The following is a 247502-nucleotide window of genomic DNA, read 5'->3' as shown; positions in this document are numbered from 1 at the left end:
GATAAATTAGTCAGGGAATGTTCTCTGCTTCTCCCGAGGACTTTCATACAGCCAGACTGGCTTTACCCAGGTAAAGCCCTTTTCAGACACCAGGTTCAATGATGCAGAGTCCTGGGAACAAACCAGCCAAATCCAACAGAGAAACGAAACAGTGTCTCTGAAAAAGAGAAAGGTGGCGGTAAGCATGCAATGGGCTTCTCTGTCATTTTCTGCCATCTCAGCTATTATCAGTAGGTTTTATTCTAAGATTGGTCCACACACAAAAGATGCGAAGTTTGAGGCAGCATCTCCGTCCCTACATATGCAAAGAAAAGCAAGGAATTTAGGAGAAATCACACAGCATATGGAGAATTCATTTCCCAAATGATTCTGAAATGCTCCGTTTTGTTCTTCACACCGACGTGCAGAAATGCACCCACGTTTCTACACAGCAGAAGGTACTTTACAATCAAAGATAAAGAAGGGAATTGGCACATTAGATCAGAGTCCACCTATAAGTTAAAAAAAAAAAAAGTGCAACCACTGCTTGTGCAGAGCACACAGATGCCTTACAGTTCAGTGCCAGGCAGGAGCTCACATCCATCCCTTGAGCTTACCCTCACACTTAAACCTTAGGTCAAATGGAACCACGAATTCAGATCTTGCTACCAACAGGGCGATAAGGCGGCAGATAAGCTTGGAATACAGTCTAGCTTCCCAGCTGATATCAGCTTATTGAAGAATAGGTTGTACACATACTGTATTTGAACAAGTTCTAATCAGCAGAACTAGGCCAATTTGATATTCTTCCCCTTTTACGTACTACTACTGTACCCTCGAGTATCTGAAATCACGTGGCTATTATTGTCACAGCAGCATTTTCAGTGGCTCTGCATTTCCAGCGTCAGTAGCAACAGCAGTTTCATTTGCAAGACCTGGATGTCTGCAGCACAACCTCTGCAACTTTGAGTCTCCTCAGAAAGGAGAGCAGAAATGAAGAAAACGAGGCCTCGAAGCACAACGGGCAAAAGAAAAAAAGAAGAGCTTTTGTTAGATCATTCATCAGTATCATCTTTTAATGCTCTTCTGCTCGCTGCCATCTGCTCTCAGACCCGGGTGCCATCAGTATATCTTGAGGCAGCAGTTCAGACACTTGCCTTCCTTCTCAAGAGGCGCCCCAAATGATGAGTCTGGCTTCTCCCTCCCCTCTCCAGGAGCTTGAGCTGTTCTTGCCCTGAATTTCTAGGGTGCAGTCCTGATCTGCTCACGCAGCTGGGAAGCAAAGAGACCCAACTGTTTTTGGCACTTGCAAGAAAACCCAGGAGCCTGTAGCCCACAGCTGATGGATGTAGCCCAGAACAACCCCTTCCAAACAAGTACAGCCTTTACTGTCCAAAAAGTGTGGAACAAGCAAGGAGAAAGAGTTAAAGTCCTGATTTTTATGTGAACCTTTCCCTTTCCTGAACACTTTTGCAGAGATTTCATGAGCCCTCCACTGCTGACCTGGGAGGTCACAGACTTAGCACTAATATCCTCCCAGCAGCTCTCTTCTATCCCAGTACCAACTATTTGAGAAGAAATAGGAAAGCATGAAAAGAGGGAACATACTGTTAATAAGGTCTTTAGGACCTCGTTATCATCTTGACTGCAGTCACAGTGGCACAGTATGGCTTCAAGTAAGAAAACTTGTGGCCTTCTGTTCTGGAGACAGCCACTGCTATCATCCCAAGACAGGACCAACAGGACATCTGCTGTGTTTCTGAAATTCCCAACAAAACTGCTGCAAACAAGACGGTTCAGCCAGTCCATCTCATCTTGACAAAAAACATTTAACCCCCTTGGATGAAGCCCCCACTGCAGGTGGTGTAAGTGCTCCTGCTGGGACATAGCAGCAGAGAATGACCCTGGGGAACGAGAGGCTCACAAGACGAAAACTTCTCTCTAATTTGGTGTGGCCAGACTGCGAGCCCTTTGCAGCAGCAACCACAAATGATGACTGGAACCCTAATGAGCTTAACAGGCTCCACTCATTTTCTGGGCGTTACAACACAAGCTAACAAGTCCTTCCCAGCAAAGTGCCATAGACACATTAAAATCCAGCTAGACCACAGGAGAAGCTTCATTCCAAGCAGCCTATTTCAAGCAGCTAGAGATGTTCTTCCTCAAAAGTAAGGGTGAGGCCAGCAAGAAACAGTTCCCCTTTGGTAACATTTCTCTTCTCTTACAGATCTTCTCTCTGAAGGCATCTAGAATTTTTCACTGCTTTATTTCCTGCTTAGATTTTCCTTCTCTTGTTGTACTCTGATTTAACTAAATGCAGTCAGAGAGGAGAGAATCAAGCACATCAGCTGAGGTATGTAACATATTCATTGAAACATTAAAAATCTTCCTCATTCTAACACAAAGCCTAAAGCAATATCCAGCCAGAAATACCTTCAAGTTGTCCCTCTCCAAAACCTGCTCAGTGAGGGAAAAGCAACGTTTTCCCCATACCACTCCTCTCGGGTGATGGAAACATAACCCTTGTGGCTGCCAGCTGTTGACCGATCCCTTAACAAAAATAATCTCTGGGCAGGACATGACATTTCTCATGGCCTTCTACAAGATAGCAAACTTTTGCTATTAAACTATCCCCACTATATGCAAAGTAAATTGTGTAACCGCAACTGTTCTAAATTACCAGAGTGGAAATACCCCACAGCTGGGCTACATTCCCACTGCCATTTGTGCAGGCATAAAATATTCAAAAAAAGAGACAAGAGGTAAAGTATGCTGATTTCCCCACCTGTCCCCTAATTAGCAAGCAGGAGGTTTAAAACAAACACATGGAAACACTTTTCACCTAGAGCAAAATTCAGCTGTGCACCTCATTGCCACAAGATACTGCAAAGACTCAGAAGTGCAGAATGGGTTTAAAAATGGATGAGGTGTTTGCAGAAGACAGGTCCACCAGCAACTACTGAACAAGATCACGTCCTAATCTGCTGGTCAAGGGTAGCAGAGGGACCCCAGGGGGGCACCACTGCATACAGCCCTGCTGCTGATGGGGTTTTTGCGTGGCACAAACTGCTTTGACCTCCCACTGAAGGTCTTTCAGGAACCTAAAGGAAATAACCCCCAACACAGATAACCAAGGAAAGGTAAAGATGTGTCTTTTCCTTGCTGACTCAGGAGTTAGTCCAAAGTCTCTTTCTGTTCTCTCTTGCAGCAAAGCCATAACCAAGCTCTACCACAGATGACCGCTCAAGAGGAAGGGCTGCGCGCACACAGGCAGTAGCCAGTGCCGGGCGACCCGTGCTCTGCCACCCCAGCCCTCAGGCTCTTTCAGGCCTCCCCATGTTGGTGACACTGATTTTACTCACTTCCTTAATACTTGCTTTAAAGAGCTTTGCTAAAACGATCAAGATGAGTGCAAAGCCCTGCAGAAGCACACAGCAGTAGAGCATCGCTACCGCCCGTAATTGAGCAGACGTACCTAAACCACTCTCAATCACACAGCTCTTATTTTTATTTTTTAAAGCAGCTTTCCCATTAGATTCGTTCATTAATTTGAAGTTACATACCAACTCTCAAAAAGGCAGGTTACTCATTTAAAGAGCTATGTGAAACAGTTGTGAGAAAGGCACAAAAACAGCCGAACGTGGCTCTGTGCTCCTGCACTCCATGCATTGCTCACCGACTCAGGTGACCAGCTGGAAGGCATGGGCATGGGTTTTTTCCTTTAGCCTCAGCACCTTTTGAAGTGCCAGACCCCCACGGTACTACTTGTACCACATGCCATAATCAGTACATCTCACGTACTGGATGTGATACTAAAGTTGTGCCTCACTAGAACAGTTACACTGCGCAATACTCTTGATGCCAGAGCTCAGTCAAAATAGTAAAAATACAGCAAAAAACGGGTCATAACAAGGGTCCAGCATTCATCCTTCTTACAACTCAGTTTGTACATTTAGCCCCAAAATCACTCAATCATAGAATGATAGAATCATAGAATGGTTTAGGTTGGAAGGGACCTTGAAGATCACCTCGTTCCAACCCCCTGCCACAGGCAGGGACACCTCCCACCAGCCCAGGTTGCTCAAAGCCCCATCCAGCCTGGCCTTGAACACCTCCAGGGATGAAGCTTCTGCAACTTCTCTGGGCAACCTGTTAATCTAGCCCCAAAATCACTAAAATCTAGTCCTAACGCAATCTCCATCCCGATTCAGAAGTCTAGAGACTACTATGAGCTGCCTTCTGATTTGGGGTTGTTTTCTTTAAAGGTATGGTACTATCTAAAGCTTAGGTTTTCTTCAGCTTAGACATTGAAAGCAGATCCACACAAACCCCTTCAGACCAACGACAGAGGCCATGTGGAAGCTGCACCTACCACACAGTGGTTGATCCCCAAAACCCAGTGCAAACTTACCCGCGCAGTTCCTCACGTCTCCCTTGTCTGCTTCCCCCCTCTCCATGACCCCACAGTGATACACAGCCAGCTGAGCTGCAAAAGCCACCCAAGGTTCCCCCAAAGCACCCTGCACCCACAGCAGACATGCCAAAAAGCACTTTTCTGACTGCAGCGTTGTGCCACAGCGCTTTTGTAGCACGTGCATCCCAGCAACCAGGCAAGACACAGTCATGCAACAAGATTTCCTCAAGCTCAAGTCTGAGCATCCAGCCCAGCAGGGATCACAGCTTACTTCTGGTGTCTTGCAGCCAGGCTGGGGGCTCCCTGCATGACGCCAGCTCCTGGGGAACTTAAAAGCAACCTCAGCATCAGGTCTCCATCCTCCATCAGGGTTCTGCTGAGGCCAGGCTGCCATTCACCACCAAATCCACACCGCCTTCCTGCCCCCTTCTCACTGACCTGGAATATATCTCAGGTTTGTAAAACCATCTGCTGTTACGACTTTTCTGGTGTAATTTGGGAGATAGATCCCACCCGACATTGTATTAACAAGAAAATAAATTCATTGAGATTCCCTTGTCAAAGTGCATCCTTTCGCACACATCTCCATGACATATATTCAACCAGTAGATTGCCCTTTAATGTTTCACTGCAATTTGAATAATTTTATGCAGTACTAAGGATTTTCATATTTTCCAAGTATATTTTTTTCCTAGACAATAGCAAAATGCTTGTAGCACCACGATAACAGTTGCTCACATTTATCTGCATCCTTCAAAGACAATATTTCAATTATCTGCACTGGAAACTCTCAGCCACATCTGCTGACCAAAATGCCACGTTTGGCAACCGCTTAGCAACAAGGACTGGAATGGGAAACTGTCCCCAGAGCTATGTGCCAACATTAAACCAGCTCCTGCCTCCATCAAATAACATTGCTATCACTGAATACGTATATATTTTGTTTTGCCTGGGACACACAAGGCACCAGAAATAACAAGCTCCTTTGGGAGAAGGGAAACCTGGAAAGAAGTCGCCTTCTTCAGCAATCCCTCCCTGGGCTCCAGAGGGAACGTCTCCCCAGCGTGTGCAACGCGTGTTAATCCTGCAGAGCAAGAGGAGGACACACCACTTGGACATCAGCACAAAACTACAGTGCTCGCTGTGAAACACAGCTCTTTTTGCCAAAAAAAAAAAAAAAAAAAAAAAAAAAAAGGATATAACGAAGTGACTGTCGCTCCACACCATCCACAAAAGCAACAGACATCTGATTCTTTGACCAGGCCAGCAAAGGGCTGTTTCAACCCCACAAAAAACAAAAACCAGTCCTTCCTTCATGTCACCCAACCTGCACCATCCTCACCCCTCTTCTTCCTAAATCTCCACGCCATTGCAGTCATTGATACAGGGAATTTGGGCAGCAGTGCACCTGAGCACATCCCACCTTGAATGCTTGAAGGTGCAGGCAAGGAAGAAAGGACAGGGGAAAAGGAAAGGGGAAGGTCTGGACCCTGGTGAGACCACCTCTGCTTCTCCTCTTCCTCCGCTCCTCACCATTCTCAGATCCTTTTTCCTAACGATCTCCCTGATTTACTGGAGAGAGTCATATGACTCCCTGACTTATGGGGAGAGAGATATTGGGCCAAACGCAGGTGAGCTGGTCAAAGGTGTGCGATAAATTGCACTTAGTACACAGTTATCAACTCCACAAAACACACACATTCAGAGCAGCCAGCAAATCCAAATGCCACTAAAAAGCACCTAAGTCGAAACACCCAAGTCCCAACGAGTGAAAATTGGAAGTTCTGCTACAGCTGTCTGACCCTTTTGCAACCAAACCTCCAAACCATAAGAACTGCTGCCAGCTTCGAGTTCAAGCAGCAGTTTCGTTTCCTCCCCGCGCTGTGCCTGCGCAGCACTCACACTGCCCTCTATGCAAAGAGCGATTGCCGAAGCCCAAGCCACGAACAACTTCCTTTACTCAAACTGCTCCTGAAGCAACACTTTTGCAACGCCCGGAGGAGTGAACTTATTCCAACCTGGGGAGAAATGAGAAACCCCAATTTGCTGTCATGCTATTTTATATGCATTTTGACATCATCAGGCCTGTCTGCACCACTGGAACCTTGTGAAAGCAGCTTTATTTTAGCACTAAGCAAATAAAAAACGTTTTAAAAGACTTTTTTTAATTATTATTGGTTTAAATACTTTGGTTTTAGGAGCTGAAAAACGTGAGCAACCTTTTTCTCATGATGAATGGGCATTTCCAAAAGCAAGCACTGCACTTTCATAATAAAGCCTGAGACAGCAGTAACGTGCCTGGGTCAAAGGAGCCCTCATGGGCAGGTATGTGACGCGCAGAGCTAACGAACTCATGGGTTTCGTTTTGAGTTTTGTCCCATCTTCACCAGGTACAACAAGTACCCCAAACTGAAAATTAAAATTAATAGAACGGGGGTGGCAAAGTCATGGGACTCAAAATTGATGCCTACGGAAAAAACGTTCTACTGGTGAACTGTATCTATTTAGAGGACTCCAGGAAAGGCAACAGCCAGCAGAAATTTGAATAAGCGCTCGTCTGTTAAGTGTTCTGTGTCAGACACAGACACATATAGAACACAGCGGCTGCTCCGTCTTCTTCAAAATCAGACCCAGAAATTAGTGCTGTTCTGGTGGCTGCCAGCACAATATGTTAACAGCAATTATTTTCTCAATATTTCTACTGATTACTTAACACACTGGCATATTTTCTCAGTGTCACTACATGTTGCAACACACACGGCCATCCACTAACTTGTCTGCGTTCCCTTGGTCACTTTTCACAACTATCAGATGCGAAACGCAACCAGAATGATAATGGGTTTGAGAAACTGCGAGGAAAATGTGTCACTTCAATGCGAGGCTTCACAGCTGCATTTATGACATCTGAAAATTCAATATCATCACTGCTAAAACCTGAGTGCTGAAAAGAATAGGAAGAACTCTGTAAGCAGCAAAAGGAAGATGCCGAGGGCTCTCCAACTGCAAATGGTCTGCAGAGCTCAGACTTGCAAATATTCTGCCATAAGCTATATGCTACACTTAAACATTCTAATTTGGATCTAAGTTTCCAGCAGAGCATCTATAGATTACATAAACACAAAATAAGCAGCGCTCTACCTATTAGCAAGCAATTCAGCTATACCGTATCCAGTCCACCAGGAACTGAAAATTTACAGAAAGTCACTGGTGGCAAAACAAAGAACAAACTGAGCTAGTGGCAAGAGTATAATCAGCAACAGTGATTTATAAAAAGGGGTGGTAATGTCATTTCTATTAGATATGCAAAATGCAAAAGCCTCAAAGTCTTGACCTAGTATGAGAGTGAAAGAACCACTCAGCCTCCCAACCACAGCCTGCTTTCTATTTTTCAGTTACACTCCAGAGCATTTCACCATTTCTAGCTCTGTTATCAACAAGAGGCATGTTCTCTCATTCTACTGAAGTTGTTAGGTATCCAAAAAACTCAAACCACAAACAGTCAAATAGTTCTCCGTTTAGGTTTTTTTCCTGCCATGAGCATACATGTATGAGGAGGTGCATCACCAGGAACACCAGGTGAATTCTATGCAATTCTGTGACTGTAAAAACTGACACTGGGCTTGTTACCTCTTACTGCTTCCTATATCGAACACATTTAGCTGGTCAAGCCCTCTACTCTGCTAACCACCAGCCCTGTGAGCACTCCAAGAATCAAACAGGAGCCATATACAAAAAGTCAAAAGTGAAATACAACTTAGCTAACATGAACACACTTCTCTACTTCGTATAAATTTTTGTAGGAGCAGCAGGTTGTCATGTGATAAATGAATCAGAGGTACAAGGAAGCAGTCCCTGCCCGTGGTCTTCCAGTACCAGCTCTGAAAAAAAAAAAAAAAAAAAGGTAATATAACAATACCCTGCATTTCCACTGCTTCAGGAGCCAGGACGTCCTTACCTCAGCCAGGTTATATGGGAACTGACCCTTATCCCTGAGCATCCCTGGGAGGATGTAGGGTTGCAGTCCTGCCCCAGCACCCTTCCTCCTCTGGACACAGAGGCTAAACAGATCTCAGCTCTCAAAAGGGCGCAATGTAGTGTCATATTTAAATCACCTTTTGAGGGATTTGTGTGCTGCCTTTCTTTTCTGAACAAGCTTAAACTCCACAAGATCCCCTGAAGTCCCAGTAGCTTCTCGCTGCCGCTGTGCCTGGGTCAGGAAGGGCAGAACTGAACCCACAGTTTAAGCAGCTTGCTCTCATTTTAATTTCACAGGTTTAGCATGGCTGGCGTAATTCACATGTAAAACCACAGCAGTCATCCAAATCTTTGCTGCCTGGGCATTGGCTGGCTGCATTTCTGGAAATTCATGGTCATAACATATACCTATTTTTTGAGTTTCCATTAGGAACCGGTTCTGTCAGGCATGATTGCATTCGCAAGAGCTCAGGAGGCAGGAAAATTTGAAAAAGTGTTTATGAGACTGGGCATAAATCACAGTTCTCAGTTTTTTCTCCCTTCTTCAATTAAAAAAGTACATTCAGAGCAACCATTCCACACATCTACTCCCCCCATCTCCCTCCAGAAATGATGAATCCCACTCTAGCTGTAAATTGGATCCCAGGTGTACCCATATATATTATACATACATAACAGCTACTTATGGGCATAAGGGCTCTTGCACAGTTACTGTGGAAACCAAGGTATCAAATTTCCTGGCTCTTAAGACTCTACCTTCTCAACCTTAATGTGCATTTACCTTGAATAAATCACTTCTGCACTCTCCAGCCCAGAAACACCCCATAGAAGAGTGCATTCAGGTTCATCTTTAGGAGGCTCCATCTAACCCTCTGTCAGCATCCCAGGAACACGCACTGCCTCTGACCCTGCACAGCCCGCGGATGGGAGCAAGGTACAGGAGGAGAGAGCACCTTCTGCAGAGACCGACTCACTCCGGCACAGCACAGCTCCAAGGGGCATCAACCGCTCCTGGGGCAACTGCTGCAGGTACTGCTGGCAGAGAAACCCCTTGCAGCTCCTTCTCGCTGCCTGGACAGCGTCGGGGCACTGCTTTCTCTCACAGGCGCTGGTGACAACTGAAGGTTGAACTTGGTTCTGTAGGAAAGGAGAATCATTCACCAGCTACTGAAATACAGCCCAGTCTGGATGGGGATGCAGCAGCGGGGAGCGGCACAAGACACGATGCAGTGTCTTGAGGAGGATGTCATCACATCCTGCTAAGGCTCCAGAGGGACAATGTGACACTTCAACATAAATTTCTTCCAGTTCTGGCTGTGACCACACAAGAACCCGAAGATACTTCAATGCAAAGTGCAAATTCAGCCCAGATGTAACCTCAGGGACTTCAACAGAGCTCACTGTAGGGCTGAGCCTGACCCACCTCATCTATGACTAAGCACAGCTCAGAAACTCTCCCTGGGTAACCGCAAGAGGATCCGCTGCATATGCACAGCTTGTCACAGGGATGTCGATGCTGTCCTGTAAGAGGCACCTCAGCATCCAGCACGGCATTAAAAACATTCAGACCAGCCGAGTGAGATGCTGGCTGAGGGGTGATGGCGAAGCAGTGGCTTTCGGGGTCTCTAGGGCTGCTGGGCACTGTGCAACTTCCAATTTGCTCCCCAAACCGTTTGCTAAAATTCACAGTAAGCAGCAGGAGAACTGCTCTCGCCTAATTCACGTTTCAGGATCTTTATTTTTATGATAATCTTTGACACTTTTAAGGCACCCCTCCCACCACAGTAAATAGCTGCTTAGTCAAACTACCAGAAGACAGGAGTCTGTTGCTCCCTCAACCAAAAAGTACTTTGGTACTTACAAATGTGGAAAAATACCATTGTTGATCATATGATCTTCCTATTACACACTGGCTATGCACAAAAACTAATAATGTTCGTAAGCTGAAACATGGAAGGCATCATCAATATATAACAAAGTGACTTGTTATAACCCTGTCACCCTCCCCAGCACACACAGCCATGGCCTCTTCCTGTAACAAGCCAAGCAAAAACAGACCTGGCTCAAATGGGATGTCAAAACATCAAACTGTACTTACTTAACCTTTGCACTTCTGAAACAGCAAAGATCCTGTGAAAAAGAAATTATTACAATGCTTTCCTTGTTATCTGTCAGGAACGTTGGAAGGAAAGTTTGCATATTGCTACCCTCAAAAAATTTCCTAAAATACCAATGCAGCTCAGCTGGTTTCTTTCCTTGCCATCTTCTAGTTTCTTGAAAAAGCCCTCCCTGCCTTGTCTTCCTGGCTGGCAGGTTGTGCTGTTTTTCCTCTTACCTCGTACTGCCCACATCCCGCTCTGTTCCACCTTTCCACGCTCGTCCCTCAGCTAAACTCAGCAGGACTTTCTCTGCAGACCATAATCACTGCTCTGAGATTAGTCGGAGTTAGGTGTTGCAGAGAGATGCGCAGCCCTTCCTCTCCTACACCCAAACTCCCTGCCAAGCTCTGGCTTGGGAGTACCATACCGGATCTTGAAATCAAACTCCAGGGTCTTGCATGATAAATCAGAGCAATTGCTGGGGCTTGGCTGTACCTCCTTTACTTAGGGCAAGTCTGAGGTGGTTAACTTGCCTGACGATTTGACAGCGCTTCACCTATAGAACAAATGTTACCGTATTAGCAACCGTTGAAAAAAAACGTGCTTGTTTTGATGGGAAACAGGAGTAGGTCCTTGAAAAGCACCTACTGTCTCAGGAAAAAATTCCCTGCAACTTGACTGGCACCCTTATGAATCCTGAAGTTTTCCCAGCTACAGCACCCGCCCAGAGAGAGCGGGCCTGGGGCTGCTCCGACCCTTGAAGAGCCAAATACGAAGTAAACAACAAGTTCAAACTCTCTGCCCTTTATTGCTTCCTTATGATACTTAATGAGCCCTCCCCACACTAATCTATCATTTCTGCTCTGCTCCCCACACCACACAGTCACTAAAATATTCGGGTCTGCCTTCCCTCTGTTTTGCTGGAGGATTCTCTGAAGGACTGAAAGTTGAATAGTGGTATCACAATAGGCCGAAGCCGGAGGTTCAGCTTTCCAGCCCTCAGACAGACTCAATGCCCCTCTCTAACTCAGTTGGAAAGCTGCAGCTCAAATTTCAGCCTATGTTAAGTCACTGTTCAGCTCCGCTCCTTCAGCAAAAGAGAGGGAAGCCAGGAGAGCCTTTTTCTAAAGCAAAAAACTTGGGGGGGGAGGAGGGCGGGGGAAGGAAGCAAAAACACATGGAGATGGTTTTTTGTGCATCAGAAGGAGCAATGAAAGGCGCAGGCAACTTTTCAAACATGCCAGAATAGCTTGTGATTTGTAACCAAGAGCAGGGTTGAATAAACAGCTCCAACAACAAATATCAAACTTTTTTTTGGAGGGGGGAGAGACAATTAAGGCAGCAATGACCTGCATGGAGACCCCGCTACCACCTTTCTGACTTCTGCAGAGGATGGAGGCATTTATATCATTTTGTACCACAGAACTACTGATGTGAACTTCTGACACCAGCATCTCATTAAGGGGAGACAAAGACTTAACATGGGCTTCAACGTCAGCACGCCACTGCCCCATATCACAACCTACAAATATCACATCCCAGCTAGTCCCCCAACGCTGATCTCGGCTACAGAAAGTGCCTGACCCCACATACCACGCTGGCATTCATCCATCTTTCTAAACATGCTCAGAATTGGCTGCAACTCCCTTGCACAAGTCAGGACAGCAGATACAAGCCCAGAATGGCAAGGAGATGAGGGAAGCCTTCCTCATTTTTTTAGACAAACTAAGAGTATCCCCCTCTTAAGCCTGCCAGACTGAGCTCAAAGAATCAAAACTCCATTCCTAATTAATACATCATCAGGTCCCACCGGCCAGGGACTTGCCTCCCAAGAGGGGAGCCTGGGCCAGCCTAGATGATGAATGAGACCTCAAGCAGCTGAATTGTTTCAAAGGCTAAACTGGCAACTGCAAGGACACGCAGGTCGAGAAAGGCGTATAGAGAAAAACAAAATATCCAGTACAGTTACATTTTTTTTTCCTATTTAGCAATGAGACCCGCACTATGTTACTGCTGCAGAGCTCTTCCTCCAGTTAAGCACTCTGCAAAGCCTACACCTACAGGAGCAGCTCCCCCTCTCCTGAAATGCAGCCACTTCTCAGGTGAAAACCTCACAACTGCAGACCACTGTAGAGAAATTCATTCTCCCAACTTAACCCCAGCAAACTTTCAAGAGTAAATTAAATTGATCTACCACACTCAGGACATTTACACAAGACCAGCCCTCTTGGATGGTTGAGGTCCCCTTACTGCAGAGTTCCTGCACACCAGGGACAGCAGTTTCATTTGCTTGCATGACTATTATAAACACTGAGGAGAAAGGGTCCGGCATTTGCCAAGATCTGTATTTTGACCGTTCCTTGACAGCAGAATAGGACCAACACGTCCACTGCAGCGATACTCACATTTGTTGCAACAGACCTCCCAAACAGACATGCCATGCAACGTAATTTCTCTGTCTGCTGGCACCATTCCACACTGTTAAGCTCTCACTGTCCCTTCAGCCACAAATGCCCCAGCAGAGGCAGCGAGCTCCACTCTATTATTGGAAGACTCAGTGGAGCACATCCCCCACAAGCCAACTACCTCCCCCTTTCAACTGAGCAAAGCAAGTATTAAAACCCAGCAACTGTCTCCCGTTCAAACCAGATGGCATAAATAGCTGGAGAGCTATCAAACAAAGTATACATTCAATACTTCGGCGTAACATGAAAGCCCCGTTAAGCAAGTGTGTGCACACATACACACCCACGCTCAGGGACCAAAGCAATGGCAGAAAGTGCTCGATTAACTCTTCTGGTGGCTTAAGTGTCTGTCGACACTCAGGACATTCACACAGCATGAACACTGGCCAAACTTCCGTGGCTTGTGCAGTCCTTGAGCTCTCCTGAAGCTATAAATTGCAGCAGGCTGCTATTATAAACAAGGAAAGCTAGAGACTGGCAAGTTGATTAAGACCATCACTTTGTGTCACACCTAGCTCATTTCCAGCTGCCTTGAGTAAAAGAAAAAGCCACCATAAACCCTACGCTCTAACAACACTAAAAGAAAAGAGCGACTGCCTGCCCTGTCCAGCTCTGGGGATTCGCATGGACCTTCCATAACTCAGTTCCAGCTCACTTACCTCGTCCATTTTTTCTGACGTTGGAGTCTGGTCACCAGGCACCATTTCTTTAGCCTCTGAGGTCTCAATTTTGGAGGTCCTGCTCAGCTGATCGATGGGAGTCATGCTGGCCTCCGACGTCCCCCGGGAATTCTGACTCAGAGCAGCCGTCCCAGGGATGGGCTCGTCATCGTCAGAGTCAGGTAATGGCGTTGGGCTAATGTCCTCCAAGCCTGTGCTGGAAGGGCGCGAGGAAGGGGTCTGACCTCTGTAACCGGGCTGAGAGTTCGAACCGTACATTGGGATGGGAGAGAGCTGGGAAGAGGAAGAGGAAATGGGGCTACCTTCCATTCGGATCTCGTTATCCGAGTCATGCTCATTAAGAAAGGGTAACTTTGTTCTCTGCTCTTTTAAGAGCATCTCAATCCTTGAGTCTAAACTGTTATGCTGCATTTCTGACTCCATGGTGGGGGTGCCAGGGGTCTCACTTCTCTCTGGAGTCTGAGAGAAGGATGCTGTGCTCGGTTCGGGAACAGAGTTCGAATCTGGCAAGGGCGGAGGCTCCTCCTGTTTCTCCTTCACCGGGACAAAATCGATGTTAGAGGCAGCACTGCTTTCCACAACCATCTCAGCGGGAGGTGGCGCAGGTCTTCGGTACTCTGTTTCCCTGGAAGTTTGGGGAAACTGCTGCTCATCGGATTGGGGAAATACAGCTGGTGCTTGGTAGGGAGAGAAGGCAGATTTGTAGCTCGAAGAACTAGAGTGGCTCAGGGGAGGAGTGTGAGAGAACTGAACTGGCTCCTGCTGATGGGATTTGAACGTACTAAACTGATGCTCCGTCCCTCGGTATACACCTGCCGAGTTATGAACATAGTGATGTCCCGGTCGACGGTTGTAGGCATCTGTAAATTTTGTTTCGTGTCTCCTGGGTTTGTACCCACTGTCCTGCCCAAAATGGTACACGGGCGTTGTCTGACGACTGGAATAGGTGGAATCCTGGGAAAACGGCGTCCCTAACCGTGGGGTGTGAGGTGTTCCTTGGGACTGTGGGGTAAATTGGCTGTATGAGTTTGGGGTGTCTTGCCGACAGCTGGAATAGGCTGTGTCATGGGAAAACGGCGTGCTACTGTTTGGGGTAACAGATGATCCCGCAGAGGAAAGGTTACTGTCTTTCAGGCGCTTCAGGGAATCCGTCAACTATAAAAACAGAAGAGAGAAAAGCACCTAAACGCACACTTTTTAAAAGGTATTTGTCTAATCTGTTTGGTTTTCAGAGTTGAATACCCAGGAGTTTGCACTGATTTCCATGGCAAAAAAAAATAAGGTTACAGCATCCCTGAAAACACAGCCCATTATCCATTATTAACAGTTCCCTTTGATTTAAAAAAAAAAAGGCAAGCAAAGAGGAACTTGTCTGTAAGAGGAGGAAGAAGAAAGCAGATATAGCAGTACTTATAAACTACACTCAAGAGCATCAGGTGAACAAGAGACTTGCACAATACTTTTAGCTAAAAGTGTTTCAATTTCTATCAACTACGTAAGGCTTGTCTAAATTGCTAACAGGAAAGATAATTAAGAAAATTCTGAGAAATCAAATTATGAATTTATCTTTTTTTTTTTTGTGAGCAAATCAAAACATGCAAATCAGCAAACTGCCAGCCTGCAACCAAACCTATGCAGCAGGGCTTTGTGTTGCTCCAACTGAGGGAGCTGACCCACCACCCACTCATCTGTAACAAGAAGGGAAAAGGCTACAGGTATAAAAGGCACAAAAAGTTCTCAACTGCTAAAAACACATTTTAAACCCCTTCCCAAAGACAAATGCTCAGCACTACTGATTACGGCATTTGCAACTGAAACCCCACAAGCCTACAGAGCAGCCAAGTAATTGCTCTGCAACTCACTTCACAGGCACATTCAAGGGGTTTCTAGGAGCAGCCCTGCTCCAACTCAGACTCTGCTGAGTCATAACAGTGCCACACTAATCATCAGCGCCAGAATCAATTTTCCATAATGCAAAACAAGAACTTGGTGAGAATCCTCCTGGTAGCACAAGAGGCAGGACTGAGCTCAAGCTCCCCAAAAGCACACCAGGATAGCAAAGTGGTGAGACTACAGGCTGGCTGCTCCTCTGCCAAGCACAGGTAGGTAGAGGGACCCCTAAAATGACCTGCTTGTAACATGCCAGCATCATCAAACTCTAGCTGAGCTCTCACCTGCCCGCTATGCTCACACACATCTCACACACTCAATGGTATGGACTTGTTCCCGGTGTGACCCCTAGAGACCATGACCACGTGGACATCAGGAAAGTTTCTTCCTCAACTGTTCTAAAACCCACAGAAGGGGTCAGGAGCCAAGCCACGTGCTTCCTGCTAAAATCCACATCTCTACACCTTTGGAGTCGATATGGATGTGGATTGTTTTTCAGTGGGGGTTAGATATGGCCTGGAGGAAGGGACTGTAGCTCGCAGAACTGTCAGGTCTTCGCTGTTCTGCATGAGGGGGAAAGCAAACGTCAGGAGCATTTTACTAAATTACAACAGCAAACAAGCTTGTTGGCAGATTCTAGTGACAAGAATACAATCCAAACAGTTGAAGTTACCCACAAAGCAACAATTTTAGTGGTAATTGGGAAAAAATCAGTTCAGGATAATAATATAATACATGAACACAGAATCTAGAGAAACAATCTTGGAAGATAATTACAGGAAGGACTACTTTGGGGGATACCATCAATTGAGTGTTTTGCTCTTAACCCTGAAAAGGAGTAAGAGCAAATCTGTCCATTTTTATTTGAGATGTGCTGTAACCAGCAGAAATGAAAAGCCAGGCTCTGCTCATAGCAGATTCCCAGCAAAATCATTACTTGCCTCCCTCCAGCCTTTGAAAACACCTTGCTGAGAGGCGAGGAAGAATCAGCCTCTTTATGATTTCGTTAAGAGGATACTGGGGTTTTGCCTTGTAGCTGTTGGGGTGGTTGGTGGGAGAAGAGGAAAATTGTGGTTTTTTACATCGATGGGATTTTCACATTCCATGTATAGCTCTCACCTGTCCTGAAAACATCTGATCACAGCATTAATGAAACTATGGCATTTTAAAAAGTTGTAAGAGTGCAGAGAAGTAGAGAGAAGAAAAAGAAAAAAAGTCTCAGACAAATCACTTTCAAATTTGATGCCCTAAAGTGGGTTCCTAAGCCACAATCAGGAGCCAAAGTACATTTAGACAAGCCAAGGGGGCTGACAACTTCATACAAACAGGCTTCACTTCCCTCTCCTCCCAGTGGGGTTTGCAGGGGAGTAGGTAACTGTACAAAGCCATTTAGAGAGTCAAACCCTAACTATCGAGGAACACCTGTAAGCCGTAAGGAATTCTGTCCACTGCTTTTATTAACAACTGATTCCGGTGACTAATTAAGATTCTGGAAAATTGATGCCACTATTCAAGATTTGACACCTTCCCCCTTTTAGCCTTTAAGCAAGTCTGAAGAATGTACGTGCTAAGGATTACATACTGCAGACGCTAGGCCAAATGTACCATTGTAAATCATTCCCCCTGACTTCAAGGGAATAATCTCATCTCAGGGACAGATCTGATCCAGTCCTCTTAACTGCAGGAATTTCTAATGTTAATAGGGCACATACTGTCGGTTCTGCAGGTATTTTTCATTCCAAAAGACAAAAAGCACTTACCACACTATGCAGACACCAGCATACAGATTAGCCACACGTACTGCATTTGCAGAAAGTTACATTTGCTGGGGCAATTATGAGCAAAGTTATATTTAAATATGAATTAGTAACATCCACTGAAACTATGGCAAGACCAAAAAAAGAAAGCTAAATTAGAAGTGTTAAAATGCTAATGTTAATGACACATTTGTTTGGAATTTTCTAAAACATTATTCTTAAAAAAAAAAAGCCAAACATACCTGGAGAGTTTCATTCACAGTTGGTGATACATCCTGTTCGGTGCCTACGGGAAGGGTCTGAGGAGTGTAAAGACCATTAACGAGCAGTTCATAGAATCGCATGCGGGTTTCACCTGCACAGACCACAATGGAAGAGTTGATAAAACAGAAGTAACAGCCTATGTAAAAATACATATTCTTGACACCCGCACGACCCTGCTACCACTCCCAGCCCACTGCATCTGTGCGATGGAGGAGCACGTACCACCTCTGAGGCTCGCAGGGATCATTTCTAAATAATCTGCTGGGCAAGTGAAGTCAGACAGTCCCTTCTCCAGCCAAGACAAGGAGGTTTCCTAAATCCTTTTTCCTCTTCTCAGCCTGCTTGGCAGCTCTGCTCTTTACTATGCTTTCTGGAGAGCAGCAGTTTCCCTCCTCTCCAAAGTGCCAAGCAAATAGCTTGCAGATTTGAGAAGTGAAACTCTCACCCAAGGGACAAGCCTCTGCCAACACCCAGAGCCACTTCAGAAAGCTCTCCCAGCACACCTTGCTAGTGGAAACTGGCTGTTATTAATGCAAACACGATGCATGGGAATGCAGAGGAAAATACCGTTAATGCTGCTTTTCCAAAAAGACACAGACAAATCCTTCCCTCCCTACCCTAGTTTAAGGTGTGCTCAGTGGCATCCTTCAAAGAATAAAAGCCAGAGAAGCAAACTGTCCCATGTATTGTTACTGAGCCTTTGCTTTATCATTCTTAAATTCTACAAAGAACCAGTTTCTTAATATTGGATTTTTCATTACTACAAAAACCCAATCCTATTTATTTTGCAGTCTGTAAGAAATCTGTTGTCAGCTTCAACGGCAACAGAATCAGACCTCCAAACTGCCTGAATTTTGCTCTGAAAGATAACGAATACACAGAAAAATGGACAGACACAGCACCTGAGCCCAGAAAATTAATTCAGGCGAGATGTCCCCTGAAACAGGACTACCTTTGTGAGGAAGTCCTGCCAGGATCAAACCCCCAAATCCTTGTGAATCACTCTACGCAATTTGAAAGCAAAGCACCCCTTAGCACGAATTTGCATGCTGGAAAAGACTCATTTGTCTTGGATGAATGCTGCAGATGAGGTTATTTGGGTATCAAATCTAATTTCACAAAGTCTTGAGCCACATCCTCAACTATGTAAACTGTTTTAGTTCAACTAAAGCCACGACAAAATAGATGTCTTCAAGACAGGAGCTCGAAGAGATGCTTGAAAAATTACACTTGAAATATTGCCACAACTGACTCCCTCCTAAGACTACAACGCCGTGGATATGGAAGTGTTAGGCTCACTTTAAAACTTGCTTTTAAATAAACACAAAGTAATTGTTAGAAAGTTTCATAACGCTTCCCAGATCTCCAATATAATGCAGTAAAAGCTACAATTTCATTTTCAAAGAGGTTTATGAATGTGAAGCTACTCCTATCTATTTCTCTGAAGACAGATAATTATTAACTGTGTCCATTCTGTAGAGGGATATACTGAGGCAGAGAAGTTGCTTTAAACTGGCCTGTCTTAGATGAGAAGACCGATTTATTAGTTCCAGACTCTAAGGCCTGTGCTCTGGCCAGACAGATAAAACGACACTTTTTGCTCCTGATGTTTATTTTGCTAATTATGAAAATCAAGTCAACCAACCTTTCATTCTCTTGAACAGCTGAATATTAGAAAGAAATGTTGAAAACTATTCATATATTTTGCAAGAATGTCCTAACCTGCTAATGCTATTTCAGGAATAACAGTTTTACTTGATTCTGACAGACTATAGCACACCGACAGTCTTACTCTTTTAGAATGAAAGAGATGCAACTGTGGAAAAAAAATACATTAGAAGCATATAGCTGGCAAACAAAACACAAATTCAATTTGAAATTAAGACATCAATGTTTTCTCCCAGGAAACAGAAGCATAAAACCCCCTCATTTCCCTGATGTGCAGCTAACTTTCTTGAACGGCTGTCTGTTCAAGACTTGTAGAGTAGTTTATAAACGGAGAACAAGGAGGAACGTAGTACAATCATCTTGTTTAGAATGCCTCTTATTAAGATGCCCACCACTTATGAGCCTGCTTTACCTTACATTATTAAATCTACAAATGGTTAATTTGTTCTTAAATGAAATTTTGACCTTCAAAGTAAGCAGGGGAAGGAGCCTGTCTGTAGAAGTTAACGATAGTAGAATTTCAAAGTATACATATGGAAGGTCAAGCTTAGCTCACAATAGAAAATATTATACTACTACTGTGATTTTTCTTGTAACGGTGACCAGCAATGTCAATAAACATCCTACTACACCCTTTTACCACATGTGGCATACCAACTGCTGTATAGGTTGTGCACTAAATTGTTGAAATCTTTTAATACAGAACAAAAATATCAGCATTTTTAAGAAAAGGGTGTTAACAATGTCTTCTTCCCAAGAAAGAGTGCAGTAAGTCAGTTTTAAACTAGAAATGCCATGTTTAGAATGAAGAAGTACAAGCGGCAACTGATCCATACCCCCTCAGCTTGAGATATTTTCTAAAATTTGGCCATATCTTAGCAAAACCCTTCACTAACACGCTTGGAGGGAAAAGAAAAGACAAAACAGTGAACTGCAATGCTTTATTGGGCTCCCCAGGGCTGGGCTGCGGGGCCGAGAGTCAGTTACCTCCAGGACTCGGAGCTGCTGTCGCTTTAAGAGACAGTCTCACACTTACACACTCGCACACACACCGATAAGTGCTGCGTGTGCACTCTTTTGCTGCCAGCCTCGAGTTTGCTGCTAAGTATCAATGAAATGCCAGGCACGCAGAGGACAGCACCCAGCCCCGCTGCCGCCACCGCCAGAACCCAGAGGTTTGGGTCCCAGGAAGCCGTAGGTTTGCCCCAAAACCCCAAGTTTTCAAAAGCCACGGGGTCCAGCAGCCCCACGGCGCCGGAGCGGAGCAGGGCCAGCCTGGGACACGGAGACGGGGGGCACGGGAGGCCTCCGAGGGCAGAGAGCAGGGGACGGGGCAGGGGACAGGAGGGGACGGGCAGGATGGCAGCATTTTGCAAATTACAGGGCTGTCTCCTAGCAACAGACAACACATTTGGCTCCACGTGACTTGCAAAGGCCCCAGAAACCAGACCCGCTCGCATGGGGGACAGGAGCACTCCCTTCGTATTTTTAATCGCCGGGTCCTTTTGCGGTCTGCAACAGCCTCTCGTTTCAGGAGGGGGACAGGCAGGGGCACCACAAACCACAGACACATGAGGCCGAACCGTGCCCCCTCACCTTTCGTATCCAGCTCCACGTGGATGATGTTGCCCATGACGGAGGTGTTGTGAAGGTGCTGGACAGCCTCCCGGGCCCCCCTGACAGTGGCAAAGATGACTTTGGCGATGCCCAGGTGCTTCTTGTTCTTGGGGTTGTAGAGAATCTCCACTTCTTCCACTTCGCCGTATTTCTTGCACATGTCGGTCAAAAAGTTTTCGCGGATGTTGTCATTCAGCTTGGCAAAGGTGACCTGCTTGGGAGGCACTGGCCCCACGTAAAATTCATCAATCTGGAAACGGGTACAAGGGGAGGGTGGTGATAAAAATAATCGTCATCGTTAACGAGCATGGGGGAGGTCATAAGGATGGCACGGGAGGGAGAGAGTTAAAGCATCCTGCAAACTTTGGGGAAAGAAAACTGCCTCCAAGGCTCTGGGATGAAGCCCAGAGCTGAGCAGAGCCTCTGCCGCTGCGGCCGTTCATTGAAACCGGCTCCTTTCTGGGCTACAAATATGTATTTTGAGCAGTGCTGTCAGCGGAGACCCCCCCTCCACTGCCCCCCCCCCGAGAAGCCCCCAAGACACAGCTCCAAAACCTTCAAGTGATCTCGTTAGACACATGCATTGATTTCTCGTTATCTTTATAGAAGAGGATTATTGTTAAACAGTTTGCCAAATAATAACGTTAATAGGAATATGACTGTCATTTAAACGGTCCATTAAACTATTTGGAACTGAAGCTTCACTCCCGGATAAACAAGAACACAGAGCTAAACCCAAAAGTCGGGGGCGGTACCTTGAATTTGGGGACAGACAGCTCCAACTCCTTAGTTTTGGTCCATATTCGCCCTATTCTGGGATCCCTGACACAATCCACAGGAGCGATTCCAGAGTTCTGGGAGGAGGAGGAGAAAAAGCAAAAAAACAGCAATAACAGGACTTGAAATTTAAGACACAAATGAAAAAAAAAAATAAACCCCAAGGAAGCACGGGCTGTCTCAAGGGAAGGGGAAAGCACACACACACACATACACACACGTGTCAAATTGCAATACTGCTGGGAAATGCACACAGATTGGAAACACAGAAATAAAGCCGCAGGTTTGGGCTCCTTCTCGGGCTCCTGACAGTTGAATACACAGTGTCAGGTGGCAGTAACTTTGGTGGCTGTGTGTCCCCCCAGACCCCCCTCCCACACACATGCGCTACGGCGGGGATTACCACGACCCGAAGGGACCCCCAGCCCCCAAAACGCCGGTAAGACGGAGGCGGGGGGGGGGGGGGGGGGGCACAACACAATGGGGGGGAAACCCGCGACCCCCCCCACCCACTCACCGGCATGCTGAAATGTTGCCCATCGTAACGGTAGAGTTTGTGCTGTCCTTTTTTCAGAGCCGGGTCAATAATCAACTTGTAACTTCTCCAATGGTGATTTCTTTTCTCGACAGAAGTGCTGGCTTGCGTGCTGTTCTCCATTCCGTTGATCCAACCTGGACGGAGGGGGGGAGGGGGGAGGGGGGGGGAAGAGAGGAAGGGGGAAGGGGAAAAGAGAAAAAAAAAAAAAAAAGAAAACCATAAAGTTAAAGAAAATATTCAACAAAGACTCCTTCTTTTTTTTTTTTAAACGAGCCGCCCGCTCTACACACCCAGGCAGGGAGGAAATCCACCGCGAAGCGAGCCCTAAAATGGGGGAATTGCCAGCCGGGTCCCCCCCTCCACCCCAGCCAGACAAGAGGCAGAGAGGGAGGAGGAGGAAGGAAAAAAAAAAAAAAAGACCAACAAAAAGACAAAAAAAAAAGAAAAAAGACCCAATCTCACTTGAACTCTGCTTTTTGCCATGATCTTCAGGGTGCTTGGCTTTTTCCCCCGCCTTGATCTCTCGGAAAGACATCGCGCTCGGCGGCCGATCGTCTCCGGGCGGCGAAAGGCGAGCTCCCGTCTCACATGGGGCCGGTTACCGGCGCGGGCTGGCCGCCAGGCTCCTGCCTCCCGTTTTCGCGAGCCACCACATATTGTGTGTGCTCGCTGCTGGCGGCGGCGGCCTCCCACAATACACCGCTGCGAGCGCCGCGAACGCCTAACCGCCCTCCGCCGCCTGCACATTCACGGCGGCCGCGCCGCGCAGCCCCCGGCCCGCGGCCGCCCGCCGCCGCCGCCCCGCCGCCGAGCGCCGCCGCATGGGCCGCCGCCGGCTTGGCTTTATTTTTTTTTTCTCCCCGCCCCGGGGTTAACGGCGTGCGGGGGGGCGAGTGGAATCTGCCCGCTGCATTTACCTTAGCGCAAACTGTTTCTAAACAAGATGGACCTATAGGTGGGACAAGTTGGTTAGGGGTTTTTTTTTTTTTCGCTTTTTTTTTTTTTTTTTTTTTAAGGGAAGACTTCGGCGAGCCCGGACCGGGCGGAGCGCGGAGCCCGCCGCCCTGCTGCGGGGGGGGGTGTGGGGTGGGGTGGCGGCGGGGGGGAGCGCCACCGTTCAGCGGCACACGACCGGGAGGGGGTGAGGAGGGGAAGCAGTTTTGCTTATTAAAGGTCCGGAGCCGGCGGCAGCCAATCAGCGGGGAGCTTCCATTTTGTTTTAGGTATTAAAGGCCGGTCGGCGCGGTTTCCCCCCTCCCTTCCCCCGCCGCTGTCGCCGCCACCGCCGCTCGCCGGGGCGCGGAGCCGGGCGGGAGCATGGCGCGGCTGCGCTGGGGCCGCGGCGGCGGCTCGGCCGCGGTCGGGCAATTGGCTGGTTAAAGGCAGCGGGGCGGCGGCAGCCAATGGGCGAGCAGCTTCCATGGGGCTTGAGTTATTAGACGGCGGGGTAAAACCATCCCTCAGCAGAGCGCTGAGGAGAGGCCGGCAGCGCAGGCAGCCATTTTTCTGCAGTGGAGCGAAATGGCCAACTGGGCTTTTTCCTTTGTTCCATAAAGGGGGGAATCCGCCATGTGAATCCGCACCGTCCGCTTGGCGGGGAAGCGCTCGGGCTGGTGTTAAATTGGCGGTGGCAGCAGGCTAGAGGACTCACTGAAGAAGGAAGATTTAAAAAAAAAAAAAAAAAACCAAACCAAAAAAAACCAAAAACCCAAACCAAACAAAAAAAAATGCGGATTTTTTTTTTCCCTTATGATTCGGGATCCATCTTTGTCTTGTGTAACTAGGTCATGGCACGCCCTATGTCAGCAGTTAACAGTTTCGAATGCCAAAAAAACAAGTAAATACATTTATTTTTATTTTTTTGTTGTTGTTTTGGGGGTTTTTAAGCTTTCTAGAACTCTCTGAACAATACATTTTAGAGAGTATTTCCTGTACTAAACACTCGATTCCTGGCCATTTTTATTAACTCCTTTGGTGCTTATAAGGTAATGTTTTAAATATAGGCGTAAGAATAGTGAATTCTGGCAAAAAAAAAAAGAGGCAATTTTACTATGATAAGCTTTTTTTTTCCTTTCTTTCCTCTTATGTTGTAAGTACCCGATCCATTCTGTCCTTGCTAAGTGTAGTTTTCATGTTAATGTTACTGAAGTGGTCCTTATTGCTAAGCCTTCATTTGCATGTCTTATGTTGTCTGTTTATCTCAACCAATTTATGCTTTTTGAACTATTTTACGTATAAAGCGAAATATCTAGCTAAGAGATGCTTAAAAGTTGTTTACAGACAGTAAATGTTAACCAGGTGTTCTCACACTAATGTGCAGCCGAAAGCTCTCGAGGAGAACGTTTTTAGCGTCTGCGTGCTCGGTGGAAAAACACTGAACGTCCTTTTTATGTACAGAGTAAATCTGCCACGGGAAGGTAGATTTAAGCCTCGAGTAGGAGTCCTCGCTGCGTACGGTCACTCAAAATAGCTGGACAACTTTTTCAATAGCTATTTTTCCCCCCCTTTTTCCCACCCTTTTTTTTTTTTTTTTTTGATGCTAGACCACTGCCATACAAAGATCCGTAACTTAACAAGATCCGATTTGACTTGCAAACTTACGAGAGAAGTGGTGATACAGATCATATGTACTTAGAGCCGTTATTTTAAAAAAGCGTAACAACTTCACCTTCAGAGCTGCATTCAACTATGGTGCGCGGGTAAGTAAACCCTTTTGCCCTTGCAGAGAAACATATAGACCAGGCCTGTGCGGCTCACGTTATGGTCCTGGGCGGAAAGATCCTAATGGTCGTCTCTAGGAGCCGTGGCGATCTCCTTCTCCTCAGATACATCTAACAGCGTCTCTGAAACGTCTATTTTTCAGGGAGGGATTTCTTTTTTTTTTTTTTTTTTCCTTGCACAAAGCGCTTGGTCGTCCACAGCCCTGTTGGGTTGGTTTTGTGGTGTGGCTTTTTTTTTTTTTTTTTTTTTGCGGAGAGACGCCGTGAATCCATTGCAGGCATTACGTGGCTGTTAAAATTGAACGCACAAAGAAAAGAAAAATATCTGCCTGTGAACAGTAAGATGTTACTGAGGTTGATTAAAAAAAAAAAAAAAAAAGCGAAAAGGCGGTGGTGGTGGTAGGGATCCCTTACATGTTTTATCCGTCTAATTACAGAAGCTCGACCAAAAAAAAAGGCAACAAAATGGGGGGTGGGGTGGGTGTTTTTCAAGACGGTCTTAATGGCGGATGTCTCACTAAAAAGCACTGTAAAATCCTTCATACCGAGAGGCAATGACTTGGAGAGTGGGGGGAAAAAGGAGGTCTGGAAGTAAATCCAAAATGAGGGAGTTTCCTTCCAAGTGAGGGACCCTTTGCAGCCTGAGTTTTACAGTTGGAGAGCCGTGACGCAGTTGATATTCACAGCAGTTGTGCTTTAGTGCAGCCACCCAGCCCACGAAATGGCCTCCCCGCCGAAGTCTGGTGGTTTTATTATGTGAAAGCCTGCCGAAGCACCGTGTCCCGGGCGCCGGGAGGGGCGGTTGGCGGCGGGCAAGGCGCTCCCGGTCGCGCTCCATCTTGTGTGAGGGTAGCCGCCATCATGGCTTCTCCTTCGGCGCCGCGTTCTCCTCAGGGTTGGGGCGGCGGCGAGGCGGGCTCTCCCCCACTGCCTGGCGGCGCTTCGCGTCCCGATCACTGAAGGGAAATGGCCTTTTTTTTTGTCTTTTCTTTTTTTTTTTCCTCCCCTTTCCCGCCCCCCCCCTTCCCCCACCGCTTTGTGAGGGGTTGTGGAAGGCGAAGCCGAAGAGGGAGCGGGGCGTTCTGGGCGGCTTTTTTCTCCCCGTGTACAAGATGGCCGCGCCGCGGAGCGCCCTACAGCAGCGGGAAGCAGCGCTGCGGGCGGCGGGGCTGGCGGCGCTCCAGCCCGGCCGGGGTGGAGGGTAGAGGCCCGGGGGGGGCGGGGGGGAGCCCGAGCGGGCGGGGAGGACAAAGGCAGCTCGCATAATGGAGGCGAAGCCCTGGGTGCCTATAAATAACGCCGCCCGCCCCTCAGCTTCTTCCCTTCCCCCTCCCGCTCGCTTGCTTCTATAATTACCGAAAGATGAAAGTATGCAGAGGGGGGAAAAAAAAATTAGAGGAACAAGCAGCCTTCCCCCCCTCGCCCGGCTTAAAAATAATAATAAAAAAACCCAGGCGGTTGTGGGGGATGGAAGGGGAAGCCAGGCAAATGAGCAGCGGCGCTGGCCGCGGGAGGAGCAGGGCGGCGTAGCCCGCCGTTCCCTGCCGCCCGTCACATGGCTCGCTGTTGTTTTTCTTCTCCTGCCCCTCCTGGGCTTCCCCCCCCCGCCCCGCACCCCTCACACACACTCCCCCCCCCCCGCCGTCCGCCATCGCCCCGCCGCTCCGCCGGGGCCGCCGCTGCCCTGCCTCCTCCCTCCCGCCCGCCGCCGGGGCCTGCAGCGCCCGGCTCCCCGGGCCCGCCGCCGGGGCTGCGCTGGCGCCGAGCCGGCTGCCGTGCTGCAGTGCGAGCCGCCATGGCCGGCTGAGGTGTTACATGTGCTTTTTTTTTTTTTCCTCCTCTTTTTTTTTTTTTTCTTTCTTTTTTTTTTTTTTTTTCTTTCCCCAAGCAGATTTTCCTGCAGCTCGCTTTGGGTGGAGGCGCGGGGGGTTATTTCGGAGCTTCACAAGCATTGCGCTCTGCGGGGAGTCGCACCTTTGTGCTCCCACCGCAGACCCCAGTTAGGGTGAGCTAGGAAAAACCCTGGCTTGAGCAACCACTGCAGAGGGCAGGACAGGGAGGAAAAGCCAAACACTTTTGTAGAGAGGTGGCCTCCCTGGTCAGGCTAGAGCAGGACCGTCCTGCGGACCCTGTGGGAGGGAGAAGGTAAGTGGCTGCTTTGGCAGAGGCTGCCCGCGGCAGCGGCATGTGCCGGGCAGGGTGCGCCCTGCCCGCCCGTTCCTGCGGCTCAGGACGAGCCGCTCCGTGGGTTTGTAAAACCTGTGCTGTGGTATGTGCCGAGGCTCAGGGGTGGTTTTTTTGTTTTTTGTGTTTTGTTTTTGGTTTTTTTTCCCTGCGAGAGAGCAAGGTGCTGCCGCGAAGAAGGCACCGCAGCCTTTTCGCAACGCCGAGAGGGCTCAGGCTCATCGTTCCTTGTGTGTGTGTCCCTCCCCTCCTCCACGCCGGGTCAGGCTCTGTCGAGAACAAGCGACAAACCGTCCGCACAAAACATAACACGTTTCCGTGGAGAGGGGGGGGGTGAGGGAAAGAGTCTCCGCATGCCAGGCTGGCTTTAAAACGCTGCCCTCTGGGCTCTGTGCCCCCCTCTGGGGGTGCAGCTCTGGGAGCCATGGCGGCCCCGCCGCCGGACCCTCCGCTCCGTCCCTGCGAGACGCCTCTTCTCCGGCCAGACCGTCCCGCTGCCAGCGCTGCAGCCGCCTCCCTGGCTTCACACTTGCTCCAAATCATAACCTGCGAGTAAACTCGGAAGAAACGGTGACCTTGTTGTTAGCTAACCGCCATTAAAGCGCTCCTCTTTGCTGTTTCTCAATAGAGGTTGAAAAACGTTTTAGCTTCCTGGAAATGGCCGAAACAGGCGACGTGTAGATCAAAGTACGGTATGGATCTGTTCGTGGGTTCGCAGGGGTTTTTTGAACTGTAACGAAAACGTTTCTGCAGCTTGCATCATAATGAGTTAAGTCTGCACGTAAAGCGATTAAAAAAAAAAAAAAAAAGAGCATATTTAAACAGCATCGGCTATTAACTTTCCCGGGATTTAAAATTTATGTTTAAATAGAGATTTGGATATTAGTAATATATGCATTTAAACCTTAACATTGGTCGGTTGCTGGAGCAAACGAGCTCTGCCTAAAACAGGCTTTGAAATGATTCAGCCAGACCATAATACTGTGGGAGCTCAGACAGCTTTGTCCGTACTTGCACCTCTCTGCGCATTTTTCCAGGACTGTGATCTTTGCCTGCAATTAATCATTATTCAGGACAGCCGTTCCCGACGGTAGAATCCATGGGCTGTTCCAGCTGGGAGAGGTCCTACAGCGTGTGCCTGGCGCCGGGTACCTGCAAACCAGGGCCAAAAATCGCTGGGGGAGCCGGTGTCGGTGGTACAGTGAGCCCGCCGTGCAGACCCAGCGAGTTGTGTGGGTCCTCAGCACTTCTGGAAATTGTTTTTTGTAAGTCTGAGCTGAAAATTTCTTTGCCTTTTTTAAAGAGTTTCTAAATGACTGTAATGTTCAACGTAGTTTAAAAGTCACCAAGGCAGTTGGGACCGGTTGTGCTCCCAGAGTGGGTGGTTTCATGGCTGAACCTCGTATCTGAAAAGCTAAATGTTCTGGTACGGCGTGTTTCAATCCCAGAAAGGTCAAACCAGACTTTCATACTTGAGTTAGATTGACCCTGCTTTACTGCGTGAGATTCTTTAGAGAAAGAAAGAGATCTTTCAGGGGAAAGGGAGGAAAAAAAAAAAAGATTTTTTTTCCTCTCTGACCGACTTGTGGTGACTCTATGCACATTCTTGAAGCAGAGGGGTTTGTTCTTGCCCATAGCGTCCCTCCCCTGCATTGTTGAGTGGAAAACTCTTATGCTAATTATTTCACTGTCTGTTATCAATAAGAAGTGATTTAATTTCTTTGGCAAAGTGTTGCAACAAGAGCAAATTAGATTGAGAGGCAAAATGAAATGAAAAATATGCAGCTGTTCTGCCAAACAATGATCGTGACTGTTTACAACATTTTGTTTCAGACTGGCTTGTACACAGAATCCCTTATATTGACGGTTTTCATGTCACAATCCACTGCTTGTGCAAGGAAACTAGATTAATAGATTATAAAGAACAAAAGAGACCTAGGTTCATCTGCTTTGACTTCCTGCGTTATGCGAGTCATAAGATTTTTGTGGATTTGTTGCTTTTTCTCATTTGAAAGACTTCAACTACAGCATACCTGCATCTTAGAAAAACAGCAGATTTTCATTTTTAAATGGGCTGTGAAAGAGAGTAAAATAAGAGTTAGTAAATTGCTTCCATCAAAACCTACCCAACAGACTAGAAATCAAAATACTTTGTTAAACTGGTCCAGTTTCTGCTTTCAGTTTCTGGATGTTGCTGTATCTCGGTCTGCTTGACAGAGGAATGCTCCATTACCAGATTTCCGTCCCCGTGTCGCTGCATACAGGCTGATCAACTGAGCGTTTAACACTCCCGTTGCAGACTGGCAGATCTCCCCCTCGGGTCCATCTTTACTAATCCGGTAATCGCTCTTGTTGCCGTTCCCTGTGAACACTCGTTTTTCACCATTTTGATCTGGGCAGAAGGGGACAGAGCAATTGGTGGTGATCATACCCGCGCCAGCAGCCCTCCTGGCTGAGATGTCTCTGTTAGGTATCCAGGGATGACACCAGCCCATGTGCAGCTGGTGTTCCAGCATGGCTCCTAAGATCTGCTCCTTCTTGGGGTGGCATCCCCGTCCTGTTGGTCTGCGCTCTTCATTCTGCATGTATGGCTCTATACTTGGCCCTCTTGAAAAGGACAAGTCCTTAGACAGCATTGTTGCTTGCAGTGGCCTTTTTTTTTTTTTTTTTTTTTTTTTAATACTCACTCCTACTGCTGTTGGGTGTAGCCTACAGATTTGTTTGGTAATGATTTTATATTTTCTTCCAGATAACTGCTTCTGTCTCCAGTGTAGGAGTTTCCTGGTTCCGGGTGTGCGTACACCTCAGCCGTGTCAATATTGTGTCAGGAGGAGGTCTGGATGTGCACCATCCTGTTGCCACACCCCAGTTTCATGGGAAGAAGGCCCAGTGTAGGACCTGGGAGCGAGCCAGGAGGCATACTGCAGTATTTGCCTGCCCTGGTGCCTAGAACGTAGCCATTAAACAGTGGCCCAAAACAGGTAGTTTCAGGATCCACGAAAGATGACAGCTCTAGGACACAGTGGTTACAACTGCATTTTGAGACCTTCCTGTTAGATGGATTTGAATCCATTTGATTATGCCTTCTTGCTCTTACATTCTCCTACTCATCATGTAAATGCTTTGCAGGGGTTGAAATATGGCACATCAGCGCTCTTGCAAAAATCTCCTACTAGTGCTATTACAATTTACCGCTAAACCTCACAATTTCTTAAAACAGTTTCTCTCTCGGCAGCTAAACTCGTGAAGCTTTGTCTCCCATGGATTTGTGTCCATAAATGCCCCCTGACAAATCTTCCAGCTCTTTCCCAGTCTTGCTTGCCCTGTCTGGCCAAGCAAGGGGTAATATGCTGGCTGGGAGCTCCACAGCGGCCCCCTCAAGCAGCAGCACTGCCCCTTGGTATGGGCGAGGGCTGAGTTCTGCCTGCCTTTCCCTGAGACCAAGGTGGTGCCTCTACTACATGCTCTACTCAGCTCTTTGTTCCAAACCTAAATACATCTGGGACTTCTTCCCTGCTGCCAAAGTTGATTGAGACTGGAGGAAGGAGAGGAAAAATGACATAAAGCAACACAGTCATGTTAGACTTTTATATTTAGCGAACCAGGCTAAGAATATCAAAGGAATATTGAGTAGGAATATGGACAGGGTATTTGTCTCTTCAGTTTTTTTGCCATGAAATTTTTCATTTCTTCCTAAGAAGAGCAGATGATCTGTCTAGGGAATTTCTCAGCCAAAATAAGCAACCTTCTGACAGATTTCACCTGTGTCCCGGCATGCTCCGAGGATGCATGGGATGTAAGCATTGAACAAGGACAGGGAGTCACTAGCCTGCTGTGTTGTTGGGCTGCCTGGGTGCAGAGAGATGTACGGTAATAGCCAGTAGTGGAACAAACATTTATTTTGCTTAAGAGCCATACAACTTCTGATGGACACGCTGGATATTTGCCAGGGCTGGGTTTTTTGGTTTCTTTTTAAACTGCATCTGTTCATTTTATTTCTGCTCCTATTATGACAAAGCCGCCTCTGTAAGATAGGTAGTGAGTGCTGTCAGAGATCTAATCATTCTTGAGCTATAAAGGAATAAAGAAGCTGTTTCAAACACCTGACTTGCAGAATGTTTTTGTGTTGCTTCTTGCCTATTGAAATGCAGCTGCTATTGAAACACTGTGACCCCATCAGAATGTACAACCGGTTATTTTTTAGAATACTTTCAAGCTTATAAAAAAAATTTAATAAATCAAGAAGGTTGGCAATTCTAATCAACGTTTAAAGCCATCCAATTACTAAACATTTCAGTTCAGTGCTTCATGGCCTAAACAGTACAGTTTTCCCCCCAAAAAAAAAAAAAAAAGAATGAAAAGAATGTACCATTTAAAGAATTTGGGCACTCACAGAGCTTGCATCAAAAGGAAATGAAGGTACAGATAAGTAATCTAAAAGGATATTTATGCATTAAAATACTTATATATCTGGGCACCTATCATTAAACAGTCTAGATGCGATAGTAGCTGAAGACCTGTGAGCCTTTTTAACAAATGCAGTGCATACAGGGAACATTCTGATTATAAGTGATGGAATATAAAATGTTGCAGCCAGAAAAGTGATGACAAAGATCAAATGGAATGAGTTTAGCCTACAAATCGGAGCGGTTTAACTAGTGTGATGCAAACAACGTACGACACAAGACCAGGACAGTTTTGCCCTTGACACTGTCACCATTGCTTTCAGACCTGCAGTTAAGCATCCCCATCTTGATTTATTTTTTGATAGGACAGTTGGGAGTGCCCCAGCTGGTCCACTAAGCCACGGTTTTCAGCCGAGTGGGCCAGAACGCACAGAATTGGTGAATGTTGTGCCATCCATTGCCTTTCTACGCTGCTGCATAACAGCAGCTCCCAGTTGCTAAGCAGCTGCAGAGCTGTCTTTGCCTTCTCTACCAATCAGCTGTACTATGGGAACAACATGGGTTCCCCTTGATCGGTGGAGAGGAGCCGGCAGCATGAAAACGGGAGCAGTGGCCATAGCAAAATTGTTCCTTTTCTGGCTGGCTGACGGGCCCCCTGGCAAAAACGCTGGAGTGAAGTGAAGGGACACTTGATGGCCCAGAAGCAGGGGGTGGCGGGGAGGGGAGAGGGAGAGCCAGCATATGTGCACAGCAGAGGTTACAAAGACAGCAGATCTTAGCAGAGCAGGGGGCACACACTGAGGAGAAAGAAATGGGAGAGAGGCCAAATGCACAGTTCGGAATAAAAAGAAGCCCAGGAGGAGAGTGCGGCATATGGAGAGGGGAAATAAAGCAGAACTTGCACAGCCTGCGAATAACTGAATAGAAAATACAGGAAGAGAGGAAAGGAGCTTGATTCATTACTGCACTTCACCTTGTGGAGACATACACCTGGGAAGAGGAGGTGTGGAATACAACAGCATCCTTCATGTTTTGCAGTGAACTGTAGGTTTTACATTTCATCCCCTGCCATTTGTGGTTTTCTCGCTGGATAGCCCCTGCCTTTTGTTTAGACTCCATTGCTGCAGGCTCTGTTCTTAGCCTCGTTTCTAATTTATTTTCATCCTCACTTTAGCTTTTTTTGTTGTTTGGTTGTTTTTTTTTTCAAGGTAAGTCTTAAATTAAAATACCTTTTCCAGATACTTTAATTGTTCTAACCTTCAAGAGTGCAGGGCATCACTAATTCCCAACTGAAATTATTTTCCACTAAATCGGCAAAGCCGTTGCTGCTTTTCTCCCCCTCTCTCTTTCCAGGAGCTGCTGATAGAGAACAGGGTTCCCTTTACTTCCCGACACCATCCCCTGCACGTTGTCTTTCCTTTTCCCCACGCGATGCCTGCCAGCAGTCCAGGACGACTCGCTGCTAGCAGCGCGCAGGAAGTGGTTCCTGTGGCAGTAAATTATCACAAACGCCCAAACGCTTGTTGTGTTGAATAAGGGGGGGGGAGGGGGGGAATTGTGACCAAAAGGGTTTCTAGCTCCAGCACTGCTCAGTTGCCCACATGAAAAAATACTTTACGGTCTCAGTGGTTAACATGCAATTGTGTGTGTAATAGGAAATGCCCGTAGAGCTGGCAGGGAAGGGGGGAGCTCTATGTTCCTCTCTATGGCTCCTCCAGACAGAGGATTGAGAGGGACATTTGCACAGGAGGGTGGGGAGAGGAATTAAAGCTCGTGCAGCTGTTGTCCTCCTCTGTGGCCAGCCCTGGCTTGCTTGGAGGCCTGTCGACTGAGAACACTTTTCCCTAGGTCCAAAATTGAGTCCTAAAAGGAAAACAGAGGTGCCCACCCAGATCTACAGTGGAATGGATTTGCTATGGGCTCTGTGTGCGTATGTGTTTCAAGCCAGTAAAAAAACTTGACAAATGCACAGTCAGATGTGTTTCGTAGCTGGAAGGTTTTTGTCTAAGATGTCTAATTTGGGGGGATGCTATATTTGCTTCCTTCTTCCATTTCTCTGGAGTCCTATATCTTTGAACAGGCACTGTCTATACTATTGTTAGACTTCTGAGACCAGTAAAGGTCTAACGGCACTGACATTTTACAAGTAGCTTCAGCTGCCTTTCAGACAGGGGCATTTTGAGCATTATGAGACATGTACGTTTAATTACAATGGTTTTAAACCAGGAAATCTCCCTGCCTTAAGAAATCAGAGCTACTGTGTTAATCCCAGTAAGCAACGGAACTTGATAGTGTGCCTGTTGTTACGATGAGAGTCAGGAAGGGTGAAATGTGTGTAGGAAGGGAGAAACGCACAGGAAACATGCCATCAAGGACAGCGTTGTCGAGCTCACGCAGGGCAGCACGCCAGTCCAAGTTTGCCAATGACCCGTGGGCCGGAGCAATGCTGGCAAGTTGCTGCCCTCTATGTGCCTTTGCACAGCAGACCAAGCCGCTGCCGCGATTGCTCAAACACCATCTTGACCCGCTCCAGTGGCTCGCAGCGAGGACCTCCAGCCAGGCCACTCTGCACCGCGAACCCGTCCAACTCCCACAAGTGCGGCACAGGCCAAAAATCACAGTTCTAAAGCAAACATGACACAATTACAACTGGGTTTATTTCCAGTCCCTCAAGTTATTAATTAGCCTGCTCTGAGTGTCGCTGTTTCTTTGCAGGGTTTGCTCTGGCTGGGTTAATGGCTACTCTCAGGTCTGAGATAAACTCAGTCTCGGCCTGTCCTTTGTCGAGGGATGCTCTGACAAGCCACGAACCTCTCTGGCTCCTGCCAACCTCCATCCCTATGTATGAGCTCCTTCCCAGCCAGAGAACAACCGAGCAAGTGCTTCCTGCATAGCTCTCCACGTCCATCTAGCACTCAACAAAAAACAGGCAGAAATTATGGTGTCTCCCATAGGGATATAAACAGGGGATTTTATCATCTCTTCAGTCTGCAGTTGCTGCCTTCCTGTAGGAAGTTTGCACAAATACCAGAGGGGAGGACACGAACTTCACACATTAACTGCCCTTTAATGTTGGTGCCATACGGTACTCAGCAAAAGCCTGCTCCTATTTCATCCACAGTTCTTTCTCTTACAGCCCACTTTGCCATCCTTTTTTCTCCTCTGAATATTTCCAGTTTCCCCCACATTCCTGTCCAAAAGGTTTGAGTGCTTCCTGCCTGTGCCAGATGCAAGAGTGATGGCTGTTGCACAGCCAATGAAGCAATGAAGTGCTGCTCAAAGCCTGACTCTTCTAATGGCTCCGAAAAACACATGCTTGTCCAGGTTGCATTGTAGCTCACATAGTGGAAAGTATATTTAGCAAGCCAAACCTGGGATCATTTAAACTTCAGTTTCTCAAAAGCCTCACAAAAAAGTACAACTCCACACATTTCAGGATTAGTGGAATCTACCAACCAATTTCTGGGGACCATAACCCGGATTTGTCCATCCACAGCAGACTCATCTACTCCATCCTTACCCCTGCTGTGTAAAGAAGCTGAATGCAACTCCTGCTCTAGTGCAGTGGTCATCCTAATTAACATACACTCCCTGTTGGTCTCTGTCCTCCCTTTTCTCTAAACCAGCAAGTACACTAAAAGAAAATCTCCCTCTACCAGCAATTACCTACTTTGGGAATGGGAGAAGAAGGGAAAAGTAATCTGAAGAAAGCAGATACTGCAGAAAGCACTCAGATTTTGAAAAAAATAACACCTTGGTGCTTGCTGGGTCAGATGGAGTGTTGGGTAATGAAAACACAGGAAGGCATAAGACAGAGGGATTTCAGGCATGTATACTAAAGAGAAGGGTTGGATATTGGGTAAAAATGCATTGTGTTGCAAGGAAAGCTATTTACAGCCCCTTTCCCTACGTTTCCCAAACTTACTTCCTGATGGAATTAGTCTCTGCTGCAGATCTGGATGCAGAAAAGCATCTGATGCTGATTAATTTCATGCAGATCTGTAGCAGAGCCTTGTGCTCTCACTCAGCCACAAGCAAGCCTGTGCATCACTCCTGAACTTCTGACTGCTTCTGACTGTTCCCATGGTAAAACCAGCCACAGCTACCAATGCAAACACAGCCTGCAGATCTCGCCTGAAACAAGGCATTTTGAATCCCTCTCTCTTTCTGGCGAATCTCCAGATTCACTTCTCAGCACAGAGGTAGAGGATGAGATCCAGTATCCCTGTGGTAGCTCTGCCAGCCTGTGTTGACAAATTCCTCCCCATCGCTCAGTGAAGCTGTGCCAGCACATCTGGAAGACACACATATCGCCCAGATCCGTGGGGGCAGAGTTATGGTGGTGTTGGCAGACGCTTGCTTGTTCATTTCATGCTTTTCAGAGATCTGTCATTGTGTTTGATGTTCCAGAAAAGCATATAGGATGATCTTAACCTTTTGTTACCCATTTTTTACAACAGAACTTGGCTTGAGAATTGACACTTCAGTGAGGAACAGAAACTTGAAACTGCCCCTAAGCACCTACTGTATGAGGCTGAGATGTTACCATGTTGATTTACATACTCTTCAAATTTGTAAAGTGGAGGTTCCCCCCCTCCCCAACTGCAAAGCCAAGAACTCAGTTTCTAATGCAAGGGGAGATTCAAAATACGGCACATTGGCCATGCATACATCAGGTAGGCCATTGTCCTGGTTTGGCCCACATCGTTGGCGCTCCTGATTTAAAGCATAGCAGAGAAAATAAACCAAGAAACTACATGTTCCCTATAAATAGCTGCTCTCTAGGTAGTAGTCAGTGTGCAGTTTACGAACAAAATCTGTCCAAACTACATCGAAGTATCTGAATATTCGCTGCCCAATTTTGCCGAGTTGTGTGCCTAATATGGCTAACACCTCCTCTTGCAGACCATTATCCTGTTTTCTTCCATACCCCTCTGAACTCTGTGGTAGCATTTGGACAGATTTTATGTAGAGTTTATTGAAAGATTTTTGCACTGATTTAGTGCATGGGCTACTTGAGCCAAGTGCAACAGGAACTATATTCCTAAGGCATGAAAAGGCAGAAAGGAAATTTTCTTATTGAAATATAATTTTTCCACATTACTTAATAGTCTAGAAAGTTAATACCTTTCTGGCAGCACTTCCCACTGGGAAAAAAAATATGGTTCCTACTCAGCCAAACAACAATGTAATAATGTTTTAGGTTGGGTTAAACGTCTTAGAAGCTGGCAGGTGTCACAGCCACCTTGCCTTCAGTGAAAAAGGCAATTGAGAGCCTTTATGAAACAAGGGATTTACATCAGTAGGGGCTACTACAATAAAAAACAGGCACATGGCAAGGTTTGAATAGATGGTGAATCATGTGGCCCAGGGGATTTTTCGGGGTGGGGGCATGTGTGTAAAATATCAGGCCATGAGGACCAGATGGTAGAGCCCTGCATGTGCAAGAGAACCAGCACGAAACACTACAAAAAATGGATACTGAGAAACAACTGAAAGTCAAGGAGACCAGGAGGTTTGATTTTGAAAAAAAGGTATTTCCAGGGTTGAGGGAGGGTCAGAAGAGTATTGGCGCTGTGAGCAAAAATGCAACTGAAAAAAATGATTTTGTGCAGTTGCTCTGTGAACAAACTGAATTACTTTGAGTATATATGTAGCCTTATTCTTCAGTAAGGGTCTGTGCACATGACAAGCAATTGTTGCCCTTGTGTAACATCTGAAATTTATCAGAAATTCACTCTACTTACATGGTAAGTCCCATTCTTTAGGGTCTGTCTTTCCTATTGTAAACTCTTCAGGGTGTTGTCTCTTGCTGCATATGTACATGCTGTGTAGTTCACTGGGAATTCATCGCTGAAAACACAAATAATTAATATCAGTGGTAATGTTCAAAAATAAATATTTAAAGCTCTGTCTTTTTATGCACATTCTTAACTAAGTTCATTAATATTTCCTTTGACATAAATGGGGCTACTTGTTCTTACTGTTAAGTTTATGTTTAAATCCTTGTGAAGTTGGGGTCTATATTAACAAGAAGAAAATTCTTTAGTGTATTTCAGAAACTTAGTTATAAAGGCATTTAAGAAGAAGAGGTCCCCATTCTTGTCAAGTTTGTATTACCATATAAACTAATAATACGAGTATACAGCAGATGGCGTGCGCTATTACTCCTCTCTGCAATTGTAGCTACAAGGAAGTACCAGTAGGCTGAGACCTTGCTGGTTAGCTAAAATAGTTGTATTTTCTATTAGAAATATTACTGCAAGCCATGCTTCTTAGCCTAAGGGCGTGCACTATGATAGAGCTTAATTGACTGGAAACTTAAAACTTTTACAGTATTCAGAGTTCCTCCTGACAGAAGAACGTAGCTAACCAGAATATTTTGTCAAATCTGTTAGCATATTTACTATTTAAAACACTATTTTGTGAGCAGAAAGATTTACAATTATGCTTCTTTTCCCTCACTTGACTCTCTATAGTCACAAAACTCACGGGCTTTTAATATTATTAAATCTCAGTTTCCTTGACTTCTTCAAGCACATCACAAGGGACAGAGAGAGGTAGCACAAGTGTGTTGCTGTTTTTTCTTTAGGAAGTCAGGCTAAAGATATGCCTTGAGGGTCCTCCATTGTAACAGAACTGTCCAGGAGGTTGCCAGCACTTTTCCCTGGGCTTGGTATTTTGAGAAATGGGAGTATCAACTTATTCCATCACCCTTTATTGTAAAAAAGTCATAGCTTCAATATTAAACCTAATCTGCGAGTCTTTTTTTGGGTGTCCTCATAACTAACCTGAATTACCCATCAATACTATTTGTCGTGGTTTAAGCCCAGCCAGCAATCAGGACCACGCTGCCGCTTGCTCACTCCCCACCCCCCCTACCCCCCAAGTAGGGCAGGGAGAAGAGGGAGAAAAGGAGGGGAAAGGAAAAAACCTCATGGGTTGAGATAAAGACAGTTTAATAGAACAGTAATGGAAGAGGAAAATAATAATAATGATGGTAAAAGGATATACAAAATGAAGTGATACAATACAAGTCGCACTCAGCACCCAGTGATCGGTTGCCCAGCCCATCCCAAGCAGTGATCACGGATCCTTGCCCCCCAGCCAACCGCCATTTATATACTGAGCATAATGTCTATGGTATGGAATATTCCTGTGGCCAGCTTGTCCTGTCTGTGCTCCCTCCCAGCTTCTATGGGAAGCTGAAAATGTCCTTGACTAATGTAAACATTACCTAGCAAAAACTAAAATAATATGTGTTATCAACATTCTTCAACATTCTAAACCCAAAACTAACCCCACAACACAGCAGCTACTAGAAAGAAAATTAACCTAGCTGAAACCAGGACACTATCTAAAGTGTTACAGCATCTTTTAAAAATCATAAACTTCCAGTAGTTTTCCTAGGCAGCACGCTAACTTTCCACTCCTTCCTATTATTTTCCTTGGCAATCATGAAGCGACCAATTGGTAACATGATTGGAACACAGATATTTACCATACTCCATTAAAGTCCTGATTTTGGTACGCTCACTGTAAATCTCTACATGCATATTGACTCTTGAGCTGCAGATGCGCAAACTTTTGGTGAAACAGAACTTGGGCCACAATCAATATACAGGCCAAAACAGCAGTAGCAGAAGGACACTTGCAATTAATAATGATTAGGTTTGAATTTTACTAATAGAGGGTTGAATCTTCTTCCATTTAAATCAGTGGCAGAATTCCATATTAGATTTTGCTTTTTCAGAGTCAGCAAAATAGGCTTAGCATAGGGCTTTATATTCCTAAAGCACTGCATACCTGTTAATTAAAAATAAGTAACTGAGACACTGAAATGCTATATTTCCTCAATACGAAGTTGACTCACTAGAAATAGAACATCCATTACTTAAAAACAGTCTTTGGAGTGTTTACAGTTGCTTTTATAATCTCCTCACTTTATATTGTTTTGTCCCAAATCTAAAGGTGCACAAATCTAAAAAGTTTTCTCAACTATAAAACGTAAAAGGAAACAAAGCTGTGAGAAATTTAAAAATTATTTTGTGAAACTTGAAAAAAAAAAAAAAAGACAAACAACCCAACCTAACAATAACCCACAGAATACTTTTATCCCCCCAAAAAACCTTTTATGGCAATAATCGACTTGGAAAAAAAACCTGAATTACACTACTCAATTACAGGAAGGCTACTAAGTCTACCTGCTGATAATATCATACATACTGTGATGCTGGTTTTGAACCAGGTCCAAATAAATCGTTTTGGGGTAAAACAATTCTTTCCTGCACCGTTCATTCCTGTGCCATACTGGAATGCCCTCGGCCATTAGTCGACAGGAGCTGACGGCTTTTACTGTGTTCCCACTAAGGTATATAAGATTGTGGTTCATAAAGCATCTTTTTGACAGCTTGTGTATGCTAAATGCTTGCATCAGCATTTTCCTCAGTAAAATGGTTAGCTTTAACTAGGTGTGAATTCAGCTGCTTTTTTGTTATTATTATTTGAATTATATGACACTTGGTTGGATATTTACGTGTCCCTCCTTCTCCCTATGGCCAAAATATCCTTTTCTTGCTTTTTGTTTGCCCTCTGCACAAAGCAGGGTTTTCCTTGAAAGAGATGGGGAGTGCAGCGGTGTTTGTGTTCGGTCTGGAAGGCCATCTAGTGACACAACCACGCAGCAGAAAATGCAAAACCCTGATTCAGTTGTGACTTCTTTTTTTTCCTAGTTGAATTAAATGATCTTGCTACACTCAAGCATGCCCTCGGGGGGTTGTTGCTATTCCCACAAGTGGTATTTCAAAAACTTTTAGAGTCAATTTTGATTTCTTAAGAACTAACAGGGTGTATTTTAGATGGAGCACGCTGTTAATCCCTGTGAAGAAAGAAAGACAGTATTTTTGTGCAGAATGGTGGCAGACTGGCACCCAAGCGGGTCTGTCACGAATGCATCGTGATGTGCATATCGTGGCCAAACGTCCCGGGCTGTTGTGATCCCCTGGGCCCACCACGGTACAAACCAACGCCAGGCGGGTGTCTGGGGCTATCCCATATCTACAGTTAAAATGTAAAATTCTGCTTTGTTTTCATCACAGCTCACCTTGGATGGGTGGCACTGGGTGAATAAGCAATGAGCGGAGCAGTCAGTTCGTACTCAAGCGGTAAATACAGTTGGAAACAAGCAGCAAGTCTCCGCCATTCCAAGTGCTAGCAACAAGATGCGTTTTGGGGGGCACTGCACGCTCTCCCCTCGACTGCTGGGACTGGGATACGCTGCTGCAGACATCGAGGTTGGACTGGAAGACATCTCCTCAGCCGCTGGCGACTTGAGGCAAACCAACATGGCGCTGGAGGCCCAAAGGGGTTCCCTGGGGGAATAAATGAGGACTTGGGGGGGGGGGCAGGACGCGGGCACCACAGTTGCTGGACGGGGATGAGTACCCAAGCGTGGGTAATGTGGCGGGAAGCGCAAAGAGGACAGGGCCCAACGGCCCCCGGCAGATGGAGGCCATGGCGGCTCACCAGGAGGACAGGGGTGTGCAGCCCCTGTGGGGTTTGGGGGGAGAAGGCCTGACGGGGTGATGAGGGGGCTCCTGCGGCGCCCACCGGGGCCGGGGTCCCGCGGGTGACCCTGGGCAGCCCGTGAGGAGCCGCTGCTACGGGCGCTGCGCGCCGCTGAGGGGGTTCGGCCCTCCCTGGCGGTCCCGCGGGCTGAGGCCGTGGCGCGGCCCCGGGCGGGGCCCGGAGACACCTGAGGCGGCGGCCCCCGCGGGGCGGCCAATCCCCGGCGGGGCGCGGGCGGCGCTTGTCCGCCCCGGGGCGCCCGGAGGCCGGTGGCGGTGTGGCGGGAGCCGCGTCCCGGCGGCGCTGCGCCCTGCCCCGGGCCCCGCTCCATGGAGGCGGCCAACGGGACCCTACCCGAGGGCGCGGCGGGGGGTTCCCGCGGCGGCGCGGCCGCCCCCTCGGGCAAGAAGGAGGTAAAAGTCGTGATCGTGGGGGACGGCGGCTGCGGGAAGACGTCGCTGCTGATGGTATACGCCAAGGGCGCCTTCCCTGAGGTGAGCGGGCTGTGCCGCCGCCGGGCCGGGGCAGCCAGAGGGGCTGAGGGGACCGCCCGGTGGGGGCGGCGGTGACGGGCTGCCCGTCCCCGGTACAACCGCTTCTCCTCCCTTTGCAGCAGTACGCGCCGTCCGTCTTCGAGAAGTATACGACCAGCGTTACGGTGGGCAAAAAGGAGGTCACCCTCAATTTGTACGATACCGCAGGTAAGTGTTTTTTTTTGGGGGGGGGGGGGGGGCGGTATTTTTGAGGTCGTGCTCTCCATGTCCCCAGGGCCGGCGGAGGCCGTCAGTGCGCGGCCTGGGACAGGGCCGCACTGGGGCACCGGCCTGGGACGGGGCCCAAACCCAGCCCCGAGGTTTTTCGTAATTTCAGGCAAATACGCAGAAACTTTCTTTACCGGTGTAAAGCGCTGCTCCTGTGAACGTGCCCGTATTTCCCTTCCAGCAGCTTTTGCTGTGTCAACTTAAACCAGGCTGATACTTGAAGCCTATAAGCTGGACATATTTTAAAACTGCTTTTCCGCTAGCATGCTTTTAGTGTGATACCGCAGTTAAGACTGCTAGAGATTAAAGTACAAGCAAAACAACAACCGCTACCTGTTCCATGCATAAATGTGCCCTCCAGAAAAAAAAAAAAGTGTCACTCATCTAATGGCAATTCCAGCTATGGACTCGTTCATTATCTTAACAACCCGGTTTATTAAGAAAAATCACATCAAATAGCAAACATATCTGAAGGTATTAAAACCCAGTTCCCAGATGCAGAGCATAATACAATCAACCAGGAAAATATTTTAATCTCCTGCCATGTGTGATTGAATAGTGAAGGAGAAAAAGGCTGGTTTGTGTTCAAAATAAAAAGGCTGTAGTAGTAAAAGCTGTTTGAAAATGCTGGTAGTTTGTTCGGGTTCATTTTGGGAACTTGTGAAATGGTTTGTGTTCATTCAAAGTTCCTAGACTCTGTTATCCAGCTGCATTCCCAAATGAACCCTAAAATTGACACATGCTCCGTTTCAGCTCAGTGTAAATCATCTGGTTCAGTTCAAGCCTGTGGAGTTGTTCCAAATTTACACCAAGACAAATAAGAACTGAATGCAGTTCATATTAATTTTTAATAGTAGTAAAACACACCACCTTGCATACCATGCACGATATCTGAATAGATGATTTTAAATGTTTTTAATCTAAAAGTGAATTTTATTGCTGATCTTTACTGCAGTATAGTAAGATAACTGAGCACCCAATTTGCCAATATATCATCTCGTGTCAATGTTACTGTTCTTGAATCCAGTGATTTAGATAACGTAGCTTCTACAGAATGACAAGGCTCTTGTGTTTAAGTTTTAAAGAAAGGGGCTGAAATCTAGTGTGAAAGAGGGATTTCCTTAATATAGTGTGTTGGCACACAGAACTTGCCACAGTGAACTTGTCGAGTTTTTATGTTTGTTCGCTGTCAACATGGAATTTTTGCCTGTCACACAGTTCTTGATACCTGGCTGGCTCATTTAAAATCAAGCTGCAGCTGCCAACATTTGCCTTTAGAGTCTCTTCCAGGCTTTAAGGAACATGGGCTGGATCCAGAAACAGCGGTAGGTAGGGCAAGTTCAGTATTGCAGCACTAAACTATCGCAAGCCTGACACAAGTGCCCAGCTCCTTGCATCGTGCAGGGAGTTCAGCTCTGTGCAAGACCTACAGCCACCAGCAGCCCGGAGAATGCTCAGTGAACCTGGTGCTGGTAGCTTGTCTTACCCCGTTTCCTTGTTCAGGCATGTAACTTTAGCAGAAAGTATCTACTCTTCCACATTTAGTTCACAGCTATAAATACTGCCTTGGACTGCCCCATTGAAGAACAGAGCGGGGCGTATTTTGTGTCTCATAAGACACTTTGGGGAGTGGAGATGCCATTGTTGCCGAGTTGTCAGAGCTGTTTGCCATGAAAATGCAATTGCTTTCCATCTCTCATCTGGAAACCTTGAAACCCAACATGTTTCATCTCCCACAACAGTGTGTGGTCACCGGGCTGCAAGTTGCTGGAGGATGCTGACGCTTGTCTCCTCCCTTCCTGTTAAATTTCTTTTGCTTTGCTTGAGACACATCAAGATTATCAGGTGCAAAGAAAGGGGGGACTTTGCCACCTTGGGTAAGGCATTTGCTGGAGAGGGGGAAAGACGAGTTTTGGTACTGTTTCAAAGCTGCTTACATAGTTTTATGTTATAGATCTGTGTCATACTCTGTAATTCAAGCAGCTTTTCATCCTCTTTCTAAAGCTGAAAGTTATGTTAGAGGAAGAACTCACTTGAGCACACATTTTAATCCCATCCTGTTTTTAATAATACGACAGTGATGTTGAGTTCCTTAAGGGTCAGACTGGCACCAAGACTTGTGTCCTGTCCTCTAAGTTCAAATAGTGCAGTAAGAGAAGAGCAAGGGGAGTGTCCAGTTCAGGAGGGAAGAGAGCTTCTGTCCCTCTGCCATGCCGATGCAGCAGGTGAGGTACAATTTTGGAATCGGTGTTTCACTATGTTAATTTGCTTCTGTTGTATCGTGCAGCAGCAGCTGATTAAATTCCTCTCTCCGCTGGGTGATGATGGTCTGGGGTGAGTGTACAACAGCAGTTGCAGCTTAAAGAGGAGTATAAACATACACCTTATTACTGGAAGTATACTGGTTTAACAGTGCAGCATATTAGCCGTATTTTATAAATCATCTTCTGACTTAATGAACTGCTTAAGTTGGTCTTGCTGTTCTCTAAAATCCTAAGACAGCTTTATGCTTGTCTTTTGCTTCTCAGTCTGAAACGCTCTCAAATCATGCAGATTATCATAAAATCATTTAAATGGGATCAAAAGGATGTAAAAACATTTCTGGGGTGAAGGACTTCAGATAAGTGCCCTGTAGCAGCGTAGGGAAGAAGGCAAAGCTGTTCTTCTAAAAAGTGCCACTGCATCTTCGTGATGCACCCGCTGTAGAAAGGACTTCAGCATTTTTAGGATCTTGCTAAGAGTAACACTAAAGAGCTGCATGTCATGGGAAGGTAAAGAACAGGTTCAGCTCTGTGGGCTGTTTAAAGTCAGAAGGATTCTTTGTATTGTCAAGTCCTGTGCAGCTTGAGACTTTGAGCTTGTTTTACTTATTGAAGGAGGACACAAAGTGCTTAAGAATCCGCCATTTCAAGCTACAAAAGGTATTTTTTTTTCTTGACAAGAATTTTGGTAACAAATGAGTTAATGAGTTAGTCTAAAATATGCTAGAATTACATTTTTTTTGGTGAGACTTTTGTACTCTGCTACTCTGTCTTCCGCATCAGAGACACCTCTTGCTGTTGCAGGAAGTTGGTGGTATACATACGCAATGCGTAAAGGCTTTGTAATATCGCTTGTCTTGTCTGCAAACAGGCTTTGCAGCTGCTTATTCAATTAAAAGTTTCCATTTCTTGCTGTGCTTGGTAGAGGAAAAGGCATTAAGAGGTAATTAATGTTTTACATACTCAGGGAGCGGTGTTGATGCTTTAGCTGCAGCTAAAGGTTCGATTTCTGTTGCTGTTGGGTGCAGGGCTTTCTCAGACCCAAGAAGAGAGCTGTGCTGAGCTGGGGAAGGCTGGGGAGGAAGCAATGCCTCATCATTGTGGGTGCTTGCTCTGACTGGCAGGAAGCACAGGCGAAGCCTCCAGTGGGGTTTTTCAGGTCTGAAATGACAGATGCACAGCAGTCAGGCCTTAAGAGAAATTTTAAAAGCTGGTATGTGCAAGGATAATTTTTCATAACTTGAAAGGGAGGGAGTGCCTGAGGAAGACAAAAACCTTACAACTTCTTAATTGAAGTGTGCTTCCCCCCCAAGTGTCCTCACCTACTGGTTTTATTGCTAACAAGAATGTCTGTTTCCTAATTTTTTTTAAACTGACTAGTGGCAAAAACATAGCTGGTAAGCTAATAACCATGGTATTCCCGTGGAACCCGCAGAGTAACAAATCAAAGAGAATTGGGTGCCTTTCTGTGTGCCTGTGAGGGTTCGCCATCGCAGGGTTCCATGTCGATCGTAAACCACGAGCGTGGAGTATTACAGGCAACACGTGGCCGTATGTAGGAAGTGGTTGACTGGTCTGGAACCAGTGGCAGGATATTACATTCTTCCTTATCCGCTGGCAGTTGGTGGTGATGAACAGCACTGCTGTACCTTAGGACAGCAAGTACCAGTAGACTCCTCGGCTGGCAAGTCTTGACTCTATCGTTTACCCTCTCCTGCCAATGGCAATGGATGCTGAACTCATTTACGGGCTGAGCAACAGTCAATCTTGCACATCTCTGGTGATGAATTGGTGAAGGGGTGAGGGAGAGCAGACAGAGGTGAACATGAGACCAAGACCTGTGGTTTCACTTCTTCCCCTGTTCACCCTCAACCATCACCTGAGGCCCCACCCCCTCGTAGGGCCTGTCTACAGAGACGTGGGTTGTGCAGCATGTCAGAGGGATGCAGGAGTGCGATCTTTGCAAAGAATTAGGAAATTTTAGGTGAATTCAGCTGGATGGAGTTTTTTCTTTAAAAACAACAAACAGGGTCTCTGATGCTACAATGAAGTGAGGAAGGCAGAGGAGAGTCACAGATATGCTCAAACATAGGCATATATTTGACCAATTCTTCCACAGCATGATTTTTGTTAATTGGGAAAGAAAACAGCTGTGCTTGAGGAACCACACTTGCAGGCTTCGCATATACATTCGGTTACTGCTTAGGTTCAGCCCTGTTCCTTCATTTTAAAACTCTTCTACTAGAAGACCTAAATCTGTGCCAAATTAGCTCTGACCACAGACTGAGCAGCTTTACAGAGAAAAAGTCTCCCAGGCCCTTTCTTGCATTTTCATCAGCAGCACTTAAGGACAGGGGGTGAAAGGGATTGTTTTCAGTGAGAGGGATATCAACATTTAGACACAGCTTGATCTGGGTCTGTTACATCCTCAGCAACTGAAGAACTGCATCTGAGCTCTTAAAGAATAGCTTCCTCTCCTTCCAAGTGAGAGCTGCAATCATCCGACCATAATACAAGTTAAGCAATTACCATCTAACCTTCCCCCTGTGGTCTCTGCATTATACCTTGTTCTGTGCTCTGTATTTGAAATTCCAAATACGTGTGGAACTGCATTTTACACAGCAGCATTTTCTCATGCATTTATTTTCTCGGTTTGCTTAAAAAAACCATAACTGCACAGCTGGTTTTGAAGGTGAAGGTGCAGTTCACTGGGATGAACAGTATCTATAGTTTTTGACTTGCAATACAGCATATTTGTGTCACATCATTGAAGACACCTCTTCTATTATTCCATCCAGGAGAGTATGGTTTTAGCTGTACGTTCTGATTTCAGGCAAACTAATGCGTTTCTTCCAAGGGCACAGTCCTGTCTGCCTCACAAATTGCCAGCAGTAACTTGGAGGACCTTTTGATTTTCACAAGCTACGTTAGTAGAGGCTCAGAGGCATGAACTTGAACAGGGAGAGTTACAGCACATAACATGAGAGAAAGTTAGAAGGGAAAAAAAAAATGTTTGGCACCAGATGTGGTTAATGCACTTAGGTGATTATCTCAACAACAAAATGGTAAATCGGTTGCAAACAAGTAGGTGGATTTGGGAGAATAAGAAGGGCTAAGCAGCACAGTCTTTGCTCTGAATGTTTATACAACATGCATAATTTTGTCAATGGTCTATTATTTCTGGATTAAACATTGAGGGATCAATCCTTCTTTGTTCTGCACCTCACCCACGGAGCATGCTGCTCTTGCAGGAGCTCAAATACAGTGGTCCAAACCTAAGAATCCCATTTTACAAACATCTCGGGCAAACCAAGTAATGGCTTATCCAGTAGGGATTGCCTCGTATTAACCTGTCTCTCAATCCATCATTTAAATTAAGGAGGGGGGTAAAGTACTGTAGAATTATTTGCCTTCTGGTATCTGCAGTTCTTCAGATTGCAGCCGGAGACAAGCACGTTGTCTAGAGTGATGTACCTGGGAACTGAGCCGGGTGCCAGGGCAGGTAGTTGGTATAAAGTTGGGGCACACCAAAATTTTCAGCATCTGATGTGTAGCTGCCCTGTAGGGCAGTTTCTGGGCTGTGTGTACGTTGCTAGATTGTGGGAAGTAGTGGCATTCCCAGTTCTTGTTTTGGAAATTTGGTGCATCACAGAGACATACCCGGTTCCAGGGGCAGCATTCAGGTAGCAAATAGATCTTCTACAGACTGCTAAAAATCACAGTTTTTTCCTTATAAAGTCTCAAAAAAATCTCAAAAAGATTGTTTTTTTTTTCCTAAGCTGCCAACTATGCCTGGCAATTACTGCTCTCTTGAACTTAATCTCTCAAAGCCAGACACCTTCAGACCCCAGCACGGTGATTACTGCTAAGTCGTACGTACAGCAAGGGGAAGAGAACAGGTCTGAAGCAAATTAGCTGCTTCTTGTCAGATCACATGCTAGAATATCCCTAATCAGAAGTATGGCAAAGCCCCTGCTTTTCCAGAATTCAGCAGCATCCCTAAGATCTGCTGTGTAGTCCTGCTTCAGAGACCAGTTAAGCCTGGCTCATGTTGCAGCGTGTCTTGTAAAATCACCTGCATGCTGGTATAGTCAGCAGCGGTGCTGGAGGCACAGCGTGCTAATCACTGCTTCCTCTCAGCTCACTGGGCTGGAAAAAAGCAAGTTTACCACTTAAGATTTTTACTTCAGCATTCACATCTAACAAATACAGCGCACAGAATCGCATGTGCAAATGTATTTGGGAGAATGGAGGCACTGCCAAATTGTAAATGTTTTAATCGATAACTATCAAATTTCTCTTGCTGATTTTGCTTGTAAGCAGCAACTTGGCAATCAGCGATTAGAACTGCTTCTAAGTACTTAGCAGTTGGACAAAGCAGGCTTTTTATTAAAACTTACCAAGGACATGTTTTATATTCTAAAGCATGAATTTTGACAGTGAAGAGGAATCTCCTGCATTTAAGGGAAGGAATTTTACAAGTATAGAAAACTTGCAGTCTATGCAATTATAGTACCGTTGCTCTTGATCTCAAGTATGTATCTTTACATATTCCCATCATACTGCTTGTTAAAGACAAAGATTTCTTTTACCAAAAGATTTTCTGTCTTTCAGGGCAGGAGGACTACGATCGGCTACGACCGCTTTCTTACCAGAACACAAACGTCGTGTTAATTTGTTACGATGTCATGAACCCCACGAGCTATGATAACGTAGCAGCTAAGGTAAGAGGCTTTTGTAATTGCTTCAACCTTTTAAATGAATTAGATATGCCTGATATGTGACAAGATGTCAGATTAAAAAAGCTGATGCTTTTAGTGTCCTGTACCCTGGGCATGTAGACGCGCAGATCACTCATCATGCACTGAGCTGCAGGTCACGGACCTTAGACCTGGAGCTCACCTCTCCACCACTCTGAAGTGCTCAGAACTGGGGTTGACTTCGCAGTGCACTAAAAACATCAAACACCAGTGATGAAATCACTGCTTTATCTGTAGCGATGTCACACAACCAGCATTGCACACAAGCATTTGGTCTACTTCCATCACATGCGTATTTAAACTACAGGGGAGAGAGGTAAACAACCCCTTGTCTGTACTAGGATTTCTGTAATGCTCGAAAGTAGAAGTTAGCATTCCTGTACCAGCAAAACAAAGCAAGACTCAGTCCAGATTCTGCTCTTAAATACAACTTTAGAGGAGCTCTTCTGAATTGAAACAGATGTTAAATAAGTGCTTTGGCATAGCAACAGATGCCACCTGTGTTTTTATGAAGCAACTGACTTTGGGTAGGGCTTTTAGATGTTTCTGTAATGTAAATAGTGCACGTTGGGCCCCTGCCGCTAGATTAACAGCTTTCAAAACTCAAATTGCAGCATATATTAAATGCTGGTTCTGATATGTGGCTTTATTGCTTCGATTTCAGAAGGGGGAAAAAAAAGCCAGATGTAAAAGTTTTGTTTTTCTACCATCAGTGGTATCCTGAAGTGAATCACTTCTGCCGAGGTGTCCCACTGGTACTGATCGGCTGCAAGACAGACCTTCGGAAAGACAAAGAACAGTTGCGCAAGCTCAGAGCTTCTAAGCAGGAACCCATTACTTACAACCAGGTAAATAGAAGTGCATTTAAAGTGCTATCCTCTTTGCAAGAGATAAAGCACACTTGCTTCAGTGGCATTGTTCCTCACAAGTACAATCACAGATACTCCAAAATTAGGTGATCGCAGCATCCAGATAAAGAAATTCTTGATGGTCAGCACTAACAGGGGTTTCTGTAAGTCCGTTTTGGAAGTGGCCAAATCATCACCCATTTTTAGTACCCAAATAAAGAGAAATTTGAAGAGCATTTTGCATATCTGAAAGGACACCACTAGCTACGCCTTCTAGGCTCATTACATCTCATTCTTGTTTCCTTTCACAGCTGGGTTATTCCTATTACAAATTTGTGAGCCTCGACAAGTTTGTTGGACTCCCTTCATAATTTTTATTAGGATACATTGCTTTCATCACAGGTACTTCGGTCAGGATTGTGAGAAAAACAGGAGATGCTAGGATGCACATTACAGAATTAAAAATACTGACTGTTCTGGAAAAAAAAATGGATTTTGCAAACCTTGTTTGAAAATAAATCCTTTCAAGGACAATAGCAAAAACATCTGCAAGGCTTCTCTAATGTAAGAGACTTTTCTTTGAAGTCTCTAAAGTAATCTAAAAAAACCCCCTACATATTATGAAATGTTTTCAATTTAAGTTATAAAAAGCAGTGAGACTTACAACTAGAGTTACAAGACTGGCATAGCTGTCCTAGGTACAGGGGAACCAGTCAGTGGTGGAACAGGTTGGCCCAAGTCACACCAGACCTTTCTGCTCCGGTCTCCCATATTTTTTTTAAACTACAGAGCCATCCTTCTCCTCTCATCTCAGAGCAAGAGCAGCAGCTTTCAAACTATTTGAGGCACAAATCCAGAGAACAAGTTTAAGTGCACTAAGACCTTGAACAAATCGCTTCTTTTACTAAACAGCATGGAAAAAAACCTGCAACTGCATCACCACTAAACCACGCTGGGGCTTTTAGCTTGTGCGCAAGATGAGATGCCCGACCTGTTGCTTTGTGAACAACTACACGTTGTCCCTCATTTGCATTAATATCTCCCTTCATCACCCTCACACATGAGGCTCAGGGCAAGAAACAGACACTTTCGGCAAGTCTGCTGAGGCTTCATGCAATTAAATTCCAGGGCCTACACGATGCACAAACTTCGTCTCCTATGTGGGCCTTCCCACTTGGTTTTTCTCCCCTTAAATATACACTACCTCAATCTTTTACAGCTGATGGCACCTCGAGTTTCGCAACACGATGCTTCTGATGCCAGGCACAGAGGAGCTGAACAATATCAGCCAGCACTGCAGCTTGCAGACAACTGAAAGGAGGCAAACTTAGCTTAAATATGCTGAAGAAAAATCCCCCTATAGAAGCCCGAGTGTTCAAATGACCCCACTCCCAGGGCTTTATAATGAATAAATGCAGAGTTTGTGAGCTGTGGGCTGCAGACCTGGAGTTCACACCCTAAGGCTCACAAGCATTCAAAACCGGGGGCTGACTCTGCAAAACCAATGAAAAGATCACAAGCAAAGTAAGAAATCACTGTTTTCTCTGTAGTGATTTCGCGCAACCAGGATTACATGCAAATGTTTTAGATTCCAGTCTGTTCCCATTGCATGTGTTTGGGTGAAGTTGGGAAACGCAGGCACCCATTTGTGTATATGAGGATTTTGGCAAAAGTCAGGGTTCCTGCGTGTGTACCAGCAAAACAAAGCAAGACATTGGTCCGGATGCTGCTCTTCCATGTGACATTTATTACTAAAGGTGACATCACATAATAGTTAAGGTCAGGCCTGAAAAAAATACTGCTGCGTAGGCATCTTATCCTCACTTAAGTATCTACCTCAGCATTTCTTCTAAACAAAATTAATATTGAAAATATTTTTACACTATCAGCAGTCTGCATCTTCAAGTCTCTAATGCACTGAACTGTTAGGCCGGGCTCTAGATCAACATAGGGGAAACAAAACTAGTTTATTTAACAGTGCCTCAGTTTATTACCAATGCTGCTTATACTCTAGGACTATACTTGAAGCCAGCTTTTCTTCCTGACCTCATGATATGAAGATGCACAAAATAATTCCCTTTCCCATCTCACTTTCCTTCTCTCCTACATCAGGTTTACATCTTTTCTTACCTTTTGTTCTTTCCAGGGTGAAGCAGCTTGTCAGCAGATTAATGCAGAAGTTTATCTGGAGTGCTCAGCAAAATGTCGTGAAAACATAGAAAATGTTTTTAAAGAAGCAACAACCATTGCACTAAATGCCATGAAAAAAGCCAAGCGCCAAAGGAAACGGACAGTGTGCTCAGTGTTATGATCTGGACTGCAAGAGAGCACCGACTGCACAAGAGCAAAGCGATTCAGATTTTAAAACCAGTTTAACTTTAAAGGCCCTTTTTTTTCATTACATGTTTGTATTCCTTGAACAATTTATATTTTAAAATTGTAATTATTTTTAGTATTTTTGCACTGTTGTTGCACTGCTGTCACTAAGTTTTCAAAGCTCTTTATTGATGTTAACCGATGCTGCATTACTTTGTCCATCTGGCTTTTGCTCCTCACTGCAAACAACCACCAGTCAGGTCTTGGACTCACTAAATTGCAATGAACGGTGACTGCTACTATATGACTTCATTAGTGGTTTTTTTTTTTTTCCTCTGCAGAATAATTGTGGCACGTTATAGCAACAATTTCATTTTCAAGGAGAAAAGCTGAAAAGCCACATCTTTTAGACAAAGAAATGTTAGAGCAGCTTATAAGGCACCCTTGAAGAGACAGAAGTGAAGTTCTGTCTTAACGTTTTCAAATTAACTTACTTGGTGGCAATGGTGTGAGTTAGCCTCAAGCTGCCCCCAGAGCATACAGACGGAGCATCCACTACTTCCCCTGTAGTACTGGGCCAGTTTGGCGGAGCTACACCTGTAGAGGCCTCTTTGCAAGACCTGCTGCTGTAATAGAAAGGGGTATTTGTCAATGGAAATGCATCGGGTGCTCCAATTCAGAAGTGGAATATCGTGGAAAATATTTACAGCGCTCAGAAGTACTCCAAGCAGCTACTGTGTGTAACAAAGTCAGTTTTACCATAAACTTCTACAGCTTATTTAATACATGACAGATGGAAATATTGTTGCACGCTAGGGGAAATACTAAACTCGTATTCATTAACTGATGAAACGGTCTCTACTGTTATAAATTAAAATTTTCCCTTTTGTCATGAAGGCTTAGTTGTCTGTTTAAGGAGGAGGGATGCTCCGGGACTGCACAACTTAGTACATGTCCCTCAAATCTCCTAACGCTTTTGCACACCCCATGCAGTGAGATCTCAGATTTCAGAAGCAATCACTAGTTTGTTGCCATCCTATAAACCAAACACTTGAGGGGGAAAAAGGTTTTTGCAGTACAGGTGTTCCTGAAAGCTTTCTGTATAAGGCAAACTACAGCCCATCCTAAAGGAGAATACATAGGACTTGTGTAACGGTAACAAGACACAACCTTTTGCCAAAAAGTTAAGGCGGTGCATGCCAATAGTCTGCTATTGGACAAATGCTTACACATAGAGCCTGATAACTATACATCATACAGAGTTCATGCAACTTTATCCTCTGCTAGTTACATGATCAGCTGGTAAAATACTGTTTTTGAGCGAGGCATCATTATTATTTTACATGCAGAGTAAAGAGATTTTGATCCTTGAAATCTTACTTTGTTTTTTTCTTCCCCCAAGTTTTGATTTCATTAAGGTTTGTGAATCCCTATAAGCTTAAAATAGAAATTTTTTTTAAAATTGCAAGCTTGTACACATCTTTGAGTATAGAAAAATCTCAAAGAATTGTGCAGCCCTTTCACCATGAGAAGCCACTTGTCAGTAAAAGACACACAACCACCCATCACCTCACCCACTATGAAACTGAAACAGCGACATGCAGGAAGTTACCACGTTTACCCTCAGCTCCACGGCAGGAATCTCTCTGGCTTTTTTTAATCAGAGTTTCTCATGCTGCAGAACTTGAGTTACTCACCGCACGCAGAGCTCCCCACCCCTGGAGAACCAGATCCACTGCTCAGATCCAGCAGGTTCTAGCATCGCTCTCAAAATAAAACAATTCACATTTGGAGAGTTCAAAGGATTAAAAAAAAAAAAAAAAACAAAACAAAACACAAAGAAACCCCAACTCACAGGGTATGCAAAAGTCAAAAGTTAACAAGATACAGCCCAGCTAGTGTGAAAGTTGTTCAAAATATGCAAATTGCAATTTATTTTCATACCCACAGGACAGTGACACTGTAAAGGTAATTTTGCTAACCTGGCGGCAACAGAAGAACTGATGAAACCGTTTCAAGTCTGTAGTGCATATATATTTCTTCATGATCATGCCTCCTGGGAGAAGGGCATCGTTTTCGGATCACGCTCTGCCAAAGCCATTTGCCCAATTTGGGCTCTGTGCTAGCTCAAAGGAAGCCTTCACCTTTGGGAAAGGCGCTGCCCGAAGCAGCTCACAATACTGCAGCTGGCTTAGGAGGTACAGATGGTAAAGCACCCAAAACAAGTTTATTCAAATGAATAAGTTTAAGTTCAAGCAGCACAAGAAGTTAAGCAGGATGGGAGTCAGTATTTGGCCTCCACGTTCCTTCTGAATGAGTGTTTACATTCTCTTAATTATTGGTACAAGCGCGGCATCTAAAGAAAAGTATTTAATATTTCTGCTGAGCCTGTCCTCCCCTTTCCAGAACGGCACTGGGAGCAAAAAAAAAAAACCCACTGAGAACAGAAACTGAAGTGCAACTGCACTTTTGCCACTGATCAAGGCCATTTTAAGGAAAAATGGTGACTTGAAAAAAACAACCCAAAGGGCAGCATATTTGTTACTGAAAAGGGATTGGAGCAGCTGCATACTGAATGGTTTATTTTAGGTCTTTTCCAGGCCTGGACAGATGAGCTGGTCTCCCTGGAGGAAGGCTAGCGGACTTCCCTGCCATTTAACAACTCTTTTTGCTTGCTTATTTTTGTTTTTAGAAGAGGATTTCTCCTCTTGAAATAGCTTTTTAAAAGTGTTTATAGCAGCAGTATGGTACAAAGACGGGCATCTTTTTTTTTTTCCACAGTAGACACAGGTTAGTGTTGCCGCTGAAAATACGCCTTAAACAAACGCCTTTAAAAACCAACATTCGGTCTGCATTACTGGTCCACCTGGAGTGTTCATAAACCTTTGCAAATCCAATACCCAGAATTTAAATAATAAAACTGGTAAGTGTTAAATACCATTCCAGAATTGGAATTACAGTAGATCCCACAGTCTCCCCAATGCTGGCGCTTCGCCAGGCGGGTGTATGTTGCTCTATATACGGGGGAGGGGGGGGGGGGGGGAACAAAAAAACAACACCAAAAGCAAACACATTCTGTATTAAATATACATAAATAGCAGGACCGCGGACTGGAGAGCCATGCTTGTGTAATACTGAGTCTGTGCTGGCAGAGTCTGTATCCTTCACCAAACGCGGGGACGGACGAGTCCTTCCGAGCCCCTCCATTGTGTAAGTTGGGGTTTAGCAGGATCCGTCCCAAACGCAGCACCTGCTGCAGGCAGAGGGGCGGCAGGCAGCACGCCGGGGAACGGGGCCGGTTCACAGCTTCTTCATTTTGTCTTTGTTTTTCTGGAGTTTAGTGTGCACCACTTTGAGAGTAGTGAGGAAGTTCCCGAGGAAGAGCAGCAGAAACGTGAAAGCCAACACGAAAACCTGAGAAGGAAGAGGAAAAAAGGGTGAGAGCGAGGGTAGCGTTTGGCCACGTTTAAGCGAGCTCTGATGGGGGTTGGTTGGTACGTCCAGGGATCCGTTAGCACACGAGGACAGAAGATCATAGCCAAATACACATTCACACATCCAGCTGTGGAGGTCAACAGGAAGTATATTTTTATCATGATCACTTAAGTAGCATTTACTACTTTTTAATATTACAACATGGATTATATTCAACATTGCTAAACCCTACCAGAGCAAAATCAAATCATTATTTAAATGAAGAGGGTCTATGAGGAAGACTTTTTACTAGGGCATGCAATTATAAGATGAGGGGTACTGGAAGGGGGAGATTTAGAATAGATATCAAGAAGAAATTCTTTCCTGTGCGGGTGGTGAGCCCCTGGCCCAGGTTGCCCAGAGAAGCTGTGGCTGCCCCATCCCTGGAGGTGTTCAAGGCCAGGTTGGATGGGACCTTGAGCAACCTGGGCTGGGGGGAGGTGGGGGGTTGGAACTATATGATCTTCAAGGTCCCTTCCAACCTAAACCATTCTATGATTCCAAGTCCAATCTAATGGATTAACCTTTACGCTAAAAGCACCTTCATCGAACAGGCGTCAGGGAATGACGTTTCTGCAGGAAGCTGCATTCCTCCTGTTACACCACTGAACAAAGCAAGCACATGAGCTACAGCAAGATCTGACCAAAATAAAGACCGTCATGTTATCTGCACATGTGATATGGTCCAATCTGGATCTACAGGAGCAATTGTATAGCTAGAAAATGGACAGACGTGTTTGATGGGTGACAGCAACTGAGAAAACAAGTCAAAGGATCCCTACAAGTGGGGCAACAAAGCGGATAATACGTTTTTGAAGTGATTCACTGCCATCATGTTTTTGTCATCATATTTTTGTACGTGTAACCCATGGATCAGCCATAAAGAATCAGTAGCAACTGGTTCTTGTATAGGTTCTTGTTCTCTTGTATAGGCTCTGTGCCACATCATCCCGATATATTTAGATGGGGTCAGATGCCCAAATACCTTTAAGGATGTGGTTAAACACCCCCTCTCCCCCTGCTCCATGCTGTTTCTGAGCAGAACCAACACCCACCTGCCATTCTTTGCACTCCTTATGCCTCGACAACCCAAAAAGCGTGATTGCATTATATAGCTGCCAGAACTACAAAGGGAGAAAAAAGAAAAAGGCAATTTCATTACTAGCAAAAAACCCAAAACCTTAGAAACATTTGCCACAGATGTGTGTGATCCAAAGCACCTTTTTACGGTGCTGCAGCCGCAGCGGCAGACCCTCCTGTGCCCTGTCCCGCAGAGGGAAGAATGGGATTACCCAACTTACGTGCCCAAAGAACAAGAAGGGAAGGAGAAACGTCAGCCCCCGCCACATCCAGGACTGAAATCCTTCTGGAAAAGGTTAACAGAAGAGACGGAGAGTGAGCACAGAAGAGCCCAGACCGGAGCTGCAGCCCTCCCCACCCAGACCACCCCATAAGGATTATTCCTGTCCTGCTCTGCAATAACCAACCAATTTAAAAAATACACTTGAAGGTTGTGGTAATGGGAGGAGGATGAAGACAGGGATGAGAAAAAAACCTTCCATCTTAACCCTCTCAAGAGCTGAGGGAGATCAGAGCCCTCTGGGCCCAACGCACAGGACCCAAAGGGGGGGGTAAAAGCCTCACTCTCCTCTCTGCCGCGGGACACAGCTCGGCAAAGCTCACTCTCGGAAGGCCACACCGCCGTCTCCCTGTCACCGCATCTAAAACCTGTGCAAACGGAGCATCGTGGAACACCTCACCTACTGTAAGGTCCAAGTGGTTTCTCTCCCCCAAAGCACGGAGTCTATAAAGGCAGCCCCTTTGATAATAATATTGTAGGAACTGAACGCAACCTGGAGGAGAGAAAACATCGCTGCATTGGCTATTCAGAAGTATGATAAACATATCAAACCATTTTAATAATGTTTAATCCAACAGAATTTAAGTATTGTTTATATTTGAACATTGTATTTTTGTATTCTATCTTTATATTTCTACAGTTTAATACTCCAGTATTTACCAAGCAGAAGCATTTTCTTCTAAGCACGTAAGATACAAAACTATTTTATCCCGTGAATTAGCGAGGTAAGATATACTCACTCTGAAATATTGAAAACGCTAAAAATTGACTGCGAAACATTTGATACATGAGTCCATCTGGCCTGAAAGCAAAATACAAAGGAGGTCTGTTTGTTTGATAAAAAGCGTACAATGCTGCGCGCATCCCCTCCTCAGCCAAACCGGATCCCATTAGCAAACCAAGCAGCTGGTACCCAGCCCGCTCCACCCCACCGGGAGCCCAGGCAGGGAGCTACAGCCGCACATCACAACTCCGGCGGGTGAGAAGCGCTCTCATCGATTAGGTTTCCCCTCCCCAACATGTATAAATGCTGCCCCCTCTTATTCATTTGCTTTATCGCAGCTTTCTCTGGGCGGCAAAGCCATTCGGGAGCATCTGCATCAAGAATCCAAGTGGGGGAGCAGGAGGTGGTTGTGCTCCTTCTCCTAAGGATAATTCACAACAGACAGAGGAGAGGGCACCTTCTGCTCCAGCCACGGCGTCATCCCCTTACAGACTCAGGAGCGGAAACATTTGCTGTCTTAAAACAATTTTTAACTAATCAGTTGATGCCAAAGTTGAGACAGGCTGCACTGGGGCCGTACACGGGATGCATCGCTGCGCTGTCTGACCAACACCACCCCCATAGGAAGGTAAGTGGCAGTTTTGGCTTTATACTCTGTAATTTGGGTTCAGTAAAGGCACCAAACAGAATTCATTTTGTGGTGTCCTCCCTCTAAAGCAAAGTGCTGCTTATTTGCTTAGTTTACACAGAGACAGAAATCAGGGCTTGCAGAGATTTTGGTACCATCAGCACAACATCAGCTTAGGGTTTGGGTTTGTTTCTTTTGGGTTTTCTTTTTTAGTCAGCAATGTAAATACAAACTTGGCAGTGTTGTATTTATCATTGAAAACATCTGTAACATCAGACAAATATTAAGTGTGATGCTTCGCCATGTGCCCACAGCTTCGTGGTCACGCTGGACTTAAATGCTCAGATGATGCAAACACCGTGAAACGGACTTTGAAGCACCTCGAGCAGGCGAGAGCGGACTCACCACGTTAACATCACCCCAGACAGGAACGTGGAAACGTAGTGATGAGACACCCACCAGCCTTTGATCCTGAACAGAAAAACCATGGCAGTTAGACGAGAAACACGGCTTTTAGCACCGTTAAGTCTGGCTGCACGGACAACAAATGATCCTGACTTGGGGGAGGAGGAAGGACAGGGAACAAAACAGACAGCCCAACTCAAGCAAGAGGGGTGCTGTGGAGCACTGTCCCGGTGATACAGCTTAGTTGGGAGCACGAGTCCACGACTGCTGGAGGGAGATTCAGGACCGGGGCACATCTTGCGTGCTTCCACGAGCTTTCCAGCACAGCGAGAAGCAGCAGTTCCCACAGAACGTGGTACCCTGGTGACTAATGGTGCACAAGTTTCAGCCCACGCACCCTTTTTATTTTTTCATGCCATGCAAATAAGTGACATTTCCAAGTCCTTCCTATGAGGTGGCTGTTTCTTTCAGACGTGAACACTGCAGCTCAGAAAATCACAGTAAAGCCAGCAAGGGCTACAGCGAGGCAGAATCAAGAAGTGAAGAGCTGCCCCAGGGCTGGAGCTGCTTTGTAAACTAAGCCAACAGGATGGGTTCATTTTGGGGCATTTCCAACCAAAAGTGCACGACCTCTAACACAAGACAGCGCCCGAATTGCTGTGACCAACCTCTGTGGCTACAGCAAGCGCAGGCTCAGAGGTTTCTCCGCTGGCCTTGGGCAAGTGACTTTACATCCCCATGCTTTTTTTCCCTCTTCATCTCCAGCCATACTGCGATCCCCCCCCTCTCCGGAAAGCACCCCAAAACAAGACATCGCACCTGCAGCAGCCCTGGGGACAGCTGTGCCCGCAGAAGAGACAGCTTCATCCCTGCTGCCCACGGTCAGCGCTGGGAGCTGTGTCCTCAAGCAGCTCCCAGAAATTGGCCCGTTTTTAAGATTTCGGCCCCGGGCAAAGCAGGGGGACACTGGTTTTCCCCACTGCACACACCACACCGGTGTCTGCCTCCAGGCACAAACCCCCTCTTGCATCGGGAGTGAGGACCACAAGCATCCCAACAGCAATGCCGACACAAGACTCCCAGAAACGCTCTCTCCCATCCCCCTTTTGAAGAGATCATGGAAGCAACTGGCTTCAGAGAGGGAAGTGACCGGCTGAAACAAGGAGCCAGAAGCTGCTCCCAGCTGATAGTTAGGCATTACCACTTAATTAGGACAACACTGACTCCTGCCACTAACGCAAGTGCTGGTCCGCTCCTGTACAAGCACCACTACAAGGGAGCGTACAAGTTCTCTGTGGAGCGTTCGGAGCAGGAATGAGTGCATGAAGCTGGGCTAACGCGATGCTAGCTGCTCAAAGGTGGCAAATGAAACACCTTAGAATCCCAATTAATTAATGCAACAGGGAGCTGCAAACGTCGCTGCTGCAGCAGCCATTCACCCAACGGCAAGCCAACACACAGACTCACGCTTGGGAAGAGACGTGGCGATGGCTGCGGTTTCCCCTCACCAGCCTGTCTGGATGATGAAAACCGGGGACGTGCAACCATCAGGTTATTGCTAAGAATCTAACGCCAGACTCCAGGTTAAGTTACACATGTGCAAATTCGAGCAACTTCTCGACCCAGACCTAACAGGGCTGCTCCAGGAGCGATTCACCAGCAGGACCTCACCACCCTGCCGTGGGATGCTACGGGTGCCACAAAGAAAGGAGGGCTTGGAGTAAGGATCATCGTTCAGTTAACTTCTCCCAGGGTTTTACTTGCGTTCCCAGCTCTTTCTACCATCATCTCCTAACCTCCAACTTTCCCTCGGCACGACTGTAATTGAGTCAAACACTTCAGGAGACGCAGCAGTGACCCGCGGGGCGGCCACGCTGACTGCAGGGCATAGAGCCAGTCCCTCTGGTTGGTCCTTTCACCAAAAACACACACACACTTATACTCCAGACCACACCTATAACTAACCCACAGCTACCAAGAACATCCAACGCTTTGGACAAATTGCTTATGGACTTCTAGGAACTGCGCATCTTCTCCTCTCTCCTCAAACCTCAGGTGACCACATCTGCCCTTGGAAGCAACCAGGGAGGGGGATGGAGACAACAGACCCCACAGAGAGGCATCAGCATCTCGGGTTTGCTGGGCTTCAGCACAAAGCTGAATCTGCTTTTGTGGCTTGTTTTTCTTTTAAGGACATTTGATGCTTTAAATAGTTTTTGCAGGTGGCACGGTACCTGGATCCATTGCTAATGAGAATGCTTTCCCGTATCGTCAGCGTGCAGTAATACCACACTAACAGAAAGTTAAACACTTCATCTGTCACCCTGTTAAAAAGAGAAATACGCAATAAAAAAAAAAAATCTTGTAAATTATAAAGACACGTTAAAAAAAAAAAAATAATCCCTCTTTTTCCTCCCTCCCCTTGGGCAAATAAAAAGCTGCCATGGACATGAAGCCTCAGTCTTGAACATCTCTAATCCACAGGCCTCCAGCATCGGCAGCACTGCCGGGCTCAGAGTCCTTTCCTCCGGGAAGTGCCCCATGATGTAACACTGCAGATCCTGAGCCGATAAGCAGGTATGCAGAGATGACATTAATTCCTTCTGAAGGAGAGAAAGCACCATGGAAGCAGCAGATGATCCAATTTAGAGAAGCATTTCCAGGCTAATTCAATGAGGAGATTCCATGAGATCTATATAAATCTAATCAACTAAAAGAGCAGAAGAGCATTACACTCCGGGGAGAAAAAAGGCCTTCATTTTGCCAATTTGCAAACCCCCAAAGCGAAGGGGATTCAGAGCAGCCTCTGCATTCGGCAGCACCTCTCTGGTATGATCCCGCATTCACCTCAGATCCAGAGAGACCTCAGTGGAAGTGTCCAGCGCCAACACTTTCCTGGTTTTTAAGCAAAACTGAATACTGGAAGCTCGTTGCTGCTCAGACACTTTATCGTAACCTAGAGGTAACGTTTCAGGTCTGACAATTTCATGCCAATCCTCTCTTGTTGCTTTTTGCAACCCCAGAGCTGCAGCGCGGTGCCGGTCCCTGCCTGGGACCACCCACGAGCAAAACCAACTGCTCGGGCTGAAGCACAGCACGATGGCAGAAAAACAACAGATCAGGAAACACGATGTTGGACTTCTCTCAGTTACAAGAGACTTCAAAAAAAGTTAAACAAGGAAAAGCAAGTAGCTAAAATACAGATTCTGCCCGTGTTGAAGAAGTGTAAAAGCTGTCCTGCTGTCCAACTGCTCAAAGCCTAAACATCGCCGGAGCCCATCTCACCATCCTTAACAGAAGAGAAGGCAGTTGAAATCCAGCACATTTTTATTCAAAACACCTGATTAAAAGTAAAAACGCAGGCTTACCTGTAGTGGAGAATAAACCTGCAGGTGACGGCCCCGAGTAACAAGATTATCGTCAGGTAAAGTTTGAACTTCTCGTATTCGTCCTTGTAGGCGAACCTGGAAGGGAACAGCCGCCGTTTACGGACACAAACGGGTGTTTTATCAGAACGCGGCTTCACTTTTTTCAAACCACGTACAAATCCACATGTCAAGCCCAGAGATAGAGTTTTTGCTTGAAACACTTAGAAAACCAGCAGACAGCAGTGAAAGGCAGTGTTCTGCCTGCCGGGTCCGTCTGGGCTGCACGGCCGTTACACTGCAAGACAATGGCTCAAGTCTGTAAGAGCTGGTTTCTCAGTTGGCACAGTAAAATAAAAAATAATAATCATCATCATCTCCATTTTCTGAAGCACTGTATGTCTAGAAGGCACAATACCATTTTTCATTGAAAAAAAAAAAAACGAAAACCCAAACCCTTACAATTAAGGCAACAAGCTGGGCTGGGCTTAAAAGCAAGTGATGGACAGAATCCATGAGAGCTACAAGAAGCCTCATGTCATGGTCCAACTTGCCCACCCTCGACAGGTCATCTTTTATCAGATCTAAGAGAAACCCATTCCTGTCTCTGGACTTCAGTCCATATCCACGGATGGCCCCCGAGAAACCCAAATTCACACACGCAGAAATACTCACTCACTTTGCCTGGTTACTCAGGAGAGTTACATTCACGTTTCCCAGCACCAGATTCAAGTACAAGCTGGAAGACAAAAACCAAGAGCAGACGCAGGTAAGTCATTTTATTTGAATGCCGCAAGATGACCCAGATCAGAGCTGAAAATACCGGTATGTCTGCCAAAGCCACGTTTGTTGTAGGTTTTCAATTAAGGCAAACTGGAGAGAGAGACTACAGAAGAGGATTTAAGCGTGAAAAGATTGGTCAGCATTTCCAAGAAGTTAGAGAAAAGGTTTCTTTTCCTGGTCCCTTTTCTGTGCTACAGTCTAAGGGCGAGATATGTAGTGTGCGCTGTCCAAAACCAAAAATAACGGGGAGAAACTGGAAGAAAATTTTCTGATAGAAACTTCTGAGGGGCTGCACAGCCCTTGACAACTGAACGAAATCTGTCCTAGCAATCCCACTTGAAGCAAAGTATAAATTTTAATTAGGTTGAAAAGACTATGAAAAAAAAAAAAAAAGAGAGAGAGAAAATTCTTTTTCTGATTTAGTCTTACAAAAATTAGCACAGGAAAACATCAGTGTGAAACAGTGAATTGCAGGATCTCTCGCCAATGCAGGGTTACTTTTATTTTAACAAGAAAAACCTGCACTGCCTACGCTGAGTACATTTACACTTCCAGCTAATGAATTCTGTATACGACTGACACAGCAGCTCAGCAAGAGATTTATGACTAAGCCAGTTTTACATGTATTTCTTCAACGTGCACGTTACCCCTTCGGGAACAACACCGCTGCGAACACTTTAAAAAAAAAAATCGCCCTTCCTGGAGCGCGTGCCTCCCCGACGAAGCACATACCCGTTCTTCTTCGGCAAGTAGGCTTCCATGTCGAAGAAGGCATTTTGCCTCTCCTTGATCTGGGCGCTGATCTCCTGAATGAGAGCAAACTCTTCAGGACTCGCTCTGGGCTTGCACCTGCAACAACACAGGAACGAGATATGCCCGTTCATGCTTTTACCTCCTTTTTATTGAAAGGAAAATAGCGTTGTCACAAAATCCACGCTGTTAAAAAGCTCACTGCGTGAGTTGATGCCATTGCGCACTTTGCACCTACGTTTCTGCAGCACCATTTGGCTTACTGTGATTTTATTTCACTGCCTGCTTTATGCCGGTGTAAGTTATTTCAACTGGGTGGGTTATAAATCAGCTTCTCTCTTCATTTCAGGTGAGTGACAGGATCCCGTGCCTCATCCCCAGCAGGGCACTTAGGCAACATCGTGCTTTTTTGCAGGAACTCCTTCCACTTTGGGAACTTTGTGCGTGGTTTCAGGCACTGCCCTTGCCGAGGCTGCAGCTCTTCCCGCATGAAATATTTCAGGATGTAATAACACAACGCACAGCTGATGATTTACTGACAAACTGTGGTTTTAGCAATTAATGTAAAACAGAGAGCAGCGCACAGCGGTGTTAGCAACTCGTGGTGTTGGAGGTGGTGTGTTCAGACCTGAACACAAGGAATTTAGCTCGTGGCTCTCGGCAATCAGCCAGAGAGAGTTCCCTCCTGGAAATCCACCCTGGAGAGAGTTACACCTTCAGGTTCAAGGACTGGTGCTGCTCTCCCAGCACGGCTTACGGAGCAAAGCTCTGCTCACCCAGCAAAACACGCAGACCAAAAGCTGTACGGTCCTGCGGCGTAAGGCACACACTACAAGGATGCAAACCTGTACAGGCTCCCTCAAAGATCTTCTTCATTTACAGGACTCCATCTCTCATGGGGTTACAAACATCTGACCTGGCTGTCATAGACGGAGGCAACTCAAGAATAAATATGGAGCAAATTTGCCACCGCAACACAGATTGCATATTAAAATGCTAAAAATCCAAACATTTCAGCCCTGTGGGAAGGAGAAACACCCCATCCCTGCCTCCTCCACCCTCCAGGTCTCCCATTACCGTTGCAGGCTGTGCTTCAGATCCCTTAGTGTCTTCTTCTGCCGGTGTATGGAGCTGCTGCAGGCCGTCTGCAAGCTGGTGACTTCCTCCAGTTTCTGCCTGTAAACTTTGTGCGTTTCCTGCAGGAGAAGAGGAGAGGGTTGGTAGGAAGAGCCCTTCAAGGTTACATATTGCTTTTGGTCCTCTCCTCTGAAGGAAGCGGGCAAAACCTTGTTTTTTGGGGAGCCAACCGGCACCCCTGCAAACAACCAAGGAGGGGGTGATGCCAAACCAGCGCGGATCCAACACAGCTTAAACGGACATTAATGAAGTTCCTGCAAAACAAAAAGCATCCTCTGCACTCATCATGTTTCCTCTTTCTAATGAGCTTTCCCACTCAGGAGCTCCTTGTTCCTCATCCCACCCTGTAACAAAGCCCTAAACCTCTGTTTGATCCCAATCTGTCCCCATCAAATGGGTGGCTAAATTGCACAGCAGGAACTCTGATTTCACTGACAGATTAAATCTGGGGGGTGGGGGAAAGAAAGATGAGGAGGCAGAGGGGGAAAAAAAAAAAAAAAAACACACACAAAACACAAAACCAGGCACAGACCCACCTCTGGGGGTTTAGACGCCTCCTATCCACCAGTGCCGCCTCTACCCCATGTATGTTCAAGCAACCTAACTGAGAACTTACCCATCCCCTCCCTGTGGCATCAGATGCTCTTCGAGAGAAACTTCTTAATCACAGCTCATTGACCCTCTGAAGCCCCCAATTAGTGTTTGACCGGCCATAACGAGGACGCGCTAACCAACTGCAAGCCCACTGAGAGGTGCCTCTGCTCTCACATCGCTCCCTCTGCTCGGGAATAAAGGCGCTCGGCTTTCCTGCCCTTTGCAGTGATTTCACCACCCTCCCAAGTGCAGGGAGACCTCAGGAAGAGCTAACCAGACACCGTGCAATGCCCTCTGGGCAAATTTTAAGATCTATAACAACTTGGAAACACAGAGTTTGTAGAGTTAGTGCCAAGAAAAGGCCTGGGTTGGATGGCTATTTGCACGGCTGCTTTATCTACTGGCACATCAATGACCACAGAAAATTACCACCAGTTTTCCCCGGAGCACAAACATGGTGCTAAAACCATACAAAACAAATCTTTGCTCTCCTCCTCATTAGTACCTGGCTGTTCGTTATTTACAGAAGCAATGCAAAACAAGCTCTGATATCCAATTTAAAAACCTTAATGACCAAACTAACCATGCCCAGGCACCGCAGCTCTCATAATTTCAGGATCGGTTTGGCTTTGCTTAGCACGGGCAGGACTTCGGGGCTCCCGGGAGTGCACAGTAACTCATTCTGCTTCTCTAGATGTCATGCAACGGTGTCTTTTAAAAGGCTGTTTCAAAGGGTGTAAGAAGCTCTTTGCCAAAAAAGCATTCAAGTATTTATTGGAAACACAAACAAGCAGAGTTGAGAGCTGGTAAGTTCTACCACTAGCCAAAAACATCGGGATAATGATTTCAAAATGACACTGATATTTAGAGGAACATAACATTTGCTAGTAGGGAAGTTATTTATTCATCAAGAGAGGCGACTGCTTACAAAGGCGACCCGCCGGCAGCGCCGCAGCTCAGTGCTGCCTTTACATTAACACATATAACCCACAGGCCACATACCTGCCCGGAGGGTCAGGTCTGGCCACCGCTCTCTCCCCGCGTAGGAAACAACACGTGCTGAAAAACAAAGGACCCGCGTCCCAGGGAGAGGAGTATTTTTTGCCCTGCTTTGAAGAGCTCCCGGGCATGAGAGTTGTCTCTGCACCCAAGTTTACAAATTTTACAGTGCCGGGGCAGCAACTGCCCAGTTTGCAAGTGGAAATTGCACTGCCCAGTTCACCCGCAGGCGAAGGGCAGGTAACAGTTCAGCACGGCGGCCCTATGCTGCAACTGCTCGATGCTTTCTGTAGGTACCCCGAGGTCTATTTTCCACTGCACTCGCAACAGCCCTGCTCGTGGACAGCACTTGTTCGTTTGCAGGACTCAAACCACATTCACGGGGAGCCCTCGCAGGGCTTTTTCCTAATCAAAATCTGGTTTACGTGTTCATACACAGGGTTTAAATTAACAAGCTGTTGCAGGGCAACTTGCATTTTTCCACGTCCCTGCCCCAAAACGGCAATGCGCCGCAGCCCCAACCTCTTCCTCGGGCTGCTGCTCCAGAGATGAGTCCCTGCCCTGGCAACCCAAACCATAAAAACCCACAGATGTGGCCGGTTAGAAGTGCTTTGCAAACCTGGATGTCCCCCCCAAACCCACCTCACGGCAGGTCCCCGCTCTCCAGAGCTGTTGCTCAGTGCTGCTGCACCGCAGCATCAGCCCCTTAAGTCAGAGCTCCCCAAATACAAGCGCAGCCCTGAGTGCCCCATGCCAGGCACTGGCCCAGCAGGGGCAGGAGCTACACCCACAGTCCAAGGTCATCCCATGCAGGAAAAGAAGACATAGAACTTACAATGCAATTATAAAATACGAGATGGGGCAGGAGTGCATTGAAACAGAGACTGTTTTCCCCCACTGCTCTCAACGCACAATAAAATCTGTGTCCCATCAACTCTTTCTCCCCACTGGCATTGTGCAAGAAACCCTTTTAGTGGAGGTGACCAAAGCACCTTGGAAAACGCCAACGAGGAGCTCCTTCCAAACACGAGCAGCACCTCCTGTGCAGCCCAAGACCAGCATTTCCAGCCCGAGACAAGAGCCAGGCCATCCAAAAAGTGCGCTGAAGGGGGGTGACGCAGATGCAGAGGGGGTCAGGCTACTGCTGGGAAAACCAGGCTACTCAAGAACAAGAGATGCCACGTGGAAGGGCAAACACGAACGGACACCCACATCAAAGTACTTTCTTACTAACGGGTTGGGAATTTGTATCCCAACACATCACAGTTTGATTTATATCCAGTTGGGGAGCACAGAGACTTCCTCCAAAGCGTCTCATGGAGCTGGAGCAGAGTCATGTCCTCTGGACAGTGCCGCGTTCCCCTCTTCTGCAACACCACCTCCAGATTATGACCCCTGAAGCTCTCAGATAATGGATGTTATCCCAACTTTTCACCTCTACCATACTAAACCCTGAGGAATTAGACCTTGTGCCACCAGCAGCTGTGACCCACCAAGAAGCATTTCTCCTTTCCTTTGATGGGAGGGGAAACCGAGGCAGGGAGAAGTCACTGACAATTTGCTGAGGTTTGGGTCAGACGCGAGCAGCGCGCTCTGCGAGAAGGTCGGTCGGTGCACCCGGGATTTACTGCAAACACACGATCAACAGAAACAGAACCACTCCAGCCGGCAATCCCCCCCTCAACGCCCAACCACCACCTTTTCTTCTGTTAACAAGCGTACAACCTGAACCGACTTCTAATGAAGACAACGAGCTAAATCTGGAAAAACGCCCCCCCCCCCCCCCCTTTTTTTTTTTTGTGGCGCACGTTCTGTTTAACAGCCTAAAAGAGGCGAACAGCCACGCAGGGCGAGAACAGCCGGTCGTGTTTTAAAACTAGCTTAAAGATTTAAAGCACGTGTACAGGCGCAGCGTTGATGACATTCGGGGAAGGGAATGTTTCTGGAGGTAAAAGCATTTCGCAGAAAGAACTCTCAGCCCCTGCCCCGAGGTCTTTCTGTGCCTCAGCGCACTCCTGCGAGGTGGAAAACCCACCGTATCCCACCAGAGGGAATTAAAGTCGGGCCAGGCGATGCTCGTGGCACAGGCGTCACCCGCGTCGCTCCTCGCGCCGTGCGAGGGGGTCCCCGAAAACGCGGGGTCGCCCTTCTCCGCCCTGGCTCTGGCAGCGGGAACCGCGTCCCCTCGGGCTCCTCGCCAGACCTACCGGGGGCACGGCCGCGGTTTGGGTCCGGGGTGTCCCGTAGCGCCCGCCGGGGGGTACCCGGGGCACAGGGCTGTTTCTGGGGGGGCTGCGGGAGGCCGCGCACCCCCGCGCTGTCTGCGCGCACCCCCGGGGCCTGCGGGCACGGCGTCGCGCACGGCCGCAGCGAGGAGGAGGGAGCACCTTCCCGCACCCCGGGGATGCTCCGTGCCGAGGCCGCCCCGAGCCCTCCCGGGGAAGGGGCGAACGGAGGGGAACCCTCGGGAGTGGCGCACCCCGCGCTGCCGGTCCCGCTCCCGCAGGGCCACCTCCCAGCCTGCGGCAGCGCGACCGGGCGGCTGTGGGGAGGGGAGGAAAGCCCTCCCCCCGCCTCTGCCCGGCGCAGCGATGGGGGAAGGCAGCGCAAGGCAGGGGCAGGGCGAGGGAAGCACCGGGCGAAGCACCGCACCGCACCGCACCGCACCGCACCGCACCGCCGCCCCTCACCTGGAGCTGCCGGAACTCCTCCTCCAGCTCCCGCCACTCGCCCCGGCACCGCTCCAGCTGCACCCTCATGGCGCGGCGGCGGCGCGGAGCTCTACCACCGGCGGCGGCGGCGGCAGCGCCAGCCCGCAGCCGGGCCCGCCGGCCACGTGCGTCCCTGACGTCATCGCGCGGGGCTGGGCGCGACGCCGCGGCGGCGCGCGCCACCCGCCGCCCCGCCCCGCCCCACCCCACCCCGCCCTCCGCCTGAGGCGAGGGCTCTCCTCAGCCGATGCCCGCGCGGCCCCGGTGAGGCGGTGGTGGGTCCCCTGCGCCTCTTCCCGGGGTTCTTCGTGCTGTGGCGGAGGCCGAAGCGCTCCGTGGGGCTGGAGGGGGTGGGGTGGGGAATATGAAACCCGAAAAGCGTCCGTGTGGCGATGGCGGAGGCGTCTCAGAGGGACGGTCCCCTCAGATGGACCCGCGGGCTGAGGTGACCGCACACCCCCGGGCTGAGGCGGCCCGGCCCAGCAGCCGCCAGGGACCGGGTCGCAGCGCGTCGTTAAGATCTGAAAGAAAAGATGACGAGGCGATTCCTGATCTTTTAAATTATTATAATAATAATAACCTGCGTGGCGGCAGGACTGGCAAACTGGGAGCAGGGCCTGGTGACCTCTGGGCTGTACAGGTGCCGCAGTGTACGGGCCTGCTGCAAGGGGCTCACGGTGAGAGCAATGCACAGGGCAGGGAGAGATGGACAGCAGCTATAGAGGCCGTGAATGTTGGTACGGTGCTTCTTGGAGGGTGGGTTTGTTGCAAAAGGGTGGAAATATGCTAAGTGGAAGAAAAAGAGGAAGGGAAAGGAAGCATTTAAAAAAAAAAAAAAAGTACAAGTGGGAGGGGAGGTGTGAAGCCAAAGTAAAAACTTGAGTGCAATCATGTCTTTTTGCAAAGGGTATCTGTAGGATCCTGTTTCCTTGGATTTGGCGCCAACAACCAAAAACATGTGGTGCAGAGTCCCTCCTCAGTGTGCACGCTGCCCCTGGTGCTTTTCTAGGTCTATATTAGTGCTGTTTGCTCGTTTTATGCCCTTTTCATATGTGTGTGGGTGGACACCGGAAATGCAGTCGATGACCTGCTGCCTGCCTCTGTGCTCAGTTTCCAAAGAAACCTGCTCAGAACCTGTGGTGGTTGGGGATTTCTGCTGATTTAACAACCACCAACCATAGGGACGTTGTGACCCTTCAGCTCCTCCAGTGAGGTCTGCGATTGTGCAGAGATCAAACACGTGTTGGGGCAGGCCTTGGTAATCTTGAAGTACAACAATAATGCGTAGTATAAATGTCACGGGAGTTTGTTATACATGTATTAGATTTTCCTAGGATTCTAGATTTGTCCACAATCCTGTGTAATGAGATCTTAATTTACAGGGAGCCTGCAGGATTCTGGATTACAGAAAAAGAATCGCATCTCAGATCCCAGTTTTAATTCTGCGCTGGATATATGCTGAAACTTTCCAGTTCACCACAAGGTTGGAGTATTCCCTACCAATAAAATTATTTTCCTTTCCTGCGTGAAAATAAGCCCTCTACCTTTGCAGTTACTCTGTCATCTCAGTTCAGTTTATCAGAGAGCCACCCCTAAGATGTAGCTGCATTTCTTTTGGGCTCTCTCTGCTCATTAAATCACACTCCGAACCAAGCGTGCTCTGAATTCTTACAGAATTCATCAGTACTCATAGAATACACCATAAATTGTAAATAACCCTTAAAACTATTAATTTCACTCCTGAGCTATAAGCCTCAAAAGAAAAGAAGAAAGCTATAAATATGACTGGTGGATATTTGCCCTGGGCCATAATTTTGCAGCCTGATGACATGTTTGTTAGGCCCGTGGTCCGTATTTCTATGGGCACTGCATGTACAAAGGCAGGAAGTGTGCATTTCCCACTCAGAGCCAGGCTGGCCCTGGCGCTCTCCCAGAATCGCCTTGCACTGAGGAATCACCAGACCTTTATTCAAAACTTTCCTACCTCTTCCCTACACCTCTTGACAAGGAACAATTCTTATGCATGTCGAGGCTGTGTACAGTTATAACCCCAAAAGATTTATTTCAAAGTCTTTTAGCTAAGATGTGCTAATTATTAATATGCATTCAAGAGATCTGTTTCTTTAAAACAGTAACACCAAAGGATTTCATTAAACACAAATAATGTGAGTGTAGCACAGCTGGCCATACAGCTGGTTCTAACAGTATTTAATGTTGCGCTGTTACAAAAGATTTCAGAATTACCTGTAATCTCTTTCCACCTCCTGGGAGATTATAGCTGTTTGTATAATCTCATTATTTCAATCACAACTTTGGGAATAAAACCAAAGCAAGGCAGGATAACAGCGGCGTTTTTTTAACTAGAACTTGAGAATTTGTTTATTATAGTGTATATAATTTTACTTCCTAAGAGTGGAAGCTGCAGATTTTAGTTAGATCTGTCAATTTTAAAAGAACTCTAATTTCTGAGTTAGGAGTCATTAAATAAAAAATCACATAATATATATATCATAGTCTATTGTCCTGAGTGACTTAAGTTTCCATATCCACATTCTCGGCATTTGTTTTATTTAACTATCAACTTCTCTTTTGGTTTTCAGGCTTTTTGCAATTTTTATTTCTACAACTAAAACGTGCTCCAAAACTAGATTTCTTGAAGGAAGAAACTCAAAAATCTTTATAAATGTTCATCCATTTAACTTTGCACTGAGTTTTCAAATTGGCATTCTCTGTAATATGGATCCTGCAAAAAGTAAGAGGATGTGCACTAATCTGGAAAGCTTTCCCAGCAATACCTGTGGAAAATTGCAGACCAAAGTCAAATCTTCCCACTCCCATGGCCGGGGACACGGGGAAGGGGCAGTGGAAGGGCAGCAGAGGTTGTGTCTGGTAGGGCTATGCTGGCCGGTGTCCCACTCTCCCTCCACGAGCGACTCCTACAGAAAAGACATTTTAAAAATCCAGTCTTTGTGCATTACGTTTCCTGTCTGGATTAAATGTTTATCTTGGGGGGAAGGGAGGGGGGAAATCTTATGGATAAAATTCCCTCATCATGAAAAGATATATAGGAGTAACATAGTTTGGGGTTCCATTTCTTTCTGACTGAAACATACCCCTAAATATCTGCACCCATTGCACCCAGTGGATAATCAAAGACCTTAATGGACTATTATAGGAGTGCAAATTCTTTTAGCAGCTGGATAAAGGATTTAGAGAGGGAATTTTAAGAGCTCAGAAGAGCCCTGGCAGCTTCCCGCCCCTTGGCCCTGGACAGGGAGAGGGGGTCTGAGCAGCCGGCGTTCCTGGCGTCCCACACCTCACCTGTCCTGCCCTGCACTAGGAGCAGCTCGTGCAGCTCAGCTGAAGCATGGGGTGAACTCCTCAGAGCACATACCCCGGGATGCGTTGTTTTCTGGAGCCTGGTTTATCTCAGGAGAGCTTCCTTTCTTTCTGCATATCTTTCCTCCCAGCCTGCTAAACAAACCACATATGCTCTTCAGTCAACAGCTAATTAACCCAGTCACGTACACATACTCAATTTCAAGAATGCCTCCCTACCCACCGGAGCAAACAAAACCTAGGCAGTTGCCCTGTTTGGCTACTTCCCCATCCCTCCCTCTGCTCCCACAGCTCGGATGAGACTTTGTTTCAGTTTATCATTTTACAGAGGCAAGAAATGCTGCTGTGCAGGTTTAAGCAGGCTGCTTAAAAGAGGGTTTGGGGCTTCCTTGAAATAGTCGCCTTAAACACAACTTACCCAAAAAGTTAAAATGTACAGAAGGACAGCAGTGCCTTCATGCAACAGCACCGCACTGTCTTACCTGCGTTACCTGCGCCAAGAGCGTTGCACAGGCTCGTCCTTCTTCATCTGCTTTTGAGCATAAAGTTCTCTGTCCTGCCCCGAGCAGAAGGCTGGCCTGGAGGAGGCTTGTGAGGCTCCTTCCCTGTTTCCCAGCATCATTGTATCACTCTGGATTTCTGGAGCAGACAGCTGCTCTAGATTTAAGGCTATAAAAGTATGCCTCACTTGTGTCAACACATGATGAATGGTGTCTTTCCTCTGAATTTGAATATTTTAAGAACATTTTTTTAGGTGTCTTGCAAATCTAACCTTCCAGCTTTTGAATGACTGGCTTTTGCTGCCAGAGATGATCTCAGGCCTTTGCACAGCAAATCTACAAATATGAAATCTATTTTGCCTTTACCTTAATTAATCCCAAACTTATCAACCATTCACTGCCAGAAAACATATCAAAGAAATTGAGTTAATAAATCAAGTTAAGGATCACAGCAACTGATTGTTCTTTTGCTGTTAAATTTTGTTTGAGTACATGTAGTTATATATGTACAGTCACACGTGAGCTCCTTTCCTTCACCTTCCAGACTATTTCTGAATGCAGATTCCATTCATTCTTTTCTCTTATGGTAATTGAGGCTGTTTCCTTAGATGCTTTCCCCCTGTCCTAGATATACCGATTCTTTCCAGTGCAGTGCAAACGGGAAAGGACAAAATATAAATGTGGATGAGTCCCTATTCTAACATCAGGTGACAATAAGCCATGATAAATAAAATACTTGGCACATGTTTCAACTGGAAATTGGTGCTGCTGATTCATCTTGTGATCTGGATTAATTCCTCAGTTAAGGACTTGAAGTGAGGCATTAGTTTGAGTATGGCCAAATTTATCTGCCTCCGTCTTCCTACTGTGATCTGCCTGTTTTAAAACAATATCAAGGGTCCTGCAAAGCCCTCTGTCACAGTTATACCGTAAATAATTCTCAGGTTTTGGTAACTTCACTAATTAAAACAACCTTACATTTGAACAATCTCGTGGCAGGTAGTTAAGTAGAGAATTAGCTGTAAATCTGCGGCAAAACACAATCATAGGGAGAGGGTATTTCATAAGCATCAGCTTCACCAACTTCAACATTTCACTTTGCATGAATGTGTAAGTGCTTCGACATTTCAGATAACCTAGAGTTCTCACTTTAGGTTGTTTTGATGTAAAACCAACATGGTTTTTATCTTGAGAGAGATGCTCCCAGCAAAAAGGAGAGAAGAGTTTTAAAGAAAAGCTTTCCTGTAAGGCTGCCTCTTAAGCAAAAGTCAACCAGTGAAGTTTACATCTCAAATCTTTCACTTCAAATCCTCCTAAATCCTGTAATAATAATTCTTAAAAACAGAGCAGTGGGGAAGCTCCTTCAGCGCCGCACCCACTCTTGTGCTCATCCAGCTAAACCCAACACACGCTTGGTTGGAGTCCAAGACCCTCCCACCGCTTCCTCAGGCTTTTCTTTTGAATATGGCAGCAATAAAACACACATCTGAGCATCCTACTTCCACAGTATGTTGTTGTCACATTCTTCACCTTTAAAGAATTCCAACATATGTTTCTCTAAATGTTTTTTCTCTATTTATTCTACAAAGTTCCCAGAATAAACTTAAATTATTGATTCTGACAGTTTTCAGTTGATTCGGGCATTTCACTTGGGTGATTCCCCAAGCTTTGTGGGAGCAAACTCAGCTTGGAGCAGCTGTCTCCTTTCGTTGCGAAAATGATCGGTTTCAGATGTAGAATACTGAGGTCCTTTGGGTTCATTTAATTTTAAAAAAAACTTACTCTTTAAACTGAAAAAAAAATAAGATGCATCGTATGTCATGGTACCCTGCCCCACAAATGGTGTATTTCTGGGCATTTTCCCCACGCATCCTCCCATTGCTTGGTTTGCTCTTTGGTGTGTCCAAACTGGAAGAAATTGGAGAGCTAAAAGTCCATTGCAACAAATTGTATTGACAGTATAATGGGCTGAATTAAAGCACAACTTACCCTGACCTATTTAACAGCTTCTTTTCAGTCTTAATAAATGTAAGGTTTAATCAAATGCCAGACAACTGAAGCAACAACTGTCTGGAGAGCAATAGAACTGAAGCCCTGTCACGCCCCAGCGGAGGAAGCTTTGCTGGAGCTCCTCGGTGGCAGTGACCAACGTCTGTGAGAGTAAAATCAAAAAACAATTTAAAAAAAAAAAAAAGCCAAGAAGGAAATTTGGGGGCATATTTCAGCTAGAAAGGCCCAAACAAGGGGAATTGCATCAAGGGAAAACCAAATTCTCCTCTTGGACCATCCTAATCTGGATTAAGACCCTACTTTTCATAGTGGCCTCAATGTTGTGCCTTGAAACGACTGCTCTTGGGAGAGGAAGAGGATTTGATTGGGTCAGTTTAGGTTTATATGCTTCAGCTGAATTACATATTCTGCATATCCGATATCCTATGCAAAAATTTTCCATACTTCTTACTTATTAATAAAGTTCCTTCTCTAATAGTGGAATGACAGTTTTTAAATAAAATTTGAGTTCAGTGAGTCAAAAGAACTTCCTAATAAAGCTGCAAATACCATCAGTTTCTTTTCAAGATGGTCTAATTTTGCTTTTCTTGTGAGAAGAGTACACTTACAATTATCCGCTTTGTACCCTTGGAGTACAAAAAGGTACAGAATTATAATAATGAGTGACAAAATAATTAAGTATCATTCAGATGTTTGTACCTGGACTAAGAAAACTGTAGATGGGAATCACACATGGCCTCTTCCCAAATAAATGGCTCTGTGAAGCCTCCTTTGTGGGGCCGGGAGGGTCTGTGAGGGCAGAGGTGCTGATAACCCACTCTGGGACCACGGAGGTAAAATAACAAACACACAGACTGGGAGCAGAAGGATTTAAAATAAGCGACCCTGAAACGGAGGCAGCACCAAGTGTTTCCCTCCATCGCATCCAGATATAGAGGTTTTTGTAGAGGCAGTTTTCAGTCCCAATTTGTGAATTTTAATTTGTTAATTTTAATTTGTTGCTAAATTATTTTGATCCTTTTAAAGTCTTTATTGCATCTAAAATGGTTTCAAATGTATATTGAGTTTCAAATATATGTATATAACTTCCAGTTAGCAAAAGCTGGGGTTAGGTGATGCATAGTTTGGACTTGCAGTTCAAAAACTTTGGACAGCCTGTGCTGTTTAAAAATAAACAAGTGAAATTGTCTGAATTAGCTAATTATTTTAATTGACAAATTCTCAGATAAGTGCAGTGCAATATAGGGGCTGTAATATTCAAAATAATTAATCCTTTTCCAGAAGGGGCTATTTCTGGTTGTAATTTAAAGCTGTGCTTTTTGGGCTGGAGTAAGCATTTTTTCTTCTTCCTCGTGGGTTTCTCTCGTTTCCTCCACAACCCCCTGTCCCCCACTCCAGCCCTGTACAACTGGCCACAGTAACTAACACAAGAACGATTATCTTCAGTAATTCTTAGGCACTGCCCAAAACCAGAATGCGTTTACGTGAATGAGTGTGAATAAATCCTTCCTGAACATCTTAATCTCATTTTTAATAACAAGAAATATTTTCTCTTCTATAAGTATTTCCTAACTTGGTCAACTTCCATAGTTTTCTGTCTGGTTTTCCTGCTTAAAGAAGTCTAGAAGTTCCACATCTCCTATCTCTCTGGATTTAGGGAGATGCAGACCCACCTGGCTGTGTCAGCACATTCCCTGCAGCCAGGGAGGAGATGCTGGGACCTGCTTGCTGATGGCTGCCATCTTCCCAATTCATCTAATTCAGCACTAGAAATTCCATGTTTGTATTATCCCATGGTACAGGTGTCCCTCCACCATTTCCACACCAGCTTGCATGTTGGATGTAGAGAACTTCTTCCTGCCCTGCAGCTCATTTTACTTCTCCACCTGATTTCCCAAGGAGTGTCGTTAAGTCCTCCTGCTCCATGACCCTCACAAGTGTTGTGGGAAATGGAATGTTCACCTTCAGTCACACTCATGCTTGGAATAAGTCCAAGGAGGGTTTTTTCCCCTCCTGCCCATACTGACCACAGCAGAGACAGTCCTGGGTGAAACAGCCTTACAGTTTCATTATTTTCTGTATTCCCTGTTACTCAATGTTACTCACCATCAAACCTGAAAGATCCTTCCCTGCTTCCAGTCAAAAATTGCACATTCCACGGTGGTCACCATCCCTTCATGAGCACCCTCTGTCCTACCAGAGCACGGACACAGCATTTAAGCCACTTTCAATGCTACAAACATTGAAGATGGCAGATGAACACCCACAGGGAAGACGGAGTTGTATCTTACCTCCGTGGAGGCAGGTGCTTTTTTTTGACCCGATTCCCCACCTACCTCAACATTTTTACCATCTAGCCTGCAGTGTTGTGCAGACAAAATGTGGTAAAAGGATGAGAATAAACAAATGTGTTTGGCTCAAGGGAGTGAGACGAGAACTTCAGTTTTATACTTGAACCATGGTCAGCTAAGTACCTGTTAGGTAAGATTATCACAGACACCCATGAGGCCACAACGGCAATCCCTGCTCACCGTGGCTGGGGAAGAAATGCAATGGCTGAGGGAATTACAGGGGAGAAGTGTCAGGTTTATTCAGGTTTCTGTTCTGCAACCTGTGATGTGCATTTTCAGAGGAGGTTTCTCCTTCTTAGAACTGATTTTTTTGTTACCTACCAGTACTGTAATTAGTGCTTTCATTTCCAGGCTTCTGCTGCTGCACATATAAGAAAACCAACCAGAGATGAAGCACTCATTGCTTATCAGCATTTTATATTCTGCTGGATAATCCTTAACTCAAAGACACATAGCTCTGGAGAACAGCATGCGCTTGGTGGCTCCGTGGAGGAGCCCAGCTCTGACTGCATCCCTCGTTCTCACCATGGGGCATATGGGATGAGCCCCCATCCCACCAGCATCCATGTCTGCCCACAGCCGCTCAGTCCTCCAGCTCTCCGGCAGCTCTCCCGGCCGTGTTCCCATGACTCTTTGCACAGGAGTTTGGCAGAGTTGCTATGACGACCCTGCCAATGCAGCCGGCAGCACCCAGCCAGCACCAAGCACAGGTTGGTGTCCACGGGGTGTTTCTCGGAGTTGGGGGGTGGCAGAAGAGCATGGGCCAAACTCGAGGGTGCTTTGCAAACCGAGCACGTGGGCTTTCCCCATCAATCCACTCCCGTTGCTGCTCTGGCATGGTGGTCTCACTGAGAAGGAGCAGAAAAGGTGCTCTGAGTATCCTGCTTGCAGCCATTGCCACGGTGGCAAGGAGGGACTGGGAATGGCTCGGCTGCCCCGGAGTATGCTGGCAAAGGGACCCTGGCACAGGGCAGTGTGTGGTGCAGGGGTCAATGCAAGGGGTGACGGGGTCCTCAGGGCTGGGTGACGGTCAGGCAGGGTGCTCCTGTGCAGGTAGAGCTGGTGCAGAGGTCACACAATGGGATACGGTGCAGTGGCAGGCAGGGTGCTGCCAGGTGCAGTCAGTGGCCCCTTCTCTGCAGCCAGTTGAATTTTCCACCTTGCTCTTCATTAAGTTAATATGTACAGCTGGAAAAAAAGTGTAGTTGTAGCTAAATTCCATTGCTCTGAAGTCCTGTGAAGAGCCAGGGGGGAAAACTAGGCTTCCTGTAGAGCTGTGCAAACTAAAGCTGCATTTTACCAGAGACCTGACAAAGCTCCAAGGTGAGAGCATAAACCAGACTCTGGGACTCTCTAATATCCTCATCCCCAAGGGCAGCAGTGGCGGCAGAGACACACGGGAGCAGCAGCCTCTAGCCGTCAGCGCTGAAAGCTGCAGCCGCTGTTAGGAGGCTGCAGCTGGAGCAGTTCTGCACCCACCTGCCTTTTGCTGCTAGCCTCCCTGTGCCCTTGTAGTAGGTGGTTAAAAACATCCAGGGCAGCGAATACCAACTGCCTTATCACTTACGCAAACCTGGCATCACCATCATAAATTTGGAAGAGGATTCAGCAAAAAAGGTGGCTCTGGATGGCCTGCATTACCCCGGGTCCTCCGAACAGGCTGTGCCTCTGCAGGCACAGTGAGCAGACAGTGAGGTGCTGGGGCTGCCCCCACAGCTGGGAATCCTCCCTGGGGTTTTTAAATCCTAAGCTTTGAGCTAAAGAAGTGGTGAGATGTGGTGGAGGGACAGTGATGATCCCATCTGTGGGGGCAGCGGGGAGACATCCCTTCACAGCCGCAAGATGCTCGGAGGTCATGGCTGGTGTCAGGGTGGGTGCGCATAGCTGTAGGTCAGCTCTTCTTCTCCCACAGCAAGGGGAGGACAGATGTGAGCTGGCAACTCCCCAGCCCTTGACAAATATTGGCGAGACCCCCCCTCTCTGGGGGATGCAGCCCCCAAAGGCAAGGGAGGAACTTAGCAGCTGTGGTGTATCCTGTGTTTGCATTGCAGAGAAATCATCCTCTGCAGCGGGCTGTGACTCCGTCATACCAAGGGAGAGATCCTGCCCTCGGTGTCCTCAAAGCAAGGTGCTCCCAGGTAGGTAGTATGGCCAGGGCACTCCAGCTGCCAAATCCTTCTCTGTCCTCACAGACAACCCCATTCCCAAAACATCTGCTTCTAAATCTGGCAACGTGGTGGTCTTCGTCTTCCCCCCTGTCCTTGAGGTCGGTGGAGGAGGTACCTGCGTTTGACAGATGAAGGGGAAGCAACCAGCCAGGAACCCGCTCTCCAGCCCCTCTCTTCCCACAGCAGCCTGGCAGGAACCTTTATTGCTTCCCAGGTCTGAGCTCACAATGCAGTGCCTGGGCAGGTCCCCCAGCCCTGCCTGCACTCCCCCGGCCCTGCCCACGCCCCCCACAGCCCCACGGTAAGGAGCTACATGTGATGCACACGACACAACACAGCTGCATTTTGGGGAGAAGGCTCATCATGGACACAGAAGTACTTTTCTTTAGCAGTGATATCCCCCCCAAATAGCTGTTGAATGACCCATTTCCCACAGCTATACAGAGAGCTGAGGATGAACGCTAACTGTATTTTCTTAGTTACAATTTCCAGTTTTTATTCCCTAGCAAGGACCCAAAGTACCTTCCATTCCCCTCTCCTTGCAAGCTCTATGCTTTCCCTCTACACTGGGCTCCCCAGCACCCACAGCACAGCAGGAGTTGGAGCTCTGCTCTGCAGGGAAGGGAGAGGTGCAGCAAAATCACTAGATACGGTTCAGTCCAGCGGATCAGGACAGAAGGGGGAGCCCAGGAGACAAAATTGGAGAGCATCCCACCCCGCAGGCTCCAGCCAAGCTCTGAGTGTTGAACGCATTCATAGAAATTTGCTTTTTCTTTCTCCAGCCACCTTTTGTCATTTATTTATGGTTTATAGGAGACTAGTCTAACTTCCAAGTCCATGCTAGCGTTCCCACTGAGCTGAGCAGTGAGCCATTCCACCAGCAATGCCCAGAAATCACCAGCGTGCCATACTCTGCTGTTGTCCTCTCTATATTGATGGGCCAAAACATCTCCTTCCTCCTCTTCCCCTATGCTGATCCTTTCCCTCGAGACTTCTGACACCCGAATCACCTCCCCAATGTGCCCATCGTCCTCTGCCTTGTCTTAGTGCTATATCACTTCAGAAGCCACCTCCTTTGCAGCTTGCTTGGCTTACAAGTGCTTGTCCTGCCCTGGGCCAGTCTGCAGCCTCCTGGTGGGCAGAAATGTTGTGGTTTCGACCCCTTTTAACAAGACACATACAGGATCGATATTTTTAGCAGTAAAGGAGCCTGAGCTACATTACTGCTGGATGTATGAAGTGTCCCAGCTCCTGGTGCACCCCAGGGACACCAGCCAACTCTCTGACCTGCTCCATCTTGTGAATGTTTTCCAGTGTCCTGAGATATTTCCTAGCAAACAGATAATTTTCTGATTTGCTTAAACGACTGCTCCAGCCTCACACAGAGACAGCAGAGGAGCGGCCGTGAGAAAGAGCCTGGCAGGGTTTTGGCTGTATGGAGAAGGGGCCTCTTTTCCCTGTGTTCCCCAAGACCTCTGGCAGGTGCCAAAACTGATGCCCACCACCAACCTGGCCTGCTAAGACTTATTTAACATTTTGTAACAGGCCAGGCTATTCTGCGAGTCTATTTTCAGATGGTGATGGTTTGTACTTCAGTATTTTTAGATACCTTCTGTTTGTTATATCTCTATTTTCCTCCTCCAAAGCTGGAAGTCAATTACTGACTCAGGTACCTATGAAAACATAGCTGACAAATAGACTGTTCTGCTTGTACCTGTCTCTCTAATTTATTGGTGACAATCATTTGTTTTCCTCTCCAGCTGTGAAAAATATGCCCATCGTAAAATATCCCAGGGCTACAGAGCCTCTCTGGCACGAATGGGACAGAAAAGCACAGAAACGTGGATTAAGACACACGGTCTATGCTGTAAATGGGGATCAGTATACTGGAGAATGGCTGGACAACTTGAAACACGGTAAGATAGACCATTTTGAGAAAAAGTACCAATTTAAATGTATTTATAAAAGTTCTAGGGGCAGGGAGCGGTCAGTGGTTGTATATGCTCCTGGAAGACCATTCATTCACGTATGACTATATGTATATAAATACGTCTTTGATATGTGTCATGCAAAAACATACTCAGAAATATTTCTAATAGGTATCTTGAAGAGCTTTTGCATGCACTCAGGGGCAATTACCTGAAATATCTGGATAATAGATGTTTAAAAATCCTCTGCAAGAACAGCATACTGCAGTCAGCTCCACACGCCAGGATGTGCCCTGGCTGCGTGGTCCCTGGAGCTCTCTCGGCTCCTGACTTGGCTTCAGGAATATTAATTTATCCTCAAGTCGTGACGGGTGCTGCAGGAGACAGAGGAGGGGAAGGAGACCCTGACTGAGCCCTGAGGAGCCAGAGCAGGACAGGCTTGTTTACAAGCAGTAAACCAAGGTTTGGAAAGATTTAGGTGCGTTCAGCAAAGGCCACACAGGAAGCCCCTGATCAAGATTAATGACGCATCCAATTTGGGAAGCTAAACTGAATCGCAGACATAAACCTGCCTTGGTACAGGGAATGCCGCCTTGCCTGGGATGGAGCTGTAGGAAGGCAGCCCCGTAAATCCTTCTCCTAACAACCATGATGGTCCCCCCATAATTCCTCTTGTTTGTTAAACAGGTAAAGGCATCCAGGTATGGAAACGCACCAGAGCTATTTATAGCGGTGACTGGAAGTTTGGGAAGCGGGATGGCTATGGCTCATACAGCACTCTTGACCCTGTAACTAAGGAATACAAGAAGGTGTATACAGGCTGGTGGAAAAACGACAAAAAATGTGTAAGTGAGATTTCCTGCACCTGCCAGCAGTGAGGCAGCATTCCCCAAAACGTGGGGAAGTGTTGGGTGCATATATGCAAAAAGATCGCTTAAAATATTTATTTTTCAAATACTGAGGCTGAATTGAAGGGTTTTGGAGAAACAAATATGTGGAACAAGAAAATGAAAGCAAGAGAAAAACTCTGGTGCTTAGGCTTTCTCCCCCAGCCCTCCCCCACTTTGCTGCTCCTGGTGTTACTTACCTCCCCACAACAGATGCTGCAGGAGCTGCACCATGTCCCACGGTTCACAATAAGGAAGCAGCAGCATGACTCCAGGCAGAAGCTATGGGAACAAACCTTCCTCCAGGCTTAGGCTCTCTTTAAGTCTTAATTTGAACCTGCAGAAAGCCCAGGAAGCTTCAAGAATAAAAATCCATCATTCATAAAAAGCCAAGCACAGCCAAGAGTGCCCCATCACCCACCATCTCCCCTCTGGAGAGGGACCCATCCCACCCATTGTCTGGTGATCAGGCTACAGCCCCAACCTCCCACCAGCTGCCACAGAGCAGCAATCACTGCCCTGACTCACCTGCAGCTCAGCCAAGCAGGATGAGAGGTTTCATATCGCGTGTCTTAATCCTTCCCACCCATCCCTTTCATTCCTCTCATCCTCGAAGCAGTCAGAGGAACTTGTATTATAAGCACTTTCTTCTGGGAGTTTTACAGCATATTAGCCAAATAACATGAGTTCTTTTGGAAATTAAGCCTGTCACATAAATCACTGGTTTTTCTAAAGGAAACATAATGAGGAAGTCATCTGGTAAAAATGACTGCAATCTTATGTGCAAAATCCTTGTAGGAACATTTTCTGATCTGCCAATGGAAACCTTGTGTTCGCCTTTGTGTCTGCTCTTAAATTAATAGCCTCTTAACGCTTCTCATTGGCTTGTGGTTCTATGGCTCCAGTCTCTTGGAGGGACCTTCCCCTCCCATTCTTTCAGGATATATTTTGAATGATTGAGCTTTGGTGAAAGATTTATAACGACATCCAAATATCACTAGGGTTGTTTTTTTCTCTACAAAATTCTCCCTTTTACATCCATGCAGTTTAATAAAATTAATGCTCAGAAAAATCAGTTATTTCCAGAACTGATTTTATTTTTTGTTCAGAGATAAATTAACACTTTATTCCTATGGGAAAACTCCTTAGGAATCTGTAAATATTTCTTACTGGTATCACTCCCTGGTATAGGGAGTACTTCTGGACTTCTCTTAATGGCAGACAAACATGTAATAGAAACACCTCCTTGGGGCCCCAAGCTTGTACACACCCAGTGGTCTTAATTCAGAAATTCACCAACCAAACCCACCAGTGGCATCGAGCCCGAGAAGAGAAAGCAAAGAGCGGAGACTGCTCAGCATCAGAGCTCACCTGCCCCACCGGGGTGACGCCTGCCGCCCTGGGAGACTGGCCCAGCGACCAGCTGCGGAGAGGCATGTGTGGCATTGCTGCCTGTGCCTGCCGCTCTCACCGCAGGTAGTCTTCAGGGCTGGCTTTAGTTTCTCGTGAAGGAGGAAGGAAGCAAGGCAAGGGGCAGCTTAGGACATTACCTCTTTTGGGGGTATGGATGGAGGAGAAGGCAAAAGCATTTGCATGGTCAGCATCACTTAAGAGACCTTCAGCTGGCTCAGGGGCAAGGGAAGGAGTTGCCCAGCCTGGGACACACTGTGCTGGAGGAAGCATCATCAGGGTTGAAAGGCATAAAATCCCCATGTTGAGAGACAGGTCTGTTTATGCTGCCTATCCTCAGGCAGCTTTATATACTATATACTATATATGCTTTTAGCTAAATATTAGCAATGATTATGGCAATAATAACATACTGGGACACAAACCTAATCGTTTACCAAAAAAAAAACCCATGCCATCACCTCTTGTTTCCTTCAACACATGAATAGTCACTGAGCTGGGCTGCTAGCAGCCAAGTGTAAAAATATTAAGCAAAGGAGTATCAAGAAAGTAATATCCCAAAATTGAACACTGATCCCTTTCAATTCAGAGGCTCCTAACCAGCCATCTCTGTGCTGCTCTCCAGGGCTACGGGGTGACGTTTTACCCTGGCGGGGAGCGCTACGAGGGTGAGTGGAGTGATGGGCTGCGGAATGGCTGGGGACGGATGTACTACTGGGACGGATCCATCTACGAGGGGCAGTGGCTGGAGGATCGGCCTGGCGGGCAGGGGATGCTGCGGCTGCGTAAGTACTGGCCACCCTCACCCAATGCATCTGCCTGCCCCCTTTAAGGTGTTTGGTGTCATGCTGCTCTCCGGATGCCTCTGCAATCCAGATTTCTGGATGCTACATCGCATCTCCTGATGCAGCCTTGCGTCAGGGTTGTGGTTGCTCCCCTGTGTCTTCCCTCCCCTCCTGGTTTGGGGCTGGAGGCAGCACAGGCTGTGCAAGGGCCGGTGTTGCGCTGCTCAAGCCCACACGCATGAAAGCTTATTTTTGCTGTGATTTACATTTAAATGACTGGGATAGTTAGGGTTAGAGATAATACACTGTTGGGTCAGAGAAGAGCAAATCTCTCTTTTCAAGCCAGGCATTTTGCCAGACATACTGTCTAACTGCTGCATACCAAAGAGGAGTCCAGTTTCCAGCACAGGAAAAAAAAAAAAAAAAAGAGACGTTTTCTTTTTGAGTTCACTCCATCCCCTCTCTTACTTCCGACACTGGCTCATGTTGAGTGAACACAGGGGTTTCATTAGTACATGATCCCTTCCCAGAAATAACACCGAGCACATCACAGATTGGGAATGTTGGGGGCAATCTCAGCATAAAAATAGAAATTTGGATTTTTTTCCCCTTATTTTGCTTGAAGTTTAACATATTTTTCCCCAAAGCCAAGAATCCCAGTCCTTTCCAGTACAAGGCACTGCATTCCAGCAACATTTGAAGAAATGCTATCTCCATATTAGTATTCATCTTTTTTTTGCTTGAAAGTGATCCCAAAGCTAGTAATTAGTTAAGCAAAGCAGCTGTGAGGAACAAGCATGACCTTCACTGCACATCACATACAGGAGTAATGTTTTTAAACTGAAAGAGAGTAGATTTAGTTTAGATCTTAGGAAGAAATTCTTTCCTGTGAGGGTGGTGAGGTACTGGCCCAGGTTGCCCAGAGAAGCTGTGGCTGCCCCATCCCTGGAGGTGTTCAAGGCCAGGTTGGACGGGGCTTTAAGCAGCTTCGTCTAGTGGCAGGTGTCCCTGCCCGTGGCAGGGGGGTGAAACTAGATGATCTTTAAGGTCCCTTCCAACCCAAACCATTCTATGATTCTATGACTGTGCTCTCTCTGATGACTGTAAAGTCACTTTGGAGTGATGGCTCATCCAGATGAAAGCAGCACCCGCTTCCAGGGGTAACTCCTTCCACTCATGTGCTTCACTCCTGTCAAAGTCACCCTCGGCATTATAAACTGACAACCTCTCGGGGCTGAGCTGTGGTTGATGCACCATTTCAGAGCCCAGTTGCCCCCAGCATAGTCTGTCACCAATTGCGAGCTGGATTCCTTTTGGTTAAAATTAGCCAGAGCGATTATTTCATACCCACAAGCTTAATGTATTCAGCTCAGCCACTGGAAGCATGCCCACGTGCTGGCAGCTTTGAAATGGTGAAAGAAAAAGAATTCTTCAGTGGAGGTCACGATGAGCTGCAGCTCAAGATTAAATTGCTTGTAGTGGCAGTGTGCCCGGCGAGGGCGAGCTTGGCTGGGAGCACTGCACTGATTCGCCGCCTCTGCTAAAGCCTGTTCCTGAACGACTTTTAAATCGGAGCATTGGACGTCTGCAGAGACCTTGGCTGTGAGCAATGCAGCCTCTGAATGCTCTGAGAGGAGAGTGGATGGGAGCAGCCGCGTGCTGCGGTGCAGCTGGGGTGTTCGATGGGCCCTCCATCACAGGCAGGTCTGTGACTTCAGTGGTTTCTGACTTGTCGGCAGCTGGAGAACAGAAGCTGAGCTGCTCCCACCTGTGGGCAGGGCAGGTCGGTGTTGCAGATAAGCACACCATCAGATGCAAGCTGAAGATAACCACCACCACAGCTCCAACCTGTAAACCAGACCCTGCCTGAAGAGCCCAGCAGCCACACTCTCCAGAAGCATTTTTGTTTTTTCCCTCTTACCTTATGGAGTTCTGGCAATCCCCAGCTACCTCTGTGGCACCATGCAGGGTGCCCTGGCATTTTGGTCATCTCTTGCCACAAAGAATGATGAAGTTCAGCTGAGACCCAGAGATATTTCCACTAAATAACTTGGTCAGAAATCCCTGTGGTTTTTGGCTTAGAAACACCATATGTAGGAAAAGGCGACAGCAGAGGACTCTCTTAGTGAGAGGTGGGTGGCTTGGATGTATCTCAGCCCCAACATCACTGTGGGTATGATGTCCCTTCTCAACCAGTGTCCCTGGACAAGGCTGCTCTGCTTTCCCTGTTTGTCATTCCTGGAGAGCAGCAGAACCCCAAAAAACCTCTCTTGACTTGCAGAAAACGCCAAGAGATGCAGTACAGCTGGAAAAACAGTCTGTAACTGATTGCCCAAACCGTTCAGACATTCACAGCAATCCTTGCTCTGTAATTCATTGAGGAAAAACATAACTAGAAGTATTATTTGAAATCAAGATTATTTTGACTGGACAACGATCAGACAGTGCTGCTGTTCCTTGCCCGGACCAGCAAACTTCTTCAAGCCAGAGATCCTGTGTGATTAGTTGCAGTGACAAATTCAGAACTTGTGTCCTATAATTTTTCATGTTGTGAAGAGTGACTCAGCTACTAGTCTTAACCCTGGGCTCACTTGCTCCGCGTATCAGCAAAAAATGAATATCACTGGGAGAAGAACAAAGCAGGTGAATGCTATTCTTGTTCCAAGTGGGCAAGCGTGGGCTTCTTCCGCAGCCTTTTCTCCCTCTGTAGCACAGCAAACAGAGCACTGTGAAAGCAAAATGACACACCATGCCACAGCCCCCTCAAAATTACTAGGAGAAACCAAACAGATTATTTTCTCTTCTGTCAGTTTGCTGTGTTCATTGGTTTTGTTTGTAGCCCCTTAATGAAACGGTGCGAATTTCACAGTCTGTTCATGTATTTAATTGCAGCAAATGAAAATCGGTATGAAGGAGGTTGGAAAGATGGAAAGAAGCATGGCCCAGGGAAATTTTTCTACTTGGATAAGGGACAGTTGTTTGAAGGTACCTGGGTGGCAGGCATTCCAAAATGTGGAATTCTGATTGACTTTGGCAGAGTCGAAGCTCCTGCCCCTACTCAGTATCCAATCCCAAAGGTAATTGCTTGGAAACGTTGGGTTTGCTAGTGATGTTTGCATTTATCAGCGCTCAGGGCAGCTCTCCAGGTAGCATTTCACTCTTCAGGCGATTACCCCCATGGGGTTCCCAGCTCACGGGGTGTGTGCTCAGTCTTTTGGCCGGCAGTGTCCTAAACAACCCCATAGGGACAAACGGCCCCTCCAGCTACTGCTGGAGCCTTCTAATTACCTACACCTGAAAAAATGCAGTTCTCATGCACCAAAACTGCTTAGAGACCTGGAGCAGCACAAAGGAAACGGGGACAATAGAGGCAGAGACAATAGTGGGATTTGCGTCAAAACCAAACGATTTCACCAAGCCAAACTGCTAAAGGTGACTAGACCTTGCCAAAACCCGAGCAGCTACAGTGCTAATATCAGCTATTTGCTTTACTGGGGCACCCCAAGCCAGGGGCTGGTCCACCCCCAGCAGGGTAGAAGGATGTGTGTAGCAGATGGGTGTCCAAGAGCCAACATGCTCTGCTCCCCTTTTCCCATACGGTTGACACAGGCTGCGGAGAAAGAGCCAGTCCCCGTCCCTCTCCCAAAGACTTGGTGAGATGCACAATGGGGCACACAGACACCCCAGGCCATCAGCCTGGCAGCTGCCGGGACGTTATACATGATTTCAGCACAGAAGCTGGAGGATGGGAGAGCCTGTCCCCTATTCTGTGCCCTGGGAGGAGGACAGGGAACGGGGATCACTAGGGAACAGACATGGCTCCAAGTGACACAGCCGGCCAAGAGTCTCAGCTTGAATCCCCCTTAGTCTGTGTGCTGCACATGTGGAACACAAAGGCATCACATTTCTAAGGCATGGTTCCTGCAGGATACGAGTGGGGAAGCTCCTCTTTGCTTAGGGCTGAGGAGAACCACACCGGACAACCACAGCACACTGCTTTATTCCAGTAACACTGGGAACAGCACGGCCCTGTGGCAGGTAAAGCTACCTGCCTTCTTCCTCTGCTCCAGGGACAAGGTTCTTGCAGAAGATATTGGCGCACAGCCTAACACAGCTCACAGCTGTTACATCTTTACTTCCCTTATTTTTCAAATCTGGTTTCTGTAGCAAGGGTCTTTTGAGCATAGACGTTTTTGACAGGCCACTTAATCCTGCTAATACTAGGCACACCCACAGCAGTGCAGAATAATAAACGCTAAACACTCACCAGGGAAAAACAATCTCAATTTTGCAAAAAGAGTGAAAGGGGCAGTACTTCTGTAGCTAAAAATATTTACCTTACAAGGTTTGTCAAAGGTCAGCAGAGAACAGCCTGGGATTCCAACAACCCAGCCCAGCAGCTGTGGGATGAATTACCTTTTCACTAAGGCAGGATGTTCAAGCCTGGCTGTTTATTTAACTCCCTGCAGACCAGATAATGACCCAGTTTTCTTCTGCTCTATGAGCAAAATGAAAGCATCAACTGTCACTGCTGTTATTGTGCTTTCCATCAGAAGAGATTTATTGATCTCAGAATATGAAGGAAGTAACAGATAAAAAGAGAAAAATCGACTTCAGATTTTCATAAACGTTTTGCCAAATTACTGTTGCAAGCAGCTGTTAGAATAAAGTAGATGTACGGTGAATGTTAGAAACTGCCAAAACCAGAGATGGACTAAATATTCAGCTTTCACCTGACAAGAGGTTAACAGTGAGGATCTGAACTTCTGCATGGGAGAAGCATTGCTGCATCTTCATTAGCAGGTAAAAGGGGCAAAGGGTGGGGATGCACAGGACAGAAAATGGCTGAAAACCAGAGAGCAATTCTCACAAGCTTTGAAGGAATCCAGTACATAGATGATGGGGATGCATCACGGCAGAATTTCAACATAACCGCAGAGGTGGGGAAAGACACAACATCGTAGACTTGAGATATTTGCTGTTCTAATTATTGAAGCCAAGGCTTCAGAAAGTGTAACAAAATAAATGAGAAAAAGACCGGATGTGTTCTGCCTGGGAGAACACCACACACACACGAACACCCCAGAAAGCATCAGGACATAAAGCAGGTCAGAGCGAGATGATTAGTTCCTGGCAGGGCTTTGGCGCTTCCCTCTCAAGAATCTGCACACAGGTGGCTCCAGACTCCTGCTTTCATGTGACCTTTAATGCTCACTTGGGTGACTGCAATTACTCACCTTTTGAAACAACAGGCGAGACCCAACAGGCTACAAATCAAAACCAGATTTGTCTAAGAATGCATTAAAGGAGAATCAGTTCACTCCACACAGAGCTATTTCGAGGAGATGAAGTGACATTCAACATACTGATAGCAATGTTTCAAAAACAGTAATTGAAAGGCTGCAATATAAACTAAAGTCCTGAAACACAGGAGATTCTGTTAATGCTTGAGTAATCAATATCTATAAAACCTTAAGTGTCTTCAATTACACTGCATAACTGATTTGTATTCTTTTTATTTAGATTGAACTGGCTGATCCAGATGGTGTTTTAGCAGAGGCCCAGGCGATGTTTGATGACAGCCAAAATTAATAACCGGATGCTGAAGAAAAAAAAAGATGTGAGATAAGAACACAATCCTGGGTTACTTATTGAGTTTAAAATCCACACTGGGGTGTATCATGTCATGGTCTGCCTCACTTTCCCTTCAAGGCTGCCCACGTATCTGCAGGTGGCTTTGCTCAGAGGCCTCCTCCCACCCCCCACTGTTTTGGAAAAGTAAGCAAAAAAGAGAAGAAAAAAAATAGCAAAAAGCACAAGCAGCAAAATGCTGGAAGACAGGCACAGTGACTCTTTGCCCAGCTCCTCTGGCTTATTTCTCCTGTAAAGAAATCGCACTCTGTTGGTTTCAAGGTCTTTCACATTGCCTTAGAGAAGGGTTCTATTACCTGCTATAAAAGCAAAGCCCTACAAAAGTAGTCAAATAATCATCCCCTCCCACCTCCCCCAAATTTAGCCCGATACGTACCTGTGACCCAAGATGGCTTTTGAAGTTCTAACAGATCATGTTTCAATTAATATTTTTATTAATGCAACTTGACTTGCTCTCTCTGTGCATAACACGATGCTGGTTCTCATCCCTAACCCCCGGCAACGCAGAGCACCAGATCTCACTCAGCTCTGCCCCCGGGCCAGCCCACGCACTGGACCCCCCGTCACTCAACGGGGCTGCGCTGGCATCTGTGAAGCACTGCTGAGCATCACCCACAAGCCCGAAGGAAGGTGCCACTGCAGCCGGTGAAAAACAAACTGTGGGAGAGTAGGTCATTAGTTCACCTCATTAATACCATGCTTCCGAACCACCTCTTGGTTTACAGTTCGTTTGGTCCCTTGACTCTTCGTGTTTTCTAGGCTGAAAGATAACCTACTTTTCTACTGAAGCACTCAGAGAGAGCAACAATACAACATGCTTAGTCCCAAGATTTAAGCAGTGCTGACAGGAGGCAAAGCATGTCAGCTACGATATATTCTTTATACCTGCTTGTTTGAACAGGAAATTTTATCTTTGTATTATGACTGAAATGAGTAACTGAATACATTTAAAAGACCCTTAGAAATACACAAGATTAGCACAATAGAGCTGAAGAGATAAGGGATATAGAGAAAATAAGCATATTTTATGCCTTTAGATAACAAATAATCAGCAACAATTGAGTATATTTTATTTCAGTAAGGTATTTTATATCTAAATAAGGGATATACAATAACCAGTGTTTAAAATGCTTGAGGTAAATGCGTAATACCGTTAGTATAAATAAGGGATAAAAACCAAATTTTAAGTGCACTCTTAATGTTCAGATCCGTGTGTTTGGGTCTGATTACTGCCTCTGTCGCACAGCTACAAGACTGTGCCCACAGCTGGAAAATGAGAAACATACTCGATATCATGGCTTAAAGTGCAGAAGATAGTCAGAAAAGCAGCTGTAATAACAGCGCCATTAGCTCAGAACCTACCAGCTTGAGAAAGTTAAAAATAAGGTTGTCCCACTAGCTTCTAATTCTGTAATTCTTAAACCAAAAAACCCCACACGTCTCTGTCACTTCGTAAAAGATCCACAAGGTAACGAGAAATTCAGCTACTTATTCTCCAGGACAGCAAGTAATTTTACAAAATAAACTTGGAAAATATATTTTTTGGACTTCCATTCAAGATAACATCATAACTTTAAATACACAATTTATGGACACAAGCATAACTTTTAAGCCTGACAGCATCCTTTCAACTGTTTGCTCTAGTGTGAATATTCGAGTCAGGTTTTCGTCCTTTACCAAGGGTTTTTAAGAGTCTTTTTTCCCCAAGACAGGAATAGTATTCCAGTAGAGGATGGGATTTTGTGCCTACTACTAAGATTTTGTGGTTTGGAATGCTGCTTCATTAATGCCTTTACTAACATAATCCTTCCAGTGCTCTATGAATGAACACCTGTGGTCACAATTCTCACCATCAGCAGACTTACATCAGTAATAGGATATACTTGAAGCATAATGTAATGGCAGAGCTAGAGAAAATCCAGTCTGACGTTTGTACGCCAGGACTTGTGAACACCCTTGCAAGAATGCCACCCAAAAAACAGCCCAGCACGTTTTTTTTGCGTGGTTATTTTTCTGAATACCAATACACCACAGGTAACCTTGTCAACGCTTTCCACAGTGGTGGTGCTGACATGAGAAATCAGTCCTGTTCGCTTCACAAGGCTGCTTCAGTAGTAAACACGCTCTGCCACCCTATTGCTGCAGGCACATCCTACAGTTTGTGAATACGTCGGGATAACCTGAGATGGAAGTTGGGTGTGAGCAAACATGTTCAGCTCAGGCTCAGTCAGACACAGCTCCACCGTACTGTCACGTTCACTCCTGTCTAATTTCAAACGCCCAGGTTTCTATTCCACAGTGTTAGCTACAATAGGGAGGTCAAGTTTTGTTCCATTAGACTTGAAACCTGTCTCAGTTTATGTTCAAAAAAACCCAGCTTTTACCCATTAAAGCTCAAAGCTGCTCCACAGAAGGACTGCATTCCAATAATTTCACTTCTGAACATAGCCAGAATGACTGAAGCAGCCCAGGATAACCGCTGCAATCTTTCTTGGACAAACGTCTCATCTAAGAGACCAAATGGAAGTTTTTGCTTAAAGAAGAAATAAAAAACAACGCAGTAGCCTCACTGTAACAGACACGTGTCTGAAAGTAAGCAGCAATATTAATTACAAATAACCTATTTTTCATAAATAAATCTACATAGAGGAAAGTAGTCTTCCAGATTCTCTGGAAGCAAACATGTACGACAAGTTATTAAATACAACACTTCAGCAAGGAGAAGACTTTTTCTAAACAAGGAAGACCGAGGCATAGCTAATTACTTGGGAATCCAATGCAGAGAAAGCACCTTTTGCTGCTTGTATCTGAGGATTTATTAAAAATATATTTTTAATATAAAAGTACAAAATAATTACTACTTTGGCTTGGAAAAAACCCAGCAGTGGTTCTGATTTTCAAGAAAAAAAATTATCCAGTGATAATTTCCATCTAGTTCCTTCTTTTTAAAAAAAGATTCCTAAATGGGAAACAGGCAAATCTATCTCTCCAGATAATATGTACCAGCTCATGAGAACTTTAAAACAGTTATTGCTTTTATTTTCTTCCAAGGAAGAGTAGAGTAGAGTCTCATTCCTACTCATGTGGCCATACCACATCGCAGTAAGACAGTCATGGGTGTTTAGCGAGTTATAAAATGTGTAACTGCCATGGGAAAAAGGCGCTGGAGAAATCAGTAAAGTAATAATTACTTGGCAGCAAAACATACTGGGGAAAGTGGTGGGAAAGCTTTCACTTCTACCATCTGTCAGGCTTTCTAGAGAGAACAGCACTAGCACTGAAACCAAGTGCTAATTGCTGCATATCCCAAGTAATTTGTATCATGCCATGCAATATGGATCGGACAAGCAGTATCTTCTAGTAAATGCCAACATCAAATAAAGAGAGGAAAAAAAAGCTTCTCTATCCATCCCTAACAAATACTCAAATTTGCAATGTTATTTCCATGTATTTATACAGCCACCATTCAGTATTAACAAGAAGCAATCTAGACAGTGCTCACAAGAGGAGGGATGCACGTGCAGTGCAAGCATACCCCATCATCCATTCCTTCGATGTCAGCCAAAATCTTATGAAAGGAACAACATTTTTTTCCTCTCTGAAGGGTTAGAACGACATTTATAATCTCTCTTTAAACAGCAATCGACAGTTCAACCAGTTCATCCACAGGGAAGTCAACATAACAAGGCAGAAGCAGAACAGTGGGTTTATTTTCTTTAAGTACAGGTTTATGCAAAATGGGTAACAGCTGAGGAGATGGTATCACCTCTGTGATCCAGCTGATCCTGGAGCCGTGCAAATTCAGCAAGTTCATTCAGTTCCTGAAATTGCCTGTCTGTTTTATGGCTCACCAGTGACCTGTAGAAGTGGACTGCAAACACAATGAAAATCAATCCAAAGGGAACCATAATAGACGTTGATGCAATGGCTGCTGCCTGTCCTGATGTAATGGTAGAACTGTTGCTCTGGAGTGGATTATCAGTTTTCTTCTTTAAAGGAAGAAACTTCACCCAACACAGTAACACCACCTCTGCAAGAAAGAGCAAAGTCCCAATGACAGTAGAAAATGCCCACGCAAGCTCAATGTGCCGATGCATACGCTCATGAGGAGATTCCTTTACAGAGTTGAGATTATGCACATTGCTAACAGCCTCTATATTTGGAAGAATGCAGGTACTTATCATGAGTGCAAAAAGGTGAACTGCAACAAGGACAGTAGTACAGGCACTGAAGGCTATCAAGAGACCTGGAGGGTAGTCATGTTCTGCGTCTAGCTGAACTTCTACCATAGCCACCTGAAAGGAAAGAAGAGAGAGATGTAATTACCTACATTATATATTATTTGACTATAGTCTATTTTAAGTTTAAATCCCGTTTCTGGAAGATCATCCGATCCAGACAAAATAATAGCACGCATTTTAATTTCTCTTCGTGTTAATCTGCACCCTTTTCATTAGGCCCAAATTTAGGTCTGAGCAAAAACCAACCAGTATGCACAAAAGCTCTTAACAGCACAACCACCTTGCCACCTCCAGCTCATCCCAACAACAGCTGAACTTTGTGATCAACATACTTGGACTCCTAAAGGAAAACATTTCTTCTTTCCTGTGCTATATTGCAGAGGCAGTTTTTGATCTTTTACTACAGATTATAAAGTTTGCTGGGTATTAGGAAATGTTTTGTGTCCCATACACATGTAGAATGAATATCATATGAAGTCTTTTGAAGTAGGTGTCTATAACAAGAAAGCGTGCAAAGGCAGCAGACTGGCCATCACAATTTTGATGGTCCTTTCTCCTTGGTTATTTGTTTTTGAAGTTCTGAAGAGCAGGAGCCTTTCATTAGAAAGATCACCTTTCCATGGGGCTCTTGGCTATATTCTTTCATTCAAAATAAGTATTTAAGCAGATTCTAGAACACAGATTCAAAACATGGAAGCCTCTACTATATCCATGGCAGCCAAACAGGCCTGTTAGAAGCTGGATGAAAGACAAAGAGTAGTCTCCCAGAAAAGATAATATAGAGTGCTCCCAGACATCACTAGCTACACTTACTCTGGAAGCTGTGTCTAGCCTCATCTCTGGGCCAGCAGTGCTATCTCATGAAGATGCTTCAAAGTCCAGACCTCCACTATCATATGCAGTCATACCTTTTTATAAACTTGGATCTCCAAGCATGCCTGTGCTTAAGGAGCAGAAATTAGCATGAAATAACAGGACAAGGAAACTCATAAACCCAGCTCAAACATTTTTGATAAACTAAAGGAACTAGAAAGCCTTTTAACAGTTTTTAAAACTGTCAGGTTGTTTTAAGCATGTGAAATTGATGAGTGACATTAATCCCAGCAGCTCTCTTGAAAAATAATCTGTCCTGATAAGTTTGCCTTTCAGACAAAGCACAGTCCTAAAGAGGGAATAATTCAACAATGTCTCTATGTTTAGTGCTCTTTCTCAAAGGAACTCACTAAATAGACAAAATATGTTTAAAACGCAGAGAAAAAAATTAACAGCAATCTTAAATACTAACAAGTATCAGGAAGACACGGGCTGCCACTCAGCATAGTTCAGACTGATCCACGCCAGTCCCTTCTGTGCCTTGGCTGCCCATTCTTGATCCTTCATTGAAATGACTCGACTTGCTAGCCCAGCAAAAGCTAACCTGGTTAAGAAGTAGTAATCTTCTGCTAGCTTAGCAGAGGTCAGCCATTTCTGCAATGCCTCTGATGAACAAGGAAGCTGGCACAGGCCCGTGTAACTGAGGAGGAAGCAGTTGTACCAGGACCTCAGACTCTTGGCAGCACTAAGCTATGAACCGAGCTCTTCTGTAATGTACCAGTTTGCCCTCAAAAGACCATGAAATCGTTCATACAATCCAGTGCCTAAAACATATCAGCTCTTTTGAGTTCCATTGATACAGGTTTAGCCCGTTACCACATGCCATTCTTAATGGTTTGGACAGTAATCACTCAGCCTATAGCATACATTTCCAACACCTCAACTCTCATCAAGCTGATATGAAGGAAATTTCATAAAGTATGGATGCAGGGAGACACAGAAACTAGGACCCGAAGACAGTTGCAAAAACAGTAAGAAGATTCAAACCTCACTGTTTTGCAAGACCTGAGCCAAGCTACACCTAATCTGGGATCCCATCTTCTTACGCTCCCAGAACCAGCATGTTCCAGGACACCGGAACTCTTACCGCTAACACATCAAATATATTAAGCCCACCAATGCTTTTGCTCAGACATGTTTCAACAGGCATTCGAGGCCATTTGCCAATATTTTAATTCCTTTATTGAAAGCTTTTATTGTCATAAGCCTCACTACGCAGCCTACTAGCAAACAGTTTCCAAGTGTTACAAGAAACTCAACAAGAAATTATACTGATGCATATACAATTCTTGTTCAAAGATTTAAAAATAGCGTTTCTCAACCATGGGAAGCTTCACATTTGAGAGGATAAAGATTTGGTCATTGGTCTCTCTTCTGCAGTGTTGCTTTTTAAGTCCCAATGCACTCGTGGGATGTTCAGCTTCCTGTGTTTTTCACAGAACAACTGCAATCCTTCACCACTGAGGAGTCCTCTTCATACTTATCAATGTTTTTTCTTGTAAATTTTATGGTGCATGCCTGGACTCAAAAGCATCCAGCACTGCAAGACATTTTAATCCTTTATCCCAGTACTTACTATGTTAACATAACCATGACACTGAAGATTTAATTTTATTTTAAGAATTGATGTATTTAATTCACCAAATACTGAATACATTTTATATTTCCATTAATCAACGTCTCCATATAATAAAGATATAAAGCATCTGATTTTGAAGTTCGACCAGAACTCTCTTAATTCCAACGTACCAGCTGTCTTGCAGCTACTGTTCTCTTTCCATTTCAACAGAGCATCAAGAAGAATCTTTTCTTCCTCTTCTTAGCCTAGCCTGAGCTAAAAAGAAATACTAAATAATTACATTTAATCTAAATGTACCTATTACTGATTTAGCTATAATTATATACATGATCAAAACAAAATATTGCAAGAAACTAGCTTAATTTAAGTAGCATTCAGATACTCGGACTGCTCTGTGCTTAGATAAGCACTGACAAAATCACAGGGACAACTTGCTATTAAAAGGAAAGGTCCAGACCAGGAATCCAAGTTTTACCGGGTTAAAAAGACTTCATTTTAACATTGCTGGGTGTTTCCCTAAAAGAGTGACACTTTTAGGGAAGTACCCACAACCATTATACACCAATGGGGTAGCTGAAACTCAAGTTTGAGCGACACAACCAAGGCTTTGGTTTACATGGCTGACAAATACATTAGCACAGACCTGCCTTGCACAGGAAGCTTGTGTGTAGGTAGGCCCCAAATCACCTCTCAGAAGAAGAGTTTTCTGAAATCCAGCAAGACTGTAAGCTGTTACTTAACACTTGTCACTATTTACCCCACGAGCAGGAAGAGCGTAACTTCCTGCAGCTCAAACCACACCATACAATTACTGTAATTCCAAGTGTACTCCCTCTATAAGAATAATTGTGAGTAGCATCAACATCGCTTGACAGGTAGCCTAAGTACTAGTCTTCTAACGTGCAAAATAAGCTGGCAGCTGAGTAGCCATACACACTGCCAATTATTCCCAGTTTGGGATGCTAACAAGCTGTGAATAAGGCAGAAGCAGGAACATCAGCCACCCCAACCTTGGAGCCTTGCACACACCTCCACACGGCTGAAAGCTGCTGGAGGGAGGCCATATACCATAAAGCACCCCAAGGAGGGCAAGCTCCCAAAGGAGGCTCCTAGAAAAGACCAGGACATCCCACAGGGGGTGCACATCTGGGCCAGTTTCAGCATCTTCTCCTAACTCAGTCCCTCCCACAGTAGTTGGGCCAGCACAGCCCTGATGCTAAACACCAAGGGAGCCTGGCATCAGGAATGACACTTAAAGTTGTGATACTTGGCTATCCTGCCAACAAGCAACATGACCTCCTGTCCACGGCTGGAACCAAAGGGAAGAGCGCTAGGTGCATCAACTGCTGGGCCAGGAAAGATCCTACACCAAAATGAATAACAGAAATGCTAAGAGAGACAATATCCAGCTGCTTTGAGAGACTTATATCTGCTTGGGAGACTACAGCGGCTAGAAAAATCCTTCTATTGACACTGAAAAGATGACAGCTTTAGAGGCTCAGCCCTCCAAAGGATGAGTGCAAGAGACCCCCACTTTGAACATTCAGGGTATACTTACAAGACAGACACATAAGGTGCAGCTCCAACAACACACTGACAACTCTTTGCAGACCACAAGTTCTCCAGAAAGGGAGTTCCAACGTTTTTCTTAAACCGACCAGTGACAAAATGTGATAGAAGCTCTAGGGTATGTGCATAAGAAAAAAGACACATGAGTTTTTAATGGGTTCACAAAGAGGACAGGAAAAAATTATGCTGAAGCTAACTAGCTGGACAGAAACACCCATAAGCAAAGAGAAAATGCACCAAGTTGCAGTTGTAACTGACACTGGCATAAGAAAAACCCTGAAAGCAGGAGTGGGGAAAGCAACCTTTCTCTTTTCCATTCATTCAGGACTAATAGATACTTCAGAACTCACTTCAAATTGAGACTTTTGGGGAGGTTGTAGGACGTAGAATACCAGAAGGATTTCCAAGTCTACTGAAGTTGATGGAAAGTCTCGTGAGGAAGCACAGCAAAGCTTCCTTGTGCTCATGCTTGGCAGAGTACGCCAGCTTGACCCATAAGTGAAAAATCAGTTCATGTTTTCTGTCTCCTCAAACTGACAAGGAAGCTAATTTGGGAACCCTTTCATTAAAAAATAGAAGAAAACCTGCCAACTCTCTTCAATTGCAAGTCTCTGTTCCCTACTTCCCGGGCCAAGCTTGAGCTAAGCTCCTAAAACAAAAAGCTCCATTTTTCATTATGAGGCTCCACGCCTGTTTTTAAACAGGGAAGCAAAGCATCAGAAGTTCTTCTCTCCTTTGCTCATGCTGCAATTTCAAAATGCACAGATCACGACTACTCTTATAAGTTAAAACTTGCAAAAACAGAGCCATGGTGATCTCATCTGATATGATCCAAATCCATGCAAAGCCTGAACTCATAGGTACACGTGGATGTTCCATGCGGGAGGATGTTTTCCTGTGTACTCTATTAGGTTTCTACGCTGGTTCAGAAGACAGGCCCCTCAGGGCAAGTCATTGATGTCTGCACAGTATCCAATACAACACGTTTCAGCACATTCTTCTTCACCACTTTCAAAGCTTCTTTGAACACTTGCCACGTGATTTCTACTGTACAGCTACCATGCTGCAAGCATCCTGCCTTGCTGCGTAATCATAGAATAACATAGGCTGGAAGACACCACAAGAAGTCATCTGGTCTAATCCCTGGCTCAAAGAAGAGCTAACTTTAACTTCAGATCATCCTCCAGATATGATTGAGAGATTTACTACAGCTCTTGACAAAATCAAAGGACTCTCATGACATTAGGATGTAGGACTGGAGTTCTCACAAGCCTAATGAAGGTGGGCATTCAGATGTTTTCAGATAACTGAATTTGGGCACACAACCACGTTAAGGCTTCTGACAGTCCTGCACTTCAGAGTCAAGGCAGCCTGAATGCTAGCATATTGGAAGAAATTTAACTTGCCCTCTAGAAGAATCTGCATTTCATTTTTATTTAAAGTTTAATATACTGAAATAAGTTAATTTCACTTACTTATAATGCTTCCATGTCTTATGACACCAGAGGGGCTTAAAGTTCCTGCTTTTAAATGAAAATCAAAATCCTGCATGCTCTGAAGGTTTCTGTCTCTACAAGAGCACTTAGGCACTGCCTCTAACAAATATTGACCCCATCACTTTGCAAGAAGGGAGCCATGATACACTAAAAAAAAAAAACAATTCTCACCAGCAATAACAATATAAAGAACCAGTCACATACGTAGCTGCAAATGAAGCTTATATTGCTACAAAAATGCAGGAAAAGTAACTCTCCTGGTTTTCCAGTTGTTTGTTTTTACCATAGCAGCAGAAGAGAAATTAATGATTTGCTTCAAATTTTAGCATTATTCCCCAGTTTTACAAGCTACTAAACAGTATGTTGGGTTTACTTAGGGTGGTTTTAACTCCAGCATAACACAAGCCTCAAATTTGATTCCTATTTTAAGATAGGGGGTTCTGAAATAAGAAGTATCCTGGGAAAATAAAACATGCCAGACAAGGATCAGAAGGAAAACAGAAGGAAGAACTGTACTAAGAGCCACCCATGTAGCAGGCTATATAGACACTTAAGACTTTCAACACAGGAAAAAAAGGTAACTGCTCTTTGTTATCTTGTGTAATAGCAACAGCAGTGAACAGACTATCTGAGAGCTTTCTGACTTAATCACAGGCTTGCATCTTTTCTCTACAGCAGTGGCTACTGATTCTGAAAAAGGAAATAAAATGCCCTATCTCAAGTAAATCTGTATTATCTATGAGCTATTTATAGATTACTTCCCCTGCTCCCCTTCCCCACAAAGATGACTCTGAGCTCTGATCGGCAGGAATACAACACGGGCTGGGAGCCAGCACTGTAACAGCCATACTATCTCTTGATCGAGTTCAGCATGCCACAGACAGACAGCTTCAACTGAACAGAGACACAGCTAATTCAAACTTCTTGCCACTTCTCCACCAGACACCTGATTTTAGCTAAATACATCCTGTAACCAGGGGGTTGCGGTCAACAACTACCGACAGCCCTGCAATAGGATGGTTGTCAATTTGTCTCCTGTACCTCACAAGATGCTACCTGACCAGCCTAGAACTCCATCATAAGTGCTCTCCTGTCCTTTGCATCTGAGAGATTCAGATGAGAATCACAGAGCAAGAAACCAAACTTATTAAAAGTTACTAGCTTTAACTATAGACAACCTCATAACAACACTGTTAATGGAATACTTTGAGAAATGCTGGCTCTCTGTATGGTCCCGTTCTTACTATGTCTACCGCTCATGCGGTTAGCTGCTTCGCAAATTGTAACGAGCAAAACCCCTTCAGAAAGGACAATGTCAGCTTCAAACATCAGTCTTACTAAAGACACCAACCACCTCTTAATGAACACAAGTCTAGAATTATCTGTATACCCTTGCAAGATTATTCTCACCTTCTCTTCCCTGGCCACAGCTACCATTTCTAAATAGGAAATTGATTAAGAAGAAAAGATAGTTTTTATACAGTTGAGCATATTGGGAACAGCTTAAAAGAAAGTTGTGTTGATCAAACATCATGGTTGCATTTTGTAAGGGTGCACCCATACAGTGAGAGGAGGATGTGGATCTTACCTGGAGAAATTTATCAGTGCAACACCACCTCCACCTCACAGGACCTACACACACCAAGGTAGAATTGCACAGTGATCACTAAATTATTTTAATCAACACCTACCTGCAAAAATATTTTCTTACCTTCGCTTGTTGCAGCTAGGACTAGACTTGACTACATCTAGTTATCCATACAGTTACATGTGCAAGTGACTATTCACAGCACACGCAATTCTTCTCTTGGCAGGAAAAAAACCCCATGCACATAGAAGAGGTTTCTCCAAGTCTTGAGGTTCACATTGCAAGGTTATTTCAATAACAAATTCCATCTTCTACCCCATTGCTTGTCTACGTGTGGGACCACAGAGCAAAGTTGAGAATGAGGCAGGCATCATGGCATCACTGGAAATTAGCACTCCTCTGGCTGTCTCCTCGGCTCACGAGTCAGTCAGTCGGTCTCTGTTTTCCTGACAGTACTATTCGGTCCCAGAGACAGAGGCACAGAGCCAGGCTCTCACAGAGTGTCTGCACCATTCATTAAGAGTTATAAACAACTCATAGGAAGACTGTACAAGCCAGAATCAGTCACCAGAAATTAAAAAAGGTAAGTCAAATTAATGATCTTATTACTGGTTTTATATAAAAAAGAAACTAAGCATTATTTATCCATTACAGCCGTAAGCACTCCAAGCTGCCTGCCTTGCTTGTCTATAACCTTGAGACAGGGATGCTCAAAGGAGCAACAAAACGTTGCTTTCATAACTGGAATAGAAGAAACCTTTTATATGGGGGAAGATTTTTCAGAGCAGAGTGCTAACCTGTAAGTGCAATAGGGATATAAAAGGTAAGTGGTGACAGAAGCCATGAAACTGGGCCCATAATGCTTTGCTGCAGGTTACAAAATGCAGCTGTTGCATGTTATTCTACCACACAATCCAGTTAAATACAGCTAAAACAACTTCTAGAGTATCTGTGCAGCATTGACAGCAGCTGGGCCGGGGTCCTACACCTAGCATGACTTCAACGTCAACTGTTATGGAAATCAGTTTCATAAATATTTATCAGTGCAGTCAGTCTGCTACAAAATATGACTGAGGCTGTCTTCAGAAGACTGTATCAGCTATATTCTAAAGGCAAGAGTTGACAGTTCTTTGACGATATTCAGTATTTGAAGCATATCAATTACTATCTAGACAACAGTCTAGCCAGCTTGAAACATCAGAAGTATTTACAAGAAAAGCGTGCTGTCTGGTAACTAATGTCCTCCAAATCCTAAATATAACTAAATCAATCACAGTGGCTGGATAATTTAGATCCCTAATTTAGGCTCAGGTATTTTCACAGAGCTGTTAAGTGATGGATGGTAGGCAATTTTGAGTTTTCCAGTTTGATGACTTGGGATCTAACAACTTTCCTATGATATTTGTGACTCTGGTATCATGACATTGTCATACTACTGCGTGATGCTTCACTGGTGACAAAACAATGCTAACAAGTCAGCTTAATTGTTCAAACACAAATAACCTGCCAGCAGCCTGTCTACACTGGAGCTCTTGATACCGCAACTGTAGGTGTGGATGAGCTAGTGCTTGCAATATTTGATACAACCTGCAAAATATTTCCAGCATTCAGATAAACTGGATTAAGAAATAAAAACAGATAAAGCCAGGCATGGAGGGGAAAAAAAAAAAAATCATACATCAGTATCTGGGATATAACACAGAAGTGAGAAATACTTGATGCCTCCACTAGCACGTGGAAGGAATCCTCCGTTCTTTCATGGACTACACATGCCCTACAATCTACGATTCCTTTCTTTACCTCTAACAATTTGGGAGGTTACTTGCTGGCCCCATAAATTGGAAAAGCGTACTAAATTCAAGATTATAAGCTTCATAGATTTCCTCTCAGACGCATGGCCCTGGATGATAGCATCCATGGAAACCTGCACAAAGTAAATGCTCAGGTTTACCTGTGGGAGCTTAGCTCTAACATCAGCTTGCAGTCACCAGCTCCTGCAAACTGTTTCTGAAGGTAACACACAGTGGCAAATCCTGATGTGCAGCTCTAAAACAAAACTAATTGTAAAACAGGATTTTAATCTATCTTCTCCATGGAAGCATAACACTTCTGAGTTTGAAACCTGGCTGAGCATTTCATACTCTACACATCACTGACCCGGGCAATCTCTTGACTTTGGCACGCATCGTTTAACTGGGGTATGTGTAATCAGTCTTGAGGAAATAAACTTTGCAAATGGCTGCAGTTATACACAAAATTAATCCAAAATAAAGGAACAGTTTAGCGGGAATAAACTTAGCTCTTACTAGAGGATGCAAGTAATGTTTAATTGAAGAGCAAGGATCAGCGGGATTGGCATGGAAACGAGAACATTCCACTCCTGACAATTCCCATCAACTTGCTGGGCAGTCCTGGATGTGTCATTTAGGCTCGCTCTTCCTTGTGTAGATAGGGAAAACAGAGGAACAATGACGCTTAATTGCTGTTGTAAGCTTTAGATCCAAGACGAGATTGTACTTAAGCAGCATTTTGTTCAAATATCAGGTGCCAAAGAATCTGCTGAATTTGGTCAAAAATGCATAGAAGTGAAAGCAGAAAGAAGGCCCTGCTTTTCAAGGGAGAAATACTGAAGGACAACTTTAAAAGATAAGCTAAGTTACGCAAAAGAAATCTAAAAATACTTGAAAGTTAAGTCAGCTCTTCTGAAAATAGATTAGGAAGTCTCAACTAAAGGACTATCTGTCATAGCAAAACCAATGAGGCTACAAATTGACTTCTAGCAAAAAAGTGTAATTTTTTGAGGGGTAACTTCCAGAAAATTAAAATACAATGAATGTTCACGTGTAACATTCCTGGCAACCAGAGATTTTGTTAATCAGAACAAAGTGGTTTTCTCCTGAAATACCTAAACAACATCAGTTCAAAAGCAGTTTTCAACTGCAGGACACTGAACTCCTAGAACTCTCCTAGAAAATCAAGAAAGAAGTAGAAGAAGCCTCACCTCATACACCCACGCGATTTTTATAGTGCACATAGGATATATTTAGAGAAACGCCAAAGGGATTTAAAAGATTAAGTAAGACTTTTAAATAATAGTATTTTTATTAACGGAGATGCAACCTCCCTTAGATGAAAATTTGTAAAAACCAACAAACTACAGGGTTTTTCCCATGTTCTTTCTCTCAATGTAAAAGCTTGAGTCGAGAAACCGCCCCGACAAACTGCTCTGACACAGGAGAACGGGTGTACAATAAGGAAAACTCATTAGCAGCAGCGGAGTATGAGCTACCGGCCTGATGCATGTTACCCAAAAGGAACCAACTCAAATATGCCGCTGCACTAACACAGTCTCCTGTCAGTCAAAACAAGTAGCAGTCCACCGCCACCCCTGAAGAGCTGTAGTCTGTTTTTAGCCATTGAAGGAGGACAGTGACATTTATTTGACCGTCAGAAGGCTGCTGCAGACCGGCTGCTATGCTGTCAAACAGCATCCTCTCGTTAGAACAATGGCTCTTAAGGGGAATATATCTTGCGGCTGACAATACTCACCTTGTTAAAAGCGGGGCAAAAATCAAAACGAAGCAAATCAGAGCTGTACAAGTCGGTATTTACAGCTCTGAAGCATTTTTAACACAGATGAATAAAGGGGGTTGAGGGCAGAGTTAGCGGTTCAGTACGTTACAGGACTGGACATGTGATCAAGCCTGTAAGTTACCGTATTTCAACCTACATCGAGCTGAGGTAATTCGGATTACTAGACTACATTTCCATAATCAAACGCGAAAGCAAAAACCATACGAACAAAAAAGACGTTTGTAAAGCAGGCACAAAACTCCAAACTAAGTAACACCCAAGATTTCATTAAAAAAAAATACAAAAAAAAACATAAACATCGCAACTGCAAACGACTAATGGTGGATGTAATGAGTCGGAGGGACACCGCCAACTTTAATCAGTTATTTTCCCCAGTTTACCTAAACACAGCTCCGGTGCATCACCTGCCGCCGCGCCCGCCGGCACACGGCGCGGGGAGGAGGGGGAGCGCTGGGTACCACCGCCCCGGAGCGGCTGCTCTGCTCTCCACGTCCAAGCCCTAAACGAAGCGAAACACCCACAAAATCCTTTTCTCCTCCACCTTTACAGCACCGTACGGCGCTTCCTACGAGAAGAGACGTCCCGCCAAGTGTGGTTTTCGGCACGCCGAGCATCCTCCGCAGGAAAAAATAAGCAACGAGCAAAAAAAAAAAAAAAACCCGCAGGAGGTATCGGAGCCACGCGGAGGAGATAAAAGCCGTGAGGCGGTTTAACTTGTGGCACGACAGCTCTCCATAGAACATCAGCTACCGAATGCGACCCCGTCGGGGCACCCTCAACGGCCCCGCTGCTCCCAGGGCGGCCCCGGCGCCTCCTCCACCCCGCCGGCCCGGCCGCCGCCCCCGGCTGCCCGGAGGGCTGGAGGCCGGGGCGGGCCGGTCGCTGTGGGGAAGAAGCGCCGGGGCCCGCCCCGCTTCCCGCCACCCCGGGCTGCCACACGCCGCCTCAGGGGCTACTGCGCTCGTCCCCGTCCCCCCGTGTTCCCCCCCCGTACCCCTCCGCCACAGCCTGAGGGGAGGCAGCGAGTTCCTCGCTCGGAAAAAGGAGAAGCGGCGACACCGCTCCCAGCACTCCGCTGCCGGGGAGGCCACGGGCCGTCCCGCCAGTGCCCTCCCCTGCCCGCCGGGCGAGACCGGCCCCTCACCATGGCGAAGCCGGAGAGCAGCGCGGAGGTGCGGCTGGAGGCTTTCAGCTTGGCGCGGCTCAGGTAGAGCTTCCGCCAGGACAGCGCCTGCATCGAGTGCTCGTTCAGGCTCATGGGCTCAGGGAGGCGGGCGGAGGAGCGGAGCAGAGCGAGAGGCACACGGCGGTAGCGGTGGCGGCGGCTCCTTCCGGCGGCAGAGCGAGGGCACCAGCTGCGCTAACACCCCATGGCGCCCGGCGGCGGCTCCTGCCGGTGCTGGGACCGCGCCTGCCGCCGCGGCGCTGGGAGCCTGCGCGCCGCCGACCGCCGGGCACCGCCCCGCCGCCGCCTCATTGGGCGGCCCAGCCCCCGGCCCCGCTTCCCGGCAGCCCCCGAGGGAGCCTGAGAGAGGGCGGGCGAGCGGGCGTCGTGCCCTCCCTCAGAGGCCGCTTCTCGCCGCTGTGTTGAGGCGGGAGCGCGGCCTCCTCGCGGCCGCTCGTCAGGAGGCGCGAGCGCGGCCCCGCCGCCCCCTCAGCCGGTCTGAGGGGGGAGAAGCCCTGCAGTGAGGCCCGGCTGGAGCCCGGAGCTGCGGCAGGGGCGGGTGAGCAGGCTGAGGTTGGAGCGCAGCTGACAGGAATCGGTAGTTTTTCAGTCAGTTTGGTGCATTTCCCCTGTCCGGCGGTGGGTGTCCCTCCGGGGTGGGGTGTCCCACTGCTCCTCGCTGCCTGCCCTCAAAAAAGGTATTTGTCAACTACTTCCTTCTTCAGCTTCCCCTCCTAAAAAGCTTAAACGTTTAATTTACACCCGTCCTGTGGATCTCAGCCGGTCTGATCATCCACCCTCGCTTCCAAGTAAAAGCGATGGATACGCGTGTGACGTAGTTAAAGGTTTTCGCAACCGTTTTGTGCGCACAGAGCTCCTGATAAACTCGTTTATCAGCAAGCATTTGATAGTTGATTAATCGGAACACTTCAACCGATATGTATGACAGCGTTGAAAGATTTGTTTTTTATTACTGCGCCCATGCAACCCCTTTGAACCACAATTTATGTTTTCCTGTGTTTTACAGAGGGAAAAGGGAGGCACAGAGCAGAACTCCATAGCAAATACGTGGCACAGTTACAAAGATCATTTCTGAAAAGGTGAGACGTGATACAGCGTTTGTGCCACAACAAACTCGTGGGTCTGGAGAATTAAGGGACGTGTAGGAAACAAACCTGTTGCTATCCATTTCTAGTAAGAAAAAATAGAATTTTAACAACAGAAATCATACTGGACAAGGATAGTTCTACAATTTACAGGTACGTGGATGGTCACATACGAGCTGAATCACCCATTAGAAAACCAAAAGCACTGGTGATTTTCTATTGCGTGTAAATTTTCCACCTTATTCACAAGTAGGAAAAATGCGGCACATTAACGTTTTTGCTTTGTTCTCTTCACACCTTTCTCTGATTTGCAAGGTCGTTCATTTACTTATGCATGGTAAAGGTGAAGACAATCTATACCAACATAGGTCACTTCATGCTTTTCATTTACATGACATTCTTTTAAAAAAGATGTAGTTGAAGCACCCAAGAGAAAAAATCTTCACGAGTTGAAGTCTTCAGAGGCATTCCCTGAAACTACCATTTTTTACCACATAAATTTGATCTCGTTCCCTTCTCAGGAAATCAACGGAGTCTTCTGCTTGATATAAACAACTTTTGGTTAGATTTTTATCTACAGGGGCATACAAACACCTCTGTAGAAGAATGAGTTTGACTTAGTCTTTCCAAAAAAGCCTTTGCTGTTGTATAAATGACTCCACGGAGTGTTTGCCACTTTCCTTCTCCTTTATGGGTGACAGTATTACTGTATGGGATCCATTTGAGTTAGAAGTCCAGCCTAAGTTAGCATTATAAAATACTACTCTTTGTTCAGTGTGCTTTAATTAGAAAAAAAAAAAAAACAACACACCAAAACCAGAAGACCTCATCACCACAATCAGCATTTCCTGCGTCTCCCACTGATGCCGTAGGCTAAGTCTGAGCACCACATTACAAAGCAATGAGTAACAACCATATTGTGATTTAATTACCACGTTTTACTTGGGAGATATGATAACTATCAAAAAAGAGTAATGTAAAATTTCCTCCACATCTCAAGCAAACATTTAAGTCTCTGTCACTGAGTTTCTGTGGAGTCTTTAAAAATATTTTGCATTGCTGCTCATAAGCTATGAAAAATGTTTATGTATCTGTACATGACCAAGATTGATTGTTCATGGTTTCTTCTCGTTTCTGTGCAAAATTACAGTTGAACTCCAACATCATGGGTGAGTACTACTGCACAAGTAATACCTAGGTCTTGACCTGTTCCCTAAAATCAGATTTCTCTGAAAAAAAAAAAAAACAAACCACAACATGCAAGAGACATACAGCTGAGGACTTCAAGTGTCTTTCTAAATAATTGTATTAAAATTGACTCTTTGAACTCACTGTCTTCTCAATCTGTTCTTCTGTCCATCACTCCTATTCCTGTTTATCAGGAAGGGCTTTGAAAGATACAACAATATTGCACACTGGTGCACACTTCATCCAAGGAAACAGTACGGAAAGGACCTACTGAATCAGTAAAGAAATCTCATCCCATCCACTTTTCCAGACCAAACCCATGTACAATTTTAAGCTTCCAAGCCCCAGCATTGTAGCTTTAAAATAAGCATTATTTCCTTTCCTATCAGAAATAATAATAAAAAAAAGGTTTGGTAAATAAGAAAACATAAACATTCTTCTGCAACTAAAATGTTAGGACTGTAGCAGCTTACCCGTTTTCCTTGTTATGTTCCGTTTTACAGCTCCATTCTGAGGTACAAACTAAACAGGATAAATTCTTTTATTTCCAACTCTAATTACTCATTATTACACACCTCTATACTGCCACTCTAGAGTTAGCTGAAACAAAGAGTCAGTCGTGCTTAATTAACTCTTAGAAATGCTTCAGGGAGTTCTGAAATCATGCTGGAGTTCAAAGCTGCGGTTTGATGTTACCTCTGATCAGTGCAATTGCGGAAGGCCACCAAAAGGGTGTAGTCCTGCACTCTTCCCTCATCTCACCCCACTGTCCTCTCCATCCTGTAGATTACACCGATCAAACGGCTACAGAGCTTCAGTGAATTGACCTAATTAAAAAAAAAAAACAAACCCAACTTTTTTTTTTTACTTAATGGGTGAGTTTTCTGCTGGATCAGGTCACAGAACTGATTTACCCTGTGGCTGCATGAAACTAGACCTAATGCAGGAGAAATGAGGGACATACATGCAAGAGAAAGGGAACTGGCTCTTTCAGCAGCAGGCTGTTATTACCCCTAATTAGAGGTAATGTCAACCCATTCCCTGGATCGTTTGTGCATGAACACAATCGGAGCAGGTGGCAGGAGTCCAAGTTTCTTCCAGAAAGCCCTGAGAAATGTCTACACTGCCACAAGGATACTCTTTTTTTTTTTTTCCTGCTAAAAATTTACTTCTGTATTTTCTGTAGAAGGGCTGAATAAGAATAGGTTTGCTGAGTACCGTATGATTAATGGGATACGGTACTGAGCATGCAATGGTGCTACCCTTTGCATAGCAGTTTTTCTTAAACATATTTCCAGCTTCACATGCAAATCATCACTTCCATTTGTTCCTGTTATTGTACCAAAACCAATTCAGATTACCACAAAATGGAAATTATGGTAGATCTGCATTAAAAACAACATGTTAGAAGCAGAAGTTACAAAAGGCTAATATGGGTTTCTCAGCAGTCCCAAGCAGCGAGGAGGTTAAGGCAAGCATCTCTGCAAATCTCTTCTAAAGTAAAGCTTAAAGTTCAGTTGATGGCATTTCTGCAGAGGAAAGATTTTGATTTGTCGCGTCTACAAAAATTGTGTAATTTTTAACTTACTTCATAAGCCACTGAAACAGTTTAGTATCTTGTCTTCTGTCTTAACCCAACCCAAGGTATTGTATAAGAACAGTAGCTCTTATGTGATGAAAGATATTTAAAAAAATGCTAAAAGATTATTTCAGTCCATTCTATCTAATGGGAAATAACTATGTATGAAAGCTCAGTAGGGGTGAAATTAACCAATTTCTTCAGACAGCCTTCCCACACACAGCACTATAGTTCTTATTTTAGCATGAGCCTCGCAGTGTCAGTTTAATTAAACAACAGCTACTTTCAAGCTAACAAGGTCAGGATCTATCACATTGTCATGATTAGATTTTAAATAATTTAAGTCACATTAACATCGCGCAAAAGTTTTCATGTTGGGTTTTTTTTAAGAGTTCAGGCTAGTCCCTTTCTCAATAATCACCACTCCCTTTTCACAGTAGTGATACACAAAGTGATTTTTCCCTGTATTTTTGACCATGAAGAAAGCCAGCCTTGCGGCGGCCCTGAGCTCTCCCCATACCAAGCACCGCCGAACAGGGCACTGCTGGAAACCTGCGGCATGACCTGCTCGGAGGGGAAATGAGCCCCAATGCTCATCTTCCAACACTGAACCTGCGTCCCGAAGCACAGGGGTTTAATATTGCTTTTAAATATTTTTATCCTATCTAATACAGCTGTGGATATTCTAATTATCCACATCCTACTGCCCTCCCCCCCTTTTTTTTCCAGTTCTTTTAAGTCTGGGACAGGTTTTTTGTTACTAAGACATATATTACAGTATTATTTCAACGGTAAAATGAATTGTAGTTTAATAGGAATCATTTCTGTCTTAAAACAAGGTTAAAAATGTGTTTTCTATTTTTGGAGGTCTATAGATTAAATTTGTGATATTTCTGAAACACATTTATTTCCATACTTCAATAATGAGCTCTGGTGTTTCTAGGTGTATGTGATTAATACAGTCCTTGGTGGGTTTGCTTGACAGCAGGTTGTTTGTGTCCAAAAAAAGAAAGATTTAGAAAAATGAGTTGATTTTCTTTTATGTTTCTGTTCTGTCTTTTTTGGTGGACTTTTGTAGAATGGATGGATTATGTGTTTTTTGTCTGATGATTCTCCGGTAACATCCATTTATCTTGTACAAGTACTCTGGCCTCAAACCTACAGATGTACACATGCGTTTAATTTTAAGATTGAGTAATCTTGGCTGAAAGGTTAACATATGCATACATCTTTTCAGGATTATGGATTAATAATGTACTTGCTGTAATAGACATCTGGAATCCACACTTCAATATATAGCCTATACAACACTTCTATATGATAATAAAGTTCAATCATCTGCAAATAGAGAGATGTTAGAGAAAGATTGCATGATTTTTCAAGATTCTGCAAACAGTTATTGGCAGATGCAGAAGCAGCTCACTGCCTTGAATCCTAAATTAGAACTCTTTCCTCTCCTGCCTTTATCCACGTGTCATGATTCATTAAAATGTGGATCTTTCCAAACAGATGACTGCAAAGTTGAATTTTAATGTGTTTTATCTTTTTCATAATATTCAATACATTCATATAGTACCTAGAAAGGACCTGGTTAGGTATGCAAAGGGTAACTGGATGCTATTATGAATATGTTTCTGCTGGTAGAAGCAGGCAAGAATAGTAAAGAAAAATGCCCTATTTAAAGAAGAGTTTCATTCTCTGTTTAACTGATCTGAGAATTAAAGCCACAGAAAGACATTTTGAAGTTTGCTTCCGAGATTTGTGCTGGGTTAGGTCAGAGCATTCTCGGGTTTTGCTGGCCCAGGAGAGACAACAGTGAAAAAACACCACACTGAAGGGAGAAACACATTTATTCTCAATGTCCATCTCAAAAAATTGCAAAAAGCAAACCAGAGGAGCACTGTCAAAGCCATCAGCCCCCAACTCTGGGTTTAGGTACTCTTTGATGTTCCCTTTCTCAGGAGCTTGTGGAGGGGAGGTAAAGGATGTCACTTCAGAGAGGAGCCACACTTTGGAACCTGGAGGCTGTTCAAAACCTGCAGTCTGACCCTGCGATTGCAATCAGATGGTCCCAATATTTGCTCAGCATCAATTTAGAGTAGATGTGAATTGGTGTTCTTGAAATGAGACCCTCCGATAGTCTTAGGAACTCGCCGCATCGCTATACTTACGATTTTGTTTGTATCAGTAGCTACTTTATGTAATTTTTACCTACTTTTCCATGCGATTTCTACCAACCTGTTGTACATGCGTTATTACAAAGGCAATTTTGCTTTATTTAACACGCAGTAACACATTATAGATGTTAGAACCAGCTCTCGCAAGACAAATAAGTGCAGATTTTGGAGCATTTTATGCAGCAGGCGGTGTTTGCCTTTGCAGGGCTCCGGGCTGCAGGGGGGACGGAGGAACCCAGCGAAGCCCAGCCACGGAGTGCTCAACTAGACACAGCGATTACCCGCAACTCCGTGCCTTGTAAGATAACTTTCCAGTGTTTACTACTTTAATTCCCCACTTTTTAGGGGAATCCTCCAAAATTGCGCCAGGGTTTAAAACGTGAGGCTGGCCAAGTCCCCCCCGCCCCCCGTGTAAGCAGAACTTTGAGGGGCGCCTCTGCAGCACCCAGGCAGGGGCCGCCCGCCCCTTTGTGGTCCCCCCTCGTGTCCTCTCCCGTCCCCGTCCCCCCCCGCCGCCGCTCAGCGCCTGCGTGACGCGCCCGCTGCGCACTCGTGACCCAGCACAGCGGCGGCCCAACGCCGGTACAGCGCCGCTGCCGCTGCCCCCCCCCCCCCCCATCCCCCGGTCACTGTTTACGTTCCGGGCACGGCGACGCCTGCGCCCCCGCGCCGCGCCTGCAAATGGTTCCGTAGGACTTTTGCTAAAGGCATCGCCGCCGCCGCCACCGCCCCCCTCCCCTTCCCTCCCCCTCCTCCCCCTCATCACCACCCCCCCCCCCCAAAAAAAAAAAAAGTGCTGGTGCAAAATTGCAAAACTTTAGAGAGACCTGGATGGCTTTTGTTTTTCTTCCTCCCCATTTGGGCCAAAAATGCAGGACAGGAACTGTTGACAATTAAATGATGAAACTCTCCAAAAAAATGGAGGCAGAGCAAGACTCTGGAAGAAGATTGGTGTGTAGCTGGCTTCTGTCTATTTCCTATTTGTGCCTTTTAATTGATGTTGCTTAATTGTTTGCAAAGGGAGAAATGCATGTAAAGACGTAGGCAGCAGAGCGACTTAGTTTGCAAGAGAGCGGCTTAGACACTGGGGACGGGGGGGTGGAATTTAACCGAGGGGAAGGCGAGGGTGGGACGATAACATATATATATATATATTTATTTTTTTCCCCTCTACTGTGGGTTCGTGCCGATCCACCGCGCGTGTGTGCAGGGCTGGCTGCGGGGCGGATTTGCAGGGAGAGGGGCAGAGCCGCCGGAGGCAGCTGGTGCATCGGGATCCCCCCCCCAACACCCCCACCTCCCCTCCCCTAAACCCTAACCCCGCACCGGGGGAACCTACCTCCGTGCGCGGCCGGCCGCCCCGGTACCGGGCAGCGCGGCGGAGACCCGCCGCCTCCAGCCCCGGCTCCGCGCCCGCCGCAACTTCACCGGGGGTGGGGGAAGAACGGCACCGGGCCTAGCCCGCCCCCCCCCCCCCCCCCTTTAACTCGTTCTTGCCCCTCGCCCTTGGACTCCCCCCCCACCCGGCTTCGGGCGCTGGAAAAGCGCGCAGGCTGCGGCGGGTGGGGGCTGCGCATCCATCGCGGCGTTACATAAAGAGAGCTGTTTTTTAAACCGCGGCTTCCGGTGTGGCTATGGAAACACTGGGATTATGTAAATACCCAAACCTGGATGCTGGGCAGCAGGTTAAACCATTCCCCCCCTTCCCCGCCCCCCCCCCCCCCCCCCGGGAATTCTCTTGTATTCATGTGCAGCAATAATAATAATAATAATAATAATAATAAAAATGATCCGGTTGCTAACGAGCATTGGCCGCCGTTCCCGTTTTTTTTTTTACGGGATTGCGAAGCGCATCGGTGCCGTAGCGTGTGCGTTTTCGGCGAGTTACGCCTGTCCCCTGCTCGCCTTCAAACGCCCGCTCCTGCCCGGCAGCCCAAGTTTGAGTTTTCCTGCAGCCAAACACCTGTTATTCCCGTCTCCTTCCGTGTCACGGGATGGAAAAGGTTGTGCATGCAGCTGTGTTGTAGCTTCTTTGGGTTCAGGTTTTTGTTCATTTTATCTCTTGCCATCTTCATGATTTCCCCCAGAATCTGTTTATCAAATCGTCCTGCACGATCCATGCGCTTTCCCCCCCCCCGACCCCGATTATTATTTTTTTCTCCCCACCCCCCACCCACCCCCCCCGGACAATATGGTGTGTTTTTTGTTGTTTTCTAGCGATCTGTTGGCAGAACGCGATACGATGAGAACGAGGACCTCTCGGACGTGGAGGAAATTGTCAGCATCAGGAGTTTCAATTTGGAAGAGAAATTAAAGAGTAAAATGTATCACGGGGATTTCGTGCATGCCATGGACGGGAAAGGTAACGGCCCGGGGGCGGTGGGGGTCGGGGTGAGGGGGGTGGGGGTGTCCGGCTGCCCCTCTCCGCCGCCGGAGCCTCCACGTGTAGCTCCGCGCCCCGGTTCGTATTTCGCGCCCGCGTCCCCCTGCCCGGGGATCCGGTGACGACGCCGGGGCCGACCAGCGGGGGAGGCGGAGGGGGACATGCACACACGCACACGACACACACACGGCTGCTGCCCCGGGCCCCTGCAGCCCGCACCGCCGTGGGTGGGCTGCCCCGTCCCCCCAACCCCCCCACCCGGAGGGCGGCTTTTGCCCCGACGGGGTGCTCGGGAGGCGGCGCGGTGACAAATGGCAGCCACCCCACCACCACCACCTCCACCGCACCACCGGGATGTACATGAATGAGGTGCTGGCAAAGGGGAGGCAGAAACCCCAGCCCCCACTTGGCCGGAGGTGATTCCTGCTCCCCCTCCGCCCCCTGTGGAATCCAGGACCCCTTTTGGCAAAAGGATGCGATTGATGAACCTCTTCGCCGGGGTCGCAGACTTTAAAGTCAATAACTTCTTTGTGTTTCTATCATATATTAAATTACAACGGTCCGCTCCCCGAAGTTATTTGGTTTGCTTAGGTGACTTAAATTACGAAGCGGTAAGCAAAGCCAGACTCTGCCACACGGCTGCCTGGCAGAAAGGAAAATGGGAGAGGTTTGCCCGGGAATCAAACGGACGGGCGGGGGGCAGGGGATGGTGCTTGCAAGTCACCTTTATTTACTGCAGCATTGTTTAAACGGATCCTGAATCCCAGATGGCTATCGCCAAAACTCGGCCTCAGTGAGGGCAGCCCGTCTAAGCCGGCTCTCTCGGGAAGGAGTAGTTTTGGCTGTAATCCTCCTGAAATGGCTATAACTATGGAGGCACTCATCTAGTTTAGAAAATTTCCTTTTCTCCCCTAGGCTTAGTTTTGCATGAGCATTTTAAGCTCCTTTTAGAAAAGTTAATGTGGTGGAGAAATTAAATACCTATCTTATTTAGGAAGGTATTTGTTTAGGAGATAAGCTCAACCCTGACCCCTCTTCCTCCGAACAAAACACAAACACCAATTTTTTTTAGCTGGAAAATGTTAATTAATTTTCCAGAAAATGATTGCACTCTACCCTCATCTTCCAAATACTCCAATGGTTGCCATTGCTACATACTAACTGTAGTACAATTCACAGCTTCCCGAGCTCAGCAGCTCTGAAATCTTTGGGTAGCTTTCTTCTTTCTAGGGAACTTGAAAATAAATGAGTGTCTTTTGTTATTTTGTTGTGGTCTGTCTGCTTTGTTCAGCCCCACAAGGGATTTAAATGCTTTGTTGGGACATTACTAAGAAAGGCTCTGCCTTGCTATTTGTTCTGATTTTATTTTTACTATTTTTTTTCTATAATTCCAACAATTGAATTGAAGTGAAGCAAAACAATGACAGTGGTTAGTAAGAATAAAAAAGTCAGTTTATATGATCGCATGGAATTGGTTGAGCGATATATTTATTTATTTTTATTTGCTGTGTCCTTGATTTTATTGTTAATCATAACTCTTCTTTGAGTGATTATTTTAATTTTTTTTTGGCTAGGAATGTGGGTTGGAGGTTTTCCTCGAGATGCTGTGAGGCAGTGGTGTGATTTTGGGCTTGAATGCAGTTTGTCATAGCTACTTGTTCTCTAGTCTGCAAGGCTATGTATCTGCCTCTGCTTCTCCCACCGATACTATTCTTGATGTTTGTTGACTTTCTGTCTTGGATGAGAGTGTCCTTAAAAACATCTCTGTGGTTTATTTATTTGCTTACGTAAAGCCAGAACAATTTTAACTGGAATACCGATGAGAAATTAAGATTTCTTCAGTACAGAAATATTTGTTTGGTAGCTTTAGTTAATGAGAGTATTCATTACACTTATTTTGACACTAGTAGCAATAAAGTTTCTGTAATTTTAATGTTTTTGTAAATGGGTAATTACTATGCTCTGATTTGGTAACTTTAAGTAGGAATATTATATCCCTACTTGTCATAATTACTAACTGAATACAGCAAGGAAAAAGTTGTAAAAATAGAGGGAAATACATCTGCAGGCATGGGCGCTTAGTCTCACTTCCCCCTATTTCTTGTGGTATGGGGTTTTATAGCAGAGAAGCAGCACCAATATAAGCTCAAGTCTGAGGTTCTCATGGTCTCCCAGGCAGCACATACAGTGCTGGCGGAATCTCAGAGAAGTTAACCTACTTGTCTGTACCTGAATATAATACATGCAGCGTATGGTGTATTTGGCAGCTTGTGGGGTATTTTGTAGTGCTGAAGAGTCGAACAATGTTTTCCAGTTTAAGGTAGCATATGGATGCTATACAAAATTGGCTTTTTCCTGTAAGAAAGGGGGAATAGCAGAACCATTGAAAGAGTACATGGCCACTGCAGGAATTCCTCTTCTCTCTGTGGCAGAAGGCTCCAAATGGAGTGTGGGGTTTTGTAGGCACGGCTCACCCAAATCGCTGCCTTGTAACTTTCTCTCTAATCCCCAAATCACTGCTATTGTATCAGACCATTGCATAAAGAAATCCCCAGGAAAGGCCAGTTCTGTGTAATCCTCAGAGAGCAGCAACAAGGCAATACTGGTCAGTGTTAACATAACAAACTCACGTTTAATTTTCCGTTTGCTTGTGTGTTTGCTTGTGACTCCCCCCAAAAAAACATTCATTTTTTTCCTGTCTTCCTAAGTGCCAGAAGCTGTATAAGATTTCTGTCTATCAGCTCCTGCACTTACGTTTCTGATTAATTAACATGTTGAAAGTAACAGAAACCCTCACATAAAAAGAAAATGATGTGTTCACAGAATCAGGGCTTTCAGCTATACTCGGATAATGCTCACAAGAAAACATGTTTTTTCCAAAGTAGAAATGTATAGATTAAAATGTATAAACTTAAACATACAATTTTACATTTGCCCCAAAAGTACTAGGCTAATTTGCAGTAATTTAGTTAGGATTATCTTTTAACTGTTAATTTGGTATTTCATTACAGCCTGGGTGTTTCAACCCAGACCTTAATTGACAAACTCTGACTGGATTCTATTTTACGTGCATCAGTGAACAGGAAAAATAGAGAGCAGCTGGGAGAGCATTGTCTGTCATTTGGTTTCCGGTTTGGACCTAAAATATGCATTCTCTTTATATTTTTCTTTAGGTGATAGTGGAGTTCTTTGGGGAAAGGGGAAATGGGGAGCGTTTTGAGAAAACTTAATGTGAGGTGCCAATGCCATTGTAATTGATAGTGGATTTTTTTTTTATTCATTGTTCAAACAGATTTTACTTTTGAGTATGTGCAAAGAGAAGCTCTCAGAGTTCCCCTTATCTTCAGAAATAAGGATGGACTGGGAATTAAGTAAGTTACAACCAAATCTTCATGATTAATAAATGCTTTTATAAAATAACCATTATGCTTTCCACTTGTATGTGATATTTCCTTTTAATGATCTCAAAATGTATTGCAATTAGTAAGACTGTCAGCACCCTTGAGAAGAAGAATGATTATTTTCCACTTATAAACAAGCAGATAATGAGGTCTATAAAAGTTAAGTGCATACTGCATGGTTTTACACAATCAAAAGTAAGATAGTGGTGAAAGTTAGGAATAAAATTAAAAGGTTCTGGCTTCCAATGCATGCTGTCTTGACAGAACAACCTCCTTTCAGTTTTTGACTTCTCAATTGTTTTGTGGGTTACAGGTGGAATGTCTAATGATGCCTGTCGTTTTCCATTATAATTGTATCTCTTCAGAATGTTATCGCTTTGTAAATATTTAATAATGTCTAGTTAAAACGTGCTATTATTACAGTCTTTTTGAGGTTGCATTTTGCTAATATCCAGTCATAAAGGATTTGGTATTTTAATAAGTGAATTCTTCAAGTTTCTTTGTAAAAGTGGCTCTGTCTAAAAGAGAAATATTAAAATTATATACTTTATCAGCCACATAATCCATAGTTTAGATAAATGTTCCGTGATACTTCTGGATATTAGGACTGTGTAACTGATTATATCTGAAAGATGGAAAATTAATTTTGTGAAAGCACAGTGCTCAATTTCAGCTGGAACACCTCAAAATTTAGGGAACTGAGGAGTCCCAATTATTTAATTAAAAAGAATCAAGCCACCCCAGTATAACTTAAGGAGAAAAAGAGAGAAAATAGTGTTTGGGGTATTCGACAAGCGTATGTCCTTTTACTATAAGAGCAAATAGGAGCTGCTGTGATACTTCTCGTGATAAAATAGTTTTATATGTTGAACTCTGAACAAGAAGGGCTTAACAGGTACTCAGTAGTAATCACAGTAATGTTTATTTTGTTGTACCATTATGTTGTACTGGAATATTTTTTTTTTTGGTTGTTAAGCCCAGCTATTTCTCTAGGCTGCACAGTCTAGTTTCCTGTTAAAAAGTAATGCAAACACTAAGATACCATCTTTTTGTTTGTTTGTTTGTGCAAAGCCTTTCCTAGATTGTATCCTAATTTTCTGAAGAAAACGTACATGTATTCTGTAATGTTCTAGAAGATAGGTAGAAAACCTAGCTATTAAGTGGGAAAGGCTGGTCACTTCTAAGAGTTTGTAAACAGTTTTATGCTTCTATTTGGTGTCATAGAAGAATAACCTAATTTTTCTGTTGTATTATTTGAGAGAAGGTGTAGTCAGGTGGAAAGCATTGGTCCTTAAAGTTTGTGCAGAAGAGGGGATACAAAAGCACCTGTTTTGATATTCCTGAAGTCTACAACCTTCCACGTAACATTCACATGAAAACCTGAGAGGCAGCCAGATCTTCCCTCCCATGCATGAGGAAGTTCAAAATTCCCCATAGTAAAAGAAGAAAGCTGAGGAAATCTATCAGCTCCAACTGTGCCAGTGGTACCTGTTCAGCTAGTGCACCACCGTCGGAGAAATGCAGAAGTGAGAGCTTCAGATCTTCATCCACAAATGATAGCGCATTATCAGAGATGAGTAATGAGTTCTGCAGCCTGGGACCAGTGTGTTTCCTCTGGCTACGTGTAGCAGACAGCGGTGTTTCCAGAACTCAGGCTGCTGATGTGCTGTAGATGTTGGACAAGATCCTTCACAAAGATACATTACTTCTTGGTGTCTGTAACCACAAGATGTAATATCTTTTTCTTTTTAATAGCTCATTATTCGAGATTCTGCAATGAGGCACTTTCACCTCAGACATTTCAACATTCAAACCTCAGCTTGCCTATCATCATTGGTTTCCTTATTGTTCCTGTGCCCAAAATCTGGAGAGCTGCCACCTGGCACTCCCCTCCACTTTTGCTTAGCTGTGTGCTTTCGCTGAAGCTTCCTAGCAGGATACTGCCACTTTGGAGAGTGGACTTTGGTCTTTGTTGATACAGGGCTTCAGAGATTCCTCAAGCTCATGGGATCATGTAAAGAGTGCAACCTGGTTTTTTGTGTCATGTGTTGGATAGTTTTTCTTCAAGATATGTTGGTTTTAGATGCATTTGCAGTCATCCTTCCTATTCCTCTTCCTGAAAGTCACCAGTAATTTTTTGTTAAGACCTTGAAGAAGGGAAGGCTTTGGCCGTGTACCTGTCCCTTCTGTGGTTATACGCCATGTGTACAGACAGGCCAAGTTCTAGATGTACTTCTGTATTTTCCCGACGCAAAAAAAAAGACCTGGCCTCAAATGCTTATGTGTATGCACACATACACAGCGTGAATCCACGTATAGATAACCATGCCTCAAAGAAGACCATTGAAAATAAAGTACTTTTCTTTATAAGCATTATCAAAGCAGTCAAATAAATAGCAATTTTTGAACATGCATCTGAAGTGAAGAAGTCACAGGACCAAATGCTGCATGCCTTCATTTTCAGTTGGAGTTCTGTGGTTCTGGCAGTTAGGATAATGCATCTTTTGAATTCTGGATTGGATTGCGAAGACGTGGAAGAGGCTTAGATGCTAATGCACAGCAAGAGTTTTGGAGTGACTTGTCTGACTCTCTGTCACACACTAATGCTTTGGATAGTGGAGGGGAAATGTGTTTCAGTTTGCTGTGGTGAGCTTAAAATAGTCTCGGCAGCCAGGCTGGACTAGCCAGCTCTTCAGTTTCCTACTGACTGCAGTATCATTCTAACACTGTTCTGATATCTTTCCTCATTTCTACTACTGTTTCCTTTTCTCCCTTTTGTGAACCATCCTCATGTTTTGTGCAACTTCTTCTTCTATTTATCTAGCTGGAATTCACTGCCAGAGAAAAAGAGGGTAAAAATAAGAGGGTAAAAATAGTGAAGCTTCTTTTTTTTTTTTTTAAGGATATTTTTGATGAATTAGTACGCTGACAAAAGTAAAAGCAAATTTAATCTGATATGTGAGTTTTGGATGGTTCCTGCATGGAATCAGTTGAATTCTGCATTTCACAGAGTGCATTGGTTTTATATTTCCATTCTCTTCTGAATTGTTGAATACTAGCTGCTCGGGGGGATTAAAATACTGGAATTTGTAGATCAGTAATCTCTTATAGGACATGCAACATTCTAATATTTTTTATTTAAATGAGCATGACTTATTAGTTTGAAATGATGTGGTAAAGAAATTGTACACACTTGAGCATAAATGTCACTAGAGTGAGAGAAGGTTGGAAACATGATTTATGTGTATTTTAAATGACAGAAGTGAAATGCATGAGCAAACTTTCCTATTTGGCACTCTGCAGGATAACATGATTTAATTTTATTTACATTTCCACTCCTTACATGTATCTATCAACAGTAGCTGGCATACAATATATGAGTTTTGTGGATGTGTAGACACATAAATGCTGTGCTTTGCATTCCAGCAAGATCAATGTAGCATTGACACCTGCCTAACCGATCTGAAATGTTCAGGACCTTTAGTCTCATCATCCTGACATTTACTGCTTGAAACAATGAGTATCATAGTCTGCTGTCTTCCATCACTAGAGCAAGACTGGACAGTTTGCCTTTGGATCCGAGTCATTTGCTGATGAAACTCGGGAACCTTACGTTCCATTTCAGGCTCTGGAGGAAATTATGCTTTACTGGGTCTGTTGTGGCACTACTGTCTTGTCCAGAGAAGGCAGTGTGTGTGATGATATGGTAGATTAGGTGATCTGCATATATGTAGGGTGACTTTTGAGATACAGTGGTCTATAAAATACATGATATAAGATGATTTTTAGACTTCTGACATTTTGAATAACTGATGATACATGCTTCTGGTTTTGTTTGCTATTAAGCAGTCAGCTTGCATGTCTGTGCCTGGCAGATGTACAGAGCGTAGCTGAACAGTTTGGTTACTGTGCTTGGAGGTACTCCGAAATGGCAAGGAATGAGATGAATGAGGAAAAATTATTGTAATGAAACTTTGAAAATTGCTTTTCTGTATATTTCTTACCATCGTGAGCTGCTACTTTTCTGTCTAGAAGCAGGAAAGTCCACCTGTGATCTCTTAGCAGAAGAGGAGTTGTTTTCTTTGGACAGTTGTTTGGCTGTTTCCAGGATTGTAACTTGGAGAGAGAATGCTGGTTGGAGAGATGTTGTCTCTTTTATCGGAACAGCGGTCATCTTGCATTGTATTGTGGTTGATCAGATACATATGCTAGCCAGAGCTCATCCTCCTCAGGACCTGAATTGGAGACTTCTCTAGCAAATCTTTAAACATTTACTAAAAGGCAAGTTTACACCAGTGCGCACTAAGGTGTTTGCATTTCTTTTGTTTGAGGCAACATGATCTGTATATAACAGAATGCTGAAAATCTCAAAAGTAGTCATATTTTGGTGTTAAGTCAAGTCACCCTGCTATACTATTATTCACCTATTTTTTATGAGATATGAAATCTTTGGAAGAATTCATAGTGTTCTGGATTCATAGCATTCTGGATTTATATGCAGAAAAACAAATGAAGCAACAGTTACTGATTAGTATAGGACTGGTGACATTCAAGAAAACTTTTTTTTTTGCCGTCATGATGCCGTAGCAAACCAGCCCTAATTGGTAAGAGTGAGTGTGGCAGTTATGATGTGTGGGGCTGGAGACGAAGAAGTACAGTCATTTACAGTGTCAGCAGCCAGTAGAGTGGATTTAAATTAAACCTGGACCTCCCAAAGCAACCCAGATACAAAATGGGTTCTTGTACTTGAAACTTGCTTTGTTCAAGCCTGAAATTCTTCCCTTGGTGTGCTCTTTCTCTAATGTATGATACGTCTTGAGATTGCAGTGATATGCCAGGTGTGCTCTCCAAAGAAATAAACAGGCAATTTTATTGTTATGGAGGATTGTATTCCTCCAGTTTGAATAATGTTTATCATCGGCAGCTGCTGGAGCTCTCAGAAAGACTGGAGTTGTTTGTATGCATCTGGGTTAGGGTTGTTACCTAGCTTGGTTGTTGATTTTTATTTTGATTTATACAAATGTGAAAAAAGATTGCCCATCTAATTGTTCTATGTGCCCGATAAAATACAGGCAAGCTGTGGCATTTGAAGACATGCCTTGCATCTTCTCATTGTCCACAAGTAGTTCCTCCTTCCCCTACTTCTGACTTTCTAGTGCTTGGATAAAAAGATGCGCTCTGAATGAACCCTGAAGGTCAGCAGATTCAGGGTGTTTCATTCCAGCGAGGGAGTGAATTCCAAAGCTGTGGGGCCCTCACAGCTAAATGCAAAGATGTGAGGGTTGGCAGAGAACTAACAAAAGATATTGTCCAGCCTCCACATCCCACCAGAGGAAGGTGATAAGGGTAAAAGAAAGTGGACAAATAGAATTTGGCAAATAGCTCTTAAGATATGTGCATGAGAGTAAATGCATTTTTTTCACGTTACCTTTCAGTGTTTTCTTAATAGTAAAAACTATTGCTCTAAAAGTTTGCCTATAGGCTGAATAGTTCTGATTTCAAACTGGATTATGTCCAAAGTTCTTTAAGACCAGAAGCATGTTGCTTATCTTCCACCCATGGCAACACAAGAGGGACAGAGCATCTAGCTGGCAGTTCCCACTGAGCTCTTTTTCATTACAATTCCTTAGTCAGTTTTTGTAGGATGTGAAGTGTGAAATACTGTCATTAAAATGAAGTCAATCAACTTAAAAACCCCACTATTGTTTTTGTTTTCTTTTTCCATCCAGTCTATATGTTGCAGAATTTTACTCTCCTGACATGTAAATCTCACTCACTTGATGTACTAGGCTATTGTCTAGTTACATTAAACCCTAAAACATTGCCTGTGTTAGAAGTGATCTTATAAATGTATTGCTATCGGTGAACCAATTATGCTGCTATTTAATTTAGCCCTGAATTAGCCTGAATCGAATTGATCAACAACTTCCCTACCCACCAAATACAGTCAGGTTGTCTTCTCCCAGACATGGAGGTTTGGAGGAATAGTCATTAAAACAAAACCACTTTAATTCATTATTTTTTTATATTTTATTTCCAAGCAGTGAATCCAACCTATGATGATGTGACTTTGAACAAATTGGCTTACTGCTCTATGCCTCCGTTTGTATCCACTGGCAAATGCGATAATGCTCACCTCGGGGAATATACGTGAGGCACCACCAGTTGCAAACCATTGTGGGTTGCTTAGCAGGACCAAGCTATAAAGGTTTAGGATTTTACCGAAATCACTCCCAACCCCTTCCCTTCGCTCCCACTCCAGTGCTAGAGAGTGCTTGAAAAGACACCTCTTCTCCTCTTTCATTACGAGTAGGGAAACTTTTGTACGCTTGCCAATGCAAAGATGTTATGTATGTCATTAAAACTCGCACTGTCCGCACTTAAAAGAGAGGCCTTGCTTGATTCCACCTACTGCATTACGGACAAAGAGCACTATACATTTTATTTCTTTTTTATTATGGTAACGAAAGTGTACCCATACTTATCTTGATGGTATTTAACGTTGCTTTCTTTGCTAATTATAGAATGCCTGACCCGGATTTCACCGTCAGAGATGTGAAGCTATTAGTGGGTAAGTTATTTTGAATGCACTGGATTAACTCTATACAGAACAGAATTGCTTTGAAATACTTGTTCAGTTGTGTTTGTAGACATTTGTGATAACTCTCAGAATCCGGGAGAAGGCACAGAGAAGCAATTTGTAAATTAAAAAGGCTGGGAGAACCCTAATTAGTAGTCGTGCTGACCAGACTCTGATCTCATGCTGGATAATTGGCCATTGGAAAGAGAGTGAATGCTTTTGCTCTTAACAGGTGTCCTATATACACTTTTGTGATCCTGGAAAGCAGCAGCTCTATTGCTCGAGTTCCTATTTTTTTTTCAATCTGTTGTAGTGCATCTGTTCGTAAAAGGTATGATTGGAGCCATATTACCTTTTGCCTGTGCTTTCCCCACAGTCTTTATCAGTGTCAGGCCAGGTCAGTGCTTTGAGGAAAGGTTGCTAAGAGAGACTGAGCACAAAGCTTTCCAAGCTGCCTGTCTTTTTGATAAGACACAAACCAGAGAATCGGTGGCTGTAATCATCAAATGTTTCCTAGCGATTTTTGCAAAAAAATTTTTTTTTCTTAACTCCAAGAAAAGCTACATTTTGAGTAGGAGATTATTCTGTACGTTTCTTTGAAATCTGCTTTTACTGAAGATGGATGTGTTATTTATCGTTTATCTGAAATTGTTACTGAATAGTGATACTGCACTCTATGAAGTCGTTGCTGTGGAGCTAGCAGAGCTTTGGATGTGTTAGCTGCAGTCCTTCACAGAGACGTTTAACTGCATTCTTGCTATTTAGTATTTACTGGGTTTATTTATCTGTGTTGTGGAAGGAGTTAATCTTTTAAATTAGCCCAATTGCTGTATGTTGAAAGAAGATTTTTTGAAAATTACTCTTGAGTTTAATAATCAATAAGAATATCAAGTCTGGAAAAGGTGTAGTTAAAAAAAAAAAAAAGGAGAGGAACTTGTGCCTCATTTCTGCACACTTGGGGTTATCTGTGAGAGAGGGGTTATCTCTGGTAACCTTCCTTCACAAACAAAACTTGGCAATGTTGCTTAATTTATGACCATTTATAAGTTCTGGGGGAAAAAAGCCCCAAATCAGTTTGACAGAAAATGTTAGTGAAGTGATGTGGGAAGTGGTATTTGGTAGCATTTCTGTTGGTCAATCTGCAGTCAAATTAGGAAATAATGTGAGGGTATTTGGAAGTCCTAAATTTTACAGATTTTTAAATACCGGCATGTGCACATTTGTAGCTATGAATACCTCTTTTCTTTCCTGCAGAGGACCCTCGTGCATAAACCATGTCATTATCTGGACCCTGTTTGCAATTTTCTGTGAATTTGTTCCATAGATGATAAACTGCTGTTTCTGTCTCTGAAACTACTGAAGTTAAGGGTCTGACTTTGAGATGTTTTGGAACAGCGTAGTGTTGCATAACAACATTGTTTTTCCTGTATAACAGTCAAAGTGTGGGAGTTGCATTTCCTCAAGATTGATGTCCCTTGAAGTATGAAGGGGGTGGAGATTCCTGTGTACATGGCCAGTAAAGCCGGAGGATATTTATAAATAAAATTAGATCTATAAAACAATGGAGCAGAAATAACAATCGTAATTAACTTTGAGATTAACTTTAATGTAAAAGTGTGTCGTTTCTCACAGCTGGTCCAGCAATCCGTGTATATGCTGTAGGCCAGATACTGCACGTCATGGGTCTTTTTTTATCGTGTTTGGACAAACTCCCTTTGGAGTCGTTGTACTGAACGTGTAATTTGGTAAAGAACATTGTCACCTGCTGTCTTTTTTTACTACAGTTGATGACTTCTGGCATCACAGGTGGAAACTTTGACTCAAAAGATCTAAAATATTTGGGAAATGGATTGTTAAGTTATACCTGAAAAATCATGGTTCTTATGGCAAATCGTTTCTGTCACTGTGGAATTTGTGCTGTATCTAACAGCCACATTGACACTGAGAGCACATGGGGGCAATTCCTGTCTCCATGCCAAATTTCTAATTTATCGACTAATGACTTCAGGAAGCACCGGTGAGCAATTTTCCTATTGCATGTCATCACTGATAATTTTTTCTAGTTTTAGCTTAATCTATATGTTACACTCACAGTCTAATGTTCAAAGAATGTAGATGAAAATTCTGGTTTTATTAGTATCTCCTGTGATTGTCACTGCATTCTTGAGCAGACTCCTCAGATCTTGTCTGACTCTCCAGGTATCTATCTGCCTTTCTGAAGCACAGTGTTTTCAAAACTTACTCAACGTCTTGCTGAACCTGGGAGGGGAATGATGTTTTGCGAATGTGAAATGGAATCATCATAACTCGCTGCATCTGAATGTGTGTGGGAGTTGATAGAGAGAGAACATAGCTTGAAAAATGTAGTGTTCTGTGTAAACTTGTTTTTTGTTTAAGTGCTCATCATTATAGTATGCTGGTGCTATTTAAACCTAGCATTTGTTCTCTTTTCTTCAAATCAGGGGAAACACATTTGTTATAGAACATTTTAAAGAGGTGGTGTTGTTTTTTTCCAAAGTATGTAAACTCCATAACATAAGTTACGGAGCCTTTGGTCTCAAATTATTCTGAAATCTTACTTTCTGTTTCTAACGTGATTGTTGTATCATTTTCATGTTTGGGTAACTATAAGTGACAAGGAAATAATGACAATTGGTAGCCTAGCTTTTTTAATTTCCCTTTGAAGACTGTAGTCTGTGGCAATAATAAGGAAGAAAAAAAAGGTGGGGTTTTTTGACTGTTGTTTGTGCTTACTTGGGCTTAGGTGTCTATTTTATTTTAGTATTTTGCCAGACTTCCAAAGAAACATTGCCTTTGCTTGTTGGATTTTTTGTTTTGTTTTCATTGTTTAAAAATGCAGATACCAGCTGTAATTTAGTTTGTTAATGTTTATGACCTGCACATGTCTGTGGATGAAACACTCTTCCCCATACAGTTGCTTTACTTTAGAGAACAAACACTTTAAACTGCACAGTTGGAAAATGGTTATAACGAGACTCCTACCTCCATACAAAAGATATCCTGGATAATTTTTAAACCCAAGACAGTAGATTAATTTCAGCAGTTGGAATTTGTCTGATCTCTGAAATGGCTGTGAGCCAAGAGTACAAATGAGAAGAGGAGAGGAATTACTGGCCTGCTTAGGAACTGGAGACAACTCTTGAAAGAAAAAAACCCCTCTGTTGTAATTTAATAACTAGTAAGTTTTGTAATTTCATTGTCTAAGGTAGATTTGATTGTTAATTCAGAAGGACACAATGTCACTGTCATCTCTTCGTAAGTTGATTTAAAATTTGATTTAGAGGGTCATTGGCCCTCTTAACGTCTTCTTAAACATCTGCCACATCTGCACTAAAAGTTTGACAAGTGTTATTTCTTCAGGCTCCTTATTTTTCACTCTTGGCATGCAATGCTGGTGTATTGGTGGTGTTAGTATATGAATATGGACTACTTAAAAACCAAGTGCATAGCAGTAGCTAGTAAGTATTGGGGCTAGGTTTTATTCCAAAACTTTTTGTCTTTAGATTTGCATGGTATCTTGGTTTACGACTTTTTTTCTTTCTTTAGTGTTCCCCTACTCCCTTTTTTTAAGGGCTCCCAGAAGTTCAGAGAACTTATCCCCATTGTCCATTTATTTTTCTCTCTAACTAGAGTCAGTCTTCCAGCCAGCAAATAGTGCATCGCAAGGATGCTCCCAGCCAGGGCTACTGGTGGGACTCTCAGACACTGTTCTTTTTCCCTGGCTGCTAGTCATGCAAATGTAAGTCACAAAGCTCTCTAGAAACTCTCTAGAAACTCTCCAGAAGTTTTATTTTTTACAAAAAAAAAGGGGAGGGGATAAAAAAAGGGTGAAGTTAGCTGGTGAACTGATTATGGGGAGTAACAGGTATGTGAAGTGGTAAGTGCTGGGACAGCACACTAGCTATTATGATTTTTTCCTCAGACCGTGTGCTTCTGAGTGACTTACTGCTCATGCCCAGAAGAGGCAGCTATACAGAATAATTATGTTTTCCAGGCTTCTTGTGTTGCCTTCTTCCACCAACAGTGCTTCTGGGCCACAGCGTGAACAGGTGTCTGTCATAGATGGGTGGAAAAGAAAAAGCGTGTTTTCCCATATATGTCTGATTGAATCTTCAAAAATACTTACCTGTGTGAATGCTTTATGCTAATTGCACTGAACAACAAATGAAATACACTTGCCAAGGTTAGCCTAGGACTGTGCAAGGAGAAAGGTGACTGCCTTGCTCAGCAAGCTGTTTGAAAGCCAGGGCTTCTGTGGTCATTATTGACCGTCTCTGCTGATGGTCAGTACTGACATTGCTACTCCTGAATACCTGAAAGGGGCCTACAGGAGAGCTGAGGAAGGACCTTTTACTAGGGCATGTAGTGATAGGACGAGGGGGAATGACTTTAATCTAGAAAAGGGCAGGTTTAGATTAAACGTCAGGAAGAAATTTTTCACTGTGAGGGTGGTGCGGCACTGGCACAGGCTGCCCAGAGAGGTTGTTGAGGCCCCATCCCTGGAGGTGTTCAAGGCCAGGCTGGACGTGGCCTTGGGCAACCTGGGCTCGTGGGAGGTGTCCCTGCCTATGGCAGGGGGGTTAGAACTCGATGATCTTCAAGGTCCTTTCCAACCTAAACCATTCTATGATTCTATGAATTCAAGGTCAGAATGCAATCTTTTGCTTTAGTCTTTGATCAGAAAGCCAAAGCATTCATTTTTTTCATTTGTTTGATTTTTGTCTTTATATTATTCTTCATGAACATCATACAGTCTGAAGAAGGGAGCACTGAGTAGTTTTGGAAGCTATGAACCACATTAAGGAGAGAGAAGGAGGAAGCATACGTGAATGTATGCATCGATCTGAGCTCCTTTCTCTTTCTTCGATTACTTTTTTTTTTTTTAAGTGGTTTGCTTGGGTCAGCACTGATTGAATTTAAAAGAGTATCTGCTTTTCTGTGGCATCTGCAGTGTCTCGCCCTTTGACTTGTAATTGATGTCTGCACTGCCTTTGTCTTCCTGGGTTGTCACAGGATGCTCAGAAACTCCCTGGGTAGGTGTAGAGTCCCTGGACAAGCATGGGGTCTGTATCTAAACAGTAACGGCTAGTCTGGATGTATTTGCTTTTATTTTTTATGTTTAGCTGACCTCTCTTCAGTTTGCTTGCCACAGGCTGGCGGTCTATCGCCGTTGAAGCCCAGCTTTTACACTTACACCTAAATAAACTAAATAAACCACTAAATAAACCTAAGCGGTGCTGCTGGGTCGGCAATGTACATCGCTTCCTCTCTCTACGAGCTGGTGTAGCTTTGTGTGCCAGGGTATGCATACACCCCCAAAGTCAGGCTTGCAATCCCAGCTAGTGGCAAAAGAGGCGATTTCAAAACATGCTGAGGATTGTAAGAAAGAAAAGAGACTTTCAGTTATTGTGATCCTTGGGCTGAAGAGGTTAAAGTTGTGACCACAGCGGTCACTTCTGTAGGATCAGCAGCATTGTTGTATGGAATTCACCGTGCCCAGCCGGGCATTGTATCAGTGGGAACAGGGCGAGTACAGGACTTATACTATTCATGGGGTGGTCCAACAACTGACATAAACTCACTGATTGATTTTATTTAACTAACTCACCAAGGGTTTATTTATAGAATTAAAAAAATAAGTGTAGGAGCAGTGAAGAATGTATCATCAGTCATGTATTTTGCTATTAAAATCTGATGCTGTAGACTGCACTGGGCCATAATGCTTACACGGACAGAAAATGTTTGGTTCCCTTCATTTATTTGCTGTGTTCATAAACTGTGTTGAAAGGCTTTGGTGTTTTCGTCTTGTATAATGAATCCAAGTAAAGTTAAAAGCAGCAAAGCTTTAAATTGTGATAAAATTGGTATGGCAGTAAAAAGCAAAGATGACAAAGCTCCAAAAACTGTTGCAGAGAGCAATCTTTACCTGGCCCTAGGAGATGATGCACAAGATGGGACCTAATAGATCATTTCATATTTGATTTCTGTGATTCTGTCAAGTCTTTAAAAACCTGGCAGCAGGCTTTGATCTCCAAGACAAAGAGTGAAAGGAAAACCAAGGCTCTACCTATCCTGTTGCTTTCTGTGCTGGGAGTAGCTGAAGAGATAACTGATTATTGCTGGGTTTTGCCTTCTCATTAGAAACACCAAAAGAACAGGAGCTCAGCCAAAAAATGCAGTTGCAAATTGAGTGTCTAAAGAAATATGTGTGAAGGTCTCTGCCTCAACTATGAGTTTATAATCATGGTGTCAGTGGAGAAAGAGAATAGAATAAATGACATCATTAAGCCCCAGATGTTTCCAAGGAAAAAGCCCTATAAACAGGGGGGTTTGGCCCTGCAAGTGCAGGTCAGCCTTCCCTTGTGCTGCTGACAAGTACCGGTTCTGGAGGAAATGCTGTGTGGCATCACACATCTGCTCGTGGTTTGTTCACTAAGCGGATAAGATGTTAAGGACTTCATCATACCACACTAAAGTGAGCAACCGAGCTTTCTTTAACACCGGTGGAAGAAATTAGACCTGCAGAGACGTATTTCACTGGCTGTTAAGTTGTTATTTTTTCACAGGGGAGAGACCTAAGCAAGTTTTCTAAGTTTGGCATCACGTTTTGCTCATTGTAGGAGTAGCTGCAATTCCGCAGTGGAATGGTGCACAGTAAATAGTGTGGCCACCTTCTCCCAGGTGGAAACTGGGCTGAAAGGTGAAATGATCTTCTCAGGTGCAGTGCTGGAAACAGAATTTGGGGAGTGTCAGTTTCTAGTTTTCTGTAAATGACGCACTGAATGTGGCGAGCCATGATCTCTTCTGTGCAGGGATGGAACAAGTTCCCTTACTAGTTAATGTAAGCAGGCTGATTTAAATAATTTAAATTCTGTTGGGACAGAAAGGATTACTGCCCGTTGAGCGTATGTAGCACCATAAGCTGTGTGAGGTTCTGTATCTTTCATCTAGCCATTTTTGTTATGTTAAATACATATGCTGCTGTAGTGCCCAGCAACTTCAACTAAAATGAGAATATATATGCCAGGTACTTCACAGAAAGACAAGAACCCCCCTAATCCATGCTTCTGGAAGTAGGTGATAATGAAAGGGGAATAGAAAGAGATGCAAATGATGTAGGTAATGGTTATTCTGGGTTTATAACATGTGATTTATGTATATATAAAAAACTGTACACAAATTTACAGATGTATACATATACACATGTATAAATTTCATTCGGTACTGAATCAAGAATCATAAGTGATGTGTCCACAGAAGAGAAAATTGTGGTGGTGGTCACTGCAGATCAGGTGGGTAAAGGCCAGAGGGAGGGCACAGACTGTGTGAAACATTTATTTTACATTAGCATACATTTCTTCTGGTGGGTTAGCACGATAGTTTCTGAGTTGGCTGTGCAAATGTGTTCAGCTTTTTGTTAGTAGCTACTCCAGAAAGCTGAAAGCAAACTAGTTAACTGTCTCTGAGTAAGTACTTCCTAGTGATTTTTTGGTTCACTCCTCCTGTGTGTTTGCTCCCCCTCTCAAATTGATCTTCTCTGAAAATTGTATCATGGTTGAATTCACATCAAACTACAAAGCCAGTCGAGAGGCTCATAGTGTGGTCTGCAGGCAAGTAGGGGAAATTTTGTCTTAATCAACGTACAGTTCTCCATCCTGTGAAAGAAAATTAGCCGTGCAGATACAAAAGAAGGACAAAGCAGCCACACACTGCAGTTCAGAAAACTTTCCATCATTTCTGCTGAATAGGGACCTAGTGTTGCTTTTTCTATAGAGCAACGCTCCATTTGTTTCAAGGAAGTTCTGAAATTGGAGACTGCGAAGAGTTAGGAGGGAGGCTCATTAGAGAAACTTTGTTGTTAAGGAGTGCTTCCCAAAATTAAACAGGCTGTTCAAAGGAAGTGCAAAAGTCTGCCCTCAGACTTGCATCTAAATCTTGATTAAGATGTATGGTTCTCCCCCTGTGCGGGGATTTGTCCTGTGAATGGGAGGGCCACATTTGGAAGAGCAGAAGAGCTGAGTCAGGAGTCATTAACTGCTGTATCTCCAGGAATCTTATGTGGAGGGATAAGAAGGAACCAGTGAGGTCTTTGCTCTGTTCCTAGTGTCCAAATAATGCATTTTTCGAAACATAGTGGACCAGGCTCTTCTAGGGGAGAGGAGTCAACACTGATCTCATGGGCAGGGAGGTACTCGTAGGAAATACTTCCATTCATTGCAAGATTTCTCCTCTTGTTGCTCATGGGGGTTTTGTGCCCCACGGTGTGATCTGTGCCTGGCTTGCTCCCTGGGTCCTGCTTTTTTCCTTGTCATGTAAGTGGGACTGTTGGAGTATTAACCAAAACTGAGTTAATGAAAGCATCCTCATTGTTCTCGTGGTTTGGAAGGGCAATGTCTGTGAAATTTTATAAAAAACAACTTGTGAACATGTTCTTCAGCCTGTGAGGATTCAGATTGAGGGTACATCAGTCTCTGGATCCTGCAAATCGCACCCTAAATTCATCAAGGGACTCATATCCATAAGACAGTACATCTCTTTGATAATTGAGAGGAGCGGGGGGATCCAAGAGCACTTTGAAGACAGGAGATAAGGATGGCTTCACAGAATCACAGAATTATCAGGGTTGGAAGGGACCTCTAGAGATCATCTAGTCCAACTCCCCTGCTAAAGCAGGATTGCCCAGAGCACATTACTCAGGACTGCATCCAGGCGGGTCTTGAAAATCTCCAGAGAAGGGGACTCCCCCCCCTCCCTGGGCAGCCTGTTCCAGTGCTCTGTCACCCTCACCGTAAAGAAGTTTTTCCGTGTATTTGAATGGAACTTCCTGTGTTCTAACTTGTGCCCATTGCCCCTCGTCCTGTTACTTGGAACCACTGAAAAGAGCCTGGCTCCATCCTCCTTCAACCCACCCTTTAGATACTTGTATGCCATAACAAGGTCTCCCCTCAGCCTTCTCTTCTCCAGGCTAAAGAGTCCCAGCTCTCTCAGCCTTTCCTCATAAGGGAGGTGCTCCAAGCCCTTAATCATCTTCTTGCAGGATGAGGCTGAGCTTGGATATTCTTCACAAATGGCTGTAAAGTAATTGCATGTCAGTGTTATTCCCACGGATCCCACGGATCTGAGGCTCCAAAACCGAACCCTGTGCTTCAAGGGAGCTGAGTTATGTACCTGACTACAAACTTTTCAAGGGGAAAAATGGAATATCAGAAAGCAGTGTGTGTCAAGGCCAGTGATTTGTCTCAGGTATCTGTTATAAGACTATTTGCAGTTGGATGGGGCTTTGAGCAACCTGGTCTAGTGGAAGGTGTCCCTGCCCACAGCAGGGGGGTTGAACTAGATGGTCTTTAAGGTCCCTTCCAACTCGAACCATTCTATGACTCTGTGATTACAGCAACATGTGTTTGAGATCCAGTCTTTATAAAAACAAACAGTTCTTCCATCATAGTGTTTTGTGGCCAAAACTTGTTTTAAAATCTCCCACTATTTTTTAAAAACACTTTGGTTTTGAAATAAAGTTCCAAATGTCCTCACAGGACTGCCAACATGCTTCATGCTCTGAAGTTTCTCTGTAATTGGGAAATCTGCTAAGTCAGACCTCAACTAAAATCAGCAAATAAATATTACCCCCGAAAACGATAACTTCCAAGTGCCTCTAAGCTATGATACAGTCAAACCAACGGTCTATCAACAAAGGGGTTTATAAGTACCATTGGTGTTAGCTGGCCAGACTCTAGCTGTTGCATTTCTTTTTAAATGTGAGAACAACAAAGAGGAAACATCTGGACAATAAAAAAAAAAAGTGGGTTGTGTTATTGAAGCAATTCATTCCAACTCTGTCGAGCAGGTTTCTCTTTTCCAAGTACAGCACTGAAGACTTATTGGCTCATCCTTTTGTCTTTTCTTCTTTCTTTTCCCTTGAGCGACCTCTCCTGTTTTCTTTGTATCCCTCTCGCTGGGATGTACTGTACTGTACAAAACTCATTTTACTCCCGAATCTCATAGTAGCTTGTGAGGAAGTACAGATAAATCCTTCCAGACTTGAGCAAGTGCTATTAGTATACTCTTACCAATCATGAGCCAATAATCAACATACTTTGCTGTAAGCAGGACCGGTAGGACTTGACAGGTGGGTTTTGGTTTGTTTATCATGGGATCTATTAGTTCTTTGTGGGACACCAGCAGTCCTGTATGTTGATCAAATAGCATAATGCGATTTCAGAACTGTTTCTCTCTCTGCTCCCTGTTTGCTCAGGTCTAAGAAGAATTACAAAGTTGTGGAGCTGCGCTGCATTTTCTCCTGGGCAGAATTAAAATTAGAAACTAGGCTTCAGAGTTTCTGAATGGATTTTTTTTTTTTTTCAAGTGAAGGTTACATTAGTGATTTTCCTGCAGTCTGAGAGCTCTACCTAATTTGTTGAAAATTGAAGTGGTTTGTAGCAGCTCTGAAGCAACCCTTTGGGACTTTGGCATCCACCAATATTAAGGTGGAGCAGTGCACATATAAAGTAGAAATCTCTCTATATGAAAGTGGCGTATTGCAGACTTTCAGAAAATGTTGCTTCATTTAACACACACTGGGTTTGTGCCTCTTAAATAGCTTATTGTTTAAGAAGAAAAGCTCCAGTCTGTAATATTGGGGGAGGACGCTGGGGCTATGGTTCAGTGTCAGTGTATGATTTCCCACAGCAGCCGCCAGCGCTGGTGCTCGGTGCACATCCCTTACCCTGATGTTTGTGGAACTGTGCTGTGAAGCAGGCAGGGAGCTGACCCCGCTTAAAAAAATTATTTAAGCCTCATCAGTTTCTTGAGTACTGGTGAACAGTTTGTATCATGAAACCAGGACCCGGGGCAGAGAGAGGTTAAAACTTACCCAGTGTTCCTGATAGACTGGAAATAGAAACTTGTCCCTCTAATTCCAGTACTGTGCTCTGGTGCCAGACCATCTTTTTGTCATCTAAACTGGCATCTTGTTTTCCGTATTGCTGCTTATTATGTGCCCTGGTATAGTGTCTCTATTCTTTGTGCTACCCACTGCATCTAACAACTTGGGGGTTTTGCCATACCAATTAAGCAAGTCTAAATTGGTGTCCTGCTCATTCTCCTCCTTCTCTCCCCACTTCTGGCATTGCTCTCCTATCCCCTTCCTGCATGCTGGCACAGGCTTTGCTCTTTCTCCCAGTGAGGTGGTTCAGAAAGTTGAACTGGCAGAAAACTCACACCGTCTTCCTCCTAGCAGAGAGGGGGAGGAATATATATATGTGTGTATTTTAATGGTGGTTTAACTCTCTGCACTAACCAATGCTGGGCTAAAACATGATGGATGTGGGCTTCTACCTCTGGCGTGAGTTTCCACTGGGGAGCTGGGCATCAGAAGAGTACCTGAGTGAGCGAGCCTTGATCCATTATTAGGGCTTCTGTGCAATAAAGTAAATAAAAAGAAGGTATTTGATGCTCCCTTTTTATGCCTTTTTTTTTTTGGCTCTTAGAAATAAAAATGAAATATTATAACACTCGCCTATGTTTAGCATGTCCGCTGACTTGCCATTTTGGAAGTAGAACCATTTCTATTTTTAGAGCTGAGCTTCCTGTTTGAGCCCTCTTTAAGTTTGTCCTTTGCCTAACACAGTCAAACTCTTTAAAAAAATCTTAGTTAAACTGGAACAGTTTTGCTAAAAACAGTCTTGTTCGTATCCAGATATAAACAGCAGTAAATCTGTTTTGAATGAACGTTATAATAAAAATTCAACCTCTGAAAAGAATGTATTTTCATGATGTCAAAACATGAAAGTGAAATTGAACCGATGTGTTGATGTGGTCAGGGTCATCTCAACGCCTCTGTCTACAAGTGGATTTAAAAATGAGTTGTCCATGTGGGAAAATTAACCAGAACAGCTATTTTAGAATAACTCCCCATAGTCACACTGTTCTTCTGAAATAAGCATCCTCTGCTTTAGCTCATCCAAACTAGAAAAAAAAAGCTGTCTTATTCTGGAGGAATAGGACCCAAAATCCTAAATATTTCATGGTACTTGTTGTGCTTTAGTGTCATAATTTACCTTAGTCCAAAATGACCTTCAAGTGTAGTTATGCCTTTACCTAAAAATACATGTTAACATCAGCGTGTTCTGGAGGTCTGATGTAATCACAGCTATATACCCCTTAAGATGTCCTCATTAAAGTGTGGATACTGGATGTGTGGTGGTGTTGCCAACCCTTTGACGGGGGACACCTTTAAATACCAGTCTAGACCAAAGGAGAGCTGCAGGATTGCTGATATAATTCACATGTTAATTGGTAACGTGAATGGTAGTTGAAGGTCTTCTTCGGCTTCCTAATTGCCAAGTATCGGGAAATCAAGGGTATAATGTTTCTCCTTATGGGCTGATGATGAGATTTCAGGAGGCAGAACAGGCAATCTAAGGGAAGAGGCAGTCTTTCCCTCCCAGTTCTGACTGTTCCACTCCTGTTTGTGCCACGCTGGCTCTTGATCTTGAGGTCCTTCTCCTGGTCCAGCTTTGGTGCATGTCTAACCCCTCAGCGAACTGATCCAGTTCACGCTATCAGCAGAAAACTAGAAAAACAGAAAAAGAAAAATATTTTCCTGGTGTCTTAGTAATCTCCATTCGCTTGCCCCAAAGTTGGAGGAGTGCCAGGGTCAAAGTGAGAGAAGGTCAGGGTTGCACAGCCAGGACAGGGAAGGCGAGACCTTCGAGAAGCAGGGAGCTTCTGAGGCATCTCAGCCATCTCTCCCCAAACCTCTCCCTGATGGAGAGGTGTGCTCCATCCCTCCGAGCTGGATGTCGAGTTGCAGGCTGGGCTCTAGCACGTTGCCAGATGCCCCGGGCGAAGCTACGCTCTTCTTCCCGCCGTCAATATTACTGATGGAGCACATCACAACAAAGTATAGCTTGGAATTTAAAATGTAAATAAGGCCATAAAAACCTAAATTGTCCTTTCCTTGTTGGGGTGTGGTTCTGCATCAGAGGCAGCTTTCCTAAAAATAAAAGGAGAATCGATTGCGGTGATCCAATCAATGCTCCTTTGTACTTGTCTTTTGGAAAATAAAGAACTCTGCTATTGCCAGATTAACATGTCACTTAACGAAATAGTTTCATTTTGTAGGACTCTTAGTATGCAAAGATGCTCTCTCAATAGTGTAGAATACACTATTAAATGCTATTAACATGAAATTATTTAATTTTTATAACATTTTCCCTGTATTTTATCTGTTACTGTTAAATATATTTTATGTTGAGACATTTTAGGATATGATCAATGGTCTTAAAATAGATTTGACAGATAAATAAAATGTAAGATTTTCAACAAAGTTATATCCCTTCCCACTTTCCTCAGAACTTGTATTATTTTTCTTTCTATAGTCCTTTGGGTGCTAACTCTGTCTTTTCAGCTACCTGGAGTGTGTTTGTCCTATAGGTTAATGCATTTGGATACTGTATAAAAATGAAAAGTAAGATGTTTCTTTGTATATGGATTTTTTTTTTTCCTGTGTGGTTTCCACTGGCTGAAGTTTCGAAGAATCACTGAAAATTACAGTTTATGTTTTGGGTACGTGTAAGGATACTAATTGATTCTATACAATGCCACTAAAACACGTTATTTGCCCTGAGCTGCCTCCTTTAGTCTTGCCCTGGAGCATTAAGGCTTAGGAGGTTTTGCTGGCTTAAGCTTTTCCTGTGGACATGCTCTAAATACCTTACCTTTTGTCGCGTGAAAAAAACTAATAACATGGTTTATTGCAATTTGGCAGTTTTATACCAAATGATAAAGCTGCAGGCACCGAAGAGGGGAAGGAGGGGAAATGTGTATGTCAGTTATCCTTAGCTTTGCATGTCCATAAGGAAATCATTTAACCCCACAGAAAAGGCTCCTGCTCTGCGGCCAGCATGGCTTGTGCTGGGGAGCTGGGGAGGCAGATACCTGGGCCAGGGGGTGCACAGAGGAAAGGCAGAGCCTGGCAAAGGGGGAGCTGGGTGGCTTGGGGACACTTATTTCATGGTGGACCAAGCTGTGCTGGGGAAAATGCTGGGTGAGAAAACTAACTGGGAGGAGTGTGGGAGAGATGCTTTCAAGTGTCCGAGCTGGACTCTTGATTTCCCTTTGTTCTTCTGTGCCCTCTGGTGGATCTGGGATCGATGGTATTGGTACGCGTCTCTCAACTTAAGTTGTTCGTACCCTGGGTCTGAAATGCAGAGAATGTCATGAATAGCTCCACTTGAGCAAGGATTTTCTGCTCCGATTCATGTCCCAGTTAGTATGGGATATCATAATAGTCTCCTGTGGGTAGCAGAAGAATATGTGCTTTCCAGCTCCGGAGGGATTAACCGGGATGCAAGTCAAAGCCTCACTCTTTAGGTACAATTAACTCGCTAGTGAAGCTAGCAGATTTCCTAAGGCTCTGCCAAAAATCCTGCTTTACAAACCAAGGATTTTTTTCCCAGTAAGAAGCATACAGATTAGACAATACCAGCAGGCTTGTCCCTCCACATTTGAGGTTGGTTTCTGGTTGCAGACACCATACTGTACCTTGGGTGCAGATCTTACTTTGGTCACAAAGAGTTAAAATAACTCCCCAAGCCAGCTTTATCATCTTAACGGGCAGGCTTGATAATCATTTTTACAGGATCCTCCTCTGCCGTGGGAGAGTTGCACCTTTTCCTGCCGGTGGTGCCCTGGGGAAGAGGCAGCAGCCTAGAAAACACGGGTGTAATTTTCACCTCTGATTCACACCTCCTGTGCATTTCTTGTATTCTACTGCGTGGTTCATGTTTGCTTTGCTTATGGACCACCTCTTGCTTCCACCGCTCCTAATTTCAATGCTAAATCCAGGGGAAAGGATGGGCTGTTTTGAAGACTGGAGTCTGGTAGCCTGGGTAATGCAAGTCTGAGGCTGTTTCCGGTCAGGTCAGGGGAAGGCAGTGCTTCACCTTTTTAGAAATGGGAAACGGTAACTGTTGGATCCCAGAGGAGATTATTATAGTCACAGAATTTCCCGTTCACTGTTCCCTGTCTGGCAAATCGTTACAATATTCTATATGCGAAGCAAAGTGTGGGTGCAAATTGTGCAGGGGAGATCAACGAGAGCTTTGCTGAATGACTTCGGAGCTGGAGCCTGTCACTCCTGAAGGCTCTCTGGGGTGGCCTTGGTAAAGCTGTGATTTGTGAAAGCGTTTGCTGATGCCTGTGTAACTTGCATTCCTGAAGTGCAGTTCTTCTTCTGACTAGAGGTCAAGGTTTGCCTCCCTGTTGCTCTTAAAATATTTTTGCCGAGAAGCCCAGAACAGAGAGGAGCAAATCTCTGTACCAAACTGGTACAGGGTGGGCAGTGGGAGGCAGGGACTCTGCACAAGTCATTTTTCTTCCAGGTGTTTGTTTTGATGTGCAAAAAATAACGATATTGCAGCATATAGCAGTGTTATAGGATTTAATCTGTTAAAACCTTTACAGCATCTTAGTTACTAGGCCTCTAAATAAAGGGAACAGATATTATATATGCTATTCCCCCCCTTAATTTCACTGTGGATTTTACTAATATGTGAGCTGGAGTAACTTGATTTTTTTTTAAGGTTACAGATGAAGCATAGTTCTAAAGTAGCTCTTCCTGATTGATATGATTTTCCAGCGTACATCTCTGCAACTGATTCTTCCCTCTCCTTCTTGCTTTTGTCTGTTCCTCTTGTCAAAGATGGCGCTAGCTTGTTTCTTAGTTACTGTCTTTGTGATCCTTTGGGGATTCACTTGTGCTTGATGAGTAAGCAGCAGTAGAGGAGGAAGACATTTCTTCTTTAGGCTGTAAAATCCCCTCCAGTGAATGTTAGCATCACCACTTTGCCTCTGAGTCACATCTGCTGCGGGAGAGGAAAAAAAGCCTCGTAATCCTGCACCGTCCAGGCGTTCTCCAGTCAAGAGTTATATTGGAAAAAAATCCTGGGAAGTGAAAGATGACATGATGCATGGTGCACTGGAGCTTCCCATGTCAGCAGCAAAGGATGCTCTCTGCCAGCTAGGGATCCAGGTATACGTTACTCCCCGTGCAGTGAGTGATGAGCTGAAAGCCAGGGATATGGCCTGTATGAGGGCAAGAGGCTGCTGGGGTCGCTGAGGTCCTGCTGGGATTCGGTGGGCTGCATCGGGCTTCGTTGAGTGGGTTCCCTCCCTAGAGGACAAGGGTGAGAGTGTGGCAAGAGGATATCTAGGGAACAGTTAACAGAAATGGTACATCAAGTAAAATGTGTGTCAGAAATGTCCAGAAATCCAGCCTGACCTGAGATCTCTCAGCCCACCACTGCTTTTTGGAGCCTCTGTATGCTTCTTTCCCTTGTGCTTTACCTGTACCCCCTTCTGGATGATGTTGTTTAACCTTCTACTAGGGGCAGGAAATAGAAGAAAGAGCTGAATCTTTTCAGGAAAGAAGAGATAAAGTTGGCAGTAAGCCAGAACCACTAGGAAGTGGGCAGTGAGCACAAGGCTGTTAACCTGTAATTATATGTCTCAAATTTTGTGAGCGGTACTCCAGGAATCAGTATGTATGAGCTTATTTGATAGTGCTGTGGTTTAAAAGAAAAACATCCCCTCAAATTACTCTTTTAACTTGGAAGTCAAGAGACTATCAATTCAAATCTTAGCACTTCTGCCCGTAATTGATAATCATGTACATTTAACAAACCTGCTATTGAACTGGGCCTCATATTTTTGATTCATCAGGTAACTGCTAGGTTTGTGGGTTTTTTTCAGAAAGGATAATTAAGAGCCCTTACGAGGTCGCTTCCAGCAAAGCTGAGATCAAACCTGGACTATAATATGGCAGATCCCAGACTCTGCCACTCAGTCCTTCAAATATAATTTTTCAGTATCTGTGTACTTAACTCCTCTGGGCTGTAGTCACTGACTGCTTTAATCCCCAGGCGCTGGAAACCAGAAATCAGGCTGGCTTTTATTCGGGGGCTGTTTAACAGGACTTCACCCCAGTTGCTAACCTATTGAGTTGAAAAAAGAGTTTTCCCCCTAGATAGTAAAGTTAACAGTTAAAAAAAACTACAAAACACCCCAACCCAAAACTAGATTTTTTGTATTTTGTTTCAAACATGCAAATACCAAATTTAAGGACTCTTGTGCTTTTCCACACATAACTAAACTTTCTCCCCATCCTGCCTCAAGGTGGCAACCCTTCGTACAGTCCCGAGCTCAGACTAAGGATGAAATCCTGTTCGCTGGCCTTGTAGTGAAGAGTTTGACTGACGGGCCAGTGGGACTATTCCAGATTTACACTGTATAAATTTTTCTTTTTGATTACAAAGCTTTATGGTCTTGAGTTCCTTTCCAGAATCATTATCACATCTGTCACTGTCACTGCTGTTCAGTGGTTAAGGATGTTTTTAATGGAGTGATGCAATCCAAACTATCATTCTTGCTGAAATACTGCTCCCAAGCACACAATAGGCCAGGTGCTGTAATTATTAATAATTCCCTCTGATGGCATATATCGGCCCTCCATTTTGTTTTAATGCAATTTATTTCGAGTTATTTCTTCGGCAGTGAAAATGGGTTTGGAGTGATTTTTTGGAAGCCTTGCGCGTTTGTTTGCTGGAATCCTTCTCTCCTGGAAATGAGGCATCTCTCTCATGGGCTCCTGTTCGTTCACACACAAATGAACTGCTAATTAGGATGATGAAATTGCTGGGAGAGGTGAAACCTTCCAGTTGGCCGAAGAGAAGATTGTGGATTAATCTGTGTAAAGCTGAAGGCTCAACTAAAACTGCTGTTCAACATTCTGGTGCTAATGAGACTTGTATGTCTGCCACTTGAGAAGCTGAAAGTATGTCCTGTAGTTTTTGTTGAGAGATCCAAAGTGGGGGCTCACTCTTCTACGGCATTTAGTGCTTTCATCTCCACCGACGATGACTGGAATTGAGAATGCTCAGCAATCTGTATAAGGTGTTCAGCAGTTTAGAACATCCGGTGATGCAAGGCAGTTTGCTCTTTATGGATAAATTTTGTACATGACTAAAAGCATCTTGAGAGGCATATGGATGTTTAGAAAATCATAGAGTATGATTTGGAGACCTATTTGTCTTGTATGCCCCCTGCTACCATATTGTATTGCATCTTCATAGTTTGTCATGTACTTCTGCTCACGCCAATTCATGTAAAGGAGGAAACTCTCCACCTTTTTGAAGCAGAGAGACACCGAGTGACTTGTTCAGTGTCATACTGGGCACAAACTCCACTTTCAAGATAGCTCCCTGCTCGCTCTTGAAGCTGCTCAGAACCCATGGACGGACTGGTGCTGGTCTCTCATTCTCTAATAACAGTTTCCCTGCAGTTGTTGATAATTTATACCTATATAAAAGTATATATAATAATATATATATAATTTATACATATATATATAACTAAAGCAAAGGTAAATGTTTTGAGAGTGTCTCTGTGTTTGCAGGAAGTCGACGGATAGTGGACGTAATGGATGTGAACACACAGAAAGGTGTTGAAATGAGCATGTCTCAATTTGTGAGATACTATGAAACACCAGAGGCCCAGCGTGAAAAACTCTACAATGTCATCAGCCTGGAGTTCAGTCACACGAAGCTGGAGAACATTGTCAAGCGTCCCAATGTGGTAAGGGATCCTGTGGTGATGGTGTTTATTTGCAGCTTCTTCCCAGTCACCAGTTGCTTTGTAAGAAATAAAACGCAGAGTTTAAACAAGGTGATGTGAAGCACCTACAACTCCTGTCCATTTAGCGTTAGGATCTCATTTCTACTGAGGTAAAAAGCTGGTGGCTCATTTTTACCTGGGTGGAAAATTCCTTGACAGTGGAACTTAATTTATAGGACTTAGGTACCTGATGAGCTCTTAATCATGCAATTTGCACAGATACCCAATTTGTTTCAAGGTATTTAGGGGAAATTCGATCCAAAATTAAATACCTGTCTATTGTTTTTCTCCTCTAAGGAGAAGGAAATATAAAGCTATTATCAGGAAGCTTAAATTCCTTATATATGAACCTTCCTATTAACTAAAAACTGTTCAGGGGGCTCCAAACCAAAAGGTTGAAAACACATGCATGAAATGTAGAAATTTGTACATAATTAAATCAGCATAATTATTGCTGTGTCAGAATTGGAAGTGTCAGAGGAAGGGGGTAGATATTTACACATTTTTTAAAGGTAGAGGGCTTTTGTGATTTTGTTTCCCAACAGAGTCACCAGCAGTGAAACCATGACCTTGTTAATAAAGATGATGTCATTTATCACTAAAATGTAGCCATGTGTGGGTGAGGATTAGCACATCAACTCAGTAATACACAGTGATGGAAGAAATGGCATTGGAGATTTCAGAGTATCTCCTCAGGACACTCGGCAGAGACTTTGGGCATTGGTCCTGGTGGACCAGGGAACAAAGGGGCTTCTCAAAGTAGAAAGCATGTGCTGCTTCTTCCCTCTGTATCTGCTGGTGGCACTGCTGGGTGTGAAACTATAGCTCTATGATATTTTGTTTTCAGACACTTTTCTCCTTCTCGATTCTAAATGCTATTCTAGTTATACCAGCATTTTTTTTCACTGGGGACATCTCTTGCCTATGCAGACAATATAAACACCACACTTCTGCCTGAACAGGTCAAAAGTAGATGGCAGCTCTAATTGCTGATTTGTAGAAGTAATTCTTAAGTAGGCTTTTGTGTTCTGTTATGCACATATCACAAATTGAATATTAATCATGTATTTAGGAGTTCGTGCAGGTTTTTTTCTGTCATTCAGACACTAGTGGGCAGTTTGGAAGTGCTTTGGGGAGTTTCTGGTGTTCAGTTGATCCCAGTTTTCCCAAGCCCATCATGTTCGATGAGCTTTTAAAACATCTGCGCAAATTTCCTGGGTGCTCAGGACTGAAAAATGCAATTAGGTACCTGTTACCACATGTAAATGAATACTTTGTATCTGTTTAATATGGCCTGAGTTCGTAAAATCAGGAATATTTAGATCTCACTGAAAGAGAGATTTCCATTCCCATGAGGTACTTGGGAATAGAAGAGAAGGTGCTGGGGACTCAGACAAAGTCCAGTACATGAAGTCAGTTACTGGTTGAATACTATATTTGTAAAAATGGATCCCTTGATTTCTGCACAGCTCTTTGAGCCCACATAAGGCAGAAATACTTGATTCATGTTCCTTGTTATGTAAAGACTGTAGGTTGCAGTGTCAGGATGTGGGAATTATTTCAGAATCAGGACAGTAACCATCAATTTTGTTTTCACGTACAACTGTGGTGATATTCATGGAATCAGTACTATTCTACTGGCAGCATTATTTCCCTTCGCCTCTTCTCAAAGAGTGTGTTATCAACAGTACCTGGTGCAGATGGAGAAATTGATAGGGGTCAGTCCCAGACTGCAAGAATTTCATGTGCTGATTGCCCTATTATCAAAAACCTTTGGGGATACAAACAGTTGAGTTGACTCATATGGATAACATTCTTGGGTGGGCCTTTAAAAAGGTTTGGCAGTCAAGAGGCTGAGTGGGGTGCTAACCATGACTGAATTGGCCTTCTCCATTCTTGCTGCACATGGTCAGCGGACAGCTTTGTCACCAAGGCCTAGGGTAGATCTTGGAGTCCTTATTGACCCATAAATGGAGTTTCATGATGATTTTTTGAGCTGGGTCGGGATGTACAGCCACACTGTGGTCAAACGCAGCACTACAGCCTGCCTTGTTGGACTTCCCAAGCTGGCTGGTGTTTTCCCTTGGTTTGAAACCTGGCACATGTGATCCACTTGCGTAACCAGAAGGGAGCGTTCAGGGTATCTAGCACAGTCTCCATCATAAAGCAGACCAAAAAATGAGTCACAGGCTTGTCCTTGCTGCGGCTGTGATGGACAGATTGCAGTTCATGCTCTGGCACCCAGTGCAGGAGCTGTGTTTCAATGTCCCTGAAAAATCTCCAGTTTCCATCTCTTCCTCACCTTGCTGGCAGCATGTTTCCAATTGCTCAGTTGTTGCTGTTTTCTCCTGCCCTAAAGGTTTGGCTTTTGGACAAGAACTTTGTTGAATTTATACCCAAGTAGAACAATAAAGGAAATGCACAGTAGGTGATAATGTAATTACTCAAATCAGAATTTGGCCAGAACAATGTTGTTAATGTTCCATGAAATGTAAGTTATTGGAATAGTATAAACTAGTTTTTGTTTGTATTTTAATGTTCATAAATGCAATTTTTAGGCTATTGGCTACAAAAATGCATTTGAAGACAGACAGCAGGTGATGTAGCAAGAGAAGGTGCTCACAGGAGCCCATAGGTCAGAATTTGCACCTGGTTAAATTGACTACAAAACTATCCTTGCTGTGGGTTGCAAAGTGCTGAGTTGCGGTGATGAAGTGCTGCACCTTACAAGTTGGGTCCATAGGACTTCTGCTGAACAGCAAGCTTCTTGCTGTCTGTGAGCATCTGCTGGTCTGCTGCTGTCATTGTTAGAGTTTTAGACAACAGGACTGTGTCCTACCATGTGTTCAGCAATTAACAGTTGATTTTGGTGGGGCTTTCAGGTGGACTTAGTCGACTGGGTGGATAATATGTGGCCCCAGCATTTGAAGGAGAGACAGACGGATGCTACCAATGCTATTTCAGAGATGAAATACCCCAAAGTGAAAAAGTAAGTTTGTTGAAGTCTTTAAAAAGCTCTACTCTTGACCTCCTTGATTAACTCCTTTTGAACTCCAAAGCTGGTCAAAGAGGAAATAATGATTTATTTATTTTTCAGTGAGCAGAAAGAGCGGGGGTGGTATGGATGATCTGCTTTAACTGTGTAATACCTACTGATGGACTGTACCAGATTTTAAGGAGAACAATTTTGTATTTGAGAACTTTATGGATACCTCATGTTCTTAAAGCCTGTGGTTATAGTCTTTAAGAGAGGAATATTCTGTTCTAAATATTAATATTTAGAGCTTCTCAACACATTTTATTCTAAATATTTTAAATAGAGAAATAACCTACAGTTTGCCGAATACAATCTTTAATCAAATCCCTTTGAAAAGTGCATTTTTATTTTTTAGTTTTCAGCAACTCTCTTTTGAAAATGGCAGACTGACCTTAAATAGTAAATTCTCCAAAAGTGCTACCCAAAGAAATCACTTCGCAGGACACAGATATGTCATACAGTACACACAGTATAGTCAAGGTACTTCTGTGGGCTGGGTTCAGACCCTTCCCAGGTTCTAAACTGCTAATGGATGGAAAGTTATTAGCTGAGAGATATTTTGATTCTAAGATGTCCCTGCTCGTTTCGAGGTTGGACTAGATGACCTTTAAAGGTCCCTTCCAACCCAAGCTATTCTATGATTCTGTTTTGTGAAATGAACTTGAAGTCCATTTTTATAGGTGTGTGTCTCCCCAAAAACTCTGTCACTCTCCTTCATGCCAGTTCACTTTTCTGTTGACTTTTTCAACAGCAAGATCAAGTATTGGACTGACTATATAGGCTGTGTTTCCTGTTTCAGAAGACCCTCTCAGGGCAGGTTTGAGACCGAACACAAGAGCAATTTGTCCTGCTTCTGCCTATTTCGGCTCTAGTTTTTGGACAAGTTGTGATAGTATAACCTCACCTCAACTGTGTTTTCTGTTTGAATAACTTCCTTGAAGCTGTTTCTATGTGATGATTGGAAAAAGAAACTACTTTGAGAGCCTGAAAATGTGCACTGTAAGTTTCATAGGAATTAGTACAACTGAAATAGGTGTTACTGTTAATGATATAATAGCTGTTACCTGTGTGGCTGATGAATATCACATAATCCTGGGAGCCCTTCACTGCTGTTTCTGTTTTAGAGGCATTTTCTATTGGCCATACCTAATGCTGGCAGCATCCCAGGCTCTGCTGATGAACTGACCTCTAGCGTTTTGCGAATCACTCAGAACTGTTTTGAAACTATGATGTCTAAAATAGATTGGTACTAATATATAGAAAGGAGTGTGCAGTCAGAAATTGATACGCAGCATTTACTCACATATTGTAAAAAATAAAAAATTCATAAGGTAAAGGTCTCCATAATAGAAGAGCCTCTGTGGCAGGCATCGTGGGGTAGCCTGGTCCTACAGTACGCTCAGCACCATTGATTTCAGTGGAAGCTAAAGATACTCTGTCCTTCTGAAAAGACTAAGCTGCTTGTCAGGGTAACTAGATATGGATAGGAGCACCAAATTTCACATATGCATTAGGAAATGTCCTAAGTGACTCACCTAAGGTTGCACAATAAGCCAGTGGTAGGGCAGAAAATAGAACCCAGGCAACTTGCTTCCCAAGTGGTTAGTCTATTAAATAACATGATGTGTAATAGACTAGAGCTAAGAAACTGAATCATGATTTAGGGCTTCAGGATTCATGGATTGTACGAGGTAAGAAGTAAAGAAAGCGGTCCCTTTCTCAGAGCAGGCACACTCCAGATGCTGCAAAAAAATGCAGCAAGTAAACAGCAAGGCAGAGATGGTTTAAAGGATAAGGTAGCAACATGACTAACAGAATTTAGTAGAAAAAGCAGAGTGTATTCTTGCAGTTCACTACTTGCTTCATGAAATGCCAGATGGTAGGTTTCAAAGAGGGATTTTAGAGAAGTAGCAATTCAACAGATTTTGACATGGAGCTTTTCCCATGTGTGGGGGATGGCCTGGTAGAAAGGAAGGAGATGCCTGATGAAGAAGCAGACACAGAGCCATTGAGGTTGCTGTCACTGGCAAATTGAAGGTGGAGGTTGACAGCTTGATAAACTAGTAGATGTGATAGGTAGAGGGAAGCTAAACAGTGAAAGACTGTAAGTGCTTGAAATGTGACAATAGAGTTTGATGTTGGGAAAAGGAGTTACCCTGTGTGAGAGAGAAAGGCAAGGGTGGTGCGGCTGGAGTGATGAGGGCGAGGATGTTGCTAGTGAGCATCATCTAGCATAAAGACTAAAGAAAGCTGATTTACAGCACTGTTGGCACAAAACCCTCATAAGTCTGAAGAAGCAACAAAAAGCAGTAACAAACATTGATAGTCTAGGAGCACGAGAGAAGTTGTACTGGATCGGGACAAAGATCTGTGGTGCTCAGTAACCTGTCTGCTGTTGGCTGCTGTCATAGGTGCCCTGGGAGGAGTGTAAGACCAGTGTGAGCATAAAATGATGCTGCCCCTTAAAATTATTTTCTGAACTTCCACTGCCTGCAGGTCACGCAGGGGCTATCCTGAGACAGAGGTGGCTTCTGTGTCCTTAGTGACTCTCAAGAGATTTCTCCTCCATGAACTTGTCCAGTTTAAATATGAACTCTTCAAGAGATTAGCTTTCTCCATCTTTGGAAATTCAGATGGACCCTTTCCCTTATAGATACTAGTCCCAGCTGTTGCTGTGAGTACCCAGAGGGTATGAGTCCTATTTAAAGAGATTGTGTTCAGTTGTGGAGCTAAATGTCAGTGCTGTCACTTGTTTCACGCTGCCCATTCTTTTATGCTAATCATCAATATGAATATGCTTTATTAATGACTGTGGTTGCTCAGAAATGGGATTGTTTCATTTCATTCTTGTTCTTAGCATTCCATAATACTAAGAGTTTGCAGTATGCGATACCCACCATTAACGTGTTCCCTACAAACAAAAAGCACTCCAGCAAAAGCGTTGCGGTTTTGCAGACACAGATGGCATTACCAGACACAAATGTCTGTCTTGGCTCCTGCACGTCAAGTTCCGTGCTGGGAGTGAAGTTAGAGAACGCTCCATCTGCTGCGCTGCTTTGGTTACCAGGAGCACTACGCACGCTGGAGACCGCTCTGGCTTTCACTTGGACTTGCACCATTAACTTTTTTAAAAAATTCTGGGTAATGAGGTTATTTTTCTGTCTATAAGTAAATGACTACTTACCTAATAGGAGCCTTAGAGGACTGAATTAAGTGGGGAAATGGCTTATGTCAAAAATATGTAGAACTTTCCAAGTACTGCCTCTTAAGCAGTAAGCCAATATGAGAAATTAAGGGGATGGCTAGCTGAGACTGGAGTGTGACAAACTTCAAACTGATATAAGTTGGCATTGCCCCTGAAAAAACAGTCCCATGCCCACACTGTCCCATCTTCATAGCTAGAACACACCGTTGTGCAGCTGCAGAGTGAACTGGACTGGGGACTGGTCTGGTTGAAAACTGATTCAGAAATAAAGAAGAAAAATTGGTTACTTTTCAGGCCATCCAGACCGCCACATGGCTGCATAAATGCTTGTGCCAACCGAAGGGCAGTGCAGAAGTTGTGTAAGGGAAAAAAAAGGCAGATCATCGACAAACCCCTTCTGCAGCTCACACAGGGTGCAGGGCCATGAGGCACCGGGCAAGCAGAGCAAGCAGCTCATTGCTGCTGAGGAAGCCTGCTCCTGCGGTCCCCTCTTACACATCCTGTGAAGGGCCTCACAAACACGGGAGCCCCATTGAGGGAGGGCAGAGTGCTGTGTAACCAGGAGCCAGGGCAAGAGGAAAAGGCAGGGCTGTTGTAACATCAGCTTTTAGAGGCACAAGCTTGTTGTATCGTCTCAGATGTCTGTGGTACTGCAAATCCAAAGGGTAGGGAACTGTGACAAAAGGAGACTGAACTGGGCTCAGAACTGCTTCTTTCACCATGGTGCATCATAACCATTTTCAGGTAGCTCAAAACAAGCTCAGATTTACTTCACTCTTTAAATTCAACCAGGACTGAAGCAATCTGGATACAGCTGAGCCTGAACCAAACCAAAAAGTGTACTAATTTGATTTCTTGTTTATCAAAACAGATAGCCCTGCTGAAATTATTATCCTCTCTGTTTACTAGGTTTTGTGTTTTTAGCCTTGCAAGACTTTTTGCAAAGCAGTGGCAGTGAAATAGCAAGTGTGCCAGGACATGATGGCTATAGAAATAGTAACAGGCGCTTCTAGCAACTTTATCAAGTTTGTGCTATGGAACAAATGAAAATGAAAGCTTCAGTCACTACAACACCCTTTTTCCCTTCAGAATTCTTCCTATTACTTAAAATAGCTATGCACTGCTATAATAGGTCTTTATATTGCTGTTATTCTTCAATTCTATGATTAAGGATGGGGTATCTTGTGTGAAACATCTACCTGTTCACAAAAGGATGCGGCTGTGTTACCATGTACTCAGTCAGCCCTATTTTCCCTCTCCTAGGCTGTTATTCAGCCATCCATTCCTTTCTATTCATTCCTTTACTAAGTAGGGATGGATTTAAACAGATGCTAAAATGCTCTGCTGAGCTGTGGTCTAATTAGAAGCTGAGGGTGTGCCTCTGGAGACAGAGATTGCCCTTTGAATTGAGGGATCTCACAGGTCCCTCAATGCAACCTGGTGCTGTTTTATGCACGTGAGATACTCGTATGCAGTTTGTATGTCATTTGTGAATTGCTTTTGATACAAAACTGCTCTATAAATATAATTAAGTACAAGAAAATTAGACCAATAAGAGCAAGTTGTCATTAAAACTTTCCAATCTAGTGAAGTAAATAAAATTTAATGTCTTCAAGGCAGTGTGTTGGTCTCAAATCCTCCTTTGTGTAGAGGAGGACTTGCAGTGTCACATGCGTAACTGGAATAAGCACCGGTGTTTGAACCCGTTTGTGGTGAGCCTGGAGCTGAGAAGCCATGTCACAAGGAGGGAGAGGCGAGTTGTGTTCTCACTGACACCAAAATGCTGTTCCAGAGGCAGACGGCCCAGGCTCGCTGTGAATTGGCAGCTCGGTTCATTTCCTTGCGGCAGCGGGTGCTGTCTCAGAAATTTAAGCTTCCAATTAAAAAAAAACACAAACCAAAACCAAGAGTCCTCTTCATCCTTAAAGTTCAAAGGTGACCTTCCCAGTGCTAGCAGAGCATAGGCCGCAGTGATGAGCTTTGCAGGCAGCCGGGGGGGGTATCTGGGTGCAGTTCTGCACATCCTCTGCCTGGGCTGTCCGTGCCAAAATCTTGAGGGCTGGCGGGTAAATGGCACTTTCCCTGTGGGGTTCCCCGCAGGTGGCAGCGGCAGGCTGGGGGGTGAGCCCACCCCCGCACACCGCAGCCTGGGGCCTACCCCAGGGACCCACAGGGGGAGGGTGCTGCCATTTGCCTTTGGTCCAGGCGTGATCTGCGAGTGTAACTTGTGGTCCCTTCACAACATCTCAGGAGCAGACTGAGGTCGAAGAAAATAGGCTTTTTCTTATCTCGGGTGTTGTTTGTGTCTCACTGACTCAGATCGTAACCCCCTCAGGGCAGGAACCGGGTCTTTCTTGTGCTCTTGAAGTGCCTGGTGCATGCGCCATATTTAATGATTAATTACTGTTCGGTCTTGCTAGGTGGTGGTTTGCTTTTACTTCAGCCTGGAAGCGCTGAACTGTCTTTTAACTGGAAGCACTGATTACCACAGCCCGGCTGCCCATCTCCTGAGGGGGAGGAATGGGGCCCGGTGCCTTTGTGCCCGTGGGGCTGGTGGCTGGCTGTCCCCTGGCCTGGGCTCCGCAGGGCCCCTCGATGGGGGCCGGAGGTGGGTGCCCTCCCTGAGGCAACCCTCCCTGAGGCGACCCTTCCCTGAGGGGGAAGCGGGGGCCCTCCCTGAGAAGAAGCCGGGGCTCTTCCCTGAGGCGGGAGCCAGGGCCCTTCCCTGAGGAGAAGCCGGGGCTCTCCCCCGCAGAGAAGAGGCCGGTTGCTCGCTGGGGGGGCCGGGCCGGCAGACGGGCCGGGCGGGCCGGCCCCGTGTCTCCCGGGTGACAATGGTTTCTTTTGTCTCGTCGGCGTAATTTGTGGCTTTCAGTTCCAGGGACCCAGTGTGGGAGTGTTGCTCGGTGCGGGTCGAGCCGTTAGCGTGAGGAGTCGCCCAAAGGTAGCTATTGTTTTCCTGCCGTCTCCCCTCCAGCTCCCGCTGGCAGATGCTGTGAGGCGAGGCCTGGGAGAAGGGGACCCCGGGATGCCGCAGGGGACGGCCGCAGCCTCCCTCGTCCGACGCCTGGGAGCACCTCTCCCGCCCGGGGGAAGAGGAGGGAGCGAGACAGCCAACGCACAGAGCGGGGCCTGCTCCTTTCCCCCGCTTTGGCACTTGCAGTTGGCTCATGGGTTTGTGGTATTCGGTTTCAGGCTTAGGGATTTCAACCAGCCGGCGCTGCTCCTGGGAGGAAGGAAGAGTGAGCTATACTTTTCTCATTGGCCCGAACAAAAAACAGAAGCCTCTGCTGGGGTTTGGGAGTGGTTTATGGGCTGAGCTCAGTGGCAGGGGAGCCCTCGCAATGCCAGAGGGAATAGAGCCGTATGGTGCGCTGTACCTATTGCGAGAGAAAAGGAGCTAAGCTGAGGGTAATGCTGCCTCTGCGTGTGCTCGCGCGTCTCCCCCGAGTTCATGTGCATGTAACGCTGCGCCTCTGCGTTCCCCTGCCTCGGTGTGTGTGCCTGCGCGTGTCTGCGTTTGCATCCCGGCGTGTCCGTCGCTGTCTTTGTTTCTCTGTTTGCTTGCGGGTTTGTAGCTATGCGTGGCGAGTGCATTGTGGGTTTGCCTGGGAGTATGGTATCTGCGCTGGCTTATGGAGTGGTGTCTCTGTGTTGTTTCTGTGTTCCCAGCTCCCTGTGTTTGCTTAGTGGTTTAGCTTCATTCGTATCATCTCCCTCTCTCTTTTTTTTGGGATCTCTGTGTGTGTTCTTCCCTCTGAGTTTGCAGGTTACTCCATATTTCTTCGCATCATTTCTCTAACAAATTTCCCCAGATTTTTGGGGGGAAAGTTCCCCTTTCCCTCACACTGCAAATCCTTCCTCCAAAATGACAATACATTAACTTGAACAATTTCAGGCTCGTGGAGACCATAAAACAAACTCTTCAGTGGGGAAGGGTAGCTCCCCCACAACAGATTACAAGCAGCTGCATGTCTTAAAACCCTAACTGAAGCTGTGCAGGGGGATAAAGTGGAGTATGCAGGGATTGGATGTGGTAGCAGTTGTGAAAGAAAATAAATTAAAGTTGGGGCATCTTTTGTGTCACCTGTATTTTCAGGGTGTAACTCTGGCCAGATTGTCTCCCCGTGCCCTACTTGGGATTGTGTTCCTGTAACCCACTTTACCTGCTCTGGCCCAGAGAGCTGAAGGCAGAGAGCTGCTACCAGAGCACGCAGTGAGATGTAGTTTCTAGATTTCTTCCAACATGGATGCTGTGTTATGGCTTTATTTTTGTTCTCTCTTTCTCTTTTTTTTTTTTTTTTTTTTTTTTTTTTTATAATGGAAAAACCTGAAAAGTTGAGTCGTTCCCCAAATTAGCAGCTGTTAGTGATGAGAAGCCGCTTGCTGAGGTTGGAGCGAAGCAGTGTATGAGATTAGCTGTGGCATGGAGCTGTGCTGGGACCATGTGACTGCAGTGTACATTGGAAGAGGAAGCTGTAGAGGTCAATGCAAAGGCATTGTGCCAGACTCTGGTAACAAGGGAGATTGCTATATGGCGGAAGATCTCTTTTTCAGGCTCCTGAGCCTTTCAGTAGCTGTTGGGGTTGGACAAAAGCAGCCCTGTAAGATTAACAGTAGAAATTAAATGGCATGGCTCATTTGTGGATGGAAAGAAAAACTGTTTTTTTTCCAAATGCTTTGTGGGTTTTTATTAATCACCATATGTGGCTCTTTCACTAAAACCACCTTTATAGGAATGGAAATTGTTGTGTTTAGAGGTGTTTCAAGAAAACAGAGGAAAAATGGGGAAAAACAAGCGGAAAAAAAAAAGAGTTGCGTGTTCATAGTTATATCTGCTTTGGTGTTTTCTCACAAAACTAAATTTTAAGCACTTTGATTTGACAAAGAATTCAATCCTGTTATTTCCTCTCTGAACAAAAACAGATCGACAGCTTCAAGTTTAGATTATTGATTACTGAGGAGTAAATAAAATCAGCAAATGCTTAAGCTGTTTATGCCCTTTCAGAATACCTTAATATGAATGGGCAATCATAGGTAGGCAGCACTGTCTTAGAAAAATTTTGCTACTGTGATGTATTTTACATCTGACCTTTTGGAAACTGAAAATAATTAATTCCATAAGGATTTGAATTTTTTACTTTAAACCAACATGAACCTCTAATAGTCAGCACTGCCCACAAACAGAATTTCCATGTTGTTTTTTTGTTTAATGAGCAGTTAGTCAATCTGTGACTTTTTGCAGTTTGCATGGAAGAAAGGCAACTTCCTTTCTGGGCTTCTTTTATTGTTTTTAAATTCTATCTGACTTGTAATCAACAACATCTTGGTAGAGAAAAACATAAAAGGAGAAATAAAAAAAAAAGTATTTGGGAGGGAAGGACTCATATTTTGAAATGGAGCATATTGAGAGTCTAGACAGCTTCTTGGCTAGCTGTGATTTTTGAAGCATCTGAAATACCCCAGGGGCAGAAAAAGCTCTCTTCCTGCTTCTGAAGGATTAAAAAAAAAAACCAATAAATTCCAGAGTGGGCAAGAGGAGAGACATGTAATTGCACAAGGAGAGGTTTTAATTGTGAGTTGAAGGCGCAGGACCTTTTTTGAAGCCCACAAATTGACTGTCTTCATGACAGCATTGCGTATCATTCTGTCAACTCGGGCTCGGGATGTGGTTGCTAGGCAGCGGGCTCTTATGTACCTATAGTCTCTCTGATTTGCCAGCCTTCTGCAGACACATGGTAAGGTCCTTTCCAGCCTATCATCTAGAGGGACTTTTGCACGCCGTCTGCATACTGCTGAGATTCTCTCTACCTGAATGTGATGAGAAAAAGACACAGTTAAATGAAACCTTTTTTCTTTTTTTTTACAAATCCCATTCTGGTACTGTTTCCATAATCCCCCCTCAAAAAAAAAAAAAAAAAAAAAGCCATGAAACGGAGACCGGAACAAGGAAAAGAGGTTAGTGGGTTAAGTGGTGTGTGTTTCCTGCGTTTGCAAAGGTGCCTATAGTGAGAAGGGCGGCTGTAATTCGGCCATTAGTTACAGATGGTGGCTGGAGGCTTGAGATTCATGCAGTGAGATGAGAGCTCTTGTATCTCTTTCCAGCGATGCTGACTTTAAACTGCTTTGGAAACCTGAATCAAGACAGCATAAAAATAGTGGATTTGATACTTAGTGATGCTGCCAGCTGGTTCCTTTATGTATTTTGGTGCAGAAATGCTTAGAAATGCAAACAGAAAGGAGTTAATTTGCCAAATGAGGCTTCTGTCCCCCAATCCTTGCAAAAATGACATTAGTGGCAAGTAGGTAAAGAACATTCAGGAGGATTTATAAGCAAATTAGATTTTTCAAAACTTTGCTCTTTGAAGCAATTTGTGTACAACTCTTGGTGAAGGTTATGTCTCTCAAGCGGTGAAGGAGAGCATTAAAAAGATCACCCTGGGGATTGGCAGTGGCATAAGAAATATTTCTGAACAACATAACTTTTAATGTTTTTCCATTCCTTAACTCTGAAGGCTTTCGTTCCAGTTGTATGAATAGCAAACTCAAACGTGGAGATACTAATTTTTCAGCAGAAACCTAGTTATAGTTACTTCATGAGACAAATCCCAGTACTGTAAATGCAGAAACTTAATTGGTGGAAGCAGTATCACACATGCAGTTAATCTCTGCAAATTAAGACGTGAAAAATACTGTTACAGACTGATTCATTTTTGTCCTTCACTCTGCTTACAGGTACTGTTTGATGAGTGTGAAAGGATGCTTCACCGATTTTCATATTGATTTTGGTGGTACTTCAGTGTGGTATCACGTTTTCCGTGGGGGGAAGGTAGGTGGACCTTGTTTGATACTTGTTTTTATTTCTCTGTGCCTCTTATGGAGAGGAGGATTTGCTTTCTTTTATTTTTCTTTTTTCCTCTTTTGGGGAGGGGGGAGCTAGTCAGTGACCAGTCTATTTCAGCTGGCTTTGTTGATGTACAGAGAGTTTGCTGAACTAGAAGGACACCATTCACCTTTATGAAACAAACGAGTGATTTCTTTGAAATATCAAATGTGTTACTCGCTGTTGGTGGTGCTTTTAGGCTTGTTACTGCTGCATGGTTTAGAAGTGTCTTGCAGTGAGTATGTGGCTGTGTGTACCCTTGTTGGGTCAGAGTGCCCTCACAAGTCTCCTTCTGTAGCTAGAGCTTCTGTTTCGTTTTAGAGATTCCATGTTCCTTTAGTGTGCACATGCATACTATGCCTGAACTGAAATATTACAGGATACAGAAGCGTGAAAATATACTGCATGTATGGCTACATTCACATCTTTACTGTTTTAGATTGCTCTTCCCAATTCTAGTATAGACAGCATATGTTGGGAACTGAAATAAGTACAGCAGATTGAACATCTCTGTGGTACAGATACTGTTCATCTATATAGTCCAATGAAGTTGTACTATACCAATGCACTGTTTTGAACTGCAAGTAAACTGTGCAGGCATCTTTTGAGTAAGATGTTTTATGGAAGAGAGATGACAACTGACAGTTATCTTGCCACTTCCAGCACATGGACTAATTGCTGCTGCTGTCTGCTGTGTGCCTCTGTGTACAACACCTGCAAAACGTGTTTTATGCAGAAAGCAGTCTTGGTGTTACGCATTCATTTGTCTAACACATGATAACCTTGTTGGAATTTCTCAGCTTTTTTTTTTTTGTTGACTGTTGGTAATAGTTAAATCTTTATTTTATTTTTAGATCTTCTGGTTGATTCCGCCTACTCTGCAGAATCTAGAACTTTATGAAGAATGGGTTCTCTCAGGAAAGCAAAGTGATATCTTTCTGGGAGACAGGGTGGAACGATGCCAAAGAATTGAGCTGAAACAAGGCTATACATTCTTCATTCCTTCAGGTATCGCTTGTTAACTAACTGGTTTTGGAATCACTGGAATTGTGTTTGACTACCAGTTCTCTGTAAAACAATTCTTCACATCTAAACCCCGTATTGACTTCTTCATTTGCTGTGGCAAAAGAAAGGCTGGGGTCTTAATTTTCCAGTAACTGACCCGTCCAGCCTGATGGAAAATGTACTGTGGGGTTGCGATCACTTGTGCTGTACTGGGGAAAAGGAGAGAGGACTTGGGTCTCTGGGGCTGTCAGTCCACCACTCCTCATCAGAATCATACTGACTTTTGCTATTATTAGCTTTCTTGGAAAAATATTTTTCTGCTTTGTGTGATCTCTTGTGGCAGGTTTCACCTGCAGTTCAGTAACCTACTCCTTTGCCACTGTCTGTAGCCAGAGATGGGTCTCAATTCCCTGATGGAGCTCATGAAGCTCCCAGTACATGGCAGAGCAGGTGCTGTGCTCTCTTAGGGGTGCTTCCTGGGGAAACAATTTTATTGTATTGTCATAACTCTTCAGAAGTTCTGGTGATGGAGATTGTGCTCAGTCTGGACATCTTCCAGTAGCCTGGCCACACTTAATTTTTATACTACTGCCCACCTCAGTAGCTGTGTTGCATGGTTCAGGCTTTTCTTGCAAAGCAACCAAATAGTTGCTGCTTTGAAGGCTGGTGGCTTCAGCCCTTTCTGTTCCTGCCTAAACTAGATTAAGGCTGGTGCAATTTGTAACACTCCTCATCTGAGATGATACCAGGCTTCGCTTTTTTTGACTGTTATGGGACTGTCAGTTTGTTTATAATGATATAATACATTGTCTCTGTCTAGTGGATCTTAGCAGGGAAATAAATACTGGTAGCTTTTATACATGACAGAAAGTCATACAGATAGTTCTTCAGCTCTAGAATCACTCTGTGGAGATAGGTTTATTATTTTTTAATCCTGGAGACAGAGAGAATGCAGATCATGCGAAGACAGCGATAATGTTCTTGCCAACTAGGGAGCATTGTTAGTATCAGTTGAAGGCCGCAAATTTGTAAGTATTTGGTAAGAATCAGTCTGGGAGGTGACAGGAAAAATGACTTTGAGGGTGGAGGAGTTAATCCATTAAAAGAATTAGGTCGTCCCTTGAAACAGGTCAGAATGTGCTGTAACTGTTTGAACTGTGTGTTGGAGTGTGCCTGTGCTGTTTGCTTAGATCCCGTTACTGCATCTTTGTATTTATCTTCATTCCCCTGTGAACAGCCTCCTACGAATAAGACTTTCTATATGTTAGTTTAGTCATGCTCAGCAGGTGGAATACAGCAAATTATGGGAGCTTGTACAGGACACAACTGTAACATAGTGGCTGAAGTGAAGTGATTCCAAATGTCTTTTTTGACTGTACTTTCTGTTTTCTTAGGAAAGCCCAAAGTACAGAAATACCAATACCTCAGACATTTTAGGCTCCATGCCATATTTTAAAGGCATATATGAATAGTTCCTCTGTAAGCACCTAATGGATTTAAGAGTTTTTGCTCTGCTGTATTTCGTTTGGAAAACTTATTTGCAAACCTCTTATTTATGTGAAAGGGCATTATTGCTATGTTCGTTTTAAGAAGATAGAAATGCCTAATTAAAGGCTTTTCCAGGTCAGTGAATCGAGCACAGATGTATAAAACAGGTCAGTTCCTACAACCTCTTTGCTGGTTTGTGTGAATATTACATTAGTTAATGTTTGAATGTGTTTTGTGTGTATAAGTGTTCATAGTGTTTAGGCTTTGATAACAGGTGCCTGTAAAACCAGTGTGTCCCATAATTTCAATTGAGCCTGATAAACTCGTGACCAGCCTTAACTTATCCATGAGGAAAATACCTTCTAATTACAGGTCTGCTCACAGAAGGCGTAGAGTGATATAGCTGGTGCCCAGCTGGACTGTGAATGGAGACCATTTCTGCAAAAGACCTTCTATCCCTCTTTGCTCCCGTTTTCAAGTCATTTTTGGGGGTGATCGTAGAAATGCTATTATACCATAGTAGTATAAGGATAAACTAGGTAGAGAAGACTGTGAAAAGACATGAGGGAGTGAGATCGTAGGCTTGCGGGAGATGGAAGGTTTCTCTGAGAATCTAGGATCAGCAGTAGATCCAGTAAATTCCTGAAACTACAAACCATTTGGACAAGAATGGGAATTATTCTTACAGAAGGTATAATTATAGTGCTCACCAGGGCCTCAGGGTATTTTCTTCTCCATCACTGCCATCATCCTTATGGGATTAAGTTTAAATCAGTTAATTTCTACCTGTGCTTCTAACCCTGCAAAGCACTGTGAGGCACAATCACAGCTGTGGTATCAAGGAGAAATTGAGCAAAGTATTGTCAGCATAGTGAGTCGTTATGGGCCAAGGTGCATCTTGCAGCATTTTAGGAGTCCCTCCTAAGTATGGGGTAGGGAGAAGTGAGCTGGGATTCTGATGGATACTGTGTCTGGGGTCTTGTGTAGGAGCCAAAATGTACTCCTGATGGCCCCATCGGACTTCTCCAAAGAAGTGATGCACTGTTACAAGTTCTCACCTCCCGCTTTACCGGTTCCCACTGATGAGTCAAGGATGATCAACTCTGGTAAAGTGTGGTAAAGTCATAAAATCAACTAGGAACCTGGCCTTTTCCTTTAGTTTAATTGTCTAAACTGATGTCAGCATAATTGTTGGTTGAGAAATATACCACGCTGTGCCATGCTGAGCTTTATGGCCAGATGTAGATTCAAGATGTTAAAACAGCTGAAGAGGGGAGGAAGCTATAGTCACTACCAGTGTCAACAAATTATTATTTTTTTCTGTAGAAGTCTGACTGTTGTTTTCCCAGGGTGGGAGAGAACTTGTCCTCATACAGGAAGGCATTAGTAAAGAATGCTACGGCCCTAGGGTGTTTGCACTGTGTATGTTACCATGAGCAATGTTTAATCTTTCACATGGTTAAGTGTTCAACACAGATGAAATTGGGTCAAGGTAACACATCTGGTATAGTGGACAGTGGATGCCGCGTATCTGACCCACCTGGCAATTAGAAGGGAAGTTCTTTTTATAGAGTGTGCTTCTCTTTTCAGGAATAAATTGTGATGATCTGGAAGAGGAAAAGCATAATCTCAGTGCTCAGCTATTGTCTCAGTAGGGAAACAACATTTTCTCAGGCACAATCAAATCTAGAAGTTGTCTAGTATTATTTGTGCTGTAGCTTTCTTCTGTACAGTGTGTGTGTCCAATGATGACTTGCAGAGAGGATGTGTGAAGTGTTTGGAGTCCATTGTGGTGGTATTACAGAGTAGTTTAGATATCTCTCATTACTGTGCCAGGTACATGCAGAACCAGTGTTTGGGCAGCATCCCTCCGATTTCTACAACTCAGGATTACTGTAGGCACATGTTTCTGGCTTGTATGCAGCCACTTGTTCCGCTACGTCCCGATTGCTCTCCTACAGCCTGTTTGAAATGCTGCTCACTAAGTTAATGCCAATGTGTTACCCAGTTTTTAAATATCTTTAGTGCTTCTCCTTTTACTTTAAGTATTTTTCTCCTTTTACATCACTGCATAACTTCACTGGAACCTTTTCTCTCCTCTTGCCTTTCACCTGCCACTCTAGTCTTTACGCTCTGTAAACCATCTTTTACTTCTATCCTTGCACTTGTTTTTTCAAGTGGTGCATTATGCATCAAATTCCCTTCCATCTCGATTCTCTGAACACCACATTGGTTTCTCATGTACTTCTAAACATCACTGTTGTTACCTAAGCCCAAGCTCAAAACTAAGCATACACAAAATGAAAAATTCATCCTTTTTTCAATCCACTTGCTCTTCTGAGTCTTTTAGTCTTGCTGAATATGTGATTTTGATTGTTGGTGGTGGAGCTGACATGGATATTGTCCTTCTCCTTCCCTGTTGTCCTTTACAAACAAGATCTTGCAGTAGTTTGAAATATGTTAAGCTTGTTTGCTTTTTTTCTCAATTTTCTGACAGACCTCTCTTTCAAAAAAAAACCAAACCAAAAAACAAACCCAGACCTTTTCTTTCATGCATATGTATATATGCTTGGTGTAGACACTTGCACTTGAAATTCAAGAGAGTTTGCACATGCAAAGTTGGGACATACAAAAGCAGGCCAACTATTAGTCTCTTGTGGAAAACTTGTGTTGCAGTTTTTTTGTCTGTTGTTAATATTGTTAAGTAAGAGTATAATTGTTATGTGTCTTGAAAAGGTGAACTTGAGCCAGTTCTGGATTGTTACTGATAATGTAGTCAGCCAGAATATGGATGAACTTGAATTTTGTTCTCTTTTTGTGAAGATCAATTTTGCTGACCTCCAAGGAAGTTGCCACACATACTGTGGATACAATTTGATTCCAGGGTTTGCAGTGTGATTGGTCTAAGAAAGTTTGCAAACATACTGGTTTGGGTTCCTTTGGGAGGAGATTATAGCAACCAAGGGTTACTGTAAGCAACCTCTGTTTCTTACAGTCTTTTTCTGAGCCTCTGCTGCTGGTTAGAGGCAGTAGACTCATCAGCAGGTATGCTTTTGGGTTGACTCTGCATGGGCGTTCTTACTGTAGGCTTTTCCAATATGTAGCTTTAATGTGAGTACATCGAAGAGATGGGATGATGAGATGTGTGTGAACTGGTAGTTTAGAGAGCTATGTTTCTGGGGGAGCACAAATCCTCAAGTACCTGTGCCATTTTGGGTGACTTCTCTCTATTCTTTAAATCTGACAGTAATGGTCACAGTAATAGACCACTACATGGTCCATAAAATAATGGTCCAAGAAGTCACTGTGCATTTTTTATTTCTGAAAATTGAATAATGGGCTGCCATTAGATATTGTAGAATACTTTTGCAGTGCTGATTTATTAGACATTCCTATGATCAAAATCCAGATGGGTAACTTATGTCAACTGGACATGGTGTTCCTTTCTGGTTCCTCTTCAAACTTCACACTAGTGTTGCTGCATGCTATTTTGTAAAAGTTGTGTTTCACCTCGGAGTTGGCAGTGTTCCACTGAGGAGTAAGCTGTTTGTTTTACTTTATTTTTCTTGTGTTCTTTATAATGCAGTTTGGGGCCTTTGACATGGAAACGTGCTATTATATTATTATTTTTTTACTTTTAAAATGTAAACATGATGTTTCCTTGATATTTTTGGTTGTGGGCACTATTATGATGCAATCATTCCTCTTTAGAGATGGGAGAAATAACGTCTCATTTGCTGGCAATGCCCACTGTAAGGTTATCTCCTAAGTCACTTTTTATTTTCTCTCTTAATTTCTTGAGATCTGAAGAATGAGCCACAGTGTTAACAAAATATTCTCGTTGGTCTGTGGTGATTATTATGGTAACATGAGAGTGCTCCAAAGTTCTTGTTTCCAGTCAAATGCAGAAATAATGACTTTTCTCAGATGAGTGTTTTTGGGAAGGAAAGTAGATGGAGAGGGATGTTCTGTGCTGGGCTCTAGGCAGGTTTTTGCAAGCATTTGAAGTGTTTTAAATACTGTATCAGTGGTTATCAATAGGATTCTGCCTATTACGAGTGTGTGGTCTTACATCACCTCACCTATGCCAGTCAGTATTTGATGAATTATTATGTAATGGGGCCAGAAGGTAGCATACAGCCTTTATATCAGGGAGAATGACAGGCTATTAAAATCTGACGTAAATTTTTTGCAGGGAGTTGTACTAGGGCTGCATAGCTGCCTGGCTATTTTTGGTTGCTGTTCGCTTTTCCCATTTTGGGAGCTTCCACTGACATTAATGGAAGCTCCTTGCCCAGAACCTTGAGGGACCTAGTGATGAAGATCAGTGGAGAGGATGAGAGAGGGAGTTTTGGCCTTGAGTGTCTGCTTTCAGCTCGAAGGTGACAGCATAGTGTTGGATTTTTAGTTCTCTTCCTCTGCAGTGCTCTACCTAATTCTTATCAAATGATGTAAGATTGAGAGTTGCTGTATTACTTGTACTACTGCGGTAAAATTATTATTTTTTTTACTTTTAAAATGTAAACATGATGTTTCCTTGATATTTTTGGTTGTGGGCACTATTATGATGCAATCATTCCTCTTTAGAGATGGGAGAAATAACGTCTCATTTGCTGGCAATGCCCACTGTAAGGTTATCTCCTAAGTCACTTTTTATTTTCGAGACATATATATTTTATCTTTTCCACCCCAAGTTGCTGTAGAATTGCAGGGAAATATGTATGCCTTCTATATCACAAAGCAAAATATATGTTCAGTTACTAATGGAAACAGATGCACCATGGTTTTGCTTTGGAGCTTGTAGTCTGTTTGGCCCATAGCTTTATAAGTTAATATTCTTTTTTATTATTCTCAGATGGATGATTGCATCCTTGAAGATACAGTAGGAATTTGCAGGCCCCTGAAATCTTCTAACAAGTTTGCAATGTTTAATAATACTTGCTTTATAAAATTAAAAAGATAATGAGATTGTATCTTTCTTTTAACTGTTCAGAAAAGCTTTTGTTACTGTTAATTTTACCTTCTTGATTTACTAGAGATGATAACATCTAAATATTCAAGTGTATCTTAGGAGTGGTGGAATAATTCGTAACTGTAAATTAGCTGAGAGTATTTCTGAGTCTCCAGAATAGAATTCCTGCACAACGTTGGCTTTGCTTCATAAACTAGGATTGTTTTGGGAAGAAAAAAATACTACATTAATCAACAAGAACTGAAATCAAAAAGATCAACTTCAGAAACATCGTAAGTGGACAGTCTTGCTGAGGCTTGAAATGAGGGTTGTGAACAATGACGATGCTGTGTCGGTACTCCCAAAGCTATCTATCCCTGTTTAGCTGGGCTCGTGGCTGGTGTGTGGTCTGAAGTACTCTGCTCACAGGGTTGGACTATGCAGTGGCCCTGCAGGAGCCACTGCGCCGCACTGAGAGCGTGCTCCAATCGCGAGCTGTCAGACCAGCCTGCGAGGGAAGGACAGGCTGGTTCCATGTTCACTCAGTCATTACCACTGTCAACACAGGCTGGTTTGAAACCGGTCACCCATGAGGAAGAGTTTTCTAATTCATGACTAATCCTTGAAGCCACACAGTGTATGTCTCTCATCTACAGGATTTAATTGTAGCCTTATATAATGTTTAGCAGGTGCCTTTTTTATGTGTGTCTTTCAGCCAAAAATGAACAATATCTTATTCCACTGACTTTTGACTTTTTCGGTCCTTAATCCATTTGTTCTGATATTACTGCAGTGCTTTTTTTAGCATTGAGGATAAAATTAAATTTGATGCATTTTGTTCTGTGTTGCTTTCCCTTTTTTTGAGAATGTTACAGTTTTTGAGAGCATTACCAGGGGAGAGATGTTATCTCCTGTCTTGCACTAACCCATGAAACATAGGGTTGTGTGGTAGTACCAGGGTTTATGTAAACAGTAGAAAGCAGTCACTGAGGAGAGAATCGATGCCACTCACTTCAGAGGTGTCTTATTGGAGGCTGTGTGGCAAGTTTTTGCTGAGAGCTGAAAGATGCAGACATACATGAGCAGACGTGGCAGGCTGTCCAGCACAGAGTAACGTGATCATATGTGTCAACAGACCTGTCAATTCATCTGGGAAAAAGTAACGGCATAGCTGAAGGTGAGGCCGGCAGGATGTATTGGTGTGGTTAATATTAAAGCAATCCCCTTGGCCTTTTTGCCTTATGCATACCTGCAGCTTGCTCCTATTCTGGAGGTCTGTCTTCCTCTTAACAAACCTTTGTAATTAGGAAACTTAGAAGATGGGTGTTCTTGTTTGCAGATGATCACAATGAACATTCATCCTCCTCAGTTTATTTCTGAGTCGTGCTTGTATCTAAGCTGTGGGAAGGGATTGAATGTGCCATCCAAGCTTATCTGCTCTCCAAGCTCATTTCCACAATGTATTACCCTCATGGAAACGGTTTCCTGTTTTCTGCTCGTCTCTGTTTCCTCCTACTTCTACTTTTCTGGTGCTGGCCTCTTCAGTTTTTCTCTGTACACAGCCTTGTCAATATTAGAGCAGGAGGGTTGCTTTTATTTTTTTTTCCCTTGTAACATCTGTGCCAATCTTCCTGTGATTTTCTACCTTGTCAATTCTCCATCTTTTTTGTCTAATCTTGCCCGTAGTGCCCTACGTCCCTGAAATACTCCTCTTGGTCATTGTGTCTCTGCAGTTGCAATATTGCATGTACGTTCCTCAGGCAAGCTGAAACTATTTTGGGATGCAGCGTGACAGAAAAACACTATGCAACTGAGTGGTCAAAATCTGTCTCGTGAGCAGGTGACTCCTCTGACAGGGCTATGTCCTGTAGCTGGCAGAGGTGCTGTGAGCTGCATCCTGCATGTGGGAGCCCATGAACTGCTGGACATCTAGAGATTCCCTGGGACTTAGCTGTGTGCCTAGCTCCATGCTGTTCAACAGCGAAGGGATGGTACCCACAGGCATCATCCTTACCCATCCCTGTGCTATGCCTGGAAATCATCCTGCACCCTGCTTTGGCTAGGGATAGGAACTTTACCTCCAAGGACTTTACGGTTAATGACTTTCTCTTTGTTGCTTGGTCTCTGGTTTATTTTTATTTTCGCAACCCTGATGGATTTTACTGCTTCATTACTACAGGGGTTTGTTATTGAGAACTATGTCATAAAAAGCAGTTATTTTCAGTCTTGTTATTAGAAATACGTGCATCTTGAGGGAACCAGTGTTTAGTTAGTTCAGAAGTTAGGTGTTGAAGGTACTGATTATTTGTAAGGTGAGTTTAGATGTGGAGACCAGAGGTTATATCTCAGGTACTTTAGGGAAGACTTTCAGTTTGCACCTCTACCAGCTCTTCAACAATACAGGATTGAAACTATATTCAAGTTTGTTAAGCTTTCTGTTGAGGGTTTGTCATGTCTGGAACACCATTTCTTGGAGCATTAGCTCAAGCCAGTGATGGATCCTTTCACATTTCTCTCAAAAATGTTGGGACTCCTACCGAGGAAGTCTAGAGATTATTAACACAAAGACCCTTGCCATCTGGTGGGGGCACAGTTGAGAGGTCAGGGAAGGTGTTGAGACTGAAACCCAAAGACCAAGTAGCAATGAAACCAATGACCAAAGAGTATGAAATTTTCACTGAGGTAATATAATTTGTAGGAGGAGGCTCCTGTGTGGTTGTAGTAAAAGCACACACTTGAAGAACAACTGCATTGATGGAATTTCATTTTATTTTGTATAAAATGAAGGCTATCTCCTTTATACCTTTCATATAGGACTGGAAAGCCAGGTTTCATCTCGTTACTCCTTTTACTTAAGTTGTAAATATTTGATAACAAATTGCATTGAGAATTATGTTGACCATTCAATTAAGATAACTTGTTGCATCTGCCAGGTCCAGTATGTTTGTACATTGACTGATCTGTGCTGAGAGAAGTGCAGTGGGAAATAGTGGTGAGGACTCTTCAAAGTTCTGCTGATAATTGGCTGTTTCTGATCTGTCATCTGCCACCACTGAGTAGTGTGGCCACAGACAAGTCATTTCACTTTTTCAAGCTTCAGTTTGTCTCTAAAACTGACAATTAAGCTGAATTCTCATGCAAATTGACCCTGGTTTTAGCACCTATCCAATAAGTTGGCTTTGGGCACCTAGCAACAGATTTCAACGCATGGTTTCCATTCTTTCCCTCAACCACATAAATCTTTGACTACCTAGTGGAAGTAGTAGCGTCAGCTTCCTTGACCTTGGATTTTTTTTTCTTCCCAAAGACTAGGATCAGGAAGATAATTTATTTTTCCGGTAGTTTGCTTTTAGTACAGACTGATGTTTTTCATGTGAGGTGGTGAACTACTTCAACTGTGAAGAGTTTTTATAGTGTTGATGTATGTAGTTGCTACACTACCCTTGCATGAAAAAAAAAATATTTCCTCTCTAGTTGGTTGTTCTTGATTGGGAAGTAATAAACAGGCTGGATCATTGTGAGCAACTGTAACTGAAATTATACTAACTGGAGCAGGAAAGATGTGATAATACCAAGAGCTGCCAGAGCTATAAGCCACCTGCTATTTTATATGTGTCACATTTATCGTGTGGAATCAGACCTGTAAATCGTCTGAGCACTGGAACAGGTTGCCCACAGGGGTTGTGGAGTCTCCATCCTAGGAGATATTGAGAAGCCATCTGGACATAGTTCTGGACAGCTGGCTCTAGGTGGCCCTGCTCAAACAGAGGAGCTGGACTTCCAGAGGTCCCTTTCAACCTCAACCATTCCGTGATTCTGAAATTTAGAAAAATGTATCCTGAGTGATGAGCTTGTGTTTCCAGGGAGAAAGTTCTAGTGCTGATTTATTTTCCTTTCTGTTTCTCCCTCCTACCAATATGCCCTTAAATGAAAGCCCCGGTTCTGCTATCTGCTGTGGCTCAAGGACTTCTCAGATATGGCTTGGCAGGCCTGTACAGTCTAAAGATTGTTGTGGAGGAGAGCTTTCGTGGCTGCTAGCTGGAGAGCCCTTTAGGCTGAATGGCATGTTCCTGCTCCCTCACTGATCTTGAAGTGAAGGAAAGCTGCCACAGTTTTAATGCAAAGTACTGCACAGTTAGGAGAAAATTGACTGCCCCCTATGTTGCTTTGCTGTCTGCTGGTTTATAAATTGTAATGCTTCTCATTAAAAAAGGAAAAAAAAAATATGTCAGGTCTCTGTGGGTCCCAGATCATTAGCAGGATCAATTCCTTTTTCACTGCGGAGATCAGAGGCTACCGGCTTGCATAGCCAGTCCTTCAGCTGCTGACATACCAAGCAAACAATGCAGAAGCAGAAGAGCTGTTGTGTGGCTGCCTGAATTGCTATGCCTGGATTTTTGTTGTGATAGTAAATTTTTCCCTTGCTTTGGAGCCGTGAAATAAATTCCATCCCTTGCAGGATTGGGTCAAAACAGTCTCATCAGCTCCACTGATAGAAGTGTTAAATCTCTTAACTTGGGGATTGCAGCGAAAAAGATTTTTTGGTTGGTTCAGGAAGTTGATAGTAGGATACAAAACTTTGACCTCTGAAAGAGGGCTGGTGATAATTTGAAATTGTTGACATCTGAAGATGTATGCTCTGGTGCTGGTGTGAAAGAAGTTTGATGTGACTCAGTCCACTTCCACAGCCTGAGCCCACCACCACTGCTAACATGATTTGCAACCCTACTGGAGGTGCCAGTAGATACGTCTGAGAACCAAGTGTATCGAACAGACTGAATTTACTTCTTAGTCATGGATGTGGTTGAGTCACAAGCTTGTGTGTTCTCAGTAAACACTGTAACTGTTCTGTGAATAAATAGAAGAACCCAATTTACAGAGGGTTGTAAGACTGTACATCATAAGATGCCATTCTTCTTCTATGACTAGTGTTAAAGTGTGGCTATGAGCATACCGTTTAACCTTTCACTGCTTTAACCTCTCATCCCGTGCAGAATGGGGTTCATGGCGTTGTTAAAATTTGATTATAAATTGCTCTTATAATACTACATAGCATGAGGCATTCTCAGTTCTTTGCTTTCCCTCTCTAGGGTGGATACATGCGGTTTATACTCCCGTAGATTCTCTGGTGTTTGGTGGAAATATCCTGCATAGCTTTAATGTTCCCATGCAGCTTCGCATCTATGAAATTGAGGACAGAACAAGGGTAAGGATACTTGATTCTTTTTTTAACTGAACAGTTCTTTGTGACTATGATCTATCTTAGTCACTCTCTCTATTCCCTTCTCACAAACAAGAACGATGGGATCTCCATGTCAGAGTCGTTGAAACAAGAGGTAAACATGAAGAAATGAGTCTTTCAAATATTGGCTGTTTTTAGTGGGATTTACTCGTCTGTTTTTCCTACTTCCCACAGACATGTCCCTTCTGTGTCTTTTGTCTGCCTGTTAAACTTTCATAAACACCTTTCCTTTTGCACAAAAACATACTGCGCTTTACAGACCTTTGTACCAGTACTTCTGGTAACCCCCTGCTTATCATCTCTCTGCACACCTGGAATGGATACCTGAGCCTGAAGAGCTCATGGGAGTAGGATGGTTCTACTGTCCACAGATGAATTGATAAAGCTGCACAGAAGTTGCGTATGAAAGGAAGTCTTTGATACTTTGCAGGATTTTCTTCTACAGTGACTTAATATTATTCAAGAATCTCTTGAAACAGAGTTTAGGGTGGGACATTAATCTGAACATTGTGATGTTCATCTGGCTGTAGCATCTACCTGATGGAAAGAATATTACATCTCGGAGGACGTAACTGTGCGGCCTCTTTGTTGGGAGTGAAAATTTGCCCTTGATTAATAAACAGGACACCTAGTCGTCATATACTTTGCCTGGCTGTTTTGGAGGCAATGCACTGAGACAGTGCTGGTAAACCACTGGCACAGGTGCCAGGTGTGGTGTTCGTGGAGGTCTGGACTGGCAAAATGGCAGGAAGTTGAGATTCTTCTTCACTAAAAAGTCTTAAAATAGTATGTCTTGGACATGAGTACAGTTCACTTGCTTGCCTCTACAAGAGAGCATAATTCTGGCTCCAATTGGGGCTTTTACCCCAAGTTGCCTTTTTTTGCAGTGAGAGTGCATAGGTCTGAAGCAAATATGTATTGTTTTGAAATACATCTCTGACTCAGAGAGAGGAAGGATGTCCTCCCTCCAGCCTCCCCTACTTCACAGGGGGTACAAGGCCTGGTAATCTTCACATTGGAAAACAGTGGTGGGAGCAGTTAGTTTCCTGGAGTGATTTTAATGAAGAGAAGGAATATTAAGCAGAAAAAGGAGTTCTTAGTGGAAGAGAGATGAAGACAAAAGTGGAAATTCAGGGGAATTAGAGGGAAAGTAGCAGAGCGCAGAAGTGGAGATGGAGACCGGAATGGAGTCAGAGTTCAGTCTGACTTTGAATAGGTGTCCCAAGGCAAGAATGTCAAGTACTGTAAGAAAGAGTAAACGGACTTGGACAGGAAAAAGTTATGATGGCAGAAGCCAGAAGGGGCTCACTGTGGCTGCACCGAGGTGCTAGGCACAGGAAGGCTTTCAGAGTGACTGTAAATAAGAACCAGCAGTGTGTGCTGGGTATAAATGCTGCAGGTGCTTAAGGGGAGGGTGTGTTGCTTGCCGGGAAGGATGCTTGCACAGGCAACTTGCACGGAAAATGGAGAAGTGAGGACCAGAAGGAAGGATCGATGCCACAAACAAGTTATTTCCATTGATGTCTCTGGGGAAGATAGGAAAGAAACACTTTTTCATGAAGTAGTAGAAGAGTGGACATTTTGTTCCCACAGGACTTGAGCAACCCAAGATCACACACCTTGGGTTGTAACTGCTCAGTACTGCTTCATGTCAGGCCCTTCTCCTTGGGAAGCTGGGTGCAGCTTTGATTTCCTAAGCTTTTACATCAGGAGGCAGATTTCCCTGTAACAGTCAAGTATTTCGGTAACTTCTAGGAACTTTCCAGGCAGTTACACTGAAATGCTTTTGAAAAGTCTCCAGCATCTTGATCCTGTGGGAAGGTTCTGCGAGTTGGATATCTGCCTCTTTGAAAATGTCCTGTCTTTTGGAAAGGGATATTGGAACATTTGGAAGTCCCAAATCAGACCTTTACTCTTGTCAGTTTTGGTTTAGATTTTCTTCAAAGTCCGTGTAGATCTTTATCGGTTTCCCTCCAAAAATACTTAAGTGCTTTTAAAAAAGATAATGAAAGCCAACAGCCCAGAATTTTCACAACTTCATAGAAACAATTTCAGCACTTGTATGTTGCTGGGTCCTAGCAGTGTGTTATGCACAGCCTATACCTATCTGTGTTCACAAACTTGTGCTCGTAGGCAGCCGTATAATAACAAAGCTGTGTGAATGGTCAAAGAATAGCAAGAATTTCTAGGCAGAAACAAAATATAAGCTGGGCAACTAAGGCATACAAAAGTTTCATAAAAGGCAGGAAGATCAATACTGTTATTTAGAAATAATAACACCACCACCCCCAAACCTAAAAATATCACGCAGGAATCTTGAAGGGGTAGATGTTTTCAAAATAGAGTTCTAGTGTGTACTACTTTATTTGCTTTGCCAATCAAATTTTGCAATTTGTTTTTTCACATAATTCTATTTATATGCTGGCTAGTATGGAAGACTCAGTACAGTATGTACCTCACACAAATTTGCCAGTGTGAACATACTGCAAATGAGTTTCTCGTCAGTATTGATCTCTTCATTGTGTATAGCACAGAAGTAAATTACATGATGGGATTGACGAAGTAATTTGCCACACTCAAATCAAAGTGTAATACAGGTATGTTTCCCCTCGTCATTTTGCACAGAGCAACTTTATGGAGGTTTCACTGTGTTTAAACCTGCTATATAATGCTTAATCATCTTTGATTGCTGATATTCAAAGTCATTTTTATGCTAGGTGTAGTTGTTATTGTCTTAGCAGCTAAGACAAGAATAAATACATGGTTTAAACGGTAATGCTGATTTACAGCCTGATAAAATTGCCTAGTTTATATACTTGTCATGCTTATTCTAGCTTATTTTTTTCATATCCCTGGGAGACTTTTTAAGAGGGTTATAGCCATTTAAAAATAGTTTTAAGGAGTAATAAAAACATGTCTATTGTTGAAAACAGCTCCTAATGTGCAATTGAGGTAAACAAATATTCTCCAGCCATACAGTTTGTAGAGACTCTCATTTTGCAGTCTGGCTTTCCTAGAGGCCAATTAACAGCTAGTCAAATAGGCCAAGCTGTTTAGCTCTCTGCTAGACCAGCTTGAATAACTGCAAAGCAGGCTGCCATGCAGAGATTCATCGTCTTGGCATAGGGCTGTTACAGCTCTGTATTACTGAAGAGGAAGAATGTGTCAAGCTTCCTCCCAACTCATCTAAATTTAACTGTGTTAAAATATTTGAACATGGATAGGGACAAAAGTACTCAAAATATATACGTAAGGTGGTCACTCACAGATGATGGTGTTTGCTACTGATTTTCTTTTCTGGAACGTAAGATAACGTTTTAAGGGGATAGATTAATTATTCTGTAAATCATCATAAATTGTTTTTCAATATTGTGATTAGATTGATTAAACACAGGTGGAGTTTGTACTGATTTTAATGGACGTTGTGGAAGAGACTAATACTTTCTTAAGGAAAATGTGTGCCTTACTTGCTTAGGCTTTTTTGTTTTGTTTTGGAGGGGGATGTAAGTCTCTCAAATAATTTCACTTTGAACTGAAGAAATGGATCATATTCCAGAGAGGATTTTTCTTCGCTGTACAGGAATAATTAAAAAATGTATTCAGTGAGTTGTAAATTATTAATCACAGAAGTTAGAGCTGGAAATGCCTATTAGATGATCTAGTGTATTTCCCTGCTAGTGGGGGATTTAGTCCTCTGGCAGTGTCCATATCGGATATTACACTTTAAATTCATCACAGAACATTTTTAATTTCATTCTTGCTTTCTCTTATTCCTGCCCCCCTCCCCATAAGAGTTCATTTGAGCATAAGCGTACAGTGGAAAAAGTACGGATATGTACATGATGCAGTTCACATCCATTATAATAAATGTCCAAGGATCTCATAAACAACATACTACTCTATACTTCTCCATGAGGCAAACGTAAGGCAAGATTTTTAAAGCACTGTTAGAATTGCTTTACTGGCAAAAGGCGCTGTAGGTCTTTGCACAGTATCTCTTGCTACATATGGTAGCTCTTACTTCTGAAGGTTTGTAAAAGCAGAGCCTTCTCAGGCAAGTAGTGAATTACAGAGGCATGGAGGGATTTGCTGTGGGTTGGAACATTGATAGCGAGGCAATTAGGAACTCAAATTGAATATTAAAGATTGATACACATAATGGGAGCACTGCATGCATTACTGCCTTGTCTTTCACATTGAATTAACATTGGTAACAACTAAATTTGGTGAAGCTCAGAATCTGTCAACAAATGTTGAGCAATGATGTCTTTAATATTCCCAGGCATGTGGCTGAAAACCTTTTGAAGGCTGAGGGGTGGAAGGCGGCTTCCTGTTTGTAAGTCAATTCTTTGCAAATTTTGTTTCCTGCAGTGCTCTCTTGGAAAAATTTGAGTTCCTTTATTAGCATATATTTTAGCATGGCTAATTTCCCCTGTGTTCCGTAATAGTGATAAGTGACTCCATCTCTTCTTTATGACAAATAACTAAACCAAACCAAAAATATTCTCCAATACAAAATGGCCCTGTGGTTAAATGTTCTCACAGTTAGGGGGATGTTGGTTGGTTGGTTGTGTGTCCCCCCCCTTCTTTTTTTGGTATGTGTGCTTTGTAACAAACAACACAGGGAAACGTTTGAAAAGGTGCAGTATTGCTGGCTGCATGACCCGTAGCAACATGCAGTTCAGATTTGCCAGCTGCATTTGTGTTGAATTTAAGAGATCTTAACTTTGGGGAATTGCCATAGAGTATTTTCATCCTACACCATGATACATTTAGTGGGACAATACAGTATATTTTCCCTTCATTACATTCTGTTTTCCTGCTAAAAGTGTTTGCATTTCCTGTGCCCTGGGAACAGAGGCAAGTTCTTTCACTGTCCACCTTGGGGACAGTTTTCAAATACAGACATTCTAGTAAGTCATTGATATGCTCAAGTGGATGCTTACATCACCACGCAGATGTTTCGACAGTGCCTGCTTTGCAGAGCTGAATCTGAGTTTCCAGGTGCTGGGTTAGTGGTTCTGTTTAGGCTTTGGGGTTTTGGGTGATCTGGGGGGGGGGGTGGGGTGGTGTTTTGGTTTTGTTTTCTAAAAATGAGCTTTCTAAGATAATGCTCCTTTCTGGTACAGCCCAGCTTTTCATTAAAGGCGGGTGGACACCTTGGCTAGGTGAGCAGTTAAAATGCATAGAATGTCTTAAAGCAGTTGCTATAATCCCAATGCAATGCATGCATGAAAGCCTGCAAAATGCAAATTTCTGTGCCACCAGGAGAAAGAAGTGTACAGTGTAAGTACAAGTGCATGCAAGATGCATGGAATCCATTTTTAACAAACAAATATGTTCTTGCATTTTACGAGCTTCCCAGTTTCTTCCTTGGTACAGTGACCTCCCATAGACAGAAAACTATGCTGGAAAGGGAGGAAACCCACTTTGTTTTCTTTTGAATCTGAAATAATCTCACAAATACATAGTGTTGGAGAATAAGCTTTTTGTGTGAGAACAACAGGTCTGAAGTATAAGAAAAAGTGCACAGCTTGACAGGACCTTTTGTCAAAATCCTGCTTTTCTATTCAGTTTGTGACAAAAGCTAACTTGCGACCAAAATATTAAGTGTAAACCATATAAGGGATTTTTACTTTTAACGTGTAGTTATCAATAATCAAGCATTTGTGTGTTAATTTGTTTAATCAAATTGTTGTGAAGACCATAGTTGAAAAAGATGTATTTCCTTCTTGACTCATTTTAGGTAATGCTGCCATTTTGATAAAAATCATGTGATAGTGTTTAGGAAATTAAAAAAAACACCTTTATTTTAACTTGAATTTTAGTGACTAACATCTGTATGTGACCACCCTATGTTTATACAGTAGGTAAATAATACCGAAGGGGCCATCCATCACTTTCATGATTTCACAAGAACATAAACCCTTTCCTCTCCCACCACCCCAAGAGGATACAAATTAGTGAACCAAGAAATGATGCTATCATGGCAGGCAGGCAGGCAGGCTCCTCATTTCGTATGCTGAAGGCATACATCTCACTCGACTCCCACCCTCTCTCCCCTCCCCCTCCTGCATACTGTTAGTGCTCTTGATAACATGACGAGAATGATGACTGGCCCTTGTGCAGCAAACTTCTCTCCCTTCCCCATGGACTGACAATCTTGATCTTGCTTTCAGGTGCATGCCAAATTCCGTTATCCGTTCTACTATGAAATGTGCTGGTATGTTCTGGAGAGATACGTGTCCTGTGTGACCCAGCGCTGCCACCTCAGCAAAGAGTACCAGAAAGAATCAATGTTAATTGGTGAGTGAATCCTTTGAGTGCATATTCGGAACTGATGCTAGCACCTTAGGCTAGTTACTGCTTTGGTTTCTGCAAAGCAGATTATAAATTGAATTGTAGAACTGTAGAAATTCTAATGAACTATGTCTTTATTTTGGGGTGGGGAAGGTTTTGACTCTTAAGCGTTTCCGTGAAGTGCCAGCCTACTTCAAATTATATTTATTGAGCGTTCCCTTAGCAAGTGGATCCCAGAAAAGTAATTTTTGGATGCGTTTGTTCCTTGGTTTCAGTAATGTTTGTGTTGAGATGATCTGCCAAACAGTTGAGGATTTACTGCCATGTTTGGCACAGTACCTTAGTAGCCAGAAATGTGTGCATTGCAAATGTGGTCTGGTGGGATGGATATTTAGTCCTTTTATAGAGTGTCTCCTCCACAGAATGCGTTATGGTCACTAAACCTGGCTTCTTTCTCTTCTCTTTTCTTTAATCTCAACTTTAGTTCTGTTTGATGTGTGACTTCGAGTTCTGCAGAATAACAAAACGAAGAAAACACCTACACAAATCTAAAAGATCTATAACCTAAGTGCAGGGAGGTTAAAGAAACCTTTACAACAATAGCTGAAAATGGAGTGTAGCAGACACGGATAGATGTGCCTGAAGCAGGAAGGCATTGCCTTGGCACTGATGTGAGCTTTACATCAATATGCGACAATTCCAGTTGTTGCTGTGCTGAACTGCCCTCTTTTTCCTCTCTTTAATGGAACAAGACGGTGGGCCACGTTGCCTCCCTGCTTTTATGTGCAGAATGGCTGAAAGTAGCACAAGCATCAGCTAAATCCTAACTCATACGTGTTAAATGTGGAGGAGGACTAAAGTATTTCTGTGCCTCCTGTAGAAGTTCTTAGTAGAAGGGACTGAAGAAGTTATGGGCAGACGTCACTCTCCAGTGAGTTTTACTGACCAAGAATAACTTGAGAGAGCTAATAGTCCGTGTGGACAGGCCAGGGAAATTTCCTGGGGTCACTGGGAATTTGGGTGCTTGACATTTTGTGTCTCTTTGCTCTGTGAGACCGTAGTCGGGAGGGTTAGTTACAGAGGAACTCTGTGTGGAGGAATTTTTCTCATTATATAAGATCATCCAAGAGAAAAGGATGAATTTGCCCCTTGGATCAGCTCTTTAAAAAGCAGTGGCAAAACTCTGACAACTGCACTCCTTGGAAAATAAGAAACAACCTCCTGTTGTCTAAACCGCTGGCATGGAAAGAGGCTCGTCCTGCAGGCAGGGTGGGGGGGCCAGATCGCTGAGGTGTAATTTCAGAACAAATTAGATGTGGAGAGCGGATGGTTCAGGATATTGAGATGGGACCTTTTCCAGCTAAATCACCAGTGTGAATTCTGACCCAGCTCAGTAATTACTGATAATGGTTTGGTGATTCCCATGAAATGTGCCTTAGTCCAGTTACTAGCTGAGAGATATTCAAATCATATAAAAGCTCACTGGGGACCATAGATGTCCGGTGTCTATAGGGAAAAGGGCTGTTTTGCATGACCAAAGAGTACCAACTACAAAGGCATCAGGAAAAAGAGCCTGGCTATTTGGAAAATTATTTGATGGCAACATTTTCTGGGCCCTGTTGTCTCCTGTGGTGGCTTCAGTTGTTGGCCTACTGGAAAGTGAATATTAAACTATTTTGCTGTTGTTTGGGAATGGTCTTATGGTCGTTTCAAGCTACTGTGAGAAACGTACTGCTCTCACAACACTATTCTGCTTTGTGAACACTAGAGGTTGTGCAGCTGCCTTGTAAGCTGAATCAGTTCAGTGATCTGACTGAAAATTAACCCTACCAAAAAATGAATATATTTGTTATCAGTAGGACTGATGAGCTAATCGGACTTGCAGTCCTTCTGCATGGCTGTGAGTGCTGAGTCGAGGCAGGTGCTGGGACTGTCTGGCTGGGCAGATCTTGAGCTGTTGTTACTGTCTTGAATGAATTGGTACTTTCAGCTTACCAGAGTGGTTATCTACTGACAGTGTGTAGTTCATCCACCTGCCTGCTATCTCTTGACTTTAAAGTATTAGCATGCTGATAAAATCTCTGACATTGCCATCCAGGGCCTTTCTCTCCAGGAGAGACACATGTATACTTTTTTTTTTGCTCAGAAACTTGCTTTTATTTCTTTGCAGAATCTTAAACTTAAAATAATTATTTAACTGGGGATTGTGGTTCAAAAGCCCAGATCTACTATATCTCCTGGATCTGTCCCTTTGCCATTTGTCCAGTTCAAAGGGGTAAAGGTACATTATTTACCTTTACAAAGTTGTGGTGCTTTGTTCTGCGTGAGTAATACTGTTTCAGATACTTGCTTGTCTTTTCTTTTAACTGGTCTCAGTGTCCAGCCTCTTGACTCAAATAAACCTCTACAGACTGTAATCTTTGAATTACCCTCATTTCTTCTGTGGTTTCTATATCTCAATATTCACCTGCTGTGGTATAGGAGATCCAAATGAGGTCAATGTTCCAAAACCTCATCACTTTGTTTTTAAGCATTTCTTCAGAACTGCTAAGGTCCTTAAATTGTGTCTTCCTTAGAGACCTCTCTATCTGCAAGCAATTTCTTGATTTCCCATGAAACAGTGTCCCTTGACGAAGAATTTCCCATTATTCTCCTTAAAGAGTAATGAAACAAAGTACTTAACTTCTCTGCAGACTCCTCAATAGATTTGTCTTCTGTCCTTCTTCATTTAAGAAAAAAATCTTTGCATCCTCGTATGCATTTTCGGAAATTTCTCTTGAATAATCTTAATGAGTCTTTTTTTTTTTAATACTTTCCTTGGCATAATTTGTTCTAAGTGTCTACTTTCTGCCTTGCCTTTTGGGCGCTAGAACTTGCTATTTTTCACCCTTGAGTTGTGCTGCTCTCTTTTCTTATATACATTCTGATACAGTGGTCTTCCTGGATCTCAGAAGCTAAGAAGCAAGAGTTGATTATTAGTTGAGGAGGACATCCACCAGAGAGAGTGCAGGATGCTGCCCATGGTCTCTGGGATTCACAAGGTGGTAGTTTTTGTAGAATTGGTAGAGATCCTGTTCTCCTTCATGGAAAAAAAGATTACTATGATGGTAGAGGACATCTCTGGAGAACACAGAAAACTGAGTTCATCATCACTTGTTTTAAGGGTATCTTTAGACTTTTCATACTATGTTTTCGTTACATAGGATTTATTTGCTTTGATATGAAAGTTGCTAAATTCAGAGTGACTCTTTCAAGATATTGCCTACTCATGAAGATGTATTGCTGTGATTGTGTTGCCATACCTCTGTCCTGATAGTTGTATGCTAGTATATATGATATATATGCTAGCATAGCAACTTCTGTTGTTCTTTGTATTTCTGTTTTCTAAATGTCTCCACTCACAAAACTCCAGACAGAAAAAAAAAACAACCCAAAAAACAACGCCAGTGTAGGCAAGGCTAAAACCTTAGTGTTCCCACCCCCTAAATAAAAACATCTACTCTTCTAAATGAGTTGGAAGATGATGACCATGCCTTCCTTTCCCATTCTTCAGGCCCAGAATGAGTTTTCAGGCAGTTGCCTCCTGGTTAGTGTGTGAGATCCTTCTTTTTCAGATCTCTTCTGCAGAACGGCAAACACTCAGGGGAATGATGACATGACAGCAATCTCAGGCTGCTGTAAAAGCACACTATCTCTCTTTCTCTCCCTTTTTTCTTTTCCTTGTCCCTCTCAACTATGACATTTGTTTTGCCAGCTGAAATCAGAAAGGGATCCTATTTGGCTTTCCTACTAGATTTGAACACGCACTGTTTCGGGATGGATATGTCTTCATTATTTTTACTCTTATCATGAATGAGTCTGTACTGGATGTTTTCAACCACAATTGACCTTCAGTGAGATATGGATCTCCAGAGTGAGCTGACAGAGAGTAATTGGAAGAAGATGCTGGGCTATCAGAAATGCGGTTTCTCTGTAGCCTGCAGCTTTTAAGATTCCCATTGCTAAAATTTTAACAGGGTGGCTCTAACTGTATATTAAGCCTGATGGATGAAGAAAATATGCCCTCTGGCATGGTGAAGGAGCCATGTCTTTTTTTCCTCTTTCTTCTCAGGGGATAGAATAGTTTTGCTTATGATAGACAGGTACTGGACTATATTGAGTGATTTCTGTGTAGGGTGCTCCATACAGTGATACATTTCCAGCATGCTCAGGGGTTTTTTCTGCTAATGAAAATGTCATTGCTGTCTTTAGCAGACCAATAGGAACTGCTGCTCTCAAGTCACAGTGTCAGGGTTTGGAGCTGGAAATGGCAAGTTAGATAGTACACATTGGACTGTTCTAAAGAGTTTAAAAAGATTTCATAATTACATGTGACCCCCCTCCCTTTCTTTTAAGTTCTGTAATACAGCGAGTTACTTTTCAGCAAGGAAAGAAACTGTGTATAATTATCCTTCTTGTACAAGTGGATAACTGTAGGGAAAGTTAAGTGATTTGCCCAGAACTGCAGGGAGGTGAACTGCTATGGATAAAAAGGTATTTCTAGCTCTCTGTCCTATGGTCAAGCCCGTGCTGCTCCTCGTCTTCACTGTGTTCTATCACTGACTTGTTTGCATAAGCTGTTTTTATTTGCTTTGAGACAGAGAGGGGTGAAGGTCTTTTTGTGCTAAGTCGTATGGAATCCCAGACTGGATAACCACTGTGAAACTGGAGTTCTAACCTGGTATTGGCTGGTGCCTTGACTCAGAGGAAGAAACCATAGTTACATTTAGCAGGAGCTCTTTTCCATGGAGACACTTTATAAACAAAAAACCTCCAATTCAGTGGAGCCTCATAATAAAGCGCTTCAAATACAGTTCTCAACAAAATAAATGCATATTATGTTTATGTAGGGCCTCAGCTCACAGCATAGTAACTCTCAGTCAGCTATTGTTTTCATTAAAACGAATAAATAAAAATCATGGCATGTTGCATTACAGTAAAACACTTGAAATCACAAAAGTGAACCTTCTTCACCTTGAAGTTATCTTTCCATTATTGATTCCCTTGGCTGCCTTTTTTTTTTTAAAAAAAAAAAAACTTAGCAGCAGTAGCAGACAGTAGTTGTCTTTTGAAAGCAGTCCACTCTTAATCTGATGGTGCAACAGTACTGTAATCCCCTAGTGCTCCAGAACAGACTGCTGTGCTTCAGGTTAATTGCAAGCCCTGTCCCCAAAGGTAACGTTAGGCCAGGCGTCATGTAACTGCCAGGCCTGCAGAGAACAGGCCACAGGGCACTTGTTTGATGATGGTTCATTTTGAGGTTAGATTTAGGTTATTTTTTGTCTGTCCATTCCCAAGTATAGCTGGCACAGCAGGGCCTGTTTTGTACAGACAGGCGGTGGCAGGGAAGCGGTGGCAGCTGGCAGAATGGAATTGCTGCCCCCCCTCGCCCCCCCCCGTTTGCTTGCTTCTGATGGGAATAGGCCCCCAGTATGCTGTGATGTTCCATTCCTTGCTTGCCTTTTGTTTCCACAGATTAGAGCAAGAGACAAAAAGTGGAGATCACTGGTGATGTCTGAGCATTACTTGGAGTAAATTATTCACACCTTCCTAATGTGATCTCCCTCTCTTTCTTTAGGCCTTGTCTACTCTTGCGATTTGCCCCAGTTACAGCCATTAGTTCCTGTTCAGTAGAGCCACAGCATAGGAAGACAGAAACATAATTTTCTTTGTGCAGATTTACACCGATTTCCGCTAATGACGCTGTATTGGTAGCGTAGGGATGTGTATCTGCTTTCACCTTCTCTGTTTTATCACTGGCATCTTCTGCCATCTAGACTGGGCTTTTGTGCTTCAGTCAATTGTAAAATAACTCACCAAGGCAGTGTGGCTTAGAGAAAGGGCTCCAGCCCTGGATCCAAGGGCCTGGATTCTGATTCCTGGTTTTGCCCTAGATTTGATGTGTGACAATGAGCAAATCGTGCTTTCTCCCAAGCATCTGTTTCCTCAGCTGTAAAATGGGAGAATGACATAAGCTGATTATATAGCCCTTGGAGCTGGGTAAGTGTGCTAGCTACTGAGGACAAAGGAAAAAACAGTGTTAAATAAAAGTTGGATAACCTAATGGTTCTTAAATGTTCTGGTTAAGATATTTTCTAATCCCGTTTATTTTTCTAAGAGAAGCATGGGGGTGTATTAGCACAGACCTGAGAGGAGGAGCTGCTTTGGAGTGTTGCATGCCACCACCTCAGCACACAAAATAAACTGTGCTGTACTTCTTCATGGTGAAGCTTTTTTGGAGGGATGCAGGGAGGAAGTTAGCCTGCACTGTGGATGGCGCTGGATTTGGCTGTGACCAGCCTTGCTGGTAGCTGGTATTTTTTGTGACTGCCAGCTTTTCACAGGCGTTTCAGCTTGAATGTGCCTTTCAGGAGTAATTTTATGGCCATTCTGGTTCTGAAGAAAAATGCAAACATGACTGGACAGATATGCTTGATTTTTGCAGATGCTGTAGCAATAGCACCTCTGCCCTGAGAAGTATAAAGTGGCCAACTCGCATCTCTCGGGCACTAACACACAGAGGTGCACCTGGCCTTACAGTGTTTTTATTTGAAACTGCACAGCTAAGCAGCTAGGCAAGCTGCCCTCAGACAATTGCTCTGCCACTGCCTACTGCATTTTTGTTACCCAGCTGACAAATAACATGTATGTTTTGCGGGAAGATGGTATAGACTATGCAAGGGACAAGGAGCTTCTCTGTAATAAGAATGAATTTGCCAGCTTGGAACTGGGCTTCAGCGTTTGTTTTGAATCTGACTGTCAAACAACCGGATGCTGTGCTTTTTCTTTAATGTCCATTTAATCCTTCCTTAAGCATGATTCACATTGTCCTAATCCAAAGCTACTTCATTGCAAAACATGAAAGCTGTGAAAGGAACTTTTCATTAATTGTTCACTCACTTTTTCTGTATGACTTCTGTTTCCTTTGCAGAGTGTTTTTGTTTGCAGCTTGATCTCATACCCATTTCAGCCAGTATTAAAATTCACATTGATTTAACTGGGTGTTGCCAGTGTTAACTGTATTTTCCACAGAAATTCCTGCTGTTGCTAGCCTGCATTCAATGTTGTTCACTTAGTAAAGGAAATTGTGTCTAATAAATAAGAAAAGATGTGTGCTTTAGGGAACCTTGGCTGTTAGTTTCCTACATTGCTTTCACTGCTTGATTGCACAGAGCTGAGTAACAGTTGGGATTTTTAGGGAGGAGACCTAGTATAAATCTAAGATTAATAGTTCTTTAGACTCAGAAACTTGCCTTTAAATTTTCCTGAGAAGTACCTAGAATGTATCAGGGACCGCATTAAGAAAAACAGTATCATGTAACTCTGTGACAGTCCCTGCATTTCTCGGTGTATTCAGGCTTCTTGTCTGTAAAATAAGCATAATTGTAATCCTCTGTCTCAGAAGAGCAGTGAGTATTCATGCAGTAACAAGTGGTTGTTCTTGTTTTACCAACACTTTCTCGCAAAGAGGAAAAGTATTGAGAAGTTGATTTTATGCTGTGCAGAGTTCCTGGAAGAATGATGATGTACAGCATTTTAAAGTGCTTTCTCCCATCATTTTTCCCTTCCTCTTTCAGTGCTAACTCTCCTCTTAAAGCTGCAAGGCTGCCGAATTGGGTCTCTTTTGGATTTGTGGGAAAATTAATTGTGTGTGACTTAAGAGCTCTGCCTACTCTTAATTGAAGGCATATAGAGGACTGAAGTTTTGAAGAAAGCATAATTTTTCCCTGAGTGTTTCCCAGTCATTTGAACTGAGTAGGTGTTAATGAAAACCAGCATTAAAACAAACAAACAAACAAGCCCCCCAAATTAAAAATCAGCTGAATAAAGACCATTCCTATCACATACTTACGAGGCATTATCCAGTGCCCTTTTAAGTAGACAGCGCCTAGCCCCAGTGGTAGAGAAGTGTTTAAGCTATGAATTACATCAGGTAAAATTTCAGCATTCTTTTTCTAACTTTCAGATGCAAAAAGAAAACGCAGCACAGACAGCTATTCATCAGATTCGTGGTTAGACATGGATGAAGAATCTTGTGATGCCCATATCCGGGAGGAGAAGGATGACAGCTTGGATAAGAACTCCAAATCCATGGTGGATGGCTCCTCCTCACCCAACAGCACACACTCAGAAGGGAAGGAGGGTGCAGGAAGAAAACAAAAAGCCACAGTAATGAGATACCTAAAAAGAACTTTGTCTAATGAGTCAGATGACAGCGTAAAATCAACGACCCCCACGGACTATCCCAAAACACCAACGGGGTCTCCAGCTACAGAAGTTTCAACCAAATGGACTCACCTCACAGAATTTGAACTGAAGGGTTTAAAAGCCCTGGTGGAAAAACTTGAATCTCTCCCAGAGAACAAGAAGTGTGTTCCAGAAGGCATCGAAGATCCACAGGCTCTCCTCGAGGACATGAAGGTGGGTGTGATAGTTTGCTGATCCACACAAACTGTATTCTGTGGTCATAGAAGACAGCAGGAGATCAGAAAGCAAAGTTCTGCAGCAGAGAGATGGCAGCTTGTGTGTAGTGACCAGCTCATATCAGCCCGCTATGCTGCAGAGAGGGAACTTACGCCTCTAACAAAAGCCATCTCTGCTCTGGGGAGATAGCTGTTTGCAGTCTGATTAAATTGATGCAGTCCTTTCTGACTGTCGCTGCAGTGGCCAAAAGTTTAGATCCTCTCATAGTTCAACACTTTTATGTTACATGTGTAAATATTATGCCTCAAAAAGTCTATTTATAGTCTCAATCTGCCCTTTTTGATCTAGTGCCTTTCTGGAGTATATCTGATTAACTGACACATACAAAATGTAAATACTTGATTGTTGTTCAGAAGATACATTATGTAACGTTCTCAGTTCCTTTATTTTTTTTCTTTCACCTTTTTCATTTTCTTTTCCTCCATTGCCCTCTATGGGTTGATAATTATTCTCCACTGGTACAATATACTGTTTTTGGAGGTGGTGTGAGGAGTGAATACTCACTAGTGACAGAACTTTTCTTTAGATTTTTAACATACTAGAAGTGGTACCTCATCTGACTTTGGGATAAATTCCTCCTGAAGACCAGCATGGCCTTGCTGCTTCTAGTCCCAGCCCTGCCTCTGCTCCGTGGCATCCCTTTGGACTACTAGGCTAGCTTTTCTGTGTCTTGTTTTCACACTGTGTAAAACAGGCATATTAATTATTTTTTTAATGAAGCTGAGAGCAGCATACTCTTGTAATTTTGTTGGGACTTGTCAAATCAGATTAAAATTGTCAGCCTGTCCTCCACAGGTCCAGTACCATGGCAATTTGGCCTGATTGGGAACCATGAGTATCGATTCGTGGTCCTGTGTTTGGACTGCTAGTTCTGCACTGTTTCTGTGTGCGGTGTGGTTCTTCAGCTACATATGTTCTATACACAAGAGCTGTATGTGTCACAATCTGAGGGGAAAAATACATGTTTATATGGTTAAAGGGGACCCTCTACTTTTTTAGTGCAAGTGGTGTAACAGCTGCTTAGAAAAGGCTTCAAAGCCAGATAAAGAAGGCTGAACATATGTAGAGTGCAGTGGAACCATAATCTTGGAGCCTGGAAGTGTGATACACGGCACTCACTTTGGTAAACCACAAGAGCTCAGAAAGTCTCTTCTTGCAACAGCCGCTGCTTTGCTTGTGAAAGTGGATGCACGTGCCCAAAGTTGTCGCTGTAGATTCACTGGCTTGCTTTGTGATCCATTGTCTTCTAATCAGAAATCAAAATGAAGCCTCAAGACCAGGAGTTGTATTTGTGGCGATTGAGAAAGAATAGGAGCATTACTTTTCCAAGCTTAATGCACAGACCAAGTTTCACCTAAAAATAAACTGCCCCTTCTTGAAATTCTAGAAAGGGGTACAACACATAATAAATGGTGCAGATGTTCAGAATATGATCATGCATGCTCTTTTGATGACACACTCCAATGCACTGTGAGACATCTTACTAGAACACGGCAAGATACCATATGTGAATCTGGTTTAAAGTGCTGTGTAGGAGTATATGCTTTCTTATTCCCCTCCAGCACAGTGGCTTCACTAGCTATAGAGATGGAGAACTGCAAATGGACATTTAAGAAAAAAGCCCAAGTTGTGCCCTTTTTGGTGATATTGTGCTTTAACTGGTATTAAGTGGGCATGTACAGTTTACTTTGTGTGTCTTGCAGAGTTGCAGTCTTGATGTTCCATCTCCTTTGATAACTGCCTGCTTCTAAACTTTCTCTCCTTGCCAGCACACACTGTAACCATCAGGATGTAGCCCAACATCTGGATATTTATGGTTCCCTGCTGGTTAAAGAGCCTATGACCACATCTAAACATCATGCCTGCTGCAGAATTGTTTTCTCTGGAATCACCTCTGTATGTTTGGCGAGCCTGTGACTGATTATTAGAGCAAGACCTTTTAAAAGGATATTAACTCAAACATTTTCTTGAACACTGTCTAAAGAACCGTTAAAGAACTTTCTTACCCATCTTTTTTACAATATTGGCCCACGTATAAGGCAGCCCTCAATTTTCAGAGAATGGGAGTCAATACAGAATATCAAATAATTACACCCGCAGACTATTGCTTCTTCCACACCTCTCCTACAGTTGCATCCCCCACATGCTAGGTTCTCTGAAGGAATCAGGGCAGTTAGGGGGAGTTGTACTCAAGTCAATGGTTGCTTGAGTACGCTTCCTCTCAAGTGAGGAGTGGAGCCCAGGACTCCCAACACAACCCTTCCCTTCGCTCGTTAGCAAATTGTCTGAGGCAGCCACTGACAAGGTGTGTCCCAATTCCCATCTAACACTGGGAACCTGGGTGCAATAGCCCATTAGTTCTTTCTGTCACTGTGTTTGTTGATATGGCAGAGAACAGTGCGATGGAGCCAAAGCATCCTATCTCCTTGTAACCCATGTGATACCAAAGCATGAAATTTGTTCTATTCAGTTTGTTGGCTTTAAAAAAAAATTGGGAACAAGTGTATCAGTGTATGTTTAGGACTTCTGTCTTCAAAGAAGTCCTAAAGAAGTCTTCAAAGAATAAAGCATGCTGCTGGAAAAGTTGCCAAGTGACTGTCTTCAACCCTCATCTAGCATCATGGTCACAGAATCACAGAATAGTCAGGGTTGGAAGGGACGTCTGGAGATCATCTAGTCCAACCCCCCTGCCAGAGCAGGGTCACCTACAACAGGTTGCACAGGACAGCGTCCAGGTGGGTTTTGAATGTCTCCAGAGTGGGAGACTCCCCAACCTCTCTGGGCAGCCTGTTCCAGTGCTCCACTATCCTCAAAGTGAAGAAGTTCCTCCTCATGTTAAGATGGAACTTCCTATGTTCAAGCTTGTGCCCATTACCCCTCGTCCTATCAATGGGCACCACTGAAAAAAGACTCCTCCCATCCCTCTGGCATCCTCCCTTTAAGTATTTGAAAGCATTAATAAGATCCCCCCTCATTCTTCTTTTCTCTACACTAAAGAGACCCAAGTTCCCCAGCCTTTCCTCATATGAAAGATGTTCTAATCCCCTAATCATCTTTGTAGCCCTTTGCTGGACCCTCTCCAGCAGATCCCTGTCTGTCTTGAACTGGACTCAGTACTCCAGATGCAGCCTCACCAGGGCAGAGTAGAGGGGGAGGATGACCTCCCTCGACCTGCTGGCCACACTCTTTTTGATGCACCCCAGGATGCCATTGGCCCTCTTGGCCGCCAGGGCACATTGCTGGCTCATGGTCATCCTGTTGTCCACCAGGACTCCCAGGTCCCTTTCCACAGAGCTGCTCTCCAGGAGGTCAGCCCCCGACCTGTACTGATGCGTGGGGTTAATTCCTCCCCAGATGCAGTACCCTACATTCACCCTTGTTGAATTTCATTAGGTTCCTCTCTGCCCAACTCTCCAGCCTGTCCAGGTCACGCTGTAAAGCAGCACAGCCTTCTGGCATGTCAGCCACTCCTCCCAGTTTAGTGTCATCAGCAAACTTGCTGATGGTACACTCTATCCCTTCATCCAGATCATCGATGAATATATTGAACAGGACTGGACCCAGCACTGACCCTTGAGGGACACCACTTGTTACTGACCTCCAACTAGACTCTGTACCACTAACCACAACCCTCTGAGATCTATCTGTCAGCCAGTTCTCAATCCACCCCACTGTCCATTCATCTAGCCCGCACTTCCTAAGCTTGCCTGTGAGGGTGATGTGGGAGACAGTGTCAAAAGCCTTGCCAAGGTCAAGGTAGACAACATCCACTGCCCTCCCCTCATCCACCCATCTAGTCACTTCATCATAGAATGCTATCAGATTAGTCAGACAGGACTTCCCCTTAGTGAATCCACGTTGACTACTTCTGATAACCTTCTTTTCATCCGGATGCTTTGAGATGATACCCAGCACAAGCTGTTCCATCATCTTTCCAGGGATGGAGGTGAGGCTGACCAGCCTGTAGTTTCCCGGGTCACCCTTCTTGCCCTTTTTGAAGACTGGAGTAACATTAGCTATCCTCCAGTCCTTGCAGGATTCCTGTATTGTTTGTTGTGCAGAATATGGCAATTCAGTATTTTGTTCCTCCTTGGCTCCTCAGTGTGTGTTAGGTACATCACACTGTTCAGAACCTCAGCTGAACACGCTGATACGAATGCTCCCTTGGGGTTCCCAGTGATACTCATCACTACCGTAGTCATGTGCTTCACAAGTGGTAATTGAGGAGCTGTTGTTATCTCTGGTTCACAGGTAGGGAACTAAGGTGCAAAGAAATTAAGATAAAAGTGACCATAATTTTGCATACTGTTTTTACATGCTGCAGATGTGATTTTCAGAAAAGTTAGCGTTATTTAAGAATGATATGTGCAAAAGATAATTTAAATGGTATTGAAACTGTAATTGCTTAACATTTCTGGCAGACCGGAAGTTCTGATCTCTAGCGTCCAGATCCCAAGCCAGGTGGGACGAGGAGTAGGAACATACAATTCATGACTGCCTGTGGAAACTTGATTGAAAAAATTTGCCCTGTGGCACATAGAGATATAATGGCAGAAGAAGAAATACAGTCCATTTTTCCATAATGGTATTTATCTCTTCACCACTAAATCATATTCCCTCTTACTTTGCTACTAGTTTTCCAACTTGCACAGAATATAATGTGGGGATTTTGCTGATAGCATTGGCAGTAGAGTGAGCAGAAGCCTGGCACCTTTACCTCACCCTGATGAATATCCAGAGCACCAGTCATCTGTGTGACTGACTGGAGTCAGAAATCCTACAGAAGCAGTTGTGCAGATCACACATGCTGTGACTGTCTTTGGCCATATGCACAAGGTTTATTTCATGGGCAGCCTGACTTTTGGACATGTGATGTATTAATAATGCAGCCTATAAAAAGTACCCTTTTAGTGCACCCATTTGAGAGTTATTTTTAACAAATGCACAGCAAGAACACGCTCTGACAGAAAGTCTGAAAGCTCTTGCTCTGCTTGGAAAGTCTTAAACAAGTTAATTCCTGAAGAAAATAAATCCATGTTTATTGTAGCAGTTTTATTTCTTAATGAAATACATCTAAGAACTTTTCTGTATGACATTCAAGTCTGTCTTTGTGCTTCAGTAAGGTAACTAATGTTTTCAGAAAACAGGATATGGGTAGTTAAAACTGGAGAAAGGAAACCATTTTATTTTGTGATGTGAAGTCTCACAGAACAAATTTGGGTAACTTGCAGAGAAGGCATGCTTTCCCATCTGAGAAGAATACAGTAAAGGATGTGCGACTGGATTGCTGCTCTTGATGGTAAATACAACTACAGCTATATACAACTATTTAATGTCAAGTAGGTGAGACTCTTTGAAGTAAAAAGTAATTTGTTTTCCCTACGAGAAGGGAGACTGAAAACTAAACTAAGCCGTGTAAATTCCTCACACGTCATCTGAGCTCCTAACTAACTGCGACTATCTAGTGGGGACACAGCAATCCAGAAGTGCCAAGCTAATGCCTCTGCAGATTGAGAACCCATTTATCACCATGATCGATGGAGTGCAGCAGCACAAGGGAGGCTTATTTGCAGAACGTAACACGGGCCTCACCTGGGGAGTGGGTCAGTTCTCCCCTCAGCTCAAATACGGAATTAAATTCTTGTTGGCTGCAGCTCTGCTGTATGGGCACTGTATCGCATGAGGCCTGTGTTCGCCACCAGAGGAGCTTCTCGGAGGCCTCCAAACAGCGATTACTGACAGCAGCAGTCACTCTGTAGCAGATGGCATCTGAACAATCGGCTGAGGAGATGCAATACTCTCTGTATCCAAATGTCTGTGGCTGGGCTCTGTGTGAGCTGTATGCGCAGCAAATGTGAGAGGAAATTGTTGTACAGATAAACATACCCTCCCAGGGAGTGCTCAGCTGACCCAAGTTGCAGAAGGACAGAAGGCTTGGCAGTGTAGTTGTTGGCAGAGCGAGCAGCCAGAAGACACTGCAGCCGTTGCCCCCACATCCTTGCTGGTGGTGATACTGTTGGAGGTACACACACCCTGCAGTCATACCTTGTTTTCCATACATACATGCCCTGAAATGAAGTATGAAACAGTGCGACAACTCCTGCTCCAATTGAAAAATTCAGTAGCAGCTGAACTGTTAGAAAAATACCTACACTGATGAGAAGGAGAAGGAGAAAAAAATCACTGAGAAGTAATCTTACTTAGATGGTGGCCTTGGGGATTGGAAGAGTTTTACCACACGGCTTCTCTACTTTATATTTAGCTACGAAATAGTATGTCTACTAAAGATGCAATTGGGGTGGACTTATGCATGAAGAAGAAAATAGAGAGGTAACCATCTTACTCCTTGGTGTAGTTTGCACCCCACATCACAGGACAGGTAAAACTAAGCAGACCTTTGATTGTTACAGTCTGCATCCCACATTAAACACTCTGCCAGTGATGCTTGTCGGTATGCAGCCTCTGACTGCAACGCACAACACTTGTGTTGTGTTACCAGCAGGATGGTAATTCCTTTGCTGGATGCTGGGGAAGAGGACTGTGAGATCTGCCTCCTAATAATGCCACAGACCTTCCCCACTTCAAAGCAAAAATGCTGCTCTTCTTCAGACTGTGGAAGACCATTGGGGCAGAAGAAACTCAGATTGAAGAACAGAGTTTGTCAAATTTCTGCAACTCCTTGGCAGCAGGAGAAGATTCTTGTGCAAGACAGATGATATCTACTGAAATATGTTCTTACTTTTTCTTGCCAAGAAATCTTACCCCCTTCTCATTCTGATGACAGCAAAAAAACTCCCTTTACTGAATGCATTTCAGGGGAGTCATTCCTTGCTGTGCTTTTGAAATTAATGGCTAAGCTGAATTCTTACATACTTAATCAGTTTCTTTCCTTCATACCTGCTGTTGTCACCACAGCCTTCAAGTGTAATGAATCAGGCAGCCTTGTGCTGGATGAGCATCACATTGTTTGCCTAACTGGAGCCCCATGGCTTTTCTTTCTTTTTTGTGTGTGTTTTTTTTTTCTTTGTTCGTTTTTTTTGTTGTTTTTTTTTAAAGCAGGTGCACAAAAGTCTGCCTCCTGCAGCCTGTTGTGTGCTGATACTTGACACTACAGTCAGTGCAAATGTAGCTTGGTTATGGTTCTGCTGCTCAAACATCTATTGTTTTCAGCTAGCTGAGATGATAAACTACCATAGTTTTACATTTCTTCTTGGGTAATATTTTCACGTGATACATATGATAACAAGAAACCTTGTTATCCTGCCAAGTTCTTGGAATAGACTCTGCTTTCTATTGAACTCAGAGTCTCTGACAGTCATTAGTGGAAATGTTAAGGTTTTCTGCCTTACAAGCTTTCAAACCTAAGAGTAGCAAAGTAAAGAGGGATTAATTTGTCCTTTGTTTATACGTCTCTCAAGCAGCCGCCTTGTTCTGGAGAATTTTGGCTTTGCTATGAGAACACAGAAGACCTCTCCATTTTTAGGTTTGAAAACTAACTTTCAGAATGTAGTCACAGTTCAATTAATGCGGTGATCACTCTCTCAAAATAAAAAGGACACGAGAAAAGAGGTGCTCATTATCCTCAGCTCAGCCAGGAGTTAATTTGCCAACAAGTAGTCCGTATATGAAAGTTGTTAGCTGTTTCACTCAAGGGTATTCAGCTGAAGGTATGCTACCGGCTCCACATCAGAGGCAGGCTGGAGCAAGCTGGGGTCTACTCCGAACCAGCCAGGCTGTGCCTGTGCAAGCTCCTGAGTGCAGCCACAGTGCCGGGCTGACAAAACTGGGCTTGTACTGGTATTGCTTATTTCAGTCATTGGCGCTGCTTTCAAACTAACCAGTATCAAGAACAGCCTTACTGGTATGATTGTATCTGAAGAAGCAGCACTGTGCTGGTGCTGTAGTGTCTGTTAGCAAAGCATCTCTCGTTTAAGCACAGACTGGGGAATTGAGCTGAATCCAGCAGGTTGCCGGAGCTCCGGGGAGAGAAAGACAGCCCCAGGGACACTCGTCCAAACCCTCGTTTAGATGCTAGTCTGCCTGCTCAGGCTCTTGGGGCTTGGAGCATGCTATCGTACTCCCAGCTTTAGTTGGATGATTACAGATGGATTCCAAGTACACTTCTTATTAAAACAATTACTGTATTTGAAGCTCTTTTTGTAGTGCGTGTGAAATTTCTAATTATTAAAGCTCTACACTGGGGACTGAGAGAGCCTGGTGCCTATTGTTGTCTAATTAAGCTTTTTTCAAGAAGTCGGTATACTTGGGAGCAACACCGTTGAACTTCATTGTCTGGGGTTATCTCCTAAATTCTATAACGAGGTAATTTTCAACTTGCAGTTCTTGTTTGTTTTATTGGAGCGTTTTTTCACCCTTAACCTGCTACTGCTTATTTGGGCTTCAGTTTTGAGAAGCACAGCAGAATCCTCTTTCCGACCCGATTGTTTTTTTTTTTTTTTTCATTTGCTGTCGTTTTCAGCTACCTGAACTCCAAATGAAGATCTTTGTAGCTAGGCTAGTAAGTCCGTAGAGAGTCGTGGAAAGCGAGCGTGGACTATGCCCAATACTAATTGATTATGCTTAGAAAGAGTTCTTCCCCATTTCTGTGTTGAGTTATATGGTCATGGGAGTGATTCACAGTGGTAGAAGCTGTGTAAACCAGTGCAACCCACTCAAGAAATTTCTAGGACAGTGCATCAAAGCAAAAGGGTGGGGGTGGAAGGGAGACCAATCTTTTTCCTTAATACTGTACTATCCAGAGTCAGATTGTTTCCAAGATACTCGGGAACCTGGATGCATTACCCCATTACATGAAGTGAACTAGATGACAACAGCTCTGGCCTGCCCATCTGTGTGGAAGGAAGGAAGGCCAGTGGAAATGATGGTGCTCTTGAATTGCCACATGCATGAAGATGAAAAGTTACAATGTGCACTTCTCGATCTTGACTTACCTGAACGTTCAGGCATCTGAGGATTGCTCTAAACTACACGCTTGATGCCCTGTGACTGCAGGAATAGTGATGGCAGAGCCTAGATGCTTCGAAGGTCTTTTGTAGACTTGATTGGGAGAGAAGGTATTGGTTATGGTGACTGGTGAGGTCATTTGGGATTTAGTGAGCTGGAGTTTAAAAGGGAGAGGTGATACGGGTGTTAGACTCATACCAGTGGGAAAACACCAGTTTTAAAGAAGTCTGTAATATAGAGGTGATTCATGGCTGATTTTGCTGTCTGTTTTGCAAGAAAATTCACATCTTGGATCTTAATGACAGGTGTGAGAGTTTCAGTGTGAATTGGAAGTTTGGAAGCAAAAGTAACTTGCAGAGATATAACAAGTCAGCAGAGATCTTGTCAGTCTATCTTTCATCAGAGTGGAGTACTGTCTTCTGTAAGTCTCCACACTCTTCAGTTGGAGAAATATTTATCTGGTTAATAAAGGTCCTTTCATTTGCAACAGAACATACTGAAGGAACATGCTGATGATGACCAAAATCTTGCCATTTCGGGTGTCCCTGTGGTCAGCTGGCCCAAGAAGACCACAAAGGTAATGAGATACAATTACTTACTAATCCTTGTTGTGCTAGATTTTGGCGTTTATTTATTTATAATCTGACAAAATGCTGTATATGATACTTTGGCAGCTGCTAGCATTTTTAACATGAAATGTTATTTTTAATGGTTTTGTGATTAGGTGTTGAAGCAGAATATAAAAGTGCCTCAGCAGGGAGAAATCCTTAGAGTTTCCATTTAAAAAGAATTTGTTTGGGCCTTACTTATAAGTATAAAACTTTGATATGTCTTGGTCATTTACTAGTCATGGTTAAATCTGAAAATGTTGATGCAACATTTTGTGTAACATTAAATGATGTGTAAATCCTACAAATTAGTCACTTAGTAAGCACTCTCATCTGCATGCGAGGATGCTTTTTCTCTTCTGCTGAGACCTCCTGAATTCTCTGTAAAAGTGTGCCACAGCAACTTTGGCGGGTTGTTTTCTGTCCATGTATCTTCATTTTTCTTCCTATATGTGGCAGTAATTCTGTTCACTTTGCAGGAGAACCATGAGGCTTGCTTCATTAATGCTTATAAAAAATTTGAAATAATTAACTAAATAACAATGTCAGAAGGCTGGATGATATTTATAACAGTGGTATGTTTACCACACTCCAGTTATTCAGCATGCTGTAAAAGCAGCTTTGCTTATTTAAAAATGTCTTATCCCTTCTATTTTTACTTTCGTTTTTCACTGAGTTAGTTTTATAATGCATAATTTCTTTAGAAATGCTGAAAGGGTTGGTCATCTTAAATCAGACTTTGATCTGAAAATCTGTTGTTGTTGTTATCATTGTAAGTAACTTTCAACTAATTAACTGAATGAATTATTTTCCCTGTTCTCACTTTTTGTGCTGGTGCACTTGTCATGCCTTTGCATATAATCGCTTGTAGCGACAAGAATCTGCTGTTTTCAAATGGGAAGTAGGAGACTATAAACATCAAACTGCTAAAGGACGGTGGGGCAGAATGAGCATATCATGTTCCTTCTTGGTTTCTTTTTGGATTTTAGCTGAGCATGTTTCAGATAAGTCATATCTTGTTAAATACATATTTCCCTCTTAGATTGTAATAAATCCATGGGAATATGCTTTGTGTTTAAAAACAACAGTGGAAAACCTTGAGAGGAGTAGGCGTCAGATTCTCCACTCCACTGCTTTGTTTGCTGCTGTTCATTCATCAGTCAAGCATACTCTGGCTTTGAATAACGCAAAATCTCTTTGACCAGAGGAAAACTGGTGTGCGAAATGTATAAAACAAAACTAAGAAACAACTGACTCTTGTGCTGTATTTTTTTGATCTCATGCTAGAAGTGAAGGGCTTAATGTTTTGAGGCTTTTATAAGCTTTGGCGTTTGCTTATGTCCTTGTTTGCTTTATTTTGGAGTCCTTGACAAATGGTTCATTTCTTCTATTCCTGTGCATCGGCAACATAACTGTAACTGTAAAAGATGTGTATTTTTTGTGACTTAAATCTTATCCCTCTTCTCAAAATCCATCTTGCCGGCTGCAAGGGTTTTTTATAACTTTCTGGTGTTTATTTTCCTTTAGCCTTTCTAAAAGCAAAAACCTCTAGAAGGCATCGTTCCCTGTGCTAAGGTACAATAACAAACAATTAAACACGTTGGCTGATAATGAATATGAGGAAAACTTAACAGAAAGTCAGGCTTTAGATTGAAGTTCAGAAATAAACAAAAATTTTCAACAGAAGAAATCCTTTCACCATTCTCTGCATATTTACTTTGTTTAATCTGTGATCAGTTTGTACTATGTCTTATATTTTAGTTAAAAGGTACACATGCAGATATGGCTGAAGGTTTCCCTAAAGGAGTTTGTTGTTGCGCTTCTAATTGGCAAATGTCCATGTCATCTTTCATGTTACAGCTATTTCCCTCGTCTGGGAACGCAGGCCAAGTGAACAGGCTAGGAAGACACCTCTTAGAGTTGAGCCTTTAAGTCCCAAATTAAAATATGTTGGTAAGACAATATAGGGGAGATTTGTATAAAGGCAGTGTTACTAGTTAGCTTTGGTTATTTTGCCTTTGTTCCCTGTAAGTCCTGATAATGAAATAGAAGATTTTACAGAGAAGAAAACCCTTAGGGAGGGGGAAACTCCCTTTAAAATTGGATGCTAGCTGGTGGAGCAAGCCTACATGATCAGAAGCTCCCATGAATGTTGCGCACAAAGCAGGGGAGTAAAACCGACGAGTAATTTTGCTTTCTGTAGTGTTGCTCTTGTAGGATATAGGAGAAATGCCAAATACTTAACAGTGCCTTTCCTGAGATAGGGGTGTTTAAGGGAGTGGCATATAGGATACAGCGTGGTACCAGCTATTGTGGGGCTGGTAAGAAGACATTGTAGCTGGTGTATCAGCTTCCAGGGAGAGGAGGATTGTCTGATTCTTGGTCCAAAAAAAAAAAAAGAAGGGAACTGAAATCCAGAAAGTGGAGGCAATAAGTGGAAAACGTGGCTCTTGCTTTCTCCCAAGAGAAGTCTCCAGAAAAGATTTAGAAAGACAAGAGCAGCAGATGGAGAAGGAAGAATAAAGCCAGCATTAAATGCCACAACATTTCAAAGAAAATGGAAATGACTGTAAAGAAAGGAGGGGAAGAGACTAGAAACAGTGAGAAAGCAGGATGAGGAGAGAGGCACATACTGAAAAGGGATGGAGTGGGGAAAACATAGAGCAGAGGGAGAGAAGTCTCACTAAAGTAAGAGATCCTGGAATAGGGACTGGGAATGACTTAAACTATGCAAATATCCCAAGGTGTGGAAGGACGGGCTTAGTAATGTTGACTTGCTTTTGAAAGAACATGCCTTTAATAATCTGAATGATTTTCGAAGGAGCAAATAATATTTCCCTTGAAAATTAAGTCACATTTTCTTTTATGTGTTGTTAATGTGTCATGCCAACTGTGTGCACAGTTCTGTGCTGCAAAACAGCTGCTTGAAGACTGTGAAATTCTGGGGAGAATTAGGGAAGAAACATGTTCACTCACCCTAAATCACAGTTCGCAGTGGAGAAGATGTAGTGGGCAAAACGTTTAACTAAGAACGTGGAAGACCCCTCCATATGTCGTGGCCCCATTGTGCTGCACTGCTCCTGTCTACCTTTTCTGAAGGCATTTGAAGTGGCAGCTTTACTGCAGCTCGCTTTCACAAAAAGATTTCTGACTGAGAAAAGAAACAAAAGCAATGATAAAAAATGTTTTTTTTAGGAGACAAAATAAGTGGGTGACATCTGGTGATCTCGTGGTTCGTGTACAGAATGGGAGACCAGGGTCTGTGTCCTGTTCCTAGCTCTTCTGCGGCCTCCTTCACTGCAGGAGGTGAACGGCACATTTCTGCTCCCTGAGCTTTTCTGTCTCACATGGAGATGGTGCTTCCCATCCTTGGGAGGTTGTGAGGTGAAATTAATGTTTATAAAGATCTGTGACTTCTTCGGCAGGAAGTTTCATAGTAAAATGTATGAACCGTTACTTATTTTATGTTAAAAGGGAATTGGCATGTGATTAATAGGCACCTCTTCCAGATCCTCTTTACTCATCTTTATGGAGCTTTTTTGAGTCTTTTGTGCTTTTTATAATTTATTGATAATTACTTAGCACAATAATTATACTCCAGTAGGCACCTTTTTTTTTTTTTTGCAAATGCTCTTTCAGAAGAAGCAAGAACCTGCCTTTTATAGAGTAATAAAACAGTCCATTTTCAGAAGACGTCTCTGTCTGATAATGATTCATTTACCAAAATGTCTGACTTTGTCAGGGATATGTACAACGATCCTAATTTAGGCCTCTTGGAGGAATCAGGAATGTGGGACTGAGAGGATATTTGAAACCTTCTTGTCCTGATGGCTGACTGACAGTTTACGTACCTTCAGACTGAGCAGCACGTTTTTCCCAGCTGGCTGCCGAGCACGGATGCAGCTGTGGATACGTAAACCCCGTCCCCGTTCCTTTGTCAGGGGTTTGTGCACCAGTAAGTTGTCCTCGCTTGGTGCAGTGGTGACTGTTAGCTGGGGGTTTTTTTTTGCAATGGTAGTCTGCTGTCTGAAAGGAAGAATTCCATAGCGCACACTGCCTCAAGATTTTGGGTTCTTAACTGACTGAAGAGGAGTGAGAAAGAATCATAAGAAACTAACTCTTTCCCCATCCCTAGGAAAGGAACTTTTGGGTAGTGTGAAAAAAGAGCAGGGCCTAAACCTGATTTTCCACTGTGGTGACACATCGCTAATCACAGGTGCAGAAAACTGACTACCTTCAAACCAAATCTTGAAGCCCACTCTCCAGATTTGCTCGGCGCTACAATACCAGAATTCCCATTTTATCTGCGCAGAGATTAGGGGTAGCATTTTATTTAAGGAACTTGGGAGTATGGCCCAAGCAGAAACCATACATTTTTCAAACCATTTCCTATTTCTGGAAGACAACAGTCAACTATAGTAGCATGTAATTACACTCTGTGGCAGCGCCTTCTGTTTTTATTGTGATAAAGATCTTTAGTTGTCTATGAAGAGCAGCTATAAAGAATTAAAATATGTTTGGACTCTCTTGTTCTGTGAAGAGTTAGAAATGCAGACTGTGAGCCAGATTCTCATCTCTCTTACCTGGCACAAACCTAAAGCCACTGCATCTATAATGATACCAAGTGTCCAAATATATATAGGTCTGGCTGTGAGCAGGAGATGAAGCTGTAATTTTTAGTAGCTGCTTAACAGCACTGCAATATGTGGCTGTTTTTCTGATGCCTGTTCATACGCTTTTTCTATGTAATTTTTACCTGTTGATTTTAAGAGAAGGTATTTGAGAAGTGTAATAAGGAAATGGTAATATTCTTATTTAAAGGAGTACTATTAATTAGTAAAGACCACAACCTGAAATTTAACTGGATTATGTTTTTTAAAAAAAACGACCTTCCCTGCAATTGGCAATGCAAATAATGTTCATAGCTCCGTATCAGTGCATGAGAATCGGGAAGAAAAAGTGATCATATAAAAAAAAAAAAGGAAAACCTCCCCAATCTGTTTTTTTGTTGTTGTTGTTGTTTTGGGGGTTGGAGGGTGGTGGTGGGTGGGCACAGGGTTGGAAGGGACCTTTTGAATCTACTTTCCTGTTACCATGGGCAGCATCTGATTCCAATCATTAGCGAGTTCTGTCTTACAGCAGTTTATTTTTTACTAGAAATCTTTTTGCAAAATTCTACAGATGCATCCATGTACCTGAAAAAGAAGGATTAACTCAAAAGAACTAATCTGCGAGAGGCAGAGCAAAAGGCTGGTTAGTATGGCTGAGGAAAGGTTGAGCTAGTCATACTCCATCAGACCAGGCAGTCCTTGTGTCCTCTTTCTGATAGTGGCAAGTCACAGCTATTAAGAGTTGTAAGAACAAAGCAGACATACAGCAATCTTTGCTTATCTTCCCAGTTAAGCTAAATGCTTGTATCTTCATCTTTTGTGTTTAGTGTCCCCTGGTAGAATTTTGCTTTTCCTCTGTGAATTTACCTAATAATTTGTGGAACCTGTTGATCTTTTTGATCTTCGTAACATCCTGTGGCAGTATCCCTGCAGTTTAATAAAGCTCTGTGTAGATAAGTACTTCCTTATGTTGTTTCAGATCTGTCCCCTTAATATCATAAATATACTTAATGCCCTCTGTATCATGCGTTTTGAGAAATTTGAATCACCTTCTCTGTGCTGTCAATGTTTTTTGGGTTTTTTTTGATGTCCCTGTTACTGCTTCTCACTCTTTTTCCTCCCCTGCTCTGAAGCTGAAGTTCAGTCTTTTCTGGTACACAAAGCATACCATATGTTTGATCATTTTTCTCACTCTATTCTAGTTCCACCATAGGTAGTTTTGAGATGAGGGTGGATATGGGACTCCACAACTACATATAGTAGTCAAGAAGTGATGTTTAAGAGCGGAGACTAGAAGAACGTATCTTGTTCAGCATGGCACAACAAAGTGGAAGGGGGAGATGATTGTTGTGTAAGTACTTCAGGAAGTATAAACACCATGGGAGGAGAAGAGTTATTTGAGCTAATGGACAATGTTGGCATGAGAACAAGTGAGTATAAACATGCCATAAATAGATTGAGGCTGGAAATAAGATTTCTGATGATTGTTCATAGTCTGAACTGAACAGCATACAAGAAAAACAGTAGACAACCGTGATGAAAAGGGTGTTAGATTCTTAGAAATAACTTGTATTTTAAATAATAAAAGGCAGTGGTATTAGTCACCCTCTCTAGATCTGAAGTCCTTGGGCACATTCATGCGTTTGCTGCCATTTTCCAGCAAGGAACCTTTTTCCCTTTTCATGGTATTTCACATTTAAAATCCTGCGAAGGGAAGAAGATCTAACAGTTTTTAATAGGGCTTCTTTCTGCATGGCTCCAATTTTATGAACATATATGCAACATTGTGCATTGGATCAAACTTAAGAAGCAGTAAGTAAACAGACTCGGAATTAGTGGACTCAATAAATTTTAATGTATGCAGAAATGAGTGGAAAAAAAAAATAAATTCAAGAGTTTTGATAAACTTCAACTTGAAACCAATGTGATTTTTCAAAAATGTTGAGCGTTGTTTTACATCAGGTTTTCTTTAAATTCAGGGGAAGAGGTGCTAGGTGGACAAAGAACATTCCTGAAAACCTTTGAATAAATACTTCCAGTTTTTACTTGCTTGCTTATTAAGAATTCCTACCATAGCTATCGCGAGGCCAGCTCCACCCATAGTAGCAAGAGCACTGAGATACTCGTTACAGCAATTAGTGTTTTAACCAGAGTGGTGTCTGAAACAGATCTGAGCATGCATAAATGGCACAACATCAAAACAGCATCAGTTTCAGGAGCCTGCCCGGGGGCTACCACCAGGAAAGCAACATTCCTCGTAGTAGCAGTGGGAAAACTCTGCCAAATTCCCTGAGACAGACCAGTCCTTGGACATCCATTCAGGGTATTCTTGTGGCGATAGGAATGTATTAGAAAGCAAATACTAACAATTTAAAACATGCAATTAAGAATTAAAGTAAAAATTGAGTCCTTCTAGTGCAGGAAAAAAACTGGGAAGTGGGGGGAAAAAATAGAAAGCAGAATAGTTTAGTGTAAATTGTTGTAAGATGTATTTTTGCTGGTTGAGATTCAAATAAGTTTTACATCAGTCATTCCCAGTGGCGCAGGAGCAAAAAGGGGATTTAAACTGTCACATTTTGTCCTTGCCAGGCACTGCTTAAAGGTGTTTGAAGTGATCTCACACAGCACTGCCTGAACTCTGCTTGGTGTCAACAACAATTGAAAATGCCAATAGTCTGCAAGAAGATTTGCATATACAAATATGTATTGTGAATCCTTTTTGTTGATAAAAAATCCTGATTATGAAGTTCATAATCTACTGCAAATCAGACATTTCTTGGTAGTTATCAGATGCTAATAATTAATTTATCTTCCAGAAAATAACTTAAGTACAAAAGAAAATGAGGATTAAAATCAATTTAAATTTGTTTTTCTCTTTACTGATTTAAATTGTGATTGGAATCAGTGATTTAAATAATTTTGAATAATTTCTGTTCTTTTACACTGTAGGATAGTAGAAGCCATGTGGTAGGAGAGAGCTGAAATTTATTCATAAAGATATCCCGGTTCTGGCTCCTGACAAGTCTATTAAGAAACAAAACCACATAGTTGAGGTTTGGGGGATTTTTTTTTAGGGGACTTCCCACAGTAGCTGTACGCATACGGAACTAAGCCCTTTCCCTGCTAACTACACTTGGGAGCAGAAAAAACCTGATGCACCAGAACCAAAGACTTCTTCAGGTGCTGTGCAAAGGAGTAAGAGCTGCTGAAGCTACTGGGAGTTTCTGTCAAGCGTCTGCTTTCCTGGGGCAGCACCGACGAGGAAGGCAGCTCCTTGCCTGACTTGTTTATTTTTCTGAGCGCTGCTTCACTCTCTTACGAGCATTAGTCCTCAAGACATATTTCTGTGGTAACTCCATGCAGGCCAGAGGAGTTTCAGGGTTTGGTGTATGTGTATCATACATAACATGCCCAAAGAGCTCCACTGCGTATTGCCTCAGTATTTTTCTAAAAGCTTTGCCTGGTGACTTGACAGATTATTTCTCACCTCAAGAGGCTGTGCTTGAAATATTGTGTCCCTTCAGGGAGTAATTATAAATAGCAAGGACTTGAATGAGCACCTTCTTAATCTTCCATCTTTGACTTAATATTTTCCCTTCATATCAACTCTCAACCACTTGCTTTGAAATCTGACCGGTGCCTTTATGTGATTAATACATCAAACAGGTAAATTAGAGCCGTTTTGACTCTGAGTGGAAATTTGAATGGATTGGAGAAAACGAGCAGACATCTCTCTTTTCTAACTGTTGTTCTCCAAGTATCATACAAAAAGATTTATATAGCCTTCCCCATTGTCATTCTTGTACCATATGCATGAATATTCAGTAACATGAATTTTTCCCAACTACGTCTTGACTGCCATTTTTCAAGATAGCAGCTTTCTCTTTATTTCATGACAGTAAAAGTGCTGATGAAAACTACTTTAGTCTTAAGACCTTTTTCTTAGATAGCATATATGAAATGAGTTGACAGGTCTCAAATCTTATCACCAGGAGCTTGACTACATTAATTTCTGAGTTGGCCAACAAAACCAAACCAAAAGCTAAGGTCTGAACCTGGTTTAAGTATTCCAGCATCCTTTGTGCTCTCCCCCACCCCGCCATTAAAACCATTCAAGCTTTGAGTTACGTATCTGAGATTTAATAGTTTTGTTTCTGGATCGAAGCACATTGGCAGAGCGATGTGGAAGGCGTTTGTCATTCCACAATACGTGCTGTGCAATTATGGACATTAATCCTGCGTGCACTTTTCAGAACAAAATTGAATTGTATGTTCTGTCCCTGAGAAGATGGCTTCCTTTTAGTTCCATAGCACACTGAAATTAAAGTCTGCTGAGAATATAAATGAGGGCTTGTTTCAACTTCATGACTTTCCTGCAGGCACTAGTAGACCAGACAGAAGAGGTACAGAAGTACTCTCCTTTTTGAAAATTAGCAAATGCAACAAAAGATATGGATAAATTCTGATAAAAGCGAAGCAGCTTTGAGACTTGCTCTAGTGTGGTTTGGTTGTTTATGTCCTGGATGTTTCCCACCAAATCCAAATCAGATTTGTAGGTGAGAGCAGAGCACCTGGGCTCTCATAAGGCAAACTGTGCTTTTCCTTTGCTTACCATTTGGTTGCTTCTAAATGTTTGGGTTTGGTCTCTAGATTTTAAAGCTGCTGCCCACATGTTGGACACAACCGACTGTCGTAGAGCATTCTGTGCTGTGTGTTGGAGTGCGCTGAGCCACTTACAGGAAAGCAGGTTACATATTTTGGTTAATCCACTGTTTGAGCGAGCAGCCACATCTATTTGCATGTTCCTCCACAGCGTGGCAGTCACTTCTTACCTTCTCAGGAGCTTATTCCAATAGTTTTTGCATTTACTGACAGAACACGGCTCTTGGAGATGCAAACTGTGCTGGGAAAACATTGTGGCATAAGGATCTGTGGAAGAAGGAAGCATGGCAGCATTTCCCTCATTTCCCAGTCATGCCATGGCTCTTCCTGTAGAGAGTAAATTCATAGATCCAGATCTCATGAACTGTTGACTTTGTTGGTACCTTTCCATTTTCACAAATCTGATGCGGTGAAGGTAGACTACCTCAGTTAGTTATCAGTAGGTTCCCAAGATGCAGTGCTTGTGTCTTGTGTGGTAGATGAACTTGATGTTTCACTACTCTGCAGTCTTATTTATTATATTTTTAAGATGACAGGGTGTTGGGGTTGGGGGGGGGGTGTTTATAAAGCTTATAAAAGAGATGGAGTGAGCGAGTTACTATCGGCACGTTCTGTCCGAGCTCTTGCTGGTTTGGGTGCTGCTCCTCTACTGCACTGTAATAGTCCATGGTTGTCGTCCTTCAAGAGATGGTTGTACAACCTTTGCTGCTGCCTTTGTTTCTCCTGTGTTGGATACTGGTTAGGGAAAATACGTGCAGTAGGCATTACATGGAGGGAGCGATCAATATATTATTTCATTGTGAGTTACTTTATTTGATCTAAGGTTGATCAATCAGACTGTTTATTAAAGAGATTGTGATGGATACTCAGTGCATCTGATGACTACCCTTGTGTCATAGTTCAGATAAAATAGATAGTAGGAAGTTGTAAGATCATGATACTAGATGGATATTTAGGTTGTCAGAATGTCACCACTAGTGTTGAGAGTATGACTGAAATATTGGCTAGAATTCTTGAGAAATGTGTCATGAAATTTGCCCAGGCCCAACAGTTAAGATCATATTTCATGTGAATGGATACTTAGACCAAAACAATGAACCTTAGAAAGCTATTGGGTAACTCTTATTCTGATACAGGTCAAGAATCGTGATCCATAAACATCTCAGTGGGTTTCCTTTTCAAAAACATATGTGCTGGCCTGCAGAAAGCAACAGCAGCTCAAATCACAAGATCTTTTTTCAAGGACTTGTATATAAACCAGTTTGAGGTTGTTTTTTCAGTTGTTGCCATGTAAATATTTTTTCTAATATCAGCTAAATATCATATTCTACAAAGATGCGTAAAAAGTTTCAAGGGAAGGTTAAACCAAAGGTGCATTTATGCCACATTAAAAAAAAAACTTTATTTCACCACATATTGAGAATCGCAGAATCATAAACTCCAGTGTCTAATACGAAAACAGGGATCCTGTTTAGCACTGGTACTGAAATCTCTTGGCACTAGAGATGCTCAGGAGCAAGTGAGTGCAGCACAGGGGTTGTAGTCTTCCTCCCCTCGTCTTGGTTTTACTACTTAAGGATATTTGCATGAGAATAAAATCTAGTTCTTTGGCACTCATCTGCTCCTGCTGTTTATTCTTCGCTTGAGGTTATTGTCTCAGTTTGTGACAACATAATTGGTTTCTGTGGAGAAGATTATGATATTGATGAGACTTATATATGACTTCAGGTGAGGTGCAATCAAAGCAACAATTCAGAATAGAAGGTACTGTCTGTTTTCATGCAGTTTTCACTAAGGCTCATTCAGCAGTTCAATTAAGGATGTTATTTATTACTGAATTATATTGTGCAAAGCTGAAGTATGGACACAGTTATGCCAATACAGGTATGACTAGGGTCAGTGCTGCTTATTTTGTTTTCTAAGCTGATGTAAATGGCACCAGGCAGTCAGATATATGCTGTTCACACAGGGTTGCTCACTATTTGTCGTAATTTAGCGTTCTCTAGTGTAGGCAAGCTGAAAGAATTGAGCTGGAAAATGCTCTCTTAATAGTTCTGTGTATTAAATATTTCTTTGAATGGTTAGCTGCGCTTGTACAAGATGAGATTTTTGGAGAGCAATTATAATCATATATATATAAACTTATAATTGTAAGTTTATGTTATTGTGTTGTTCCCCCCCCCCCCACTGATTCCCAATTTGCTATTTTATATCGTATCCTCTCCAATTCTTTTAAACGCCAGCTCGGCAAAGTTTACCGCGCATTTGGAAATCACTCTGAGATCTTCTTGGCATGTGTGTCTTCACTCCTAACGCAGGCCTCGTAATTAGAGCTCATTTGTCAATTGTGTTGCTGTTGTAAGCAGCAGACTGGAACACGCTCTCCCGCGGCAGGGCTGGCTGAGGACGGAGGTTTGATGTGGGTTACACGTGGTGACCTGCTGCAGCCCACATAGGCTAATGCCAATATCAGGAGCGCTCGTATGCGTTGCAGATGAGAGGAGCAGCATGATCTATGTCATGATTTAATCCGCTGTGAATGACATTTCGCTGTGGTGTGACTGGTGGATTTTCCTTGGGGGATGTCACAAGTTATTTTTTTCCCCTGCCTGGATTACGGAACCAAAAGGCTGGAGGGGGTGAACAAGCACGAGCCAGGTTACGCGGAGGCTTGTGTGGAATCAGCACAGGCTAGTGGAGACGTGGTCTGCCCACGGGCAGGTGTGGGACCAGGCATCTTCATTCTGGATGTCATCTGTTCTCCTGCCTCTGCTGGAGGCCAGCTGTATAATCGAACCACAAACGCTGCTGTAATCGTGTCAGTTATCCTTGCTTCACGGTTTAAAGCTCTCCTTTGTAAGGCTATAGTGAGACACGCATCTCCCCCTTCCTCTCTCCTCCAGAAAACGTTGGATTCTGATACTACCTTGTGATTCTGAAAACCAAGGCCTTAGGCACATGCCTTTCGTGCCTCGGCTTTCATCTGCTCCTGCTCTCTCGGTTGTGTACAAACACAATGGGGGAAGAGAGAAACCTGAGGAGACGGGCTGAACGTACCCGATCGCATTCTGGAGAGCCCCATCATGCGTTGCAAGTAAATGCTTCACTCCTGGCACCGCGGATGAGCAGGATTGGGAGAATACCATCACATAGCCGTAATTTGAGCTTGAGTTGGCGAGAGGACAGAAGTACAAACAAGAAATGGGTATTTAAGGTGTTCAAAATAAGGAAGGGGCATAATTGCATGATTCACTTGGCTTTATCAGCAGTCATCTGTGAATACGTGTTTAAAGCTTGACTTTATTTTGTTACTTTAACTTGAGCGACCAGGCTTTGTGTAGATCCTGGTGTCACAGGGTGTGAGCGGGCGTAAGGCAGCCTTGCTGCTTGCTCCTGTGCCAGCTCCTGACTGTTGCTGCCTCTTCTCCTGGGCTACCCAAAGTGTTTGTGCAGCCATGTGCTAATTCAGACTGGGGAACCGAGCTGAAACTAGTTTGGCAAAAATCCTGATGCAAGGACCATTAGATGTGCTTCTTTATGGCTTCTTGGTTGCTCAGCACATGCAAATATTTAATCTCATGTTTAATTCTGCGTTGTGGGCGTAGGAGCCAGAGGCAAAATCCCAACAACTTGAATGGAATCGGGATTTCCCCTGAAAGCAGGCCCATAAATCCAATGGGAAGTTTAATTCTCAGCACTCAAATTCAGGCCTGTGTGTCCTGACCCTCACCTGCAAGCTCGCGAGGGTGAAGGCAGTGTCCGTGTTTAGGCGCTGGCCCTACTGGGACTTCTGGATCCAGAACAGGTCCCTGATTAACTGCTGTGTAACATTTCAAGGTGCAGGGAGGATATTTTTATTGTAACCCCCCAGTAGCGGGTTGGGACGTTCAGGACTGGAAACAGTTCCGCAGGAGCAAGCAAAAAGGGGGGTGCCTGCATGGGGGAGCAGTGTGAGCCCAGATGCGAGCAGCTCCGCAAGCCGGGTCGCCTTGTATCCCATCTTATCCCAGTTTATCCCAGCGCCGGTTCTGCCGCAGCAGGGGCATCGCTTGAAATCCCGAAGTTTGCTCGGTGCCTTCCTCCTCCCGAGGGATGGAGGTTCCTTCGTCCCGTCCCGTCCCGTCCCGTCCCGTCCCTGGCAGCTGGAGCCGAGCCGGCAGGTAGCGCGGTAGAAGGGTGTGCGTGTCTGTCTGTCTATGCGCGTCTCCTTTGTCTCCGGCAGCCCGTGCAGCGCCGTGCACCCTGCGGGCGGCCGCGCATCCCAGCGCCGCGCATCCCCTCCCCTCCCGGCCCCGCTCGGCACACCCAGGCAGGCCGAGCATCAGCCCGCCCCTGCCGGCCCCCCTCGGCAGCTCGCGGGGCTAATTACCAGCAGGGGGCTAATTGCCAGCAGGGCGTTAAAGCCCCCCCTCCTCCTTCTCTCTCTCTCTCCCTCCCCCCCCCCCCAGGCCCCGGCTGCGGTGGGGCGGCCGGCGCTGCCCCGGCCGAGCGGCCGCGCTGTCCCCGCAGGCCGGCTTTGTGCAAGCGGGCCGCGATTGGCCGTGCCGGCAGGGCCAGCCCCTTCCTGGCTGCCTGGCATGAATATGCACAGCCCCCCTTCCTCCTCCTCCTCCTCCTCCTCCTGCATGTGTGTGTGTGTGTGCGGGGAGCGGGGCTCCGCCAGCAGCGCCGCTCCAGCCATGTCAGCTCGGCTCCGCCTGGGCCCACCATGAGCCATGGCCATGTCTGCGAGCGCCGACGAGGAGGACTACGAGTCGGAGCCGGAGCCCGAGCCGGGGCCGGGGCCCGAGCTGGGGCCGGAGCAGGTCCGGGGCGGGCGGCGAAGTTTGCAGCAGGAAGGGAGGGGAGGGAGGCCGGGCCGGGCAGCGCCGAGCCGAGCCGCGCCGCGCCGGCAGCGGGGACGGGGAACAATGTGGGGTCGGGAGCGGCCCCGGCCCGGCCCGGGGCAGCGCCGCCCGCTCTGGGGCTGCGCCCGGCGGCGCCGCGGCCGCGGGCGTGTCCGCGGAGCGGGGCGCGGGAGCCTCCCGCCGGGGGCCGGCCCGGGGCGCACGGCCTCGCCCGCCCTGCGCGCCCGGGGGCAGCGGGAGTTCGGCACCTCCGAGGGCCCCGCGCTGCTCCGGGGGGGAATGCGCTCGGAGTGTGTGATTGTTCCTCTCGGGTGGGTGGGGGGGAAGGGGTCCCTGTCGTTTCCAGAATTGTGGTTTTTTTTTTTTTATTATTATTTTTTTTCTCTAATAAGATTCCTCAAATAGCTGAGAGGGCTGCAGGACTTCAGGAGAGAGTCTGATGCTGAGCCTGGCTACCTTGTCTTAGTTTGATTTATAGCCAAAATCTCCTTTCCGTTCCCAGGGACGAGGGATGTAGAATAAAGAGAAGGATGTGTGCTGAAATGAAAAGAGAACTTTTATTAATACTTCCAGGGTTTATTCTCTGAAGGTGGTGATTTGTTGTTTGTTTTTTTTTTTTTTTTCCTTGTGGGAGAAGGAGAATAAAGTTTTTAAATTTATGAAGTAATCTGTGAAAAATAATCCAGAACACATGTTCTAGATTGTGTGTTTTACTCTCTAAGAATTGCCTAAGCAATTAAAAATGTACCAGGAATAGAATTAAACACATGTATGCGATTTAAACATAAACTTGATACTTTTGTTTGTAAATCAAGGTGTTCTGCTCTTTAAAATAGCCTAATAACTTGCTTTTATAGATAAGTTTGTGCGCAGGCCGGGTGTTGAGTCTATCTTCTGAAACCCCTTTCGTTTCTAATAATTTTACAATGTTTTGCTTCAGGAAAGCAGGGCAGAGAGAGAGTTTGGACTGGCAGTGGTGGTGTGCCTTGGGTGCTCCCCGGGGATGGCAGTTCTGGTGTGGAAACCTTAAGAGAGATGTTAACGTGCTGCGCTGGCCTGGTGTAGTGTCAGTCCAAGAACCGAAGCCAGGTTTTGGATGAGTAACTTTATTAAGCCTTTACTTAATTCTGCAGATTGTGTGAATGTACAGGCCTGCGCTGCTGCTCGATTTGCTGCTCAACTCCTGGACCTGGGAGTTAAAATGTCCCAGCCCCCTTCCTTTTCTTAAACTTTGTCCCACGCCAGGCCTTTTCCATTTGCTTCTCTGTTTTGGTGTGATTACTGTAGGCTTTTTGAAAAGAGCTAATCATTAGGAGAGCAGATTGGCCTCAGCTGCATTGTACCAGCTGTGAAATTGCTTCTGGAGGTGCTAGTCCTTGCAGGATGAATTTGGAAAGTTGGTTACATTCTGGGATTCTTCAGCTCTTCTAAAACCTGAGGGTTGATAGCGTTTTTATATCTTAATAGTTTAAAACAAAAAATAATGCAAGAAAGCAGAGATCTTTCCTGTGGGATTTCTTAAAAGGCTTGGTCTGAACCTAAATTATAATGCTGTGGCCTACGTAGCAAAGACCTGTGGAGTGTTTTTCTCTTTGTTCAGAGCTGTTCCAGTGGTAAAACCCCTCACATGGATCCAACTGTATTTTCATACAAGCCTGCTTTAACCTGTGTAGTTATTAGATTTTTCTACACAGGATAATGTCAAATCAGTATCACGTAGCTTTTCTACTGCGATGGTCCCTGGCGGGTAACTGGTGAAAGGCTTCAGCTCTCCAGGTGTAGTTGAACCAGTGCAACTTCAGTGCTTGGGTAGAAGCTGCACTTTGTCGCTCAGACTTTCTTCTGACTTTCATTCCTCTTTCTCTAGTCAGTGTCTAAACTGAGAAGGCAAAAAGGCTGTCAGGTTTCCCAGCGCAAGAGCAGATAGGATTTACTGCGCTCGCAGTAGTTGCGGTCAGTGGCGGGGCTCTGGAAGCGTGTGGCTGCCAGGGCGCGTGTCCCGCCTGGTGCAGGCCAGGGGGAGCCCAGCCTTCCTACCCCAAGCGACCCACTTGGGGTAGGAAGAAAGTCAGTTTCTGACTGTGGCGCTTAACTTCAGCGTGTGTAAACAGACGGGGGCAGGAGGATTTGTCCTGAAGTAGTGGTAAGAAGAAAAGCTACATTTGCACAAGGTGCCTCGAGTCTGTATAACTTACTGGTATCTTTCTTTTTAAGAGCTCCTACTTTGGATGCATCTTATCTACAAAAGCATATTTCTGCCAATATATCTTATTCCACCCCCCGGGCCTAACTTCTACCTCCTTACCACCAGGAGAAAATAAGCGGCGGCACTTGCATTGGCACTTGTTTATCACACCCTAAACAACATAACTGTGCTGGCAGAAAAGCTGCTGGAGCATCACTAATGCCCAGATGAACCTGTGAGGTATAAACTTTTCTATTTACTTGTGGGAAGTTGATCTGTTTATTCAGTAGTGGAGCTCTGAGTCGTCACCTGGCAGTGGTCACTAGGAACTACATGGCTTGTTGCAGGGGAGGATGAGAAAGTTTGTAGGTACGAATTGGAGGAGACGATGGCTGTGAACATCTGGAGAGGACTAATCCTGTTTGGGGATGACTGGGCTTGAAAAAGTTTCACCGTCTTCCCTTTCCCTCTGATGCTCCTTGCTTAATGGGGGACCTTGGACTCGTCTTGCAGGACACCTCCACCCCGGCAGGAGCGTGTGCCGATGATGGGTGATGTGACTCTTGTTTTCCTCTAGCGGTGACAGTTTACAACTGTCCTAGTGTTTGCACGTGCCGACTGTTAGGCAGATACTCTTTAGTCAGATGTATTAGCTTTGTGGTGTTGGCTTGTGCTCTTCAGTTAATACCGCTTTTAAGGATGATGGCATCTGTGATTTTTGCTGCCTTAAGCTAGGTTTCCCTTCAGCCCCACTGAATTCCTGCAGTCGCGTCATCCCGTCCTCTCTTCTTCCTCTGAAGTTCTTCCTTTGACAAGGGTTTCTGTTAACTGTTGAAAAGATGGAAGGGTTTAATGCTGACGAATTGTTGATTTGGTTGTGATTATGTAGTGGAAGATGGTGTGTGTGTAACAGGCTGTCAGCTTGCCTGACAGGCTAATGGCAGCCCCCCTATTTTAGGGTTAATGTAGAGTTAATGATGGGGTCGATTTTGGAGACCTCTGTGAAAATGACTCTGGTGGATCTCAGTCCAGGGCATTGGTATGTGTGTTGCTGGTCTACGCCACTGCTGGTAATTGTCAATTTGACTGGTTTTCTTAGCACAAAGGCCAAAACTGCATGCCTAGAGTTGGAGGCTAGGATGGGGACATGTTGCTGGAGCTGTTCGGGACAGTGCTGGCCCTGGGCAGGGAGCCTTGTCCTCCATAATTTCTGCTCTGTCTCATGTTACAGGAAGAGGCAAGGAAATAATTGACCAGAAGCCTTTGCTGTGGTACCCCACCGGCTTCTCCAGTGCCCAGTATCAGCTCATGACCTAACATGTTTAGGGTGGTGTATTAGCTGACAACAGTTATGAGTTGTGGGTTAATGTGTTTTGGTTTTTTCCTCTAGTGTTTATTTATCAGATGTTATAAAGAAATGACTGGTAATTAAATTTGTCTGTTCTAATTCTGTTAAAACAATTGTATTGGGATGTAGTGCCATATAACGGTTTAAGTGCCGGATTGGCACCCTGGAAAACCTGGGTCCTCATCTCCTGATGCTGATACTGTTGTGTGGACTTTGTCAAACTACTGCAAATCAGAATAAGCGGAATCTGTCCACATGTTACCGAAGGAAATCACCTGCCTTGCAAATGGAAGGGGGATATTGGGGATATTGATAGGACGAGAGGAAATGGGTTCAAGTTATGTCAGATGAGGTTTAGATTAGATATTAGGAAAACTTTTTTCACTGAAAGGGTTGTTAAACATTGGAATAGGCTGCCCAGGGAGGTGGTGGATTCGCCATCCCTGGAGGTGTTTAAAAAAAGGGTAGATGTGGTACTTGGGGACATGGTTTAGAAGTGGCTTTGTCAGGGTAGGTTAATGGTTGGACTTGATGATCTTAAAGGTCCCTTCCAACCTCAGCGATTCTATGATTTATGTGGCAGAGCACCTTGAAGCAATGAACACTACACATTTAAGATGACTTGTCTTGGAGAGATTTATGCAATGGGTACATGAGATGTTCAGATTGTACTTGGTTAGGAAGTGAAGTGCTTTAGGGTCTCACTGAGCTCGCCACGTGATAAGGCCTTCAGAAGGACACTGCATATGTCCCTGGATTTTTCTCGGAGATGTTGAGTCCGAAATAATGGTATGGTGCCTCTGGCAGCAGTTTAAGCAGGTCACTGAAGCTGAGTGGTGGAATAAGGCTCACGCCCAGGTAAAGGCCACTTGCAGAAGAGCTTGTTTCTAGGCTGCAGGCTGTGTCAACCTTGCTTTTAGGACCAAGACCTCCTTCCTCCTGGACTTGGTTGCAGGGTCAGCTGATCTTCCTCTCCAGAGCAGAGGAGTCTGTATGTGAAGTTTCCTGGTGACAACTCCAACAGAGCCCGTTGGTGTTGGGATAGCAGTTGGGGAACATCAGCACCTACTTAATGATGCATTTAACAGCTGATAGCTTGTGAACTGTTGTCTCCAAACCCTGATGCTCTTGATATTTTTGTTTACCTGAGGTCTTTTGAGTTATTCTTTGCAACTGTGAAGGTTAGAAGTTTGTTGCTGTGAACAAGTTGTTTCTGTTGTAGTAAGAGTTGTACTCAGGGCGGAGGCCCTTGGTGCCTCTGCTGCTTCTGACCCTGGGTGGCTTTTTGGTCACTGCTGAGCAGGTAAATGACATATGGTGAAAGTGTGTTAAGGTACCTCTAAGTAGGCAGTGAAAATTTCCCAGCAGCCAAATGCTTGTCCATAGCCAAGATAAACTAATGTTCTGAGTAGTGACTCTTCCAGGTAGTGTTTCCCAGGGGCTTGGTTAGAGTTGGAAGTGTCATACCTGGGCTCGTTCCCAGATCTACACAGCCCTGTTGAGAGACTTGAATTGCTGGTGACCACCCCACCCAGTCACCTAATTGTTGTCCACCTGGAGCGCTATTGAATCCAACGGCGTTTACAGGAGCTCAGCACTTCTGAAAATCAGTTTGGCAATTTGTCCCCTTTCGTCTCTGAGGAGTGGGCATGTTTAACCACTGTGGTGTGGGAGGGTGATCCCAAACTCGTGATTTGTAAATGGCTTTGTAGTTCACAGTGTATTACATTTGATGGCCTAAGTTTACACCCAGTACCCAGGTGCTGTAGAGGCCATGCTGTGTCTGCTTCAGGGGCAGCAGTAGGTTACCTCTGTGTGTTGCGTAGCAGTTATTGGGGGGGACAAAAAAAAAAAAACTAGCAGGGTGTCCTGGTAACATGCCTTGTTTTAGGGGGCTGTGCAAGTCCACCAGCTTTCTAGGTTTCAGCGTAAGAGAGGTAGGTATTTAGTATATTAAGCCTAATATGTTTCAGCAGCTGCTTGCACAGCCTTCCTTATGAGCTTGGGAAGAGTGGTTGTCATCGCTCGACATCCTCCTACCCCTCTCTTGAAGACTTGCTGTGGCCAGAGAAGTATGGGCACGGTTTCTGTGGAGGTGATGGACAACATAGAGGATTGCTTGTGATGTTATTTCAGGCCGGCTGTCTCAACTCCCTGTTTTTTGTTGTAAGATTTAAGAAAAAAATCTCTTCAAGTTTGAGAACTGTCAAGAAAAGAAAAGATTATACCAGAGGTGGCTGCTGGGGACTACAGAGTCAGCAGGCACAGGCTGTGCTTGAGGGTCTCGGCTCATTTCCTTGGGAAAGGAGATAAGATCTGCTACACATTGGGGAGACTTGATCCCAGAACCTAGTTTAGAGCTTAGTGTGTCACCCAGTCCTGAGCTTGAGACCATGGAGTTGCTGTTTGCTGGGTGCTGTGGTAAACCCAGGTTAAGGAATCCTGCCACCCCCTATGACTTGCTCGTTATTTGCAAGACAGGTCCACAGAGTTGTGCTAGGAGGGTGGCGAATTGCAGTACAGAGATGGGAACAGGAGCTGGGAAGGAAATCTTTACCCATTTTTGCTACCGGGGCTGGTACGTTGTAAAACTGCAGTTTGAGCTGGAAATGCTGCAGCATCTCTTCACTAACATCAACCTGGAATTTATCTGGCTGTCTGCCATGTGCTAAATAAACCCCAAGTCATGTTGGAGGCTCCTTCTACCCCTTGAATCCCAGCCCCTTTCTGGGATAGCAACCCACAGGCCAGATTTTCTTCTGTGGAGGTTTTCAAACGACCACTTTGGAGCCCCTTGAAACTAGATACTAGTGGGAATTCCTGCAAGGCCTCTCTAGCCTTGCTGGCTGTGAGATCCTGGAGTGAAAACGTGGCTTGGATTGAGGATTGGTCGGTTGGTGAATTAGTTCAAACTGAGCTAGTACGATTGCTTGCATTTCCTAAGGAGCAGTGAAGAGGTCTGGGTAGGTAAGTAACGTTACATGCAGTGAGATCAGAGGTCTACACCTCTGCTGTGTGGTGGCGATTTGTAAAGAAATCAGAGTTGTGTGGTGTGGTCTGGCCTTAGTCTTGTTCTTGTACCTTCACCTTCCTGCCTTTTTTCTTTTTTTTTTTTTTTTTTAGGATTCTCAAATTCTGTGTTCAAGTGATGCCTTTTTACTGCTTGCATCTTTGCAATGTCCTGGTGCTTAAGATGCTGTCCTCAGAATTAGGACTTGGCTCGTATTACTGTGGCAGAATCAGGGGTTGTCTTTCAGCTGGAAAAGTACCGAGTTTGATTTTTCCTTGAAAGAGATTGCATTTTAAAAAGATCATTCTGATGGTGTCGTAACTGCTTTTTGTCTTCTTAAAAACTTAGTCATGTTCAAACCTAGCAAGAAGGAGTCAGATGCTCGCACAGAATCTTCTGTGTGCTGTTGGCAGAGGGGAACTGCCCAGGTTGTTGTATGTATTTTGGTTTAACTTGTTCCCACTGATGTCTAGCCTTTGGTTTGTGTCTCTCGCTTCCCTTGCTAGTGGAAGGAGACTCCGATAGGGAGAATGGAGGAGTGATTCATGTGGAGGAAGGAAATATCTCTTATCTAGGTTGCCTCTGAGCCAGTCCTGCCGGAGCTGACTTTATCCTTGAGAGGCTGAAAAGTTGGTCTAAAAGGTAAATATTTATTCTTTAGAGTGTCTGAAATTGATCTGAAATCCAGGTGTCTGGTGCTGTTGCCGGTGGGAAGGAAGCTACGCTTGTCTGTGTTCACACAGCACAGTGCGAGTCAACCTTCACGCAGAACAAAAACTGTTCTGGAGGAGCATAACTAAAAACTTGCTGAAATCTGTGTAACGTTATCGACTAAGCAATGTTTTCTCCCACTTTGGTTAGTAGGTCTGTGGGAAAGAAGGTAAGAGGTCTAGCTCCTGGCTTCTCTGCTCTCCCAGCAGTGAGGTTCCTGGGATGGAGACTGTTAAAATATCAGCACTCTTCTGCATCTTAAGACGGACACCGGAGCTTTGCTAAGTCAGCTGGGAGGAAGTTCAAATACTTGGCAATGTGGCTTTTTTCTCAGGGTTGTATCATAGGACACTTAGGGAAGCTTTTCTAGTACCAAGTAGAATGTTTCCATACCCTTTCTTTTAAAATCTTCAGTGGAAATTCTGCATGGCTTTCTATGACCAGCCTGCCCCTGCCATGGTGATTGCCCAGAATTCAGCAGGAACAGAAAGTGAAACTGGCTGTCTGTTGGTCATATGCTGAGATGTGCAGAAAGTGGGAAAAATTGTGTCAATGCTAAACCAGATGAGCTTTGCAATCCTGTTATCATCACCTTTACGGAGAAAACTGTCAGTGGTAAGAATGAGCCAAGCCAATTCTTGCATAATTAGCCCCGTACAATTATATGGTATTTAGCAATGTTTGGCTTGAGCTGTAAGTTCTTGTGTTTAACAGAGTTTCTGATGAGAACATGGAATTTAGATATCCAGAGTGAATATGTTGCAGTTAACCTAATAATTTAAAATATTTTCATGCTCCTTTAGCTTCTGTCTTAAAGGTCATTGAAATCTAGACCTGGGATGCCCTTTTTAGCCTCTTCACAGCATCGGTTAGTGTTCTATTTTTGAGCACTTACTAGTGTTGGATACGAGGGGAGATACTTTGGAAAGGTTTTGTAGTATTTGTGGTTTATTTCCTACTTTATCACTTGGCAGTAGCTCATACTCAGGGGAGTATGAGCTACTGCTTTTTTAGGGAGATTTCTGTGGCTTGAGCCATTGCTGCTGTTTCGCTGCTGTTTCACTGCTGTACCCAAGCTCATAATTACTTTTACTACCTCCTTGGATTCTTCCACTTCCAGCAGAGGAAGCTAGACCTTCTGGCTTAACCTGAGCACTATCCTAAGAGCTCCCTAGCCCTGAGCTCAACAATGGCACAGATCATCTCTTGATGATCAGCCAAATCGTGGCTTGGGACTTGTCTTGTATTGAGTTGTGCATCAATGGATTCTCCCTGCCCTCCTGTCTAAGTGGGCTTGCTATAGGTTTGGGATCTCTCATTTATGCCTTGATTCCTTTGTCTTTTTTCCAGTGCATCTTTTCTTGAAAAGGTAATGGAACTCCTTTAGCTATAAGAGTGATCATATGCATCTGCTGAGTATTACCTATCTGTGTATAGTACTGATACATCGGTCAGTTTTACATCCAAGATGTCTGCAACTCCTGTCTAAGGAAGTTCTGTAGTTTAGGTGGTAAGTGGGATGTGTGATTAACCTTGTGTGTCTCCCTCTTTCAGAACAGGGCAGTTGGACGGCCCAAAGGGAAACTGGGCACTGCTTCTGCAGTAAAGCTCGCAGCTAATCGGACAACTGCTGGAGCACGTCGGAGGAGGACGCGATGCCGCAAGTGCGAGGCGTGTCTGCGGACAGAGTGTGGCGAGTGTCACTTCTGCAAAGACATGAAGAAATTTGGAGGACCTGGCAGGATGAAACAGTCCTGCATTATGAGGCAGTGTATCGCAGTAAGTGTACCTGTTGCTACAGCTCGTTTGGAGATTTTGTTCCTCTATCTGTCTCCTGCTGACAAGGTGTGGAACTGAGAACTCTGCTCTGGGTAGTCTCTAAAGTGCATTGGGTAATCCAGTGTAATCCCTGCTCTCTTGGTTCAGATCTCTTCTTCCACCGCTCCTCCCCCAAATCTTAAACCAGAATGCTCCTAGAACTTAGTAGCACGGCTTTCATTCCCGGTAATATAGAAGGTAGATGTGGGGATTATCAGTACACCAGAAATTGGTACTCAAATCATACTGAAATTCTGGAATTTGGGGGAGAAGGGGAAGAGTGGGAAGTTCTCATTGAAAGGGAGAAGAGGCCTGTTTGGTTTGGATCTCGGAATTTCCTGAGAAAAGCTGACTTGCAGGTGTCTTTACCATCTTAACTACTTAACCAATTTAAGATATGGAGAAGTCTTTGGCTTCCTCCAGGATTCTGGCGTTGGTGACCCCAGCCCCAGGCTACTTGAGATCTTAATTTCTATTGGTTTGCTCTTATCTAGACATATGGGAGGGATCTGATCCAGATGAGCCAAAGAGCCATCAAGCCTGGGGCTTGTCTTCCTCAGGGACTGGAAATGGCTGTTGGGGAATGAGCATCAGAATAGGGCAAGCAGGCAGTTGAGCAGTTTCCTGGGCTCCTGTGATACATTGCTTAGAAGCTTCTCGAGTCACAAGTGATAGCTTTGTATTTAACAAATATTGACAGATTAATCTTCCATTAAGTTGTCCGAGCACCTTTTGAATCTGTTTCTGTCCATGTCATGGAGCTTCTCCTCAGGTCACATGTCCACGGTGCCCCCATTCAAGGGTGAAAATTAGCTTTAGCTTTCTCTTTAATTCTTTGGAAGGTCTTGTTTATGCTGTTGTTAAGGGTTTGGTTTTCTGTTGTTTTTTTAAGGAAAGGAATGTTGTTTATTCATAACTGAAATATCACCCCATCTATACTGATTTCTCTCTTAACTCTTCTTACAGTGCCTTTCATTTAGTTGGTGTTTTTTGTTTCTTTAATTCTGATGAGGAAACTGAAGTGGAGGCATTAAATTACTTGGTCTGACACTGATAAAAAACTGATAAGCGCTTAGGGTTTCCAGTAGCTGCTCCTAGTAGCTCACTCCATGTCCTGTTCTAAGCCATACACTGCTCTTGACTTAGAGGACTGGATTCAGCCCTGCTGGATCTTTCAGTAAAGTACATAGAATATCTACCTTTCTGCAGAGTGCTTTTGCAGCTCAAGTGTCTTTTCTTTGAACACTTGATTTCCTGGAGTGTGGCATGAATTGAACAGCATGGATGAAGAATTTATTATTCTCCAGGGGGAAGAAATAGTGAAATCGTGCTGCCTTTTTAGTGGAGGGATTAAATTAGGGCTGCAGTGTGCTTTCTTGTCCTGACTGATGAAGGAAACTTTCATACTAAGCTGTTTCACTCTTGATACACAGATGAGCCTTTTGGAGATGGACTGGGTTCTCTCTGGCTGAGTGTAGTTACATCTCATCCCCTTTCTTCTAATGAAGGAATATTTTTCTCCTTGCTATCTGCACTTTTATTTCCAGGAGCTGTGGTTGGAGTACAGGGTTTGGTAGCCAGGGTACTCTGATTCCTTGTCCCACGCTTGCGTGCACTTGAAGATGTCTCTGCCCTTTGTAGGTTCCTATTGGTGTAAATAGCAGGGGGAGTATTACAGACTTTTAGACCAGCAGAAGCACAGAAAATCAACAAGTTGAACTGTTGTAACTTTTAATGGCGCTTTACACTTCTGTAAGCAATCCTATTGTCTTCACTCTTGTTCATTATGGTCGCTAACAATTGCAGTAGTAATATATTATGGTACCTATCTAACAGCTTCTAGCCAAAAAAACCAACCCAAAACACCAAAGCAAGGCTCTGTGGAAGTAATGATCCCTACAGTTCTGGGATTGTGCTTTCTTCTGGTTTAATAACATTGACAATATTAACTAGACGCAGACTTTCATTAAATCGGAAGCCTTAAGAGAGCCTGTACTGTCATTTGGAGAACAGGAAACTCCTCTGCATCACTAGTTCAATCAAAAAAGGAAACAGGAGTGCCTGTGACACTTCATGCTGCACTGAGTAGGTCTGAGGGGAGTGGAAGGGGCTTTGTGCTGGGAGGATGAGTTGTGACAGCATGGTTGTGGGACAGGGCTAGTTGGGGCACAGAGGAGATTCCCTAGACGCCCTCACTCCCAGCATAAAAGTTGTACTGCTCCTGGGATGTTTGTTCTTGTGTGTGGGTATAAATACTTACTGTGTGGGAGGTAGGACAAAACAAGTGGACAGAGCTCTTATGGCTCTGGACAGCTTAGCTTTACTCTGGTTTACCTGCTGGTGGAATGGGATCCTGGGGATTCCTATTTTGTGCTTGGAGGGAGGGTGGGAATTAAGTAGCATTAGCAAAATGCTCTTAAAATGGAGCGTGGGTAAGTACTGGCATGAGAAAGCAGGAAAGTATTGCTGTAGCTAATGTGTCGAATGTTGGTGTGGGGGGCAGCAGACTGTACTCTGTAATGGCTTAGTATAGCTAGCTTTTTCCCTACCTGAAACTTGCTGAAGGATGCACTGTTGCTGCATAGGTTTGGTTCAGTGTGCAGGTATCCACTTACAGATTTTATTTGCTCCATCTACGAGAGATCCTTGCTGTGAAAAGCCACATCTGTGCCTTTGGCTATTTAATAGTTAAGGGTTTGCAACCTAATCGATTGCATTTCACATTACAGCTAGCTTCTTATGGGGATCTTCCTTTCCTTTCTTGTAATGAGTCTTATACCTTATTGCCGCAAACCAGAAGTTTGTTCCTCATTAGCACAAAGGTAGCTTTTTAATTAGACTGGCATTTGGTGCTTTGACATGGGTGACAGATATGTAAGATGCTGCAGTTCCCTTTCTGCCTCAGCAAAAAATAGAAAAAAATCAGTGTGCTTCTCACTTGTGACACTTGGAGGAGAGGAATTCTCTTTTTAAGTGTCTGTGCAGTGCTTTTTGCAATGCTCAGGTTGGGAGCAGGGCCCCAGGTAATAGACTGTCAGTCAGAAGAAGGTTTGTTTCTGGTTCTGTTGTGAGCTTGCTGCGAGACCTGGATTGGGTCCCATAACATCTGTCTGCCCTGCTTGTAAAATAGGGAAGCTGCCAAATTGCTAGTCAGATTGTGAAGCTTAATGGATGTGAATAGTGATGTCCTAGGTTGTTTCTTTTCCCTCCCTTTATACACTAGTGAAGTGACTTGCATGCCAATGTCTGTGTCAGCTCACAGATTCAAGGGACCCACCAAAAAAGCATTTTCATCCATCCCTGGGATGCCCCATGAATCGATGTTGCTACAGGGATGGCACTTGAATTCCATGAACTGTCCTGTGATGATTGATCTGGGTACCCAGCCCTGGTTGTTACCAGTTTTTCTTGCCTTCGTTGCTCTGCTGGGCTGGTGCCTTCAGCAGTTTGCACAATTAATCCGTATTTATCTCCTCTTTGAAATGAGGATACTGTAAATGCTCATTGAGTTCTTGTTTTCATACGTCTTCTGTGTCCTGATCAAGACTATTTTCTGATACGTGTAAACAGCCGGTGTTGCCTCATACTGCTGTGTGTCTGGTGTGCGGAGAAGCTGGGAAGGAGGACACTGTGGAAGAGGAGGAGAGCAAGTTTAATCTCATGCTAATGGAATGCTCCATTTGTAATGAAATAATACACCCAGGATGCCTTAAGGTGAGTACAAGGGTATGATACATGTAGGAAACAAACTGGATTAGTTATCGCCTTAATGTAAAAGTAGTGCACAGAAATTAGAAAGCTTTCCCACGTTCGTCTTTGGAAACTTCAGTGCGCAGAGAGTTGGTGTGAGGAGCAGGGTGACAGCCGTGGCACATGCGGTGCTGACTGGCAGGCAGGGATCCTCTGATGTAAGTGGAGACTTGCTTTGGACAGCCTCCAAAATGTGTGTGCATGCAAATGTCTTGTGGGTTTTTGTTTTGTTTTTCTTTCTTTTTTGCTTCTTGTTTAAGGAAGTGAGGAGTTTCATTTGGGACGGGAAGCTCAAGAGGACGGAGAAGTCTGCTTGTGCCTTTGGATGAATTAGTCGCGATCCCTGTATCGATAGCTCCGTCCTGTGTCCCACAATGTACAAACAAGTAGTTGGCTGTTCATGTTTGTCCAGGCATAGATGTGCCAAGCAGCTGGCTCTAAGGATGTCATGAGCAAATGTTGCAGTAGGAAGACGGCAGCTCTAGAGAGCAAACCGAGTGAGTTTCAGGCTGCAGGAGTGCTCACCCTTGGCTGACTTGAGTCCTGTGAGCAGCTATATTCTTTGCTGGGAATAAAAGCGTCATTTGGGGCATATCTTTGTGTATGAGCATTTAGAAGCCTCCTTTCTCCAGAGCTGGTTTGTTTCAGCTGATCAGCCATTTCCTGTTGCTGATTTGTTTATGGTTAAAGTGATTTGCCAAAGCAAATGTATTCTGACAAACCGTGCCCCGGAAAGCAGCTCTTGGCCCTTCTGGGATCTCTGGGAGGAGAGGTATGTTCCTTATGCAGGCCTGGGGTGATGCTCTCCTGGTCTTTTATTTTTCTTGGGCTGTACATAGTATTGCACCAAACTATGTGTGTGTTATTTATTAGAGCAGAAAGCAGGTAGCTGGCAAACCAGAACTGTGGCTGTCTCCTTCTCTGTGAAATTGGTGCTCACAGCTTCTGCCACAGATGGGCTCTGAAAGGGAGATTTGCTGGTTGGCTCTGCTTAAAATGAGGCTTCGGGGGCTGGTAAAGCAGGGGAGGGAGCTGCTCGTTTTCAGAGGTACCTCAGTTTTGGCTTGTAGCTGCTGCTATGCTATTCCAGTCCTTCCCGAGAGTGCCCTGTGCTCCCTCATCTCTTGCTTTGCAGTGTCAGTGACGCTTTGTGGCCGAGTCCAGAGGACATGATTGTTGTCTAGTGGCAGTTCAAGTACTGTTTCCCCTCCCCGTACCACAGCTGGGACTAGTTGCACAGGATGTGGGTCAGATCTGTGAAATCAAGCAAGTGATGTTTGTTCTTTTATGCGTGTGGTGTCCTGAGTGCTGTTTGGGTAACTAGGAACAATGTTGCTTTGGGTCTTTCTGAAAATTAAGCGGTGGGACATGTACAGTGTGCCTTGTATTTTAATTTCTCAGTGCTTCTGTTGGGATAGAATGATGGGGTAACTGGTACTGTTTATTTACCGAGGCAGAAAGGCACTGGTGGTATTTCAGAATCATTTTGGAAGGTGAGATGAGACTATGCACCAGGGAACAGCAAAAGGAAAATGGAGCCCCTTCCTTGATTCCCTCCTTTCTCTTTATTTCTGGGTTCCACGATTTTCTGTGAGACAAAAATCTGTTGCCATGTTTACGTGTTGCTTGGGCCCTGGACAGGGACTTTAAGCCCAGAGGATGGAGCCCATAAATAGTCCTTGTGGGAAGCGCCTTTGAATGCAGATGCAGCCCCAGGGCAGCTGTTCCGGCTGTCCACCAAGAGAAGGTCCCTTCCTGTCCTACTTAATAAATAGGCGGTAGTACATGTGAACTGTCAATCACCTCCAATTAAATGTCTGGCAAATGTATTTTTGGGGCAGACCAGAATAAACTGGATCACTGAAGGGAGGAGTATCCTTTCCTGACTTATTCGATGTGAATTCCCTCCAAGATGCATCTCCAAAGCTTGTGGAGTAGTTTGGCACGTGGCTAACTTGTGCTCCAGCACAGGTTGTTCCTGGTTTAAAGTCCATCCCCTTCCAGCTTCCTCATGTGGCTGTACATGTTTGTGGTGGGTTTTCTCCATTAAAAAACTGTCAGAGGATGACCTCTTTAAGGAGATTAAGGGTAGCTCGGCTGCATCTGAGCTCTGACACACTTTCAGCCTTGGGGGGCTTTTGTGGGTGCCTCTTGCAGGGGGAGCCCTGGGTACCAGAGCACATTAGGTGCTCATGCTGGAACTGTACTAAAGACAACCAGGATGTTCCACGTGCTGAGAAGTGTCACGGTGGAGTATGACATGCAGCTTTCCTTGAAAATACAGTACTGATGCATATGCTCGTTTAGCTGAAGTTTCTTATGTAAACGATCTTGGTGAACATTTTGCAAGCGCAGCATTGTTTCCAGAAGGAGCTAGTGAGATTTTCAGGGGAATATTGCCTTCCGTTGTTACAGAGCGTTTGAGTTGAACCAACATTGATGAATTTTTCCTGCTACATGCCAGGTTGCTAGGAACGCTGGTTAGCATGTGTGAGTGCAGTATGTGACGGTGTTTCATTAAGGAGAAGGGGTTCGTTTTCCCCAGTAGGAGCCTGTTCTTTTTCATCTTAGGTGGGTATAGTGATAATGATGGAAAAGGTGAATATTTAGGTGCCTCGTTGGAACAGCAGAAATACAAAGACCTTTTCCAGCACAGCTGCACTGCTGCCCATGGCTTCAGCCCAGGGGTGTCTCGCTGCCTGTATTGTTTCAGTCTTGGTGCCGCCAGAGTTCACGGCTCTCGTTCAGCAATGTCAGATCAGCATCCTGGGGTCTCCATATTCCTTAACAAGAAAACTTCACAGTAGCATAGTCTCACGTTTAGACTTTCTGAATTGCTGACCTCGTGCTGCAGGTACGTTTCTGAAAATGCCTCACGCTGTGGCTCAGACACCCACCTGCTGTTTGTAGCAAACGCTCGGAACTGGCTCCCACCCAGCCTGAAAGGCTCGGGACAGATTCAGTGGCAGGTTTGTGTGTGTCTAATTAGTTTGCTTACAGTTCCTCACATCTGTTCGTTTCCTTAAACTTCACAGAAGGGACAGAGCTGTAATGCTTTCCCTTCAGTAGCATTTGTTCTATATTCAGTGCGGGAAATAACTTGTTCCCAACTTGGGCTTGGGCCAGGAATTGTTCCCCTGAGGCAGAGATATATACAACAGCTCCTGGAGTATCTTACACCTACCATGGGAAAGAAGGTTCAAAGGCACACAGTTGTGATAAAACCAGTATTTAAATTCTGCCCACTTCATTTACTCATTTATTAACTCCAGAAGACTTGCTGAGACTGACATGTCATCACTCTTGCTAGATGGGGAAACTAGAATGGCTGCTGTCTGGCTCGGGAACTTGAGGAAGCAGTTCCCCTAAAACCAGGGCTTGATCCTGCACAGCTAGTGCCTTTTCTCTGAGCTGGGAGGAGAGGAGGAAATGTTTCAGAAGTGTAAAAAAATCTGCAGATCTCTGCCCCTGCCTGTTCCAGCAGCAGTCTCCTGCTACTGTGCTGCTGATGCCAATGCCTAGCTGTTTGTCTTGACAGTAACATGTCTCTGTTACCTATAATAGTAATAATTTTTTTTTCCCCAAGGCTTATTTCTGAATATATAACTAAACCCTTAAATGTGAATGTGCCACGAGTGAGCATATGTGTTTGTGTGGAGGGTGTTTTTACCTTAGCTCTACTTTTCATCTTCAGTTTCATTCACAGAAATGCCTTTTCAGAAACACCCATCTCTGTTTGGAGAGTAATGTGGGCTCCTATATGGAAATTCAGAAACCAGCAGCTTTTCAACTGCATAGGACAGGACTGGGCTTTTATTGTAGCGTGACAACACTGAGTGTGCGTCTTCTCTTTGAAAAAGCAAAATGTCCCATTCTCTCCAAGGTAGTGAAGTAGTAAGCATTTCTCTTCCTTACATTCGCTGGGTAACTCGGTGTGAGAAATGCCTTTGTGTGTCCAGTCTTCTGAACAAAAGTGGCTGTTCTCTAGCTAACTTGGCAACCATCGTTTTTATTGGCACATGGGCTTGAGGGCTTGGAGGCATGGGACTGCTAGTTCTGATCCATAAAGAAAAATATTTTAAGGAACACTTGATTACAGTGCAGGGTGCTCTGCTTCTAAAAATGCCGAGCAGTATTAATGTATGTGAGGATGTGTGTATGGGAAAAATCCCTTCTATTTAAAGATCAGACTGTGCCTCACTTTGGGGGGTGATGGGACAGGACTGAGTTTTTCACATAAGTGGTGTGGAAGGACATTTGGAGATGGTGTGATTGCAGTCCTGGGTTTGGGGGTTTTGTTTTATGTTTTCGGGGTGGGGTTTGGGGTTTTTTGCAAGACCAGAATGTGCCCTGTGTTAATTGGGATTGTCATTGACTTTCATAAAAAGCCCAGACCTGAACCCTTTGTCAAATACCAATTTGGCCAGCATGCTTTCCTCCCTGTTGACATCATCAGAAGGGTAATTGTGGAGGACCAAGGGCTTGCTTAGCACCAGCAGGATGGTGCAGCACCTGCCGTGATCCGGGTTTCTTTTCTGCAGGCATTGGGAGGGCAGCAGTCAATCAGAGAAAACTGAGCTGTACAAAATGCCTGTAAACGATCTGCCTGTAGACTTTTGCAGCTTTTTGCAGCACAATTGTGAATTGAGTTGTGCCTCTCTTTTACCAGGTGAAGGAATCGGATGGTGTGGTTAATGATGAGCTGCCGAACTGCTGGGAGTGTCCAAAGTGCAACCATGCAGGGAAAACTGGAAAAGTGAGTTTAATGGGAATAAGTGGTACTGGAATGAGACATAAAATCTCGAGCATTCCCTCTGGCTTATAGATGTAATTTTGCCCAATACCAGCTTTTGATTTTGTGCTTAATTCGGTTGAGTTGAAGGAAATAAGCTGATGGGTTTCTATTCTTTAATAATTTTTGTATTCTTGTTCCCTATACCAACTCTTCCCCCAAAACTTGGGGAATATTTGGGTTAGTTCTGTGCACTGCTGCATGTTAATGTCTAATGTGAAAATACTTTTTTTAAAAAAACAAAAACCAAAACAAAAACACAGCAAAATCCGGAAGCAATTATGTGAAACCTGAAGTGTCTGTTGGAATTAGTGAAACATTATTTCTTTACAAACTGAGACAAACTCTGCAAGTGTGTACTTCCACAAATAACTTTATGAAGGTTGAAACTACTTTGCGCTAGCTCCTTGCTAATCATTTTGTCTGTTACAAAGTGATCAACCCACCAGTGTTGGAGGCAACTTAGATAAAGAGCTTGAGAAAGGCATAAGATATAAAGTTTGTTTGTGTTTTGTGTCTCTTTGGCGTACAAGCAAAAGCGCGGACCAGGATTCAAATACGCATCAAATCTCCCAGGCTCATTGCTGAAGGAACAGAAAATGAACAGAGACAATAAGGAAGTAACAGATGCTGCAAAACGGAAAGGGGACTGTGAAGAAACTCCCAGGCGGAAATCAGAGGAACATTCCAAAAAGACTCAAGTTGACTCAATACTGAGGAGAAAGTCAGACGAAGTGCATCTGTGGAGGAAAAGGAAATTTGAGAAACCCCAGGAACCCACTATGAGAAAGCGGGTATGACAAAACACTCTTTTCATGTACTTACACAGATGCGCGTGGGCTGGTTGGGGCTCATGTCTCTTGCCTTCTGGCTTATAGCTCATCTTGAAATCCCAGATTGTTACAAAAGAAACTGCGATGTTTTACCTTCCTTTCTGAAAACTGCTAGTCTAACAGGACAGTAGTTTGAACAGCGACACTCGGGTTGATGTTCAGAGGCCAAAAACACTGGGCTGTGTGGCTGTTGTTTTATTCAAAATACTGGAAAACCTCCTTTAACGAAAAGTCCTTACAAGATGCTTCGAGTAGGAACAAGGCGGAAATCAATTTTTAATGGAAACCTTTTCATCTTTATCCACTTGGTGGCGCATGGCAGCTTGTTTTGTGGCTGATTCAAGGATGTACAATACTCTTAAAACCATCAGAGGACCTTTAGAAATGACATCTTCTGTAGCCTGCAGAGAGGAGGAGCTGCTCACAACAGCGATATAGACAGCTTTTCCCTGAATTTAACAGCCAAAGCTCTTGGGCCAGGCAGGGACACTCTGGATTGTCTTGTAGATTGTGAAATACGTTGCTTGGGATATACAGAAATGCTGATTTGCAGAGGTAGAAATAAGGACCAAGATTTAATGTCTCCCATGACTCAATGGCTGATGGCTTTAAAATCGCAATTGGTGGCTGGATGTGTAGTTCATGAGGAGTGGCAGTCAGTCTGCCCTGTGAAGCTTGACAGGGGGAGTGCTATGGTACAGTAAATGTAGGGACTGGGGTTGCTTTGGTTTAACGAGAGACCAAAATTCACGATACCAGTTTATGCATATCTGCCTTCTGGCCGTGCTTTCCTTTTCCCATCCCTTTTGGACTCACTGCAGTGTTTATGGATGGCTTGAATTGCTCCGTGAAAGCCCCCCAGCATGTGCAGAAGGCACTGTGGATCACCCGACCTTCATCAGACAGCGCGACAAATGCATGTTTTGGGGTTTTTACTTTTTTTTCTTCCAACAGCTGAAACTTGGAAAAGAAGACAAACTCTTGAGGAAGGAGGTACTCTGCCTTTTTAATAGATGTTTTCTCAATCCCTTTTAATCCCCTCTCTTCATGTGAGCTGAGTGGTGAGCCAGTTTCTCTATCAGTCGTGTCCTTGTGTCACTGCAGGCACTTTTATTATCACATTTACATCGTGAAATTACAGAATATCTCTCACGTGGAAACCTTTACACTCCAGGATAGCTTAGCTGCAGGGTCTGGTTTTATATTTTCTGTTCTGGTATCCCATATTAAAATACAGCAGCAGGCTGTGTTTTGATGAACCAAGGAATAAAATCCTGTTTCTATATTGATGTTTCGCTCTTCTTGTGTGGTTGAATCTTGCCCCTGCCACTGCCCCTCGGCAGTCTGTACCACAGCACATCCCTGGAGTCCTCTGCTGACACCCCAGGGCGCCAGGGCTGACCTGGCGCTTAAGTCCTGATTACCTCTCATGATCTGACACAGTAACAGACGTCCGATACCTTTAAACTAAGCACTCGGCAGTACCCTGTGTGAGGGATGCTGCAAGCTGACAGTAGTCTGATGTTGTAATTTTTTTTAGTCTAACCTGTCATTAACTTACTGTGACCTCTTTCTTTATAATATGTTAATTTAAAGACAGGGTGATGAGCTTTCTCAGGTGTGCGCTGCAGTCTGAAGCATAAGAGCACATCCACTGACTTCATGCAATTAGTTTATTGCGAAAGCATAAACTTTCTGATAGAACAAGTGTGTTCACAGCAGTTCACCTTTTCTTGCCAGTCCAGATCTCTTCTTATTAGAGCTATTTCATTTTAACAGTTGGTGGCTTCTTTCTTGCGTGTAGTGATCAGATTAGACTTGAAGTCTTCCCTGGGTTTAGTTTGTACATCTCTTACGCTTCTATCTGGTGTGCATCAAAGAAAGATTTCATTAATGCGAGCAAGTGAAGTGCAGTTTGCTGTTATGACCGGTGACCGGGGCGGGGAAGATGGTGCCAGCTAACCCCTGTAAGCCCACGTTGCGCTGGAGATCACGTCAGCCCGAGGTCTCATCAGGCTAGTGGTGTGTCAGACCTGCCACATTCCCTGTTCTGCATACACCGGAGGTGGGGCAAGCTTGTGAAGAGCAGCAGAGTCATGCAGGATGTAAAGGAGCAGCTAAAATGTAATTTAATGAGGCTGTGAGTATCCAGCAATAAGGGCCACAACAGCACAACCACAGTGTGAGTCGGTGATTGCAATTCAGAAGGTTTCAGAAACTGGCATTTTGGCCACTGGGCACGAGCGCGTGTCAGCCAGTGTTTAAAGTGGGTGCCCAGTGAATGTGTCCCAAGCCTGGTTGCTTCTGGCCTGCTGGGGGAAAAGCCCTCTATAGTATGTTGCTAACCTTCTGTATATAAATTGTCCGTTGTGTAATGAGTAAGGCCCTTAAATCTGCAGGATTATGCATGGTGAATAAATGCATTTAACACAGTGCTGGAGTCCGGAGGGCCAGTAGCTGGACTCCTCAGCCGTGTGATGGCACTTGAACTTGATACCTTTGGCTGGTGAATATACCCTTGTGCTCAGATGGGTGGAGCCCAGTGCTGGCGGGCGGCCCGACCCCCCCCAGGCAGGGCTGCCTCTGGGGAGCATCAGCATGTGAAGTATTGCTGAGTATGTTCTTGCTCAAATAGTCAGCCCTTGTCTCTTCCTTTTCAGCGGCGATCGTGGAAGGCTCCAGATGACCGAACTGCCATGATCAAACCCCTGCGGCGACTCAAGCAAGAGCCAGAGGATGACCTGCCAGAAGCACCTCCCAGGTCTAAGGATAGTGACCAGTCACGGTCCAGCTCGCCCACTGCAGGCCCCAGCACGGAGGGCGCCGAGCCTAGGGACAAGAAGAAGTTCAAGATGAGGCGGAAAAGGCGTCTTCCCAATAAGGAACTGAGCAAGGAGCTCAGCAAGGAGCTCAACCAGGAGATCCAAAAAACCGAGAACAGCCTTGCCAATGAGAATCACCAACCCATCAAATCTGAACCTGAGAGCGAGAACGAGGAACCGAAGCGTGCTTTGAACAACACTGAGAGACTCCATAGGTTCAGCAAAGGGTTAAATGGGACTCCCCGGGAGCTGAGGCACCAGCTCATCCCCAGCCTGCGAAGCACACCTCGGGGAATAACCCGGCCACCGCCTTCGCTCTCTCCTCCCAAATGCATTCAGATGGAGCGGCATGTTATCCGGCCACCTCCCATCAGCCCCCCTCCGGACTCTCTCCCCCTGGATGACGGGGCAGCCCACGTGATGCAGAGGGAAGTCTGGATGGCTGTCTTTAGCTACCTCAGTCATAGAGACTTGTGCATCTGTATGAGAGTTTGCAAGACCTGGAACAGATGGTAAGGAGGGTGGGAAACCAAGCTAGGGCTAACTTGTGGTGGGATGGATTTGAAAGGGAAGCGGGTGATCAAGGCACTAGAAAGAAGCGTGCAGGTCGACACTGAAGCTCTGTTGAGCCCAAGGAGAAGGGGTGGCCAGGATTGTCTAGAGAAGCAGCATGTGTTCTGGTGCTTTCTCAGAAACAGCAGTTCCCGGCACTTCTGATGGTAATTGTGTGTGTGTCAGCATTGGCGTCAGCCTGCCGGGGCTGTAACACCCCAGAGCAGCCTGTTCTGTAGTTAGACACCACAATGTTCTTGCCTGCTGGAACAGCCAGTCTGGGTCATGCTAAGTCTTGGTGTCATTCTGCCCCCAGGACTTGCTGGTTGCTAATGCAGTTGTTTGTTCAGTTTGGCTATTATATATCTATTGAGATACAGCAAAGATCTCCCGGTGCCCTTGGTGCTCTCCTCAGAAGGTCCGTGCTGACCGTTTCCCTGTAGAGGGTACATGGAGAGCAATCCTGTTTGCTGTGTTCTGTACCAGCAGAGCTGCTGAAGGAATCCTTCATTAATTCCATTTACTCACAGTGTGTCCATTCCTTGCTGGACACAAGTGAACGGTGACACAGTCGGTGACTGTGTGGCACCAGGAAGCATTAGTGGACAGATTGATGTGTTTCACTGAACTTGCAGTAAAGTCACTTGTTGGCTGTCATCTCGGATTCGACTGTAATGTGCACACAGATGGGCAAGTTGTAACAGAGACTCCTTTTGAGTACAGTCTAGTAAGAAACTGCGTAAATGACAGAAAGGTTGAGAGGTTGATAATGCAGTGCAAGATGAAGTGTGTGGAGTGTCTCCTCCGTGGGCTTCTTGGTGTCACAGAAAGCTGGGAAATGCCTTTTCCACTTCAGTGCAGTTTTTCTAATGGAAAAATTAGAAAATGCAGAATCTTGCACACTCATTAGGACTTTTTGCTTGTTGCCCTCGGAGAACCATAAAGAGAGCATAAAAAGGCATAAGCCGCATAGATAGGAATAACACAAACACACAAAACGGGAGAGGGGAGGATCTCTTTTGCAGAGTTCATGGATTTTAAGTAAGGAAAGCACAGGGAAAATTGGGACAGTAATACTTAAAACCAGTCTTTATATTGAAAAGGTAAGCAAAGTGTGGCTTGTCTTCAGGTTAGAAAATGGATTTTAGTAAGTGCTGTGATGACTTAAAATGGGATCTGAAGTTGTTGACACTTGTAATTGTGTTGAAATCATTCCATGCTTTATTGCGTGATATATTTGATGGAGAAACTTCAAACCTACGTAACATTGTGTGGTGGTGTGCTTATCTTAACATCGCTCAGCCTTATTTTTGCTATTTTCAGTTAAATGCTGTCGTTTTCCCTACTGTTTAATGACACCTTTTAAAGTCTTGCAGAAATCAAAGCAAGTGCCAAATTAAGTGCTGTTGGCTTTTTTTCTTTTTGGGTAGGTGCTGTGACAAAAGATTATGGACCAAAATAGATTTAAACCATTGTAAATCCATCACTCCACTTATGCTTAGTGGCATTATTAGGAGACAGCCTGTAACCCTTGATCTTAGCTGGACAAATATATCTAAAAAGCAGCTGAGTTGGCTTATCAACAGACTGCCAGGTAAGTGATGATTTTTCACCACGTCACTGAATTTAGCAAACGAGTTTGTATCTAAACTGCTACATCAGAGGAATGTCTGCAGAGATCTGGGTATCTTAGGAGAGGAGTAGATGCATAGGAGTGAAGCATCAGCAAGTTAAAATGGGCCCAAAATTACTTATGTTGTGAGTACTTGACATGCTGGGTAATTGGAGGCGGGTTTTAGTCAACAGGTAAAGTTGCTGTGGGAAGTGCCTGTGCTGATGTGATTAGCAGTGGGGGTGTGGGGAGGGGGTCTGCTCTCACCCACAGTAATGAAGCTCCAGATGGTGGGAGAGATGCAGAGCTGGGCAGGAGGAGGCTTACGGGGTCTCTGCTCACCCTGGAGTGCGGAGGTTGTTTGTCAGAGTGGCACTGGGCTTCACCTGACGTGTGCATGATAGCAGAGATCACTGCATATGTCTCTCTGGGTAGGCCACATGCTCCAACTTCTTCTGTATCTGCAGGTCTCCGAGACCTGCTGTTATCGGGGTGCTCATGGATAGCAGTGTCGGCACTTTGTAGTTCCAGTTGTCCTTTACTCCGAACTCTGGACGTGCAGTGGGCAGAAGGCCTGAAAGACGCACAAATGAGAGACCTCTTGTCGCCACCCACAGATAACCGGCCAGGTAACAGGCGGGAGGAGCACGTGGGAGACCTGTCCCAGCCGTTCTGTGGCATGTTCTGCTGCTAGTCCCCCTTGGAGGAAATGAGCAGAAACCCCCGCGGCTAGCACTGGCGGGGTTCTGGGCTTTGCTGACACGTGAGGTGTCTGAAGTAGTGACTTGTGGCACCTTCTCACTGGAAGCCACTGGGTAACGAGTGATGTTCTGGCTGCTGAACAGTCATCTGAGCCACTGTGCCGGTTTTCTGTCTGACTTTCTTCTCTTCAGGCTGCAACGGGTGTACTTTAGAGAGTATGGAAACACTTTCTTCCAGTTCAGGGAAGGAGCAGTTCTGTGGGTCATGCCACATTCGCCCGGATGTCAGCTCAGGTGAAATTTTGAGCAAATCAGATCTGCTTTCTGGCATGCACTGCACAGCCTACTGCTTATTCCCGACTTGTAATTCCGCTGGGCCCCTGCAGTTACTTTCATCCCTTTTGTTTTGAAATTGGGAGGTGGCTTTGTCCACGTGCCTGTTCCAAAAATAGACGAGTGTTCCTGCTGATGTCCCCTCCAAAGCTCCCGACAGGCAAAAGCGTCTGAAGTTGACGTAGGGCAGCAGTGTTGTGTGTCACAGTGCATTTCATATAGATCTGCAGATGTTTGCAATTTGGGATGAGACTTCTGGGAGTGACCTTCTGCCTCCGCTTTCCAGGTCAGATCGACAACCGGAGTAAACTACGGAACATCGTTGAACTGCGTTTGGCTGGCCTGGATATTACAGATGCTTCTTTGCGGCTGATCATAAGGCACATGCCTCTGCTCTCCAAACTCAATCTTAGTTACTGTAATCATGTGACAGATCAGTCTATTAACCTGCTGACCGCAGTTGGAACCACCACGCGGGATTCATTAACAGAAATTAATTTATCAGGTAAGCAACACAAAGCGCAGGGGAGGGGGGAGGATAGGAATTGCCCATCAGTGTCAGACTTGTGAGAAACGCTCATCAGTGGAAGTGGTTTTACCCAGCTCTTCCCCCACCTCCAGTGTAACTGCCCCCCCAGGGTCCATCTAAGCCCCTGGATGTGCTGCTGGTGTAAATAACCCTGCAGCTGCCCAGCCTTCCCCTGGGCCCTGCACCAGCCCGCAGGACTGCCGCCTCCTGCCTGGCAGCCATGTGTCGTACCTCACTCATCCTCCACAGGGGATTTTCCAAGGCCGCCACTGTGCGCATCTGGCGCGCTTTATCTCATCAGTTACACAACAGTGTCACGGGGATCAGTGAATGGCCATGGAGCTGGCAGGGCCATTTCACTGTTGGCACAGTGCGGGAGGAGCAAGAAGGACCTACCGCAGTCCTCGTGCTGGAGAACAGAGATGCGCTTTTGAATTTGTCCCCATGTTGTTTCTTTTTTTTTTCCCCCTGGCAGACTGCAATAAGGTTACTGACCAGTGCCTGTCTTACTTCAAACGTTGTGGAAACATCTGCCAGATCGACCTGAGGTACTGCAAGCAAGTGACAAAAGAAGGCTGCGAGCAGTTCATAGCGGAAATGTCAGTAAGTGTTCAGTTCGGGCAAGTGGAAGAAAAACTTCTGCAAAAACTGAGTTAGTTAAAGGACCTGTGTAAATACTGGGGCGGGGGGGGAAGGGACTAAGAACATGTAGGGATTTTATTTTCAATTGGGAACTTGGAATATTGGAAAATACCGCGATTGGATTTTACAACTCTTGTTGAGGAGAGAACGACATGAAACTACCCATGTTAAGAATTTCAACTTGTGCCACTAATTCAGTCTACCTGGGATGTCCCGCACTGGCTCTTATGCAAATTCATAAGGCGACTGTTATTGATGATAATTGTTCACACCCGGAAGACGACTGATCTTCAAGAAATACTGTTATTTAAAGTACCACAGCATGTGCTTGGTAGTGTAAATTTGATTTCTGCTTTTCATTTCTTAAAACAACAACAACAACAAAGTTGGTGTCATTAAAGTGGACCACACACTGCATTTCTGCCTTCTTAACACGTTTTGTTTTGTTACATCTTACATTATGCAGAACTATTTTTGTACAAAAATTGTTTAAAAATTATTTATGCAATGTTTGAATGCATTACCAGTGTTTTGGTTTTGATTGCCAATTTTTATCTTTACTTATGGTAGGCGAGAACTTAACCTATACTTCGTAGACAGTATCTATCTACAAACGTGCCCAGGTCAGGAAAAGTAGGTTAATACTTTCAACTTAAAGCATGTTTTAATGGAAGTTTATATCCTGCTTTGTATACTTCAGAAGTGACATAAGCATGTTGTGGAAATAAGGTGTAAATTATAGTTGAAGTAAAACACTTTGCCAAGTTTTATCTGTATAGAAATCACCTTTTTCTCAAAATTTTAAAAAATTCCAATTTCAGCTTTTGCACATAGGAGGGTTTCACTCTGTAGCATGAGCTCTTGTACTCAATATAAAATTAATTTATACAGTGAGTCCAGCCGTAGAATAAATGGTCAAACGTAGTCTCTCTTTCTTTGAAGTGTGAGTTGAGTTCTCATTTAAGGTTTATAACATGGTTATTTCCTGATTGTAAAATTCTGCATTCATAAGTGCCATTGTTGTATGGTGTTGTTTTCGTAGACCTTCCTGATGCAGTTTTACCTTTGTTGAATTTGTATAAACAATTGTACAAAAACAGGTCCTGGCTCTGCGGGTTTCTGTTCCCAGGTGGGTGGGTTTGGGAGGAAGCTGTGTGCGGAGTGACTGCAGCGAATCCATGGGGTTATGTCTAGGGTCTGAGGGTGCTGCAGGTGACAGTTTCTAGTGTTGGTGTGAGGCAGGAGTAGCAGCAGAAGCCCTTGTCCTGTCATTCTACAAGCAGTACTTTCATGGCACTTGAGCTGCTCCTTGGCCTGTGCCTTCATGTTGCCATATTCCGATACATTTTTACTGAGGAGGGGATAAAGGACACATTCATGCCTCAATCCGTCCAGATTAATCTAGAGGAACACTGACATCTCCAGAAGAGTGTTAAAGCTTAAGATGAGTAACCAACAGCATTTCTTGCAGCTGGTTGAGTAAAGAGACAGAGCCTGAGAAAGCCCATCACAAATCTTTATTAAGCTTGTGTGGCTAATAATCAGCATGGAAATAACATAATGATTTATAATAACAACATATGATTTTCTTCATTAGCTTGCCCAATGAACAGAGAGACTCCAGGAATTAAGTACCATTAAAAAGTTACTTCTAAAAAATAAAGCCGTTGAGAGGTTTGCTCCCTTCTGAAAAATAACCAGCACTGTCTCTAAGCTGTGTGTTTTATTTTGAGGAGGAGCTACTTTCTCTTTTTCAAGCCAGCTGAATTTTTCACATAAAAGACAAGAGCAAGTGTGATAGTGTAGCAGAGGTGAGAGTGCTGGGGACCTGCAGCAGAGGCAGAGTGTGTCCCTGTTCCTTTGCTAGCATGTGGGTGATGAAAAGGGGGAACCACAGCTCCATTGATCAACCCTGCTGAAAGAAGAGCCACCCAGGACAGACCCCCTCCTTCCTCACCCTTTCTTTTACAGTGAACTTTGTTACACACTGTCCAGGCCATGCCTAGCTGCAGGCAGCCTGTCCCCTCCACAAGAGCTGTTTGTGTGACCAAGCTGTTGGTCACAGATATCCTGCAAGGACCATTAAAATCCTTGCTCTGAGAGGACCTTTCCCCCTGCTGCTAGAAACAGGGCCAAGGGCTGACAGCAACACAGGTCACTCAGCAGCCAGTGGGAAGCATAGTTAGTAGTGTCTCAGCCATGATTAAAACAGCTGTGAACATGAGGTTTTAAACAAATACCGTGTTTCCTTCCCCTTATCCTTAATAAAGCCACTCCCTGTTTAAAGTTAGTAACACCATACATTCCACATGTTAGCAGCAAGTAGTTTCATGACCCTGATTAGTATTCACAGTAACATCAGGTTGTCGGCACATGGCATACAATCATCACACAGAAGATTAATAGTTACAACAGGCATGAGTGGATTAAAGACCACAATAATATGGTTTCCTATGCCCCTTTTTAAAAAAATATTGTATTCCTAAACTAAAAAACACTTAGTCATCAGTATCTGGACAGCACATGGCAGAGCCCTGTGAAACCACTGAGCCCTGCAACATGACTGCTTTTTGTACCTTGACAAAGAATGCCAAGACAGTACATGTATAATGACAGACACGCTGAACGAAGCAATCAGCATGAAATAGATTGCTTAAGGGCTTCTGTGCAGATACAGTTAATGGCAGTGCTTTCTACAGTCATATTTTATACTGTTAACACCGTTGCAGGGACGGTGTCAGAACAGTTACATTCTATAATTACATAAAAGCTGAATATTCAACTGATATACTCATTGCTTCTAATGTACTAGACAACATAACACTCTAATATGGTCAAGCACCTGACCACTTGCCAAGTACTGAATGTGCTAATTAGAGGCGATATTCTTCAGAAGAGAGCAAGAACTGCTGTAAACAGTTTGACTCGAACAGTTTGTGGGTTTGTAAGGTAAGTCAGTACACACAGGTATCATGTTGTACTGCCCAACTGTGGGATTTGGTACGCTGTAGAAAAATGTTTCAAACTTCTAGATCCTGATGTGTTTATTGGGAACTAAAAAGCTGACATGGGCCCCAAGGTTGGGCACTCCCACCCACAGCAATCCTAGAAGAGTGACTGTAAAAATCCATTTTTGGTCTTGGTTTAAGATTTGAACACATGCACAGCCCGTACAACATACTGTCGGCAGATGGGGCACTCGCTCATCCTCTTGCCGCACTTGGTGCAAGTGACCATGTGGCCACACTCCAGCAGGACACAGTCGATCACTGCGTCCATGCAGATCCGACACAGATTATCATCATTGTCATTCAGCTGCATCTTCTCACCCTCTGAAACAGAAGAGAGAGGCATTCAGGCCCTGAAAAACCTAAGTTCTAGCTCAGGCAACTACTCAAATACACAGAGAGCTAATTTAGCATGAAGTAGTGCTGCTCCATGTTCACGATAGTTTTTCTAACCCACAGCTAAGAATTAATATATATTCCTTCAAAAAAAAAAAAAAAAAAACACCCAACCCAAAGAAACAAGAACCAGAAAATCCCTAAGTGAACATCCAATATGTGGTTTCATTCTTTAAACTCAGAAACCATTTTCAATTCAGAACATAATGACTGTGAAGTAACATGCGGGATTAAAATTCAGAGCATGTTGGTTTTCCATCTCTGAGCTTACTTCATTTGGCAGAACACTTTCCTCAGAAGATTAAACACAATAATAATAAAGCCGAGTATGAAGTAGAAGCCTTAAGTAGGCTGTAAAAAGGTAGCAGAACTGAACAAAACCTGTCAAGTTTCATTGCAAATAGACAGCATCCCCTATCCTTGCCTGAATGTTCTGTCAGACCATGTTGAAAAAAAACTAAAAAATTGTGAGGTTAAAGCTTGGTTTCAGGCAGGTTTTCAATTCTAGTTTATGACCACTTAAGCCACGTTTTGACATTCACTAACAGTCCCCCACCTTCACAAGCCTTCTCCACCCCCATTAGCTGGTGATTTCACACCTGATTATTACAGTCCCTGCAGTGTATGTGCTGGCATAATCCCGCTGTGCAGTGGCCCAGGGCTATTAAGTTTTCCAGTCATCACAGTCCCGTGTTACCTACAGCCTGGCTGCTGGATGCGGGAATGATGAGCCAGGCAGGCATTTTTCAAGCTGGCACTGACATCAAAAAGTTGCTCCTCAGCTTATACTTTGTGCCCAGGAATGGGTCTGTGGACGTACTACAACCACACAAGTGAAAGGCTCCAATTGTTGAGTGTAACAGAGGGTAGAAGAACCTCAGCCACTGAGCTGCAGCCACAGAACCACCTTATCATGAAAACATGGACCAAGACCAAACCACTTGAACTTGGACCTCTGCCACTGTAGCTTTTAATTCTATACCGCAGTAAAAGATCTGAATTGCTTTGGTCTGTTGCCAGCTACTGAGAAGCTCCCTTGCTAATGCCTGGTGAAACCTAATAAAGGACGTGGAGATGCCAGGTTTCATGTTCTTTGAGGAACTGGTTCTCAGTTGTGCAATTTTACCTTTGCTGTGAAAGCTGAGCTCTCTGAGCTTTGGAAAAAAGTCACAAAAAACCAGCACAATCCTGGAAAGCTTCCTTTACTCACTAGAACCATGTGCAACTACTCTAGATGCAGCTTGAATTGTAAAAACACGCTTTCCAGTTGTTCCAACTGAGCAGACCAAGTTAGATACCAAGTCCTTCTGTTGGCAGAACCAGCTACTGGAAATCAGAAAATAAGTAGTCTTAAGAAAGTGAGAATTAAATATAAACCTACGCGTCTTGTGGTTTTCTTCACTCTCTCTGTATAGTCTGCTCACTTTCTCCACAAGTTCCCATTTTTCACAGCATCCTGAGTAGTTGACAAAATTACAGGCAAGTATTTCCTTCAGCTGCCGAACACTCAGACCTTCAATGTCTTCCAAACTTGAAATATCAGACAAAGATGCCCTCGCTCGCTTTCTGGACAATCCAGGGGTCTGAAACACATCAATTGCATGTTTTTAACTGTCTGGGTAAGTTCAGAGCACCACATCTGGTGCTACATTAAGCTGCAGCAGCTTGGCTAAAGTTTTATTCTTTTTAAATGAAGTACTTGCAGATATGCATTGCCAGACACAGCTAATGCTGAAAGAACCAGAGTGTGATAGTAAATGTCAACAGAGCTCTATACACTTTATGGTGTCACATGCCAAAAAATTCATTCTTTGGATAGTTCATCTCTCACCTGCTCTTCTGCACTTTCTTCTTCTTCATTATTTATAGAAGATGTTTCAGTTTGTCCCTGTGTACAAAATGAAACTAATCAGGATTTAATAAAAATTATCCCTTCTAAAACATTTTGCTTTGCACTGAACCAATCAAAGGTGACAATGACATTTTAAAGTTTGAATTGCTACCAATCATTACTGATTTAAGTCACCTCTATCATCCAAGCTAGTAATCTTATCTAGTAATCTTCTGTTTTCAGGTGAGAGATACAAAAGGCTTTTCTCCTGCCACCCTGAACTGCACCAGGTGGCATTTTATTTTAAAGCGATGCATACCTATATTAAAAAAAAAAGCTATCCTATACATAAGCCACATGTTAATTATTGTACCCGTAAAGGTGTTCCATTTCCTGTGCTTCCCCTCCTGTTTGCAAGTTCTCCTTGAGATGACACTGATACAGACATAGAAAATGGATGAGTAAAAAACCCCGAAGTCTGTGACCGTGACGAATGCAAGCTGTTAGCGTCCATGTCCTCCTCCGAACCTAATCCATGATGGCACAGCACAAGATCCACCAAGTCTTCTTTCTCTCTGCAAGTATCTGTTGGTATGTTTCTGAGAATCAGATACTGACGCAGATCCTTTACTTTCAACCTCATTAACTGAGGTCGCTGGAAGGCTGTTTCTTGCAGCAAGTGACAAGTGGAACATCTTCTGAGATTCTCTTGTAAGACTGAACAAACTGAGCAAAAATCCTTCTTGCAGTCACAACACACGTGCTAAGGAGAAAGAGAAAACAATCATTCAGCTGTATGTCACAGAAAACAAGTCATTCCCTGCTCTTTCCTTCTCCAGGCTACATAATTTACTATCAGTTTTGATATACATCATTTTTAGGATTTAAGTCTAGAAAACTGCCCTGTCAAATAATTTTGTTGGTGTTCCAAGGCAGTCCATCGCTTTTGTAGCACTACTGTCAGCTGAATTGAGGTTCCAGTGAAAAAACATTATGAATAAACAAATGAATAAAGTACTCAGGTTGTAGTTTACACAATAAACGGAAATGACAGCCAGGCAATTTTACAGTACTTTAAAATACTTTTGAATATACTAAGTGTCACTGCTCTTTTTGCATGTGTAAAAACCGGTGTAATCCCCAAACTTTAAAGAATGTACTTCTTCCTCAATTGACTCAAAGAATTCAAAGTAGGCCTTAAATGTGATGAATCACAGGGTAGGTAAAGACTCCTGAACACCCAGATGTCATTTCTGAAGACAGCTTTGTTCAAAAGACTCACTACAGTTTACAAAAACTAGAACAGGCAAGACTTTCAGCAGCAATTTTAAACGATCGTCTCATCCGCTGTGACCAAATCCAAACTCTTCAAGTTTTTCAGGATTTTAGTAAATTAACATTAGCTTCAAAAAACGTCCCTATACAACACTTAATTCAACAAAGTCTTTGCCATGCGAGCAACAGGCCACATAGGAAGGGTGAAAGCGAACACACAAACTGAAGAAAGAGGCTTCATGTTTATCTAAACAAGCTGCAGAGAATCAGGTCACCGAGTGGACAAAATAATGAAGCCATGATACATAGAAATAATATTAACATTTTATTCATCTGCATTAACCCACCAACCTGCCTCCAAATGAAGCAAGAGGCAGTTGGAGTGTGATAGCATTTAACAGAACTAAACCTGGTTAGGAAATAAACAGAATTACAGGAGCATTTCACAGAAAGAAGCTGTGATACTACATTGCACATTTTTATCTTTTCCATCATCCGGTTTGTTCATTCCAGTACCCAATAACTATGTTTGGTATCATCCTCAAAACCAGATTTGTATTAATGTTCAAGATTCTTAAGCTAAAACAAGTATCTTATAAATTAGAATCCACTATTTTTTAGGTCAGACCAGATCCAACGTGTCACTGATTAATGAACGTCAGACCTCTTAACTTCTAATCCTGTCTGACATTAATTTCCTGTGACCTCAGAATAAGGCACTTACTCCCTCCCTGGCTATCTGCCTCGGGTTTCCTTATCTAAGGAAGAATACACATTCATCTCCCAGTATGCCTACAGATTAATTCACATGACTAAAAGTATTATGTAATAGGAAACATACTCACTTTTTTCCTAAAAACTGAAAAGGAAAGTCCACAGGCTTTGCAAACTATGTTAGTGCCCGCCGCAGCTGGAGATGGATAGGCGGAGAAGTCTGCATTTGGTGCGAATCGGAACGGGCCAGCACCTCCCCCAAAGCCAGCCTGCTGGCCACGGACGGCGCCGGTACCCATGACTTCATTCAGCAATCCACAGCAGGAAGCCCACATGGAAGTAGCTCCCGCCTGAAAACATTCACAAAGCAAAAAAAGAAAATGAATATCTGAAAGCACACATCAGATGCAACTTGCTTCTGAAGAGCTACTTCACTCCATCTGTCATCATCCCAAAAGCATGTGGTGTGAATACCCGGAGCACCAGGAATTCTGTACACTAACATCTATAACAGCCCAATAATCTTCGCTTCCCAGCTACAAACCAAAGTAGGTAAGATTTGCTTCTGAGAGCTCATGCAGGCACAAGGAGCTGGCTTTCATAACTCCTTTTCTAGCAGAGTTCTGCACAAAAAGGGTAAGGAATTTGAGGAGGTAACGCAAGAGCAAAGCAAAGAAGGAAGAGACCAACAGCCAGTCTGTAGGTGAGATGCAAAACCTGAAATGATGACAGGCAGCAATACAACAATTTATCATAATTACTGCAGAGCTGTCCCCAGCAGGATCTTCTCCAAAACTAATCCAGCTCTTATATGACTCAATAAAACTCTCTCTAAAAAACACACTTCTGGGTTTTCAAAGTAACAAACCAATCTTCGTTGGAAACTAGTTATGGTCTAGTTTCTCTGAAAAGGAAGTGTTTCTCAAGACCTCTCTGAACCTGCTGTTTTGTCTTACAAAACATCTAACAAAAATTAAAATAACTCTAAATTAACTTAGTCTATACTGACTTGATTTCAGTTTTGAGTCACACAATTTAATCTTAAAACACCACAAACAGTTCTAAATACATAAATAAATTGCTAATTTTCATTCTTGAAAGCCTTTAGCACCAGATTCTCTATCAAAAGTGCATACTCTACTTAAAGTTGGAATTTGGTCTCCAAGTTGTTTAGGTCACATGTTTAATCACTGTCATGTGGCTCACTCAAACCTACTAAAAAAAAAAAAAAAAAAAAAAAAAGGCAAACAGAATCACAGAATCACATAAGGTTATTTCTGAAAGGAAGATGAATGGTACAACTTCCTTTAAAAATTTTTTATACATATTCTTTTTCTGAACTACGCTGGTTACAAGTGTTCTGTTTTTCATTCCAGGGCAGCATTTTTTTCGGCAAAGCATGAAGACATAAAATAATTGCTTTCAAGACTTATAATTCTTGCTATAAAACCTAAACCAACTAGAACACGCACTTCAGCTCAGTAATGGTGTTGCTTTAATTCCTGTAATAACTAGACTAATTTCTATATTAAATTCCATATTTCCCCTGAACCAAATACAGTCCTGTTATATGTGTGGGAACTTAATACAATAACTTAGGATACGTCAGAACATCTCCTGAAACCACTGAGCACAAAAGGTAAGAAAAGAGCTCTCACTGGTTTAGACAGAAGCTGAGAGAAACAATGCTATAGGACTAAACACGTTCTACAACACCACCTTCATGTATGTGCCTTAAGTATGGAACATCAAAAGCACCTCCCCAACCCACACAAACTTGGTACTTCACTTTTACTGCTGTAAGCTGACATTAAAAGTGTTGCAATACAGCAAAATATCAAACACAGTCGGTCATTTTGCTTCTAAGCTGTACAACACACAACACTTTGCAATTACAACATGAAACATACATGCAATAAATTAAATTTTATAGATATTTCAAGAGCAAAATTCATCCCACGCATAACAAGAAACCTCCATGCCGTGGGCACCCCATGCATAGGGGAAAACCTCCCTAAACTTCCAGCAAACGGAGTTCAAGAGGAACAAACTCCAGTGGCCCTTCCCTGACCTCCAGCCAAGTCACAGGCAGCCGCAGCAGGTGGCTGTGCTCACAGATACACCCTGTGCTTGGAGCCTGACTGATGTGGAATCAGACTTTCCTGACAATCGTTAAACTATCAAACTAAGACTTGTTTTCTACTTTTCAATAATAAAGAGTGGAAACAGATCAATATTAATTTTTCCTATACAAAACAAGTTATGCATAATTATCCTAGTTTATTATGCAAAAGTAATTAACATTTCAGAAATACATTCTGAAAACCAATGACTTAATCCAAGAGAGTTCAAGTTTTAAAACTCAGGACTTTTGAAAAATATTTTTTCTTGTTGTACAGGAAAGTTGCAGAAACATTACTCTAATTCTTCATGTATTTGTAAAAACTAATGAGGTAACTTTATATTTAAAAGATTTAAAAATAGCTCCATACAAAGAACAGAAAAATAAAATAATGAACTAAAAGGGTCTGTCAGAAGTCAACTCGCTTTGTTACATGATTGTGGTCTTTTCAGGGCCTCACAGCAGCAGGAGGATACACAACTGAAAGGACATACAATTGAAAGGACATAACATAGTTGCTACCACAACCCTTGCCTGATAGTTTAAACTTGAGAAGCTTCTTAGACTTATTATATTCAAGAGGCTGTAACAACTGCTCAGACATCACTGTCAACACTAAATAAATATATACATAGGAAATTTTTGTTGCCCATTTCGGATAAGTGAACATTGTCAGTAGCAAACAGAAAATCTCCTTACGCTTACTGCCAAACATTCAGTCATGTTAAGGTGAAAGGTAAGGCAAGATGGGCACCATCAATTTTCTCGTAACCTAGGTCAGCTGTGAATTCTTTCCCTGCTCTAGTGTCATTAACCCATAATTGAATTACAGTGTCTAGACTCTTCACGTTACTCTGTAAGAGAAATTATTCCCTGTCGAAAAGCACCAACACAAGACAAATGAGACACACTAAAACAAAAACTCCCCCCTTTAAGAATGAGTTAAATTTTTGCCAATTTCTGCACCAAAAGCCTTTCCAACTGCACCAGTCACCACTTCTGTATTCTCTTCTCACAAGCTGCCATCCGCTATCTTCTCTCTCCGTATCTTATGTGCATCCCATAGGAGCAAAATACTGTGTTTGAGCGTCTTTGCTCTTGTTTTTGGCTTTAAGGGTGTTTAGTAACCTGATGAGAATTTCACCTCAGACACCCACCCCAAGAAGCTGGGAGGCTGTATGCTGCTCCTTCCACATCTGAGCAAGTAGGACATGCTATCAAAGCCGGCAGACCAAGGGCAGAGCAGCAGAAGGGATTTTCTTTTTTTTTTTTAGCTTAAATTTCGTCTTTACACCCACCCCGGGATCAGACAAAGCCTTCTCAGAGAACAAGCGCCCCCGGGAACACCCCGAACTCAGAGATCCCCTGTCACCACATCCCTCAGCCCTGTCCCGAAAGCACAACGGCAGCCTCGGACGCGACGAAGCGCCTTTTGGGAGCGAACCCGTCGGCCGGCCGGATCGGGCCCTCCCCGCCAGCCCCCGCCGTGCCCCCCGCACACCGGCCCAGCAGGGGGGAGCTGGCTCCCCACCGCCGCCCCCCTCACGGGCCCAACCCCCACGCACCGCCCCGAGCCCGGCTCCGTCCGGTTCGGAGCCGTGCCAACCCTTCAGCCGCCGCCGCCGCCGCCGGCGGGGATCGACCGCCGCCGGTGTGTGGAGACGGGGGCGGGGGTTCGCCTCAGGCGGCGGCACCAGGCCCTGCCCGGCTGCTGAGTCAGTGGAGGACGCCGGGGTTCCTCAGCAAGGCGGTCCCCGGTCCCTCGGTAACGGGGCAGACTCGGGGAGGGACAGCGGCCACGATCGGGCCAGGCGGCCTGAGGCGAGGAGGGAGGGGCCCCACCAGGGTCCCGGCCCTGTCACGCGCTGGTTCGCCCCCCTCCTCTCAGCGAGGGGAAAGGCGCTCTCCCAGCCGGAGGAACCACCCCCTTCACCTTCATGGCCGCTTCACCGCCGCCACTCGCGCTCCAGCGCCGTCCGCCGCCGCCGCCTCAACCGGGCGCCGTCCGCCGCGGCAACCCCCGGCGCCGACCGCCCCCCCCCCGCGGCGAGCGGGCCCCCGCCCTGCGCGGCGCTCCGGCGGGCCGCCTCACGGAGGGCGGGCCTTCCCACCCCGCCCAACTTCATTGGTTGTCCCGCCGCCGACAGCGAGCGGGCGCAGCCAATGGGAGGAGAGGAAGCGGCTGCGTGTTGGCGGAGGCGGAGGTTCCGCGGGCGCGGAGCTGGGGGGGGGCGGGGGGCGCGAAAATACCCTTCAAACACGGAAAGAAGAGGGCACTGACAGCTGTAAGTGCGGAAATAGTGATGTCACTGAAGTAAGAGAGAACTTTTACCTCATGGTTTTGGGGTTTGTTTTTTTTCCTGTGTGCTTAAGCAGGTGGTGGGCGCTGCGTGTCCTGCGAGGCAGCGAAGGTGGCTGTTAGCCGCCTATGGAGCTTCCCCTGAGCGTGTGGAGAAACGGGGTCTGGCACTGAGTTGGGGGTGAATCTGGCAGTCACCAAAATTCAGGTGTTTTGGCACCTCTGCGTACAAGGTGGGGTTTGTCACAAGGAGAATTAAAAGCCTCGGTGCTGCTGGCAAAAGCCCAAAGTGCTGGTTATTCTACCGAGCCCTTTGGTGATAATCTTTAAATAATAGAAAATAAGGTTTATTATTTAAAAATCCAGTTCCAAATAATAGAAAATAAGGTTTATTATTTAAAAACCCAGATCCAAATAATAGAAAATAAGGTTTATTATTTAAAAACCCAGATCCAAATAATAGAAAATAAGGTTTATTATTTAAAAACCCAGTTCCAGCTAGCTTCCAGGTGCTATTATTATTTTCTCTATGCTATGCGTGGGATATATATAACAAATAATAATCATAGGTTGTAAGAACTGGGACCTAATAACCAGAAGATTACATTGAAGAAACCCCAACAATACAAACCCAACCAAGCCTTCGGGAAAGCTTTACATAAGAGCACACAGGGCCAAGAACAAAGGAGGCCTTTGCCAAAAAAGAGGAACAGATGAAAGTGGCTGAAAATAAATTTTGACCACAAATCAAATTTACCCGTACAAAAGGTTGCATGCAGTCTTCACTAATTTCTGCAGGCTGGATCTATTTTTGGAGCAAGTCAGATATAAGAACTGAGTCAAAATAAAAAAAAAAAAAAAGTAATCGCCGCGAGAATGGCACAGTCTTGGCGGCTTTAGCATCAAGAGCGGATTCTTCGTGCAGCCCAACTTCTGGATTTGCACTGACACCATACCTTCATGCAAAATCATGTCATCTCTTTTTGGAAATGCTTATGCTCCTCGACAAGCTTTTGATGTGCTATGAACTTCTGATTTAATAAAAAATGTCTTTTTTTTTTTTTCCCCAATAATAGCTTGCAATTTGAGTCAAAGCAACTGAAAAGACAGTAGAAAAGCCTTGTGAATACAAAGTTGGAACAAGCAATGGCACATTTCCCATATTTCTCATGCAAGAGATTGCTTTAAGACACCTTAAGAAATATCAGTACAGTTTGATTTTTAAAAACTTCTGTTACCTAAACCCTGTCAATTCAGAGAGTCACCCTTGAAGTACCAAATTATACAGATATTTTTGTTAATAATCTTACATTAAAACACGAGAGCTCCTCATGCAGTCGTTGTAAGCGGAGTAAAAGTTCTGTCCCACAGATGAGCCAAACTGAGAATTTTTCCTTTAGCTCTGTTAAGGACTTGCCAACAAGAAATCCTCCCAAACACAGATGTTTTAGGGAGTAACGTGGGCCTGACAGAGCTGAGATCTGGTGACTGTGCTGGCAGCTGTAGTTGCCACTCCCGCCTTAATTTGGGCAGAACTCGATGAATCATATTTGTAACATGTGATTTGAGATCACTTTTAATGCAGTAGCCTGTCTAAATTGTAACCACGTAGATTGTTTCTAAAGGACGAACTTTAACCCTGCCAGCTACTCTGTGGCTGAAAAGTAGCATTTGCAGAGGTGCTATTAATAAAAGACTTGCCCTCACTGAACCTTCAGGGTTGTGCCAAAGAAGCATTAAGATTTAAATCTGTTAATACTAGATGTCGCATTTACTTCTGCCATGAAATAACAAGTGATGATGACTCGCTGCAGCTCAGTAATCCCACCAAGGGAGAGCGAGGTAGAGAAGTGATTCTTATCAGGAATATTCATTTGGTTTTAGTGTAACAATTTGCAAAATTTTACAGTAAAGTTGGTTTTGGTTTTGTTTTTTTTTAAAGTTAATTTAATTTATTGGCTTTATTGGTAATTTCAGATTGGATATTAATATCTATGGGAAGAATCATTATAGTATTCACTTTTCATACCAGAGACAAGCGGTACTTTGGAATTACCTTTGAGAAAATTTGCAGATTACAGAGACTTGGTTTGACAGATTCAGCATTGCACAAAAAGGCAAAGATCCCCAAACCCATCTGGTGGCCATTTCATGCTTTGTAAGCTCAGGCACGTTACTCGGGGCCATCAGCCTGTTTTAGGTAAGATAAAAGATGACTTTTTCAGTTGCATTACCTAATCTTGAATTTAATACGACCAAAACCACCTCTTGCTACTTATTTGGAAGGCTGTTTTTTAGGCGCACGAGTTTATTTAAATATGCCTAAAAAGCGTGTTCTAAGCGTTCTCTACACAACAGGCTGAAGGATTTGTTGGCAGCGTTCGCACGTCGGCTTCGGAGCATTCCACAGAAATGTCAGAACCAGATGTCTGTCGTTTCCTTTTTCCTCCAAGTTGCGCACACGCTGGCTGCAGCCCGGCCTTTATCTCACCTCCTGCCCCTCCCCGCCGAGCCACCCCACCGCTCCGGTGGTTCCGCCCGGCCAGTCACACTTTATTTTCAGGAACTGTCAGTAAATTGACCTTTATAATAGCTGTAGTTATTTCCTGGGTTTTATATTCAGCTGTAGTTCAATGAGTATTTAGTTCATTGAGGTCTAGGAAGCTATCATTAATTATGCCAGCGACAACTAACTACAACATTAAGTTTCTTAAATGTAAATGTATTCTAGAAAATTACTCCACGCTTGATTTGCCGCCTCCTCCTCCTCTCACCA

At 44.2% G+C, this 247502-nt stretch overlaps 8 protein-coding genes across 12 annotated transcripts in view; 3 read left to right on the top strand and 5 right to left on the bottom strand.

Annotated features, from left to right (window-relative positions):
• LOC309678775 (histone-lysine N-methyltransferase SETD1B-like) overlaps positions 1 to 4743 on the bottom strand; it is a gene marked incomplete at its 3' end in the record, with an annotated part of 23397 nt that extends 18654 nt beyond the window's left edge. Inside the window, exon 1 of the mRNA XM_082491925.1 lies at positions 4665 to 4743. The remainder of the gene's footprint in view (positions 1 to 4664) is intronic.
• An 8985-nt stretch (positions 4744 to 13728) lies between these two features.
• On the bottom strand, positions 13729 to 22804 carry LOC309678774 (histone-lysine N-methyltransferase SETD1B-like; the record flags this gene model as incomplete). The annotated part of the gene is made up of 7 exons (XM_082491924.1): positions 22586 to 22804; positions 22103 to 22257; positions 21564 to 21662; positions 20788 to 21058; positions 17502 to 17614; positions 13915 to 14767; positions 13729 to 13808 (listed from the first exon to the last, which is right to left on the bottom strand). The coding sequence occupies exons 1-7, from the start codon at positions 22656 to 22658 to the stop codon at positions 13729 to 13731; spliced, it is 1644 nt and encodes a 547-aa protein (XP_082348050.1). The 5' UTR covers positions 22659 to 22804.
• An 18486-nt stretch (positions 22805 to 41290) lies between these two features.
• RHOF (ras homolog family member F, filopodia associated) lies at positions 41291 to 52838 on the top strand. Its single transcript, XM_082491547.1, has 5 exons — positions 41291 to 41494; positions 41614 to 41701; positions 48637 to 48746; positions 49496 to 49630; positions 51777 to 52838. The coding sequence occupies exons 1-5, from the start codon at positions 41330 to 41332 to the stop codon at positions 51939 to 51941; spliced, it is 663 nt and encodes a 220-aa protein (XP_082347673.1). The 5' UTR covers positions 41291 to 41329; the 3' UTR covers positions 51942 to 52838.
• Positions 52839 to 55048: 2210 nt separating this feature from the next.
• TMEM120B (transmembrane protein 120B) lies at positions 55049 to 68956 on the bottom strand. 2 transcript variants are annotated; one of them, XM_082491708.1, is made up of 12 exons: positions 68856 to 68956; positions 64513 to 64631; positions 63418 to 63534; positions 62582 to 62641; positions 61906 to 62001; positions 60772 to 60861; positions 58538 to 58603; positions 57521 to 57582; positions 57181 to 57273; positions 56722 to 56786; positions 56472 to 56544; positions 55049 to 55360 (listed from the first exon to the last, which is right to left on the bottom strand). In XM_082491708.1, exons 1-12 carry the CDS (start codon positions 68922 to 68924, stop codon positions 55284 to 55286), a joined length of 987 nt encoding a protein of 328 aa, XP_082347834.1. In that variant the 5' UTR covers positions 68925 to 68956; the 3' UTR covers positions 55049 to 55283. The 2 variants fall into 2 exon arrangements, with proteins under 2 accessions (XP_082347834.1, XP_082347833.1); XM_082491707.1 differs by having other exon boundaries at positions 56476 to 56544.
• Positions 68957 to 81015: 12059 nt separating this feature from the next.
• Positions 81016 to 89967, top strand: MORN3 (MORN repeat containing 3; the record flags this gene model as incomplete). The annotated part of the gene is made up of 5 exons (XM_082491747.1): positions 81016 to 81160; positions 81860 to 82017; positions 84095 to 84254; positions 87147 to 87331; positions 89778 to 89967. 5 exons carry the CDS (start codon positions 81016 to 81018, stop codon positions 89844 to 89846), a joined length of 717 nt encoding a protein of 238 aa, XP_082347873.1. The 3' UTR covers positions 89847 to 89967.
• A 3570-nt stretch (positions 89968 to 93537) lies between these two features.
• LOC309678613 (calcium release-activated calcium channel protein 1) lies at positions 93538 to 113639 on the bottom strand. Of its 3 annotated transcripts, none has more exons than XM_082491705.1 (2): positions 113401 to 113639; positions 93538 to 94201 (listed from the first exon to the last, which is right to left on the bottom strand). In XM_082491705.1, the coding sequence occupies exon 2, from the start codon at positions 94193 to 94195 to the stop codon at positions 93635 to 93637; it is 561 nt and encodes a 186-aa protein (XP_082347831.1). In that variant the 5' UTR covers positions 94196 to 94201; positions 113401 to 113639; the 3' UTR covers positions 93538 to 93634. The 3 variants fall into 3 exon arrangements, with proteins under 3 accessions (XP_082347831.1, XP_082347830.1, XP_082347832.1); XM_082491704.1 differs by lacking the exon at positions 113401 to 113639 and adding an exon at positions 105991 to 106255; XM_082491706.1 differs by lacking the exon at positions 113401 to 113639 and adding an exon at positions 98158 to 98207.
• On the top strand, positions 112861 to 233112 carry KDM2B (lysine demethylase 2B). Of its 2 annotated transcripts, none has more exons than XM_082491703.1 (22): positions 112861 to 113012; positions 114279 to 114423; positions 117737 to 117815; positions 124370 to 124416; positions 142901 to 143079; positions 146001 to 146107; positions 156096 to 156189; positions 157098 to 157251; positions 168778 to 168893; positions 175109 to 175235; positions 183235 to 183689; positions 193207 to 193293; positions 216252 to 216476; positions 220086 to 220229; positions 224935 to 225021; positions 225591 to 225851; positions 226845 to 226883; positions 228551 to 229224; positions 230695 to 230858; positions 231344 to 231505; positions 232197 to 232415; positions 232915 to 233112. In XM_082491703.1, the coding sequence occupies exons 1-22, from the start codon at positions 112959 to 112961 to the stop codon at positions 233094 to 233096; spliced, it is 3801 nt and encodes a 1266-aa protein (XP_082347829.1). In that variant the 5' UTR covers positions 112861 to 112958; the 3' UTR covers positions 233097 to 233112. The 2 variants fall into 2 exon arrangements, with proteins under 2 accessions (XP_082347829.1, XP_082347828.1); XM_082491702.1 differs by having other exon boundaries at positions 228530 to 229224.
• Positions 233113 to 234579: 1467 nt separating this feature from the next.
• RNF34 (ring finger protein 34) lies at positions 234580 to 244450 on the bottom strand. Its single transcript, XM_082491835.1, has 6 exons — positions 244361 to 244450; positions 240437 to 240655; positions 238690 to 239079; positions 238317 to 238373; positions 237867 to 238068; positions 234580 to 236413 (listed from the first exon to the last, which is right to left on the bottom strand). The coding sequence occupies exons 1-6, from the start codon at positions 244364 to 244366 to the stop codon at positions 236226 to 236228; spliced, it is 1062 nt and encodes a 353-aa protein (XP_082347961.1). The 5' UTR covers positions 244367 to 244450; the 3' UTR covers positions 234580 to 236225.
• Between the last annotated feature and the right edge of the window lie 3052 nt (positions 244451 to 247502).

The sequence above is a fragment of the Vanellus vanellus genome, assembly GCF_965231255.1.
Source record: "Vanellus vanellus genome assembly, chromosome: 16".
In the NCBI taxonomy this organism is placed as follows: Eukaryota; Metazoa; Chordata; class Aves; order Charadriiformes; family Charadriidae; genus Vanellus; species Vanellus vanellus.
The sequence above is the reverse complement of the archived record's forward strand: the minus strand, read 5'-3'. Positions and strand labels throughout refer to the sequence as shown.

Excerpts from the sequence above, each read along its gene's own strand:
- RHOF (XM_082491547.1), top strand. The coding sequence starts at position 41,330 with ATGGAGGCGGCCAACGGGACCCTACCCGAGGGCGCGGCGGGGGGTTCC. Across the intron at positions 48,747-49,495 it reads ATGATAACGTAGCAGCTAAG|TGGTATCCTGAAGTGAATCA; the intron begins GTAAGAGGCTTT and ends TTCTACCATCAG. Across the intron at positions 49,631-51,776 it reads AACCCATTACTTACAACCAG|GGTGAAGCAGCTTGTCAGCA; the intron begins GTAAATAGAAGT and ends TGTTCTTTCCAG.
- TMEM120B (XM_082491707.1), bottom strand. The coding sequence starts at position 68,924 with ATGAGGGTGCAGCTGGAGCGGTGCCGGGGCGAGTGGCGGGAGCTGGAG. Across the intron at positions 64,632-68,855 it reads AGGAGTTCCGGCAGCTCCAG|GAAACGCACAAAGTTTACAG; the intron begins GTGAGGGGCGGC and ends CTTCTCCTGCAG. Across the intron at positions 62,002-62,581 it reads CTCCTGAGTAACCAGGCAAA|GTTCGCCTACAAGGACGAAT; the intron begins GTGAGTGAGTAT and ends GTTCCCTTCCAG.
- LOC309678613 (XM_082491704.1), bottom strand. The coding sequence starts at position 106,104 with ATGAGCCTGAACGAGCACTCGATGCAGGCGCTGTCCTGGCGGAAGCTC. Across the intron at positions 94,202-105,990 it reads TGCTCTCCGGCTTCGCCATG|GTGGCTATGGTAGAAGTTCA; the intron begins GTGAGGGGCCGG and ends CTTTCCTTTCAG.
- KDM2B (XM_082491702.1), top strand. The coding sequence starts at position 112,959 with ATGATGAAACTCTCCAAAAAAATGGAGGCAGAGCAAGACTCTGGAAGA. Across the intron at positions 124,417-142,900 it reads AGATGTGAAGCTATTAGTGG|GAAGTCGACGGATAGTGGAC; the intron begins GTAAGTTATTTT and ends CTGTGTTTGCAG. Across the intron at positions 231,506-232,196 it reads ACCCACAGATAACCGGCCAG|GTCAGATCGACAACCGGAGT; the intron begins GTAACAGGCGGG and ends TCCGCTTTCCAG.
- RNF34 (XM_082491835.1), bottom strand. Across the intron at positions 238,374-238,689 it reads GAAATGGAACACCTTTACGG|GGACAAACTGAAACATCTTC; the intron begins GTACAATAATTA and ends TTTTGTACACAG. Across the intron at positions 236,414-237,866 it reads TGAAGAAAACCACAAGACGC|AGGGTGAGAAGATGCAGCTG; the intron begins GTAGGTTTATAT and ends CTTCTGTTTCAG.